General features: G+C 43.1%; 1 protein-coding gene across 1 annotated transcript; it reads right to left on the bottom strand.

The window, feature by feature from the left end:
* Positions 1-63,972: 63,972 nt before the first annotated feature.
* On the bottom strand, positions 63,973-69,250 carry LOC127306117 (CDPK-related kinase 3). Its single transcript, XM_051336728.2, has 11 exons — positions 68,340-69,250; positions 66,568-66,698; positions 66,305-66,346; positions 66,115-66,223; positions 65,954-66,032; positions 65,495-65,791; positions 65,288-65,400; positions 64,900-65,010; positions 64,675-64,737; positions 64,405-64,572; positions 63,973-64,322 (listed from the first exon to the last, which is right to left on the bottom strand). The coding sequence occupies exons 1-11, from the start codon at positions 68,955-68,957 to the stop codon at positions 64,182-64,184; spliced, it is 1,872 nt and encodes a 623-aa protein (XP_051192688.1). The 5' UTR covers positions 68,958-69,250; the 3' UTR covers positions 63,973-64,181.
* Between the last annotated feature and the right edge of the window lie 219,108 nt (positions 69,251-288,358).

Genomic DNA, 288,358 nt, shown 5'->3' with positions numbered 1-288,358 from the left:
GTGTGGCGGCGCCCCGTGGCCCCACTTCGTCTCCCCTCCGGTCTTCTGGAAGCTTCGTGCAAAAATATGACCCTGGGCGTTGATTTCGTCCAATTCCGAGAATATTTCCTTTGTAGGATTTCTCAAACCAAAAACAGCAGAAAACAGCAACTTGCTCTTCGGCATCTCGTTAATAGGTTAGTGCCGGAAAATGCATAAATATGACATAAAGTATGCATAAAACATGTAGATATCATCAATAATGTGGCATGGAACATAAGAAATTATCTATACGTCGGAGACGTATCAGCATCCCCAAGCTTAGTTCCTGCTCGTCCAGAGCAGGTAAACGATAACAAAGATAATTTCTGGAGTGACATGCCATCATAACCTTGATCATACTATTGTAAGCATATGTACTGAATGCAGCGATCAAAACAATGGTAATGACATGAGTAAACAACTGAATCATAAAGCAAAGACTTTTCATGAATAGTACTTTCAAGACAAGCATCAATAAGTCTTGCATAAGAGTTAACTCATAAAGCAATAAATCAAAGTAAAGGTATTGAAGCAACACAAAGGAAGATTGAGTTTCAGCGGTTGCTTTCAACTTATAACATGTATATCTCATGGATATTGTCAATGTAAAGTAATATAACAAGTGCAATATGCAAGTATGTAGGAATCAATGCACAGTTCACACAAGTGTTTGCTTCTTGAGGTGGAGAGAGATAGGTGAACTGACTCAACATAAAAGTAAAAGAAAGGTCCTTCAAAGAGGAAAGCATCGATTGCTATATTTGTGCTTGAGCTTTTATTTTGAAAACATGAAACAATTTTGTCAACGGTAGTAATAAAGCATATGTATCATGTAAATTATATCTTACAAGTTGCAAGCCTCATGCATAGTATACTAATAGTGCCCGCACCTTGTCCTAATTAGCTCGGATTACCCGGATTATCATCGCAATACACATGTTTTAACCTAGTGTCACAAAGGGGTACATCTATGCCGCCTGTACAAAGGTCTAAGGAGAAAGCTCGCATTTGGATTTCTCGCTTTTGATTATTCTCAGCTTAGACATCCATACCGGGACAACATAGACAACAGATAATGGACTCCTCTTTAATGCATAAGCAATTAGCAACAATTAATGTTCTCATATGAGACTGAGGATATATGTCCAAAACTGAAACTTCCACAATGATTCATGGCTTTAGTTAGCGGCCCAATGTTCTTCTCTAACATTATGCATGCTCTAACCATTAAATGAGTGGTAAATCTCCCTTACTTCAGACAAGACGGACATGCATAGCAACTCACGTGATATTCAACAAAGAGTAGTTGATGGCGTCCCCAGGAACATGGTTATCGCACAACAAGCAACTTAATAAGAGATAAAGTGCATAAGTACATATTCAATACCATAATAGTTTTTAAGCTATTTGTCCCATGAGCTATATATTGCAAAGGTCAATGATGGAAATTTAAAGGTAGCACTCAAGCAATTTACTTTGGAATGGCGGAGAAATACCATGTAGTAGGTAGGTATGGTGGACACAAATGGCATAGTGGTTGGCTCAAGGATTTTGGATGCATGAGAAGTATTCTCTCTCGATACAAGGTTTTGGCTAGCAAGGTTATTTGAAACAAACACAAGGATGAACCGGTGCAGCAAAACTCACATAAAAGACATATTGTAAACATTATAAGACTCTACACCGTCTTCCTTGTTGTTCAAAACTCAATACTAGAAATTATCTAGACTTTAGAGAGACCAAATATGCAAACCAAATTTTAGCAAGCTCTATGTATTTCTTCATTAATGGGTGCAAAGTATATGATGCAAGAGCTTAAACATGAGCACAACAATTGCCAAGTATCAAATTATTCAAGACATTTTAGAATTACTACATGTAGCATTTCCCGATTCCAACCATATAACAATTTAACGAAGAAGATTCAACCTTCGCCATGAATACTATGAGTAAAGCCTAAGGACATACTTGTCCATATGCAACAGCGGAGCGTGTCTCTCTCCCACACAATGAATGCTAAGATTCATTTTATTCAAACAAAAACAAAAACAAAAACAAACCGACGCTCCAAGCAAAGCACATAAGATGTGATGGAATAAAAATATAGTTTCAGGGGAGGAACCTGATAATGTTGTCGATGAAGAAGGGGATGCCTTGGGCATCCCCAAGCTTAGACGCTTGAGTCTTCTTAAAATATGCAGGGGTGAACCACCGGGGCATCCCCAAGCTTAGAGCTTTCACTCTCCTTAATCATATTGCATCATTTCCCTCTCTTGATCCTTGAAAACTTCCTCCACACCAAACTCGAAACAACTCATTAGAGGGTTAGTGCACAATAAAAATTTACATGTTCAGAGGTGACATAATCATTCTTAACACTTCTGGACATTGCACAAAGCTACTGGACATTAATGGAACAAAGAAATTCACCCAACATAGCAAAAGAGGCAATGCGAAATAAAAGGCAGAATCTGTCAAAACAGAACAGTTCGTAAAGACGAATTTGAAAGTGGCACCAGACTTGCTCAAATGAAAATGCCCAAATTTAATGAAAGTTGCGTACATATCTGAGGATCACGCACGTAAATTGGCATATTTTTCTGAGCTACCTACAGAGAGGCAGGTCGAAATTCGTGACAGCAAAGAAATCTGTTTCTGCGTAGTAATCCAAATCTAGTATGAACCTTACTATCAACGACTTTACTTGGCACAAGAATGCACAAAACTAAGATAAGGAGAGGTTGCTACAGTAGTAACAACTTCCAAGACTCAAATATAAAATAAAAGTACTGTAGTAAAAACATGGGTTGTCTCCCATAAGCGCTTTTCTTTAACGCCTTTCAGCTAGGCGCAGAAAGTGTATATCAAGTGTTATCAAGAGACGAAGTATCAACATCATAATTTGTTCTAATAATAGAATCAAAAGGTAACTTCATTCTATTTCTAGGGAAGTGTTCCATACCTTTCTTGAGAGAAAATTGATATTTAATATTACCTTCCTTCATATCAATGATAGCTCCAACAGTTCGAAGAAAAGGTCTTCCCAATATAATGGGACAAGATGCATTGCATTCAATATCCAAGACAACAAAATCAACGGGAACAAGGTTATTGTTAACCATAATACGAACATTATCAACTCTCCCCAAAGGTTTCTTTGTAGCATTATCAACAAGATTAACATCCAAATAACAATTCTTCAATGGTGGCAAGTCAAGCATATCATAAATTTTCTTAGGCATAACGGAAATACTTGCACCAAGATCACATAAAGAATTACAATCAAAGTCATTGACCTTCATCTTAATGATGGGCTCCCAACCATCCTCTAACTTTCTAGGAATAGAAGTTTCAAGTTTTAGTTTCTCTTCCCTAGCTTTTATGAGAGCATTCGTAATATGTTTTGTGAAAGCCAAATTTATAGCACTAGGATTGGGACTCTTAGCAAGTTTTTGTAAGAACTTTATAACTTCAGAGATGTGGCAATCATCAAAATCCAAACCATTATAATCTAAAGCAATGGGATCATCATCCCCAATGTTGGAAAAAATTTCAGCAGTTTTATCACAGGCAGTTTCAGCAGTTTTAGCAGTTTCCGGTAGTTTTCTAGGCTTTGCATTAGAAGTGGAAACATTGCCAACACCAATTATTTCACCATTATTAGTAGGAGGTGCAGCAACATGTGGAGCATTAGCATTGCTAGTGGTGGTAATAGTCCAAACTTTAGCTACATTATTCTCTTTAGCAAGTTTTTCATTTTCTTCTTTTTCCCACCTAGCATGCAATTCAGCCATCAATCTTATATTCTCATTAATTCTAACTTGGATGGCATTTGCTGTAGTAACAATTTTATTTTCAATATCCTTATTAGGCATAACTTTCAATTTCAAAAGATCATCATAGAGGCAAGACTATCAACCTTAGAAGCAAGAATATCAATTTTATTGAGCTTTTCCTCAACAGATTTGTTAAAAGCAGTTTGTGTACTAATAAATTCTTTAAGCATGGCTTCAAGACCAGGGGGTACACTCCTATTATTGTTGTAAGAATTCCCATAAGAATTACCATAACTATTACCATTAGCAGAAGGATATGACATATAGTTGTTACCAGAATTATTCCTATAAGCATTGTTGTTGAAATTATTATTTTTAATGAAGTTCACATCAACATGTTCTTCTTGGGCAACCAATGAAGCTAACGGAACATTATTAGGATCAACATTAGTCCTACCATTCACAAGCATAGACATAATAGCATCAATCTTATCACTCAAGGAGGAGGTTTCTTCGACAGAATTTACCTTCTTACCTTGTGGAGCTCTTTCCGTGTGCCATTCAGAGTAATTAATCATCATATTATCAAGAAGCTTTGTTGCTTCACCAAGAGTGATGGACATAAAGGTACCTCCAACAGCTGAATCCAATAGGTTCCGTGAAGAAAAGTTCAGTCCTGCATAAAAGGTTTGGATGATCATCCAAGTAGTTAGTCCATGGGTAGGGCAATTCTTAACCAAAGATTTCATTCTCTCCCATGCTTGAGCAACATGTTCATTATCTAATTGTTTAAAATTCATTATGCTACTCCTCAAAGATATAATTTTAGCGGGAGGATAATATCTACCAATAAAAGCATCCTTACATTTAGTCCAAGAATCAATACTATTTCTAGGCAGAGATAGCAACCAATCTTTAGCTCTTCCTCTTAAGGAGAAAGGAAACAATTTTAATTTTATAATGTCACCATCTACATCCTTATACTTTTGCATTTCACACAATTTAACAAAATTATTGAGATGGGCAGCAGCATCATCAGAACTAACACCAGAAAATTGCTCTCGCATAACAAGATTCAGTAAAGCAGGTTTAATTTCAAAGAATTCTGCTGTAGTAGCAGGTGGAGCAATAGGTGTGCATAAGAAATCATTATTATTTGTGGTTGTGAAGTCACACAACTTAGTATTTTCAGGAGTACCCATTTTAGCAGTAGTAAATAAAGCAAACTAGATAAAATAAATGCAAGTAACTAACTTTTTTTTGTGTTTTAGATATAGAGAACAAGATAGTAAATAAAGTAAAACTAGCAACTATTTTTTTTTGTGTTTTGATATAATGCAGCAAACAAAGTAAATAAAATAAAGCAAGACAAAAACAAAGTAAAGAGATTGGATTGTGGAGACTCCCCTTGCAGCGTGTCTTGATCTCCCCGGCAACGGCGCCAGAAATTTGCTTGATGCGTGTAGTTGACACGTCCGTTGGGAACCCCAAGAGGAAGGTGTGATGCGCACAGTAGCAAGTTTCCCTCAGTAAGAAACCAAGGTTTAATCGAACCAGTAGGAGTCAAGAAGCACGTTGAAGGTTGATGGCGGCGAGATGTAGTGCGGCGCAACACCAGGGATTCCGGCGCCAACGTGGAACCTGCACAACACAACCAAAGTACTTTGCCCCAACGAAACAGCGAGGTTGTCAATCTCACCGGCTTGCTGTAACAAAGGATTAGATGTATAGTGTGGATGATGATTGTTTGTAGAAAACAGTAGAACAAGTATTGCAGCAGATTGTATTCAATGTAAAAGAATGGACCGGGGTCCACAGTTCACTAGAGGTGTCTCTCCCATAAGATAAATAGCATGTTGGGTGAACAAATTACAGTCGGGCAATTGACAAATAGAGAGGGCATGACCATGCACATACATGATATGATGAGTATTGTGAGATTTAATTGGGCATTACGACAAAGTACATAGACCGCTATCCAGCATGCATCTATGCCTAAAAAGTCCACCTTCAGGTTATCATCCGAACCCCTTCCAGTATTAAGTTGTAAACAACAGACAATTGCATTAAGTATGGTGCGTAATGTAATCAATAACTACATCCTTAGACATAGCATCAATGTTTTATCCCTAGTGGCAACAGCACATCCACAACCTTAGAACTTTCTGTCACTGTCCCAGATTTAATGGAGGCATGAACCCACTATCGAGCATAAATACTCCCTCTTGGAGTTAAGAGCAAAAACTTGGCCAGAGCCTCTACTAATAACAGAGAGCATGCAAGATCATAAACAACACATAGGTAATAGATTGATAATCAACATAACATAGTATTCTCTATCCATCGGATCCCGACAAACACAACATATAGCATTACAGATAGATGATCTTGATCATGTTAGGCAGCTCACAAGATCCGACAATGAAGCACATAAGGAGAAGACAACCATCTAGCTACTGCTATGGACCCATAGTCCAGGGGTGAACTACTCACTCATCACTCCGGAGGCGACCATGGCGGTGAAGAGTCCTCCGGGAGATGATTCCCCTCTCCGGCAGGGTGCCGGAGGCGATCTCCTGAATCCCCCGAGATGGGATTGGCGGCGGCGGCGTCTCAGTAAGGTTTTCTGTATCGTGGCTCTCGGTACTGGGGGTTTCGCGACGGAGGCTTTAAGTAGGCGGAAGGGCGGAGTCGGGAGAGTCACGGGGGCCCCACACGCTAGGGCCGCGCGGGCCCCCCTTGGGCCGTGCCGCCCTAGTGTGGCGGCGCCCCGTGGCCCCACTTCATCTCCCCTTCGGTCTTCTGGAAGCTTCGTGCAAAAATAGGACCCTGGGCGTTGATTTCGTCCAATTCCGAGAATATTTCCTTTGTAGGATTTCTGAAACCAAAAACAGCAGAAAACAGCAACTGGCTCTTCGGCATCTCGTTAATAGGTTAGTGCCGGAAAATGCATAAATATGACATAAAGTATGCATAAAACATGTAGATATCATCAATAATGTGGCATGGAACATAAGAAATTATCGATACGTCGAAGACTGTAACATCCCAAATTTCAAATAAAGGAAGAAGAACAATTCCAAAAATCCAAATTTCATAACCAACAAAAACTTTTACTTTGCATATAGTACTCTGCATAGGACTTGTGCATTTTGAGTGATATGCCATGATGATTGTTACCTTGTGTATGTGATGAACTCCAAACCCCTAGAGTGATCAAGTGATCATCATAAATCTAATCCATCAAAAGGAGAAAGAAATCCAATATTATAAAAACCCTAAAAACCCTAACATATGGTCTATGGCATTTTTGTAAATTTGACCCTAGACCCATTTGATCTTCACCAATAGTTGTAATATGATATTAATGAGTAATTACAACTTTGAGAATCAAAGAAATACCAATTTAACCAAATTCAAATTTGAAAATATGATCACATATGATAATGGTCATTTCTGACTTTTATAGTCTGGTCACCACTTTGAGCCTCTCTATTTCAAAATTTCTTAACTAAACAAATCCAACTCTTTGCATGTCATCCAAGTACACAACAAGGTGAACAACTTTTGTAAAGATCATGATATCAAATTCAGTATGGATCAAGGGTTATGATCAAGAGAAGATGAGACATTGAAACATATGTAAGATTCCCAAAATTTAAAATGTGATCAAACCTGGCCAAACTTTGACCACCACTTGACCTAGCCCGACTCCCCTGACCAAACCCTACCTAGCCCATGCAAAAGATCGACATGGACACGACCAGAACATGGCTGGCCATGGCCATGCCGACCCCGTTCCACCTCGACACCCTCCCCTCTCATCTCTGCCTCTCCACTCCTCACCACCTTGCCAAACACGAAGCCAAAGATCTCCTAGATCCGCCCGTACTTGCCATTGACCGCGAGGATGATGACAGGACCCGGACAATGCGCGCCCAGGTACGCTCAGGTACGCCGCGAGCGGCATGGGCGACGTCACTGGCGCACGGACACGCGCGACCCGGCCACGCGGCGCCCGCCAAATCTCGCCGTACCCCGACCACATCCGCGCGCCGTAGTACCTTTCTCGCCACGCGGAGCTCGCCGGACACGCCGACGTCATGCCTTGGCGACCACGGCCGCCGGAGAGGACGAACGCGCCCGCCACGGCCGCGACAGTACACGCGTTCGCCCGACCACCGTACGCGTCGCATTAACTCGCCATGGACGCTCGCGGATTCGCCGTACTCTCCCGATCGTCGATGCGTCACGCCTAGCCCTCTAGCTCGCCGGAGACGCCGCGCCCGCGATGACCAGCTCCATGCCTCGCAGCACCCTCTCCCTCCTATAAATAGAGACCTCCCTGGACACAACCAGGCACACCACCATGATCACCACTCACCACCGCCTCGCCCAGCACCAGTAGCCACCTCAATCGTCGCTGGAGCAAGGCCAATCGACGCATCACTGCCGCGGAAGCTCTGCAGCAATCGCCGTCGATCCAGGCCTCCCCAAGCGACGCCACTGCTACCAGGAGCCTCGCCGTCGTCTACAACCTCGTCGAGCATACTGCCAACCCTAGCTGGAGCCACCGTAAGCCCTCCGACCCCCTACCTGCGCCGCCGGCGAACTTCTCTCTCGCCGTCGACGACGATGCCTGTGCGCCGTTAGATCGCATTCTAATCCAACGCCCCACGTTAATCCATACCGCTTCGGCAGTTAAGTGTCGCTGACGGGTGGAGCCCACTGTCAGGCGGCCCGCGCGTGCACAGATGCGTGGTGGGCTGGCCTTGGGCCGTTTTTAAACAATTGAGCCCAGTAGTTTTTTCCGCCAGCCCGTTTAATTCAAAACTCGTTTAATAAATTTAGTTTGAATTCAATACAGAACCCAACTTTGAAAATTCATAGAACCTGTTTGGCTTGGCCAAATTTAACAAACTTTATATATTTGAAAAGCTAGCAAAAAGATCTACATTATGCCACTGGTCTCACCTCGAGATTTGTTGTAGAAATAAAATGATAAAAAGAAGAAGGCAGGGACTTTTTCATATTCAAATAATTATTAAAAATCAACCAAAATAGATATTGAATTAATTCCAACTTCTATAGCTCACATTTGACTTACACTAATTGTTTCTGCAAGAAAATGGTGTGGTCACTCTGCATGATCATGCCCTAGATTAATTAATGGAATATATGGCTAGTTTAGCTAGGTGATATTGTCCAAAACTATTATGTAAAGCATATGAAGTATTTTACTTCATTTAAATCTTGTCCCAAATGAATTCATGTGATGTTTGTACCCCAGGTCCAAACACTCCTATATGAATATTTGGAGATTTAAATCATTTATAGAATTATAAAATGGTATGAGGTGACATACCTCATTTAAATCATTTTCTCAAATACTAATAATGAATGTTGACTTTGGTCAATATGAATTCAAGTATGGTTATTTGAGAAGTTAAATCTTAAGAAGATTTCAAGGAGAGGAAATTAGTTTCCTCAAGAACTAAATGGAAATTTATTAACTACATATGCTATGAGAGTAAATCACTTTTCTTTAAAAAAGAAAACCAATGCACCTAATTATTTAATGTGTGTGCTTAGCCTAGATTGTGTGAGATAATGATGTGCTTAGCATAGTCCTTGAGCTTGTTTAGTGATTATACCTCGTATTCAAATTTAGACCCTAGCACCGGAGATTTCCAAGAGGAAGGAGAATTCTACCCAGAAGAGGAAGAAGAAAACCTAGAGAACTACCAAGGCAAGCTAATACTCTTGCAAAGTGCAAAGCCCTCCTTGGGCAAGGCACCATGATTCTTATCTTTATTCATACCATCCTATCCTACATTTATACCATACAAGTTTTACTTGTTGTGTTTTCAAGGAGTTGTTATACAATGGTATAGTGAATATAACTACTAGAGTAGTGATACGTCTCCGACGTATCGATAATTTCTTATGTTCCATGCCACATTATTGATGTTATCTACATGTTTTATGCACACTTTATGTCATATTCGTGCATTTTCTGGAACTAACCTATTAACAAGATGCCGAAGTGCCAGTTGCCATTTTCTGCTGTTTTTGGTTTCAGAAATCCTAGTAAGGAAATATTCTCGGAATTGGACGAAATCAACGCCCAGGGGCCTATTTTTCCACGAAGCTTCCAGAAGACCGAAGACGAAACGAAGTGGGGCCACAGGGGGCCCAAACCCTAGGGCGGCGCGGCCCCCCCCTTGGCCGCGCCGCCCTGTCATCTGGGGCCCCTGTGCACCCTCCTGACTTGCCCTTCCGCCTACTTAAAGCCTCCGTGACGAAACCCCCAGTACCGAGAGCCACGATACGGAAAACCTTCCAGAGACGCCGCCAACACCGATCCCATCTCGGGGGATCCAGGAGATCGCCTCCGGCACCCTGCCGGAGAGGGGAATCATCTCCCGGAGGACTCTACGCCGCCATGGTCGCCTCCGGTGTGATGTGTGAGTAGTCTACCCCTGGACTATGGGTCCATAGCAGTAGCTAGATGGTTGTCTTCTCCCCATTGTGCTATCATTGTCGGATCTTGTGAGCTGCCTAACATGATCAAGATCATCTATCTGTAATTCTATATGTTGCGTTTGTTGGGATCCGATGAATAGAGAATACTTGTTATGTTGATTATCAAAGCTATGTCTATGTGTTGTTTATGATCTTGCATGCTCTCCGTTATTAGTAGATGCTCTGGCCAAGTTGATGCTAGTAACTCCAAGAGGGAGTATTTATGCTCGATAGTGGGTTCATGCCTCTGTGAATCTGGAGGAGTGACAAGAACCACTAAGGTTATGGATGTGCTGTTGCCACTATGGATAAAACATTAGTGCTATGTTCAAGGATGTAGTCACTAGTTACATTACGCGCAATACTTAATGCAATTGTCTGTTGTTAGCAACTTAATACTGGAGGGGGTTCGGATGATAACCTGAAGGTGGACTTTTTAGGCATAGATGCAGTTGGATGGCGGTCTATGTACTTTGTCGTAATGCCCAATTAAATCTCACAATACTCATCATGATATGTATGTGCATGGTCATGCCCTCTTTATTTGTCAATTGCCCAACTGTAATTTGTTCACCCAACATGCTGTTTGTCTTATGGGAGAGACACCTCTAGTGAACTGTGGACCCCGGTCCAATTCTCTTTACTGAAATACAATCTATTGCAATACTGTTCTACTGTTTTCTGCAAACAATCATCTTCCACACAATACGGTTAATCCTTTGTTACAGCAAGCCGGTGAGATTGACAACCTCACTGTTTCGTTGGGGCAAAGTACTTTGGTTGTCTTGTGCAGGTTCCACGTTGGCGCCGGAATCCCTGGTGTTGCGCCGCACTACATCCCGCCGCCATCAACCTTCAACGTGCTTCTTGGCTCCTCCTGGTTCGATAAACCTTGGTTTCTTTCTGAGGGAAAACTTGCTGCTGTGCGCATCATACCTTCCTCTTGGGGTTCCCAACGAACGTGTGAGTTACACGCCATCAAGCTCTTTTTCTGGCGCCGTTGCCGGGGACGTGAAGGAAAATTACACCACAGAGATTTCTAACTCCCACGTCAACTGCACGGCAGCTCTTTTTCTGGCGCCGTTGCCGGGGAGATCAAGACACGCTGCAAGGGGAGTCTCCACTTCTCAATCTCTTTACTTTGTTTTTGTCTTGCTTAGTTTTATTTACTACTTTGTTTGCTGCACTAAATCAAAATACAAAAAAATTAGTTGCTAGTTTTACTTTATTTGCTATCTTGTTTGCTATATCAAAAACACAAAAAAATTAGTTTACTTGCATTTACTTCACTTTATTCATCATGTTCCCTTTTAATTTTACCACAAAAGACATACCGGTAGGACGTGGGTCTATAATTGGGAGAAATAATATAGAAGAATTCTTCAACCATGTTAGTACCGTTGACGATTTTGAGGATAGACACTTGGTAGACCTTGCGCCTACTTATGAAATTGCTGCTGCACATTTAGTTCGCCTGTTGGAAACTAAATTTGTTAATCTTAATCCTATAATCCAACACATGTTTTTCACACTTGGCGATATGGAAGAAGGGGAAAAGAAAGATTTTGTTTTAGAAACCCTACTTAGAGAATTTGGTGGTCTAGCAAGAGAAGCTAGAAAGGTCTTTGCTAAATTTAATATGCTTGGTTCTCCTACTAATTTTGTTAGCCTCCTTGAAAAGATGGACATGGATAGAATAAGATACACTGATAATATTGATGATGGTGGGGAGATCAAAGCACCAATACCATGTAAACTCTTAGCTATGAATGATGCACTAGAAAATAACTATGCTTGGCTTGTTCCTGAAAATTTGTTTGATGAGAGTAGCACGCCTAAGACTAATGAAAAGGGAGATGCTAAAACTTATGTATCTAATGTAATATGCATAGTTGAGAACACTCCGCACCCCGCTGAAAATGCACCACCCTTTGATAATACTTGATGCACACTTTCTGCGCCTAGCTGAAAGGCGTTAAAGAAAAGCGCTTATGGGAGACAACCCATGTTTTTACCTACAGTACTTTGTTTTTATTTTGTGTCTTGGAAGTTGTTTACTACTGTAGCAACCTCTCCTTATCTTAGTTTTGTGTTTTGTTGTGCCAAGTTAAGCCGTTGATAGAAAAGTAAGTACTAGATTTGGATTACTGCGCAGTTCCAGATTTCTTTGCTGTCACGAATCTGGGTCCACCTCCCTGTAGGTAGCTCAGAAAATTAAGCCAATTTACGTGCATGATCCTCAGATATGTATGCAACTTTCATTCAATTTGAGCATTTTCATTTGAGCAAGTCTGGTGCCATTTTAAAATTCGTCAATACGAACTGTTCTGTTTTGACAGATTCTGCCTTTTATTTCGCATTGCTTCTTTTGCTATGTTGGATGAATTTCTTTGATCCACTAATGTCCAGTAGCATTATGCAATGTCCAGAAGTGTTAAGAATGATTGTGTCACCTCTGAATATGTTAATTTTTATTGTGCACTAACCCTCTAATGAGTTGTTTCGAGTTTGGTGTGGAGGAAGTTTTCAAGGATCAAGAGAGGAGTATGATGCAACATGACCAAGGAGAGTGAAAGCTCTAAGCTTGGGGATGCCCCGGTGGTTCACCCCTGCAGATATCAAGAAGACTCAAGCGTCTAAGCTTGGGGATGCCCAAGGCATCCCCTTCTTCATCGACAACATTATCAGGTTCCTCCCCTGAAACTATATTTTTATTCCATCACATCTTATGTGCTTTTTCTTGGAGCGTCGGTTTGTTTTTGTTTTTGTTTTGTTTGAATAAAATGGATCCTAGCATTCACTTTATGGGAGAGAGACACGCTCTGCTGTAGCATATGGACAAGTATGTCCTTGGTTTCTACTCATAGTATTCATGGCGAAGTTTCTCCTTCGTTAAATTGTTATATGGTTGGAATTGGAAAATGATACATGTAGTAATTGCTATAAATGTCTTGGGTAATGTGATACTTGGCAATTGTTGTGCTCATGTTTAAGCTCTTGCATCATATGCTTTGCACCCATTAATGAAGAAATACATAGAGCATGCTATAATTTGGTTTGCATATTTGGTTTCTCTAAGGTCTAGATAATTTCTAGTATTGAGTTTGAACAACAAGGAAGACGGTGTAGAGTCTTATAATGTTTTCAATATGTCTTTTATGTGAGTTTTGCTGCACCGGTTCATCCTTGTGTTTGTTTCAAATAAGCCTTGCTAGCCTAAACCTTGTATCGAGAGGGAATACTTCTCATGCATCCAAAACACTTGAGCCAACCACTATGCCATTTGTGTCCACCATACCTACCTACTACATGGTATTTTCCGCCATTCCAAAGTAAATTGCTTGAGTGCTACCTTTAAAATTACATCATCCACCTTTGCAATATATAGCTCATGGGACAAATAGCTTAAAAACTATTGTGGTATTGAATATGTAATTATGCACTTTATCTCTTATTAAGTTGCTTGTTGTGCGATAACCATGTTTACTGGGGACGCCATCAACTTTTCATTGTTGAATTTCATGTGAGTTGCTATGCATGTTCGTCTTGTCTGAAGTAAGGGCGATCTACACTGAGTTGAATGGTTTGAGCATGCATATTGTTAGAGAAGAACATTGGGCCGCTAACTAAAGCCATGATCCATGGTGGAAGTTTCAGTTTTGGACAAACATCCTCAAATCTCTAATGAGAAAAGAATTAATTGTTGTTGAATGCTTAAGCATTAAAAGAGGAGTCCATTATCTGTTGTCTATGTTGTCCCGGTATGGATGTCTAAGTTGAGAATAATCAAAAGCGAGAAATCCAAATGCGAGCTTTCTCCTTAGACCTTTGTACAGGCGGCATAGAGGTACCCCTTTGTGATACTTGGTGAAAGCATATGTATTGCGGTGATAATCCAGGTAGTCCAAGCTAATTAGGACAAGGTGCGGGCACTATTAGTACACTATGCATGAGGCTTGCAACTTATAAGATATAATTTACATGATGCATATGCTTTATTACTACCGTTGACAAAATTGTTTCATGTTTTCAAAATCAAAGCTCTAGCACAAATATAGCAATCGATGCTTTTCCTCTATGGAGGACCATTCTTTTACTTTCAATGTTGAGTCAGTTCACCTATTTCTCTCCACCTCAAGAAGCAAACACTTGTGTGAACTGTGCATTGATTCCTACATACTTGCTTATTGCACTTATTATATTACTCTATGTTGACAATATCCATGAGATATACATGTTACAAGTTGAAAGCAACCGCTGAAACTTAATCTTCTTTTGTGTTGCTTCAATGCCTTTACTTTGAATTATTGCTTTATGAGTTAACTCTTATGCAAGACTTATTGATGCTTGTCTTGAAGTGCTATTCATGAAAAGTCTTTGCTTTATGATTCACTTGTTTACTCATGTCATATACATTGTTTTGATCGCTGCATTCACTACATATGCTTTACAAATAGTATGATCAAGATTATGATGGCATGTCACTCCGTAAAATTATCTCGTGTTATCATTTTACCTCGCTCGGGACGAGCAGAACTAAGCTTGGGGATGCTGATACGTCTCCGACGTATCGATAATTTCTTATGTTCCATGCCACATTATTGATGTTATCTACATGTTTTATGCACACTTTATGTCATATTCGTGCATTTTCGGAACTAACCTATTAACAAGATGCCGAAGTGCCGATTCTTTGTTTTCTGCTGTTTTTGGTTTCAGAAATCCTAGTAAGGAAATATTCTCGGAATTGGACGAAATCAACGCCCCGAGGGCCTATTTTTCCACGAAGCTTCCGTAAGACCGAAGACGAACGAAGTGGGGCCACAGGGGCCCAAACCCTAGGCGGCGCGGCCCCCCTTGGCCGCGCCGCCCGTCATCCGGGGGCCCCCGTGCACCCTCCTAACTTGCCCTTCCGCCTACTTAAAGCCTCCGTGACGAAACCCCCGATGCCGAGAGCCACGATACGGAAAACCTTCCAGAGACACCGCCAACACCGATCCCATCTCGGGGGATCCAGGAGATCGCCTCCGGCACCCTGCCGGAGAGGGGAATCATCTCCCGGAGGACTCTACGCCACCATGGTCGCCTCCGGTGTGATGTGTGAGTAGTCTACCCCTGGACTATGGGTCCATAGCAGTAGCTAGATGGTTGTCTTCTCCCCATTGTGCTATCATTGTCGGATCTTGTGAGCTGCCTAACATGATCAAGATCATCTATCTGTAATTCTATATGTTGCGTTTGTTGGGATCCGATGAATAGAGAATACTTGTTATGTTGATTATCAAAGCTATGTCTATGTGTTGTTTATGATCTTGCATGCTCTCCGTTATTAGTAGATGCTCTGGCCAAGTTGATGCTAGTAACTCCAAGAGGGAGTATTTATGCTCGATAGTGGGTTCATGCCTCTGTGAATCTGGAGGAGTGACAAGAACCACTAAGGTTATGGATGTGCTGTTGCCACTAGGGATAAAACATTAGTGCTATGTTCAAGGATGTAGTCACTAGTTACATTACGCGCAATACTTAATGCAATTGTCTGTTGTTAGCAACTTAATACTGGAGGGGGTTCGGATGATAACCTGAAGGTGGACTTTTTAGGCATAGATGCAGTTGGATGGCGGTCTATGTACTTTGTCGTAATGCCCAATTAAATCTCACAATACTCATCATGATATGTATGTGCATGGTCATGCCCTCTTTATTTGTCAATTGCCCAACTGTAATTTGTTCACCCAACATGCTGTTTGTCTTATGGGAGAGACACCTCTAGTGAACTGTGGACCCCGGTCCAATTCTCTTTACTGAAATACAATCTACTGCAATACTGTTCTACTGTTTTCTGCAAACAATCATCTTCCACACAATACGGTTAATCCTTTGTTACAGCAAGCCGGTGAGATTGACAACCTCACTGTTTCGTTGGGGCAAAGTACTTTGGTTGTCTTGTGCAGGTTCCACGTTGGCGCCGGAATCCCTGGTGTTGCGCCGCACTACATCCCGCCGCCATCAACCTTCAACGTGCTTCTTGGCTCCTCCTGGTTCGATAAACCTTGGTTTCTTTCTGAGGGAAAACTTGCTGCTGTGCGCATCATACCTTCCTCTTGGGGTTCCCAACGAACGTGTGAGTTACACGCCATCAAGTAGCAAAGTTAGCGAAGCAATGTAGCACCCCTCATAATTAGTGCTAGTGCTAAAATACTAAAACTTGACTACTCTAGATGGGAACATATGACTTGTTGAAACCTTGGAATGGTGAAGCATTCCATTGAATGATGTGAAGTTGATGGTGAACAAGAGAAGATAGTGATTTTTGATAAAACCCTGATATTGGTTTGAATGCGATACCTTTCCAATTTTTGAGTACCCCCACAATACCTGATTATGGGTAGGGCTTAACTGGAAGTTTATAGATTTTAGTATGAGTTCCCTCTGAACACACATCATAGGGGTTATGCCGAGGCTGCCTCCGTTGTTAAGATATGATGTGAATTGAGGTGAAATTGTACGGCCAAGCCCTGTGCAGTTCCCAGGTTAACAGTTGGTTTTCACTGGGAGGCCAAGCTCATGGGGAGAGGTGCTCATACTAGGATGTGTAAGTTAAAGGTTATGGTTGATGATCCGCGTACTGTGTTACGGTGACTCAGAGTTATTCCGACGGATGAAATCAAATGTTGTGGCACAAGTGTGCAACCTCTGCAGAGTGTCAATCTATTCGAATAGCCGTGTCCACGGTTACGGACGGTTGGAAGGGCCATACAGTTTCCGGTGTCAGATATTTTGAAAACCTTAGTGAATGTGAATGGTGAAGTGGTGACTTGTTGAAATATTACCAATGATGTGGGAATGACACTAATGTTCCCACTTGAGTTAGTTAGACCATGATTCAAGCTTGTGAACTAAAATTTGGCCTATGCAAGTTAAACTAGAGATTTAATACCTTTAGTGAGCATTTTACACTAGTATTAGTTTGCAAGTACTTAAAGTACTTACGGCTTTGTCCCTGGCTATTCAAATGGCCAGAGTACGATGATGAACAGAATTATCACGAGGATGATCAGCAGGACGCCTACGACAACTAGGGGTTTCTGACGTCAGATGTTGGCCTGTGGACTAGAGAGTCCATCTATAGTTACGCTTCCGCTATGTATGAACTTGTGTATGCATGTTGATTGAAGGATCAACTATTTATGTAAGATGAATCATGTGATTCAAGATTGTATGACATTATGGCTTGTAATAAATAATGACTGTGACATTCGACTATTATGCCTCGCAACAACATTATCCTGGGATTGCGATGAATGACATAATAGGCATCTGGACTTAAAAATCCGGGTGTTGACAAGTTGGTATCAGAGCCATTATTTGACCTTAGAAAACCTTAGTTAGAATGGGCGTTCATAAAAACCTAACTTTGAAATCAAAATGAAAAGGATATTTATGAAAAAACTTATTCGTACTCTTGTCTTGGAGGATTTTTCGAAAGTGGTTAAAACATGCTCTTTCTTACTATGTCTACTTAAAATTTTGCCACATTTGTTCAAATCTCTAACTTACTCTCCCAATTCACTTTCAGATGGAGCCAAACGCACCCGTCAACACCAAGTTTTACCAACTTGGTAATGGAGGCAGCTTGATTTTCGAGCATGATCTCACTGCGGTCTCGAACTTTCTGGGGCGCCTCCAGCCCGAGTTCCATGGGATCCAAGTGAACGATCAGCCTGGCGGCGAGATGCAATGGATCATTACTGTAGATCTGAGGGGGAACATGGAGTCTCCTACTACGGAGAGAATCCTGTTCTCTTTCCGTGAGAGCAACTGGCTCGATGGTCTTGCACGCGGCCTGCAGGAGGCACTGGCACGCCTCTGCGGACAGAACGCGGTGCGCCTGCTTGCGTCCCGTTTCGCTCACCTAGTGAAACGTGATGCCGCAGGAGTACCCATGGCACTGCAGTCTCACCCTGAGCTGAGGCATCACGCCGAGCATCTAGACTTCATGATGTACCATACTCAGCAGGATCTGGATAACGCCAGGATGTACGCGAACCAGACCCACCTCGCCCTAGCCACCCATAGCGACGCTATCAAGATGCTGTCTCGGGACCGCAACAAGCTTCGCCTGAGGTGTGCGAAGAAGGATGTCACTATCACGCGCCTTCGCGCCCAGATAGCGTCACTTGAGACCACGGTGAAGGACCAGGAGGAGCAGCTGCAGGAGATGGAGGAAGACGAAGCCGGTATCGATATTCAGGGAGGAGGTGCCTTCCTGAGTGACGATGACGACTTCGAGGATGACGAGTTCACTGAGGAGGAGGATTACGCGTTCCTGGAGCCAGGACCTGATGATGTCGTTCACATTGACATTGAGGATGAGGGCAGCCACACCTGAGCACTGATGTAGGCATGAGTTGTATCCCGTCAGTTGTATCGTAGCATGTGAAATGGTTCTTAAAACCATTGGAGTGTTGAACTACTAGTTTGTAATATATGATGTGGAATGAATGAATGAATGTTTGTGTGTGTCATCCAAAGCATTCAAGTTTTTACAAGTTTTTGAACTTAATTAAAAATAAACCATAGAATTTCCCTCTTATCTTATAATCTCCTGTATATTCAGATGGCCCCTCCCAATCGCAACAACAACGATGCCATGATGCAACTGCTGCAAACCCTGCTTCAAGACAGGGAGACTGAAAGGGCTGAACGTCAAGCCAACATAGCAGCCCTGCAAAACCTTGCTAACCAAGGCCATGGGAATCATGATCATCCCGGATCCAAACTCAAGAACTTCCAGAATACCAACCCTCCGGTGTTCAGTAAGACTGAAGAACCCCTCGACGCCGACGACTGGCTCCAGACTATGGAGAACAACTTAGAGGTCGCCGAAGTGGAAGCCAATGAGAAGGTCCTGTTTGCAACCCACTATCTTGCCGGACCAGCCCGAGCCTGGTGGACCAGCACCCGTGCCATGAACGGAGGTCAAGTCATGACTTGGGCAGATTTCAAGCTCAAGTTCAGCAAGTACCATGTGCCCCCGGGTCTCATCAAGAAGATGCGGGATGAATTCCGCGAACTAAAGCAAGGACGGATGACGGTGGTAGAATACCGCGACAGGTTCCTTCCACTATCAAGGTACGCCCCCGATGAGACTGACACCACAGAGAAGAGGCAGGAGAGATTCCTGAATGGACTGCATGATGAGATGCAAATTGTCCTAGTCAACATCCCCTTTGCCGACCTTGAAGCCCTTGTTGACTCCGCCATTCAGATGGAGGGCAAGTTGAACCAAGCCAATGAGAACCGCAAACGCCGCATGATGCACCAGAGTGGGCCCAGCAATACTCCCAAGTATCGCCCCAGCTCAAGCGGAGGTTTTGCCCCCAGAAACAACAAACCCCAGATGCAGACTGCACGCCCCGGTTTCCAGAACCGGAGTGGAGGAAACTCCAGGCCAGGAAGCCATCCCAACCACAACCACAACTACCAGAACAACACCAACAACTTCAACCGTGCCCCAATGAGAACCCCCAACACCAACAACAACAACACCAACACAGCTCCAAGGACTGGGAGTAACGCCATTCCTGTCGCTACCAAGGACAAGTCCACCATCACTTGCTATGAGTGCGGTGTAGTGGGACACTACTCCAACGAGTGCCCCAAGAGACTCGCTAAGCTCGCCGGCAACCCTGCTGCACCTGTTCAGCAGCAACGCCGCGTCTCCACCGGAAAGAAGTTCGCCCCCAACAATCCCAATAACCGCAATGGCCGTCTCTTCCACATGAATGCTGAAGAAGCCCAGGAAGCACCAGATGTTGTACTGGGTATGTTTCCTGTCAACTCAGTACCTGCTAGAGTGTTGTTTGATTCCGGAGCATCGCATCCTTTTGTCACCGAAGACTTTGCATCAACCAGTAAAATTCAACCTCTCAGCCTGAAACATGTCATGATAGTTCAAATTCCCGGATCAACCACTAAGGTCAGAAAATTTTGTAAAAATGTACCCGTCAGAATACATGAAGTAGATTTCTATGCCAATCTAATAATTCTGGGAACCAAAGGTTTGGAAATAGTGCTGGGAATGGATTGGATGGCCAAACACCATGGAATGATTGACTGTGCCAAGAAAGCCATCACCATGACCAGTAGCACCGGTATCATAGTAGAACATGTCTCTGAACTATTACCCAGAAAATTTACCTGCAACCAAAGTGTATCCAAGCCAACCTTGGATCAGATCAGGGTCGTTTGTCGATATCCTGATGTGTTTCCTGATGGTTTACCCGGTATGCCCCCGGATCGGGATATCGAGTTCATTATCGAGTTAATCCCTGGAACTGGACCTATAGCCCAGAGAGCCTATAGCATGGACCCAGCAGAGCTAGTAGAGCTGAAGAAGCAACTGGATGAACTGTTAGCCAAAGGTCTGATTCGACCAAGTGCGTCACCTTGGAGATCCCCAGTTTTGTTTGTGGATAAGAAGGATGGTGCCAGTCGTTTATGTACGGACTATCGTAAGCTTAACGATGTCACCATCAAGAACAAATACCCCTTGCCAAAGATAGAAGACCTGTTTGATCAGTTGACCGGTGCCATAGTTTTCTCAAAGATTGATCTCAGGACTGGATACCACCAGCTGAAGATTCGTGCATCAGACATTCCCAAAACCGCCTTTACCACCAGATATGGATTGTACGAGTACAATGTCATGTCATTTGGATTGACCAATGCTCCCGCTTATTTCATGAATCTCATGAATAAGATCTTCATGAACTTTCTGGATAAGTTTGTTGTCGTTTTCATCGATGACATCCTCATCTACTCCAAGTCTGAGGAGGAACATGAGCAACACCTAGAAGCTGTCCTAGAGACCCTTAGAGAGCATAAGCTGTATGCTAAGTTCAGCAAATGTGAGTTTTGGCTGAAGGGAGTAGGATTCCTGGGACATATCTTGTCTGCAGGAGGAATTGCCGTAGATCCCGCCAAGATCAAAACTGTTGCAGAATGGAAAGCCCCAACCACCCAGACCGAGGTCCGCGCTTTTCTTGGACTAGCCGGATATTACCGCAGATTTGTAGAAGGCTTTTCGAGTATCGCTCGACCAATGACCCAACTGCTGAAGAAGGACAAGAAGTTTGAATGGACTGACAAATGTGAGGAGAGTTTCCAACAACTCAAGCTTAGACTGACCTCAGCCCCAATTCTGATCATGCCGGACATCACCAAACCCTTTGACGTTTACTGCGATGCATCCAAGATTGGTCTCGGATGTGTGCTTATGCAAGAAGGCAAAGTGATATCTTATCTGTCCCGGCAATTGAAGCAGCATGAGCAGAACTATCCAACCCATGACCTCGAACTCGCAGCCGTAGTATTAACACGGAAGGTGTGGCGTCATTACCTCATGGGTAATCGCTGCGAGATCTATTCGGATCACAAGAGCCTGAAGTATATCTTTACCCAGAAGGAGCTGAACATGAGACAAAGAAGATGGTTAGAATTAATCAAAGATTACGATATGGAGATCCACTACCACCCCGGCAAGGCCAATGTGGTAGCGGATGCGTTGAGTAGACTGCCATGTCAGTTAAACTCAATGATAGCCGAAGAACAACCCAGCCTATACCAGGAGTTTGAGCAGTTTAGAATGGAGTTAGTCAGTGAAGGATATCTAGCCAGCATGGAGCTGCAACCCACCTTGATTGGTCAAATCAAGGAAGCTCAGAAGGGAAATGCCAGCATTGATGGAATCAAGACCCAAATAGCCGCCGGAAAAGCACCGGGATTCACCGTAGATGAAGGAGTCCTTTGGTACAACGGACGTCTGTGTGTACCATCAGACTCAGAGTTGAAGCAAGTTATTCTGAAGGAAGCCCATGACACCCTATATTCTATTCACCCCGGAGGTACCAAGATGTATCAGGACTTGAAGGAACAGTTCTGGTGGCATGGAATGAAGAGGGAGATCGGAAGCTACATACCAAGTGTGATATCTGTCAGCGAGTCAAGGCAGAACATCAGCGACCCGCAGGACTGCTGCAACCCCTACAGATTCCAGAATGGAAGTGGGACTCGGTAGGAATGGACTTTATCACCGGTTTGCCCAAATCCAGCAAAGGAAATGACTCCATATGGGTAGTTGTCGATAGATTGACCAAGGTAGCCCATTTCATAGCTGTCAAGACCACCTACCAGGGCCCAAAGTTAGCTGAGCTGTACATCTCTAGAATTGTCGCCCTACACGGAACCCCGAAGTCCATAGTGTCAGATAGAGGATCACAATTCACCTCGAGATTTTGGTAGAAGGTGCATGAAGGACTAGGAACCCGTCTGAATTTCAGCACCGCCTATCACCCACAGACCGATGGACAGACTGAGAGAGTTAACCAAATCTTGGAGGACATGCTGAGAGCATGTGTGCTGGAATATGGATCTAAGTGGGAAGACTGTTTGCCGTACGCAGAGATCTCGTACAACAACAGTTACCAAGCCAGTTTACATATGGCCCCCTTTGAAGCTCTGTACGGAAGGAAGTGTCGTACCCCCCTGAACTGGTCGGAAGTCGGAGAAAGTCAAGTCTTTGGACCTGATGTACTTCGTGAAGCCGAAGAGAAGGTGCACAAGATTCGAGAATACCTCAAGACGGCGCAATCCAGGCAGAAGAGTTACGCTGACAAGAGACGCCGAGAGATGACCTTTGAGATCGGAGACTTCGTCTATCTTAAGGTATCCCCCTTGAAAGGAATGCAGAGATTTCAGCTGAAAGTAAAGCTTGCACCCCGATATGTCGGACCCTTCAAAGTTCTAAGTCGCCGAGGAGAAGTATCCTATCAACTAGAGTTGCCCGAAGAAATGTCGGCTGTACACGACGTGTTTCACATCTCACTCCTTCGGAAGTGCCTTGAAGTTCCTGAGAAGACTGAAGTGTTCAAGAACATCGATCACCGCTCGGTGGATATCAACCAAGACCTGACCTACCGCGAAGTGCCGATTCGCATCTTGGAAGAGGCATACAGAACCACTCGCACCAGGAGCATCAAGTTCCTGAAGATACAGTGGAGCAATCATACCGAAGATGAAGCCACTTGGGAGCGAGAGGAAGATATGAAGAAGGAATACCCAGATCTCTTTAGCACCTAATTTTCTTTAAGATCTCGGGACGAGATCTTTTGTAAGGGGGAAGGGTTTGTAACATCCCAAATTTCAAATAAAGGAAGAAGAACAATTCCAAAAATCCAAATTTCATAACCAACAAAAACTTTTACTTTGCATATAGTACTCTGCATAGGACTTGTGCATTTTGAGTGATATGCCATGATGATTGTTACCTTGTGTATGTGATGAACTCCAAAACCCTAGAGTGATCAAGTGATCATCATAAATCTAATCCATCAAAAGGAGAAAGAAATCCAATATTATAAAAACCCTAAAAACCCTAACATATGGTCTATGGCATTTTTGTAAATTTGACCCTAGACCCATTTGATCTTCACCAATAGTTGTAATATGATATTAATGAGTAATTACAACTTTGAGAATCAAAGAAATACCAATTTAACCAAATTCAAATTTGAAAATATGATCACATATGATAATGGTCATTTCTGACTTTTATAGTCTGGTCACCACTTTGAGCCTCTCTATTTCAAAATTTCTAAACTAAAAAAATCCAACTCTTTGCATGTCATCCAAGTACACAACAAGGTGAACAACTTTTGTAAAGATCATGATATCAAATTCAGTATGGATCAAGGGTTATGATCAAGAGAAGATGAGACATTGAAACATATGTAAGATTCCCAAAATTTAAAATGTGATCAAACCTGGCCAAACTTTGACCACCACTTGACCTAACCCGACTCCCCTGACCAAACCCTACCTAGCCCATGCAAAAGATCGACATGGACACGACCAGAACATGGCTGGCCATGGCCATGCCGACCCCGTTCCACCTCGACACCCTCCCCTCTCATCTCTGCCTCTCCACTCCTCACCACCTTGCCAAACACGAAGCCAAAGATCTCCTGGATCCGCCCGTACTCGCCATTGACCGCGAGGACGACGACAGGGCCCGGACAACGCGCGCCCAGGTACGCTCAGGTACGCCGCGAGCGGCATGGGCGACGTCACTGGCGCACGGACACGCGCGACCCGGCCACGCGGCGCCCGCCAAATCTCGCCGTACCCCGACCACATCCGCGCGCCGTAGTACCTTTCTCGCCACGCGGAGCTCGCCAGACACGCCGACGTCATGCCTTGGCGACCACGGCCGCCGGAGAGGACGAACGCGCCCGCCACGGCCGCGACAGTACACGCGTTCGCCCGACCACCGTACGCGTCGCATTAACTCGCCATGGACGCTCGCGGATTCGCCGTACTCTCCCGATCGTCACTGCGTCACGCCTAGCCCTCTAGCTCGCCGGAGACGCCGCGCCCGCGATGACCAGCTCCATGCCTCGCAGCACCCTCTCCCTCCTATAAATAGAGACCTCCCTGGACACAACCAGGCACACCACCATGATCACCACTCACCACCGCCTCGCCCAGCACCAGTAGCCACCTCAATCGTCGCCGGAGCAAGGCCAATCGACGCATCACTGCCGCAGAAGCTCTGCAGCAATCGCCGTCGATCCAGGCCTCCCCAAGCGACGCCACTGCTACCAGGAGCCTCGCCGTCGTCTACAACCTCGTCGAGCATACTGCCAACCCTAGCTGGAGCCACCGTAAGCCCTCCGACCCCCTACCTGCGCCGCCGGCGAACTTCTCTCTCGCCGTCGACGACGATGCCTGTGCGCCGTTAGATCGCATTCTAATCCAACGCCCCACGTTAATCCATACCGCTTCGGCAGTTAAGTGTCGCTGACGGGTGGAGCCCACTGTCAGGCGGCCCGCGCGTGCACAGATGCGTGGTGGGCTGGCCTTGGGCCGTTTTTAAACAATTGAGCCCAGTAGTTTTTCCCGCCAGCCCGTTTAATTCAAAACTCGTTTAATAAATTTAGTTTGAATTCAATACAGAACCCAACTTTGAAAATTCATAGAACCTGTTTGGCTTGGCCAAATTTAACAAAATTTATATATTTGGAAAGCTAGCAAAAAGATCTACATTGTGCCACTGGTCTCACCTCGAGATTTGTTGTAGAAATAAAATGATAAAAAGAAGAAGGCATGGACTTTTTCATATTCAAATAATTATTAAAAATCAACCAAAATAGATATTGAATAAATTCCAACTTCTATAGCTCACATTTGACTTACACTAATTGTTTCTGCAAGAAAATGGTGTGGTCACTCTGCATGATCATGCCCTAGATTAATTAATGGAATATATGGCTAGTTTAGCTAGGTGATATTGTCCAAAACTATTATGTAAAGCATATGAAGTATTTTACTTCATTTAAATCTTGTCCCAAATGAATTCATGTGATGTTTGTACCCCAGGTCCAAACACTCCTATATGAATATTTGGAGATTTAAATCATTTATAGAATTATAAAATGGTATGAGGTGACATACCTCATTTAAATCATTTTCTCAAATACTAATAATGAATGTTGACTTTGGTCAATATGAATTCAAGTATGGTTATTTGAGAAGTTAAATCTTAAGAAGATTTCAAGGAGAGGAAATTAGTTTCCTCAAGAACTAAATGGAAATTTATTAACTACATATGCTATGAGAGTAAATCACTTTTCTTTAAAAAAGAAAACCAATGCACCTAATTATTTTATGTGTGTGCTTAGCCTAGATTGTGTGAGATAATGATGTGCTTAGCATAGTCCTTGAGCTTGTTTAGTGATTATACCTCGTATTCAAATTTAGACCCTAGCACCGGAGATTTCCAAGAGGAAGGAGAATTCTACCCAGAAGAGGAAGAAGAAAACCTAGAGAACTACCAAGGCAAGCTAATACTCTTGCAAAGTGCAAAGCCCTCCTTGGGCAAGGCACCATGATTCTTATCTTTATTCATACCATCCTATCCTACATTTATACCATACAAGTTTTACTTGTTGTGTTTTCAAGGAGTTGTTATCCAATGGTATAGTGAATATAACTACTAGAGTAGCAAAGTTAGTGAAGCAATGTAGCACCCCTCATAATTAGTGCTAGTGCTAAAATACTAAAACTTGACTACTCTAGATGGGAACATATGACTTGTTGAAACCTTGGAATGGTGAAGCATTCCATTGAATGATGTGAAGTTGATGGTGAACAAGAGAAGATAGTGATTTTTGATAAAACCCTGATATTGGTTTGAATGCGATACCTTTCCAATTTTTGAGTACCCCCACAATACCTGATTATGGGTAGGGCTTAACTGGAAGTTTATAGATTTTAGTATGAGTTCCCTCTGAACACACATCATAGGGGTTATGCCGAGGCTGCCTCCGTTGTTAAGATATGATGTGAATTGAGGTGAAATTGTACGGCCAAGCCCTGTGCAGTTCCTAGGTTAACAGTTGGTTTTCACTGGGAGGCCAAGCTCATGGGGAGAGGTGCTCATACTAGGATGTGTAAGTTAAAGGTTATGGTTGATGATCCGCGTACTGTGTTACGGTGACTCGGAGTTATTCCGACGGATGAAATCAAATGTTGTGGCACAAGTGTGCAACCTCTGCAGAGTGTCAATCTATTCGAATAGCCGTGTCCACGGTTACGGACGGTTGGAAGGGCCATACAGTTTCCGGTGTCAGATATTTTGAAAACCTTAGTGAATGTGAATGGTGAAGTGGTGACTTGTTGAAATATTACCAATGATGTGGGAATGACACTAATGTTCCCACTTGAGTTAGTTAAACCATGATTCAAGCTTGTGAACTAAAATTTGGCCTATGCAAGTTAAACTAGAGATTTAATACCTTTAGTGAGCATTTTACACTAGTATTAGTTTGCAAGTACTTAAAGTACTTACGGCTTTGTCCCTGGCTATTCAAATGGCCAGAGTACGATGATGAACAGAATTATCACGAGGATGATCAGCAGGACGCCTACGACAACTAGGGGTTTCTGACGTCAGATGTTAGCCTGTGGACTAGAGAGTCCATCTATAGTTACGCTTCCGCTATGTATGAACTTGTGTATGTATGTTGATTGAAGGATCAACTATTTATGTAAGATGAATCATGTGATTCAAGATTGTATGACATTATGGCTTGTAATAAATAATGACTGTGATATTCGACTATTATGCCTCGCAACAACATTGTCCTGGGATTGCGATGAATGACATAATAGGCATCTGGACTTAAAAATCCGGGTGTTGACAGAGACGTATCACCAGGCGTCCCAGTGCCTGGCCCGGTTGACCAGGCTGCATGAAAAACTCTCAGATCTGCCCCAAAAGGTCATATTTCGTTTGGCTATAAAAGGGACTTCTTCCCCAACAGTTTTCTAGGGTTCTTGAGCATGTTCTTGACCACCATTGTTGAACCTATTGAGCTTGCTTCATCTCCCTTCCCTCCCATGATTCTTGCTCATTCTTGAGGGATCTAAGAGAGGAGATCTAGATCTACAACCTCCACCAATCCATTTCTCCTCTAAGTGAGGGGAACTCTTGGGATCTAGATCTTGGAGTCATTTGTTTATTTCCTCCTCTATTCTTCCTCCGTAATCTCATCCTAGCATTTGTTACTTTGGTGGGATTTGAGTGTGAAGGATTTTAACACCTCTAGTGTTCTTGCTTTGCATCATTGCATAGTGTTGAGCTCTCCACCACGATTAGTTCGAGTGAGAGACCGTGAGCTTGTTACTCTTGGAGGGAGACCTCCTAGTTGGCTTGGCGGTTGGTGCTCCGGTGATCTCTTCAAGGAATATTGTGAAGAGGCCCGGGCTTCTCCTTCGTGGAGCTTGTGAAGTGGTTTTGGAGCTTGCCATCTCCGGAGTGGAGGAAAAGCTAACCATGAGGAAAGGGCCATTATCCTTCGTGGGTTTGGCTCGGAGAATAGGGTGAGACTTCGTGGCATTGGGGAATCCTTCGTGGGACCTCCACTCCTCCAAACGTGGCGTACCTTCTTGCAAAGGAAGGGAACACGGGAATACATCCTCGTCTCCACGTGCCTCGGTTATTTCTATACCCGAGCTTATTTTCCTTGTGATAGCCATCGTGCTTGAAGTACATATATCTTGCTATCACTTGTGCTACATATATCTTGTGCCTATCTTGCTTAGATCTAGTTGTTATTGTTGCAATTAGTTGAGCCTAGCATATTTAGGATTTGTGCTTGTATAATAAACGTTAGTTTAATTCCGCATTCTCACAAGCCAAATTCGTAAGAGTTTTTAAAACGCCTATTCATCCCCCTCTAGGCGACATCTCGTCCTTTCACTCTTAAAATCTCTTTCTTTTGTGTTCTTTTGATCAAAGAGCTTTTTAAAGAGTTGCTACAGTAGCTAATTCTTTAATAGATTTTTGATATATGTTATAACTGAACCCAAGTGGATTTGTTTATTTTCATTGTACTAATGGTGCTAATAGAGAATTGTGTGAAGTTTTGTATGAAGGAAGTTTTCAAGTGTAGTGAGAGAAGAATGATGTAATGAGATGAAGAATGGACAAAATCTCAAGCTTGGGGATGCCCATTGTCAACACCCGGATTTTTAAGTCCGGATGCCTATTATGTCATACATCGCAATCCCAGGAAATTGTTGTTGCGAGGCATAATAGTTTAAGTATCACAGTCATCATTCATTACAAACCATAATGTCTTACAACTTGGAATCACATGATCCATATTACACAAATAGTTGATCTATTGATCAACGAACAAACACAAGTTCATAGCGGAAGCGTAAGATACAAGGACTCTCTAGTCCACAGGCCAACGCTTGACGTTAGAAGCTCCTAGTTGTGGTAGACGTCCTGCTGATCGTCCTCCTCGTACTGCTGCTCGGCTTCATATTCTGGCCATTTGAATAGCCAGGGACAAAGCCGTGAGTACTTTAAGTACTCGCAAACTAATACTAAAGTAAGTACTAGCATTGTCATAAAGGTGTTCTAAGCTCTAAGTTTATTTGCATAAAGCCAATTTTATTTCATAAACACTTTTGTAAACAACTCCTCAAGTGCTAACTAACTCAAGTGGGAACATTAGTGTCATTCCCACAACTCAGTTGTGATTCAAAGTCAAAGTCACCTTTCCAGTTCAAGTTCAAAAACATATAAATTCTGATGACGGAAACAGAATGGCCTTTCCAATTGTCCATATCCGCGGACGCGGCTATTCGAATAGTTCTACACTCTGCAGAGGTCGCACACTTGTGCCACAACATTTGATTACATCCGTCAGGGGTAAAACCCTGAATAATCGTAACTCAGTACGCGGATCATCAACCATTAACCTTTCACTTACGCACCCTAGTATAGGCACCTCTCCCCATGAGTTTGGCCTCCCGGTGAAAACCAACTGTTAACCCGGGAACTGCACAGGGCTTGGGCCGGACATTCACCTCATATTCACGTCATATCATATCATCTCTTTTGTTGTAGAGGCAGCTTTCGGCATAACCCCGATGACGCTTGTTTAGAGGGAACCCATACTAAGACACATAAACTTCCAGTTAAGCCCTACCCATAATCAGGTATTGTGGGGGTACTTAATATTGGGAAGGTATCGCATCCAACTCAATCATCAGTTTTTAACCAAAGTCACCAAGTCAAACTTCAGTGTCATATTCACCTTCAAAAATCTTTCAATGGAAATGACTAATCATTCCAAGGTTTTCACCATCATCATTTCACCAACACATGTTCCCATCTAGAGTAGTCAATTAGAATTAGCACTAGCCACTATGTGTGAGGGTGCTAAGTATTTGCTTCTAGGCTAAGTTTGATACTCTTGTACTAACTCCATACTAATCTAGTAGAATATAAATCACAAAGTACTTTGATAAAACAAAAGTAATTAAAGCTTGTAAAGTAAAAACTGGGAAATGGGATCATAAGCATAAAGTAAATGGGGTAATGCCTTGCTCATGGTGAGCTTTGCACTTTGCAAGAGTATTATCTTGCCTTGGTTGGGAAACTGGTCAAAGTGGTCTTCTTCTTCCTGGAAGTAGACCTCCTCCTCCTCCTGGTACTCCTCGGTACTAGCGTCTAAAATACGAATACGGGGTACACAATCATCACACCAAACTAATCTACTAAACTAATGCACAAGCATGGTTCACACATTTAAACTAGCATCACCATTTACTATTAAGTTGGTGGATGTGTTTTTCTTATTATTTCAGAAAAATAATTTCCTCTCATACTAACTTAAATGTTACTTTGAATTAATTAGAGAAATAATTTCCTCTCCTTATCTTATTAAGATTTAATTTCTCTTATGCATAATGTGTGGCCTAGGTTGACCCAAGTCAACCTCTTCACACTTAGCATTTGGAGAAAAAGATTTAAATGAGGTGAGCACCTCATACTATTTAATTCTAGCATAACAAAGATTTAATATCACCACAATTCCTATGGGACCTAAATAACCAGAGTCTCCACTTCATTTGGAAATTGTGGTGACAAGATTTAAATGAGGGAAAATCCCACATAAGATTTAGTAATAGTTTTGGACAATATCTTTGACTAGAAAATAGCCATAAGGGCATTTAAAACAACTAAACCATGATCATTCAAAGTAAGCATAGCATATTCTTGTAGAAACAATTAGTATAAGTGAAAAGTGAATTATTGGAGGTGGAATTAACTGAAAAGCATTTATGGTTGATTTTTAAGAATTATTACAAGACAGAAAAGTCCCTGCCTTGTTTAATTTGTCATTTTAAATCTACAAAAGATCTATGGTTCTAGTCAGTGGCAAAGTGTAGACAATTTCATAAGGTTTCCAGAAATATAAAGTTTGTAAAATTTGGCCAAGTAGATTTGTCACAATTGAAATTCAAAGTTTGCATCAGATTGTAAATTTCATATACTCTGGAAATTCGAATTTGAATTGGTGGGCTCGCGCGGGAAAAAGAGTTGGGCCGGCCCACTTCGCGTCCAGCGCGAGCAGGCCGTCTGACGGCGGGACCCACACGTCAGCGGGGGTTACTTACCGAACCGGTACGGGGGAAAGAGAGGCGTTGGATCAGGCGATGATCTAACGGCCCAGGGTTGTCGTCGTCGACGGCGAGAGGCAGTGGCGAGCGCGGCGGCAGCAGGGGGTCGGAGCCGTCGTCGGAGCTCCGGCGGTCGTCGGAGTGGTGCGCCGCGTCGTTGTCGATGATGGGGAGGCGCCTGGAAGCAGCGGCGCGTCCTGGGGCAGCCTCCTTCTCCGGCGGGCTTCGGCTACGGTATGCGGCGGCGAGCTAGCAATTGGGGCGAGGCAGTGGCTAATCGATGGAATTGAGGCGGCGAGGAGAAGCTGTGAGGTGAGGGAAGGTGGGTGGCGTGCTCAATTTGGGGCGCGGAGTGCCCCTTTTATAGCGGCTCCGAGCCAGGGCGGGCGGTCATGGTGACGGTGGCTCTGGCGCGCTCCCGTCGATCCACGGCGTGGGCGAGGTCATGGGCGTGTCCAGGCAACCTCAGGGAACGTCACGGCGAGCTCCAAACAGGGTTCGGTGGTCAAGCACAGTGGCGCGCGTCACGCGTCCGTGGGCACTGTGGCGGACGGTCGTCGACGCGGTCGTCGTCCACGGCGTTCCCGCGGCCTCGTGCGCATGTCCAGGCGATGCAGGGCACCGTGGTGCGTCTACTGGCGGTGAGCGTGAAGGCGGAGGTGACGCAGGGGCGCGGGGCGGCTGACGCTCTGGCGCGTCCAGTGCTGGCGCCATGCGCGCTCTGGCGCGGCATGGGCGTGCCTGGGCGCGTCTGGGCTCGACGTTTTCTACTAGCTGCGGTAAAAATTTTTGTCGAGGCAGTGTTGGGTCGTGCTCAGGTGAGTGAGAGGGAGGTGAAAGACAAGGTGATGCAGGCTGGATTGGACCAGAAGAGGAGATGGCATGAAGTGGCATGCCATGCCACGGCATGGCATGGTTTGGGTTGTTTAATCCAAACCAAGTCCAGTGCAAGTGGTGAGGTTGATGTAGTGAAGTGAGAGGGAGACTCCAGGGTGCAGAGAGAGCAAGATTGGACCAAGTCCAAGTAGAAAAATGAGGTATGGGCTTAAGTTAATACCCTGCCTGCAAGGTGCTCGACAGAATGCCCGCAAGAAAATTATTTTCGAATTTTGGAAATCTTTTTGGTGGGTTGAAAACAAATATCAAGTGGAGCATTTTGGTGGTGGTGGTGGTCAAAATGGATTTGATATGCAAAATCACATTTTGCATATGATCTTGTTTTTGTGAGAAAGTTCCAACTTTGCTTGCTTCCCATTTGAAATTGGTGATGAATTTGAGGGGGTGGTTTTGGGCAAAGTTGTAGTGCTTGATGTTGTCTTGGATGAGGTGAAAAAATTTGACAAAGTTTAGAAGTGGAAAGAAAAGAAACAGGGGCTCAAAGTGAGCATCAGACTAAAAATGGCACAAGTGACCATATTGCATGTATGTTGGAATTTGAATTTGATTTTGGTTTGAGTTGAGTTTCTTCACTTCCAAAAGTATTTAAAAGTGTTTAGTAACCCTCTTCAACCAATGGTACAAGCCAAAGTGGTCTAGGTTAAGATTTGCAAAAATGGCATAGGCCTTATGTGTGTGTAAAGTTGAGTTTTATTATTTCTTTTCTATTTTCTTTTTATTTGACTTTGGGTGATCAAGTGATCATTGCTAGGGTTTTAGAGTGAGAGAGAACACATAAGCAAGCATCATGGCAAATGCACACTCAAAAATAATTAACAAGGTGATCTATATGCATAGACCTATATGATGAGAAAAAGTTTTTGTTGGCCTCAAATTTTGGATTCTTGAAAACTCTCTTGTTCATTTTGTTGAAACTTGGGATGTTACAAACCCTTCCCCCTTACAAAAGATCTCGTCCCGAGATCTAGAGAAAACTAGGTACTAAAGAGATTTGGGTACTCTTTCTTCATATCTTCCTCGCGTTCCCAAGTTGCTTCTTCTTCGGTGTGGTTACTCCATTGTATTTTCAGGAACTTGATACTTCTGGTGCGGGTGGTCCTGAATGCTTCTTCAAGGATGCGAATAGGCACTTCGCGGTAGGTTAGGTCCTTGTTGATATCAATGGCTCTGTGGTCGATGTTCTTGAATACTTCGGTCTTCTCAGGTACTTCTAGACACTTCCGAAGCAGTGAGATGTGAAACACATTGTGTACGGCGGACATCTCTTCCGGTAGTTCCAACTGATATGAGACTTCTCCTCGGCGATCTAGAATCTTGAATGGTCCGACATATCTGGGGGCGAGCTTTCCTTTAAGTTGGAATCTCTGCATTCCTTTGAGGGGTGAGACTTTGAGATACACAAAATCTCCGATCTCGAATGTCATCTCTCGGCGTCTCTTGTCGGCGTAGCTCTTCTGTCTGGATTGGGCGGTCTTGAGGTATTCGCGGATCTTGTGCACCTTTTCTTCGGCTTCTCGGAGAACATCGGGGCCGAAGACTTGACTATCTCCGACTTCCGACCAGTTCAGAGGGGTACGGCATTTCCTTCCGTACAGGGCTTCAAAGGGGGCCATCTGTAAGCTGGCTTGATAGCTATTGTTGTAGGAGAATTCTGCATATGGTAGGCAGTCTTCCCATTTGGATCCGTACTCTAGCACACAGGCTCTCAACATATCTTCTAGGATCTGGTTGACTCTCTCGGTCTGTCCGTCAGTCTGTGGGTGGTAGGCTGTGCTGAAATTCAGTCGGGTTCCTAGTCCTTCATGCACTTTCTGCCAGAATCTTGAGGTGAATTGTGATCCTCTATCTGACACAATTGACTTCGGGGTTCCGTGCAGGCTGACTATTCTGGATATGTATAACTCAGCTAGCTTTGGGCCTTGGTATGTGGTCTTGACAGGGATGAAATGTGCAACCTTGGTCAACCTATCAATGACTACCCAAATGGAGTCATTTCCTCGGCTAGATTTGGGCAATCCTGTGATAAAGTCCATACCGACAGAATCCCATTTCCACTCTGGAATCTGTAAAGGTTGCAACAGTCCTGCGGGTCGTTGATGTTCTGCTTTGACTCGCTGACAGATATCACACTTGGCGATGTAGCTTCCTATCTCTCGCTTCATTCCGTGCCACCAGAATTGTTCCTTCAGGTCTTGGTACATCTTGGTACCTCCAGGGTGGATTGAGTAAAGGGTGTCATGGGCTTCTTGCAGAATGACTTGCTTCAAGTCAGAGTCCGATGGTACGCAGAGACGTTCTTTGTACCAAAGAACTCCGGCTTCGTCTATGGTGAATCCTGGTGCCTTTCCTGCAGCTATTTGACTCTTTATTCCGTCAATGCTGGCATTTCCCTTCTGGGCTTCCTTTATCTGGCTCATCAATGTGGGTTGGAGTTCAATGCTGGCGAGGAATCCTTCGCTCACTAGCTCTAGTCTGAATTGTTCAAACTCTTGGTGCAGGCTTGGTTGCTTTATTGCGATCATGGAGTTTAACTGACACGGCAGTCTGCTCAAGGCATCCGCTACCACATTGGCCTTGCCGGGGTGGTAGTGAATTTCCATGTCGTAATCCTTGATTAGTTCTATCCATCTGCGCTGTCTCATGTTCAGCTCCTTCTGGGTGAAAATGTACTTCAGGCTCTTGTGATCGGAATATATCTCGCATCGATTACCCATGAGGTAATGACGCCAAACCTTCAGGGCTAACACTACGGCTGCTAACTCCAAGTCATGAGTTGGATAGTTCTGTTCATGTTGCTTCAGTTGCCTTGATAGGTAGGATATCACCTTGCCTCCTTGCATCAACACACATCCAAGTCCAGTCTTGGATGCATCACAATAGACATCAAATGGCTTGGTGACATCGGGCATGATCAATATTGGGGCTGTGGTCAATCTGAGCTTGAGTAGCTGAAAGCTTTCTTCACATTTGTCATTCCAGTCAAATTTCCGGTCCTTCTTCAGCAGTTGAGTCATTGGCCTTGCGATGCTTGAAAATCCTTCAACGAATCGGCGGTAATATCCCGCCAATCCTAGAAATGCTCGGACTTCCGTCTGGGTGGTTGGGGCCTTCCATTCCTCAACAGTTTTGATTTTTGCGGGATCTACAGCAATTCCTCCTGCGGACAAGATGTGTCCCAGGAATCCCACTTCTCTTAACCAAAACTCACATTTGCTAAACTTGGCGTACAACTGATGTTGCCTAAGGGTTTCTAGAACCACTTCCAAATGTTGCTCATGTTCTTCTTCTGATTTGGAGTAGATAAGGATGTCGTCGATGAAGACAACGACAAACTTATCCAGGAATTCCATAAAGATCTTATTCATGAGGTTCATGAAATAAGCGGGGGCATTGGTCAGTCCAAAGGACATGACATTGTACTCATACAGTCCATATCTGGTGGTAAAGGCAGTCTTTGGAATATCTGTTGCTCGAATCTTTAGTTGATGGTAACCTGTCCTCAGATCAATCTTTGAGAAAACTTGGGCACCGGTTAGCTGGTCAAACAGATCTTCTATCTTTGGCAAGGGATATTTGTTCTTGATGGTGACATCGTTAAGCTTACGATAATCCGTAACCAAACGAGTGGCACCGTCCTTTTTATCCACAAACAAAACTGGTGATCTCCAAGGCGACGCACTTGGTCGAATCAGACCTTTGTACAGCATATCATCCACCGCTTCTTCGATTCTATCAGTTCTGCGGGGTTCATGCTGTAGGCTCTCTGGGCTATGGGTCCTGTTCCAGGGATTAACTCGATGATAAACTCGATATCCCGGTCCGGGGGCATACCGGGTAGATCATCCGGAAACACATCAGGGTATCGACAAACGACCCCGATTTGATCCGAAGTTGGCTTTGCTACACTTTGATTGCAGGTGAATTTTCTGGGTAGTTTTTCAGATAAGTGTTCTATTATTATTCCGGTGCTACTTGTCATGGTGATGGCCTTCTTGGCGCAGTCTATCAATCCATGATGTTTCGCCATCCAGTCCATACCCAGGACTACTTCCAATCCTTTTGTTCCCAGAACAATCAAGTTTGCATAAAAGTCTATTTCATGGATTCTGATGGGTACATCTTTGCAAAATTTTCTAGCTTTAGTTGTTGATCCAGGTATTTGAACTACCATGACATGTTTCAAGCTGATTGGTTGAATCTTACTAGTGCACACAAAATCTTCTGTAACGAACGAATGCGATGCTCCAGAATCAAACAACACTCTTGCTGGTATTGAGTTAACAGAGAACATACCCAGCACCACGTCAGGTGCTTCCTGGGCTTCCTCAGCATTCATGTGGTAGAGGCGACCTCCGCGGTTGTTCGGGTTGTTGGGGGCGAACTTCTTGCCGGTGGAGACACGGCGTTGCTGCTGAGCTGGTGGTGCGGGGTTGCCTGCGAGCTTGGCGAGCCTCTTGGGACACTCATTGGAGTAATGCCCCACTACACCACACTCATAGCAAGTGATGGTGGTCTTGTCCTGCTTGTTCGCGACGGGGATGGCATTGCTCCCGGTCCTTGGTGCGGTGTTGGAGTTGTTGTTGCTATTGTTGTTGTTGGGGGCTCTTGGCGGAGCGCGGTTGAAGTTGTTGTTGGTGTTGTAGTTGCTGTTGTTGTGATGGCCTCCTGGCCTGGGGTTTCCTCCACTCCGGTTCTGATAAACCGGACGTGACATCTGTGCATTGGGCTTGTTGGTTCTGAAACCTCCGCCTGAGTTGGGGCGGTACCTTGGGGCATTGCTGGGCCCACTCTGATTCATCATGCGGCGCTTGCGGTTTTCGCTGGCTTGGTGCAGTTTGCCTTCCATCTGGATGGCGGAGTCCACAAGGGCTTCGAGGTCGGCAAAGGGGATGTTGATCAACACACCGCATCTCATCATGCAGTCCGTTCAGAACCTTTCCTTCCTCTTCTCGCAGTGTCGGTCTCATCCGGGCGTACCTTGACAAGTGTGAGAAACTTGTCGCGGTATTCCACCACGGACATCCGGCCTTGCTTCAGTTCACGGAACTCATCTCTCATCTTCTTTATCAGACCCGGGGGCACATGGTACTTGCTGAACTTGAGCTTGAAATCAGTCCAAGTCATGAACTGTCCCGCGTTCATGGCACGGGTGCTTGTCCACCAAGCTCTTGCTGGTCCTGCTAAGTAGTGCGTGGCAAACAGCACTTTCTCATTCTCTTCCACTCCAGCTACTTCTAGATTGTTCTCCATAGTTTGGAGCCAATCATCTGCATCAAGTGGTTCCTCAGTCTTGCTGAAAACTGGCGGGTTGGTATTCGAAGTTCTTGAGCTTAGATCCTGGATGATCATGGTGGCCTTGATTGTTGTTGACAAGCTGTTGGAGTGCTGCAATGTTGGCTTGCCTTTCAGCTCTTTCTCGCTTCTCTATCTTCCAGCATAACTTGCAACATCTGCATCATAGCATCTTGGTTCGTGTTGCGAGTTGGAGGGGCCATCTGAGTATTGAGATTGATCATGAGAAAAGAGGGAAATTTCTATGGCTTGTTTTGTGGTTGAGTTCACAAGTTTAAAACTTGAAGTCTTTTCATGATGACACAAACATACATTCATTCATAGCAAACAACACACATTACAAGCTAACACACTAAGGGTTTTAAGAACCCTTCTTCTCCAAACTACGATACATGGGGCGGGATACAACTCACACCTACGATAGTGCATAAGTGAACTACTCCTCCTCCTCATCAACATCGAGGGGGGTGTGGTCATCATCCTCGTCGTCCAGGAAGTCGTAGTCTTCCCCCTCGGTGTTCTCATCCTCCTCGAAGTCGTCGTCGTCACTCAGGTAGTTGCTTCCTCCCTGAATATCTTCTCCATCTTCCTCCATCTTCTTCATCTGCTCCTCCTGGGCCTTGACAGTGGCCTCAAGTGCTGCGATCTTCGCGCGGAGGCGGTCGATGGTGGCATCCTTCTTCGCGCGCTGCTGGCGGAGAGTCCTGCGGTCCTTGGCGAGCATCTTGATGCGCCGCCTTGCTCGATGATGCGGGCGTGAGTCTGGTTGGCGTACTCACGGGAGTGGTCGAGATCCTGCTGTGTGTGGTACAGCATGAAGTCGAGATGCTCCACGTGGTGCTTCAGCTGCGGGTGCGATGACATGTCCATGGGTTCTCCAGCGGAGTTACGCCTCGCAAGGTGAGAAAAGCGAGGGTGCTGGAGTGCCTCCCCGCTCATCCCGCACAAGCGTGCGAGTCCCTCCTGAAGGCCGCGAGCAAGTCCGTCCAGCCAGTTGCTCTCCATGAAGGAGAAGAGGATCCTCTCAGAAGTGGGAGGCTCCATCTTGCCCCTCAAGTCAGCGGTGATGATCCACTGCAACTCGCCTCCTGGCTGGTTCGCGATCTGCGATCCGTGGAACTCCGGGTGCGGGCGACCAAGGTGGTCGGACAGGGCGTTGAGGTCGTGCTCGAAGATCAAGCTTCCCCCATTCCCAAGCTGGTAAAACTTCGTGTTCACGGGCTCCATCTGAAAGTGAAGTAAAGGATTAAGTTAGAGAAGTGAACAAGTGTGGCAAAATTTTAGTTATATTTCTAAGGAAGAGCATGACTTCTTGTTTTTCCAAAGAGCTCAAGGAGAAGACAAAGATTAAAATTTTTAGAAATACTTCATTTCTTTTTGAAACTCAATTTTTCAGAACGTCCATTTCTAACTAGGGTCTCCTAAGGTCAAACAATGGCTCTGATACCAACTTGTCAACACCCGGATTTTTAAGTCCGGATGCCTATTATGTCATACATCGCAATCCCAGGAAATTGTTGTTGCGAGGCATAATAGTTTAAGTATCACAGTCATCATTCATTACAAACCATAATGTCTTACAACTTGGAATCACATGATCCATATTACACAAATAGTTGATCTATTGATCAACGAACAAACACAAGTTCATAGCGGAAGCGTAAGATACAAGGACTCTCTAGTCCACAGGCCAACGCTTGACGTTAGAAGCTCCTAGTTGTGGTAGACGTCCTGCTGATCGTCCTCCTCGTCGCTGCTCGGCTTCATATTCTGGCCATTTGAATAGCCAGGGACAAAGCCGTGAGTACTTTAAGTACTCGCAAACTAATACTAAAGTAAGTACTAGCATTGTCATAAAGGTGTTCTAAGCTCTAAGTTTATTTGCATAAAGCCAATTTTATTTCATAAACACTTTTGTAAACAACTCCTCAAGTGCTAACTAACTCAAGTGGGAACATTAGTGTCATTCCCACAACTCAGTTGTGATTCAAAGTCAAAGTCACCTTTCCAGTTCAAGTTCAAAAACATATAAATTCTGATGACGGAAACAGAATGGCCTTTCCAATTGTCCATATCCGCGGACGCGGCTATTCGAATAGTTCTACACTCTGCAGAGGTCGCACACTTGTGCCACAACATTTGATTACATCCGTCAGGGGTAAAACCCTGAATAATCGTAACTCAGTACGCGGATCATCAACCATTAACCTTTCACTTACGCACCCTAGTATAGGCACCTCTCCCCATGAGTTTGGCCTCCCGGTGAAAACCAACTGTTAACCCGGGAACTGCACAGGGCTTGGGCCGGACATTCACCTCATATTCACGTCATATCATATCATCTCTTTTGTTGTAGAGGCAGCTTTCGGCATAACCCCGATGACGCTTGTTTAGAGGGAACCCATACTAAGACACATAAACTTCCGCTAAGCCCTACCCATAATCAGGTATTGTGGGGGTACTTAATATTGGGAAGGTATCGCATCCAACTCAATCATCAGTTTTTAACCAAAGTCACCAAGTCAAACTTCAGTGTCATATTCACCTTCAAAAATCTTTCAATGGAAATGACTAATCATTCCAAGGTTTTCACCATCATCATTTCACCAACACATGTTCCCATCTAGAGTAGTCAATTAGAATTAGCACTAGCCACTATGTGTGAGGGTGCTAAGTATTTGCTTCTAGGCTAAGTTTGATACTCTTGTACTAACTCCATACTAATCTAGTAGAATATAAATCACAAAGTACTTTGATAAAACAAAAGTAATTAAAGCTTGTAAAGTAAAAACTGGGAAATGGGATCATAAGCATAAAGTAAATGGGGTAATGCCTTGCTCATGGTGAGCTTTGCACTTTGCAAGAGTATTATCTTGCCTTGGTTGGGAAACTGGTCAAAGTGGTCTTCTTCTTCCTGGAAGTAGACCTCCTCCTCCTCCTGGTACTCCTCGGTACTAGCGTCTAAAATACGAATACGGGGTACACAATCATCACACCAAACTAATCTACTAAACTAATGCACAAGCATGGTTCACACATTTAAACTAGCATCACCATTTACTATTAAGTTGGTGGATGTGTTTTTCTTATTATTTCAGAAAAATAATTTCCTCTCATACTAACTTAAATGTTACTTTGAATTAATTAGAGAAATAATTTCCTCTCCTTATCTTATTAAGATTTAATTTCTCTTATGCATAATGTGTGGCCTAGGTTGACCCAAGTCAACCTCTTCACACTTAGCATTTGGAGAAAAAGATTTAAATGAGGTGAGCACCTCATACTATTTAATTCTAGCATAACAAAGATTTAATATCACCACAATTCCTATGGGACCTAAATAACCAGAGTCTCCACTTCATTTGGAAATTGTGGTGACAAGATTTAAATGAGGGAAAATCCCACATAAGATTTAGTAATAGTTTTGGACAATATCTTTGACTAGAAAATAGCCATAAGGGCATTTAAAACAACTAAACCATGATCATTCAAAGTAAGCATAGCATATTCTTGTAGAAACAATTAGTATAAGTGAAAAGTGAATTATTGGAGGTGGAATTAACTGAAAAGCATTTATGGTTGATTTTTAAGAATTATTACAAGACAGAAAAGTCCCTGCCTTGTTTAATTTGTCATTTTAAATCTACAAAAGATCTATGGTTCTAGTCAGTGGCAAAGTGTAGACAATTTCATAAGGTTTCCAGAAATATAAAGTTTGTAAAATTTGGCCAAGTAGATTTGTCACAATTGAAATTCAAAGTTTGCATCAGATTGTAAATTTCATATACTCTGGAAATTCGAATTTGAATTGGTGGGCTCGCGCGGGAAAAAGAGTTGGGCCGGCCCACTTCGCGTCCAGCGCGAGCAGGCCGTCTGACGGCGGGACCCACACGTCAGCGGGGGTTACTTACCGAACCGGTACGGGGGAAAGAGAGGCGTTGGATCAGGCGATGATCTAACGGCCCAGGGTTGTCGTCGTCGACGGCGAGAGGCAAGTGGGCAGCGCGCGGCGGCAGCAGGGGGTCGGAGCCGTCGTCGGAGCTCCGGCGGTCGTCGGAGTGGTGCGCCGCGTCGTTGTCGATGATGGGGAGGCGCCTGGAAGCAGCGGCGCGTCCTGGGGCGGCCTCCTTCTCCGGCGGGCTTCGGCTACGGTATGCGGCGGCGAGCTAGCAATTGGGGCGAGGCAGTGGCTAATCGATGGAATTGAGGCGGCGAGGAGAAGCTGTGAGGTGAGGGAAGGTGGGTGGCGTGCTCAATTTGGGGCGCGGAGTGCCCCTTTTATAGCGGCTCCGAGCCAGGGCGGGCGGTCATGGTGACGGTGGCTCTGGCGCGCTCCCGTCGATCCACGGCGTGGGCGAGGTCATGGGCGTGTCCAGGCAACCTCAGGGAACGTCACGGCGAGCTCCAAACAGGGTTCGGTGGTCAAGCACAGTGGCGCGCGTCACGCGTCCGTGGGCACTGTGGCGGACGGTCGTCGACGCGGTCGTCGTCCACGGCGTTCCCGCGGCCTCGTGCGCATGTCCAGGCGATGCAGGGCACCGTGGTGCGTCTACTGGCGGTGAGCGTGAAGGCGGAGGTGACGCAGGGGCGCGGGCGGCCGACGCTCCGGCGCGTCCAAAGGCCTGGCGCCATGCGCGCTCGGCGCGGCATGGGCGTGCCTGGGCGCGTCTGGGCTCGACGTTTTCTACTAGCTGCGGTAAAAATTTTTGTCGAGGCAGTGTTGGGTCGTGCTCAGGTGAGTGAGAGGGAGGTGAAAGACAAGGTGATGCAGGCTGGATTGGACCAGAAGAGGAGATGGCATGAAGTGGCATGCCATGCCACGGCATGGCATGGTTTGGGTTGTTTAATCCAAACCAAGTCCAGTGCAAGTGGTGAGGTTGATGTAGTGAAGTGAGAGGGAGACTCCAGGGTGCAGAGAGAGCAAGATTGGACCAAGTCCAAGTAGAAAAATGAGGTATGGGCTTAAGTTAATACCCTGCCTGCAAGGTGCTCGACAGAATGCCCGCAAGAAAATTATTTTCGAATTTTGGAAATCTTTTTGGTGGGTTGAAAACAAATATCAAGTGGAGCATTTTGGTGGTGGTGGTGGTCAAAATGGATTTGATATGCAAAATCACATTTTGCATATGATCTTGTTTTTGTGAGAAAGTTCCAACTTTGCTTGCTTCCCATTTGAAATTGGTGATGAATTTGAGGGGGTGGTTTTGGGCAAAGTTGTAGTGCTTGATGTTGTCTTGGATGAGGTGAAAAAATTTGACAAAGTTTAGAAGTGGAAAGAAAAGAAACAGGGGCTCAAAGTGAGCATCAGACTAAAAATGGCACAAGTGACCATATTGCATGTATGTTGGAATTTGAATTTGATTTTGGTTTGAGTTGAGTTTCTTCACTTCCAAAAGTATTTAAAAGTGTTTAGTAACCCTCTTCAACCAATGGTACAAGCCAAAGTGGTCTAGGTTAAGATTTGCAAAAATGGCATAGGCCTTATGTGTGTGTAAAGTTGAGTTTTATTATTTCTTTTCTATTTTCTTTTTATTTGACTTTGGGTGATCAAGTGATCATTGCTAGGGTTTTAGAGTGAGAGAGAACACATAAGCAAGCATCATGGCAAATGCACACTCAAAAATAATTAACAAGGTGATCTATATGCATAGACCTATATGATGAGAAAAAGTTTTTGTTGGCCTCAAATTTTGGATTCTTGAAAACTCTCTTGTTCATTTTGTTGAAACTTGGGATGTTACACCCATGCACCCCAAGAAATATTCAAGAGGAACAAGCGCCAAAGCTTGGGCATCCCCTCTTCATCAACAAAGCAATAGGTCATCTCTCTATGCGCTATATTTTTATTGCTTCATAAGCTACATGTTGTTCTTGCAGCTTCTTTATTTTTTTATTAGTTTTTTTTGTTTGTTGTAGCATATGTTGGATCCCGGCATATTTTTTTGGAGAAAGACTCGCTCCGTTTTAATTGCATAGAATGCTCTAGTTTTCTCTATTATTGTTCTGCGAGTGTTCTAGTTTTGTAGTACTGCGTTTAGCTCTTGTTCTTTCACTTAAATTTTGTTCAGAGCTCATTGGTATTCTTTATTTGTGTATTATTAGCTCTCTGGTCCATATTGATTTTCATCTCTGAGAGCTATTTCAAATAAGTTGATTGGTGTTGGATACGAGTACAGTGTTTCATGACTATAGTGATGCAAAAGGAAGCTTGTCTAGACTGTGGTATGGACTTTGGCATGTTATGTTGAATGTTATTCTTGTCATATGCTTAGTATTTATTGTTGTAGCATGACTTATTTCAAATGGTTGAGAATGCATAATGTGTCATTGAAAGAATCATGTGTTGTTTCCATCATAAAAGCATAATATTATAGTATTCTCCTTTCATGCTTTATTGGGTTGACTTGACGCATGCTTATACCATGTTATGACTACTACCATTCAACTAAAGCCTCTATAGTTTGATAATATTTTGTCGCTATGCATGATTATGGCCATTACTGCTCTCTTAGTTGGTCGCTCCCAGTCTTTTGCTAGCTTTCGCCTATACTGAGTATGAACTCTACTCGTGCATCCAACCACCAATAACCAAAGTTTACCAATTGTGTCCAACATATGTAACTAGTAGCATTATTGCTATTCCAAGTATGCTCATCATGTTTTTATTTATCTTCCAAATTAAATTTTGGCATGAGAAAATTAGTCAGTAAAGCTCTCACGAACTTGATGGCACATTTACTTTATTGTACTTAATAAACTTGATCATTGTGACTATCTTATGAAGTTTATATTTTTGCAAATTGCAAGTTGGGATTTAGTATAACCATGCTTTCACGGGGAACACTTACGACCTTGCACTAATATTTAGTTGATGACATGTCCTTTTGTTTATGGATGCTTAGCGGTGCGAAATAAAATGGAAACTTGTAAGTCCATGGAGTTTGTATATGAGTTAGGGAAACACCTAGGCCGCTAATCTAAGCCATGCATCATTCATGGTGGAAATTTACAGCGAACCATAGTGAGCATTCTATGAAGCATTTACAATAAAAATATATACCCATAGTAAATAAAAAAACTGATGAGATGCTCATTGTCTGTTTGTCTTGTCATTTTGGCATGGGATTGCTCCTACAAGAGTACCTCCATATCATCGGGCAAGAGGTACCCCGTTGGCGGTTCTCAATGATACATGTATACTTACAATGACAAGAATTTATTTGGGACCAAAATTGAGTAGCATGAGGTTTAGGTACTCGTATTCAAGGGGCATGAGATTTTCAACTTGTGATTTGCAAGCATATAGCTCATATTTGATTCACATTAACTTTAACCATTCAAGATGCTTATGATAGGGGCAATGAGAGCTTAAAACTAATAAGTACCATACTTTTTGGAAGGTTTATAAAACTTGTTTATCTTGCTTACTCTGCAAAGAGTCTCTCTTTTACTTTTATGTTGAGTCTTCATCTTCTATTTTATGCACCAATTAAGAGAGCATAGTTGTCATTCTTAGTTCAACGTGCATAGTCCCAAAATTATTATTGATTGATTTATGATTGTGCTACTGCTTGTCCTTAAATTACTTGTATCTAGTCACCCTTTGAAGTTTAAAGGTGTCCTAGCATTTATGTTTTGCTACTTTATAAAGTACATGTTGAGTATCACTTTGTTATGTTTACTATGCTCATAAACAAATAGTTGCTTTCAATGCACTATTATTCATGATCCTTTGTTTGAGTTACTCTTCATGTTATAACATAGTTGCTAAGTTCTATTGTATTATATCTATCATGCCTATGTTTAGAGTAATTTGATCCCAGCTCACATTGCTTTAGAATTCTTGATCAAGATTGTGTTGGCTGCATGTCACCTCAAAAATTATATTTGTTATCACTTACCTACTCGAGGACGAGCAGGAGTTAAGCTTGGGGATGCTTGATATGTCTGAAACGTATCTATATTTTTTGATGCTCCATGCTTGTTTTACACCAATTCATATATGTTTTGCTCATACTTCGTTGCACTTTTAATTATTTTCCGGCACTAACCTATTAACAAGATGCCACAGTGCCAGTTCCCTGTTTTCTACTATTTTTGGATGAAACAAAAGCCGAACTCAATATTTTACCGTAACAAAGACAGAGTCCGAAGGGGAGACGAAAAGGAGCCACTGGGGGGCAAATAACCCCTTGGCGCGGCCAGGCCTGGGCCCATGCCAAGGCATGGTTAGGCCCACCCAGGTGGCCACCGACGTCGCCCCTCCGCCTATTTATTCACGATCTCGGGAAAACCCTGAATACCCGAGGCCCCATCCACAAAAAGTTCCATCGCGGCCGCCATCGCAAAACCCATCTCGGGGGGTGACAAGGTATTAACCTGTCAATGCCTACGGATTGTAGACTAGGTTTTCGTTGGATGCAGAGAGCAAGTAGATCTCGAAGGTTTCAGCCGAAAAGTACTCGACGAATATGAAATTAGGGTTATGTTGACAGTAAATTCGATCCTTTCTTTGTCCCTCGACTCCCCCTTATATAGGAGGCGGAGCCGAGGGTTTCGTAATACACAAGTTTACAGAGTCCGGGAGGGTTTTTGACCCGTCCCGCAAGATTACAAGTTATACTTCCTAATACAACTCTAGCTTTCCTTATTAACATCTTGGGCTTCCGAATCTTCTTATCCTTCGGGTCGTGGGCCTTCAGTAAACCCCGGGTACCATCTTCGGCAGGCCCATTGGGGATGCCTATGTCAGGGGGTTCTGAAGCTCTTCCCGGCACCCTGTCGGAGGGGGAAATCATCACCGGAGCATCTACATTTCCATGTCCGCCTTCGAAGTGATGCATGAGTAGTTCATCCCTGGACTATGGGTCCGTAGCAGTAGCTAGATGGTTGTCGTCTCCAATTTGCGCTTCATGTATAGATCTTGTGAGCTGCCCTACATGATCAGGATCATACTTATGTGATCCTACATGTTGTGTTTGCTGGGATCCGATGAAAATTGTATACTATGTTGAGGTCGATTATATATTCATGTCATATGTTATTTGTGATCTTGCATGCTCTCCGTTGCTAGTAGATACTCTCGCCAAGTAGATGCTTTTGGCTCCAAGAGGGGGTATTTATGCTCGATACTAGGTTCATGCCACTAGTTTTCTAGAAGAGTGACAATAACTTCTAAGATTGTAGATGTGATGTTGCTACTAGGGAGAAAACAACAATGTTTTATCCAAGCGTAATTCTATTGTTTACTTTACACACATTGCTTAATACAATAATCTGTTCCTTGCAACTTAATACTGAAAGGGGTTCGGACGATAACCGGAAGGTGGATTATTAGTCATAGACGCAGTTGGATTACGGTCTATGTATTATGTTGACTGCCTAAATGAATCTCATAGTAATCATCTTGTCATGTATGGTCGATATTATGTCAATTGCCCAGGTGTAATTTGTTCACCCAACATGCTATTTATCTTTATGGAGAGACACCTCTAGTGAACTGTGGATCCTGGTCCTTTCCTTTAGAGTGATAAATTTAACCACTGCAATCATGTTCTTTTACTTACTACAAAGCTCTATTCTCTTTAATTACTGCAAACATCTCCTTCCACTCGATACGTCTAATCCTTTTTGTTCAGCAAACCGGTGAGATTGACAACCTCACTGTAAGTTGGGGCAAAGTACTTTGGTTGTGTTGTGTGCAGGTTCCACGTTGTTGCTGACGCCGGTAGTGCGCCCTGCCACTAGTCAGCTAGCAACATCTTCAGAAGTCACGCCTTTCTCCTACTGGTCGATTAAACCTTGGTTTCTTACTGAGGAAAAACTTACTGCTGTGCTCATCACACCTTCCTCTTGGGGTTTCCCAACTGCTTCCACCACAACCGCCACCAGATTGTCTGGCGCCATCAGCGGAGCACCATCAACCATCCAGGAGTCCACCGCACTTGCACATCTCCACACACTACCTGGGCCGGCAGAGACAAGCCCTCTCCACATCGGGAGATCATGCCTTCCTGGCGCCGAATTTTTGGTCACCCGATCGGAACCCCACAACCTCGCTTCAATGTGTACTGCTCCCGACGGGGAGACCTTGATGTCTACGGGTGCTTCTATTCTTGTAGACAGTGTTGGGCCTCCAAGAGCAGAGGTTTGTAGAACAGCAGCAAGTTTCCCTTAAGTGGATCACCCAAGGTTTATCGAACTCAGGGAGGAAGAGGTCAAAGATATCCCTCTCATGCAACCCTGCAACCACAAAGCAAGAAGTCTCTTGTGTCTCCAACACACCTAATAGGTGCACTAGTTCGGCGAAGAGATAGTGAAATACAAGTGGTATGAATGAATATGAGCAGTAGTACGGCGCCAGAAAAGTGCTTGCTGGCGTGCAGTTGATGGTAGTAATATTGCAGGCAGTATAAATGCAGTAAAACAGTAAACAAGCAGCGATAGCAGTATTTAGGAACAAGGCCTAGGGATCATACTTTCACTAGTGGACACTCTCAACATTGATCACATAACAGAATAAATAGATAGATGCTAGACTCTACACCCTCTTGTTGGATGATAAACACCACTAACTGTGTAGGATTACACGAACCCTCAATGCCGGAGTTAACAAGCTCCACAATATTCAATGTTCATGTTTAAGTAACCTTAGAGTGCATGACAGATCAACATAACCAAACCAAGTACTAACATAGCATGCACACTGTCACCTTCACACTACGAAAGGAGGAATAGATCACATCAATACTATCATAGCAATAGTTAACTTCATAATCTACAAGAGATCACAATCATAGCCTACGCCAAGTACTACACGATGCACACACTGTCACCATTACGCCGTGCAGGAGGAATAAACTACTTTAATAACATCACTAGAGTAGCACACAGATAAATTGTGATACAAAACACATTGCAATCATAAAGAGATATAAATAAGCACTTCACTATGCCATTCAGAACAGTGAATAAGTATTCTGTGAAATATAGCCTAAGAGACCCACACGGTGCACACACTGTCACCTTTACACACGTGGGACAAGGAGTCTCCGGAGATCACATAAGTAAAATCCACTTGACTAGCATAATGACATCTAGATTACAAGCATCATCATATGAATCTCAATCATGTAAGGCAGCTCATGAGATTATTGTATTGAAGCACATAGGAGAGAGATTAACCACATAGCTACCGGTACAGCCCTTAGCCTCGATGGAGAACTACTCCCTCCTCATGGGAGACAGCAGCGTTGATGAAGATGGCGGTGGTGTTGATGGAGAAGCCTTCCGGGGGCACTTCCCCGTCCCGGCGGCATGCCGGAACAGAGACTCCTTTCCCCCAGATCTTGGCTTCGCGATGGCGGCGGCTCTGGAAGGTTTTCTCTGGTTTCGTCGAACGTTTTGTGGTTTTTAGGTCAGGGGCCTTTATATAGGCGAAGAGGCGGAGTCGGGGGGTCGACGAGGCGACGACACACTAGGGGGGCGCGGCCAAGGCCTGGGCCGCGCCACCCTGTCGTCTGGGGCCCACAGGGCCCTCCTCCGGCGGTTCTCGGGTGTTCTGGAAGCTCCCGGGGATTCTAAGATCTTCGGTGTTGATTTCGTCCGATTCCGAGAATATTTCCTTACTAGGATTTCTGGAACCAAAAACAGCAGAAAACAGGAACTGGCCCTTCGGCATCTCGTCAATAGGTTAGTTCCGGAAAACGCATAATAATGACATAAAGTATGCATAAAACATGTAGATATCATCAATAATGTGGCATGGAACATAAGAAATTATCGATACGTCAGAGACGTATCAGCATCCCCAAGCTTAGTTCCTGCTCGTCCCGAGCAGGTAAACGATAACAAAGATAATTTCTGGAGTGACATGCCATCATAACCTTGATCATACTATTGTAAGCATATGTAATGAATGCAGCGATCAAAACAATGGTAATGACATGAGTAAACAACTGAATCATAAAGCAAAGACTTTTCATGAATAGTACTTTCAAGACAAGCATCAATAAGTCTTGCATAAGAGTTAACTCATAAAGCAATAAATCAAAGTAAAGGTATTGAAGCAACACAAAAGAAGATTAAGTTTCAGCGGTTGCTTTCAACTTATAACATGTATATCTCATGGATATTGTCAATGTAAAGTAATATAACAAGTGCAATATGCAAGTATGTAGGAATCAATGCACAGTTCACACAAGTGTTTGCTTCTTGAGGTGGAGAGAGATAGGTGAACTGACTCAACATAAAAGGTAAAAGAATGGCCCTTCGCAGAGGGAAGCATTGATTGCTATATTTGTGCTAGAGCTTTGGTTTTGAAAACATAAAGAGAGCATAAAAGTAAAATTTTGAGAGGTGTTTGTTGTTGTAAACGAATGGTAGTGGGCACTCTAACCCCCTTGCCAGACAAACCTTCAAAGAGCGGCTCCCATGAAGGACGTTATCTCTACCAGCAAGGTAGATCATCCCTCTTCTCTTTTGTTTACACATGTATTTTAGTTTTATTTATGGATGACACTCCTCCCAACCTTTTGCTTAAACAAGCCATGGCTAACCGAATCCTCGGGTGCCTTCCAACATTCACATACCATGAAGGAGTGTCTATTTGCAAAATTAAGTTGCTTACTGATGAATCAGAGCAAAACATGTGAAGAGAGTTATTAATGAAGGTTGATTAATTGGGGGCTGGGAACCCCGCGCCAGCTCTTTTTGCAAAATTATTGGATAAGCGGATGAAGCCACTAGTCCATTGGTGAAAGTTGCCCAACAAGAATGAAAGATAAACACCACATACTTCCTCATGAGCTATAAAACATTGACACAAATCAGAGGTGATAAATTTTGAATTATTTAAAGGTAGCACTCAAGCAATTTACTTTGGAATGGCGGAGAAATACCATGTAGTAGGTAGGTATGGTGGACACAAATGGCATAGTGGTTGGCTCAAGGATTTTGGATGCATGAGAAGTATTCCCTCTCGATACAAGGCTTAGGCTAGCAAGGTTATTTGAAACAAACACAAGGATGAACCGGTGCAGCAAAACTCACATAAAAGACATATTGTAAACATTATAAGACTCTACACCGTCTTCCTTGTTGTTCAAACTCAATACTAGAAATTATCTAGACTTTAGAGAGACCAATTATGCAAACCAAATTTAGCAAGCTCTATGTATTTCTTCATTAATAGGTGCAAAGTATATGATGCAAGAGCTTAAACATGAGCACAAAAATTGCCAAGTATCACATTATCCAAGACATTTTACCAATTACTACATGTAGCATTTTCCGTTTCCAACCATATAACAATGAACGAAGCAGTTTCAACCTTCGCCATGAACATTAAAAGCTAAGAACACATGTGTTCATACGAACCAGTGGAGCGTGTCTCTCTCCTACACAAGGATGAACTTATTCAAACATAAACAAAAACAAAAACAAACAGACGCTCCAAGTAAAGTACATAAGATGTGACTGAATAAAAATATAGTTTCAAGAGAAATGACCTGATAAGTTGTCGATGAAGAAGGGGATGCCTTGGGCATCCCCAAGCTTAGATGCTTGAGTCTTCTTGAAATATGCAGGGATGAACCACGGGGGCATCCCCAAGCTTAGACTCTTCACTCTTCTTGATCATAGTATATCATCCTCCTCTCTTGACCCTTGAAAACTTCCTCCACACCAAACTCGAAACAAACTCATTAGAGGGTTAGTGCATAATCAAAATTCACATGTTCAGAGGTGACACAATCATTCTTAACACTTCTGGACATTGCACAAAGCTACTGGACATTAATGAAACAAAGAAATCCATCCAACATAGCAAAAGAGGCAATGCGAAATAAAAGGCAGAATCTGTCAAAACAGAACAGTCCGTAAAGATGAATTTTAAAGTGGCACCAGACTTGCTCAGATGAAAATGCCCAAATTGAATGAAAGTTGCGTACATATCTGAGGAACACGCACGTAAATTGGCAGATTTTTCTGAGTTACCTACAGAGAATTCTGCCCAGATTCGTGACAGACAGAAATCTGTTTCTGCGCAGTAATCTAAATCTAGTATCAACCTTGCTATCAAAGACTTTACTTGGCACAACAATGCAATAAAATAAGATAAGGAGAGGTTGCTACAGTAGTAAACAACTTCCAAGACTCAAATATAAAATAAAAGTACTGTAACAAAATAAACACATGGGTTATCTCCCAAGAAGTTCTTTCTTTATAGCCATTAAGATGGGCTCAGCAGTTTTAATGATGCACTCGCAAGAAATAGTAGTTGAAGCAAAAGAGAGCATCAAGAGGCAAATTCAAAACAAATTTAAGTCTAACATGCTTCCTATGCATAGGAGTTTTGTAAATAAACAAGTTCATGAAGAAAAAAGTAACAAGCATAGGAAGATAAAACCAGTGTAACTTCAAAAATTTCAGCATATAGAGAGGTATTTTAGTAACATGAAAATTTCTACAACCATATTTTCCTCTCTCATAATAATTTTCAGAGGCATCATGAACAAATTCAACAATATAGCTATCACATGAAGCATTCTTATTCACATGCATAAAAGTATCATTACTCTCCACATAAGCATAATCAATTTTATTAGTTGTAGTGGGAGCAAATTCAACCAAGTAGCTATCATTATTATTCTCATCATCAAATATAGGAGGCATATTGTAATCATAATCAAATTTATCCTCCATAACAGGTGGTACTAAAAGACCAATATCATTATAATCATCATAAATAGGAGGCAAAGTATCATCAAAGTAAATTTTCTCCTCAATGCTTGGGGGACTAAAAATATCATGCTCATCAAAGCCAGCTTCCCCAAGCTTAGAATTTTCCATATCATTAGCAACAATGGTGTTCAAAGCGTTCATACTAATATGTTCCATAGGTTTTTTAATTTTCGCATCAAACCATCCATGTCTTAAATCAGGAAATAGAATAAGAAGCTCATTGTTGTCCATTATGCCTAACTAGTGTAAACAAGAAACAAAAAGATGCAATTGCAGGATCTAAAGGAAATAGCTTCGAGCACACACACAACGGAAACATAAAAGTACTTAGTTACCTGGGACCGGAGTATGAGTGCCTTTTACCTTTCCTCCCCGGCAACGGCGCCAGAAAATAGCTTGATGTCTACGGGTGCTTCTATTCTTGTAGACAGTGTTGGGCCTCCAAGAGCAGAGGTTTGTAGAACAAACGGCAAGTTTCCCTTAAGTGGATCACCCAAGGTTTATCGAACTCAGGGAGGAAGAGGTCAAAGATATCCCTCTCATGCAACCCTGCAACCACAAAGCAAGAAGTCTCTTGTGTCCCCAACACACCTAATAGGTGCACTAGTTAGGCGAAGAGATAGTGAAATACAAGTGGTATGAATGAATATGAGCAGTAGTACGGCGCCAGAAAAGTGCTTGCTGGCGTGCAGTTGATGGTAGTAATATTGCAGGCAGTATAAATGCAGTAAAACAGTAAACAAGCAGCGATAGCAGTATTTAGGAACAAGGCCTAGGGATCATACTTTCACTAGTGGACACTCTCAACATTGATCACATAACAGAATAAATAGATAGATGCTAGACTCTACACCCTCTTGTTGGATGATGAACACCACTAACTGTGTAGGATTACACGAACCCTCAATGCCGGAGTTAACAAGCTCCACAATATTCAATGTTCATGTTTAAGTAACCTTAGAGTGCATGACAGATCAACATAACCAAACCAAGTACTAACATAGCATGCACACTGTCACCTTCACACTACGAAAGGAGGAATAGATCACATCAATACTATCATAGCAATAGTTAACTTCATAATCTACAAGAGATCACAATCATAGCCTACGCCAAGTACTACACGATGCACACACTGTCACCATTACGCCGTGCAGGAGGAATAAACTACTTTAATAACATCACTAGAGTAGCACACAGATAAATTGTGATACAAAACACATTGCAATCATAAAGAGATATAAATAAGCACTTCACTATGCCATTCAGAACAGTGAATAAGTATTCTGTGAAATATAGCCTAAGAGACCCACACGGTGCACACACTGTCACCTTTACACACGTGGGACAAGGAGTCTCCGGAGATCACATAAGTAAAATCCACTTGACTAGCATAATGACATCTAGATTACAAGCATCATCATATGAATCTCAATCATGTACGGCAGCTCATGAGATTATTGTATTGAAGCACATAGGAGAGAGATTAACCACATAGCTACCGGTACAGCCCTTAGCCTCGATGGAGAACTACTCCCTCCTCATGGGAGACAGCAGCGTTGATGAAGATGGCGGTGGTGTTGATGGAGAAGCCTTCCGGGGGCACTTCCCCGTCCCGGCGGCGTGCCGGAACAGAGACTCCTGTCCCCCAGATCTTGGCTTCGCGATGGCGGCGGCTCTGGAAGGTTTTCTCTGGTTTCGTCGAACGTTTTGTGGTTTTTAGGTCAGGGACCTTTATATAGGCGAAGAGGCGGAGTCGGGGGGTCGACGAGGCGATGACACACTAGGGGGGCGCGGCCAAGGCCTGGGCCGCGCCACCCTGTCATCTGGGGCCCACAGGGCCCTCCTCCGGCGGTTCTCGGGTGTTCTGGAAGCTCCCGGGGATTCTAAGATCTTCGGTGTTGATTTCGTCCGATTCCGAGAATATTTCCTTACTAGGATTTCTGGAACCAAAAACAGCAGAAAACAGGAACTGGCCCTTCGGCATCTCGTCAATAGGTTAGTTCCGGAAAACGCATAATAATGACATAAAGTATGCATAAAACATGTAGATATCATCAATAATGTGGCATGGAACATAAGAAATTATCGATACGTCGGAGACATATCAGACCTCTCCGAGTCTAGGTCGGTGAGTTGACGGGATGCCAAGGACAAGAAGCTCCCCACATAGCTCCTCGTTGATGCGGCTCTGGGCCAGGGCCCATCGACGAACCATGTTGACCCAAAGCAGGCGTCCATGGTCGGGAGTTTCACGGGCCCGGCGGAGCGGGGTACATGGCCGACGGCGAGGTGGTGCAGGGCCAACAGTGAGGTAGTCGGTGGCGGCGGGAGGTGGCCGACTAGTCGTGGGAGGAGACGACCTCCAAATTATTATTTGTTTTCAATTTTTGGAATATTTTAATCTTTTAGTAGGGTTGACAAGTAGGCCTAGTCCACATCAGCAAATTAACTATGACAAGTGCTCCCCGTTGGTCAGAAATAGCATCAGCTCGTGATCAATCAATATTTGATTTTCTAAATAAAGAACCTCAAAAAAATATGATGCATTTATGTTTTCCAACCAAAAATGGTACAATACTACCTCTATCCCAAAGCTTAAGGCTTTTTTTCAAAAGTTAAACCAAATAAATTTTAGAAAAATCGATCAACAAATATTATATTTTGTACATATCATATAAAAATATATTTCATTACCTATCCAATAATATTGATTTTGTATTTTACACATTAATGGTTATTTATAATTGGTCAAACTTAGCATAGTTTAACTTTCTAGAAATAATATAAGTCTTCAAGTTTAAGGATGGAGGTAGCACTATTTAATAATTTTAGCTAGAAAGTGGTGATGTGGAGGAGTGGTGTTTTGGAACATGGGAGCATATGCTCCCTATATTTTGAAATGCATCTTACACATATTTTAAATTTTAAAAAAATTGAAACAAAAAATTCGCACGTACATCTTCACGTGCTACGCGCTCACAAAGTCGTTTCATATAAAATGAACTTATCATGTGACGTGTGTAAAAAAGACAAAATTCAGTGCTGAAAACAATGCTTTTCACAGGATAAGTTTTCTCTTCTTTACATAGGCCACAAAAAATATTATTTTTTCGTGAAACTTGACGCATACACATATATTATGGAGATGTACATGCAGAATTTTTTTTCAAAATTTTTCCACACTTCAAAATATATTTTGTTGGTAGAGGGAGCATACGCACCCGGGAGCCGAGCCGAATTGAATTTCCGTGATGTTATTGCTAACAACTCGGCTAACTAGACATGAAACAGTATAGTACTTGCATAGTTGCTTAGCAAATGGATGTAGTAGTATTATTCTCTAAGAGCATCTCTAGCAGAGCCCGAAAACAGGCCAACCGCAATTTTAAGGGTTCGGTTCGTAAATCGACGCCGATTAAATACAGTAAAGTAGGCGTAACTGGAAAAAAATTCAGGCCGAGACCGAAGCCCCTACTTGACCTGTATTTGTAGGGGCCGAAGGAGCAAAGAGAACGCAACCCGAACACAATCCCTAGTTTGCGCGCGAGGGAAGTTTCACCTCCTCCCGATCGCCACCGCCGCCGCCGATCTACGCGCCCTCACCGTCCTCTGCGCTGCCGTCGTCCGATCTCGCCACCATGAGTCTCAAATCGACCCAGCCGGATGCCGTTGCTAGCTTGCTGATGCGTGCAGTTAACACATGTCCGTTGGGAACCCCAAGAGGAAAGTGTGATGCATACAGTAGCAAGTTTTCCCTCAGTAAGAAACCAAGGTTATCGAACCAGTAGGAGTCAAGGAACACGTGAAGGTTGTTGGTGACGGAGTGTAGTGCGGCGCAACACCAGGGATTCCGGCGCCAACGTGAAACCTGCACAACACAATCAAATTACTTTGCCCCAACGTAACAGTGAGGTTGTCAATCTCACCGGCTTGCTGTAAACAAAGGATTATATGTATAGTGTGGAAGATGATGTTTATTTGCGAAGAACAGTAAAGAACAATTGCAGTAGATTGTATTTCAGATGTAAAGAATGGACCGGGGTCCACAGTTCACTAGTGGTGTCTCTCCCATAAGATAAATAGCATGTTGGGTGAACAAATTACAGTTGGGCAATTGACAAATAAAGAAGGCATAACAATGCACATACATATATCATGATGAGTACTATGAGATTTAATCAGGGCATTACGACAAAGTACATAGACCGCTATCCAGCATGCATCTATTCCTAAAAAGTCCACCTTCAGGTTATCATCCGAACCCCTTTCAGTATTAAGTTGCAAACAACAGACAATTGCATTAAGTATGGTGCGTAATGTAATCAACACAAATATCCTTAGACAAAGCATTGATGTTTTATCCCTAGTGACAACAGCACATCCACAACCTTAGAACTTTCTGTCACTATCCCAGATTCAATGGAGGCATGAACCCACTATCGAGCATAAATACTCCCTCTTGGAGTTACAAGTATCAACTTGGCCAGAGCCTCTACTAGCAACGGAGAGCATGCAAGAACATAAACAACACATATGATAGATTGATAATCAACTTGACATAGTATTCCATATTCATCGGATCCCAACAAACACAACATGTAGCATTACAAATAGATGATCTTGATCATGATAGGCAGCTCACAAGATCTAACATGATAGCACAATGAGGAGAAGACAACCATCTAGCTACTGCTATGGACCCATAGTCCAGGGGTGAACTAATCACACATCAATCCGGAGGCGATCATGGCGATGAAGAGCCCTCCGGGAGATGATTCCCCTCTTCGGCAGGGTGCTGGAGGCGATCTCCTGAATCCCCCGAGATGGGATTGGCGGCGGCGGCGTCTCTGGAAGGTTTTCCGTATCGTGGCTCTCGGTACTGGGGTTTTCGCGACGAAGGCTTTAAGTAGGCGGAAGGGTTGGTTTAGGGGCGACACGAGGGCCCCACACAACAGGGCGACGCGGGCCCAGCCCTGGCCGCGCGGCCCTGGCGTGGCGGCGCCTTGTCGCCCCACTTCGTAATCCTTTCGGTCTTCTGGAAGCTTCGTGGAAAAATAAGACCCTGGGCGTTGATTTCGCCCAATTCTGAGAATATTTCCTTTGTAGGATTTCTGAAACCAAAAACAGCAGAAAACAGCAACTGGCTCTTCGGCATCTCGTCAATAGGTTAGTGCCGGAAAATGCATAATAATGACATATAATGTGTATAAAACATGTGAGTATCATCATAAAAGTAGCATGGAACATAAGAAATTATAGATACGTTTGAGACGTATCACTCTCAGGCCCCGCCACCCTCTCCCGCGGTCGCCGGAGCTTCCGCCGCTACACCAACCAGCCCCGCGACCCCCGTCGACGTCGCTACCATGGTCTCGTCGACGAGCGTGGTCAAGCGGCGGCACGCGGGAACGCATGTGGTCCCGCAAGCTGGTTCCGTCGCGGCCAGCGCTGATGTCCCGGCTGTCGCCAAAGGGGCAGTCGCATCGAAGCCGAAGGCATCCCGCGCTAGACTGGAGAATTCGACGCCGAAGAGGATGAAATTGAAGGCGACTAAGAGTTGTGGCGCCCCGCCTCCGTTCCCATCCCCGTCAACGCCGCCGCCGCCACCGGAAGCCACCGCGAACGTCGCCCAGGACGTGCTCGATGACGGGGCAACAAGGTACAAATTACAACTCTTCCTCGGTTTTCATTGCGAGTAGATATTGAGGCCGCGTACTTTTAGGAACGACAATACCTCGTACATGGAGATGTTGGAGGAGGTAAACATTACCCCACTCGCTTCGTTCGACGCTGGGATGGGCGAAGATGAGGACGACGCGGATGAAGGGGAAGAAGATGAAGGGGACGAGGGTGTGGTCGAGGTCGAGGCCGATGGAAAGAGGAAGAAGAGACGGGCGAACAAATACACGGAAATAGAAGACGTGACCTTGTGCCGAGCTTGCGCCACCATGTGGGGATGGATGCAGTCTCCGGCACTGATCAAATCGGGAAGCGCTACTGGCAACGCATCGAGGAAAAATTCCATAAACTGATGCCGCGTGTTCGCCATCATGTCGATCGCACGTATCGATCCCTCCAAGGACGTTGGGACGCGATCAAACTGGCATGCAGCCGGTGGGGGGCAATAATGGATCAAGTGGTATCAAATCCTCCTAGCGACGCAACTGTGGACGAATATGTGAGTGAATTTGCTTGCATTTTATGTTTGCACAATTTTAGTTTCGTTTGGTGACCACATATTGACGATTTGTGTTTGGTTTTGCAAATATAGGACCGCATTGCCGATGCGAGGTACAGAGACATGGCCGGCAGCAAGGGCAAGAGCTTCACGATGCGTCATTGCTTTGATGTGCTTCAACACCTCCCCAAATGGCAATTGAGGAACGAGGAAATAGCACCCAAGAAAGCTGCAATGGTTGCGCTCGACGATACCGAGGATGAGAAGGAAGTCCGGAACAATGACAACCCGGAGGGAAGCAAGTAGGCCAAAGAGAGGCTCAAGCTCGAGGGGGAGGCAGCATTGTTGAGGGACAAGTTTGATCAAATGATGAAGTCCAAGAAGGTGATAGCGGCTAAGACTTTGGAGAGCAAGTTTGTCATCATCGAGAAGAAGAAAGAGGTGAGTCCTGCCAAGGTTGAAGCCAGTCGAGAGGAAGCAATGAATAAGGCTAAGTTGGAGGAGATGAGGATCAACGTGAAGAAGGCCAAAGCAATGAAGCAACTATTGGCCGAATAGAGGGAGATCATGATGATGAACAAAAAGGACATGAGTGAGCAACAAATGGAGTGGTGGAAGGAGGCCTCGGTGGAGATCATGGAGAGACGAAGACTAGCTCGTGAAGAGGCAAGTGGTGGTGGTTCGGTGACTCATGGAGGTGGTGGCGATGATGGTCACGGCGGCCCAACCTCGGTTTGATGCCGGCCATGAGATGAGATGGTGAACTATGAACTATTTGCTATGATTGTGTTATTTGATGTCTGCACTATGAACTATGATTGTGTTATTTGTTTGATCGTATGCAAATTCTTCGATAAACCCTGCCTTTACGGATTTGAAAGCCGCTGGCGCAGAACAAAGTCCGTAAACCAAAATTGTGAAACAAGAAAACGGACTATGTTCTGTGCCAACGATTTTCCGACTCGTAAACACGAATTTGGTGAACTGAACTCCCCATTTTCAGTTCGCATTTATAACTTAGAGATTCTCTGAGAGACATAGTGCATAAGAAACTCGTGTACATGCGTTTATCGACAGCGAAGAAATAGGAGCCCAGATTTGAGCCTAACTTTTTTTTTTAATCTAACTTCAAATGCCTCCAGAAGAGAGTGCTGCGTGTCCTTTTTTCAGCAAGTCCGTTTCGGTGACGGTGAAGCGGTGGGCTGTGCTTTCTGAAAGAGAACAAATGACCAGGTAAACTGATGAGGCTGGAGTTGAGATGCAGGCCCAAGCAATACTTATCAGCGTCCATTCACGTCGTCTGGGCTTCAGAAATAGAGCAACATTACGGTGTCCTCCAAGCTTTGGATCAGCAGTTGTATTATCACTTGGGCTGAACAGCAACTTCTGTGAAGTATTGGGCCTTACAAAAACATTCTCTAAGTGTGTGCCTCTATTGGATGTGGCGTTTTGTAGCTTGGACTTAGGGAACATGTAGGTCTTTTTTAAAAAATAAAATGAGAACAGCATTTTGGAGTTCCAAAAAAATCTGAAAAAATCCAAGATGTTGGTAATGTTGTATTCTATAAAATTGAAATACTTCATATTCTGGGCTGTGAAAAATAATAAAAGTGGAAACCTGAAGTGGTGAACAGTGCAAATTCTGAAACCTCAACAATTTATCAGATTTTGTCATTTTGTGTGGCCCAAAATTCTTGGGTTGATATATCACACACTTGTAGAATACATCATTATCAACACGTATAATTATTTTCCGAATTGTTTAGAACTCTAAAATGTTTTTTTAGAAACAGCCTACATGTATCCCGAGATATATTTGTAGTTTCAGGCATCCATTTCCCTATTAAAATTAACTCCACTCCGTTCTCTAAGTGTCTTGCATCCATCCATGCACACAGACACACACATGTCCCTAAAAATAAAAGAAACCCTTGCACACATTGGAACATTTTTGCAGCTCATTGTTTATTTATTTTCTCTAAAAAGATGCACACCGTTAATAAAAATAGCATTGTGTCGCCTCTGCCAAATGTGGTCTGACAGATAATAAAATGGATTGTTTCGGATAAAGTTTGAAAAACACATCGTTCTCCTTATTCAAACTTTGTAAAGGCAAGAATGCACCATACGCCAGCCTACATGCTACATAAGTGTTCTCTTTTCACACAACCATACATGTCAGGGAACAAGAAGTCTTAGAACCAGTTGGTATTTAACATAAGTCGGCTTTAATATTTTCTACAGTTAAAAGGATTACATTTAGTGACATGTTAATCTATCTTAGATTAATCTCTCTAGGACATTTAGTGACATGTTAATCTCTCTGACATGGGTCAATTGGCCCACGGTGTGTAGACCAAAAGACATGGGGGGTCTAGGCCTACTGAACACCAAGAAGATGAATATTGCTCTTTTTCTGAAGTGGGTTTGGAGGCTTTACCTGGAAGATGATGCTATCTGGGCTAAGATCGCACGAGCCAAATACACGGACGCCGACAACCTTTTTGCCGGATCAGGTCAGGGTGGATCGCCGTTTTGGAAAAGCATGCACAAGATCAAACACTACTTCACCTTGGGGACGAAGCTCACATTGCACAATGGAGCCCGTACTAGGTTCTGGTTAGATTGGTGGACAGGGGTAGCCCCTTTGAAAGATTGCTTCCTCTCCTTGTTTGCTATTTGCGAAGACCCAGAGGTGCTTGTGGCGCAGTACTTTGTCAACAACGAGCTTGCTATTCGCCTTTGCCGCTCGCTTGATCCGATTGGTATGGAGCAGTGGAGGGTGCTACGTCGGCTGGTGGCAGATGTGAACTTGGGAGGGGGACCCGACCAAGTCTCCTGGCACCTCAACAGCTCCGGGCTCTTCTCGGTCAAGTCCATGTACACCAAACTGTCGCAAGGGGCGACGGTGGTATATCAGAAAGATCTCTGGTCCGCGGCTGTTCCATTGAAGATTAAGATTTTTTCCTGGCAGCTCGCGCTAGATAAGCTACCCTCCAGCAGTCAGATAGTGATTCGACAGGGACCATCGGATGGGCTGTGCGCCCTATGCGGTGGCTTCGAGGATGCATCACACATTTTCTTCGCTTGCTCGCTTGCTCGTTTTGCCTGGAGCGTGCTAAGACAACTGCTTGGCTGCAATTGGAACCCATCTAACTTCGCCGCAGTTTCACCATATTCTTTCTAGCTTGGCAGGGGCCTCGCGCAGATGGCTCTGGTTGCTGTTTTTGGCCTAGTCCTGGGTTTTGTGGCAAATTCGTAATAAATTGACGATTGAGCGAAAATTCATTAATCATCCTTCTGCTATTATCTTTAAGACTATGACTTTCTTGCAGTTGTGGAGTATAAACTCGGACTAGGGACCAAGCTGGAATTTGCTGGATGATCAACCAATTACGGGAGATCTATGTCTCGACAAGATGGAACCCATGATGTTTTGCTGGAGATCTTCGGGAGGCGAGCTCTGGAGCGATCTTAGGGATGCTTGCTTCCAGCTGCGCTTGGACTTGCGTCTTAGTCCTTTTTCTTTTCTACCGCTTGTTGCTGTTAGCTGGTTATCTTATGTCTTTCCTTTTGGCTAAGCTGTATGCCGCAGCGTCTATACTCGTATTTGTGATTGTGAACTCTCCGGGCTTTATTAATTTAAAGTATGCCTTTTATCTAAAAAAAAACATGTTAATCTCTCTTAGATTAATCCCCTAACCAAGTTGGCAAGGAACAAGAAACTTTAGGTTAATCTCCACATTGGATCATAGAAAAAAATTGTACTATCCAGAAGGGGTACTTGACCTAAATGAGACATGAAGATCTTCGTAAGTGATCAAAACTTCCCCTAAAATTCTATACACGGTCAATTGGTACTTCCGACCTTATTATTGTGGAGACCTGGCGAGGACTCGTTTAAGTGTGGATATGAGCCAACTTTGGTTGCCGGAACCACCACACTCCACACACTCATGCGCAGAAACAAAGAGTTCTCTAATAGGCGTTGCTTTGAGTGAAGAAGCTCCAGAACTTATAAGCCAATTAGGGTTTCTCACTCAAATCAGAACCATTAGGTCAAAAACTTCCAAGTGGAGTTGGGATGAAACCCCTGAGCTTTTGTTGGTGAGTAGTATTGAAGCTATCGATGGACGTGCCAATGCAAGTACTTGGAGGGGATAAGGATGTGAAGATAAATCCATGATCATATTCTAACAAGCCCATATTTTCCCTCGTTCAGTTGGAAACATGTCTTATCGTACCCAAGATGAAGACTTTGTGCCAACAATTTGAACTTGGGGAATTGAACTTCAGGCCTTTAATTTGTTGCAATATACTTTTCCACAAGTTATTTTTCTAGAATTGCATTTTAGGGTACAACTTGTAGCCTAAAATTGGTAAAGTCACCATATTCAAGATTCATGTAATCGCCTGTTCACCCTTCCCCTCTAGTTAATGTTCTCGTCTTTTCACCCTCATGTCTTACGTGCACCTCTCTTCTTTTTTCTTTAGTGAACAAACCGGCGTAAAAGAAATTATGGAATATAGGAGCTGGCAAGGAGGAACAAAGGAGGAAAATTACAGGCGAGGATGGTCTGGAGCTTGGAGGGGTGGTACCCTCGCCGGGAGATGCAGCCAAGTAAGAGGCGCCGGCAAGGAAGGAGAAGATAGCAACGATAAGAAGTCCGAAGTAGTTTCATTTTTCTTCTAACAGGGACGTACTTACTACTTACTACTTAGTGACTGCAGTTGTGAAACTTCTAAGCTCGAGCAGTAAGATTACTCAAGAAAAAAAAATTCTCAAAGCCTTCTGGTTCATGAAATTAATATAGCAAGGGATGGCCCATAAGTCATAATCCTGTGCCGACTAATTTATGCTGATTGCAAGGATGTAGAAGTTGGACAAGTAAGATTGTGAAATTGACTACCATCCTAGTCCAGACACTTTTTTTTCATTCTTAATAAATCTGGATTTGATTATCTCACTTTCATATCCCTAGCTGATTGCCCGTCGATCTCAACCACTGCTGACGCCTATCAGCACCCAAGGATAAACATAACTTAATTCCAGTGACTTGTCTGTGTCCTGCCCTCAAAGAGCCTTTTCGTACTTGAAAGCATTTCTTAATTGTACCGAGCAGAATAAAAGTGTCGCCGTACGATTGTCCGGAAAAGATGAAACATAGTACGACATCTATGGCCTGCTGCCTCCTATGCATTGTTGGATTGGTCACGCATCATCAGTCAGCAGATGCTAAGAACGTTCCAAACCACAACATCTTTTCACACCTTCATCAAATATTTGTCCACAGTTGCACGGCTCTTACTTTTTTCCCAACTACTTGCACATCAAAAGCAGCACCACGGTGGTGCTTCTGCTTCTGCTTCTTTCAGAAATAGGAGCAGCAAGCAGCTGGGTGAACACTGGTGACAGCTAAACTCACAAATACAAGGCAAGTTAGCAAGTTGTATGATATGATGAGCCAACTGTACAGCGCCCATGTATAAGCAATATTAAGAATGATGTAACAGCACCAAGATGTATAAAATGAGGCAAAAACACATTTTTTGCTTCTAAAACTCCATTATGAACTTCCATTTTCTGTTTCCTTTTCTTTTTCTCTACAAAAGCTAAGCCGCCAAAAAGAGAGAAAAAACAACATCCATCAAACTCCCCATGAATGAAACAATGGAAGCAATCTAAGTAACTGGGGCGAAACAGATTAGTGTTGCCGCCTCGCGTTGCTGCTCCGCATAGTCAATCCATGCAAAAATTTGGTGTAGCCTATAAAGCTAAGCATTCCATCTGATGGTCTAATCCAGTCGCGGACGATAGAATACGCTGCAGAAGAAAGATTCATCTCCTGTACGGGAAAGGGAGGTCATTTGGTTAGTACCACCCACAAGATCAAAGATTCATGTAGTTCTCATATTTCAGCTGCATACCTGTGCTAGCTCCTCAATTGTGATGACACGGTTGCCTTCCTGCTCGAAGCACTCAAATGCGGTGCTCGCAATTTCTTCCCACCTTGGTGAAGCCTCAAGTTGGTAAGGGCTGACTGTAGCTGCAAGGAACTCCTCAAAGTCCATTCTCCTATATGCAAGCGGCTCCAGCTGAAATTGAATATACACATAAATTCAAATAATGAATGATATATACCATATGAGTGCAAATGAAGGTAATGAGTGGGGAGCTGTAGGGTGGACATGTCATACGGCACTTAAGATATCAAGAGCTCTAGATTCTTTCATAGCGTCAGTAGAGTTTTGTAGAAGAGCCTGCATAAATTAAAGGGTGGAAAAGGAGAGAAGTATCAAGTTTAGTATCTCACATATGGAAAGTACTTCAATTAATCATAGTGCATGCTCTAAAATTAGAATGACAACATGCCAATAGCAAATTGTAATTACAAAGAGACTTGGCAACATAAGAGCTCTTACCATCCTGAAGTTCTCAATACATATTCGGCCGTCCTTGCTACTTGGTTGTAACAAGTTGTATTGTGTTCTGATGTAGATAAGCTCATCTTCTGTTATTGCTCTAGACAGAGCCTGCCAAATGGGAGAGGGAAAAATTATGACAGCGAATTGGGTAGATGTTTAGGCAAGACAGCAACTTATAATACAATCAATACACGCTGCCAAATTTCAGCTCCTCCTTCCATCAGTCTATTAAACATAGCTGGCTAGTTTTGCAAAATATTGAAGGTCGTACTGAATCAGATGTATGATGTGTGCATACTTGTTGAATGTGGTTTGATACAACAAGAATCGAAGGAAGTGCAGTTCTAAGAATACATACTCGAAGGAACTAGGTAAAGAGTAAAACCTTTAATGCTGCCCGTTTGAAAGGCGTGGAACGAAGATAGGCCTTAACCAGCTTAAAAACTAACATATCCAGAGGGATTGGGCGGGACTCATCTTCTCGCAACCAGGTGTGAGCTACCATACACAAATAGCACATAAAATTAGCAATATTCTATGGAAACTTAAAAACAAGGTATAAATTGAAAGAATCATCATTGCCACAACTTACAGAGTGCCTGTGCAGCAGTCATTCTTTTTCTGTAATCCTTGTTAAGAAGTCTTTTGACAAAGTCTTTAGCTTCAGGAGATATTGATGCCCATGGTGAATCATCAAAATTAGGATCAGCTCTCAGCACTGAGCGGAAAATTCCTGATTCAGTTCGTGCCCAAAATGGTCTGCTACCACACAGCAAGATATAAGTGATAACACCTATACTCCACATGTCTGCTTCTGTGCTATATGACCTATGTAAGACTTCTGGAGCAACATAGTATGCACTACCAACAATATCATTCAGCCTTTCATCTGCAAAAACAAAACGTGTTAGGCTTCGGTATACGGTGAGAAGACATTCAGGTCTTTTATTCATGTCAAGATTGCATACATTTTTTAAAATTTAAAGATCAAACAACACATAGAAAACGGAAGCTATTTGCTATCGGCATGATCCTCACGTGGAGGTAGTACCTGGCCTTATAAAGTCAGAGAGGCCAAAATCGATGAGCTTCATAGGAGCATGTTCATCTCTGGTGCTGAATAGAAAATTCTGTTCAAAATCAAGCGTGGAGTTATTAGAAAAAAATCATGGAATTATCAGCACATAAGGCATCAACAAAGATTTCACATACCTCTGGCTTAAGATCACGATGAACAACACCCTGAAGATGGCAGAAAGCAACTACACTTAATATTTGTTCAATGATAACTTTAGCATCTTCCTCAGGGTACCTCCCACCTCTGGAAATATAGACAATCAATAACGTATAAGAACTATGTTTGTTTCGTACTCTGAAATGTTTCTCAAGAAAAATTGTATACCTTGACAAAATTCTGTCCAATAACTCCCCACCTTCACACAACCTGATCAAAAACGGGTGTAGAAAGTATTAATCGCCATGCAAATTAGCATAGAACGTGCATAAGACGATCCATCTTAACAGAAAGAAAAAAACTTTATCTAAATGAGATGCTGCAGCTTCTGTAATAGAACAAATGCACGGTTTCACACAATGCCAAATCAAATCACAACATTGTACAGATGCAAAACCAACAATACGTGAGGGCAAGAAAAACAAACGTACTCCATGATGATGTAGACGTTAAGGCCATCCTCACATGCATCATAAAATTTGACAAGATTCGAATGTCCAGATAAAGCCTTCAGAATTTTCACCTCTCTGCGCACATCCTCAATCGATATTGCTGTTGACATCTGCTAGAAAAGAACAAAAGGTTGAGATTACAATGTAAAGAATAAAATGTGAAATAGGTAGTAAAACATACCAAAGTCAATACTTTTCTATAACCTAACGTGCTAGAGAAACAAACTAGGTGCTAACTGCTAGATCTTCATATTGAACTGCTTAGCTTAACGGAAAGATTCATCTGAGCATTAATTAGCTTCTAGCATCAAATACCAAGCTGTCAGAGAACCGTTGTGTCCATAGCTTATGTGATGACAGGGAACATGAGTGTGTGATCAGATGCAAAATGCAGGGCAATATAAGAGCGAGTGATGCATTAGATAGACATGTCTAGGGTTCAAACAGTATATGTAAGTAGCTTCCACAAAGGAGAACACTATAGCAGACCAAAACAGGCAGCAATCAATAAACTAATAACGGTTGCAAAAGAAAACGACAATTGCGTGCATGAGAAACATCAATGCTGTGATCAGATGCAAACAGGAGGGCAATATAAGAGCGAGTGATGCATTAGATAGATATGTGCAGGGTTCAAACAGTAAATGTAAGTAGGCTTCCACAAAGGAGAACACCATAGCAGACCAAAACAGGCAGTATTCAATAAACTAATAACGGTTGCAAAAGAAAACGACAATTACGTGCATGAGAAACATCAATGCTGGCATGTACATATACGTGCACGTAGAGTTTTTTAGTTGCTTTGCATACTGGTTTTGTCAACAGATTGCTGGATGAACATCAAGAAAGAAACAATAAGAAACTAAACATTGTCTAACATTTTCTGAACAAAAAACATGGAATACTATTAGTTCCTGCAAGGGCGAAACCTGACCACGTTGACAATGTATTCAAAATTCAGCACCCTTGATAATCTACAGGGTATCAATACCTGGCTACATGCTACATGTGAAGGGAAACATCAAGAAATCAGAAATCAAAAGGTATGCATTGTCTAAATCAATACTACTCCCTAGAAGGGCAATATATGTAATGTATGCTCAACTTTGGCACCTCCAAATATCTAAAGAATCCTCTACTTATATAGCTGGTAGTTTACCTTCATGCTTTTTGTCTTATCCTTATTCTAGCTCTGATTATACCAACAAAGTGCGCATTATGGGTCTGATAACTACTGAACTCTTGATAGCAATATGCAGTTATGAACTATATTGAAACCACTCAAGCTGAAATGCTGCCACTATTTGACAAGCTATCAGGGGAATTCATGCAGGTATCGGTCTAACACTGCATAAACTAATCCCCTGACGGATTTCTTTTAAAATAATAACAAAACAAGAAACAGGTGGCAGATGGATAAACAGTGAGATCACAATAAAAGACAAAAAATTCAATGGTTGAAACAAGATCTCCATAATGTACTTGTTACTTTCCAGGAAATACCAAGGCCACTACAAGTCTACAAAGGCAGACAAAGAAAACGAATGATTAACTTATGATTGCAATGTCTTGACCAGTTGCTGAATTCTTGTAAGCAAAATCGTAGAACAAGTGAAAGGATCACAGGGCATCTTAATACCAATCAAGATCTTGGTTGTTAATATCTTGTCTAAGAGCAAAGTAGGTAGACGATTATGCAATATTCAGGAAGGAAAGCGAGAGAGTAATGGGAGATGAAGAATGGGCTGGACCTTTGCTTTGGAGATGACCTTGACAGCTAGGACCTGGCCTCTCATGTCCCCCCTGCGGGCACGCGCAAGACAGGTGTGGCCGAAGTGGCCGCGACCCACCTCCTTGCCGAGCTCGTACTTGACCGCGAAGCTGCGGTCGTAGCCGAAGCTCTTGTCGAGGTCCCTGTCCGCCTCCCCTCCGGCGCCGGCCCCGTGCTCCGGGATCGGGGCCTCGGCCGGCGGCTTGGCCCCGGCAGCAGCGGCCGGGGAGCGGCGGCCGAGGCGGCGCGCCAGGGACGCCTTGATGTGCTTGGCCGGGGACGGCGGGGGGAAGGGGCGGCGGAAGAAGCGCCTGGGCGTGGAGGCGGACGTGGCCGGCGACGGCGCGATGCCCTCGGGGAGCGGGCTGGCCGCCCAGGGGCTCCCCGCCGCGGAAGTCCTGGCCGGCGTGGCGCCGGCCCTACCCCTCCGCGGCGTCCCGGCCGGCGACGGCCTGACGCTCCTCCTCCCTACCCCTCCGGCCGTGGCCGTCTCACCGGCGGCCGCCTCCTGCCCGGCCGCGGCGGACACCGAGATGGTGGTCGTCCCCAGGGCCTCATCCCCGTCGGCGTGTACGTTCTTGGCGTAGCACTGTCCCATGGCTCCCCCGGCGCCGATCACCGGAGGCGCTGGCAGGCAAGAATGCGGTGGGGTTTGGTGCAGGGGGAGGAGGAGGGGTTGGGATTTATAGGCGAGATGGAGGAGCGAGGCGAGGCGAGTATTAATGGTGGGCGAAGAGAAGAGACAAGAAATGGAAAGGAGGCTGGCACTACACTGGTAACGTACGCGTCTGGCTGGCTGGCCGCGCGCGCGGCGGTGGACGGAGGAGGAGGAGGAAGAGGACTGAGCGAGGCAGTCGACTGAGCCGATGGCGCCGCCGGATGACAGGCGGGTCCGGGTTGTTGCTTTTTGGTATGTTTTGATTTGATGGTTGCGATCTTGGGAGTATTTTTCCAGCTTGTTTTGTTGTGAGTAATTCGTCGTGGGTTAATGTTTATACGGTGTATATATTGCATTCTAGCCGTTGTAGAGATATGGAGCAGAGAAAGATCGAGATAGATATGCTGCTTAAATGCCTTTTATTTATTATCGTCCAAAGTTATATTACTCCCCTTGTGTCAAGTTCTTTTATAGCATATATACTCTTATTATATGGATTATCTAGTTAATGTTGGAAGGTTACCCCAAAAAAATATTGTTGGGAGGTTAATGGGTCTATGGGTTCTTTGCACGGAGTGATGTCGTTAAGAAAGCATTATAACGCAATCGTGCACAAGTGGGGTTCACAACGCGGGTTTACAACAATTAAGAGAATGCAAATTTACTTGTGTGGTAATTAGAAGTTGAACTTCCAGTGTTGATCATGTAGGGAAGTGATCTAGAAGGCAACCATTGGGTTGTTCCTTCTGGGTGTTTTCATGTTGGCCTTTATACAGTATATTTTGTATGTGAGCCATTGTAGAGATGTTGTTTTCTTACGAGAAACAGAGATAATATTAGAGAGATAGGTAGTGCTTCAAATGATTTTAGGGAAAATATTACGTAATATTTTGTTTACTTAAAGTCGGCAGGTGAACCGTTTTAGGGTTTCTTTGCATGGAGTTAGATTTTACCTAGTTGTGTAGTTTGTCGTTTTGGCGCTCGGCGCGAAAAATACACACATAGTACCATTACAGTTATGCATACAGTGTCACCGAACGGCCATGGTGACGTGATTAACATACCGTCAAAATAGATTACCTGGACAAATTTGTCCAACTACAAATTAAATTTTACGCGTGTGGTCGTTAGAGTATAAGCTCACATTTCTTCTTCCGATATTTGTATTGACACTAGTAGAAAAAGGGCCTATAGTCCCGGTTGATAAGGGCCTATAGTCCCGGTTGATAAGGGCCTTTAGTCCCGGATTTGCAACCGGGACTAACCATTCAGGACTAAAGGCCCTCCCCTTTAGTTCTGGTTCTAAAACACACTTTAATTCTTTTAAGGATAGCCCACTTCTAGCTAAATTTGGCGGGTTAGCGGTTCTAGGGTTTCTTTATATGGAGTGATGGTTTAGCTTGTCGTATAGCTTAGTGTTTTGGCGCTCAATTGGAGGATACGACAAGATACCGTTACACCTAAGCATATATTAATGTTGCAGAAGGCCTGATATGATTAAGATGATCGATGCGATAATAGATTACGCGGACAAGTATGGTCTAAGAGATAAATTTACACCCACTAAAAATTTATAATTTACATGTCTTCTTATTCTTCTACCGCTTCTCGAGAACACATGTATCGAGGCGCATTGTAGTGCTTGATTTTAGGGGGTTTTCACGAAGTGATCTTTTAGCTAGTCATATAGCTAGCGGTTTGTTGCTGCATGAGAGAACACGATAATTACAAGTAGAACTACACACATAATATCGTGGAAGCTTTCGATGATGTGACTATGTGGACAAGTTTGATTGATAAGGAGGATTTACGACCATCAAGAGAAGGATGGTTTGCGTGTGTTGTATTTTAATATTCAACTTTGGGTGTTAAGTCTTGTGCAGGGAGCGGCACAGAAGGCAACCACTAGGTTGTTCCTTCTCGATACATTTTGATTTGATTTTTAGTATTACATGGGTTTGATATTGTATATTTTGTATATCAGACATTGTAGAGATACATAGTTCTTTGCAGAAGAACACATGTGTGTGCGCACGCGCGTGTGCGTCGGTGCGTGTGTGTGTGTATGTGTGTGTGTTTGTGTGTGTGTGTGTGAGAGAGAGAGAGGTTTATGGTTAACGGGTTTATGGTTTCTTTGCAAGGAGTGATGTTTTAACTTGTCGTGTGATGTCGTTAAGAAGACTTTATAACACAATCATGGATGAGTGCATTTCACAATGCAGATTTACAACAATTAAGAGCATGCAAATTTAATTGTGTGATATTTAGAAGTTCAACTTGTTGTGTTCATCATGTAGGGAAGTGGCCTAGAAGGAAACCATTGGGTTGTTCCTTCTCGGTGTGTTTTGATATTGGCCTTTATACATCGTATTTTGTATGTGAGCCATTGTAGAGATGACGTGTTCTTGTGAGAAAGAGAGGTAATATTACAGAGATAGGTGGTGCTTCAAATGGTTTTAGGGGGGGAAATATTGTTATGTCTAGATAAAGTTGGTAAGTGAACCGTTTTAGGGTTTTTTTTGCATGGAGTTAGATTTTACCTTGTTGTGTAGTTTACCATTTTGGCGCTTAGCGGGAAAAATATCGACATAGTACCATTAGAGTTATGCATATAGTGTCACTAAAGGATCATGATGACGTGATTAAAATAACGTCAAAATAGATTACATGGACAAATAACGTCCAAATGGGGAATATACGCCCATTAAATAGTCAATTTTTATGTGTGTGGTCGTTAGAACATAAGCTCACATTGCTTCTTCAGCGCACTTGTATTGAGCTACACTTTAATTCTTTTAAGGATGGTCCACTTCTAGTTGAAGTTGGCGGGTTGATGTTTTAGGGTTTATTTATATGTCGTGATGTTTTAGCTTGTCGTGTAGCTTAGTGTTTTGGCGCTCAACTAGAGGATACGACATGACCTAAGCATTTAATGTTCCAGAAGACCAGATGTGATTAAGATGATGCGATAATCGATTAGGTGGACAAGTATGGTCCAAAAGCTAAATTTACACCCCCTAAAATGTTCTAATTTACGTGTCTTCTTGTTCTTCTACCGCTTCTCAGGAACACATGTATCGACGTCAATTGTAGTGATTTTAATGATTTTAGGGTTTCTCACAGAGTGATGTTTTAGTATTTGTAAAGCTTAGCGGTTTGCTGCTGCATGAGAGAACAGAATAATTACTGCTAGAGCTATGCACATAATATTGTGGAAGGCCTTTGATGATGTGATTAAGATGGCGTTATGATACAATACGTGGATAGGTTTGATCCATAAGACCGATTTACGGCCATTAAGAGAAGGATAACATGCGTGTGTTGTATTTAAATATTCAACTTCTGGTGTTAAGTCTTGTGGAAGGGACCGGCCCAGAAGGCAACCACTAGATTGTTCCTTCTCGATACATTTTGATTTGATTTTTTCATTATTACATGAGTTTGCTATGGTATATTTTCTATTTTAGACATTGTAGAGATGCATAGTTCTCTGGAGAACACGTGTATGCGCACATGTGTGGGTGCGCGCGTGGGTGCGTGTGTGTGTGTTTGTGTGTGTGCGTGTGTGTGAGAGTGAGAGAGATAGATTTATGGTTAAAAGTTTTATGGTTTCTTTGCACGAAGTGATGTTATAACTTGTCGTGTGATATCGTTAAGAAGACTTTATAACACAATTATGGACAAGTGCAGTTCACAATGCGGATTTACAACAATTAAGAGTAGGCAAATTTAATTGTGTGATATTTAGAAGTTCAACTTGTTGTGTTCATAATGTAGGGAAGTGGCCTAGAAGGCAACCATTGGGTTGTTCCTTCTCGGTGTGTTTTGATGTTGGCCTTTATACAATGTATTTTGTATGCGATCCATTGTAGAGATGGTGTGTTCCTGTGAGAAAGAGAGATAATATTAGAGACATAGGTGGTGCTTCAAATGATTTTAGGGGAAAAAAATATTGTTCTATCTAGTTAAAGTTGGCAGGTGAACCGTTTTAGGGTTTTTTTTTGCATGGAGTTAGATTTTACCTTGTTTTCTAGTTTACCATTTTGGCGCTCAGCGGGAAAAATATCGACATAGTAGCATTAGAATTATGCATATAGTGTCACGGAAGGGCAATGGTGACGTGATTAAAATAACGCCAAAACAGATTACATGGACAAATATCGTCCAAATGGGGAATATACGTCCATTAAATAGTAAATTTTTACGTGTGTGGTTGTTAGAACATAAGCTCACATTGCTTCTTCAGCGCACTTGTATTGAGCTACACTTTAATTCTTTTAAGGATGGTCCACTTCTAGTTGGAGTTGGTGGGTTGATGGTTTTAGGGTTTCTTTATATGGCGTGATGTTTTAGCTTGTCGTGTAGCTTAGTGTTTTGGCACTCAACTAGAGGATACGACATGACCTAAGCATTTAATGATCTAAAAGACAAGATGTGATTAAGATGATGCGATAATAGATTACATGGACAAGTATGGTCCAAAAGGTAAATTTACACCCCCTAAAATGTTCTAATTTACGTGTCTTGTTGTTCTTCTACCGCTTCTCAAGAACACATGTATCGACGTCAATTGTAGTGCTTTTAATGCTTTTAGGGTTTTCACGGAGTGATGTTTAGTAGTTGTAAAGCTTAGCGGTTTGCTGCTGCATGAGAGAACACGATAATTACCACTAGAGCTACGCACATAATATTTGGAAGGCCTTTAACGATGCGATTAAGATGGCATTATGATACAATAGGTGGATAGGTTTGATCCATAAGGCAGATTTATGGCCATTAAGAGAAGGATAACATGCATGTGTTGTATTTAAATATTCAACTTCTAGTTTTAAGTCTTGTGCAAGGGAGCGGCCCAGGCTCGATACATTTTGATTTGATTTTTCCAGTATTACATGGGTTTGCTATGGTATATTTTGTATTTTAGCCATTGTAGAGATAGATAGTTCTCGGAGAACACGTGTCTGTGTGAGAGAGATGGTGTTGGGATGATTTAACGTTAAATCTAATTCTATATAGTCAAAGTTGACGGGTTAACAATTTTAGGGTTATTTGCATGGTGTACATTTAACTTGTTGTGTAGTTTAGCGGGTTTTAATATTGTGTAGTTTAGCATTTTGGCGCTCAAAGGGAGAATACGACATAGTAATATAAGAGTTAAGCATATAATGTCATGGAATGTACATGGTGACGTTATTAAGATAACGCCATAATAGATTGAGTGGACAAATATAGTCCAAAAGGTGCATTTACGCCCATTTGGAGAGGCCAAAATTATGTGTATGGTCATTACAATATGGAATAATTACATTGCTTCTTCAGCACACATGTATCGAGGTGCACATTAATTCTCTTAAGGATGGATTGTTTCTAGTTGAAGTTGACGGATTAATGATTTTAGGGTTCCTTTGTATGGATTGATGTTTTCACTTGTAGCTTAGATTAGTGTCTTGGTGTTCAAAGGGGAGAATACGACATAGTACCATTAGACCTATGCATGTAATGTTGCGGAAGGCACAGGATGACATGATTAAGATGACGTTAAAATGTGGATTTACGTAGACTTTTATGGTCCAAAACATGAATTTACATCTATGAAAAAAATGTGTTTGGTTGTTCTCCTACAACTTTTCGAGCATAGGTGAACCATGGTGCACCGTAGTGCTTTTAATAATGGCTCACTTTTCACGAGTTGTTCCCCTAGATAATATTAGAGATAAATGGTGCTTCAAATGATTTCAGGGAAAAGAAATTGTTATTTTGTCTAGTTAAAGTTGGCAGGTGAACGGTTTTAGGGTTTCTTTGCATGGAGTTAGAGTTTACCTTGTTGTGTAGTTCAGCATTTTGGTGCTCAACGGAAAATGGAGACATGGTACCATTAGAGTTATTCATATAGTGCCATAGAAGGGTGCTTGTGACGGTAAAGCACTCGTCCGTTGGGAACCCCAAGAGGAAGGTGTGATGCGTACAGCAGCGAGTTTTCCCTCAGTAAGAAACCAAGGTTATCGAACCAGTAGGAGTCAAGAAGCACGCTGAAGGTTGATGGCGGTGGAGTGTAGTGCGGCGCAACACCAGGGATTCCGGCGCCAACGTGGAACCTGCACAACACAACCAAAAAACTTTGTCCCAACTTAACAGTGAGGTTGTCAATCTCACCGGCTTGCTGTAACAAAGGATTAGATGTATAGTGTGGATGATGATGTTTGCAGAAAACAGTAGAACGAGTATTGCAGTAGATTGTATTCGATGTAAAAGAATGGACCGGGGTCCACAGTTCACTAGTGGTGTCTCTCCCATAAGAAATAGCATGTTGGGTGAACAAATTACAGTTGGACAATTGACAAATAAAGATGGCATGACAATGCACATACATGTTATGATGAGTAGTATGAAATTCAATTGGGCATTACGACAAAGTACATAGACCGCTATCCAGCATGCATCTATGCCTAAAAAGTCCACCTTCAGGTTATCATCCGAACCCCTTCCAGTATTAAGTTGCAAATAACAGACAATTGCATTAAGTATGGTGTGTAATGTAATCAACAAATACATCCTTAGACATAGCATTGATGTTTTATCCCTAGTGAAAACAGCACATCCACAACCTTAGAACTTTCTGTCACTGTCCCAGATTTAATGGAGGCATGAACCCACTATCGAGCATAAATACTCCCTCTTGGAGTTACAAGTAACGACTTGGCCAGAGCCTCTACTAATAACGGAGAGCATGCAAGATCATAAACAACACATAGATGATAGATTGATAATCAACATAACATAGCATTCAATATTCATCGGATCCCAACAAACGCAACATGTAACATTACAAATAGATAATCTTGATCATGTTAGGCAGCTCACAAGATCCGACAATGATAGAACAATGAGGAGAAGACAACCATCTAGCTACTGCTATGGACCCATAGTCTAGGGGTGAACTACTCACACATCACTCCGGAGGCGATCATGGCGATGAAGAGTCCTCCGGAAGATGATTCCCCTCTCCGGCAGGGTGCCGGAGGCGATCTCCTGAATCCCCCGAGATGAGATTGGCGGCGGCGGCGTCTCTGGAAGGTTTTCCGTATCGTGGCTCTCGGTACTGGAGTTATTATCGACGAAGGCTTCTTATAGGCGGAGAGGTAGGTTTAGGGGCGACGCGAGGGGCCCACACAACAGGGCCGCGCGGCCAGGGGGTGGGCCGCGCCGCCCTGGCGTGTCGCCGCCTCGTCGCCCCACTTCGTTTCCCTTTCGGACTTTTGGAAGCTTCGTGGAAAAATAAGATCTTGGGCGTTGATTTCGTCCAATTCCGAGAATATTTCCTTACTAGGATTTCTGAAACCAAAAACAGCAGAAAACAGCAACTGGCTCTTCGGCATCTTGTTAATAGGTTAGTGCCAGAAAATGCATAAATATGACATAAAGTATGTATAAAACATGTAGGTATTGTCATAAAACAAGCATGGAACATAAGAAATTATCGATACGTTGGAGACGTATCAAAGGGCAATGGTGACATGATTAAGATAACTACAAAATAGATTACCTGGTCAAATATTGTCCAAATGGCCAATATAGGCCCATTAAATAGTCAATTTTTACGAGTGTTGTCGTTAAAACATAGGCTCATATTGCTTCTTCGGTGCAGTTGTATTGAGCTACACTCTAATTCTTTTTAAGGATGGACCGCTTTTAGTTGAAGTTGGCGGGTTTATGGTTTTAGGGTTTCTTTATATGGAGTGATTTTTTACCTTGTCATGTAGCTTAGTTTTTTGGCACTCAACTGGAGGTACGACATGATACCGTTGCACCTAAGCATATAATGTTGTAGAAGACCTGATGTGATTAATATGATGCGATAATATATTACATGGACAAGTATGGTCCAAAAGGTAAATTTACACCCACTAAAAAGTTCTAATTTATGTGACTTTTTGTTCTTCTACTGCTTCTCGAGAACACATGTATCGAGGTGCCTTGTAGTGTTTTTAATGATTTTAGAGTTTTTTCTATGGAGTGATGTTTTAGCTATTGAAAGAGCATTCTCTATCTCTATGGTTTTGTGTGTTTGATAACAACACTCGAATATGAATTTTACTGTATGTGCTCAAGTGTGTAGGGATTGATTTTAGCACTATGGATGTTGACCCACCTTTTTGTTTTGGTCATACATCTAGTTCTTGTTGAATTGGGTTTGTGGTCTTTACAATTGGTGGAAATGATCTTGTTGAGGAGAGTCTTTTTGTTCAAGAGGAGTTGAAGATGGTGCTGGAAATCTCTCCAGGCTGGATCATCCGCCCCTCTGCGCACCAATTTTTTTAAGATCGGAAGTTTTAGGCCGGATGGACTTTACGTCCGACCCCGATCCAGTGCGTTGCACATTGGCATCGTTGTGACCGGAAGTTGGGCCGGAAGTTTCTGGTCGAATTGTCTTTTTGTCCGACCCTGATCCAGAGAGTGAACCAGTGCGCGACAAAGGAACGAAGCGACGCGGCCATCGCCTTGTTGTGGGGGCGGAATAAAATCATATCCAGGCCCCATAAATTCCCAATACATGGGGTGGACCGGATAATCCGCCCCTTGCCCAATACAGTCGAAGACCGGATCATTCGGGGGGAGGGGGAGGGGCAGATTATCCGGGGTATAAAAGGGGGAGCCTTCTTCCTCGTCAGAATAGATCTGACCGGAACGAAGACTTTCTCTCTCCTCCGTAGATCTTGAGCTTCAAGCACATGGATCTCCCTCCCCAGCCAACCAAATTAATCCCTTCAAACTTGGGGAATCGGAGGAGGGTCAGATCTAACAATCTACCCAAGGAATTTTGCGATTCCCTTACCCATGCTTTGTGGACTTGGAAACCCTAGATCTCATTTGTGGGGATCCTTATTGTTGGAAGAGCATCTCGTCCTAGATCTTGTTGTGACTAGTTCGTGATGTTGTTGGGAGCCTCCGTCCTTTGTGGAGTTCACCTCAACCTTGTGTGAAGGCTAGCCACCTCGACCGGCTTTGCTTAGTGGAGAAGTAGGTACTTTTGGTGTGCCTACGAGGAACAAGGTGACGCATTTGTGGCGGTTGGCACCTTTGTGGTGCCACACCTCCTCAACGTAGACGTATGATACGTCTCCAATGTATCTATAATTTCTGATGTTCCATGTTTGTTTTATGACAATACCTACATGTTTTATACACACTTTATGTCATATTTATGCATTTTCCGGCACTAACCTATTAACAAGATGCCACAGTGCCAGTTCCTATTTTCTGCTGTTTTTGGTTTCAGAAATCCTACAAAGGAAATATTCTCGAAATTGGACGAAATCAACGCCCACGATCTTATATTTCACGGAAGCTTCCAGAGCCACCGCCATAGCGAAGCCAAGATTCGGGGAACAGAAGTCTCTGTTCCGGCACGCCGCCGGGACGGGGAAGTGCCTCCGGAAGGCATCTCCATCGACACCACCGCCATCTTCATCACCGCTGCTGACTCCCATGATGAGGAGGGAGTAGTTCTCCCCCGAGGCTGAGGGCTCTACCGTAGCTATGTGGTTCATCTCTCTCTCTCTTTGTGATCTAGTTGAATATCATCTATGTGCTACTCTAGTGATGTTATTAAAGTAGTCTATTCCTCCTCCATGATGTAATATGTTGACAGTGTGTGCATCATGTAGTACTTGGTATAAGCTATGATTGTGATCTCTTGTAGATTATGAAGTTAACTATTACTATGATAGTATTGATGCGATCTATTCCCCCTTTCATAGCCTGACGGTGACGGTGTGCATGCTATGTTAGTACTCGGTATAATTGCAATGGTCTATCATGCACTCTAAGGTTACTTAAATATGAACTCCGGATGTTGTGGAGCTTGTTAACTCCGGCATTGAGGTGCTCTTGTAGCCCTACACAATGAATGGTGTTTGTCATCCAACAAGAGAGTGTAGAGTAGTTTCAGTTATGCGATCAATGTTGAGAGTGTCCACTAGTGAAAGTATGATCCCTAGGCCTTGTTTCCGAATAGAAAAGTTACACCACAAAGATTTCTATCTCCCACGTCAACTGCACGCCAGCAAGCTATTTTCTGGCGCCGTTGCCGGGGAGGTCACCGTTTATTTACTGTTCTGTTGCATGTTTACTCGCTGCCATATTTATTTCAGATTGCTATTACCACTCATATTCATCCATACCACTTGTATTTCACTATCTCTTCGCCGAACTAGTGCACCTATACACCTGACAAGTGTATTAGGTGTGTTGGGGACACAAGATACTTCTTGTATCGTAATTGCAGGGTTGCTTGAGAGGGATATCTTTGACCTCTTCCTCCCTGAGTTCGATAAACCTTGGGTGATTCATTTAAGGGAAAACTTGCTGCTGTTCTACAAACCTCTGCTCTTGGAGGCCCAACACTGTCTACAGGAAAAGAAGCCAACAGTAGACATCAAGCTATTTTCTGGCGCCGTTGCCGGGGAGGTAAGGTAAAAGGTATTCACATCCTCCGACTACTAAGCTATTTCCTAGCACTGTTGCCGGTGTGTGAGTTCTCGAAGCTATTTCCTTTAGATCCTGCAATTGCATCTTTTTGTTTCTTGTTTTTATTTCACTAGTTAGGCATAATGGAAAATAACAATGAGCTTTTTAATCTATTTCCTGAGTTAAGACATGAATTGTGTGATGCGAAAATTAAAAAACCTATGGAACCTTATTTGCATGCTAGTAGCAATGTTATTAGTATGAACGCAATTACTGCTAATGTTATGGAAAAGTCTAAGCTTGGGGAAGCTAGTTTTTATGATCTTTTTAGCTTCCCATCTTTAGGGGAGAAAATTTGCTCTGATAATACTTTATCTCCCATATGAGATAACTCTAATGATGCTTGTGATATTTTAAATCCACCTACTGCAAGTACTGCTTTCAAGATACCCATGAAAATTATTGAACGTGTTATGGATAACCGCTATGAAGGGGATGGAACTGTCCATCCTCGAGATCATTTACTATTTTTGCATGAATTATGCGGGTTATTCAAGTGTGCAGGTATCTCTATGGATGAAGTGAGGAAGAAACTATTCTCTATGTCGCTGTCTGGTAAAGCGGCGGATTGGTATAAACTGCTGAATAATGGTCGATCTCTTGGTTGGGAGGAAATTGTACCTCTCTTTTATTCTAAATTTTATCCTCCTCATGAAGTGCATATTGATAGAAATTACATTTATAACTTTTATCCTCGTGATAGAGAGAGTATTTCCCAAGCATGGGGGAGATTGAAGTCACTAATGCTCAAATGTCCCATTCATGAGCTCCCCCGTAATGTTATTATTAATAATTTTTATGCAAGGCCTTCAGGACACCACAAGGACTATCTAGAGGCCTGTTTGGAGGGATCTTTCACAAGCAAGGAGGTTGAAGCTAGATGGGATCTTCTTGAAAGAATTAAGGAGAATACTGAAGATTGGGAGAACGACAAAGGTAAAGAATCAAGTATAAATTATGATTATGAATGCATTGAAACTTTTATGGATACTGATAAATTTCAAAATATGAGTGCTAATTATGGTCTTGACTCTCAAGTTGCTACAAATCTTTATAAAGCTTTTGCCTCTCATTTTGAATTGCCTAGGAAGAATTTTGATAAGTATCATGAACCTTTTAAAGACACTTGCATGGAAAATGGAATTGTTGTTAATGATTGCAATAAACATGCCCAAACTTCTGAAAATACTATTTCTTATAAGCATGTTAATTTTTGTGGAATGCATAGACCTTGTGGAATTAATCAAATCGAAGATGAATATTGTATCCATCATAGGAATGAAAAAACTAGAAAGTGGTCTAGGGCTCTAGATGATCTTGGTGAAAAAGTTTGTGTCCTCTATCCTTTTATTTGTGAACTTTGCCATAGAGTGGGTCATTTTAATTTTCAATGCTCCTCCAATGATAATTCGAACCCCATGAGTGCTGCAAATTTGTATTGTGATGATGAAATTACTCCTAATCAGCATGATGAACTTACTTTATTTTTGTGGTGTGAAGAGTTATCAAGAAAAATCTCTTTGTTACATATGAGTGATCTTGATATTGATGATGTCCTGCATGGGTGTTTTTCTTATTGCATTGATAATTTCCATACAAATACTTACATACAAAATATTTTAGAAGATGACACTTTGCCAAAATATGATAGGACCGCTGTGTGTTTTGAACTTATGAATGAAAAGGAGGAATCATCCCAAGTTTCTTCTATTGTTTCTGGAAATAAATCAGGTTATGTGGAGAAGCCTCCCTTCAAGCCTCTTCCTCCTAAAGAAGGGAACGAGGAGAAGGAAGAGAAGAAGAAGAAGAAGAAGGGAACGAAGAAGAAGAAGGGGAATAAAGAGAAAGAGGTAACGGCATATCCCCGCGTGTATGAGATAACGATAGGTAACCGTAAGTATGTTGCTCCTAATGATTATTATGATAATGAATCTGAGTACAATGATCTTCCTATGCCCTTTACCTACATTAGTGATCATGATTTGAAAGAGCACACTACTTTTGATATTGAAAATCTCTGGGAAACTAATTCTGAAAATGATGATGTTAATAATTGCCATAGTATCAGTACTATCCATGCTTCCTCCCATAATGATATAGAAAGCTCTAAGATTGGGGATGAGGTGTTTGAAAATCCTTTTGCTACTCATCATAATATGTTTGATACATCTCCTTCTAGTAACAATGATGGTATGGTCACAGATGAACATACTGTGAAAGATAACTATTCTATTTCTTATGATGACACTATGCCTCCGACCTTTGATGATTATTACAAAGAATGCTATGATATAGGTTATAACTATCCTTATGAAACTTGTCATAGTTATGATTGGATTGACAAAAACAATTCCCTTAGTATGCAACTTGTTTACCATGTTCAAATTCTTGATAATAACCTTGCTCCAATTACTATTAATGAGAAGAACTCTTCTTATGCCAAAATTAATGATACTTTTATGCATATGAACCATGATAAGAATGTTTTAAGTGATGGGTATATTGTGGATTTCATCAATGATGCTACTGAAAGTTATTATGAGAGAGGGAAACATGGTTATATGCATCTTAATAATATTAAGTTTCCCCTCTTTATGTTGAGAATCTTGAAGTTACTCGTGTTTTATCTTCCTATGCTTGTCACTTTGTTCTTCATGAATTTATTTGTTTACAAGATTCCTTTTCATAGGAAGTGGGTTAGGCTTAAATTTGTTTTGAATTTGCTTTTTGATGCTCTCTTTTGCTTCAACTCTTATTTCTTGCGAGTGCATCATTAAAATTACCGAGCCCATCTTTATGGCTATAAAGAAAGCACTTCTTGGGAGATAACCCATGTTTTTATTTTGCTACTGTTTTGTTGTGTCTTGGAAGTTGTTACTACTGTAGCAACCTCTCCTTATCTTTATTTTATTGCATTGTTGTGCCAAGTGAAGTCTCTAATAGAAGGTTGATAAAAGATTTGGATTTCTGCGCAGAAACAGATTTCTTGCTGTCACAAATTTGGGCAGGGTTCTCTGTAGGTAACTCAGAAAAATCTTCCAATTTACGTGAGTGATCCTCAGATATGTATGCAACTTTCATTAGTTTTGAGTTTTCTCATCTGAGCAAGTTTAGTGCCCCAGAAAAATTCGTCTTTACGGACTGTTCTGTTTTGACAGATTCTGCCTTTTATTTCGTATTGCCTCTTTTGCTGTGTTGGATGGATTTCTTTGTTCCATTAACTTTCAGTAGCTTTGGGCAATGTCCAGAAGTGTTAATAATGATTGTGTCACCTCTGAACATGTGAATTTTTGATTATGCACTAACCCTCTAATGAGTTTGTTTTTAGTTTGGTGTGGAGGAAGTTTTCAAGGATCAAGAGAGGACGATGATACAATATGATCAAGAAGAGTGAAAAGTCTAAGCTTGGGGATGCCCCCGTGGTTCATCCCTGCATATTTCAAGAAGACTCAAGCATCTAAGCTTGGGGATGCCCAAGGCATCCCCTTCTTCATCAACCACTTATCAGGTCACTGATACGCGTACAACACGCGTCCGTTGGGAACCCCAAGAGGAAGGTGTGATGCGTACAGCGGCAAGTTTTCCCTCAGTAAGAAACCAAGGTTTATCGAACCAGTAGGAGCCAAGAAGCATGTTGAAGGTTGATGGCGGCGAGATGTAGTGCGGCGCAACACCAGGGATTCCGGCGCCAACGTGGAACCTGCACAACACAACCAAAGTACTTTGCCCCAACGAAACAGTGAGGTTGTCAATCTCACCGGCTTGCTGTAACAAAGGATTAGATGTATAGTGTGGATGATGATTGTTTGCAGAAAACAGTAGAACAAGTATTGCAGTGGATTGTATTCGATGTAAAAGAATGGACCGGGGTCCACAGTTCACTAGTGGTGTCTCTCCCATAAGATAAATAGCATGTTGGGTGAACAAATTACAATTGGGCAATTGACAAATAGAGAGGGCATACCATGCACATACATGATATGATGAGTATTGTGAGATTTAATTGGGCATTACGACAAAGTACATAGACCGCTATCCAGCATGCATCTATGCCTAAAAAGTCCACCTTCAGGTTATCATCCGAACCCCTTCCAGTATTAAGTTGCAAACAACAGACAATTGCATTAAGTATGGTGCGTAATGTAATCAATAACTACATCCTCGGACATAGCATCAATGTTTTATCCCTAGTGGCAACAGCACATCCACAACCTTAGAACTTTCTCACATCAGTCCCGCATTTAATGGAGGCATGAACCCACTATCGAGCATAAATACTCCCTCTTGGAGTTAAGAGTAAAAACTTGGCCAGAGCCTCTACTAATAACGGAGAGCATGCAAGATCATAAACAACACATAGGTAATAGATTGATAATCAACATAGCATAGTATTCTCTATCCATCGGATCCCAACAAACACAACATATAGCATTACAGATAGATGATCTTGATCATGTTAGGCAGCTCACAAGATCTGACAATGAAGCACATAAGAAGACAACCATCTAGCTACTGCTATGGACCCATAGTCCAGGGGTGAACTACTCACTCATCACTCCGGAGGCGACCATGGCGGTGTAGAGTCCTCCGGGAGATGAATCCCCTCTCCGGCAGGGTGCCGGAGGCGATCTCCTGAATCCCCCCGAGATGGGATTGGCGGCGGCGGCGTCTCTGGAAGGTTTTCCGTATCGTGGCTCTCGGTACTGGGGGTTTCGCGACGAAGGCTATTTGTAGGCGAAAGGGCAGAGTCGGGAGAGTCACGAGGGGCCCACACGCTAGGGTGGCGTGGCCAGGGCTTGGGCCGCGCCGCCCTACTGTGGCGCCGCCTCGTGGCCCCACTTCGTCTTCTCTTCGGTCTTCTGGAAGCTTCATGTGAAAATAGGCCCCTGGGCGTTGATTTCGTCCAATTCCGAGAATATTTCCTTACTAGGATTTCTGAAACCAAAAATAGCAGAAAACAAAGAATCGGCTCTTCGGCATCTCGTTAATAGGTTAGTTCCAGAAAATGCATAAATATGACATAAAGTATGCATAAAACATGTAGATATCATCAATAATGTGGCATGGAACATAAGAAATTATCGATACGTCGGAGACGTATCAGCATCCCCAAGCTTAGTTTCTGCTCGTCCCGAGCAGGTAAACGATAACAAAGATAATTTCTGGAGTGACATGCCATCATAACCTTGATCATACTATTGTAAGCATATGTAATGAATGCAGCGATCCAAACAATGTAAATGACATGAGTAAACAAATGAATCATATAGCAAAGACTTTTCATGAATAGTACTTCAAGACAAGCATCAATAAGTCTTGCATAAGAGTTAACTCATAAAGCAATAATTCATAGTAGAGGTATTGAAGCAACGCAAAGGAAGATGAAGTTTCAGCGGTTGCTTTCAACTTATAACATGTATATCTCATGGATATTGTCAACGTAAAGTAATATAACAAGTGCAATATGCAAGTATGTAGGAATCAATGCACAACTCACACAAGTGTTTGCTTCTTGAGGTGGAGAGAGATAGGTGAACTGACTCAACAATAAAAGTAAAAGAAAGGTCCTTCAAAGAGGAAAGCATCGATTGCTATATTTATGCTAGAGCTTTGATTTTGAAAACAAGAAACAATTTTGTCAACGGTAGTAATAAAGCATATGTGTTATGTAAATTATATCCTACAAGTTGCAAGCCTCATGCATAGTATACTAATAGTGCCCGCACCTTGTCCTAATTAGCTCGGATTACCTGGATTATCATCGCAATGCACATGTTTTAACCAAGTGTCACAAAGGGGTACCTCTATGCCGCCTGTACAAAGGTCTAAGGAGAAAGCTCGCATCGGATTTCTCGCTATTGATTATTCTCAACTTAGACATCCATACCGGGACAACATAGACAACAGATAATGGACTCCTCTTTTATGCATAAGCATTCAACAATTATTAATTTTCTCATATGAGATTGAGGATATTTGTCCAAAACTGAAACTTCCACCATGGATCATGGCTTTAGTTAGCGGCCCAATGTTCTTCTCTAACATTATGCAATGCCCATTTTAGTGGTAAATCTCCCTTACTTCAGACAAGACGAACATGCATAGCAACTCACATGATATTCAACAAAGAGTAGTTGATGGCGTCCCCAGGAACATGGTTATCGCACAACAAGCAACTTAATAAGAGATAAAGTGCATAATTACATATTCAATACCACAATAGTTTTTAGGCTATTTGTCCCATGAGCTATATATTGCAAAGGTAGAGAATGGAAATTTTAAAGGTAGCACTCAAGCAATTTACTTTGGAATGGCGGAGAAATACCATGTAGTAGGTAGGTTTGGTGGACACAAGTGGCATAGTGGTTGGCTCAAGGATTTTGGATGCATGAGAAGTATTCCCTCTCGATACAAGGCTTAGGCTAGCAAGGTTATTTGAAACAAACACAAGGATGAAGCGGTGTAGCAAAACTCACATAAAAGACATATTGTAAACATTATAAGACTCTACACCGTCTTCCTTGTTGTTCAAACTCAATACTAGAAATTATCTAGACCTTAGAGAGACCAATTATGCAAACCAAATTTTAGCAAGCTCTATGTATTTCTTCATTAATAGGTGCAAAGTATATGATGCAAGAGCTTAAACATGAGAACAACAATTGCCAAGTATCACATTATCCAAGACATTATAGCAATTACTACATGTATCATTTTCCAATTCCAACCATATGACAAATTAACGAAGAAGAAACTTTCGCCATGAATATTATGAGTAAAGCCTAAGGACATATTTGTCCATATGCAACAGCGGAGCATGTCTCTCTCCCACACAAAGAATGCTAGGATCCATTTTATTCAAACAAAAACAAAAAAAAAAACAAACAGACGCTCCAAGCAAAGTACATAAGATGTGATGGAATAAAAATATAGTTTCAGGGGAGGAACCTGATAATGTTGTCGATGAATAAGGGGATGCCTTGGGCATCCCCAAGCTTAGACGCTTGAGTCTTCTTGATATATGCAGGGGTGAACCACCGGGGCATCCCCAAGCTTAGAGCTTTCACTCTCCTTGATCATGTTGTATCATCTCCCTCTCTTGATCCTTGAAAACTTCCTCCACACCAAACTCAAAACAACTCATTAGAGGGTTAGTGCACAATCAAAATTTATATGTTCAGAGGTGACATAACCATTCTTAGCACTTCTGGACATTGCACAAAGCTACTGAAAGTCAATGGAATCGAAAAATCCATCAAGCATAGCAAAACAGGCAATGCGAAATAAAAGGCAGAATCTGTCAAAACAGAACAGTTCGTAAAGACGAATTTTATTGAGGCACCAGACTTGCTCAAATGAAAATGCTAAAATTGAATGAAAGTTGCGTACATATCTGAGGATCACTCACGTAAATTGGCATAATTTTCTGAGTTACCTACAGAGAATTAGGCCCAGATTCGTGACAGCAAAGAAATCTGTTTCTGCGCAGTAATTCAAATCTAGTATGAACCTTACTATCAATGACTTTACTTGGCACAACAATGCACAAATCTAAGATAAGAAGAGGTTGCTACAGTAGTAACAACTTCCAAGACTCAAATATAAAATAAAAGTACTATAGTAAAAAACATGGGTTGTCTCCCATAAGCGCTTTTCTTTAACGCCTTTCAGCTAGGCGCAGAAAGTGTATATCAAGTGTTATCAAGAGACGAAGCATCAACATCATAATTTGTTCTAATGATAGAATCAAAAGGTAACTTCATTCTCTTTCTAGGGAAGTGTTCCATACCTTTCTTGAGAGGAAATTGATATTTAATATTACCTTCCTTCATATCAATGATAGCACCAACAGTTCGAAGAAAAGGTCTTCCCAATATAATGGGACAAGATGCATTGCATTCAATATCCAAGACAACAAAATCAACGGGGACAAGGTTATTGTTAATGGTAATGCGAACATTATCAACTCTCCCCAAAGGTTTCTTTGTAGAATGATCAGCAAGATTAACATCCAAATAACAATTTTTCAATGGTGGCAAGTCAAGCATATTATAGATTTTCTTAGGCATAACAGAAATACTTGCACCAAGATCAGATAAAGCATTACAATCAGAGTCATTGACCTTCATCTTAATGATGGGCTCCCAACCATCCTCTAGCTTCCTAGGAATAGAAGCTTCGCGTTCTAGTTTCTCTTCTCTAGCTTTTATGAGAGCATTTGTAATATGTTTTGTGAAAGCCAAATTTATAGCACTAGCATTAGGACTCTTAGCAAGTTTTTGTAAGAACTTTATAACTTCAGAGATATGACAATCATCAAAATCCAAACCATTATAATCTAAAGCAATGGGATCATTATCCCCAATGTTGGAAAAAATTTCAGCAGTTTTATCACAGGCAGTTTCAACAGTTTTAGCAGTTTCAGGCAGTTTTTCGCGCTTTGCATTTGAAGTGGAGACATTGCTAACACCAATTCTTTTACCATTATTAGTAGGAGGTGCAGCAACATGTGTAGCATTAGCATTGCTAGTGGTGGTAATAGTCCAGACTTTAGCTATATTATCTTCTTTTTCATTTTCTTCTTTCTCCCACCTAGCACGCAATTCGGCCATCAATCTTATATTCTCATTAATTCTAACTTGGATGGCACTTGCTATAGTAACAATTTTATTATTATGATTTTCATGAGGCATAACTTTCGATTTCAAAAGATCAACATCAGCAGCAAGACTATCGACTTTAGAAGCAAGTATATCAATTTTCCCAAGCTTTTCTTCAACAGATTTGTTAAAAGCAGTTTGTGTACTAATAAATTTTTTAAGCATGGCTTCAAGTCCAGGGGGTGAATTCCTATTATTGTTGTAAGAATTCCCATAAGAATTACCATAGCCGTTGCCATTATTATAAGGATATGGCCTATAGTTGTTACTAGAATTGTTCCGGTAAGCATTGTTGTTGAAATTATTATTTTTAACGTAGTTTACATCAACATGTTCTTCTTGGGCAACCAATGAAGCTAACGGAACATTATTAGGATCAATATTTGTCCTATCATTCACAAGCATAGACATAATAGCATCAATCTTATCATTCAAGGAAGAGGTTTCTTCGACAGAATTTACCTTCTTACCTTGTGGAGCTCTTTCCGTGTGCCATTCAGAATAATTAATCATCATATTATCAAGAAGCTTTGTTGCTTCACCAAGAGTGATGGACATAAAGGTACCTCCAGCAGCTGAATCCAATAGGTTCCGCGAAGAAAAATTTAGCCCTGCATAAAAGGTTTGGATGATCATCCAAGTAGTCAGTCCATGGGTTGGGCAACTTTTAACTAAAGATTTCATTCTTTCCCATGCTTGTGCAACATGCTCAGTATCCAATTGTTTAAAATTCATTATGCTACTCCTCAAAGATATAATTTTAGCAGGGGGATAATATCTACCAATAAAAGCATCCTTGCATTTAGTCCATGAATCAATACTATTTTTAGGCAGAGATAGCAACCAATCTTTAGCTCTTCCTCTTAATGAGAAAGGAAACAATTTTAATTTTATAATGTCACCATCTACATCTTTATACTTTTGCATTTCACATAGTTCAACAAAATTATTGAGATGGGCAGCAGCATCATCAGAACTAACACCAGAAAATTGCTCTCGCATAACAAGATTTAGTAAAGCAGGTTTAATTTCAAAGAATTCTGCTGTAGTAACAGGTGGAGCAATAGGTGTGCATAAGAAATCATTATTATTTGTGGTTGTGAAGTCACACAACTTAGTATTTTCAGGAGTACCCATTTTAGCAATAGTAAATAAAGCAAACTAGATAAAGTAAATGCAAGTAACTAATTTTTTTTTGTGTTTTTGATATAGCAAACAAGACAGTAAATAAAGTAAAACTAGCAACTAATTTTTTTGTGTTTTGATTTAGTGCAGCAAACAAAGTCGTAAATAAAATAAAGCAAGACAAAAACAAAGTAAAGAGATTGCGATGTGGAGATTCCCCTTGCAGCGTGTCTTGATCTCCCCGGCAACGGCGCCAGAAAAAGAGCTTGATACGCGTACAGCACGCGTCCGTTGGGAACCCCAAGAGGAAGGTGTGATGCGTACAGCGGCAAGTTTTCCTCGCAAGAAACCAAGGTTTATCGAACCAGTAGGAGCCAAGAAGCACGTTGAAGGTTGATGGCGGCGAGATGTAGTGCGGCGCAACACCAGGGATTCCGGCGCCAACGTGGAACCTGCACAACACAACCAAAGTACTTTGCCCCAACGAAACAGTGAGGTTGTCAATCTCACCGGCTTGCTGTAACAAAGGATTAGATGTATAGTGTGGATGATGATTGTTTGCAGAAAACAGTAGAACAAGTATTGCAGTGGATTGTATTCGATGTAAAAGAATGGACCGGGGTCCACAGTTCACTAGTGGTGTCTCTCCCATAAGATAAATAGCATGTTGGGTGAACAAATTACAGTTGGGCAATTGACAAATAGAGAGGGCATGACCATGCACATACATGATATGATGAGTATTGTGAGATTTAATTGGGCATTACGACAAAGTACATAGACCGCTATCCAGCATGCATCTATGCCTAAAAAGTCCACCTTCAGGTTATCATCCGAACCCCTTCTAGTATTAAGTTGCAAACAACAGACAATTGCATTAAGTATGGTGCGTAATGTAATCAATAACTACATCCTCGGACATAGCATCAATGTTTTATCCCTAGTGGCACATCCACAACCTTAGAACTTTCTGTCACTGTCCCAGATTTAATGGAGGCATGAACCCACTATCGAGCATAAATACTCCCTCTTGGAGTTAAGAGTAAAAACTTGGCCAGAGCCTCTACTAATAACGGAGAGCATGCAAGATCATAAACAACACATAGGTAATAGATTGATAATCAACATAGCATAGTATTCTATATCCATCGGATCCCAACAAACACAACATATAGCATTACAGATAGATGATCTTGATCATGTTAGGCAGCTCACAAGATCCGACAATGAAGCACATAAGGAGAAGACAACCATCTAGCTACTGCTATGGACCCATAGTCCAGGGGTGAACTACTCACTCATCACTCCGGAGGCGACCATGGCGGTGTAGAGTCCTCCGGGAGATGAATCCCCTCTCCGTCAGGGTGCCGGAGGCGATCTCCTGAATCCCCCGAGATGGGATTGGCGGCGGCAGCGTCTCTGGAAGGTTTTCCGTATCGTGGCTCTCGATACTGGGGGTTTCGCGACAAAGGCTATTTGTAGGCGAAAGGGCAGAGTCGGGAGAGTCACGAGGGGCCCACACGCTAGGGTGGCGTGACCAGGGCTTGGGCCGCGCCGCCCTACTGTGGCACCGCCTCGTGGCCCTACTTCGTCTTCTCTTCGATCTTCTGGAAGCTTCGTGTGAAAATAGGCCCCTGGGCGTTGATTTCGTCCAATTCCGAGAATATTTCCTTACTAGGATTTCTGAAACCAAAAACAGCAGAAAACAGCAACTGGCTCTTCGGCATCTCGTTAATAGGTTAGTTCCAGAAAATGCATAAATATGACATAAAGTATGCATAAAACATGTAGATATCATCAATAATGTGGCATGGAACATAAGAAATTATCGATACGTCGGAGACGTATCAGTCACCTCTAGTGAAACTATATTTTTATTCCGTCACATCTTATGTACTTTACTTGGAGCGTCTGTGTGCTTTGATTTTCGTTTTTGTTATTTTCATTCTCTGAATGAATTCATGCTTATGTGGGAGAGAGACACGCTCCGCTCCTTCATATGAACACTGGTGTTCTTAGCTTTACTTTTAATGTTCATGGCGAAGGTTGAAACTGCTTTGTTCATTGCTATTTGGTTGGAAATAGAAAATGCTTCATGTGGTAATTGGTATATGGTCTTGAATAATTTGATACTTGGCAATTGTTTTACTCAATAGATCATGTTTAAGCTCTTGCATCATGTACTTTGCACCTATTAATGAAGAACTACCATAGAGCTTGTTGAAATTTGGTTTGCATGATTGGTCTCTCTAAAGTCTAGATATTTTCTGGTGAGGTGTTTGAACAACAAGGAAGACAGTGTAGAGTCTTATAATGGTTGCAATATGTTCTTATGTAAGTTTTGCTATACCGGTTCATACTTGTGTTTGCTTCAAATAAACTTGCTAGCCTAAGCCTTGTATTGAGAGGGATTACTTCTCGTGCATCCAAATCCTTGAGCCAAAAACTATGCCATTTGTGTCCACCATACCTACCTACTACATGGTATTTCTCTGCCATTCCAAAGTAAATTGCTTGAGTGCTACCTTTAAAATTCCATCCTTTGTCTTTGCAATATATAGCTCATGGGAAAAATAGCCTTAAAAACTATTGTGGTATTGAATATGTACTTATGTATCTTATTTCTTAATAAGTTGCTTGTTGAGCGATAACCATGTTTCTGGGGATGCCATCAACTATTTCACCTTTGTTGAATATCATGTGAGTTGCTATGCATGTTCGTCTTGTCTGAAGTAAGGGTGATTTATCATGAGTTGAATGGTTTGAGTATGCATATTGTTAGAGAAGAGCATTGGGCCGCTAACTAAAGCCATGATCCATGGTGGAAGTTTCAGTTTGGACAACAATCCTCAATCTCTTATGAGAATATTATCTGTTGTTGAATGCTTATGCATTAAAGAGGATTCCATTATCTGTTGTCTATGTTGTCCCGGTATGGATGTCTAAGTTGAGAATAATCAAAAGCGAGAAATCCAATGCGAGATTTCTCCTTAAACCTTTGTACAGGCGGCATAGAGGTACCCCTTTGTGATACTTGGTTAAAACATATGTTATGCAATGATAATCCATGTAAATCCAAGCTAATTAGGACAAGGTGCGGGCACTATTGGTAATCTATGCATGAGGCTTGCAACTTATTGGATATCTTATACATAACACATATGCTTTATTACTACCGTTGACAAAATTGTTTCTTGTTTTCAAAATAAAAGCTCTAGCACAAATATAGCAATCCATGCTTCCCTCTACGAAGGGCCATTCTTCTACTTTTATGTTGAGTCAGTTTACCCATTTCCTTCCATCTTAGAAGCAAACACTTGTGTTAACTGTGCATTGATTCTTACATATTTGCTTATTTGCATTCATCATATTACTTTGTGTTGACAATTATCCATGAGATAAACATGTTGAAGTTGAAAGCAACTGCTGAAACTTATATCTTCCATTGTGTTGCTTCAAAACTTTCTACTATGAATCTATTGCTTTATGAGTTAACTCTTATGCAAGACTTATTGATGCTTGTCTTGAAAGTACTATTCATGAAAAGTCTTTGCTATATGGTTCAGTTGTTTACTCATTGTCTTTACCATTGCTTCGAATCGCTGCATTCATCTCATATACTTACAATAGTATTGATCAAGATTATGATAGCATGTCACTACAGAAATTATTGTTTTTATCGATTACCTACTCGAGGGCGAGTAGGAACTAAGCTTGGGGATGCTGATACGTCTCCAATGTATCTATAATTTCTGATGTTCCATGTTTGTTTTATGACAATACCTACATGTTTTATACACACTTTATGTCATATTTATGCATTTTCCGGCACTAACCTATTAACAAGATGCCACTGTGCCAGTTCCTGTTTTCTGCTGTTTTTGGTTTCAGAAATCCTACAAAGGAAATATTCTCGGAATTGGACGAAATCAACGCCCACGATCTTATATTTCACGGAAGCTTCCAGAGCCGCCGCCATCACGAAGCCAAGATTCGGGGGACAGAAGTCTCTATTCCGGCACGCCGCCGGGACGGGGAAGTGCCCCCGGAAGGCATCTCCATCGACACCACCGCCATCTTCATCACCGCTGCTGACTCCCATCATGAGGAGGGAGTAGTTCTCCCCCGAGGCTGAAGGCTCTACCGTAGCTATGTGGTTCATCTCTCTCTTTGTGATCTAGTTGAATATCATCTATGTGCTACTCTAGTGATGTTATTAAAGTAGTCTATTCCTCCTCCATGATGTAATGTTGACAGTGTGTGCATCATGTAGTACTTGGTATAAGTTATGATTGTGATCTCTTGTAGATTATGAAGTTAACTATTACTATGATAGTATTGATGTGATCTATTCCCCCTTTCATAGCCTAACGGTGATAGTGTGCGTGCTATGTTAGTACTCGGTATAATTGCAATGGTCTATCATGCACTCTAAGGTTACTTAAATATGAACTCCGGATGTTGTGGAGCTTGTTAACTCCGGCATTGAGGTGCTCTTGTAGCCCTACACAATGAATGGTGTTTGTCATCCAACAAGAGAGTGTAGAGTAGTTTCAGTTATGTGATCAATGTTGAGAGTGTCCACTAGTGAAAGTATGATCCCTAGGCCTTGTTTCCGAATAGAAAAGTTACACCACAAAGATTTCTATCTCCCACGTCAACTGCACGCCAGCAAGCTATTTTCTGGCGCCGTTGCCGGGGAGGTCACCGTTTATTTACTGTTCTGCTACATGTTTACTTGTTGCCATATTTATTTCAGATTGCTATTACCACTCATATTCATCCATATTACTTGTATTTCACTATCTCTTCGCCGAACTAGTGCACCTATACATCTGACAAGTGTATTAGGTGTGTTGGGGACACAAGAGACTTCTTGTATCATGATTGCAGGGTTGCTTGAGAGGGATATCTTTGACCTCTTCCTCCCTGAGTTCGATAAACCTTGGGTGATTCACTTAAGGGAAAACTTGCTGCTGTTGTACAAACCTCTGCTCTTGGAGGCCCAACACTGTCTACAGGAAAAGAAGCCAACAGTAGATAGCAACGTACCTCCTTTTGTGGAAGGAACTATGGGAAATAAACCTCTTCTCCTTCATCTCCGCGTTTTTCCTCGGTCGTACCACTTCCCTTCTTACATGTCTTGCATTGTGGTTTTCCTTGTTCTTGCTTCCATACCATTTAGGCTCACATTTACTATTCTGACATCACCTTTACGTTTCCACAACCAACATAAAAATTGAAAAGGCTAAAAGTTTGATAGCTTCTATTCAACCCCCCTCTTCTAGTCGCATCCTTGCCCTTTCAGATTTTCATATAGCTTAGTGATTTGATGCTGCATGAGATAACACAATAAGTACCGCTTGATGTCTACGCACGCTTCTATTCTTGTAGATAGTGTTGGGTCTCCGAGTGCAGAGGTTTGTAGAACATCAGCAAGTTTCTCTTAAGTGGATCACCCAAGGTTTATCGAACTCGGGGAGGTAGAGGTCAAAGATATCCCTCTCAAACAACCCTGCAATTACGATACAAGATGTGTCTTGTGTCCCCATCACACCCAATACACTTGTCAGATGTATATGTGCGCTAGTTCGGCGAAGAGATAGTGAAATACAAGTAATATTGATGATTATCAATGATAATTGCAATCTGAAATAAAAATGGTAGCAGGCAAACATGTAGCAGAACTGATTGTCAATGGTGTTTCAATGCTTAGAAACAAGGCCTAGGGATCATAATTTCACTAGTGGACACTCTCAACAATGGTACCATAATTGAATACATAGATATTATCACTTCACTATGCTACTCCGAGCCACTCTCCAGTTTGATAATAAACACAAATTCACCGCGTAAGGTTGCATAAGCATTCCTTAAAGTTTGCATTCCCAATCTATGGACGCCCCACGCTTTCACTTTGAGCATACAAAGATGGTACTAACTAGTCACCATAATTCATAAGTATTTCTATAAATTAAGCATAAGAAACAAACACAGTGTGCACACTGTCACCTTCACACCGTTGGACAAAGTTTCCCCGCAGATCACATAATAAAACCACTTGAGTAGCACAATAGTTGAAGAATAACATCTACTTATTCAACTAAATTACAAAGCTCATGATCACATAAAGATCATACATGGAGAGAGATAGACTACATAGCTACCGGTAAAGTCCTCAGCCTTGGGGGAGAACTACTGTTGGAGATATGCCCAAGAGGCAATAATAAATTAGTTATTGTTATATCTTTGTGTTCATGATAAATATTTACATCCCATGCTATAATTATATTAACCGAAACATTGATACATGTGTGTTATGTAAACAACAAGGAATCCCTAGTAAGCCTCTTGTATAACTAGCTTGTTGATTAATAGATGATCATGGTTTCGTGATCATGAACATTGGATGTTGTTAATAACAAGGTTGTGTCATTGGGTGAATGATATAATAGACATACACCCAAATAAGCATAGCATGAGATCAAGTCATTAAGTTCAACTTGCTATAAGCTTTCGATACATAGTTACCTAGTCCTTCGACCATGAGATCATGTAAATCACTTACACCGGAAGGGTACTTTGATTACATCAAACGCCATTGCATAAATGGGTGGTTATAAAGATGGTATTAAGTATTCGGAAAGTGTGAGTTGAGGCATATGGATCAATAGTGGGATTTGTCCATCCTGATGACGGATAGATATACTCTGGGCCCTCTCGGTGGAATGTCGTCTGATTAGCTTGCAAGCATGTGATTGGATCACAAGAGATGACATACCACGGTAACGAGTAAAGAGTACTTGTCGGTAACGAGGTTGAACAAGGTATGGAGATACCGATGATCGAACCTCGGACAAGTAAAGTATCGCGTGACAAAGGGAATTGGTATCGTATGTAAATGGTTCAATCTATCACTAAGTTATCGTTGAATATGTGGGAGCCATTATGGATCTCTAGATCCCGCTATTGGTTATTGGTCGGAGAGGAGTCTCGACCATGTATGCATAGTTCACGAACCGTAGGGTGACGCGCTTAAGTTCGATATCGCATAAGTAGATTCAGAATATGAGATGGAGACGGAAGTTTGTTCAGAGTCTTGGATGGGATCCAGGACATCACGAGGAGGTCCGGAATGGTCCGGAGAATAAGATTCATATAAGGGAAGTTAATTTCTAGGTTTCGGAAAAGTTCGGGATTTTTCCGGTGAAAGACCGGGAAGGTTCTAGAAGGTTCCGGGGTTCCCACCTGTGGGCCCACGAACCCTAGGAGGCCTAGCATGGGCCGAGGGGATGCTCCCTAGCCTAATGGGCCAGGGGCACATGCCCCCCAAGCCCAGCCGGCCAAACCCCTAGGGTTTCCCCGAAACCCTAGGGGGGATCAACTTGGGGGGGGGGGGGGAAGAAAACTCCCCCTCCCCCTTTTGGCCGCCGGCCAAGCCCTAGATGGGCTTGGGGGGACACCCCAACCGACCTCCCCCCTATATAAAGAGGGGAGGGGCAGGGGCGCACCACCCCTTCCAGACCTAGCTCTGGCCGCCCCCTCTCTCCTCCATAGAGTTGCTCCGGCTTGGCGAAGCCCTGCAGCTTTTCTCCTCCACCACCACCACCACGCCGTCGTGCTGCTGGGATTCCGAGGGGATCTACCACACCTCCGCTGCCCGCTGGAACGGGGAGAGGACGGGCTTCATCGACACCGTACGCACGACCGAGTACGGAAGTGCTGCCGGATTGCAGCACAGGATGATCGACTACGTCAACAACGAGATCTAATCTCGTAGGCTTTGGAAATCTTCGAGGGTTAGTCTCACATACATCTCGTTGCTTCGATCTTCATAGATTAGATCTTGGCTTTTCCTAGATTGGATCTTGGTTTTGTTCTTGTTCACGGTAGAAATTTTTTGTTTTCTATGCAACGAACCCATCAGTGGTATCAGAGCTGTGTCTATGCATAGATCTATTGCACGAGTAGAACACAATGGTTTTGTGGGCGTTGATGCTCTTGTTGTTTTTGGTTAGTGTACTTTGCATCTTGCGGGATGGTGGGATGAAGCGGCCCGGGCTAACTTTACATGACCGCATCTCATGAGACTTGCTCCACGCTTGACATGCAACTTGTACTGCATAACTGGCTTTGCGGGTGTCTGTCTCTCCCACCATAGTGAAGATCCAATTTACTCTTTCTATTGACAACACTAGTATCACCGTTGTGGTTGATGTTCGTAGGTAGATTGGATCTTACTCGAAAACCCTAAACCACGTAAAATATGCAAACCAAATTAGAGGCATCTAACTTGTTTTTGCAGGGTTTGGTGATGTGATATGGCCATGATGTGATGATGATTATATTTGATGTATGAGATGTTCATTATTGTATTATGGCAACTGACAGGAGACTAATGGTTGTCTTTAAATTTGTTAAGACCTGTGTGTCTATTCATCATGTAATAGCTTTATTTCAAGTAGTTGTTATAGTAGCTATAAGTGATGGACAACCATGAAGTGGCGCCATGGACCTTGGTGCAATGCTGGTGATGATGGAGATCATGCTCATGTGCTTTGGAGATGGAGATCAAAAGCACAAGAAGAAAGGACATATCATATCACATATTATGAATTGCATGTGATGTTAATCCTTTATGCATCTTATCTTGCTTAGATCACGACGGTAGCATTATAAGATGATCCCTCACATTAATATCAAGATAATAAAGTGTTCTCCCCTCGTATGCACCGTTGCTACAGTTCGTCGTTTTGAAGCATCTCGTGATGATCGGATGTGATATATTCTACATTCACATACAACGGGTGTAAGCCATGTTGCACGCGTGGAAATACTTGGGTTTGCTTGGCGAGGCTAGCATGTACAGACATGGCCTCGGAACACAGAAAACCGAAAGGTTCAACACGAGTCATATGGATGATATAATCAACATGTTGATGTTCACCATTGAAGCTACATCATCTCACGGAATGATCGGTTTTGGTGTAGTGGATATGGATCGTGTGCCACTAAACAACTATGAGGGATGTTGTATTAAGTGGTAGTTCATTAGTAATTAGATTAAAACATGAACTAATTATCATGAACATAGTCTGAATAGTATTTTGAATTAAATTTGTAGAATTGGCATCCGTTATCTACCATGCGCTAGTCTTGTAATTGAGATAGAAATACTGTTAAGTATGACAAGTAACTTTACGGACTGGTACCGTATTGTTAAATAATCAAGATATGATTAAGTCCTATTGCAAACTTTTAGTAAACCTCACGTTGCTGATTCAAAGAGCAATGGTTTCAATTAGTACCTAAAATCATCTTGTCTCCGTGAAACTTGAAGTTCAAATCCATTTGAAAAGTAAGGAGTTGGAAATTTTGTTTTCAGAAATAAGCGAGGTATGAGATATATGTGATATCTAAGACCTTATTGCAAGATGATAGAATATAATCTAGTGAGACTACATAAACTCATAAGTTTTATGGGAATGTATGAAGGTTGAAGACGCTAGGCGTCCCGATCCTCCAACTAGTTGGGCACTAACGATATTCGCATATCCATGAAGTGATCGTCCTTAGTATGCACCGTTGCTAAGACTCGTCGTTTCGAAGCATCACGTGATGATCAGGTGTTATAGATTCTACGTGTGCATACAACGGGTGCGAGCCAGATTTGCACATGCGAATACTAAGGTTAAAACTTTACGAGCCTAGCATGTACAGACATGGTCTCGGAAAGACATCATGATTTGATGGATAGAAATTATGAGTGAAATTGTTCATCACATTAAAAGATTACTAATAGTGAAATCCGGAACACTTGACATGTGATGATCAACTTCAAGGTAAGAACCTCAAGGTTATTGGTGTTTGACCAACAAACCTAGAAGTTATTGAAGGTGAGGTGTTTTCTGAGAATGAGGAAAGCTAAAAGATAAACTACAAAAGATTTTGGCAGAAAGAAACAAAAGACTAGAAAGTCTAGCTCAGGTGTATATAGATGATATACATGTTATGAATGTATTCCTTGTTTGGTCACACAATGAAATTCTTGGGTAGTTGTACCATATTGGTTGGTATGAAGTGTCATACAAAACAACACAATACAAGAATACAATGGCCTAAGTGATTGACAAGGAATATGGTAGGAATGCACGTCTGGAACAAAATAAAGTGTTGTTGTGTTCGTCGTTGGCATTCTACCTAGCCCTTCAGATTTATAATAAAGAACTTTATAATTGTTGTTTTGTTCTAGTCAAATGAAAACAATGAGTTGTTCAAATTATGACAGTATTCCATGTACGATGGATAAGTTATTATAAATCTTTATGGTGAAGCACACATGCATAACACTGACGCTAAAATGCCATAAGGCAAATGATGTGAATTCCACGTATTAGTGGAACCGCCATTTAGGTCATGTTAGAAAGGAACGCATGAAGGAACTCCATGCAAATGGATTTTTGGAGTCATTTGATTTTTGAATCGTTTGGCACTTGCAAATCTCTTCTAAAGAGAATGACTGATATACCGTTCATAGGCCAAGAGTTGAACGGGAAACTAACTTAGTGGAAACATACATGATGATGTATGTGGTTCACTCGGCATAGTTGTGTGCGGGAGATTCTTCTACTTCATGAAAACTTCCAACAATTAATTGAGTATATATATGTGGATATATTCGATAAGGAAGAAGTTTGAAACATTTGAATGGATTCAAATAAATTTCAGCGTGAAGTGGAAATCATCGTAATAAAAAATTCAAATATCTATGATTGGATCATGGTGGAAATATTTGAATTACGAGTTTTAGCGAACATCTAAGAGAGTTATGAAATTGTTCTACAACTCACGTTTCTTGGAGTATCATAGTGATGATGGAGTTTCCAAGAGACATATCCAAACCTTGTTGGGTTAATGATGAGATAATATAAAATGATGCCATTATATTTTTGTGGATTATGCTTTAGAGACTACCGCTTTTTCACTGAATAGAGCATCATCATAATCCGTTGAAATGACACCATACGAGTTATGGCATGGGGATAAACCCTAATAGTCCTTTCTTAAATTTTGGTATGCATAACATAAATAAATAAGTTTAAAACCAAAATCGGATGAATGTCTTTGTTGGTTATCCCAGAGAATTTATTGGGAATGCTTTCCACTATGGAGACAAAGACAAAAGTGTTTGTCGATGTTTCTTACTTATTTCCAAGAAATTTTTTCTAGCGAAGTTTTTGAGTGGGAGGACAATGGAACTTGATAAGGTTTATGAACCAGAGCATGATGGTCAGAGTAACGCATCATCGGAAATGGTTTCGGAAGCGGCCACGACGATCATGGCTCCCATGACTACAAAGTGTTATAGCCATGGAGATCGGAGTACCCATTGAACCTTGTGGGTATGGTTTACTTTGTGATCAAATAAATGATTTGTGGACAAAGGATTGATTTTGAACAATAATGAACCAACTACATACAAAGAAGTTATGATGGGCCCCGACTCCGTTAAAATGGCTATGCGCCATGAAATCCAAGATAGGTGAATACTTTTTGAAAGCAAAAAGATCTATAAAATTAATAGACTTGGATGCAATATTCTTGAAGAAGCTCGACTTGTCGAAAAGTTGTTTTACGACAAAGTTCAAAGAATTGACTACGATAAGATTAGATCTTCCGTAGCAATGCTTATATTCTATATGGATTATTCTAGTAGCCACTACATATTTCTTTTATGAGATATGTTAGTAGGATGGCAAAAATACATACCTTCCGGAAGTGTGTATTAAGGTATGTATACTAGATACAACCAAGAGTTTTGCTGATCCGTGGAATACTAGATAGGTATACAAACTTGAATTTGATGAAGTGAGTATCGCGGAGTTGGTATCTTCACCGGATGAAATAGTCAAAGAGTTTTTGATTTCATCAGAAACGATGAAGATGCTTGCATTTGCAAGAAATTAAGTGGGAGCGCTGAGACATAGTTATAATATTATATGTGGCTGACATATCATTGATTATAAATGATGTAATTATATACTTGATGTGATTAAAAGGTTTCATTGAGAATTAACTTCAATGAAATAATATGGACTGAAACATATTTAGTGTCAAGATCTATGAAGATAGATTGAAACACATAATAAGTTTAAGTCAAAGTACATAGAATGAATATTGAAGTAGTTCGATATAAAAAAATTAAGAAGGTGTTCTTTTCATGTGAAGGTTTAGAAGGACTTGAGTGTATTTGACACTCGACGAGTAAAACCACATGAGTGATCTTAGATCACGAATATTATGTACGAAGTCAGATGTCCTGTGCTCTAAAGTCTTACGAGCATATACCAGAATGATTCATGCAATGATCATTGGACGACAGTAAGAATATCCCTGGGTTCTTTAGAAGAACTAAGGATATATATATAGTTTTGTATGGGTTAATGACAAACAAATCGCTGTAAGGTGTTGCACCGATATTAGTTTGGTCTCATATAAAAATAAAATTTTAATCTCAATTAGGCCAAGTGTTGTTTAAAAGGTAGCACAATGAGCTAGAAGAAGTCTATGCTAGATTTAGATGAGTTCTAAATATTATGACGGATTCTACAAACAAAGGCAGAGTATGTCATTGTTTAGACAATGACTGAGGATGTTAAGTCGAGGAGTTCTTTGAGAACTTGGTGTAGTAACGATAGTGTCAGAACTTTGAAGCTATATTGTGTGTGACAATATTAGTGACAAATTTCAGACCGCGGAATTAAGTTTCCACCAGAGGACTAAGCATATATAATTAATGCCGACTCATTTGGAAAATGAGTGATGCGTTGAGACGCAAATGAATTGCAAAATACGTACGTTTCTGAGTGTGTCAGATCCGTTGACTAAAACCTCTCCTGTGAGCAAAACATGATAAGCACCAGAAGGCCAAGGTGTTATATCTTTACAAATTTAAACTAGATTATGGACTCTAGTGCAAGTGGGAGACTGTTGGAGATATGCCCAAGAGGCAATAATAAATTATTTAGGGCTTTCTATTTTCGTGCCCTCAGGTCCTTAGTTGTACTCAGTTTTCCCCAGCTCCTTAGTTTTTCCTCAGTTTTCCCCAAGCCCTTGTTTGAAACCCGCAGAAGCAGTTCAAACGGCAGGATTCCCGTTTAGTTGACCGTTCTGTCACGTGTGGGGCCGCGTCGTGTGGGGCCGCGTCGTGTGGGCCCACGTCGCGTGGGGCTGGTAGAAAGGGACCGCGTGGGACAGGACGAGAAGCGTTTGGTTGCACGTGAGCAGGAGCTGGGTTCTGTCTCTCTCGGCCCCAAATTGGCATTATTAAGTGCACCTTTTTCCCCTCTTTCTCTCTGTCCTTTTCACCAAATTAGTATAAAATCTAGAGAAGCTTGCATTTCTAACTTTCTTCAATTATTTGTGCCTTTTGGCCCTCGTTGTTTGCCCAATATAGCAGCAAATCTAGTACTCCCTCTGGTCCATATGTATGTAGTTAAATCTAGAAGCAAATCTCCAGGATAATGTACGATAAATTCACAGTCAAAGTAAATCAAGAAAACTAAGTACGGCCAACAAAATATAGTAGACTAGGGATAGATAATCCCTAGATAATATGGATAGATAATAAGCTGCATACACAGCAGCCAACATAGTAACAGGTTCTTCACAGCACCATCATACTAACATAACAACAAGGGATCCCTAGCTAACAACAAAGGGATCCCAACAACAAACTAGGAGGCAGCAGCAGCAGCACACGTCCAGGACTCCGCCTACCCCATCTGGCTCTGCCTCCACTTGTTGCTCTTGCTCCCCTTGGGAGCCTTGGGCTTGAGCGGAGGCATGTGCCCGGCGGAGATCTCCACCCGCTGCAAGCTGCGGAGGTGCATGCCGAGCGCCCTGTGCTTGGCGCGGAAGGAGTGGACGTTCACCGTCGTGCCGACCTTGGGGAAGGTGGTGCTGATGTTCTCAGCATGCGTGACGAGGCAGTTGAAGTCCGTGGCGCCGAGTCTCCTGGTGCAGAAGGGGCACCTGTAGACCTCCTTGGCGAAGTAGGAGATGTATCGCCGACCTGCAGCCTCCGCAAAGACTGGCGAGTCTTGACGTCCTCCTCCTCCTCGTCGCCGCCGACGTCGCTGCCGTACATCCGATCCATATCAAACAGAAACTAGTGAATGAGTTGCAACGATGACTAACGTACATGATAACAAAGTTAAGAAAAACAGAGTCAGCCTCAGTTAGAGTGGACATGATTATATATCTACAGGGAAGGTGTAAGCGAACTAAAGCTCATGCACAACAGATTTGTACACAGCAATGGTTCGCTGAACCCTCCCTGTAAAAATTTGTGCCCAACCATTCATCATAGGCAAAGAAACAGATTCTAGATCTGAACTAGATCTGAACTTGAACACATTCGAGATTATTTGCAAAATTAAATGGTTGATATCTTTTGATTAGTGCATAAAATAACTGATTGAGATCCCATGATTACTTGCATAAATTAACTGATTGAGATCCAATATTACTTGCATAAATTAACCGAACAGCCGAACCCCAAATCTTAAACAAAATCAAGAAGTGATCAAAACAAAATGGAATAAAATCGGCGCAAATATTAGCCCAATACTCATCCATCTACAGATCCATCTACACCAGCAAAAATAGGGTTCAAAAAGGAATGGGGAACAAAAAAGGAAGCAAACCGTAGTTACCTCGTTCCATGGGTCCTCCAGGGAGGTGTCGTAGGGGTTCGGGGGCGGGATGTACGGCACGGGGTCGTAGGGGTCCCATCCCACCGGGATCTGACTGCCACCGGCGGCAGCAGCCTCCGATGCACCGGCGACGGCGGCGGCGACGTCCGTAGAGGGGACGGCGCCGAAGATGGAGGCGTCGCGCTTCGAGCCTACCTCGACGATGGGATTGGCATTCTCCTTGTCCATCTCTCCGGCGGAGGAAGAGGAAGAGGGAGAGGGTTTTTTGCTTTGGAGAAGATGATGGGACGTGAGAGAGTTGGCGATGCGTGAGCGAGTGAGAGTGACAGAGAGAGTGCGAGGAGGCGTCTATAAAGGCGAGGGTGGTTAATGCGACCCGCGTCCCTACGCGTGCACAGGTGCACGTCTGCACGTCTTGGACTTCTGCAACGCGACACGCGTCCACGATTGCACGTCTAGACTTCTCCACCGCGACCCGCGTCTACGCGTCAACAATTGCACGTGTCCTCGAGTCTAACCCTGGAAATTTAGATATACTCAGGTATACCCTCTAGTCTTATACTAGCATTTTTTGTGTGCTCAATTTTCCCCTCGAGTGCTAATACTGGCTAGTGCAATATACTCAGTTTTACCCTCAAGTGGCTGGTCAACAGAGAGTCAACAAATGGGATTAACTAGTTAAATGAGTCATTTAATGTGCAAAAAAATCCGAAAAAGAGTGGCACTTACTCATGGAGTCTTTACCACAAATTGCCACTTCCCAAATCATAGATAAATCGTAGATAAATCAAGTTTTACCACAAATTGCCACTTCTCAAATCACCTAGTAGCTATGAAGGTGCATGGTTTTCCACAATAAGCCCTTTCCAAAACAGCTTCCCCCAAATCATACTTTGTCTAAATGAGGCCACAATTCTCACACTGATGTATATTGGTATTGCAAATAGTTTGAGGTAGGCCAAGATGGGTTTCAATGTACAAAACACATATTTTCCATTTTTTAAATCTCATATTTGAATCCCTTAGTCTATTTACTACTCAGGTGCCCTTGGTTTCTTGATAGTACTCAGTTTTGCCCTCTCTCTTCACAAATTCTCGCAGACGTGCAACATCGCCCTGATTGGTCTATCCCATGTCACGCGGATCGTGCCCGCCGACCGTTGATCGTATGATATAGGGAACAGGCAGGATAACCCCTCTCTCTCTCTGTTGGCGGTTAATTAGCTTCCACCCTCTAAGTATGCTGAAGGGCGGTTTTCTGTATTATTTTTCACGCGCTAAAAATTATAAACTCTTTTATGCGTTATTTTTCACGCAAAAAATGATAAACCATCACCGATTTGTTGTTGCCATTACTTTTCACGCAAAAAAAATGATAAACCATCACCGATTTGTTGTAGCCATTACTTTTCACGCAAAAAATCATAAACTATCAACAATTTGTTGTAGCCATTACTTTTCACGCAAAAAAAATTGATAAACCATCACCGATTTGTTGTTGCCATTACTTTTCACGCAAAAAAAAAATGATAAACCATCACCGATTTGTTGTTACCATTACTTTTCACGCAAAAAATCATAAACCATCAACAATTTGTTGTAGCCATTACTTTTCACGCAAAAAAAAATGATAAACCATCACCGATTTGTTGTTGCCATTACTTTTCACGCAAAAAATGATAAACCATCACCGATTTGTTGTTGCCATTACTTTTCACGTAAAAAATGATAAACCATCACCGATTTGTTGTTGCCATTACTTTTCACGCAAAAAATGATAAACCATCAACAATTTGTTGTAGCCATTACTTTTCACGCAAAAAATCATAAACCATCTATCTTTGTATAGAATGATAAACCTATCACGTACGATTTTTGAGGTCATTTAGAGAAGGCAGAAAAAACCTAATTTGTTACAAAAGTTTGGCATACATGATGGCATACCTATAACAACAAGGAATATCTAAAAGGGAAAGTTTCAGAAAATTTGAAATTTAGGGTGAAAATGATGCCATACATGATGCTGTTTTTCGAGGTTTTGACCTGAAAATCAATTGGGTATTATAAAGGGAAATAAAAAGTTCAAAAAATGTAAAAACAAAACAATCTATCTATCTATGTATAGAAGATCAGCTGTATGAAATTTGAGGTTATTTAGAGAAGGTAGAAATAATCACCTTGTTAGAAAAGCTGGTTTCAGCGAGACGAAACGGCATGCGCTTAAGCAAAGTGATTTTTTCGAACATCTCCAAATTACCCCAAATTTTCCATACATGATGCCATACATGTAACAACAAGGAACCCTATCTAAAAAGTGTCAAAAAAGTTTGCCCAACCGTATAGCTCTATCAAAAAGAACCTCACCATGGCGCTAGTATAATTTTGGGATAGTTACAAACTTTCGTTACCTAACCTTCAACATGAAACTTGTTTCAAATTCATTTTGGCCTACAAGAAACAAATCCCAACTTGATTCGAGCACCACAGCCTCCAAACGATGCCGATGCCGATATCGGCATGGTCAGAATGGCTATGCTCGCCGCCACTGCTAGGTCAACGTCGGGATGCACCCTCAATCCCGTCCCCTCATTCGATCACTGACACACCAGAGATACCGCCGAGGCCAATGCCGAACGTACATGCTGATGCCAATGCCGAACATGCATGCACGCCGCTGTGGGCACGGCCACGCCGACCCGCTATGCTGGACGCCACAGACCGCCGCGAGGTCTTTCCCTTCGCCACCACACTCTCCTAGCACCCACCTATACACGCCAGAAAGGAGAGACACTAGTTTTCTCTACATTGCTCGCGTTCGTGTCCGACACAGTCAGTCAAAGTTTTGAGGTGGTCGTCGATGTCGTCGACCATTTCTTCTCTTCTTTGCATGGTTAAACGCGTCTAGTTCATATCTATCTAATGCGTCTGGTCTCGCCTCATGCAGTTCTTTGTGGAGGTCGATCTCATCTCGGCACCCTGCATGCCACCTCCTCCGTGCCATCGCTGTAGAGCTCCGTTTAAAAATCTAATCCTACCCGTGTATTGCCCCTTGTATCAGCGTCATGGCCCCACTTGTCATTTGATATAGCGAAGCCCCACTCGTTCGCGTTTTGGTCAGGGATACAGTGATGCTTACGGTCAAACAAAGATGGATGGTCTGACGTGTCTTTGCAGGCTCTACGTGGCCCCAGTAGTCAGAAGATAACGGTCAACCGTCGGGCAACCGGCCGTTACATCACGTGTGATGGTTTCAGACAAACGCTTGGGTAAAACTGAGGAAAAACTAAGGAGCTGGGGAAAACTGAGCACAACTAAGGACCCGAGGGCACGAAAATAGAAATCCCAATTATTTATTGTTATATCTTTGTGTTCATGATAAATTTTTACATCTCATGCTATAATTGTATTAACCGAAACATTGATACATGTGTGTTATGTAAACAACAAGGAGTCCCTAGTAAGCCTCTTGTATAACAAGCTTGTTGGTTAATAGATGATCATGGTTTCGTGATCATGAACATTGGATGTTGTTAATAACAAGGTTATGTCATTGGGTGATTGATATAATGGACATACACCCAAATAAGCGTATCATGAGATCAAGTCATTAAGTTCAACTTGCTATAAGCTTTCAATACATAGTTACCTAGTTCTTCGACCATGAGATCATGTAAATCAATTACACCGGAAGGGTACTTTGATTACATCAAACGCCATTGCGTAAATGGGTGGTTATAAAGATGGGATTAAGTATTCGGGAAGTGTGAGTTGAGGCATATGGATCAACAGTGGGATTTGTCCATCCCGATGACGGATAGATATACTCTAGGCCCTCTCGGTGGAATGTCGTTTGATTATCTTACAAGCATGTGAATGGATCACAAGAGATGACATACCATGGTAACGAGTAAAGAGTACTTGTAGGTAACGAGGTTGAACAAGGTATGGAGATACCGATGATCGAACCTCGGACAAGTAAAGTATCGCGTGGCAAAGGGAATCAGTATCGTATGTAAATGGTTCAATCGATCACTAAGTTATCGTTGAATATGTGGGAGCCATTATGGATCTCCAGATCCCGCTATTGGTTATTGGTCGGAGAGGAGTCTCGACCATGTCTGCATAGTTCACGAACCGTAGGGTGACGCGCTTAAGGTTCGATGTCGCATAAGTAGATTCGAAATATGAGATGGAGACTGAAGTTTGTTCGGAGTCTCGGATGGGATCCAGGACATCACGAGGAGGTCCGGAATGGTCCGGAGTATAGGATTCGTATAAAGGGAAGTTAATTTCTAGGTTTCGGAAAAGTTCAGGATTTTTCCGGTGAAAGACCGGGAAGGTTCTAGAAGGTTCCGGGGGTCCCACCAGTGGGCCCACGACCCTAGGAGGCCTAGCATGGGACGAGGGGATGCTCCCTAGCCTAATGGTCCAGGGGCACATGCCCCCCAAGGCCTAGCCGGCCAAACCCCTAGGGTTTCCCCAAAACCCTAGGGGGGATCAACTTGGGGGGAAGAAAACTCCCCCCCTTTTGGCTGCCGGCCAAGCCCTAGATGGGCTTGGGGGGCCACCCCAACCGACCTCCCCCTATATAAAGAGGGGAGGGGGCAGGGGGCGCACCACCCCTTCCAGACCTAGCTCTGGCCGCCCCCTCTCTCCTCCATAGAGCTGCTCCGGCTTGGCGAAGCCCTGCCGGTTTTCTCCTCCACCACCACCACTATGCCGTCGTGCTGCTGGGATTCCGAGGGGATCTACCACACCTCCGCTGCCCACTGGAACGGGGAGAGGACGGGCTTCATCGACACCGTACGCACGACCGAGTACGGAAGTGCTGCCGGAATGCAGCACAGGATGATCGACTACATCAACAACGAGATCTAATCTCGTAGGCTTTGGAAATCTTCGAGGGTTAGTCTCACATACATCTCATTGCTTCGATCTTCATAGATTAGATCTTGGCTTTTCCTAGATTGGATCTTGGTTTTTTTCTTGTTCACGGTAGAAATTTTTTGTTTTCTATGCAACGAACCCGTCACTATTCACTCCTCATCATGGGAGTCAGCAACGGCGATTAAGATGGCGGTGGAGTCGATGGAGATGGCTTCGGGGGCAATTCCCTGTCCCGGCAGGGTGCCGGAACATAGACTTTTGTCCCCTGAATCTTGTCTGCGACGGCGGTGGAGCTATGGAACTTTTTGTGGATGGAGGCCGATTTATTTAGGGTTCACGCATCGGGAGGCTTCTTACAGGCGGAAGGGCGAGGTCGGTGGAGGCTAGTGGGGCCAGACCACCCCTAGGCGCGGACAGAGCCTGGGCCGCGCCTAGGCCTAGTTTGGACACCCTGTGGCCCCTCTTCGTCTCTCCTTTGGACTCCGTCTTCGCTCTGGGAAATAGGAACTTTGGCTTTTGTTTCGTCCGATTCCGAGAATATTTCCTGTACAACTTTTCTGAAATACAAAACAACAAAAAAATAGGAAACTGGCACTGTGGCATCTTGTCAATAGATTAGTTCGGAAAATGCATAAAAGTGCCACGAAGTGTAAACAAAATATATAGCAATTGGTGTAAAACAAGCATGGAGCATAAAAAATTATAGATACATTTGCAACGTATCACCGCTCTAGAGATATGCACACAATATTGTAAAGGCCTTTGATTATGTGATTAAGATGGCATTATGATACAATATGTGGTAAAGTTTGGTCCATAAGGCGGATTTACGACCATTAAGAGAAGGATAATTCGTGTGTGTTGTATTTAAATATTCAACTTCTGGTGTTAAATTTTGTGCAAGGGAGCGGCCCAGAAGGCAGCCACTAGGTTGTTTCTTCTCGATACATTTTGATTTTATTTCTTAGTATTACATCGGTTCCCGATGGTAAATTTTGTATTTTAACTAATGTAGAGACACATAGTTCTGTTGCGGTCAGAAACCCACCGGCGAGCAGCGACGGGCAACACAGGAGAGCCGGGAGCAACTTAGGGCTGCGGCTGGCCCTGGTCCCTCCGAGCGATGGCCCGCAAAGACTCCGGCACGCACGTCCGATGCTGGTGCAAGGGCGTGCCACCTGACCTATACCTGGTCAGGAAGGTGATGGAGATGCCTCGCTTAGTTTCCTGCATGGCATACACGTAAACATTAAATACGAGCCTCGATCGGCTCTCAGGTTGTCCTGTGAATCGGCTCAAAGAGCCGATCCACCCATGATTCGCACGAGGTGTACAAATATATGGTGGTCCTGCTTGATCAAGATAAAGCTAAAACGATCTACGACGATTTGGGGTTTTCACCGCATAATCGGATCATCCTACTCGTGATTGGGCCTCGCGGTCACGCACGGTGATCGTAAGCCGATCCTAGATAAGGCCTAAAAACCAACACGAGGTTGATCCCCGGAACATCCTGTCTAGGGCTAGCAAACTACACCCTACGCGTCGCTGGATCCTCCAACCCTTTGTAAGGCCTAACTATGCAGATATTAAACTAATCCTTGAAGAACAAGGAGCAACCATAACGGATCGGATCTACTAAATAAAGATCAAGCGGGGTGCCGCCCCTACACCTAAGATAGGTGTAAGGGCGGCTAGATGTCTAAGGGTTGCACTACGACAGCATATGATATGAAGAACAATGCTAACCCTAACACATCTAAGATAACTACGTTGCTCGCCATCAAAAAGGCTTCAGTACGAGCAACGCATGAACAACGAATAAACTTGTACTGCCTAGATCGCAAGATGCGATCTAGGCAGCATGATGCTTACCCGGAAGAAACCCTCGAGACAAGGGAGTTGGCGATGCGCCTAGATTGATTTGTGGTGAACGTGATTGTTGTTTATTCCATAAACCCTAGATACATATTTATAGTCCGTAGACTTTCTAACGTGGGAATAATCCCAACCGTGCACGAGCCAAACTCTAACTAACCGACACGTAATCTACTATATTACAGATACATGGGCAAACTAGCCCAAACTTTGCATAACAGGCCGATTCACGTATTTCTTCCATGTATATTCTTCAAGCCCATCTCGATCGCGGCCCACCTCTGACTCGATCAAATTCTGGTGATAACACATGCCCCCTGGTTTTGGAATTGATAATTCCAAAATCACTCTGCTTTTTCATCGTCGGGTCATGTCGTGGCAGAACCATCGCAGTATCCTTCATCATGATGCCTTGCCTTCTCAACTTCTCCGCGTGACCTGGCAGTTTTTTTTTTAGGCACCACTTCCTCGGAAACTGCTGTGGCATTGAATTTCCACTATATCCCCTTCTATTTAACCGCTCCAAACAGTTCGCTTCCGCATCCCCTTCGCATTAGCACTCCAAAAACCCTCCTGCGCCACCATGTCTTCTTCCTCCTCTGCTTCATCGAATCTTTCCACCCAGTCCTCCTCTTCCCGCGAGCCGACGCCGGAGCAGAACCCGGAGGAGGTCCATGCGGCGAACACCCACCGTGCCATCGAGGCCGGGGAGGAATCTAGCCATGATTTCTCCGTCTGGTCTGAGAACGACAAGTCCTTGACCGACGGGGAAAGTGATCTCCGCTTCCTTGCCGACGGGGAAACGGAGGAGGAGAGCGATGACGATCGCTTCTCCTGCGACGACTTCACCTCTCCCGATGAGGAGGAGGAGGAGAAGGAGGAGGAGGAGGAGGAGGACGACACTTCCTCCGACGAGCCACCGGCCAAACGCTTCTGCCCCTGGCCGGGGAACCTCAGCGACTTCGACAGCGATGACGACGACGCTGACGAGGAGGATGAGGATAATGAGGGCCCGGCCGGCGGCCGCTGGAGCAGCGACGACGAGCCCGCCGGGAGTAGCGCCGACAGCGGTGACGACGGCAACGACGAGGGCGGCGACGGCCCATAGATAGGACCATTAGCATAGGACCAGTAGTAGTAGACGGGGCAATGTATCCCCTAGTACTTCCTTTTGAGAGCAATCAGCTCTTTATGTAAGAAATCTTGCTTATCAATGAAGAATTTCCCCAATTTGATTTTGCCGATTTCTCTTGAGCCAATTTAGCCGATTTCCCCTCATACTGATTTTGCCGATTTGTCCACTTAGCCAATGCTTAATGAGCCGATAGCAACACATCGGTCCTTCATAAACCATCCTTCAATTCTTCAGCTGATGTCCTCGAGATCTGGTGGATAATGTAGAGTTTTCAAAAAAGCCCTTAAACTCCTCCCACCAGGTCCAGTGATCCTCTTCTGCAAGAATTCACCATTTTTGAAGAAGGTTGCGATGAAGGATCAGCCGATGACACCCCAATCGGCTTCTAAAACAGAGCATCTTCCGGGCCAGCTGCCCCCCGAGCCTCAGCCAAGGCGAGAATACTGGTGAGGATGCACATATCAGATAAAAGGCTTTGAACTCAAGTAATTCTGAGACAGCCACCCTGCCGATTCAGCCGCACTTGATCCCATCGATCGAGCAGAAGGCTACCTTGTACGCCAAACTGACGCTTCTGACAGTACCGCTGACCTGGCGCAAGCTCTCATTGTTCACTCCTTCGAGGACGCAGAAGGCCTCACAGCTGAACTGGACTTGGTGAAGATCTGCATCTTGAACAAGCAACAAGTAGATCCTGTGTAATTGTACTAGAGTCGATGGCTGTGCATCGGCTTTGTTTCTTAGTTCTAAAGTCGATGTCCGTGCATCGGCTATATATCGTGATGATGATGATTTTTTTTTACTGGCCGATTTTTTACTATCGGCCCCCAACATTTCTCTGCACACATGTTCATCTGCACATGTTCATCTGATTAGGTGCCCCCCGAGCCGAATCTGTCAGGTAACTGCAGATATCGGCTCTGTAGTTAGCCGAGGCACTGTATTTGCACGTCGGCTCCGGTAGGACCAATGTTGATTTTACCTAACTCATCAGCCGACGTAAAACCGCTGTCCAGTAGATCGATGTTGAACATAAGCAGAACATGTGGTGAGGATAATTTTGGCCGATTGCTGGAATCGGCCTCCATATTGATCGAAGCGCTCAATGAAGGTTTTGCAATGTCCCTCCATATATTTTGGGGCCGATCCCAAGGATCGGCCTCGCCATGTTTGTCCATAGGTTGGTTCTTGCTACACGGTCAGGCCAGTGGATAGGACCAGCCTAACCCGTTCTTCGTCACGTCGATGCGCTCGCAGTCGTCCAAATTGATACCTGAGAGTGGCTCTTGGCCTGCTGTTTCCCAAGTGTTCATGCCGGCCGTTGAAATCTCGGCTGAGTCATCGGCCTGGACGACCTCTACCTCATCTCCATCCCACTGTATTACGCATTGGTGCATTGTGGAGGGAATGCAACAGTTGGCGTGGATCCAATCTCTTCCTACCAGAACAGCATAGGTGCTCTTGCTATCAACGATGAAGAACGTCGTAGGGATGGTTTTCCTTCCTACGGTCAGATCCACGTTCAGAACACCTTGTGCGTTAGACGCTTGGCCGTTGAAATCGCTCAATGTCACGTTTGTCTTGATCAGATCCGAGCTAGAGCGTCCCAACCGACGTAGCATAGAGTATGGCATAACGTTGACTGCCGCTCCGGTGTCCACCAGCATCTTGTTGACAGGCCTCCCATCGATATAACCTCGCAAGTACAGGGCCTTCAGATGTCTGTAGCTTCTTTCTCGTGGCTTCTCAAAGATAACCGGCCGTGGGCCGCAGTCAAGTTGTGCCACAGGTGCCTCGTCTAATCCTGGAGCACTGAACTCCGTAGGAAGGATGAACACCATGTTTGTGCCAGCCGATGTTTCATCATCGGCTTTCCTTTGCTTGGGGCGCCACTCCATTTTTTGTGGTCGACCCTCTTCATCCAGGGTTCGCTGGACCTTCGCGGCCAGATCAGGCCGCGCTTTCCTTAGCGTGTGCAGGTATAACCTTTCGGCTTCCTCCAAGCCGCGCAGTCGCTGAACCCTACGCTTTTGGGAACGGCTGAGTCCATCAGGGCACCACCTTGGCCGGTGGTACCTGTCTTCTTCTTCTTCTTCATCGTCTTCCAAATCCTCGAGATCTTCCACCCGAGGGGACTCAGCGTGTTTGCTTCGAGGTGGGAGAGGCCCTAGACGTTTGAACACAGACGCGTTAGCTGCATCCTTCCTCTTCTGTCTACATTCTGGGCAGTTGCCGATTGTAGGCAATCGGCTCATTCCTGAATCCCAGCAGTGTCTGAAGAAGGGGCAGTCCCAGTGCCTATCCTCGTCGTCTTGCTTCCTCGATTCTTCCTTGGCACGGCGCTCGTACTCCTCCTCATCGCGATCGTGCCAACGATGTCTCCTGGCATCCCTAGCCAGACGGTCTCTATCATCATCGTCGCTGGATCATCGGCGTTGGCTATATTGACTCACGTACTTGTTGAGGAGGTGATCGGAGAGAGGTCGCTAATTTACATTCCTCACTTCTCCCTCTGTGATGTAGCGCTTACCATCGTGCCGGAGCCGATCGCGTGGAGCGGCCTCCTCTGTGTCCTTGCTACGAGAGCAGCTGCCCTCGTCTCCATCCTTGCCAGAGTGGTGTCCAGGTCCTACCATGTTGATGTTGAACGAGAATCCTGGCTGGCAACCTTCAGGGTAAGTGCACTCCACCATGTTAACGGCGGGGAAGGGGTGGGTGTCGACCTTCATGGCGTACTGGTTGAAAATCAGACGTCCTTGTTCTATCGCCATTTGGATCTGCTGACGCCACACCCTACAGTCGTTGGTGGCATGGGAGAACGAGTTATGCCATTTGCAGTATGGCTTTCCGTTCAGCTCCTGTACCGTGGGGATTTTGAGACCTTCGGGTAACTTCAACTGCTTCTCCTTGAGTAGGAGGTCGAAGATTTGCTCAGTTTTAGTCACGTCAAAATCGAAACCTCTGGGCGGACCTGGTGGCTTAACCCATTTGCAGGACACGGGGGTTGCCCCCCAAGTCCATTCAGCCACTGCTACTTCTTGATCTCCCGCAGAGCCTTCGTCTTCATCTGCCTCAACCAGGACTACCGCACGCTTGAATTTGTCCTGGTACAAGTCCGGGTGGCGCTGTTCATATAACGACAGTTTCTGAACCATGTGCGCCAGTGAAGGGTAGTCTGCTTGGGAGGCCATATCCTTGATCGGTGATGCAAGGCCCACCACTGCCAACTCGACTGCTTCTTTTTCAGTCACACGAGCCGAATAATATCGGTTCCTAAGATTTCTGAAGCGCTGGACGTATTCTGCCACAGTTTCTCCACGCTTCTGACGTATTTGTGCTAGATCGGCAAGGCCAGACTCGGAAGCCTCTGAGTGATACTGCATGTGGAACTGTTCTTCCAACTGCTTCCAAGTCCGGATCGAGTCTGGTGGCAACGAAGTGTACCACCCGAAAGCCGATGCTGTGAGGGACTGTGCGAAGAACCTCACACGTAGCTCATCTGCTGCTGAGATCGTGCCCAGCTGTGCCAAGTATCGGCTCACATGCTCGATGGAGCTGGAACCATCTGATCCATTGAACTTGGAGAAATCAGGGAGCCGATATTTGGGTGGTAGCGGGATCAACTCGTACTCATTGGGGTACGGCTTGGAATAGCCGATTGTCCTCCTTTTCGGTACCATGCCGAACTGGTCTCTCAGTATGGTACTGATTTGATCCGCGGTGCTGGCTGCAGGAGTCGAACTCTGAAGATTCACCGGAGTGGCATACTTAGCCAGCCATGCTTGCTTTTCCAGCTCTGAGCCAACTGCAGGAGCTGAGCTCTGGAGGTTTGTCGGAGTGGCATATTTAGCTAGCCACGTCTGCTTCTCAAGATCTGTCGCTGACATTCCTCCTGCTTTTCCAGAAGTCCCTGCTGTTGCGGCCTGGTTTGTGAGCACCCAGTTATCGCAGTCTGGCACGTATGTGCACGTGTATCCGTGAGGGATCTCCTTAGGCGCCTCGTGCAAGAACTGGTAGTCACTAGGGTCACCACCGATCTTGTAGACGACGAATGCCGGTGAATTCGGCACTTCTGGTGCTGCCAACGCGAATGGCAGCGGTGGACGGGACTGGAGTGGCATCTCTCCTTGGTATGTCCCGAGAGCTGGTCCTGACGGAGAGTACTGGTGCCTCATGATCTCCTGGATCACCCGAAGAGCGACACGCTCCAAAGTGTTCACCAGGTTCTCAGAGTTGCGGTGCAGCGAGTGAGCCACCATGTAGTTAATCTCCTGACGCAGGGACCTGGTGCATTCTTCCGACGGGGCGGACAGGTCTATTCCATCGAGCGCACCTTCAGGCGAGAACCCTTTCCACCTGATGCCATGTGAACGGGTTCTGTGAAAAGAGCCGATGAGGTCGGCTTCGAGGATCGCTTTGACCTCGTCATACTTCTTCTTGAGCTCCTCGGTCAGATCCTCGTACGTGACTGGGGTGCCATCCGCCATCTCAGATGTAGATGGCGATGTGGTTGATGTAGAAGATCGTCCGGGCGTGCCAGAATGTGTTGCGGTCAGAAACCCACCGGCGAGCAGCGACGGGCAACACAGGAGAGCCGGGAGCAACTTAGGGCTGCGGCTGGCCCTGGTCCCTCCGAGCGATGGCCCGCAAAGACTCCGGCACGCACGTTCGATGCTGGTGCAAGGGCGTGCCACCTGACCTATACCTGGTCAGGAAGGTGATGGAGATGCCTCGCTTAGTTTCCTGCATGGCATACACGTAAACATTAAATACGAGCCTCGATCGGCTCTCAGGTTGTCCTGTGAATCGGCTCAAAGAGCCGATCCACCCATGATTCGCACGAGGTGTACGAATATATGGTGGTCCTGCTTGATCAAGATAAAGCTAAAACGATCTACGACGATTTGGGGTTTTCACCGCATAATCGGATCATCCTACTCGTGATTGGGCCTCGCGGTCACGCACGGTGATCGTAAGCCGATCCTAGACAAGGCCTAAAAACCAACACGAGGTTGATCCCCGGAACATCCTGTCTAGGGCTAGCAAACTACACCCTACGCGTCGCTGGATCCTCCAACCCTTTGTAAGGCCTAACTATGCAGATATTAAACTAATCCTTGAAGAACAAGGAGCAACCATAACGGATCGGATCTACTAAATAAAGATCAAGCAGTGCCGCCCTACACCTAAGATAGGTGTAAGGGCGGCTAGATGTCTAAGGGTTGCACTACGACAGCATATGATACGAAGAACAATGCTAACCCTAACACATCTAAGATAACTACGTTGCTCGCCATCAAAAAGGCTTCAGTACGAGCAACGCATGAACAACGAATAAACTTGTACTGCCTAGATCGCAAGATGCGATCTAGGCAGCATGATGCTTACCCGGAAGAAACCCTCGAGACAAGGGAGTTGGCGATGCGCCTAGATTGATTTGTGGTGAACGTGATTGTTGTTTATTCCATAAACCCTAGATACATATTTATAGTCCGTAGACTTTCTAACGTGGGAATAATCCCAACCGTGCACGAGCCAAACTCTAACTAACCGACACGTAATCTACTATATTACAGATACATGGGCAAACTAGCCCAAACTTTGCATAACAGGCCGATTCACGTATTTCTTCCATGTATATTCTTCAAGCCCATCTCGATCGCAGCCCACCTCTGACTCGGTCAAATTCTGGTGATAACAAGTTCTTAAGAGAACATGCGTGTGTGTGGGAGATGATGACTGCAAGTGCACATATATTGTAGCTAGTTTTAAAAGTAAGAGTATCAAACCACAAAGAGATATTTGGTTAAGATCCGTATGCCCCTCGTCACTATCTATCAAAGGAGACTTGTAAACTTCTGTTGATCCCAAGTAAGAGTGTTTTGTGCGTAAAGTAATAACTGGAAAAAAGTAAACAAGGAGACAAACGTGATGTAAATGGTAATGAGACCACAGTAAGGTGAAGTGCTCTCGGGGAATGTAGGATCCACCTCTAGCATTGGTATTACTTATGATTAGGATAAATCTACGTCTTTCTTCATAGCATGTGTGGGGTGAGCTCCATAAAAAGATGGTCACAGACAACCATTTGTTATTTCATCTTGAATAACCAATCCAATAATTGTAAGCAAGTCACTCCGTCCCCTCACAATAAAGGGTTTCCCCATTGACATGGGCATACCCTTCGGGTACCCATTATTGGTATACCTGGATTGGCTCGGCCCAATATGGAGAAGGCCCAACAAGGCAACCCGAAGAAGTAGTCGACTAGGACTCTTGTAAAACCCTAGGCTGGTTGCATATATAAAGCCAGCCAGGGCACCCAAAATAAGAAGGCCAACATATAGACAGAAGATAGACGACATATAGACAACATAGCTCCGCTACGGCAGCACCCTGTAAACATACTTATGATCTTATACTGGATTGCTAGCAGCACGTAGGGATCCTCCACCGAGAGGACCCGAAGCTGGATATGTCGTGTGCCTAGTCTCGCTCCCGGAATCTCCATCGTCGCTCTCTCCCGAAACCCAAGTCTACCATACGTAGGCATTGGCGAGGTGATCCCTCGTCACCCATGAATATTGATATGAGCTTAGTGAATCTCTCCTTATCCCTAGACCATATGAATAGCACACCGACATGTTATGTCACTTAGCACTGCACGTACTACCATATGTACAACGGTAATTCCCTATCTAGTACTGAAGGTAAATATTACATGATCGACTTCATTTAATATCATGAACCAAAGTTATAGATCATTTTTATTTCATATTATAGTATTCATAGGGTTTCTGCATTTCTCCAAGAACAGGGTAAACTACTCACGCATGAAATCAATCAACAACATAATCATAGGCATATTAAATGGATACGAGTTGGATGAATACAAGTGCAAATCCACAATAGCAATTGCAACTACAACAAGATGAAGGTAGACAAGATGGAAATGTTGATGGTGATGGAGGTGCACCGGTTGATGATGAGGGATGATGTCTTGGCCTCCAATGATCCATGTAGTAGAGAGGATGATGCCCTTCTGCAAGTTCCCCCTCCAGATCCCTTCCGAATGTGAGTTTTCTGCGAGTTGTGGTGTCTCTAAATGTTGGATCTTAGATCTGTCTTCGCGAGGTGTAATATTTGACGAGGCAAGGTGGCTACCACATGGTAAGGGCTCGCATTACAGGCTGGCTTCGCCCTGTACCGACGGTCGGCAACCCTTTTGGAGTTTCCTCTCGCTTTGTCTTTTCACCCAGGTGCGTGGATAATCATTTACATGACTTTTATCACTTCAAAATATCATACTTATGTCCAATATGACAACTCCAAATGATATGTCCATCAATACCTTCATAATTTGGGATCATGCTAAAGTAAGCATAAAGGTGCACGTGAGCGCCGTAGAATACCAAAACCTAAAACTACACACGCAAAAACATAAGGTAAATGTGCTTTAAAAATCAACAAAGAGATGGTGTTGGGATTATTTTAAGGTCAAAATCTTATTCTATCTAGTCAAAGTTGACGGGTTAACGATTTTAGGGTTTCTTTGCATGGAGTATGTTTAAATTCTTGTGTAGTTTAGCGGGTTTTAAAATTGTGTAGTTTAACATTTTGGTTCTCAAAGGGAAATACAACATAGTAACATTAGAGCTCTGCATATAATGTCGTGGAATATCCATGGTGACGTTATTAAGATAACACCATTATATATCAAGTGGGCAGATATGGTCCAAAAGGTGCATTTACGCCCATTTAAAAATGCCGAATTTATGTGTGTGGTCATTAGAATTTAGAATTACATTGCTTCTTCTACACACGTGTATCGAGATGCACATTGATTCTCTTAAGGATGAACTGCTTCTAGTTGAAGTTAGTGGGTTAATGGTTTTAGTGTTTCTTTGTATGGAGTGTGTTTTAGCTTGTCGCTTAGCTGTAATGTTGCAGAAGGTCCATGGTGATGTGATTAAGATGTCCCCTCCCCCACCCCTCGCGCACGTACACATTTTAGGAAACTTTCACACTTTCTTTGAACATGTGTGTGCATCGAAGTTTTCGCAATAGATGGGAATTAATGAACAATGCTCACACTTCAACTTGCTCAAATATTTAGCACAGTAAATATCAATCTCGGATTAGACATTTGAACTTTCAATCGTTCAATGCTTGTAGTGTGATGTTTCAACCTACCAAGGCCAAACTTTTACACAAAGATGATCTCAACTCATAAGTTTTTTTTTGCCACGGCCTTAGTGCCTCCAAAGCCTCATGTGGTGAGCCCCTTGGCTGTGAGGAATGTCATCAACAACCTTCTGGTGGTTACAGAAGTGGGACAATGATACAATAAGTGAGTACTATGACATCTAAACATCACCCACGATGGTCGGCGATATAGAGGGGATGATTGCGAGGTGCACTTTTAAGAAAATGAGAAGCATCTCACATGCTGGATGAGAATATAAAGTATGTTCATTTAGAAGCAGGGCTGATCCAGCCTAAAAAAAAATGGGGGAAGCAGAGCGGATCCATCCTAAAAATAAATGGGGGACGGGGCTTGTTGTTGGGATGCCTAGGGCTTTTATAGTAAATTATTAGGCTTCAAATCTTGAAAATAAACAAAAAGATTGTGGGTACGGGCCCCCACTTAGTCCTATGTAGGCCTGCCAATGTTTAGAAAATGTCGTAGTTTAAATAGGCTCACTTGTGAATTGCGGACAAATACCAATAATAAAGTATATGTTTTGTTTGATGATGATGTGTCGAATAATTTTGAACTTGCTTGGGCACGATTTTATTAAAAACTCTTTCATATATTAAGAACAAAATGGAACAACCATAAGATATTTTTAAAACAGATTACATGAAGACCTTACAAGAAAACAAACGCATGAAGCCCATAAAAGATGTTCTTCTATCTAATCTGCAACCTTATGGTCCTAATCTGGAGCTTCCCCTCCATCCTCCGAGGAAGGACACCGCAAACAGCGATAAAAGACGTGGATGTTATACAAAAACTTGTTGGAAAAACACTAAGTATGAATTTGTTTAGGCCTCTTGAGGCGCCCAACCCAACAAAACACAATCGCTGTTGAAGAAAACACCCTTAGGTTCGGTTGGTGCCCCTTTTCCAGCAAGCCACATCTCTCTCTAGCGAACCAATATACGAACAATGAAGCGATCGAAAGAAAACATCCAAGAAATAAATTAACGTGGTCGACATGTACACATCTCATGGTGGACATCAAGAACTTGATACACTCGAGAAATCAATCCCCTAAAGGGAGCAAAAAAGATAGCCACATGTAGATACAATGTGATCTAGAGAGCGTGGGATCTAAGGTCACTAAAACCATGAAATCCATTAAAGAAAATCACCTTTTACGGTTCAGAATCAGAAGGGAGTTTTATTGGGACCATCACCAATCCAAACCTAAACCTAGCTAAAAAATGACTAGTGATACCCCCCCCCCCCCCAATCACCATGACCTTCCTCGTTGAGGGCCCAGGGGATGTAACGGAAAAGGTCGCCGACGATTTCTTCAAGGGGATATCATTTACCTCTCTCTTTGTGCTCAGTCACCTCTAGACTAGTCGCGTGCGATGTTGCTTTCATGTTTAACATAGAGAAGTAACTTACTTGAGCATGTGTTGTTATATGATTGTAACACTATTGATTCTCAAAGTTTGTTGAAAACTTGAGTTAAACGTGAACTACCACAATCTAACTACAAAATAACTACATCTCAACTATGTGTCATATAATGATTACTAACACTTAATTATTTTCTAAATTTTACTAATCCCATTTTATGTTCTGAACTCTGCACCTTAATTATTCCAATGTTGGTTGTGTTATCAGATTGCCACAGCTCCTTCACCAACCCTATGTCCAATAAGTGGTAACCCCATATGGCCATATCAATGGTACCAGCCTCTAACTCATAGAAGGACATCGTCCATTTATTCATCGACCGTCCAGTTGAATCACCATGCCATTTGTTTAGCATTGAGATGACAAACTGTTTCATTATCTCGTACTAGTAGGAGTATGACTTTGTGATCACTTGCAATGGAGATGATTCCAGTGCAAGAAGAAAATAAACGGACGAACGGTGGACTGATCACCCGGCATTGGAAAAACAAGTCGTTCATGTGAGTGATCATGTAGCACAACCATCGTGCGTGGGGTGTCACTCGGCGTCTCGGCCTGCCGAGCCGTCTCCATTTGTGCACCTGACAATATTGTGTGGGCCCGGTGGTCGTCACCCTACACGTCTATGAGCCGCATCTAGAGTAGCTCTCTACGCCTGTCTCCCCGCTGATGTAACGGCGCGTCCCCACGCAAGAAGAGCGATGTGACCATCTCAAAAATACCCCAGTTTTTCTTTACAGGAAAAATCCAGTGCATAGAAATACGAGTATACACGTACATGTATTTCTAAATTATTTTCCAAGGCATTTATGTGGTGGACACTCCTGCCAATCTTCGATATCTCCAACGATGTGTAACATTAAATGAGTAGAGTAATGTGTGAGACCCAATCAAGTATACGTATATATTTACACAGAAATCTCGAAATTATTGTAAAAGCGATTACACGGTGTACGCTCCTGCCGATCTTCTATACTACTCTGAAGATATGTGCAGCAATAAATGAGTAGAGTAACCTGATGTGCCCGGAGCAACTAATGGGCATCAGTGAATTTTCAGGCACAACAAGATATCCATCGACTACAATTATTTGTGGCTTTTAATATCTTGTAAATCTTGGATTTGGACCTCTACATTTATTCTTGCATGCTTGCCTGTCTGTTATGCGGGTTGGTGGTTAGCATCATTTGCCAATCTTTTGTGCTCAGGGGTGAAGCTCCTCTTAATATAAGGGCATCTCTAGCGAGGCGACCCATCCTGTTCTGGCTAGTCTGAAATAGTATGAATGAACTGACGAACAGGCAGCACACGTTGGTGCGATTTAAACGGACCAACTCGCATGGATCGACCCACCTATTCATCAAATTTGAGTCACGGATGTGTCGGGGCGGACAACGCATGCATCCTCCTGCGTCCTCCCGGGCCCTCCACCAGTGGCCGCTTGGCCACTCCGGGTCCTCCTAAAATCGCCAGAAAAGACATAATGGTTCATATGGCTGGAAGCACTGCCCTGGCAGGCCGGACATCGGTCCAATTTCTGTCTGCGCAATTCTGTCTGTGCAACCCAAACGGATAGAATCAGACCATTTGGGTCGCTGTTTTGGATCACCCTAAGGTATGGCAGCTACCCTACATTGATTTTTGGTGAGTACATTGAAATTCACATGTTTCTTTTGAATAATTTGAGTGATCATACGTCGAAAACGAATTATGTATGAGAAAGCTATGCTTGTTTTAGTGAACGCTACACAAAAATGACTCCGAACCAAAAAACAAAGGCTACACACCAAAAGCAGGACTTATTTTCTAGGTTCAATGTGAATAAGATTGTTTTTCTTACAGAGATTTATCATATCTTTTACTATATAAAAGATAACCTTGAGTTATGCATTATGCATACATGAAGAATTGGAGACTTAAGAGATTTCTTGATTTTTGAAAGACACATCATGTTTCTCCAACGACATTATCACCTCATTGAGTTAGGGTTGCTTTAACAGTGGCGAACACAACAATTAAAAGCGACTTCTCAGCGACAAATATCATCAAGACTGAATTGCAAACCGACCGAGAAATATTCAAAAGTCTTGATCCATAAAATTATAATTTTTTTTAATAAAGGTAAAGATTTATTATGGAGCTAGCATTATTTGTATGTTTGTAGGTTCTACGTATAATCAAACATGTTTCTATTTTTATTGTGTAAGTGATTATGTTTGAATCATATATATCATTAATGTCTTCGGGCTATTTTATTCTCTGCATCAATTTCTTTTAGAGTTTGCTCTATCTCCAATTATTTCTATCCTTCGCCGTGGCAACGTTCTTTTCTTGTGTTTTAGAGCATCTCCACTCACCCTCCCCATACGGCGTCCGGCGCAGCCCTTATAAGGACCATATGGGGTGCGTAAAATTAGAAACGTGGGCATGCCAGCGCCAAGCCGTGCACCCCAAACGATGCCCCCAATACAGTTTCATATATATTTAAAATTTAAACATCAAATAAACTGTGATAATTTATTACAACTTAAATAAATGTTGGAGATAATTCAACAAGTTCAACGTAGCACACAAATAATTCAACTAGTCACCGCCTTTGAGAGTCCACAAATGCTCCACCAGATCATCTTGCAGTTGGTGATGAGAGTTGGAGTCTCGAACTTCTTGACGCTTGGCGAGAAAAGCAGCAAATACGGGAGGCACATTGTGATTAACATATGCAAGAGGACCCAAACACCGAAATTCCCTCTCGCTCTGGATGATCATGTTGTGCAGTATGACACAACATGTCATGACCTCCCATATCTGCTCCTTGGACCATGTAAGAGCAGGGTATCGGACAATGACAAAGCGAGCTTGCAGCCAAATGGTCTCTCCACATCCTTTTTGGCAGCCTCCTGCATTTGAGCAAACCAAGCTTTTTTCCCTCTAGGTACAGGGTTCGAGATAGTCTTCACAAATGTTGACCATCTTGGATAGATGGCATCTGCAAGATAGTAGCCCTTGTCATACTGGTGGCCGTTGATCTCAAACTGCAACGGAGGGGCATTGCCTTCGATAAGCTTCTGGAACACATTGGAGCACTGCAGCAGATTGATATCATTGTGTGATCCTGCCATGCCGAAGAACGCATGCCAAATCCACAGGTCCTGGTCAGTAAACCCTAACCCTAACCACTGCCTCAAGCACCACACTGCATGCACCGTTGTGTCCCTGGTGATACATGCCCTGGTGTGCAAATGGACAACTCTTCCATTCCCAGTGCATACAGTCGATGCTGCCAAGCATCCTAGGAAAACCTCTCTATGCATTTTGTGCCAATATCGAGCTGTGTCTTCTACATTGGGTGTGCGCGCGCAGATAGGTCTCTCCAAACACAACAACAATTGCCCTACAGAATCTGTACATGCAATCAATGGCCGTGGACTCTGTCATGCGCAGATAGTCATCCCGTGTATCACCTGCAATTCCATAGGCAAGCATCCGAAGAGCCATTGTGCATTTCTGACTAGTTTAGAAACCAAGCTCACCGATGGCGTCTCTCTTCAACTTAAAGTGGTCGATATCCCTCAAATTCTCGACTATCTTCAGAAAGAGTTTCCTACTCATCCGGAAACAATGGAGGAATACGGTGTCGTCGTGCAATGGATCGTCGGCGAAGTAGTCGGTGTAGAGCATGCAATAGCCTTTGTCAACACCCGAATTTTTAAGTCCAGATGCCTATTATGCCATTCATCGCAATCCCAGGAATATTGTTGTTGCGAGACATAACAGTCGAATATCATAAGTCATCATTCATTACAAACCATACTTGTCTTAAAATTCAGATCACATGATCCATATTACACAAATAGTTGACCTATTGATCAACGAACATAGTTCATAGCGGAAGCGTAAATAGAATGGACTCTCTATTCCACATGCCAACGCTTGATGTTAGAAGAACTCCTAGTTGTCGTAGGCATCCTGCTGGTCGTCACCTTGGTAGTTCTGCTCCTCTTCATATTCTGGCCATTTGAATAGCCAGGGACACAGCCGTGAGTACTTTAAGTACTCACAAACTAATACTAGTGTAAGTGCTATTAATTCTAGTAAGGGGTGCTAATCTCTAGTTTCTTTTGCATAAAGCCAATTTTAGTTCACAAGTATTTGATAAAGACCTTTTTCATGTGCTAACTAACTCAAGTGGGAACATTAGTGTCATTCCCACAACTCAGTTGTGATTCAAATTAATTCAGTTCAATTCACCATTCACTTCATCAACATTTTCAAGAAACATCTGACACCGGAAGCTGTATGGCCTTTCCAACCGTCTGTAACCGTGGACACGGCTATTCGAATAGGTTTACACTCTGCAGAGGTTGCACACTTGTGCCACAACATTTGATTTCATCCGTCGAGGATAACCCCGAATCATCGTAACTCAGTATGCGGATCATCAACCATAACCTTTCACTTACATACCCTAGTATAGGTACCTCTCCCCATGAGCTTGGCCCCTAGTGAAGACCAACTGTCAACCTGGAAACTGCACAGGGCTTGGGCCGTACATTCGCCTCATTTCACATCATTACTCATTCTACGGAGGCAGCCTCGGCATAACCCCTATGATGCTTGTTCAGAGGGAACCCATACTAAGGGGTATAAACTTCCAGTTAAACCCTACCCATAATCAGGTATTGTGGGGGTACTCAAAAATTGGAAAGGTATCGCATCCAAACCAATATCAGTTTTAGTCAAAATTTACCATATCATTCAAGTCATATTCACCTTCAAAGATCTTTCAATAGAATGACTCATCATTCCAAGTTTTCAAATTCATTTCAAATCACATGTTCTCATCTAGAGTAGTCAATTTTAGTTGTTAGCACTAGCACTAATCATGAGGGGTGCTACCTTGCTTGGCCATCTTTGAGGCTAACTTTACTACTCTCTTAACATTCTAAACTTAGACCAAAGTTAACTATAAAAGTAACTTCTTCATAAATCAAGTAAAAACTTGTAAAGTAAAAAACTTGGGATGGGATCATTGTAAGTAAGGTAAGACTAATGGTGCCTTGCCCTAATAGGGCTTTGCACTTGCAAGAATATTAGCTTGCCTTGAGTGGGGTAGTGATCAAAGTTCTCTTCCTCCTCTTCTTGGTAGAAGCCTTCTTCCTCTTGGTATTCTCCGGTACTAGCATCTAAAAACGAATACGAGATACCATCACCCAACAAGGTTCAAGAGCTATACTAAGCACACCATGGCTGCACACAAACTATTCTAATAACACACATAACACAATAGTTGCATTTGGTTTTCTTTCTTTAAGAAAAATAATTTCCTCTCATTACATATGTAAATGATAGTTTCCATTTAGTTATTTGAGGAAATAATTTCCTCTCATTGAATCTTCTTAAGATTTAATTTCCTCCAAAAATCATGCATGAATCTATGTTGACCAAGGTCAACTATTCATCATCATTTGGGAAAATAATTTAAATGAGGTAGGATACCTCATACTATTTAGCAATACTAATTATGATTTAATATCACCAAGTATTTCAATGTGAGAGTAATTAGACCAGGGTCTCAACTTCATATGAAAGTACTTGGGACAAGATTTAAATGAAGCAAAACACTTCATATGATTTACATAATAGTTTTGGACAATATCATTTGACTACAATAGCCATATAGTCCTTTATTTAAACTAGGCCATGATCACTCAAAGTAACCACACCATATTCTTGCAGAAACAATTAGTGTAAGTGAAATGTGAGCTATGAGAGTTGAAATCAACTTAATATCACTTTTGGTTGATTTTTAATAATTATTTGAATGTGCAAAAGTCCATGCCTTATCCTTTTGGTCACATTATTTCTACCATGAATCTCACAGTGAGACCAGTGGGGTTGTGTAGATCTTTTTCTTAGCTTTCCAACAATATAAAATTCACCAAATTTGGTTGGGCCAATTTGAGTCTATGCACTTTTGAAAATGGAGCCAGTATTGAATTTGAATTAAACAGAAATTCAAGATTTGAATAGGTGGGCCGCGCGGGAAAACTAAACGGGCCGATTTCAAATTAAACAGACAGTCCAGCCCACCACGCGTCCACGCACGCGTGGGCTGTCTGACGAGGTGGGGCCTTCCTGTCAGCGACTGTTTAACACCGAAACGGTATGGGGCGTGTGGAGCATTGGATTAGATGGCGATCTAACGGCTCTGGGTCGTCGTCGCCGGCGAGAACAGGCTACTGGCACGGCGGCGCTAGGGGGTCGGAGAGCTCACCGTGGCTCCAGCGGCGGTGGGCAGTGTGCTTGACGAAGTGGTGGACGACGGCGAAGCTCCAGGTACCGGCGGCTTGTCCTGGGGCAGCTCCAATCGACGTCGATGGTCCGCGGCGGCGCACGGCAGTGAGGTGGAAATTGAGCAGCGGCGGTGGCTAATCGAGGCAGTGGAGTGGCTCAGGAGGTCGAGGGAGAAGAGGGGAGTGTTGTGGTGTGCAGAGATCGTCGCGAGGGAGTCTCCTTTTATAGGCGCGGAAGTGGCCGTGGGTGCTGCGGCGAACTCGACATGGGCGCGGCTTCTCCGGCGAGCTATTGGGCTAGGCGAGGGCGGCGCACTGCTCAGTACATCGTGGCGGTCCTCTGGGTGGCGACAGCTAGGGTAGGCGGTGCCCAACTTGGTCGGGGGTGCTGCGATGTCTGGCGCGTCTGCGGCGGGATTTCGTCACCGTCTCCGGCGGCGAAGGGCACGGGTAGGTGTCGCGAGGTTGTCTGGCGGCTCCATGGTGTCACGGCGAAGCTCGACGCGCAGAGAGGGGGGCCAGGGGCTGCGCGAGGTGGCCAGGCGGCGCGTGTCCAGTACGTGTCTGTGGCGTGCGCGCGACGGCGTCGGCATGGTCTGGCCGCCATGGGCGCGAGCTGGTCTGGAGCGTGCAGGGCTCCTCCTCGACAACGGCGCACGTAGGCAGGTTCAGGGGAGCGAGGTGGCACGAAGTGGCACGGTAGCCAGGGCTGGTGAGGGAAGGAGGGAGGAGAGGCATGCCATGTGGAACATGGCCGGCATGGCCATGGCCATGCCATGTATAGCTCCTCTCTTAGGGTTCCGATGCCAAGGTTTGATGGAGAGGGGACCAAGGGACAGGTAGAGGCCAAGTGGTGGAGTAGGGTTGGGGCACACTATTTGAAATAGTGATTTTGGAAATTGTGCATATTTGAAATTCCAAGTTTGTGCCAAATTTGTTTCAAGAAATGTAGTTCCAAAATTTGAAATTGAGTTGTTTGGATGAGTTGCAAATGACCAGAGACACACATTGGTGGTGGTTGCATTTTAAAAATAAAAGAAATGCAAAATTTGCAAAGTGGGAGAATGTTGAATTTGTTAAAACGTCTCAACTTTGCTTGAGCATATTTTTTGATCCAAGATGAATTTGATATGGTGGTCTTTACAAAAGTTGTTCTCCTTTATGTGTGCTTGGATGAGGTGCAAAGAATTGGATTTTTTTGGTTTGAAAATCTCAAAATACAGGGGCTCAAAGTAGTGACCAGACTGAAATTGGCAGATTTGACCAATATTGCATGTGATCATAATTTGAGTTCAAAAATGATTTGATTTGAGTTTCTTTGATTCCAAAAGTTGTAATAAATGTTTAGTAACATAATACAACCAATGGTGAAAGCCAAATTGGTCTAGGTCAAAGATTTGCAAAATGTCCATAAGCACATGTGTGGGTGGAATTGGATTTTTCTTATTTTTCCATTTTGGTTCTCTTGATCCAATTGGGCATGTGTGAGGATCTATTTAAGGTTAGTTTGAGTTTGATAAGAGTTTCAAACCATTTGGGGAAAGTGTGGGTGCATAGGTCAAGAATTGATATTATGGCTAAGTGCCACATATGCCTCTATGCATATTTTTATTTTATTTTTGTTTCTCACTTGGATTTGTTGGTAAGTACTAGGTTAGGTTTGTTGAGGTATTTCAAATCATCTACACAAGGAGGCCGTGGAAAAATTTATTATTTGCAAATATAGCCATAGGCTTACATATGCCTTTTTCTCATTTAATATCATCTCTTTTTATTTTGTTTTTAATGGATGGTGATAAGAGGGGTGAGGTTTAGGGTTTAGTGGGGTTTACAATGGTTCACCACCATTTAGAAAAGTAAGAATGGTATTTTTCAAGATTTTCATATTAGGGTTATATGCCCACCTATGTCTTTTTGTTTTATTTTAGCTTCTTCATATTTGATCCACTTTGTTTTGAGATGGTTAGGGTTTTAGGGTTTTGGAAGAATGTTCAATGTAACAAACAACACTCATGGATATAACACAAGCATTAGGGATGAGCACTATGCATAGCACTTTATTTAATAAAAGTAAATTTGGGATGTTACAGCCTTCCATCCTCTGCCTAGGCTTGCTGGTGCACCGGCCCGAGGCGGAGCCACCAATGACCGGCTTGTCCTCCTCGGCGATCATGGCCAAGAGGGAGACGCGGATCGCCAGATGCTCGTCATCTCCGGCGGCATCCCTGGTCGTAGCTGCGACGCGAGCTCCTTGTCCATGAGCGTGGCCATGACGTCCTCGTTGTCCGAGTCCATCGCCTTGCCAAACGGTCGAAAACCTCGCGTGCATGGTGGGAGCGCGGTGGAGACGGAGGTAGCGGCGGTGGCGGGAGCAGGTGAACGTGTGGTGACCCTTCATACCACTGCATGTTGTAGTATGCCAGTCGTTGATATAACATTCGCGAAGTACCAATCCGCCAATATTACATCCCTCAGAGTAGTACAACAGAACATAGCAGGTCCATAACTCATTCATTTATTATTACACGCCATATATACATGTCATCTCGGAGTTCCTCTTGGGTCCTAAGAGGAATACTCCTGGGTTCGAGGTTGTAACATCCCAAATTTCAATAAAAGGAAGAAGAAGAATTCCAAAGTCCAAAATTCAGAACCAACAAAAACTTTTACTTTGCATATAGAGCTATGCATAGGACTTGTGCATTTTGTGTGATATGCCATGATGAGTGTTATTGTGTTTATGTGATAAACCCTAAAACCCTAATTGGATCAGGTGATGATCACAATTCAAATCAAATAAAAAGAGAAAGAAGTCAAATAAGAAAAACCCTAAAACCCTCACATATGGCTTATGCCATTTTTGCAAATCTTTACCCTAGACCAATTTGGCCTTCACCATTAGTTGTAATATGTTACTAAACACTTATTACACTTTTTGGAATCAAAGAAACACAAATCAAATCAAATTCAAACTCAAATTGTGATCACATATGATAATGGTCAAATCTGCCATTTATATTCTGGTCACTACTTTGAGCCCTTGTATTTCAAGTTTTTCAAACTAAACTTTCCCAATTCTTTGCACCTCATCCAAGAGCACATCAAGGAGAATTTTTTTTGTAAAGACCACCATACCAAAATCATCTTGGATCAAAAACTATGCTCATGCAAAGTTGAGACTTTTTAACATTGCCAACAATCTCACTTTTTGCAATTTTGCATTTCTTTGATTTTTAAAATTCCACCACCACTTGTATTTGTCTCTGGTCATTTGCAACTTATCCAAATGCACCATTTTCAAATTTTGGAACCCCAAGACCCAAACCAAATTTGGCAGAGTTTGCAAATTTCAAATAGGGATCAAATCAATACACTATCTGGATTAGTGTTTTGGCCAACCCTAATGCACCACTTGCTCTTCCCTATCCCCTGGCCCTCTCTCTCTCTCTCCCTTGCCAGCATTGCAACCCTAGGGAGCAAGCCCTAGCTTGCATGTGCATGGCCATGCCGGCCATGTTCCCTCTCCTCTCTTCCCCTTCTTCTCCAACCTTGGCCCTAGTTCCCAAACGCTCCACCTCGCCTCCCTAGCACCTCCTAGCATCGCCATTGTCGAGGAGAACGCCGGAGCTCGCCGGAAATCGCGCGTCCAGATCTTCCCAGGATGCCGTTGGCGTCGCACATGCGCACGCCGCGGGCACCACTGGACACGCGCCGCGCCGTCGCCTCGAGCACGCCCTGGACCACTGATACGTCTCAAACGTATCTATAATTTCTGATGCTCCATGCTTGTTTTATGACAATACCTACATGTTTTGTTCACACTTTATATCGTTTTGATGCGTTTTCCGGAACGAACCTATTAACAAGATGCCGAAGTGCCAGTTCCTGTTTTCTGCTGTTTTTGGTTTCAGAAATCCTAGTAAGGAAATATTCTCGGAATTGGACGAAATCAAGGCCCATGATCTTATATTTCCACAAAGCTTCCAGAACACCGAAGAGGGACCAGAGGGGAGGCCCAGGGCCTCCACACATGATGGCGACGCGGCCAAGGGGGGCGCCCCCCTATTGTGTGGGACCCCCGTGGCCCCTCCGACTCCGACTCTTCGCCTATATAAGTCTTCCTGACCTAAAACTTCGAGACGAATAAGCCACGACACGAGAAAAGTTCCAGAGCCGCCGCCATCGCGAAGCCAAGATTCGGGGGACAGAAGTCTCTGCTCCGGCACGCCGCCGGGACGGGGAAGTGCCCCCGGAAGGCATCTCCATCGACACCACCGCCATCTTCATCACCGCTGCTGACTCCCATGATGAGGAGGGAGTAGTTCTCCCCCGAGGCTGAGGGCTCTACCGTAGCTATGTGGTTCATCTCTCTCTCTTTGTGATCTAGTTGAATATCATCTATGTGCTACTCTAGTGATGTTATTAAAGTAGTCTATTCCTCCTCCATGATGTAATGTTGACAGTGTGTGCATCATGTAGTACTTGGTATAAGCTATGATTGTGATCTCTTGTAGATTATGAAGTTAACTATTACTATGATAGTATTGATGCGATCTATTCCCCCTTTCATAGCCTGACGGTGACGGTGTGCATGCTATGTTAGTACTTGGTATAATTGCAATGGTCTATCATGCACTCTAAGGTTACTTAAATATGAACTCCGGATGTTGTGGAGCTTGTTAACTCCCGCATTGAGGTGCTCTTGTAGCCCTACACAATGAATGGTGTTTGTCATCCAACAAGAGAGTGTAGAGTAGTTTCAGTTATTCGATCAATGTTGAGAGTGTCCACTAGTGAAAGTATGATCCCTAGGCCTTGTTTCCGAATAGAAAAGTTACACCACAAAGATTTCTATCTCCCACGTCAACTGCACGCCAGCAAGCTATTTTCTGGCGCCGTTGTCGGGGAGGTCACCATTTATTTACTGTTCTGTTGCATGTTTACTCGCTGCCATATTTATTTCAGATTGCTATTACCACTCATATTCATCCATACCACTTGTATTTCACTATCTCTTCGCCGAACTAGTGCACCTATACATCTGACAAGTGTATTAGGTGTGTTGGGGACACAAGAGACTTCTTGTATCGTAATTGCAGGGTTGCTTGAGAGGGATATCTTTGACCTCTTCCTCCCTGAGTTCGATAAACCTTGGGTGATCCATTTAAGGGAAACTTGCTGCTGTTCTACAAACCTCTGCTGTTGGAGGCCCAACAATGTCTACAGAAAAAGAAGCGTGAGTAGACATCAAGCTATTTTCTGGCGCCGTTGCCGGGGAGGTAAGGTAAAAGGTATTCACATCCTCCGACTACTAAGCTATTTCCTAGCACTGTTGCCGGTGTGTGAGTGCTCGAAGCTATTTCCTTTAGATCCTGCAATTGCATCTTTTTGTTTCTTGTTTTTATTTTTCACTAGTTAGGCGTAATGAAAAACAACAGTGAGCTTTTTAATCTATTTCCTGAGTTAAGACATAAATTGTGTGATGCGAAAATTGAAAAACCTATGGAACCTTATTTGCATGCTAGTAGCAATGTTATTAGTATGAACACCATTGTTGATAATGCTATGGAAGAATTTAAGCTTGGGGAAGCTGGTTTTGATGAGCATGATATTTTTAGTCCCCCAAGTTTTGAGGAGAAAATTTACTTTGATGATACTTTACCTCCTATATATGATGATTACAATGATGACTATCATCCACCTACTATTGAGGAGAAAATTAATTATGATTATACTATGCCTCCTATATTTGATGATTATGGTGATGAGAATAATAATGATAGCTACTTTGTTGAATTTGCTCCCACTACAATTAATAAGAATGACTATGCTTATGTTGGGAGTAGTACTTATTTTATGCATGAGACTCATGATAAGAATGCTTTATGTGATAGTTATATTGTTGAGTTTGCTCATGATACTACTGAAAGTTATTATGAGAGAGGGAAACATGGTTATATGCATCTTAATAATATTAAGTTTCCCCTCTTTATGTTGAGAATCTTGAAGTTACTCGTGTTTTATCTTTCTATGCTTGCCACTTTGTTCTTCATGAATTTGTTTATTTACAAGATTCCCTTTCATAGGAAGTGGGTTAGGCTTAAATTTGTTTCATATTTGCTTCTTGATGCTCTCTTTTGCTTCAACTCTTATTTCTTGCGAGTGCATCATTTAAATTGCTGAGCCCATCTTAATGGCTATAAAGAAAGCACTTCTTGGAAGATAACCCATGTTTTTATTTTACTACAGCAATTTTTGTTTTATATTTGAGTCTTGGAAGTTATTACTACTGTAGCAGCCTCTCCTTATCTTTATTTTATTGCATTGTTGTGCCAAGTAAAGTCTTTGATAGTAAGGTTGATACTAGATTTGGAATACTGCGCAGAAACAGATTTCTTGCTGTCATGAATTTGCGCAGGGTTCTCTGTAGGTAACTCAGAAAAATATGCCAATTTACGTGAGTGATCCTCAGATATGTACGCAACTTTCATTCAATTTGAGCATTTTCATCTGAGCAAGTTTAGTGCCCCAGAAAAATTCGTCTTTACGGACTGTTCTGTTTTGACAGATTCTGCCCTTTATTTCGCATTGCCTGTTTTGCTATGTTTGATGGATTTCTTTGTTCCATTAACTTTCAGTAGCATTGTAAAATGTCCAGAAGTGTTAAGAATGATTATGTCACCTCTGAATATGTGAATTTTTGATTATGCACTAACCCTCTAATGAGTTTGTTTTGAGTTTGGTGTGGAGGAAGTTTTCAAGGGTCAAGAGAGGAGGATGATATATGATCAAGAAGAGTGAAAAGTCTAAGCTTGGGGATGCCCCCGTGGTTCATCCCTGCATATTTCAAGAAGACTCAAGCATCTAAGCTTGGGGATGCCCAAGGCATCCCCTTCTTCATCGACAACTTATCAGGTCACCTCTAGTGAAACTATATTTTTATTCCGTCACATCTTATGTGCTTTACTTGGAGCGTCTTTATGTTTTTATTTTTGTTTTGTTTGAATAAAATTAGATCCTAGCATTCTTTATGTGGGAGAGAGACACGCTCCGCTGTTGCATAAGAACACATATGTTCCTAGCTTTATTCTCAATGTTCATGGCAAAGGTTGAAACTGCTTCGTTAATTGTTATATGGTTGGAAACAGAAAATGCTGCATGTGGTAATTGGTATAATGTCTTGAATAATTTGATACTTGGCAATTGTTGTGCTCAAATAGATCATGTTTAAGCTCTTGCATCATGTACTTTGCACCTATTAATGAAGAAATACTGTAGAGCTTGTTGACATTTGGTTTGCGTGATTGGTCTCTCTAAAGTCTAGATATTTTCTGGTGAGGGTTTGAACAACAAGGAAGACAGTGTAGAGTCTTATAATGCTTGCAATATGTTCTTATGTAAGTTTTGCTGTACCGGTTTATACTTGTGTTTGCTTCAAACAACCTTACTAGCCTAAGCCTTGTACTGGGAGGGATTACTTCTCGTGCATCCAAATCCTTGAGCCAAAAACTATGCCATTTGTGTCCACCATACCTACCTACTACATGGCATTTTCTGCCATTCCAAGTAAATACTTCGTGTGCTACCTTTAAACAATTCAAAATGCTTCTTAATTTGTGTCAATGTTTTATAGCTCATGAGGAAGTATGTGGTGTTTTATCTTTCAATCTTGTTGGGCAACTTTCTGTAGGGATTCGTTGCATAGAAAACAAAAAATTTCCTACCGCGAACACGCAATCCAAGCCAAGATGCAATCTAGAAGACGGTAGCAACGAGGGGATTATCGAGTCTCATCCTTGAAGAGATTCCAAAGCCTACAAGATGAGGCTCTTGTTGCTGCGGTAGACGTTCACTTGCCGCTTGCAAAAGCGCGTAGAAGATCTTGATCACGGCGCCACGAACGGGAAGCACCTCCGTACTCGGTCACACGTTCGGTTATTGATGAAGATGACGTCCACCTCCCCGTTCCAGTGGGCAGCGGAAGTAGTAGCTCCTCTTGAATCCGGCAGCACGACGGCGTGGTGTCGGTGGTGGTGGAGAAGTCCGGCGGAGCTTCGCTAAGCGTGCGGGATGTGGAGGAGTTGGGCGGCTAGGGTTTGGGGAGAGGGGGGCGCCAGCCACTTGAGGTGGTGCGGCCACCTTGTGCTTGTTGGGGTGGCCGGCCCCCTCCCCTTGGCCCTCATTATATAGGTGGAAGCCCCAAGTGTTGGACTACAAGTGTCCGAATAAGACCCGAACCCAAAACCTTCCATGTGATAGGGAAACCTACCCAAGGTGGGAATCCCACTTGGGGTGGGATTCCCCCTTCCATGTGGGGGGGTGGCCGGCCCCCTTAGGGGGAGTCCACTTGGGACTCCTCCCCCTCTAGGGTTGGCCGGCCATGGAGGTGGAGTCCCTTTGGGACTCCGCCTTCCATAGTGGTTTCTTCCGGACTTTTCTAGAACCTTCTAGACCCTTCCATAGAACCTTCCGGATCATTTTAAATCTCATAAAATGACTTCCAATATATGAATCTTATTCTCCGGACCATTCCGGAACTCCTCGTGGTGTCTGGGATCTCATCCGGGACTCCGAACAAATATTCGAACTCCATTCCATATTCAAGTTCTACCATTTCAACATCCAACTTTAAGTGTGTCACCCTACGGTTCGCGAACTATGCGGATATGGTTGAGTACTCACTCCGACCAATAACCAATAGCGGGATCTGGAGATCCATAATGGCTCCCACATATTCAACGATGACTTTAGTGATCGAATGAACCATTCACATACGATACCAATTCCCTTTGTCACACGATATTTTACTTGTCCGAGGTTTGATCATCGGTATCACTCTATACCTTGTTCAACCTCGTCTCCTGACAAGTACTCTTTACTCGTACCATGGTATGTGGTCTCTTATGAACTCATTCATATGCTTGCAAGACATTAGACGACATTCCACCGAGAGGGCCCAGAGTATATCTATCCGTCATCGGGATGGACAAATCCCACTGTTGATCCATATGCCTCAACTCATACTTTCCGGATACTTAATCCCAGCTTTATAACCACCCATTTACGCAGTGGCGTTTGATGTAATCAAAGTACCTTTCTGGTATAAGTGATTTACATGATCTCATGGTCATAAGGACTAGGTAACTATGTATCGAAAGCTTATAGCAAATAACTTAATGACGTGATCTTATGCTACGCTTAATTGGGTGTGTCCATTACATCATTCATACAATGATATAACCTTGTTATTAATAACATCCAATGTTCATGATTATGAAACTAATCATCCATTAATCAACAAGCTAGTTAAGAGGCATACTAGGTGACATAGGCATCCCAAATGGGCCTGCCGAAGATAGTACCCGGGGTTTACTGAAGGCCCATTATCCGAAGAATAAGAAGATTCGGGAGCCCAAGATATTATTAAGGAAGACTAGAGTTGTAATAGGAAGTGTTATTTGTAATCTTACGGGATGAGTTAGAAACCTTCCCGGACTCTGTAACTTGTACGGCACGAATCCCTCGGCTCCGCCTCCTATATAAGGGGGAGTCGAGGGACGCAGAAAGCATCGCATCATTGTTTACAAACCCTAGTTTCATAATTGTCGAGTACTTTTCGGCTGAAACCTTCGAGATCTACTTGCCCTCTACTTCCAACTAAACCCTAGTCTACAATCCGTAGGCATTGACAAGTTAATACCTTGTCAATTGGCGCCGTCTGTGGGGACTAGAGGCGTCAAGGATCTGGTCTCGATGGCACGTTCAAGATCATCGACTTCATCAACCGCAAAATCATCGACTTCATCAATCGCAAGCAACGCAATGGATCGAGGTAAACAGATCGCTACTGGTCCTGTTGATTTTGTTCCTCACCCGCCCTCCCGTTTGGATGCATATGCGTATCTGGAGGAGCCTATGGAGATGACGTTCGGAAGGTTTCACTTTCCGTCGAGAAAGAGGGATCGTATCGTGTCGAAATTCCGATTTCGTCGGGATCGTCGGCGGTCGATTCCGATTTTTCAAGCTATACATCGTCAACCGAATCAGGAGAAGAAGAAACTTCGTCGTCACGCTTCATCAGCACCAGGGCAAGAGAGAAACTCGCCAAGATCTTCAGCGACATGTCGTTTGAGTCATCTGCGAACTCATATATAAGCGATGGCTCAAGCAGTGTCGACAGCTACAACTTCATCGACAAATCTACTACAGTGGGCAAGGTCTTCGCCAATCTTAGCGATGGTGTCACCAAACCCAACACAGATCTGAATACAAAGTATCATCAGATTTATGTCATCGGAGAGCCAAGCAATGACCAAGAAGAAACATCTGAGGCTTTCGACGATTTGGGAAATCCATACGTTGATCCCTCTGATTTGCGACGAGGTCAAGGCAATAAATACGTCGGGCCACAGCCGCGAGACAGAGTTCGACTTCCGCAAGCAGCATGGGATAGAGCCGCGAGAGCTATGGATGGCTCAGAACCAATGGCCACCACAGCCATGCCAGAAGAATTACAAGCATATCAATATAGGCTCGCACGTGCAACAAGGGAATTGGAAAAACAGGCAGCTGAGTTAAACAGAAGAAAGGAGGCAGCTTCTGCATCCAGCAGGAGAAGGGCAGAGCTGAGTCGACAATCTAGAACTTCGGGTGATAGCCACAGGGAGGCTCGGAATAGAGCAAGATCGAGGTTACAACATGTACCCGAAGGAGAAAGAGAGCACTTAGTCCAAAACCTCAACATGTCTTTTATGTCGATAGACACGAGAGGAAACATCATCCCTAAGACACCAGAGGCTGGGTATATGGCGACACAAGCTTTTATCCTCGCATCTAAACCACCTCCAGGAGATCCAAGGGAAACACTGTACAACATGGCGATAGCAGGAGTTGGAGACATGGGGACGGCGTTTGTATCAACACCTCCCGAAGGAACAGCAAGACAAAATAGTCCACGACCTGCGGCAGCAGCAGCGGCAGCTCCTGAAGGACCAAGTGGAGCAAGGGATACGGCAGCACAAGCAAGGGTCGACAGAGCGCGACAAAGCAGGAGGGAACATCGGCAGTCCCCAGAGTTAAATGACGAGGATATGTGTGGCTTGCCGTGCTTCACGAGGAGAGTGCGAAAAACTCGAGTCCCTTCGGGATTCAAGTTACCCGATAACTTCAAAAAATTCGACGGCCTTCAAGATCCAGAGGATTGGCTAGTTGATTATCTCGAGACGGTGAAGCTCACAGGAGGAACCAGAGCAACAGCTATGCAAAGCATCCAGGTGCATTTGAGTGGAGCCGCACGGTCTTGGATAAAGAAACTTCCTCCAGGATCTATCGACAGCTGGGAAAGCTTCGAGGACGTGTTCGTCAAGAACTTCAGGTCCACGTGCAAGAAACCTGCGTCGTTAGAGGAGTTGAGAGCATGCCGACAAAAACCAGACGAACCAATGAGAAAATATATCCAAAGGTGGAACATCATCAAAAACTCGGCAGAAAATATATCTGACGAGAGAGCGATAGATGCGTTTGTCGCAGGAATCAGGCGGGGAGATTTTGTCGAGGACTTGGGGAGAACCAACCCAAAGACAGTATCTGCGCTAATGGAAATAGCAAACAGATGGGCAGATGGAGAAGATGCTGTTCACAACAAACGGCACAGGTCGCCAGAGGAAGACCGCGGTCGAAATTATCAGCCAAGGCGACGATTCCCTCGGCAGTACCCGAGTTATGACGCTCCAGGTCAAATCTCGGCAGGCTTCCGAGCAAACACAGGAGGAAACAACAGAGATGATTATCAGAGAAGCAATGAGCAGCGAGGCGACAATAGAGATGATTCTCGAAATAATAGGCAAAATAGTGGGCCGAGGTTCCCGAGGCCTTTCGTGTCTCCTGAAGAGATGATGAATGGGCCGTGTCAGATGCATTTTTTCCTCGACAGCAACGGGAAAAGACAGTCAGGACATCAGCAGAAAGATTGTCTCAATTTCCAAGCAATGTTAAGGTGGGCAGAGCATGCTAATGCTAGGGCAGCACAGAGAAATCCTCGAGAACCCAGGAGTGAGATTCACTTGCCACCTCCTCCCGCGATTACAGAAGACAATCGACACCAGCTCAGAATAGCGGCAGCACCTCCACCACCACCTTACGTCGATCCTAACTCTAACGGAGCGGTTTCGATGATTCAGAAGGGAAGGCCATCCAATAGGGCTCAGAAAGTAATCTCGTGACAGGTGTTCATGGCAGAAAAAATGCCTCCACCAACAGTCGAGTATCTTAATTGGTCAGGGCAAGACATTGGCTTCACCATAGCAGATCACCCGCAGCAAGTTCCTCGACCAGGGCAGTGAGCACTTATCCTACCAGCAGTCATTGCGGGATTTGATGTCTCTCGAGTGTTCATAAATGGCGGCAGCAGCTTAAACCTTATGTATGCAGATACATTGAGGAAGATGAACATATCCCTAGCAAACTTGAAGCCAACAGACACGAGGTTCCATGGTATCACACCGGAGAAACCAAGTTATCCACTGGGGAAGATTAATCTCGACGTCCAGTTTGGAACCCGAGAGAATTATAGAATCGAGAAGCTGGAGTTTGAAGTTGTGGATTTTCCGTCGTAGTATCACGCTCTGTTGGGACGACCAGCATATGCTAGATTTATGGCGGTACCACATTATACATACCTGTTGTGGAGGATGCCTGGACCTAAGGGACCAATCACAGTCAAAGGAAGCTTCCCCTTAGCCGATAAGTGCGATAAGGATTTTCATCGGATATCAGAAACTTTCAGGATGCAAGCTGAGTATTTGGCGTCAAGGAGTATGACTGACTACGACGTACTGCCAGACGTTGGAAGGCCAAATAAAGAATCAACTTTCAATACTGAGAAAAATTCTAAGGAGGTGCAAATTCACCCGACAGACCCGAAAAAGACGACGTCCATCGCAAACGACATGGACCTCGCATAGGAAAGCGCGCTCGTTGAGTTCCTCCGTGAGAACTGGAAAATCTTCGCATGGTGTCCAGCTGACATGCCAGGAGTACCCAGGGAACTTGCCGAGCACCACCTAAACTTGGATCCACTAGCGAGACCAATCAAACAACCTTTGCGGCGTTTTTCGGAACCAAACCGCAAGGCTATGCTGTCAGAAATCGATCGACTACGAGAAGCTGGTTTTATCAAGGAGCTGCACACAGAGGCCACATGGGTAGCAAATCCTGTGTTGGTGCCGAAGAAAAACACTAAGGTCCTTCGCATGTGCGTCGACTTTACGTGTCTCAATAAACATTATCCAAAGGATCACTTTCCCCTCCCGAGGATCGATCAAATTATCGACTCCACAGCTGGATGTGAACGTGTTTCCTTCCTGGATGCATATTCTGGTTACAACCAGATCAGATTGAAAGAAGAAGATGAAGTAAAGACAGCGTTCATCACACCTTATGGCGTGTTTTGTTACAGAACAATGCCCTTTGGTCTGAAAAACACGGGAGCAACATATGAGAGGATGATGCAGAAGTGTTTGGCGACACAGATTGGGAAAAACGTGCAAGTATACATTGACGATGTCGTCATAACGTCAAAAAAGGGGGCGACGCTGATCGAGGATCTCAAGGAAACCTTTGACAACCTCGACAAATTCTGCCTCAAGCTGAACCCGACGAAGTGTTCTTTCGGCGTCCCAGCAGGAGAACTTCCGGGGTTTCTAGTTTCAGCAAGAGGGATTGAAGCAAATCCCGACAAAATACAAGCTATCGTAACAATGAGGAAGCCAACAAAGCTAAAAGAAATACAGCAGCTAACTGGGCGAGTCGCAGCTTTGAGCAGATTCGTCGCTAGGTTGGGAGAAAAAGCGTTACCATTTTACGCTCTGATAAAGCAAGGGGAGAAATTCCAGTGGAACGAAGAAGCCGATAGAGCTTTTGAGGATCTGAAACACACAATCTCGACACCACCAATCTTGGTGGCGCCGAAGGAAAAGGAACCTCTTCTGCTGTACATTGCAGCAACACCCCAAGTGGTTAGCACGGTGCTAGTTGTCGAAAGAGAAGAAGAAGGGAAACTCCATGGAGTGCAAAGGCCGGTATATTTCATCAGTGAAGTTTTATCGCCTTCCAAACAGAGGTACCCGCAGTACCAAAAACTAGCATATGGAGTAATTGCAACGGCAAGAAAGCTGCGACACTATTTTTCGGCACACCCGATAATAGTAGTCAATGAAGCACCTCTTTCAAATATACCGAACAATCCAGAAGCTACAGGGCGTGTCTCCCTTTGGGGAATAGAACTTTCCCCTCGGGACATCACGTATGAAAAAAGAAAGGCAATCAAGTCGCAAGTTCTGCCAGATTTCATTGCAGAGTGGATGGAGCTGCAAAACACGGGACCCCCAGATTTGTCGAGAACTTGGACCATGAACTTCGATGGGTCCAAGAGAGTAGAAGGAGCTGGCGCAGGAGTGGTGCTTATATCACCTGAAGGCGACAAGTTAAAATACGTCCTCCGGATGACGTTCCCTAACGCATCCAACAATGAAACAGAATATGAAGCCCTCATACACGGGATGAAGATGGCGAAAGCTTACGGTGCAACTCGATTAAAAATCTTTGGCGACTCACAATTGGTGGCTCAGCAAGTTATGAACCAATGTGACGCAGTCAATGATAGCATGATGGCATACAAGGAGGTGTACAATGAGCTCGAGAAGCTGTTTGATGGATGCGAGGTAAATCACATCAGTAGATTGAGCAATGATGAAGCCAACGTTCTCGCAAACATCGGGTCGCAGTGCCTCCCAATCCTGCCAGGAGTATTTTGGGAAGAAATAGCGGAAAGATCCACGAAGCCGAAAAAGGTGCAGAAAAATCAAAGGAAGAAAAAACTTCGGCGCCCCTCAAAGAAACCGCGGAGGACGAAGAGGAACAAGAGCTTGTGATGATGGTAGAAGTTCCTTGGATGCAAGCATACATATCATATATCCTCAGGAAAGAAATACCCGACGATCCAGTTGAGGCAAGGCGAGTTATTCGACGATCCAAAGCTTTCACAGTGGTCAAAGGGGAGTTATACAAGCGAAGTATTTCAGGCATCTTGCAAAGGTGCGTCACACCCGAAGAAGGAAGAATAATTCTGAAGGATGTACACGAAGGAATATGTGGCCACCATGCAAGTAGTCGAGCCATTGCAGCCAAGGTTTTTCGGGCAGGATTTTATTGGCTGACAGCAATTGAGGATGCCAAGGAAATAGTACGAACTTGCGACGCGTGCCAAAGATTTGCCGCAAAACCTCACTCTCCGGCGGCAGAACTGACACCAATACCATTGTCATGGCCCTTTGCCCAATGGGGACTTGATATGGTGGGCAAATTGCACAAAGCTTCGCCAGGAGGATATGAGTACCTACTGGTCGCTGTCGACAAATTCACCAAGTGGGTAGAAGCGAAGCCAATAAATTCACCAGATGCAGCGTCGGCAATAAAGTTTGTGAAAGGCCTCGTTTTTCGGTTTGGAGTGCCTCATAGCATTGTTACAGATAACGGTCCAAATTTTACGTCCAAAGATTTCAAGGAGTACTGCGCAGAAGTAGGCATTAAATTGCACTTTGCGTCAGTTGGGCACCCGCAAACCAATGGCCAAGTCGAGAAAGCCAATGGCATCATCTGCAATGGCATCAAAAAGCGCCTGCTAGGACCGCTTGAAAAAGCTCGACATACCTGGCCAGAGGAATTGCCAAGTGTTTTGTGGAGCATCCGAACAACACCAAATACGGCGACACAAGAAACTCCGTTTTTTCTCGTCCACGGAGCCGAAGCTGTATTACCAATTGAAATAGAGCATGATTCTCCAAGAGTAACAGAGTATGACGAAGAAACATCACAAAAAGCTCGGGAGGATGATATGGACGCACTCGACGAAGCTCGAGATGAAGTACTTTCACGAGTCACCAAATACCAGCAGGACCTCAAAAACTACCACAGTCGACGGTTAAGGCCAAGATCTTTCCAGGTCGGAGATTTGGTCTTACGGTTAAATCAAAAAAGTACTGAAAAGCTCGAATCACCATGGTTGGGGCCTTACGTCGTCACGGAAGTCATCGACGGAGGAGCATACAGGATCAAGGACAAGAAGACAGGGGCTCCCGAGAAAAACCCCTGGAACGTGGCGCAGCTCAGGCGGTTCTACGCCTAGAATCGAAATATAGTCCCCCTCTGTAAAAAATACAATGTACTGAAACGCCCACGAGTTTTCAGACGCACTCTTTTCCTTTTCGGGGCACCGAGTGGGGCCGGAAAGGTTTTTAATGAGGCGGGCTCACGGTGCTGCAATATAATAAAGATAGTGGAGATATACTTCTTATTCTTCGATATGCTCGGGGGCTCAACGCCTTCAAGTTACAGAATACGTACAATATAGATAACTTAGTCTTACCGAAATATTTCACCTTGGTACACTAATACCTCGCCAAATATAAACATCGGAAGCTAACAATTATAAATATAGTGTACTCGTCAAAATCTTATTGCTTTGGTCTAAAAACCTCGCAACAAAAATATAGAACTTCGGCACTAAGATACTCGGGGGCTCGCAACCCATCAATGGAAAAATAAAGACATCTTCTTACGACAAGAGGAAAAATCTTCGAGATATCAAAACAGTACAAACTCCAGCCAGAGGCTCGGGGGCTCCAACAATATAGACCACTTTACAATATACAATAAATTTCTTCGGAATAAAATAGAGATCAAAAAAGATACAGACATAATGTCTCGCAATACTATCTATGGACAAGCCTTTGGTTGTTTTGTGTTCAGCATAGGTCCCCTTGACGAAGAATTCTGAATCCATCCGAAGAAGTTCATCCATCATCGACTCGGCCACAGGAGTTACCATCTCATTGATTGTGTCAATATCATTTTTTCGCCGCGATTTTTTGGCCAGACAGTCCGCAACAATCTTCGTCAGGTCCAACTTTGGATGGCAAATGTTTATCATAATCATGGCGAACCTTGCTCCAGCAGTCAGTTGAGCTCGCACAAAATTATGAATGCGAGGGGCATCTCTAAATGTCTCCAGCAATCCAGGAAGAGTTTTGGGAACCTCATTTCGAGGAAATAAAGTCTTGTACACAAAGGTTAACGTCGTCGTGCAAAAATTGAGAAATTCGCGCACCTGGCAAGCACGATCTTGGAACCTGACAATTTGTTGGGTTCGTTCAGGGGTGGCCCAGAACAGACAGCCATGGTTAAGGGAAAGGTTGACGAGAAGATTCGTTCTCTCGTTCACTCTTTGGTCTTCGGCGGCAGCATCAAGAACCGAGCCTATTAAACGACAAGGCAAGAAAATTAAGGGGAGGCACAGTAAAGCAAAAAAAGAGGCAGTGCGAAGTTGGAAAAACATACCTAGCATATCTGTGCTAGCCTCAGACATCAGCTCGAGCATGCTATTTTCTCGGGTAGTGGCTTTCTCAGCCTCCAACACAGCAGCATTCTTGGCAGCCAGAGCCTCTTTGGCTTGTTGAAGAGCAATTTTCTCTTTTTCAGATGCTTTTCGAGATTGTTCCATCATTGCCAGAGTTTGTTTCTTCATGGACTGAAGTTGTTGTCGAAGTTCTTGCAAATATGCCGACAAATGTTTGCTTGAAGAACCTTCGAGGGGGTTATCATCGACTAGCATTTTCTTCGAGAAGGAAGAAGCAGGTGAAGCATCGGCAGAGCAAGGATTGGTCGAATAGTTATCAAATATTAACTGGAAAAGAAAAGTCCCAGGATCAATGATAGTGCCAGGAGGAATTTCATTGATTTCTAGAAAATTTACATGGAGATTACAAAAGAAGTTCTCCAAAAGGACTACTAGGATAATTGTCGCCAAAGCTAAAGTGGCGACAAGGGCAAAAGAAACAGAGAAAGCAAAGAAAAGAAAAAAAAGAGGCATGCAACTAGACCTCCGGCCTTGATGAGCTAGGAGTTGCAGATGGCTTGATCCCGAGATAGGCCAGGATTTTCTTCGTGTTGGGCTTGGCTGCCTTGATCAACGACCGCCATTTTGTTTGTTCTATTTGCTCGGTGTCGCCAACCTTCATCCAGTCAACAGTCTACTGGCTGTCAGCGACCAAGGCAACAGTGCTCTCAACAGCAATCTTCATGTTCTCCTGGCGCATCTTCAGTCCAAGATCCTCCGGTGGATTGAAGTCCTTGGCAAGGGCAAGGAAAGTCTTGGGCTCCTCTTTCTTCGGGAAGAACTAGGGGAACAGCTTCGACAATCCTGCGTCAGCATTCACCACGCTGATACGTCTCCGACGTATCGATAATTTCTTATGTTCCATGCCACATTATTGATGTTATCTACATGTTTTATGCACACTTTATGTCATATTCGTGCATTTTCTGGAACTAACCTATTAACAAGATGCCGAAGTGCCGATTCTTGTTTGCTGTTTTTGGTTTCAGAAATCCTAGTAAGGAAATATTCTCGGAATTGGACGAAATCAAAGCCCAGGGGCCTATTTTTCCACGGAGCTTCCAGAAGACCGAAGAACACACGAAGTGGGGCCACGAGGTGGCGACACCACGTGGCGGCGCGGCCCAGGGGGGGCCCGCGCCGCCCTATGGTGTGGCCCCCTCGTCTGGCCCCCGACTCTGCCCTTCCGCCTACAAATAGCCTCCGTGACGAAACCCCGCATCTGAGAACCACGATACGGAAAACCTTCCAGAGACGCCGCCGCCGCCGAGCCCATCTCGGGGGATCCAGGAGATCGCCTCCGGCACCCTGCCGGAGAGGGGAATCATCTCCCGGAGGACTCTACGCCGCCATGGTCGCCTCCGGTGTGATGTGTGAGTAGTCTACCCCTGGACTATGGGTCCATAGCAGTAGCTAGATGGTTGTCTTCTCCCCATTGTGCTATCATTGTCGGATCTTATGAGCTGCCTAACATGATCAAGATCATCTATCTGTAATTCTATATGTTGCGTTTGTTGGGATCCGATGAATAGAGAATACTTGTTATGTTGATTATCAAAGTTATGCTTATGTGTTGTTTATGATCTTGCATGCTCTCCGTTACTAGTAGATGCTCTGGCCAAGTAGATGCTTGTAACTCCAAGAGGGAGTACTTATGCTCGATAGTGGGTTCATGCCTGCATTGACACTGGGACAAATGAGAAAGTTCTAAGGTTGTGTTGTGCTGTTGCCACTAGGGATAAAACATTGATGCTATGTCTAAGGATGTAGTTGTTGATTACATTACGCACCATACTTAATGCAATTGTCTGTTGCTTGCAACTTAATACTGGAGGGGGTTCGGATGATAACCTGAAGGTGGACTTTTTAGGCATAGATGCAGTTGGATGGCGGTCTATGTACTTTGTCGTAATGCCCAATTAAATCTCACTATACTCATCATGATATGTATGTGCATTGTCATGCTCTCTTTATTTGTCAATTGCCCAACTGTAATTTGTTCACCCAACATGCTGTTCGTCTTATGGGAGAGACACCTCTAGTGAACTGTGGACCCCGGTCCAATTCTCTTTACTGAAATACAATCTACTGCAATACTTGTTCTACTGTTTTCTGCAAACAATCATCTTCCACACAATACGGTTAACTCTTTGTTACAGCAAGCCGGTGAGATTGACAACCTCACTGTTTCGTTGGGGCAAAGTATCTTGGTTGTGTTGTGCAGGTTCCACGTTGGCGCCGGAATCCCTGGTGTTGCGCCGCACTACATCCCGCCGCCATCAACCTTCAACGTGCTTCTTGGCTCCTCCTGGTTCGATAAACCTTGGTTTCTTTCTGAGGGAAAACTTGCTGCTGTGCGCATCATACCTTCCTCTTGGGGTTGCCCAACGAACGTGTGAAATACACGCCATCAAGCTCTTTTTCTGGCGCCGTTGCCGGGGAGATCAAGACACGCTGCAAGGGGAGTCTCCACTTCTCAATCTTTTTACTTTGTTTTTGTCTTGCTTAGTTTTATTTACTACTTTGTTTGCTGCACTAAATCAAAATACAAAAAAATTAGTTGCTAGTTTTACTTTACTTGCTATCTTGTTTGCTATATCAAAAATACAAAAAAAATTAGTTTACTTGCATTTACATTATCTAGTTTGCTTTATTGTCTTGCACTCTATATTAAAAATACAAAAAAAATTAGTTACTTTTGTTACCATGTCTAGCTCTGAACCTATTACTTCTTCACCTGAAAAATTAGTCTTCACTTTTAAACAAGGGGATGAGGAGAGTTTTAAGGATGCTTGGTCTAGAATTTTTTTTCTTCTTATCGTAAAACTGAACCTCAAATGACTCTAAGTTTGCTCCTTAGTAATTTTTATTTTGGTCTTATGGTTCGCTATAGATATGCTTTGGATACTTTGGTGGGAGGAGATTTCCTTCATTGCAATGGGGATCAAGCTTTTAATGCCATAAAGAAGTTGGTTGCATCACATGATTCAGCTAATAACTTTGATTCAGTCCTCACTAGCATATATAGTAGATTAAATAATCTAGAGATAAGTACATCTCGCTTGAATGATAACTATTGCCACGTTCGTAATCGTCTTGAACAAGTTTTAGTGAACTCTAAACTCTCATTGTGGGATCCTGCTGTTAAAATTGTTATCGGTGATCGAACCCTCCATGCCTACTGTGATATTATGTATGAATTTTGCCTTATGCCTGAAAGTATTTATAAATCTTTGAAACTTTGGGGAGTTGAGGAAGGAGGAGAAGAAATAACTCTCATTGATAACTATACCATAACTCCTAAAGGAATAGCTGCAGGTGTGCATACAACTATTCGTGGAAGAACAATATCCATTGATTATCTTGTTGTTGAAACAGGAAAACTCACACTCGGAAGATCCCTGCTGAAACTATTGGGAGCAGTCATTGATGTCGGAGAAGGCACTCTGAAATTCACCTCTATACCGGGAGAAACTCATATATTTCCTAAACCAAAGGGAAAGAAAAACAACAAGAAAGGTAAGGGTAAAGCCCAAGGTAAGGTTGATGCACCATCTCTTGATAATACTTGATACACACTTTCTGCGCCTAGCTGAAAGGCGTTAAAGAAAAGCGCTTATGGGAGACAACCCATGTTTTTACCTACAGTACTTTGTTTTTATTTTGTGTCTTGGAAGTTGTTTACTACTGTAGCAACCTCTCCTTATCTTAGTTTTGTGTTTTGTTGTGCCAATTTAAGCCGTTGATAGAAAAGTAAGTACTAGATTTGGATTACTGCACAGTTCCAGATTTCTTTGCTGTCACGAATCTGGGTCCACCTCCCTGTAGGTAACTCAGAAAATTAAGCCAATTTACGTGCATGATCCTCAGATATGTATGCAACTTTCATTCAATTTGAGCATTTTCATTTGAGCAAGTCTGGTGCCATTTTAAAATTCGTCAATACGAACTGTTCTGTTTTGACAGATTCTGCCTTTTATTTCGCATTGCCTCTTTCGCTATGTTGGATGAATTTCTTTGATCCACTAATGTCCAGTAGCATTATGCAATGTCCAGAAGTGTTAAGAATGATTGTGTCACCTCTGAATATGTCAATTTATATTGTGCACTAACCCTCTAATGAGTTGTTTCGAGTTTGGTGTGGAGGAAGTTTTCAAGGATCAAGAGAGGAGTATGATGCAACATGATCAAGGAGAGTGAAAGCTCTAAGCTTGGGGATGCACCCGGTGGTTCACCCCTGCATATATCAAGAAGACTCAAGCGTCCAAGCTTGGGGATGCCCAAGGCATCCCCTTCTTCATCGACAAATTATCAGGTTCCTCCCCTGAAACTATATTTTTATTCCATCACATCTTATGTGCTTTTTCTTGGAGCGTCGGTTTGTTTTTGTTTTTTGTTTTGTTTGAATAAAATGGATCCTAGCATTCACTTTATGGGAGAGAGACACGCTCCACTGTAGCATATGGACAAGTATGTCCTTGGTTTCTACTCATAGTATTCATGGCGAAGTTTCTCCTTCGTTAAATTGTTATATGGTTGGAATTGGAAAATGATACATGTAGTAATTGCTATAAATGTCTTGGGTAATGTGATACTTGGCAATTGTTGTGCTCATGTTTAAGCTCTTGCATCATATGCTTTGCACCCATTAATGAAGAAATACATAGAGCATGCTAAAATTTGGTTTGCATATTTGGTTTCTCTAAGGTCTAGATAATTTCTAGTATTGAGTTTGAACAACAAGGAAGACGGTGTAGAGTCTTATAATGTTTTCAATATGTCTTTTATGTGAGTTTTGCTGCACCGGTTCATCCTTGTGTTTGTTTCAAATAAGCCTTGCTAGCCTAAACCTTGTATCGAGAGGGAATACTTCTCATGCATCCAAAATACTTGAGCCAACCACTATGCCATTTGTGTCCACCATACCTACCTATGCTACATGGTATTTTCCGCCATTCCAAAGTAAATTGCTTGAGTGCTACCTTTAAAATTCCATCATTCACCTTTGCAATATATAGCTCATGGGACAAATAGCTTAAAAACTATTGTGGTATTGAATATGTAATTATGCACTTTATCTCTTATTAAGTTGCTTGTTGTGCGATAACCATGTTTATCGGGGAACGCCATCAACTCATTGTTGAATTTCATGTGAGTTGCTATGCATGTTCGTCTTGTCCGAAGTAAGGGCGATCTACTCTGAGTTGAATGGTTTGAGCATGCATATTGTGAGAGAAGAACATTGGGCCGCTAACCGAAGCCATGTTCCATGGTGGAAGTTTCAGTTTTGGACAAACATCCTCAAATCTCTAATGAGAAAAGAATTAATTGTTGTTGAATGCTTAAAGCATTAAAAGAGGAGTCCATTATCTGTTGTCTATGTTGTCCCGGTATGGATGTCTAAGTTGAGAATAATCAATAGCGAGAAATCCAGATGCGAGCTTTCTCCTTAGACCTTTGTACAGGCGGCATAGAGGTACCCCTTTGTGATACTTGGTTAAAGCATATGTATTGCGGTGATAATCCAGGTAGTCCAAGCTAATTAGGACAAGGTGCGGGCACTATTAGTACACTATGCATGAGGCTTGCAACTTATAAGATATAATTTACATGATGCATATGCTTTATTACTACCGTTGACAAAATTGTTTCATGTTTTCAAAATCAAAGCTCTAGCACAAATATAGCAATCGATGCTTTTCCTCTATGAGGACCATTCTTTTACTTTCAATGTTGAGTCAGTTCACCTATTTCTCTCCACCTCAAGAAGCAAACACTTGTGTGAACTGTGCATTGATTCCTACATACTTGCTTATTGCACTTATTATATTACTCTATGTTGACAATATCCATGAGATATACATGTTACAAGTTGAAAGCAACCGCTGAAACTTAATCTTCTTTTGTGTTGCTTCAATGCCTTTACTTTGAATTATTGCTTTATGAGTTAACTTTTATGCAAGACTTATTGATGCTTGTCTTGAAGTGCTATTCATGAAAAGTCTTTGCTATATGATTCACTTGTTTACTCATGTCATACACATTGTTTTGATCGCTGCATTCACTACATAAGCTTTACAAATAGTATGATCAAGATTATGATGGCATGTCACTCCAGAAATTATCTGTGTTATCGTTTTACCTGCTCGGGACGAGCAGAACTAAGCTTGGGGATGCTGATACGTCTCCGACGTATCGATAATTTCTTATGTTCCATGCCACATTATTGATGTTATCTACATGTTTTATGCACACTTTATGTCATATTCGTGCATTTTCTGGAACTAACCTATTAACAAGATGCCCAAGTGCCAGTTCCTGTTTACTGCTGTTTTTGGTTTCAGAAATCCTAGTAAGGAAATATTCTCGGAATTGGACGAAATCAAAGCCCAGGGGCCTATTTTTCCACGGAGCTTCCAGAAGACCGAAGAACACACGAAGTGGGGCCACGAGGTGGCGACACCACGTGGCGGCGCGGCCCGTGGGGGCCCGCGCCGCCCTATGGTGTGGCCCCTCGTCCCGGCCCCGACTCTGCCCTTCCGCCTACAAATAGCCTCCGTGACGAAAACCCCGCATGCTGAGAACCACGATACGGAAAACCTTCCAGAGACGCCGCCGCCGCCGATCCCATCTCGGGGGATCCAGGAGATCGCCTCCGGCACCCTGCCGGAGAGGGGAATCATCTCCCGGAGGACTCTACGCCGCCATGGTCGCCTCCGGTGTGATGTGTGAGTAGTCTACCCCTGGACTATGGGTCCATAGCAGTAGCTAGATGGTTGTCTTCTCCCCATTGTGCTATCATTGTCGGATCTTGTGAGCTGCCTAACATGATCAAGATCATCTATCTGTAATTCTATATGTTGCGTTTGTTGGGATCCGATGAATAGAGAATACTTGTTATGTTGATTATCAAAGTTATGCTTATGTGTTGTTTATGATCTTGCATGCTCTCCGTTACTAGTAGATGCTCTGGCCAAGTAGATGCTTGTAACTCCAAGAGGGAGTACTTATGCTCGATAGTGGGTTCATGCCTGCATTGACACAGGACGATGTGACAGAAAGTTCTAAGGTTGTGTTGTGCTGTTGCCACTAGGGATAAAACATTGATGCTATGTCTAAGGATGTAGTTGTTGATTACATTACGCACCATACTTAATGCAATTGTCTGTTGCTTGCAACTTAATACTGGAGGGGGTTCGGATGATAACCTGAAGGTGGACTTTTTAGGCATAGATGCAGTTGGATGGCGGTCTATGTACTTTGTCGTAATGCCCAATTAAATCTCACTATACTCATCATGATATGTATGTGCATTGTCATGCTCTCTTTATTTGTCAATTGCCCAACTGTAATTTGTTCACCCAACATGCTGTTCGTCTTATGGGAGAGACACCTCTAGTGAACTGTGGACCCCGGTCCAATTCTCTTTACTGAAATACAATCTACTGCAATACTTGTTCTACTGTTTTCTGCAAACAATCATCTTCCACACAATACGGTTAACTCTTTGTTACAGCAAGCTGGTGAGATTGACAACCTCACTGTTTCGTTGGGGCAAAGTATCTTGGTTGTGTTGTGCAGGTTCCACGTTGGCGCCGGAATCCCTGGTGTTGTGCCGCACTACATCCCGCCGCCATCAACCTTCAACGTGCTTCTTGGCTCCTCCTGGTTCGATAAACCTTGGTTTCTTTCTGAGGGAAAACTTGCTGCTGTGCGCATCATACCTTCCTCTTGGGGTTGCCCAACGAACGTGTGAAATACACGCCATCACACGCCTTCGCGAACTTCTTGGCCATGAAATTCCAGATAAGAGAGCGCGTCAAGGAGAGGATCATTGGTGGGATTCTCAAGATCAAACTCTTGGTTTGTTTGACCTGCCATAGAAAATATATGTTGGTCGACAACAAGTAAAAAAAAAGCAAGATCTAAGAAAAATAGAAGGGATCGACAAAGTTACCGAGGAAGCGCCGATTTTGCGTGTTCAAGCGCTTGAGGATTCCCTTTTCACGAGTAGCATGCGCGGCCTTGTGCTCGTTTAAAGCAGTTTCGGCATCCTCAAGTCTCTTTTGCAGATTTTTGACACCAGCAGCTTTTGCCTTGGCTTCATTAGCCTCTGCTTTGGCTTGGCTAGCATCAAGTTCAGCCTTCTTGCGAGCCGTTTCACTTTGCTCCAGTTTCTGAGTAAGAGTGTCGACAAGCTTGTTGGCCTCTGCAAGTTTCTCTGCCAAAATAGAAAGGAATCGTCAAAATTGCGACAAAAACAGAAGCAAGAAGTTATAAATAAGGGGTAGCAAAAAAGTTATTACCTTCAGTCTTGCTGGCATACTCACGGTACCCAATGAATTGGGACCCGATGCAAACAAGCTCTTTGATCATAGGCTATCAAAGAAGGACAAAGAAAGAAAACATCGGTATGGAAAAAATATGAAGGCATGAAAAAGCAAACAGAGGAAATATAGACAAGAAAACCAAGAACTTACATCATCTAAGAGAGGATTAGAGGAGCTACCCAACTGCGGGGTAGGCTCCACGATCGTTTCCACCCTTGTCCTTTTTGGTGAAGGAGCAAGAGGGCTTGAAGGAGGAGTGGTGGTGACGACGTTTTGTTGAGGAGGCGAAGATTCTTCTCCCTCAACTGGCGTCTCCGAAACAATTAAAGTATGTGACGTGCTCGTTCGAGGAGCCACGTCAAGAGTAGGTACTTCTTCCTCATCATCACTGTGATTAAAGATCGACAGCATAAAAAGCAAGATAAGACAAAAATCTTCGAGTACAGAAATAAGGGGAAATCAAAATGACTTACGAGCTGATGAGGGATTCAAGATAGGGATCATAAGTTGCCTTCTGACGTGAAGGATCAACTTCTTCGGCTTTGGAGGTGCCGGAATCTTCGACATCATTCCTCTTCCTTTTGTTCTTTGGAGAAACAGCAGGAGGAGGAGACAGTGCCGACGCAGTGCCTTCGGAGGCACCATCTTTTTCAGAAGATCCCGCAGATTTTAGAGAATCCACGGGTTCATTCACAAAAGAGGGGGCCTCTTGGTTGTCATCAGTGACAATGGCCCTTTCTTCGACTTCCCCACCTTCAGGAAGAGGAGGAAGCGAGACAAGGTCTGGATGGTTCTGTACAAAATAAAAATAAAACAGGGGAAGATATCAGAAAGATAGCAAAGCAGTAACAAGACAATCGACAAAGATTACCTTGGGAAGTGGATTGGCGGCGCTGAATGGTTTTACACGACAAGAAGAAGGGACAGGATCTTTTTTGCTGAGAGACGAGATTTTTCGGACAAGTTTTTCTAAATCCTTGACCTCCAAATCCACCGACAGCCGATCTGCGTCCTTGTCGCCGGCATATTTCCAGAGAGGGTATTTGCGAGCCTGAAGCGGCTGCACTCTAGTCCTAAGAAAATAAGCCGTGATTTGGATACCCGACAGCTCTTTGCCGCGAGTATTTTGCAACTCGTGGATGCGAGCCATCAAGGTTTCTGTCGACGCCTTTTCTTCTTCGGTAGCCTCTGCGTCCCAGGAGCGGCGGCGAAGGATTTTTTCGGCGCCATCAAAAGGAGGGATGTTGTCTTCAGCACATCCGTGGTTCTCCTCCTGAATATACAACCACTTCTTGCGCCATCCTTGAACTGAGTCAGGGAGTTTGACATCGAAGTAGTCGACACTGGGCCGAACAGAAATTACAACGCCACCTATATTATAGGCGACATTGGGCGAGCCATTACGGCGGCAGAAGAAAATGCGCTTCCATGGCGCCCAGTTAGGCTGGACGCCAAGGAAGGCCTCGCAAAGGGTGATGAAAATGGAGATATGGAGGATTGAATATGGTGTGAGGTGGTGGAGTTGCAGACCATAAATAAAGAGCAGTCCGCGGAGAAAAGGATGAATGGGGGCGGAAAGACCGCGGATGAGGTGGTCGACAAAACTTACGCGGTACCCCATTGGAGGGGTTGGGTAGCTCTCCTCACTAGGGAAGCACATCGCTTTGGGCTTCTTGCTGATCCCCAGTTTCTTCAGCATGTTGATGTCCTGGGTGGAAATCTTCGATCTTTCCCACTCCGCTGTCCCCAGATCCACGGCGGCCATGGAGGACTCCGGTGTGCTGTGCCTTGTCAAACGACGCGGTGGCATCGACAATGGCGCAGGGTTTGCAGCTTGGAGACGAGGAGCTTAGGTGTGGCTGTGGGTCGCAGGAGGAAATTTGCAGATGAGAGCAAGAGAACGGCGCGAGCGGAAGTGCTCGAGGAGGAAGAAGAAGATCTTATATAGAGGTGCGGTGAAGCGGCGGACCGTTGATAAGGAAAATGTGTGGCAGATGATAGCCACGTGGACACGAGGGTAAAAAAGTAATTCAACATTGGAGAAGTTACGGTACGTGCGCCAGGAAAAGCGGAGGACGTGTGTCCCCCACTAGCACGACGTGTCAAGATAGTGGATCAATTGGGCCCGCAAGGCAGTGGGAGAAGGCTTTTCGCGAATTTTGACTCGCAATCGTGGCTATCGTCAGCAATAACGTCACCTTGACAGAAGAAAAAATTCGACTCCACAGTTTCATAAAAGGCGACATGGAAAAATAATGCCGAGCTTTTGATCAAATACAAGTTTTTGATCAAATGCTCGGGGGCTACTTTGGAAAAAAGAAAAAAGATCCAGAAAGACAAAATAGAAATGGCGTGAGCCTATGACCAAATACAAATATTTGTTCATAGCCTCGGGGGCTACTCCCATCGGGAGCGCTGTTCGCGCACCCGAGAAATTATAAAACTTTGGGAGATAAAAAGAAAATATAGCGGCATAAGGCGTGGAGCCTACAACCAAGTACAAGTCCTTGGCTGTAGCCTCGGGGGCTACTCCCATCGGGAACGCTGCTCGCGTGCCCGATGAAATCATGAAAAAAGAAGAGAAAAAAGAAAGAGAAAAAAGAAAGATAGTAGAGCAAAAGAGTATATTTCGAGTTATAAATAACTCTGCATATACTCCCATCGGGAGAGCAATACAAGTCATCTTTGACTCGATAAAATGTGCCATTCCAACAGCCGAATAAGCACTCGACAATATATTCTCAGAACGCCAAAGTTGCGATCAATTTCTGAATGCCGCAAATTTGCGAAGGTAAGACCCCAGATCCGTTCTGCTGGGCGTGGCATCGCCGAAGACTGCGCTCTGCTACTTTTATCCGTATCAACAGATACGAAGAAAAATCCTAACGGACGCGTTAGGTACCCGATAAATTTTACTGGGACTCGACAGAATGGTAAGACCTTAAGCGGCACCCGTTGAAGTTTACACCAGTATCCCGAGATCATGTCCAGGGACGTGATATTGAAGTAGGTTTTTTGCGGATTGCCACTAGAGCAGTTAACTAGTACCTGATCCGTCAGATGAACTAGCCCCAACTACCATTATCCCTGTATAATATAGAAGTTTATGAGAAGAAATATAGAAAAGTTGAAGTTGTCGAGTAAAAATAAACAGTGGAGATTTTCCTTAACTCTACGATTCAAGCAAAATCTCGGGGGCTACTGACATAGGCATCCCAAATGGGCCTGCCGAAGATAGTACCCGGGGTTTACTGAAGGCCCATTATCCGAAGAATAAGAAGATTCGGGAGCCCAAGATATTATTAAGGAAGACTAGAGTTGTAATAGGAAGTGTTATTTGTAATCTTACGGGATGAGTTAGAAACCTTCCCGGACTCTGTAACTTGTACGGCACGAATCCCTCGGCTCCGCCTCCTATATAAGGGGGAGTCGAGGGACGCAGAAAGCATCGAATCATTGTTTACAAACCCTAGTTTCATAATCGTTGAGTACTTTTCGGCTGAAACCTTCGAGATCTACTTGCCCTCTACTTCCAACTAAACCCTAGTCTACAATCCGTAGGCATTGACAAGTTAATACCTTGTCACTAGGGACTCTTTGTTGTTTACTTATCACACATGTATCAATGTTTCGGTTAATACAATTATAGCATGGTATATAAACATTTATCATAAACATAAAGATATATAATAACCACTTTATTATTGCCTCTAGGGCATATCTCCTTTAGTCTCCCACTTGCACTAGAGTCAATAATCTAGATTACATTGTAAGGTACCTAACACCCATGGCATTCTGGTGTTGGTCATGCTTTGCCCTAGGGAGAGCTTTAGTCAACGGATCTGCTACATTCAGATCAGTGTGTACTTTGCAAATCTTTACTTCTCCATCTTCGATGTACTCGCGAATCGAGTGGTAACGCAGCTTGATATGCTTCAGCCTCTTGTGTGACCTTGGTTCTTGTGCATTGGCGATGGCACCCATGTTGTCACAGTATATGACTAATGGGTCCAATGCACTAGGAACCACACCGAGCTCTACAATGAACCTCTTCATCCATACCGCTTCTGATGAAGCCTCTGAAGCCGCTATGTACTCTGATTCTGTTGAAGACTTCGCCACCGTGCCTTTGCTTCGAGCTTGCCCAGCCATCGCAGCACCATTCAATATAAACACGTACCCAGACTGTGACTTAGAGTCATCAGGATCAGTGTTCCAACTTGCATCGGTGTAACCGCTTACAACGAGCTCTTGGTCACCTCCATAACAAAGAAACATATCCTTAGTTCTTTTCAAGTACTTCAGGATATTCTTGACCACTGTCCAGTGTTCCATTCCTGGATCACTTTGATATCTGCTAGTCAAACTAACAGCATGTGCTATATCCGGTCTAGTACGTAGCATGGCATACATGATAGATCCTACTGCCGAGGCATAGGGGATATTACTCATCCTTTCTCTTTCTTCTGCCGTAGCCGGTCCTTGAGTCTTACTCAAGACCTTGCCTGGTAACATAGGTAAGAACCCTTTCTTGCTTTCGTCCATTCTAAACTTCTTTAGAATCTTGTCCAGGTATGTACTCTGTGATAGCCCTATTAGGCGTCTTGATCTATCTCTATAAATCTTGATGCCTAATATATACGATGCTTCACCAAGGTATTTCATTGAACAACTATTATTCAAATCTTTTACACTGCTTAATAGTTCTATATCATTCCCAATCAATAATTGTCATCTACATATAATATCAGGAATGCTACAGAGCTCCCACTCACTTTCTTGTAAATACAGGCCTCTCCATGACACTGTATAAACCCGAAGTCATTGATCACCTTATCAAAGCGTCGGTTCCAACTTCTTGATGCTTGCTTCAGTCCATAGATTGAACGCTGAAGTTTGCATACTTTGTCAGCATTTTTAGGATCGACAAAACCTTTGGGTTGTACCATATACAACTCTTCCTCAATGTCTCCATTAAGGAACGCCGTTTTGACATCCATCTGCCAAATCTCATAATCGAAAAATGCAGCTATTGCTAACAAAATCCTCACAGATTTTAGCTTCGCTACAGGTGAGAAAGTCTCATCGTAGTCAACTCCTTGAATTTGTCGGAAACCCTTTGCGACAAGTCGAGCTTTATAGACAGTAATATTACCATCAGCATCTGTTTTTCTCTTGAAGATCCATTTATTCTCGACAGCCTTGCGGCTATCGGGTAAGTCTACTAAAGTCCATACTTTGTTATCATACATGGATCCTGATACGTCTCCGACGTATCGATAATTTCTTATGTTCCATGCCACATTATTGATGATATCTACATGTTTTATGCACACTTTATGTCATATTCGTGCATTTTCTGGAACTAACCTATTAACAAGATGCCGAAGTGTCAGTTGCTGTTTTCTGCTGTTTTTGGTTTCAGAAATCCTAGTAAGGAAATATTCTCGGAATTGGACGAAATCAACGCCCAGGGTCCTATTTTTCCACGAAGCTTCCAGAAGACCGAAGAGTCAACGGAGTGGGGCCACGAGGTGGCCAGGAGGGCAGGCGGCGCGGCCCCACCCTTGGCCGCGCCGCCCTGTCTCCTGGGCCCCTCGCATCGCCCCCTGACCTACCCTTCCGCCTACTTAAAGCCTTCATCGCGAAACGCCCAGTACCCAGAGCCACGATACGGAAAACCTTCCAGAGACGCCGCCGCCGCCAATCCCATCTCGGGGGATTCAGGAGATCGCCTTTGGCACCCTGCCGGAGAGGGGAATCATCTCCCGGAGGACTCTACGCCTCCATGGTCGCCTCCGGAGTGATGTGTGAGTAGTCTACCCCTGGACTATGGGTCCATAGCAGTAGCTAGATGGTTGTCTTCTCCTCATTGTGCTTAATTGTCGGGTCTTGTGAGCTGCCGAACATGATCAAGATCATCTATCTGTAATTCTATATGTTGTGTTTGTTGGGATCCGATGAATAGAGAATACCATGTTATGTTGATTATCAATTTATATCTATGTGTTGTTTATGATCTTGCATGCTCTCCGTTATTAGTAGAGGCTCTGGCCAAGTTTTTGCTATTAACTCCAAGAGGGAGTATTTATGCTCGATAGTGGGTTCATGTCTCCGTGAATCTGGGGAAGTGATAGAAATCTCTAAGATTATGGATGTGCTGTTGCCACTAGGGATAAAACATTGGTGCTATGTTCGAGGATGTATCCACTGATTACATTACGCGCAATACTTAATGCAATTGTCTGTTGTTAGCAACTTAAAACTGGAAGGGGTTCGGATGATAACCTGAAGGTGGACTTTTTAGGCATAGATGCATGCTGGATAGCGGTCTATGTACTTTGTCGTAATGCCCAATTAAATCTCACTATACTCATCATAATATGTATGTGCATGGTCATGCCCTCTTTATTTGTCAATTGCCCAACTGTAATTTGTTCACCCAACATGCTATTTATCTTATGGGAGAGACACCTCTAGTGAACTGTGGACCCCGGTCCAATTCTCTATACTGAAATACAATCTACTTTGCAATCTTTGTTCTCTACTGTTTTCTGCAAACAATCATCTTCCACACTATACATCTAATCCTTTGTTACAGCAAGCCGGTGAGATTGACAACCTCGCTGTTTCGTTGGGGCAAAGTACTTGGTTTGTGTTGTGCAGGTTCCACGTTGGCGCCGGAATCCCTGGTGTTGCGCCGCACTACATCTCGCCGCCATCAACCTTCAACGTGCTTCTTGGCTCCTACTGGTTCGATTAAACCTTGGTTTCATACTGAGGGAAAACTTGCCGCTGTACGCATCACACCTTCCTCTTGGGGTTCCCAACGGTCGCGTGATGTATGCGTATCAAGACTGTTTTCTGGCGCCGTTGCCGGGGAGATCAAGACACGCTGCAAGGGGAGTCTCCACATCCCAATCTCTTTACTTTGTTTTTGTCTTGCTTAGTTTTATTTACTACTTTGTTTGCTGCACTAAATCAAAATACAAAAAAATTAGTTGCTAGTTTTACTTTATTTGCTATCTTGTTTGCTATATCAAAAAACACAAAAAAATTAGTTACTTGCATTTACTTTATCTAGTTTGCTTTATTTACTGTCTTGCACTCTATATTAAAAATACAAAAAAATTAGTTACTTTTGTTACCATGTCTAGCTCTGAACCTGTTACTTCTTCGCCTGAAGAATTAGTCTTCACTTTTAAACAAGGGGATGAGGAGAGTTTTAAGGATGCTTGGTCTAGAATTTTTACTTCTTATCATAAAACTGAACCTCAAATGACTCGAAGTTTGCTCCTTAGTAATTTTTATTTTGGTCTTATGATTCGCTATAGATATGCTTTGGATGCTTTAGTGGGAGGAGATTTCCTTAATTGCAATGGGGATCAAGCTTTTAATGCCATAAAGAAGTTGGTTGCATCACATGATTCAGCTAATAACTTTGATTCAGCCCTTATTAGCATTTATAATAGATTAAACAATCTCGAGATAAGTACATCTCGCTTGGATGACAACTATCGCTATGTTCGTAATCGTCTTGAACAAGTTTTAGTGAACTCTGAACTTTCATTATGGGATCCTACTGTTAAAATTGTTATCGGTGATCAAACTCTTCATGCCAATTGTGATATTATGTCTGAATTTTGCCTTATACCTGAGAGCATTTATAAATCTTTGAAACTTTGGGGAGTTGATGAAGGAGGAGAAGAAATAACTCTCATTGATAACTCTGTTATAATTCCTAAGGGAATAGCCGCAGGTGTGCATACAACCATTCTTGGGAGAACAATATCCATTGATTATCTTGTTATTGAATGTGTAGGGATAGGAAAAATCACACTCGGAAGATCCCTGCTGAAACTATTGGGAGCAGTCATAGATGTGGGAGAAGGCACCCTGGAATTCACCTCTACACCGGGGGGAAATCATATATTTCCTAAACCAAAGAGAAAGAAAAAGAACAAGAAAGGTAAGGGTAAAGCCCAAGGTAAGGTTGATACACCATCTCTTGATAATACTTGATACACACTTTCTGCGCCTAGCTGAAAGGCGTTAAAGAAAAGCGCTTATGGGAGACAACCCATGTTTTTACTACAATACTTTGTTTTTATTTTGTGTCTTGGAAGTTGTTTACTACTGTAGCAACCTCTCCTTATCTTAGTTTAGTGTTTTGTTGTGCCAAGTAAAGTCGTTGATAGCAAAGTTCATACTAGATTTGGATTACTGCGCAGAAACAGATTTCTTTGCTGTCACGAATCTGGGCAAAATTCTCTGTAGATAACTCAGAAAATTATGCCAATTTACGTGAGTGATCCTCAGATATGTACGCAACTTTCATTCAATTTGAGCATTTTCATTTGAGCAAGTCTGGTGCCTCAATAAAATTCGTCAATACGAACTGTTCTGTTTTGACAGATTCTGCCTTTTATTTCGCATTGCCTGTTTTGTTATGTTAGATGGATATTTTGATTCCATTAACTTTCAGTAGCTTTGTGCAATGTCCAGAAGTGTTAAAAATGATTATTTCACCTCTGAACATGTATATTTTGATTGTGCACTAACCCTCTAATGAGTTGTTCTAAGTTTGGTGTGGAGGAAGTTTTCAAGGATCAAGAGAGGGAGATGATACAACATGATCAAGGAGAGTGAAAGCTCTAAGCTTGGGGATGCCCCAGTGGTTCGCCCCTGCATATATCAAGAAGACTCAAGCGTCTAAGCTTGGGGATGCCCAAGGCATCCCCTTCTTCATCGACAACATTATCAGGTTCCTCCCCTGAAACTATATTTTTATTCCATCACATCTTATGCATTTTGCTTGGAGCGTCGGTTTGTTTTTGTTTTTGTTTTGTTTGAATAAAATGGATCCTAGCATTCTTTGTGTGGGAGAGAGACACGCTCCGCTGTAGCATATGGACAAGTATGTCCTTAGGCTCTACTCATAATATTCATGGCGAAGTTTCTTCTTCGTTAAATTGTTATATGGTTGGAATTGGAAAATGATACATGTAGTAATTTGCTAAATGTCTTGGATAATGTGATACTTGGCAATTGTTGTGATCATGTTTAAGCTCTTGCACCATATACTTTGCACCTATTAATGAAGAAATACATAGAGCATGCTAAAATTTGGTTTGCATAATTGGTCTCTCTAAAGTCTAGATAATATCTAGTATTGAGTTTTGAACAACAAGGAAGACGGTGTAGATTCTTATAATGTTTACAATATGTCTTTTATGTGAGTTTTGCTGCACCGCTTCATCCTTGTGTTTGTTTCAAATAGCCTTGCTAGCCTAAACCTTGTATCGAGAGGGATTACTTCTCATGCATCCAAAATACTTGAGCCAACCACTATGCCATTTGTGTCCACCATACCTACCTACTACATGGTATTTCTCCGCCATTCCAAAGTAAATTGCTTGAGTGCTACCTTTAAATTTCTATTCCTCCACCTTTACAATATATAGCTCATGGGACAAATAGCCTAAAAACTATTGTGGTATTGAATATGTACTTATGCACTTTATCTCTTATTAAGTTGCTGGTTGTGCGATAACCATGTTCCTGGGGACGCCATCAACTACTCTTTGTTGAATATCATGTGAGTTGCTATGCATGTTCGTCTTGTCTGAAGTAAGGGCGATTTACCACCTTATGGTTAGAGCATGCATATTGTTAGAGAAGAACATTGGGCCGCTAACTAAAGCCATGATCCATGGTGGAAGTTTCAGTTTTGGACATATATCCTCAATCTCATATGAGAAAATTAATTGTTGCTACATGCTTATGCATATAAGAGGAGTCCATTATCTGTTGTCTATGTTGTCCCGGTATGGATGTTTAAGTTGAGAATAATCAATAGCGAGAAATCCGATGCGAGCTTTCTCCTTAGACCTTTGTACAGGCGGCATAGAGGTACCCCTTTGTGACACTTGGTTAAAACATGTGCATTGCGATAATCCCGGTAATCCAAGCTAATTAGGACAAGGTGCGGGCACTATTAGTATACTATGCGTGAGGCTTGCAACTTGTAAGATATAATTTACATGATACATATGCTTTATTACTACCGTTGACAAAATTGTTTCTTGTTTTGAAAATCAAAGCTCTAGCACAAATATAGCAATCGATGCTTTCCTCTTTGAAGGACCTTTCTTTTACTTTTATTGTTGAGTCAGTTCACCTATCTCTCTCCACCTCAAGAAGCAAACACTTGTGTGAACTGTGCATTGATTCCTACATACTTGCATATTGCATTTGTTATATTACTCTATGTTGACAATTATCCATGAGATATACATGTTACAAGTTGAAAGCAACCGCTGAAACTTAATCTTCCTTTGTTTTTCTTCAACACCTCTACTATGAATTATTGCTTTATGAGTTAACTCTTATGCAAGACTTATTGATGCTTGTCTTGAAGTACTATTCATGAAAAGTCTTTGCTATATGATTCATTTGTTTACTCATGTCATATACATTGTTTTGATCGCTGCATTCACTACATATGCTTTACAATAGTATGATCAAGGTTATGATGACATGTCACTCCAGAAATTATCTTTGTTTATCGTTTACCTGCTCGGGACGAGCAGGAACTAAGCTTGGGGATGCTGATACGTCTCCGACGTATCGATAATTTCTTATGTTCCATGCCACATTATTGATGATATCTACATGTTTTATGCACACTTTATGTCATATTCGTGCATTTTCTGGAACTAACCTATTAACAAGATGCCGAAGTGCCGATTCTTGTTTCTGCTGTTTTTGGTTTCAGAAATCCTAGTAAGGAAATATTCTCGGAATTGGACGAAATCAACGCCCGGGGTCCTATTTTGCCACGAAGCTTCCGTAAGACCGAAGAGTCAATCGGAGTGGGGCCACGAGGTGGCCATGAGGGCAGGCGGCGCGGCCCCACCCTTGGCCGCGCCGCCTGTCTCCCCGGCCCCTCGCGTCGCCCGACCTACCCTTCCGCCTACTTAAAGCCTTCGTCGCGAAACCCCCGCATCGAGAGCCACGATACGGAAAACCTTCCAGAGACGCTGCCGCCGCCAATCCCATCTCGGGGGATTCAGGAGATCGCCTCCGGCACCCTGCCGGAGAGGGGAATCATCTCCCGGAGGACTCTACGCCGCCATGGTCGCCTTCGGAGTGATGTGTGAGTAGTCTACCCCTAGACTATGGGTCCGTAGCAGTAGCTAGATGGTTGTCTTCTCCTCATTGTGCTTAATTGTCGGGTCTTGTGAGCTGCCGAACATGATCAAGATCATCTATCTGTAATTCTATATGTTGTGTTTGTTGGGATCCGATGAATAGAGAATACCATGTTATGTTGATTATCAATTTCTATCTATGTGTTGTTTATGATCTTGCATGCTCTCCATTATTAGTAGAGGCTCTGGCCAAGTTTTTGCTATTAACTCCAAGAGGGAGTATTTATGCTCGATAGTGGGTTCATGTCTCCGTGAATCTGGGGAAGTGACAGAAATCTCTAAGATTATGGATGTGCTGTTGCCACTAGGGATAAAACATTGGTGCTATGTTCGAGGATGTATCCACTGATTACATTACGCGCAATACTTAATGCAATTGTCTGTTGTTAGCAACTTAATACTGGAAGGGGTTCGGATGATAACCTGAAGGTGGACTTTTTAGCATAGATGCATGCTGGATAGCGGTCTATGTACTTTGTCGTAATGCCCAATTAAATCTCACTATACTCATCATAATATGTATGTGCATGGTCATGCCCTCTTTATTTGTCAATTGCCCAACTGTAATTTGTTCACCCAACATGCTATTTATCTTATGGGAGAGACACCTCTAGTGAACTGTGGACCTCGGTCCAATTCTCTATACTGAAATACAATCTACTGCAATATTGTTCTACTGTTTTCTGCAAACAATCATCTTCCACACTATACATCTAATCCTTTGTTACAGCAAGCCGGTGAGATTGACAACCTCGCTGTTTCGTTGGGGCAAAGTAATTGGTTTGTGTTGTACAGGTTCCACGTTGGCGCCGGAATCCCTGGTGTTGCGCCGCACTACATCTCGCCGCCATCAACCTTCAACGTGCTTCTTGGCTCCTACTGGTTCGATTAAACCTTGGTTTCATACTGAGGGAAAACTTGCCGCTGTACGCATCACACCTTCCTCTTGGGGTTCCCAACGGTCGCGTGCTGTACGCGTATCAGATCCCATTTCGGATTTCATGGCTTCTTGCCATTTGTTGGAATCTGGGCTCATCATCGCTTCTTCATACGTCGCAGGGTCCTCATCATTGTTATCCACAATCATGACATTTAGACAAGGATCATACCAATCAGGAGTGGCACGTTCCCTTGTCGATCTGCGAGGTTCAGTAGTTTCCTTGTTCGAAGTTTCATGATCATTATCATTAGCTTCCTCTTATGCCGGTGTAGGCGGTACAGGTACAACTTCCGGTACTGCGCTACTCTGATCAATGAGTATAGATTCATCAATCTCATCGAGTTCTACTTTTCTTCCAGTCACTTCTTTAGTGAGAAATTCTTTCTCAAGAAAGGTTCTGTTCTTAGCAACAAAGATTTTGCCTTCGGATCTGTGATAGAAAGTATACCCTATAGTTTCCTTAGGGTATCCTATGAAGATGCATTTCTCCGCTTTGGGTTCTAGCTTGTCCGGTTGTAACTTCTTTACATAGGCTTCGCAACCCCAAACTTTAAGGAACGACAGCTTAGGTTTCTTATTAAACCATAATTCATACGGTGTTGTTTCTACGGATTTTGATGGTGCTCTATTTAAAGTGAATGCGGATGTCTCTAATGCATAACTCCAAAAATATAACGGCAAATCAGTAAGAGACATCATAGAACGAACCATATCTAAGAGAGTTCGATTACGACGTTCGGACACACCGTTTCGTTGTGGTGTTCCCGGCGGTGTCAATTGTGAAAGTATTCCGCATTTCTTTAAATGCATGCCAAACTCATAACTCAGATATTCACCTCCACGATCAGATCGTAGAAATTTAATCTTCTTGTTACGTTGATTTTCTACTTCACTTTGAAATTCCTTAAACTTCTCAAAAGTTTCGGATTTATGTTTCATGAAATAGATATACCCATATCTACTCAGATCATCTGTGAAGGTTAGAACATAACGATAACCACCGCGCGATGCTACGCTCATTGGTCCGCACACATCGGTATGTATGATTTCCAATAAGTCAGTAGCTCGCTCCATCATACCAGAAAATGGAGTCTTAGTCATTTTTCCCATTAGACATGCTTCGCATCTATCAAGTGACTCAAAGTCAAGTGATTCAAGTAATCCATCGGTATGGAGTTTCTTCATGCGTTTCACTCCAATATGACCAAGACGACAGTGCCACATATAAGTAGAATTATCATTCAATTTAATTCGCTTAGCATCAATGTTATGTATATGCGTATCACTACTATCGAGATCTAATAGAAATAAGCCATTCTTTTCAGGTGCTCGACCATAAAAGATATTATTCATAAAAATAGAACAACCATTATTCTCAGACTTGAATGAATAACCGTCTTGCATTAAACAAGATCCAGATATAATGTTCATGCTTAACGCGGGTACAAAATAACAATTATTTAGGCTTAAAACTAATCCCGAAGGTAGATGTAGAGGAAGTGTGCCGACAGCGATCACATCGACTTTGGATCCGTTTCCAACGCGCATCATCACTTCATCTTTCAGTAGTCTTCGTTTATTCTTTAGTTCCTGTTTCGAGTTACAAATATGAGCAACCGAACCAGTATCAAATACCCAGGTACTAGAACGAGAACCAGTGAGATAAACATCTATAACATGTATATCAGATATACCTTCTTTCTTTTTCTTGACAAGGCCGCTCTTCAGATCAGCCAGATACTTGGAGCAATTACGCTTCTAGTGTCCCTTCTCCTTGCAGTAATAGCACTCAGCATCAGGCTTAGGGCCGTTCTTAGGTTTCATAGGAGGCGTGTCAGCTTTCTTACCACCCTTCTTGAATTTTCCCTTAGACTTGCCCTGTTTCTTGAAACTGGTGGTCTTGTTAACCATCAACACTTGGTGCTCTTTCGTGATCTCAATCTCAGCAGCTTTTAGCATGCCAAAGAGTTCAGGTAACTCCTTGTTCATGTTCTGCATATTGTAGTTCATCACAAAGTTCTTGTAACTTGGTGGCAGTGATTGAAGGACACGATTAATCCCCAGTCTGTTAGGAATCACTATTCCCAAGTCACTGAGTTTCTTTGCATGCCCGGTCATGGCGAGCATGTGCTCACTAACGGAGCTGCCTTCTTCCATCATACAGCTGAAGAAATCTTTCGATGCTTCATAGCATTCCACGGCCGCATGAGTCTCAAATATAGCTTTCAGCTCATTCATCAACTCATGAGGATCGTGGTGCTCAAAACGTTTTTGAAGATCGGATTCCAGACTGCACAGGATGGCACACTGAACTTGAGAGTACCGAGTTTTCCGAGTCGCGTAAACAACTTTTACTTCATCGGTTTTAGTTTCTGCAGGAGGGTCACCTAGCGGTGCATCAAGCACAAATTGCAGATTTCCGCCAGAGAGGAAGATCCTCACATGACGGAACCAGTCGGTGAAGTTGCTACCGTTGCTCTTAAGCTTTTCTTTCTCTAGGAACTGGTTAAAATTGATTGGGGACGCCATCTCTACAACATATATTTGCAAAATTTTAGACTAAGTTTATGACAAATTGAGTTCAAATTTTAATTCAACATAATTAAAAATCTAGGTGAACTTCCACTCAAAACAATATCCCTCGCATTGTCTTAGTGATCACACGAACCAAATCCACCGCACCTAAGTCCGATCATCACGAGACAAGGTGTGATTTCAATGGCGAACACTCAAAGTGTTCATCATATCAACCATATGATTCATGCTCTACCTTTCGGTATCACGTGTTCCGAGACCATGTCTGTACATGCTAGGCTCGTCAAGGTCACCTTAGTATCCGCATGTGCAAAACTATCTTGCACCCGTTGTATGCACTTGTTGATTCTATCACATCCGATCATCACGAGATGCTTCGAAATGACAAGTCTTGGCAACGGTGCTACTAAGGATGAACACTTTATTATCTTGAGATTTTAGTGAGGGATCATCTTATAATGCTACCGTCACGATCTAAGCAAAATAAGATGTATAAAAGGATTAACATCACATGCAGTTCATATGTGATATGATATGGCCCTTTTGTCTTTGCGCCTTTGATCTTCATCTCCAAAGCACGGACATGATCTCCATCATCTTCGGGCATGATCTCTATCATCGTCGGCGTAGCGTCAAGGTCAATGGCGCCGTCTTCATGATTGTCCTCCATGTAGCAACTATTACAACTACTTTGAAATACTACTCAACATGAAATTTAAAGACAACCATAAGGCTCCTGCCGGTTGCCACAATACAATAATGATCATCTCATACATATTCATCATCACATTATGGCCATATCACATCACCAAACCCTGCAAAAACAAGTTAGACGTCTCTAATTTGGTTTGCATATTTTACGTGGTTTAGGGTTTTCGAGAGAGATCTAATCTACCTACGAACATGAACCACAACGTTGATACTAATGTTGTCAATAGAAGAGTAAATTGAATCTTCACTATAGTAGGAGAGACAGACACCCGCAAAGCCTCTTATGCAATACAAGTTGCATGTCGAACGAGGAACAAGTCTCATGAACGCGGTCATGTAAAGTTAGTCCGAGCCGCTTCATCCCACTATGCCACAAAGATGCAAAGTACTCAAACTAAAGATAACAAAAGCATCAACGCCCACAAAACCATTGTGTTCTACTCGTGCAACCATCTATGCATAGACATGGCTCTGATACCACTGTAGGGATTCGTTGCATAGAAAACAAAAAAATTCCTACCGCGAACACGCAATCCAAGCCAAGATGCAATCTAGAAGACGGTAGCAACGAGGGGATTATCGAGTCTCACCCTTGAAGAGATTCCAAAGCCTACAAGATGAGGTTCTTGTTGCTGCGGTAGACGTTCACTTGCCACTTGCAAAAGCGCGTAGAAGATCTTGATCACGGCGCCACGAACGGGCAGCACCTCCGTACTCGGTCACACGTTCGATTGTTGATGAAGACGACGTCCACCTCCCCGTTCCAGCGGGCAGCAGAAGTAGTAGCTCCTCTTGAATCCGGCAGCACGACGGCGTGGTGTCGGTGGTGGTGGAGAAGTCCGGCGGAGCTTCGCTAAGCGTGCGGGATGTGGAGGAGTTGGGCGGCTAGGGTTTGGGGAGAGGGGGGCGCCGGCCACTTGAGGTGGTGCGGCCACCTTGTGCTTGTTGGGGTGGCCGGCCCCCTCCCCTTGGCCCTCATTATATAGGTGGAAGCCCCAAGTGTTGGACTACAAGTCTCCGAATAAGACCCGAACCCAAAACCTTCCATGTGATAGGGAAACCTACCCAAGGTGGGAATCCCACTTGGGGTGGGATTCCCCCCTTCCATGTGGGGGGGTGGCCGGCCCCCTTAGGGGGAGTCCACTTGGGACTCCTCCCCCTCTAGGGTTGGCTGGCCATGGAGGTGGAGTCCCTTTGGGACTCCGCCTTCCATAGTGGTTTCTTCCGGACTTTTCTAGAACCTTCTAGAACCTTACATAGAACCTTCCGCATCATTTTAAATCTCATAAAATGACTTCCTATATATGAATCTTATTCTCCGGACCATTCCGGAACTCCTCGTGATGTCCGGGATCTCATCCGGGACTCCGAACAAATATTCGAACTCCATTCCATATTCAAGTTCTACCATTTCAACATCCAACTTTAAGTGTGTCACCCTACGGTTCGCGAACTATGCAGACATGGTTGAGTACTCACTCCGACCAATAACCAATAGCGGGATCTGGAGATCCATAATGGCTCCCACATATTCAACGATGACTTTAGTGATCGAATGAACCATTCACATATGATACCAATTCCCTTTGTCACGCGATATTTTACTTGTCCGAGGTTTGATCATCGGTATCACTCTATACCTTGTTCAACCTCGTCTCCTGACAAGTACTCTTTACTCGTACCGTGGTATGTGGTCTCTTATGAACTCATTCATATGCTTGCAAGACATTAGACGACATTCCACCGAGAGGGCCCAGAGTATATCTATCCGTCATCGGGATGGACAAATCCCACTGTTGATCCATATGCCTCAACTCATACTTTCCGGATACTTAATCCCACCTTTATAACCACCCATTTACGCAGTGGCGTTTGATGTAATCAAAGTACCTTTCCGGTATAAGTGATTTACATGATCTCATGGTCATAAGGACTAGGTAACTATGTATCGAAAGCTTATAGCAAATAACTTAATGACGTGATCTTATGCTACGCTTAATTGGGTGTGTCCATTACATCATTCATACAATGATATAACCTTGTTATTAATAACATCCAATGTTCATGATTATGAAACTAATCATCCATTAATCAACAAGCTAGTTAAGAGGCATACTAGGGACTCTTTGTTGTTTACATATCACACATGTATCAATGTTTCGGTTAATACAATTATAGCATGGTATATAAACATTTATCATAAACATAAAGATATATAATAACCACTTTATTATTGCCTCTAGGGCATATCTCCTTCACTTTCACCAATGGACTAGTGGCTTCATCCGCTTATCCAATAATTTTGCAAAAAGAGCTGGCAATGGGGTTCCCAGCCCCAATTAATTAACCTTCATAATTTTGCAAATAGACACTCCTCCATGGTATGTGAAATGTTGGAAGGCACCCGAGGATTCGGTTAGCCATGGCTTGAGAAAGCAAAGGTGGGGAGGAGTGTCATCTCTAAATAAAACTAAAATAAATAGGCACTCCTTCATGGTATGTGATTGTTGGAAGGCACCCGAGGATTCGGTTAGCCATGGCTTGTGAAAGCAAAGGTTGGAAGGAGTGTCACCCAAAAATAAAAATTTCATGGGAGCCGCTCTTTGAAGGTCTGTTTGGCAAGGGGGTTAGAGTGCCCACTACCATTCGTTGACAACAACAAACACCTCTCAAAACTTTACTTTTATGCTCTCTTTATGATTTCAAAACTTGAAAAGCTCTAGCACATGATTTTATCCCTGCTTCCCTTTGCGAAGGGCCATTCTTTTACCTTTATGTTGAGTCAGTTTACCTACTTCCTTCCATCTTAGAAGCAAACACTTGTGTTAACTGTGCATTGATTCTTACATACTTGCTTATTTGCATTCATCATATTACTTTGTGTTGACAATTATCCATGAGATAAACATGTTGAAGTTGAAAGCAACCGCTGAAACTTATATCTTCCTTTGTGTTGTTTCAAAACTTTCTACTAAGAATCTATTGCTTTATGAGTTAACTCCTATGCAAGTCTTATTGATGCTTGTCTTGAAAGTACTATTCATGAAAAGTCTTTGCTATATGATTCAGTTGTTTAATCATTGTCTTTACCATTGCTTTGAATCGCTGCATTCATCTCATATGCTTTACAATAGTATGATCAAGATTATGTAAGTAGCATGTCACTACAGAAATTATTCTTGTTATCGTTTACCTACTCGAGGACGAGTAGGAACTAAGCTTGGGGATTCTTGATACGTCTCAAACGTATCTACAATTTCTGATGTTCCATGCTCGTTTTATGACAATACCTACATGTTTTGTTCACACTTTATATCGTTTTGATGCGTTTTACGGAACTAACCTATTAACAAGATGCCGAAGTGCCAGTTCCTGTTTTCTGCTGTTTTTGGTTTTAGAAATCGTAGTAAGGAAATATTCTCGGAATTGGACAAAATCAAGGCCCATGATCTTATATTTTCACGAAGCTTCCAGAACACCGAAGAGGGACCAGAGGGGAGGCCCAGGGCCTCCACACATGATGGTGGCGCGGCCAAGGGGGGGCGCCCCCCTATTGTGTGGGACCCCCGTGGCCCCTCCGACTCCGACTCTTCGCCTATATAAGTCTTCCTGACCTAAAACTTCGAGACGAATAAGCCACGACACGAGAAAAGTTCCAGAGCCTCCGCCATCGCGATGCCAAGATTCGGGGGACAGAAGTCTCTGTTCCGGCACGCTGCCGGGATGGGGAAGTGCCCCCGGAAGGCATCTCCATCGACACCACCGCCATCTTCATCACCGCTGCTGACTCCCATGATGAGGAGGGAGTAGTTCTCCCCCGAGGCTGAGGGCTCTACCGTAGCTATGTGGGTCATCTCTCTCTCTTTGTGATCTAGTTGAATATCATCTATGTGCTACTCTAGTGATGTTATTAAAGTAGTCTATTCCTCCTCCATGATGTAATGTTGACAGTGTGTGCATCATGTAGTACTTGGTATAAGCTATGATTGTGATCTCTTGTAGATTATGAAGTTAACTATTACTATGATAGTATTGATGTGATCTATTCCCCCTTTCATAGCCTGACGGTGATGGTGTGCATGCTATGTTAGTACTCGGTATAATTGCAATGGTCTATCATGCACTCTAAGGTTACTTAAATATGAACTCCGGATGTAGTGGAGCTTGTTAACTCCGACATTGAGGTGCTCTTGTAGCCCTACACAATGAATGGTGTTTGTCATCCAACAAGAGAGTGTAGAGTAGTTTCAGTTATGCGATCAATGTTGAGAGTGTCCACTAGTGAAAGTATGATCCCTAGGCCTTGTTTTCGAATAGAAAAGTTACACCACAAAGATTTCTATCTCCCACGTAAACTGCACGCCAGCAAGCTATTTTTTGGCGCCGTTGCCGGGGAGGTCACCATTTATTTACTGTTATGTTGCATGTTTACTCGCTGTCATATTTATTTCAGATTGCTATTACCACTCATATTCATCCATACCACTTGTATTTCACTATCTCTTCGCCGAACTAGTGCACCTATACACCTGACAAGTGTATTAGGTGTGTTGGGGACACAAGAGACATCTTGTATTGTAATTGCAGGGTTGCTTGAGAGGGATATCTTTGACCTCTTCCTCCCTGAGTTCGATAAACCTTGGGTGATTCACTTAAGGGAAACTTGCTACTGTTCTACAAACCTCTTCTCTTGGAGGCCCAACACTGTCTACAGGAAAAGGAGCGTGAGTAGACATCAACCACCGCTCGACGGGTTGAGCACCGCCGCAAACGCACGAAGCCGCCAGACATGCTCTCGGCCGCGACCCGTGACCGCCGCCGCCGGAGACGAAGACGAAACCCTGCCGCGGACACCACCAGACACGGAAGCTTCCCGACCATGTTAGGCACCGCCTAAGCTAGCCAGCGCCGCCCAGAGGATCGCCTGGATACGCGAAACAGGACGCCGCCCTCGTGATAACCCACAAGTATAGGGGATCGCAATAATCTTCGAGGGAAGTAAAACCCAAATTTATTGATTCGACACAAGGGGAGGTAAAGAATACTTATAAGACTTAACAACTGAGTTGTCAATTTAGCTGCACCTGGAAAAGCACTAGTAACAGGGGTGATGTGAAAGTAGCAGTAATATGAGAGCGTATAACAAGAACACGTAGCAGTAATAGCAATATGAGAGCAATGGCACCAGAAAATAGTTGATACTACTTCCAATGACATGTAGAACGAGTATGTAATGATGAGAGATGGACCGGGGTTCCCAGCGATCTACACTAGTGGTAACTCTCCAATAAGTGACAAGTGTTGGGTGAACAAATTACAGTTGGGCAATTGATAGGAATCAAAGCATTAAGACAGAACATCCAGATTATTAATTATGTAGGCATGTTTTCCATATATAGTCGTACGTGCTCGCAATGAGAAACTTGCACAACATCTTTTGTCCTACCAGCCGGTGGCAGCCGGTCCTCAAGGGAATCTACTGGATATTAAGGTACTCCTTTTAATAGAGCACCAGAGCAAAGCATTAACACTCCGTGAAAACATGTGTCCCTCACATCACCGCCATCCCCTCCGGTTGTCCCGATTTCTATCACTTCGGGGCCTTTGGTTCCGGACAGCGACATGTGCATACAACTTGTAGATACAATCTAAGCAATAAATATAGAGCTTAAATCTAAGATCATGCCACTCGGGCCCTAGTGACAAGCATTAAGCATAACAAGATTGCAGAAACAATAACTTCACAAACTTTATAGATAGACTAATCATAATGTATCATCCATCGGATCCCAACAAACACAACACCGATTACATCAGATGAATCTCAATCATGTAAGGCAGCTCATGAGATCATTGTATTGAAGTACATGGAGGAGAGTATACCAACTAGCTACTGCTAGAACCCGTAGTCCATGGGGGAACTACTCATGGAGCATGATGGAGGCGGTGGCGTTGATGGAGATGGCTTCCGGGGGCACTTCCCCGTCCCGGCAGGGTGCCGGAACAGAGACTTCTGTCCCCCGAATTGGAGTTTCGCGATGGCGGCGGCGCCCCTGGAGTCTTTCTGGAGTTTCGTCAATTGGTACTGCGTTTTTAGGTCGAAAGGGATTATATAGGCGAAGAGGCGGCGCAGGAGGGTCGACAGGGTGGCCTCCCAATAGGGGGGCGCGGCCTGGGTATGGCCCGCGCGGCCCACCCTCCTGGTGGCCCCTGGCTCTCCTCCGACTCTCCTTCGGTGTTCTGGATGCTTCCGGGAAAAATAGGATGTTTGGCGTTGATTTCGTCCAATTCCGAGAATATTGCCCGAACAGCCTTTCTGGAACCAAAAATAGCAGAAAACAGGAACTGGCACTGTGGCATCTTGTTAATAGGTTAGTTCCGGAAAACGCATGAAATCATCATAAAGTGCAAGCAAAACATGTAAGTATTGTCATAAAACAAGCATGGAACATCAGAAATTATGGATACGTTGGAGACGTATCAGCATCCCCAAGCTTAGTTCTGCTCGTCCGGCAGGTAAACGATAAAAAGAATAATTTCTGTAGTGACATGCTACTTACATAACCTTGATCATACTATTACAAAGCATATGAAATGAATGAAGTGACTCAAGGCAATAATCTATAGTTGCTAACAAATAGATAACATATAGCAAAACTTTTCATGAAGAGTACTTTCAAGACAAGCATCAAAAGTCTTGCATAAGAGTTAACTCATAAAGCAATAAATTCAAAGTAAAGGCATCGAAGCAACACAAAGGAAGATATAAGTTTCAGCGGTTGCTTTCAACTTTCAACATGCATATCTCATGGATAATTGTCAACATAAAGTAATATGATGAATGCAAATATGCAAGTATGTAAGAATCAATGCACAGTTGACACAAGTGTTTGCTTCTAAGATGGAAGGAAGTAGGTAAACTGACTCAACATAAAAGTAAAAGAAAGGCCCTTCGCAGAGGGAAGCATTGATTGCTATATTTGTGCTAGAGCTTTGGTTTTGAAATCATAAAGAGAGCATAAAAGTAAAATTTTGAGAGGTGCTTGTTGTTGTCAACGAATGGTAGTGGGCACTCTAACCCCCTCGCCAGACAAACCTTCAAAGAGCGGCTCCCATTTTATTTTATTTTTGGGTGGCACTCCTTCCAACCTTTCTTTCACAAACCATGGCTAACCGAATCCTCGGGTGCCTGCCAACAATCTCAAACCATGAAGGAGTGCCTTTTTATTTTTAGTTTTATTATGATGACACTCCTCCCAACCTTTGCTTACACAAGCCATGGCTAACCGAATCCTTCGGGTGCCGTCCAACAATCACATACCATGGAGGAGTGTCTATTTAAGTTAATTAATTCGGGACTGGGAATCCCATTGCCAGCTCTTTTTGCAAAATTATTGGATAAGCGGATGTGCCACTAGTCCATTGGTGAAAGTTGCCCAACAAGATTGAAAGATAAACACCACATACTTCCTCATGAGCTATAAAACATTGACACAAATTGAGAAGCATTTTGAATTGTTTAAAGGTAGCACTCAAGCAATTTACTTTGGAATGGCGGAGAAATACCATGTAGTAGGTAGGTATGGTGGACACAAATGGCATAGTGGTAGGCTCAAGGATTTTGGATGCATGAGAAGTATTCCCTCTCGATACAAGGCTTAGGCTAGCAAGGCTATTTGAAGCAAACACAAGTATGAACCGGTACAGCAAAACTTACATAAAAACATATTGCAAGCATTATAATACTCTACACTGTCTTCCTTGTTGCTTAAACACTTTTACCAGAAAATATCTAGACCTTAAGAGAGACCAATCATGCAAACCAATTTTAACAAGCTCTACAGTAGTTCTCCACTAATAGGTTTAAACTACATGAAAAAACTTAATCATGATCTACTTGAGAGCTCAAAACAATTGCCAAGTGTCAAATTATCCAAAACATTATGAGGCATTTTCTGTTTCCAACCAAATAATAATAAGTATTGTAGCTTCCAACTTTTATCATTGAACATTAAAAGTAAAACGAAGAACAAGTGTTGATATGAAAAAGCGGAGCGTGTCTCTCTCCCAAACAAGGATTGCTAGGATCCGAATTTATTCAAACAAAACCAAAATAAAAACATACAGACGCTCCAAGTAAAGCACATATGATGTGACCGAATAAAAATATAGTTTCAATAGAAGAAACCTGATAAGTTGATGAAGAAGGGGATGCCTTGGGCATCCCCAAGCTTAGACGCTTGAGTCTTCTTGAAATATGCAGGGATGAACCACGGGGGCATCCCCAAGCTTAGACTTTTCACTCTTCTTGATCATATATCATCCTCCTCTCTTGACCCTTGAAAACTTCCTTCACACCAAACTTCTCATAAACTTCATTAGAGGGGTTAGTACTCAAAAATTTTGAATCCACCTTGGTCCTGTAGTGGCACATTGCAAGAACTCAATAAAACATTAGCTACAGCTCTCCACATGTAGAAAGCCTTGCTTAAAGTCCACAAGAGACAATGCAAAAAACAGAGACAGAATCTGCCAAAACAGAACAGCCAGTAAAGACGAATTTTTAATAAATACTTCCGTTGCTCAAATCACAAAACTCAAAACTAATGAAAGTTGCGTACATATCTGAGGAACACGCACGTAAATTGGCATATTTTTCTGAGTTACCTACAGAGAAAACAGCCCAGATTCGTGACAGATAAAAATCTGTTTCTGTGCAGAAATCCAAATCTAGTATCAACCTTCGATTAGAGGCTTCACTTGGCACAACATTGCAATAAAATAAAGATAAGGAGAGGTTGCTACAGTAGTAAAAACTTCCAAAACACAACAAAACAGTAGCAAAATAAACACATGGGTTATCTCCCAAGAAGTTCTTTCTTTTTAGCCATTAAGATGGGCTCAGCAGTTTTAATGATGCACTCGCAAGAAATAAGAGTTGAAGCAAAAGAGAGCATCAAAAGGCAAATCCATAACACATTTAAGTCTAACCCACTTCCTATGCATGGGAATCTTGTACACAAATAAATTCATGAAGAACAAAGTGACAAGCATAAGAAGATAAAACAAGAGTAACTTCAAAATTTTAAGCGTATAGAGAGGTGTTTTAGTACCATGCAAATTTCTACAACCATATTTTCCTCTCTCATAATAATTTGCAGTAGCTTCATGAATAAAATCAACAATATAACTATCACATGCAGCATACTTTTCATGATCCACAAACATATAATTTTTATCAAGCTCAAAAATAGTGGAATTAAAACTTTCAAACTCACTTTTATCAATAATATGACAAGATGATTGATCAATCTCAAGAGATATGGGACTCATAGATAAAGTCAAGAACTCTCCAATCCCATTTTCATTAGTAGTACAATTAATATTATCAAGTAACATAGGACCATCATCTAGAGATTTATCATAAACATTTGCCAAGCAAAATTCTTTAGTACCATGCATTTCGACATCAGGCACAAACAAAGCATTATCATAAGATTTATCAAAGTAGCATGGATTATCATAAATAACAGTAGCATAATTATTCTCACAAGTTTTACTCATAGGTACTATTTCAAGAGAATCCACAGGAACATAACATTCAACCTCTTTCGGTAAGCATGGAGGACAATCAAATAGTGTAAGAGATAAAGAGTTACTCTCATTAGAAGGTTGGCATGGGTAGCTAATCCATTCTTCCTCCTTTTGTTCGTCGCTCTCCTCTTCTTTTTCATCCAATGAGCTTTCAGGTTCATCAATTTCCTCCTCTTTTTCATCCAATGCGATTTCAGGTTCATCAATTTCTTCTTCCACAGGTTCCTGCAAATTGTGAGTGCATTCTTGTGCATTAATGAGTCTCTCTTTATAATCAATGATATAAGGATTATTACTGAAGCATTCTATGCAACAATTAAGGATAGAAGAGACATAATCTTTAAGGTCCTTGCAAACAACACAAGTTTCATAATTCTCAACCATGAAGGATTCGATCTCAGAAGCTCCCATAAATACGACAAATTGTTCTACCTCTTCGAACCCATAATGAATATAGCAATTCCGATTATAGTTCTTAATTAAAAATTCCTCACTAAAGCCACATTGAAATTTAAGATGTTTAGTATCCTGTTGAGAGCAACAGTTTATATCATGGCGTTTAAGCAAGATTTTAGCAATTGTATTCACTTTTTCTATCATAGCACTCATTACTTCACCAGCTCTTGATTTTCTATAATTATTATAACATTCTATAAGCTCCAAGTAGGTTGTAGGTTCTCCCATAACAGCAGTTTTTAATTTTTTGGTTTTTCAATTTTTTATGGATTTTTAGGTATATGAGGAAAATAAAACAAGACAAAAATAAACTAAGCAAAAGTAAACTAAGCAAAATAAAACTAGACAGAAATAAACTAAGCACAAATAAACTAGATAAAAGTAAACTAAGCGAAACAAAATAAAACAAAATAAAAACTGAGAGAGAGGTAGAGTGTACTCCCCAGGTGAACTTATGAGTAGAGCTATGCCTCCCCGGCAACGGCGCCAGAAAACAGTCTTGATAACCCACAAGTATAGGGGATCGCAATAGTCTTCGAGGGAAGTAAAACCCAAATTTATTGATTCGACACAAGGGGAGGTAAAGAATACTTATAAGACTTAACAACTGAGTTGTCAATTCAGCTGCACCTGGAAAAGCACTAGTAACAGGGGTGATGTGAAAGTAGCAGTAATATGAGAGCAGAAGTAACAGTAACACAGCAGCAGTAATAGCAATATGAGAGCAATGGCACCAGAAAATAGTTGATACTACTTCCAATGACATGTAGAACGAGTATGTAATGATGAGAGATGGACCGGGGTTCCCAGCGATCTACACTAGTGGTAACTCTCCAATAAGTGATAAGTGTTGGGTGAACAAATTACAGTTGGGCAATTGATAGGAATCAAAGCATTAAGACAGAACATCCAGATTATTAATTATGTAGGCATGTTTTCCATATATAGTCGTACGTGCTCGCAATGAGAAACTTGCACAACATCTTTTGTCCTACCAGCCGGTGGCAGCCGGTCCTCAAGGGAATCTACTGGATATTAAGGTACTTCTTTTAATAGAGCACCGGAGCAAAGCATTAACACTCCGTGAAAACATGTGTCCCTCACATCACCGCCATCCCCTCCGGTTGTCCCGATTTCTGTCACTTCGGGGCCTTTGGTTCCGGACAGCGACATGTGCATACAACTTGTAGATACAATCTAAGCAATAAATATAGAGCTTAAATCTAAGATCATGCCACTCGGGCCCTAGTGACAAGCATTAAGCATAACAAGATTGCAGCAACAATAACTTCACAAACTTTATAGATAGACTAATCATAATGTATCATCCATCGGATCCCAACAAACACAACACCGATTACATCAGATGAATCTCAATCATGTAAGGCAGCTCATGAGATCATTGTATTGAAGTACATGGAGGAGAGTATACCACCTAGCTACTGCTAGAACCCGTAGTCCATGGGGGAACTACTCACGGAGCATGATGGAGGCGGTGGCGTTGATGGAGATGGCTTCCGGGGGCACTTCCCCGTCCCGGCAGGGTGCCGGAACAGAGACTTCTGTCCCCCGAATTGGAGTTTCGCGATGGCGGCGGCGCCCCTGGAGTCTTTCCGGAGTTTCGTCAATTGGTACTGCGTTTTTAGGTCGAAAGGGATTATATAGGCGAAGAGGCGGCGCAGGAGGGTCGACAGGGTGGCCTCCCAATAGGGGGGCGCGGCCTGGGTATGGCCCGCGCGGCCCACAATCCTGGTGGCCCCTGGCTCTCCTCCGACTCTCCTTCGGTGTTCTGGATGCTTCCGGGAAAAATAGGATGTTTGGCGTTGATTTCGTCCAATTCCAAGAATATTGCCCGAACAGCCTTTCTGGAACCAAAAACAGCAGAAAACAGGAACTGGCACTGTGGCATCTTGTTAATAGGTTAGTTCCGGAAAACGCATGAAATCATCATAAAGTGCAAGCAAAACATGTAAGTATTGTCATAAAACAAGCATGGAACATCAGAAATTATGGATACATTGGAGACGTATCACCTCGCCTAGCCCGTAAGCTCGCCGGAGAACCCGCGCCCGTGTCGACCTTTCCGCAACCCCACGGCCACCTCTGCCATTATAAATAGAGGCCTCCCCTCGACGATTTTTGCACACCAGCACCATCCCCACTCTTCACTTGATCTCCTCGACCACTTCCCCTTCTCGATTCACCCCCGTAGCTCGCCAATTACACCGCCGGAGCCCGCCAGTACCTCAGCTCGCCGATGTCGATTGGAGCCGTCCCCGGAGCTGCCGCCGATACCAGGAGCCTCGCCGTCGACTACACCTTCCTCGCGCACACTGCCAACCACCGCGGGAGCCCTGGTGAGCCCTCCGGCCCCCTAGCCTCGCCGCGCCAGTGAGCCTCTCTCGCCGGCGACGATGATGACCCTCGGCCGTTGGATCTGCTTCTAATCCAACGCGCCACGTCGCTCGTACCGTTTTGGGTTTTATGAGCCACTGACTGGTGGAGCCCACCGTCAGACAGCCCACGCGTGTGTGGACGCATGTTGGGCTGGACTTGGGCTGTTTTAAACCGTTTCGCCCCGTTAGCTTTTCCCGCCGGCCCTTTGAATTCAAATTCGATTTTTCTGTTTAATTCAAATCCAATACTGGTCCTGTGTTTGAAATTGAATAGTTTCAAATTGGCTTGGCCAAATTTAGCAAACTTTATATTGATGGAAATCTTATGAAAAGCTCTATCCAACCACACTAGTTGCACACCAAATTGCTTTGTAGAAATAATGTGACAAAAAGAACAAGTCAGGGACTTTTGCACATTCAAATAAATCCTAAAAATCAACCAGAAATGATATTGAGTTGATTTCAACTCTCATATCTCACATTTCACTTAAACTAATTGTTTCTGCAAAAATATGGTGTGGTCACTTTGGGTGATCATGGCCTAGTTTAAATAAAGTACTATATGGCTATTTTAGTTAAGTGATATTGTCCAAAACTATTATGCAAATCATATGAAGTGTTTCACTTCATTTAAATCTTGTCTCAAGTACTTTCATATGAAGTTTGGACCACTGGTCAAAAGACTCTCACATGAAATACTTGGTGATTTTAAATCATATTTAGAATTGTTAAATAGTATGAGGTATTCTACCTCATTTAAATCATTTTCCCAAATGATGATGCTGAATGGTTGACTTAGGTCAACATGATTTCATGCATGATGGTTTGAGGAAATTAAATCTTAAGAAGATTTAATGAGAGGAAATTATTTTTCCTCAATAAAGAAAACCAATGCACCTAATTGTGTTATGTGTGTGATTAGACTAGTTTGTGTGAAGTTATGTGGTGCTTAGTATAGCTCTTGAACCTTGTTGAGTGATTATACATCGTATTCGAATTTAGACGCTAGCACCGGAGAATACCAGGAAGAGGAAGGAGTCTACCAAGAGGAGGAAGAGGAGAACTTTGACCAGTACCAAGGCAAGCTAATATTCTTGCAAAGTGCAAAGCCCTTTCGGGCAAGGTACCATTAGTCGTAACTTTCTTACCACAATCCTATCCCAAGTTTTTACCATACAAGTTTTTACTTGTTTTATTAAAGAGTTACTTTTATAGTTAACTTTGGTCTAAGTTAAGAGTATTACTAGAGTAGCAAAGTTAGTCTCAAAGCTAGCCAAGCAAGATAGCACCCCTCATGATTAGTGCTAGTGCTAAATACTAAAACTTGACTACTCTAGATGGGAACATGTGACTTGAAGTGAATTTGAAACCTTGGAATGATGAGTCATTCCATTGAATGATTTTATGAAGGTGAATATGACTTGGTGAAGATGGTGATTTTTTATTAAACCTGATATTGGTTTGGATGCGATAACTTTCCAATTTTGAGTACCCCCACAATACCTGATTATGGGTAGGGCTTAACTAGAAGTTTATACATCTTAGTATGGGTTCCCTATGAACACACATCATAGGGGTTATGCCGAGGCTACCTCCATTGTTGAGAAATGATGTGAATTGAGGTGAATTGTACGGCCAAGCCCTGTGCAGTTCCCAGGTTGACAGTTGGTCTTCACTGGGAGGCCAAGCTCATGGGGAGAGGTGCTCATACTAGGATTTGTAAGTGAAAGATTATGGTTGATGATCCGCGTACTGTGTTACGATGATTCGGGGTTATCCCGACGGATGAAATCAAATGTTGTGGCACAAGTGCGCAACCTCTGCAGAGTGTAAACCTATTCGAATAGCCGTGTCCATGGTTACGGACGGTTGGAAAGGCCATACAGTTTCCATTGTCAGATTCTTGAAAATGTTGGAGAAGTGAATGGTGAATGGTGACTTGTTTTTGAATCACAACGGAGTTGTGGGAATGACACTAATGTTCCCACTTGAGTTAGTTAGCACATGAATAAGTCTTTTATCAAATACTTGTGAACTAAAATTGGCTTTATGCAAATTAAAACTAGAGCTTAGCACCCCCCTTACTAGAATTGTTAGCACTTACACTAGTATTAGTTTGCGAGTACTTAAAGTACTCACGGCTGTGTCCCTGGCTATTAAAATGGCCAGAGTATGAAGATGAACAGAACTACCAAGGAGATGACCAGGACGCCTACGACAACTAGGAGTCTTCCAACGTCAAGCGTTGGCCTGTGGACTAGAGAGTCCATTTTATTTACGCTTCCGCTATGAACTTGTGTTTGTTCGTTGGTCAATAGATCAACTATTTGTGTAATATGGACCATGTGATCTGACTTTGTAAGACAATATGGTTTGTAATGAATGATGACTATGATATTCGACTATTATGCCTCGCAACAACAATATTCCTGGGATTGCGATGAATGACATAATAGACATCTGGACTTAAAAATCCGGGTGTTGACAAGTTGGTATCAGAGCCATTGTTTGACCTTAGAAGACCCTAGTTAGAATGGACATTCAGAAAAACTTAACTTTGAAATCAAATGAAGGGAATATTTATGAAAATTTATTCACACTCTTGTCCCTAAGATCTTTTCAAAAATTGATGAATCATGCTCTTTCTTATTTGAATCTACTTAAAATTTTGCCACACTTGTTCGCTCTCTGACTTACTTATCCATTTCGCTTTCAGATGGAGCCGAATGAACCCATCAACACCAAGTTCTACCAGCTTGGGAATGGTGGAAGCTTGATCTTCGAGCACGACCTCAACGCCCTCTCGGACTTTCTTGGACGCCCACACCCCGAGTTCCACGGAATCGAGGTGAACGACCAGGCCGGAGGAGAGTTGCAGTGGATCATCATTGCTGACTTGAGGGGCAAGATGGAGCCTCCCACCTCGGAGAGGATCCTCTTCTCCTTACGCGAGAGCAACTGGCTCGACGGTCTTGCATGTGCCCTTCAGGAGTCACTTGCTCGCCTCTGCGGGCAGAATGTGCTGCACATCCTCGCATCCCGCTTCGCACATCTTGTGAGGCGTGATGCCATGGGAGTGCCCATGGAGCTGCAGCCACACCCGGAGTTGAGGCACCATGATGAGTACCTCGACTTCATGCTGTACCAGACTCAGAAGGATCTGGACGCCTCCCGCGCTTACGCCAACCAGACCCACGCTCACATCACCGAGCAGGGTGAGGCGATCAAGCTACTCGCCCGCGACCGCAAGACCCTTCGCCAGCAGTGTGCCAAGAAGGACGCTACTATTGTGCGCCTTCGCGCCAAGATAGCATCTTTGGAGGCCACTGTCAAGGCCCAGGAGGACCAGCTGAGAGAGATGGAGGAAGACGATGGAGGTATAGACCTTCAGGGAGGAGTAGCCTTCCTGAGCGACGACGAAGACTTTAAGGAGGACGAGTTCACCGAGGAGGAGGACTACGAGTTCCTGGAGGCAGGACCCGACGACTTCGTCCCGATCGATGTTGATGATGAGGAGTAGTTGCACTTGATCACTTATGTAGGTGTGAGTTGTATCCCGTCCGTTGTATCGTAGCATGAGAAAATGGTTCTTAAAACCATGGGAAGTGTTAGTTTGTAATGTGTGATGTTGAATGAAGGAATGAATGTTTTTGATTGTCATCAAAAGTTTCCAAGTTTTAAATTTATGAACTTACTCAAAATCAGCCATAGAAGTTTCCCTCTTATCTCATGATCTTCTCTATGTTCAGATGACCCCTCCCAATCGCAACAACAACGATGCCATGATGCAACTGCTGCAAACCCTGATGGCCGACAGGGAGACTGACAGAGCTGAACGCCAATCCAACATAGCAGCACTGCAAAACCTTGCCAACCAAGGCCATGGAAATCATGACCACCCCGGGTCAAAGCTCAAGAACTTCCAGAACACCAACCCTCCGGTGTTTAGCAAGACCGAAGAACCCCTCGACGCCGATGACTGGCTCCAGACTATGGAGAACAACTTGGAGGTAGCCGGAGTGGAAGCCAACGAGAAGGTCCTGTTTGCAACCCATTACCTTGCCGGACCAGCCCGAGCCTGGTGGACTAGCACCCGTGCCATGAACGCAGGTCAATTCATGACTTGGGTAGACTTCAAGCTCAAGTTTAGCAAGTACCACGTGCCCCCGGGTCTTATCAAGAAGATGAGGGATGAGTTCCGCGAACTCAAGCAAGGACGGATGACGGTGGTAGAATACCGCGACAGGTTCCTTACACTGTCAAGGTACGCCCCCTACGAGACCGACACCACCGAGAAGAGGCAGGAGAGATTCCTGAACGGACTGCATCATGAGATGCAGACTGTCCTCGTCAACATCCCTTTCGCCGACCTTGAAGCCCTAGTGGACTCCGCCATCCAGATGGAAGGCAAGTTGAACCAAGACAACAAGAACCGCAAACGTCGCATGATGCACCAGAGTGGGCCCAGCAATGCCCCGAAGTATCGCCCCAGCTCAAGCGGAGGTTTCACTCCGAGAAAATAAAACAAGCCCCAGATGTAGACTTCATGCCCGGGTTATTAGAACCAGAGTGGAGGAAACTCCAGGCCAGGAGGCCACCACAACAACAACAACAACTACTACAACAACAACAACAACAACAACTTCAACCGTGCTCCGCCCAGAGCCCCCAACACCACCAACAACAACACCAACACCGCTCCAAGGACTGGGAGCAACGCCATCCCCGTCGCAACCAAGGACAAGGCCACCATTACTTGTTATGAGTGTGGTGTGGTGGGACACTACTCCAATGAGTGCCCCAAGAGGCTAGCCAAGAATGCCGCCAACACCGCTGCCCCTGCTCAGCAGCAACGCCGCGTCTCCACCGGCAAGAAGTTCGCCCCCAACAACCCCAATAACCGCAACGGCCGTCTCTTCCACATGAACGCTGAAGAAGCCCAGGAAGTACCAGATGTTGTACTGGGTATGTTTTCTGTCAACTCCGTACCTGCCAGAGTGTTGTTTGATTCCGGAGCATCGCATTCTTTTGTCACCGAAGACTTTGCATGCACAAGTAAAATCCAACCTATCAGTTTGAAGCATGTTATGATAGTTCAAATTCCCGGATCAACCACCAAAGCCAGAAAATTTTGCAAAAATGTACCCATCAGAATCCATGAAGTAGATTTTTATGCCAATCTGATTATTCTGGGAACCAAAGGTTTGGAAGTCGTACTAGGAATGGACTGGATGTCAAAACACCATGGACTGATTGACTGTGCTAAGAAAGCCATCACCATGACTAGCAGCACCGGTATCCTAGTAGAACATGTATCTGAAAGACTACCCAGAAAATTCACCTGCAACCAAAGTGTAGCCAAGCCAACTCTGGATCAGATCAGGGTCATCTGTCGATACCCTGATGTGTTTCCGGATGATCTACCCGGTATGCCCCCTGATCGGGATATCGAGTTCATCATCGAGTTAATCCCCGGAACTGGACCTATAGCCCAGAGAGCCTATAGTATGAACCCAACAGAGCTTGTGGAGCTGAAGAAGCAAATTGATGATATGTTAGCCAAAGGATTGATTCGACCTAGTGCATCCCCCTGGAGATCACCTGTTTTGTTTGTGGACAAGAAGGATGGTGCCACTCGTTTATGTACGGATTACCGTAAGCTTAACGATGTCACCGTCAAGAACAAGTACCCCCTACCCAAGAAGACCTGTTTGATCAGTTGACCGGTGCCAAAGTGTTCTCTAAGATAGATCTTAGGACTGGTTATCATCAGTTGAAGATCCATGCCACCGATATTCCAAAGACTGCCTTTACCACTAGATATGGGTTGTATGAGTACAACGTCATGTCGTTTGGATTAACCAATGCCCCAGCTTATTTCATGAACCTCATGAATAAGATCTTCATGAACTTTTTGGACAAGTTTGTCGTTGTCTTCATCGACGACATCCTTATCTACCCCAAGTCCGAAGAGGAACATGAACAACATTTGGAGACTGTCCTAGAAACCCTTAGACACCACCAGTTGTATGCCAAGTTCAGCAAATGTGTGTTTTGGTTGAAGGAAGTAGGATTCCTGGGACATATCTTGTCTGCAGGAGGAATTGTCGTAGATCCCGCCAAGATCAAAACTGTTATAGAATGGCAAGCCCCAACCACCCAGACCGAGGTTCGCGCTTTTCTTGGATTAGCCGGATATTACCGCAGATTCGTAGAAGGCTTTTCGAGCATCGCTCGACCAATGACACAACTGTTGAAGAAGGACAAGAAGTTCGAATGGACGGACAAATGTGAAGAGAGTTTCCAACAACTCAAGAGTAGACTGACCTCGGCCCCAATCCTGATCATGTCGGACATCACCAAGCCCTTTGACGTCTATTGCGACGCTTCCAAGATTGGTCTTGGATGTGTACTTATGCAAGAAGGCAAAGTGATATCATACCTGTCAAGACAGCTGAAGCAACATGAGCAGAACTATCCAACCCACGACTTAGAGCTCGCAGCCGTAGTTTTAGCCTTGAAAGTTTGGCGTCATTACCTCATGGGTAATCGATGCGAGATCTACTCCGACCACAAGAGCCTGAAACATATCTTCACCCAGAAAGAGCTGAATATGAGACAGCGCAGATGGATCGAATTGATCAAGGATTACGACATGGAAATTCACTACCACCCCGGCAAAGCCAATGTGGTAGCGGATGCTTTGAGTCAACTGTCGTGTCAGTTGAACTCCATGATCGCAATCGAGCAACCCAGCCTGTTTCATGAGTTTGAATAGTTTAGACTGGAACTTGTTAGTGAAGGATTCCTAGCCAGCATAGAGCTTCAACCTACCTTGATCAGCCAGATCAAGGAAGCCCAGAAAGGAAACGCTAGCATCGACAGAATCAAGAACCAGATAGCCGCAGGAAAGCACCAGGATTCACCGTAGATGAAGCCGAAGTTCTTTGGTACAAAGGACGCCTTTGTGTGCCATCGGACTCAGAGTTGAAGCAGGTCATCCTGAAAGAAGCCTATGACACCCTTTACTCAATCCATCCCGGAGGTACCAAGATGTATCAAGACTTGAAGGAACAATTTTGGTGGCATGGAATGAAGAGAGAAATCGGAAGCTACATCGCCAAGTGTGACATCTGTCAACGAGTCAAGGCGGAACATCAGCGACCCGCAGGACTGCTGCAACCACTGCAGATTCTAGAATGGAAGTGGGACTCTGTAGGAATGGACTTTATCACAGGTTTGCCGAAATCTAGCAAAGGAAATGATTCGATATGGGTAGTTGTCGATAGATTGACCAAGGTAGCCCATTTCATTCCGGTCAAGACCACATACCAAGGCCCAAAGTTAGCTGAACTGTATATCTCCAGAATAGTCGCCCTGCACGGAACCCCGAAGTCGATAGTGTCAGATAGAGGATCTCAATTCACCTCAAGATTCTGGCAGAAAGTGCACGAAGGACTAGGAACCCGGCTGAATTTCAGCACCGCCTATCATCCGCAGACCGATGGACAGACGGAAAGAGTCAACCAGATACTGGAGGACATGCTAAGAGCATGTGTACAGGAATATGGATCCAAGTGGGAAGACTGCCTGCCTTACGCAGAATTCTCTTACAACAACAGCTACCAAGCCAGCTTACAGATGGCCCCCTTTGAAGCCTTGTACGGAAGGAAATGCCGTACCCCTCTGAATTGGTCAGAAGTCGGAGAAAGCCAAATCTTCGAACCAGATGTTCTTCGTGAAGACGAAGAGAAAGTACACAAGATCCGAGAGTACCTCAAGACGGCGCAATCAAGACAGAAGAGCTACGCCGACAAGAGACGCCGAGAGATGACCTTCGAGATCGGAGATTTTGTCTATCTCAAAGTATCCCCCCTGAAAGGAATGCAGAGATTCCAGCTAAAAGGAAAGCTTGCACCCCGATATGTCGGACCCTTCAAAGTCCTGAGTCGCCGAGGCGAAGTATCTTACCAACTGGAGCTACCCGAAGAAATGTCGGCTGTGCATGACGTTTTTCACATCTCACTCCTTCGGAAGTGCCTAGAAGTCCCCGAGAAGACCGAAGTGTTCAAGAACATCGATCACAGATCCGTGGACATCAACAAGGACTTGACGTATCGCGAAGTGCCGATTCGCATACTGGAGGAAGCTTACAGAACCACCCGCACCCGAAGCATCAAGTTTCTGAAGATTCAGTGGCGCAACCATACTGAAGATGAAGCCACTTGGGAATGCGAATACTTCATGGAGAAGGAGTACCCAGATCTCTTTAGTACCTACCTTTCTTTTAGATCTCGGGACGAGATCTTTTGTAAGGGGGAAGGGTTTGTAACATCCCAAATTTCAATAAAAGGAAGAAGAAGAATTCCAAAGTCCAAAATTCAGAACCAACAAAAACTTTTACTTTGCATATAGAGCTATGCATAGGACTTGTGCATTTTGTGTGATATGCCATGATGAGTGTTATTGTGTTTATGTGATAAACCCTAAAACCCTAATTGGATCAAGTGATGATCACAATTCAAATCAAATAAAAAGAGAAAGAAGTCAAATAAGAAAAACCCTAAAACCCTCACATATGGCTTATGCCATTTTTGCAAATCTTTACCCTAGACCAATTTGGCCTTCACCATTAGTTGTAATATGTTACTAAACACTTATTACAACTTTTGGAATCAAAGAAACACAAATCAAATCAAATTCAAACTCAAATTGTGATCACATATGATAATGGTCAAATCTGCCATTTATATTCTGGTCACTACTTTGAGCCCTTGTATTTCAAGTTTTTCAAACTAAACTTTCCCAATTCTTTGCACCTCATCCAAGAGCACATCAAGGAGAACAACTTTTGTAAAGAACACCATACCAAAATCATCTTGGATCAAAACCTATGCTCATGCAAATTTGAGACTTTTTAACATTGTCAACAATCTCACTTTTTGCAATTTTGCATTTCTTTGATTTTTAAAATTCCACCACCACTTGTATTTGTCTCTGGTCATTTGCAACTTATCCAAATGCACCATTTTGAAATTTTGGAACCCCAAGACCCAAACCAAATTTGGCAAAGTTTGCAAATTTCAAATAGGGATCAAATCAAAACACTATTTGGAATAGTGTTTTGGCCAACCCTAATGCACCACTTGCTCCTCCCCTATCCCCTGGCCCTCTCTCTCTCCCTTGCCAGCATTGCAACCCTAGGGAGCAAGCCCTAGCTTGCATGTGCATGGCCATGCCGGCCATGTTCCCTCTCCTCTCTTCCCCTTCTTCTCCAACCTTGGCCCTGGTGCCCAAACGCTCCACCTCGCCTCCCTAGCACCGCCTAGCATCGCCATTGTCGAGGAGAACGCCGGAGCTCGCCGGAAATCGCGCGCCCAGATCTTCCCAGGATGTCGTTGGCGTCGCACGTGCGCACGCCGCGAGCACCACTGGACACGCGCCGCGCCGTCGCCTCGAGCACGCCCTGGACCACCGCTCGACGGGTTGAGCACCGCCGCACACGCACGAAGCCGCCAGACACGCTCTCGACCGCGACCCGTGACCGCCGCCGCCGGAGACGAAGACGAAACCCCGCCGCGGACAACGCCAGACACGGAAGCTTCCGGACCGTGTTAGGCACCGCCTAAGCTAGCCAGCACCGCCCAGAGGATCGCCTGGATACGCGGAACAGGACGCCACCCTCGCCTAGCCCGCTAGCTCGCCGGAGAACCCGCGCCCGTGTCGACCTTGCCGCAACCCCACGGCCACCTCCGCCATTATAAATAGAGGCCTCCCCTCGACGATTTCTGCACACCAGCACCATCCCCACTCTTCACTCGATCTCCTCGACCACTTCCCCTTCTCGATTCACCCCCGTAGCTCGCCAATTTCACCGCCGGAGCCCGCCAGTACCTCAGCTCGCCGACGTCGATTGGAGCCGTCCCCGGAGCTGCGGCCGGTACCAGAAGCCTCGCCGTCGACTACACCTTCCTCGCGCACACTGCCAACCACCGCGGGAGCCCTGGTGAGCCCTCCGACCCCCTAGCCTCACCGCGCCAGTGAGCCTCTCTCGCCGGCGACGACGATGACCCTCGGCCGTTGGATCTGCTTCTAATCCAACGCGCCACGTCGCTCGTACCGTTTCGGGTTTTATGTGCCACTGACTGGTGGAGCCCACCGTCAGACAGCCCACACGTGCGTGGACGCGTGGTGGGCTGGACTTGGGCTGTTTTAAACCGTTTCGGCCCGTTAGCTTTTCCCGCCAGCCCTTTTAATTCAAATTCGATTTTTCTTATTAATTCAAATCCAATACTGGTCCTGTGTTTGAAATTGAATAGTTTCAAATTGGCTTCGCCAAATTTAGCAAACTTTATATTGTTGGAAAGCTTATGAAAAGCTCTATCCAACCACACTGGTTGCACACCAAATTGCTTTGTAGAAATAATGTGACAAAAAGAAAAAGTCAGGGACTTTTGCACATTTAAATAAATCTTAAAAATCAACCAAAAATAATATTGAGTTGATTTCAACTCTCATATCTCACATTTCACTTACACTAATTGTTTCTGCGAAAATATGGTGTGGTCACTTTGGGTGATCATGGCCTAGTCTATACCTAATAATAAAAGCAAAATCGCTTCTTGTTGGTCAGTTTTTTTCTGCCCAAAGTTTTTAATCAAAATTACATGCACTGCCACCGGTTAGTCAAATAACGTTTCGTTCCCGTCCGTCCTCGGGCGTTCCGTGAAACCTTTGTGGGCAACAGGCAAGGGCCGCATATGAAAAAAAAAAGGCAAGGGCCGAGCGTGGAGGAGATCTGGACTTGGCCCTCTAGGTCGCGGGCGGCTCTAGGAGCAGCCGGCTTCGGTCCGAGATAGTCGAGGATGAGGAGCACAGGTACGCGGTGCAGGAGTTCGAGGAGGACACTGCCGGCGGCCGCCGGCGGGGATGAACTAGGAAGAAGAGGCTAACGGCGGACGGTCGTGGCGCAGTAGAGTGGTTGTCGGGGATTCAGAGCTCCGGGGGATCTTTGGATGGAGGCAGAGCTCCGGAGGGACAAGCAGTGGGAGAGAGGGGAGATCCTCGACTCGACGCCACCGGCCACCATCCGTGTGGAACTGGGCCGCGAGCTGCCCTGCCTTTGTCGCTGCCCAAGTGCCCATCAAGGAGAGTGTAGTCTGGGGCGTCTGATGGTCGCAAAAGTGTCCACTTTGAGGTATCTGCCCGGAGAGTCCGGCAGTCGTGAAGCAGGGACCTCGCAGGTCGCAGCGACCCCTTCGTCACTGCAAACGCGGCATTTGTACCGCGGCAGGGAATCCGGGGATGGGCGGGCGACATCGGCGAAGCTGAGACCTAAGGGCATGCCCAATGCACTGCCCTAGAGGTACTGCCTGACAACTTTAGTTAGGTTCGGGTGGTCCAAAGTAGGTTCGGATGAGGAGGTAGCCTCTTCATCAGGAGGCAGCCTCTTCAGCCATAAAGTGAAAACAGAGTGAAAATGTGAGAGAGAAAGAGAAAAACCAAATCAGCTTTTGAGAGAAAGATATATTAATGGGACCGTAGCATGGCATGCATATGTCAAAAGTTTTATCCAAACCTAGTTGAGCAGCTGCCTCCATTGCTCATGCCCTAAGAGGGGGCCTTTTTCTTTTCTTTCTGATGAGGTGTGCAGCCGAGACTAACTGGCACCACAAGGCAGGTCCGTGCGAGGGCTCTCACAGCCGTGGTGTTCTCGGACGTGTGCATCTGTAATTCTGTATTGATTTCATCACGCTGTGTGTGGACTGTAGAGTTGCGCCCAAGATGTTCGATTTTATGCGGCTGAGATATTTCTCGTGGAATGGTCTGCTGGACAGCGGTATGAAGTCTGATTGAATAGGACCATTTGTATGATCGGCTATGTGATTAGGCCTAGCGAGTTCACCATCGCCATTGTTCCAAAATTATTTTGGTTTAATGGTCTCTGGAGGGTCACTTCCTATGCAATTCTTTGCTAAATGTGAATGGGGAATGTGGTCACGTGGACTTGCCTAAGAAGGATCAAGAATCTCTTCGATGCTATGATAGAGAATGATGGTGTATCGTTGACTGCTTTGATTTCTTTGTTTATCCCGTATTGGAACTAATGTAGTGCCACTTCATCTATGCAAATTGTGCTGCTTGAGCAACCATACATTGCATCAAGTTTTTTTTTTTTACTTTGTTTTCTATATGAGCTGAATCCTAAATAATAAATCTTGTGGCAGAACAAGGGTTGTATTATTTGTGGAGTAATTTCAACCTATTTTAACGTTCTTTATCAGCTAGGTGATTGCAGAGGGACCTTTGGATATAAAACTAAATTTGTGTGTCGTTTACACAACAATTCCGGAAAGCAGTAGTAATAAGATTAGAAAACATCCAAGATAAGGAAGTCGGGCCTCAAGTTCAGAGGAGCAAAGAGAATAAGAGATGTTTGATGACTTGGTGGGATCGCTCAAAGCGCATGGTTGGCTATCTGCTCGAGAGTGTCACTAAATCCAGATGTCACTAAATCCTTACTTTTATCCATTTTTTCCTTCACGCAGGAAAAAGGAAAATATTTTAGTCTCACTTCTGTTTCTACTTTTTCTAAAAAATTACTTTTATTTTTGATAATGTATTTTTTATAAAATAATAATTATGAAGAAAGGTGAAATGAGGCTAGGGTTACGTGGGTTGGTCGACTTTGAGGCAAAATTTATGTCGCGTCGTAATTGATTATTTTTCTATCCCGGTGCAACGCACAGGCATTTTTGCTAGTTTAAATAAAGGACTATATGGCTATTTTAGTTAAGTGATATTGTCCAAAACTATTATGCAAATCATATGAAGTGTTTCACTTCATTTAAATCTTGTCTCAAGTACTTTCATATGAAGTTTGGACCACTGGTCAAAAGACTCTCACATGAAATACTTGGTGATTTTAAATCATATTTAGAATTGTTAAATAGTATGAGGTATTCTACCTCATTTAAATCATTTTCCAAAATGATGATGCTGAATGGTTGACTTAGGTCAACATGATTTCATGCATGATGGTTTGAGGAAATTAAATCTTAAGAAGATTTAATGAGAGAAAATTATTTTTCCTCAATAAAGAAAACCAATGCACCTAATTGTGTTATGTGTGTGATTAGACTAGTTTGTGCGAAGTTATGTGGTGCTTAGTATAGCTCTTGAACCTTGTTGAGTGATTATACCTCGTATTTTAATTTAGACGCTAGCACCGGAGAATACCAGGAAGAGGAAGGAGTCTACCAAGAGGAGGAAGAGGAGAACTTTGACCACTACCAAGGCAAGCTAATATTCTTGCAAAGTGCAAAGCCCTTTGGGGCAAGGCACCATTAGTCTTACCTTTCTTACCACAATCCTATCCCCAGTTTTTACCATACAAGTTTTTACTTGTTTTATTAAAGAGTTACTTTTATAGTTAACTTTGGTCTAAGTTAAGAGTATTACTAGAGTAGCAAAGTTAGTCTCAAAGCTAGCCAAGCAAGATAGCACCCCTCATGATTAGTGCTAGTGCTAAATACTAAAACTTGACTACTCTAGATGGGAACATGTGACTTGAAGTGAATTTGAAACCTTGGAATGATGAGTCATTCCATTGAATGATTTTTTGAAGGTGAATATGACTTGGAGAAGATGGTAATTTTTTATTAAACCTGATATTGGTTTGGATGCGATACCTTTCCAATTTTGAGTACCCCCACAATACCTGATTATGGGTAGGGCTTAACTAGAAGTTTATACATCTTAGTATGAGTTCCCTCTGAACACACATCATAGGGGTTATGCCGAGGCTGCCTCCATTGTTGAGAAATGATGTGAATTGAGGTGAATTGTACAGCCAAGCCCTGTGCTGTTCCTAGGTTGACAGTTGGTCTTCACTGGGAGGCCAAGCTTATGGGGAGAGGTGCCCATACTAGGGTTTGTAAGTGAAAGGTTATGGTTGATGATCCGCGTACTGTGTTACGATGATTCGGGGTTATCCCGACGGATGAAATCAAATGTTGTGCCGCAAGTGTGCAACCTCTGCAGAGTGTAAACCTATTCGAATAGCCGTGTCCACGGTTACGGATGGTTGGAAAGACCATACAGTTTCCGGTGTCAGATTCTTGAAAATGTTGGAGAAGTGAATGGTGAATGGTGACTTGTTTTTGAATCACAACGGAGTTGTGGGAATGACACTAACGTTCCCACTTGAGTTAGTTAGCACATGAATAAGCCTTTTATCAAATACTTGTGAACTAAAATTGGCTTTATGCAAATTAAAACTAGAGCTTAGCACCCCCTTACTAGAATTGTTAACACTTACACTAGTATTAGTTTGCGAGTACTTAAAGTACTCACGGCTGTGTCCCTGGCTATTCAAATGGCCAGAGTATGAAGATGAACAGAACTACCAAGGAGATGACCAGCAGAACGCCTACGACAACTAGGAGTCTTCCAACATCAAGCGTTGGCCTGTGGACTAGAGAGTCCATTTTATTTACGCTTCCGCTATGAACTTGTGTTTGTTCGTTGGTCAATAGATCAACTATTTGTGTAATATGGATCATGTGATCTGACTTTGTAAGACAATATGGTTTTTAATGAATGATGACTATGATATTCGACTATTATGCCTCGCAACAACCATATTCCTGGGATTGCGATGAATGACATAATAGGCATCTGGACTTAAAAATCCGGGTGTTGACATAGGTGAACCCGACTCAACTTACAATATAGAAGTCTTACCAAGTTATACATTTATTCTCAACGAGCAGCTAAGTACTAAGTGTTCGCACTGCTCGGATACTACTACTATCAGATAGGTCTACGCTTGTTCTCCTCCGGAACCCTCCCCGATTCCGTAGACGATGAGGTATTCAACTCCTTCTATACCTCCGGAGAGGTCTGGTTCTTCATAGCAGATGTATTCTGCTCCTTCGGGGTCGTCGTTGTCCTCCTCAAGTCGATTCAGACAATCTAAGCAGAGGATTTAAGAGTGGTATGAGTACGAGCGTACTCAACAAGTTCATTATAGAAAAGAGGTGTTTAATGCACTAACTACGATATCAGACCAGAAAGTCTAATACCAATGCAGGTTTTGATAATCATTTCTTCAAGAGGTTGCTTTTGTTCAGAAGAACTATGTCCGTCAGCCTTCACCGGTTTACTAGAACTTCATGGAGCTCCTTTCCGGCAGCGTTCGCAGTTCCAAATCCCGGAACAGGGAGCGATAGGTCACGATTCATTACACTCTGCAGAGGTGTGTTGCTTTACCCATAAGAGATCTTAACCTTGGTGCCAACCGGGCAGCTTTCCCGTCCACACTTCCTTTGGTGCGAGGCCCGGTGTAAGGTCATAACCAATTATATTCCTCTGCTACCTCGCACACCCACCCTTTGTTGCATACCCCGACCCTGGGTCCTCGCCGATGCTCTTATACCAATTAAGGACGGCCCCGGACCACGACAACAGTCTGGGATGAAACCAAACTCCTTGGCCGGTAGCTGTAACCCATCGTATACCACATTACCGTGGGGAATTAGAAGGGGATCCCCACCCTCAAGTTGTTCCGCAAGCCGCAACTGCTACGGTAAGCACTGCATTACCGTGGGGAATTAGAAGGGGCTCCCCACCTTCAAGTTGCTCCGCAAGACACAACTGCTACGGTAAGCGCATCTGTTGATGTACGAGAGGTGGAAATACAATTGATTAGTCGGTCCCACTCCAGATCTTATGGTTAACACGAGTTTTACGGCACAAGAATCACTGGACGACATTTGTTGTTTAATCCTAGATGGATATAAACCCATTGCAATGGAACCTCCACCATATCAACACAATCCATGGTTCCATTGCCCACCACTTAGTCATATTCATAGTTATGAAAATAGGGTTTTTTGCTTTTTATGCAATAGTGATAAACATAGTACTTTGCAAGTAATTTGGTAAAAATACTCAGATGACATGAGCAAGCGATGAACTTGCCTGAAGACTGCAAAGTGTTGCAGTTCGAAGGTGTGGACTGACCCTTGTCCTCTGTTGCTGAAAAATAGCATCATTGTCCGATAAGGGCAATGGTTAAAGAAGCAATTATGCATGATTCAGCTTTTAGGGTTTGTTTCCCCCTTCCGGTGTCTTATCATTTTATATGAGAGATAATTACTAAGAATAATTTGGAGATACTCGGTTTAGGGTAAAATACTACCTTGAAATGTTGTCAAGGTGTTTTTAAAGTCCAAAAGTATTTATGGACTTATTTTTATCATTACAAATATAAGGTTTAATTTTTAATGATTAATTCCTTGCATTTAAATATGACTCATTTTTAATTGTCTCAAAAATTCCATTTCATATTTTATTATGATAGAGAATTTTATGTTGAGTGATTTTCATATTTTTATTTTTTAGAGCTATATTTATTTAATAAAAATTCAGTGAATTTCACTTAATTTGGGTATTTTTGAAATGTCAAAAGTACCCCTCGGGCCCACCTGTCAGGCGGCCGAACTGGTTAGGTTGGACCAGCCCACTCGGTTCGGTTCAACCGACCAAGTCGCTCGCATCATTCTCTCCTCTCCTAACCCTAACCCTCTCCCATCGCTCTGGCAATCCGCGGTCGCCGCCGCCGTCTCCGAAATACCCCGGCCGTCTCCGGCCATCTCTGGCGATGAGATTGGTCGCAAAAGAATGGCCGCTCGACGGCGCACCTATCGGTCCGCGTCGACCTGCGCTTCATCGCCGCCACCGTTCGCCCCCAACTCATCTGCGGCACGGCCGCAAAGGTGGGCGGTGATGCGTCGCTCGCCGGTGCTCCAGGTGATGTGATTTCGCCGTGCCCTGCCGTGGTGGTGCTGGGTGCTGCGGCGTTGCCGTGGCCTGGCCTGGCGCTGCCGTGCCCCCGGCGTGTGCCACCGTGGCCGCCATGGCCGCGTTCGTCGACCTGCTTCACCAGTAAGTGTTCCACCCCCTCCCTTTCTCTCCAGCGCTTCTTCTTCCTGTTCTAGCTCTAGCCTTGGCTGCTCCTCCTGTTGGAGATGCCGCCATGTCGTGCTGCTGATGCTGCTGTATGCTACTGGCTCCCTGCTACTGCCATGGTTTCTAGTTACTTCTGGTGCTCTATTTGCTCTCCTTATGCTGCTACAGTCCCCATGCTCTAGCCTATGCTATCTGTTGTTCTCCGCCCCCTCTGGATTATAGAGATGTGTTTACCTTCTATGCTGCTGTGGCTCATGAGCACTTGCTCATGAGCATTCAATGATGCTCCTGCCATGCTAGCTTTATCCTGGGCTTGCTACTGGTACTGTTCCCTTGTTGTGTAACTATTTAACCGCCCCTGTCTTGATTTCTATGATGAATCCTTGCATTTTTGCAAGTGCCAGTGCCTCTGTGTGTTGTACATTGAGCTCTAGCTCATGGTAAAGCTCTACTAGGCTTGTCTATTATCTAGCTACTTCATTTCTTTGCTGATGTGCTTCTGGATACAATTATAAAATTGTTTGTATGATTATCTATGATACAATTGTTGCTTAACTGAGGTTATTTCATTAACTGGTCCATGTGTTGATGCTAGGATTGACTCTAGCATGCTTTAGCATGCTCTAGCAAGCTCTGGTGATCATATGATCATCAGCTGCTTGTTGATTGCTTGCTTACTTACTGTATGTGCCTGTCTGGTGCTTATCTTGGTGACTGTGTATCACCATACCTTGTGCTGGTGCAGGCTTTTTCTTGATCAAGTGTCTGCTGATGCTTGCAGTGATCCTCTGGATCATTTGCAAGTGTCTATACCTCTGGTTGCTTGTGTATTTCAATTATCTGTCTGGTTTGGCTTGATCAAATGGATAAATGGATGAACTGTGATACAGTGATGATTCTTTTCATTGATTTTCTTGAGCTAGAGGGATGCCAACCATTTGTTGGGGACCCTAGCTCACTCTGAACCCTCTGGGTAATGATGCAGTGGCTTGATGTGTGGTTTGTGGGTTTGAGGTGGCCCTGACAGCTCTTTGGTGCTGTCCAAGGGTAGCTTCCCCTCTCTGTGGATTGTTGTGGTTGGTGAATGCTTGCTGGTGATCCTATTGGATTACCAGAAGCTTTTGATGTTGAAAAATTAAATAGACACAATCTGTCTATATATCTGATGGTTTAGTGAGCCCCTAGCTGCTAGGTGAGTTGGCTAGACTGGTAGTGCATCAAATCCTTGCTGGATCATTTGATTGACTGTAGTGGTGATACACTTGGTTTGAATCATGGTTTCCCTGGGATTATCTCTACTGGCCATGCTCCTATTTTGCCAGTAGCTAGTGGCTCATCACCAGATGATGATACACATAGGGTATTCCTACCCTCTGGCTTATGTGTGATGCATATGCTTAATTATGAGCAAAACAGATGCTTGCTCATGATCCTCTGTGTATACCTCACTCCAGCTCCTAGAATATGTGTTGATGTAGTGGATTTTCTTCTGGTTGATGGCTTAAGCTTGCCCTGCTCCTCCTGGCTAGCTTGAGCTTGCTCTAATCCATCTGGTGCTTGCTCACAGTTAACAGTTCTTGGTGGAACTGTCCCTGGATGGTTTCTGGTGGTTTGATGTTCTTCCTGTTCTAAGTGTTCTTGTTGTTCTTACCCTGGTAAAGCTTCTGTCGATGGAGCTGCTAGGGTTTTGGCTTGGTGAAAAGGTTTTATACCTAGCCCACCTTGCTTCCTTGGTCGACAGCACTTGCCTGGTCACTTTGGTGACCCTCCCCTGGCTATGTGTGTGTGGAGTGCATGCAACACTCCTGGTTTGTTGTTGAGCATGCACACCAGCAGTGTGAGCTGCCTGTGTGTGTGTTTGGGACTTGTGCATTGGAAAGGATTAGCTCAGCTGTTCCTTGATCATATCCTTTCTAGTTCATTATTTTTGCTAACCTACCAAGTGGCAATGCCACTTGGCATAATTCTATGTTGGTTTTTTGTGTGTGTGCAGGGATCAAGAAGATAATCAAGAGAAGCTCAAGATCATATTGAAACAGAATTTCATGAAGTTTAACTTGTGTAGTTTAGAACATTTCATTTGCTTGTAATTTTCCTTTTTCTTTTTCCATTTATTCAATTCCTGTAATGTGTTGTAATTTCTATAATTCATTCTGGATATTGTAAATTGACAATGTATCATGTGTGATTATCAATAAAGCTCAAATTTCACTAATTGAGCTTTTTATGTTTAATGTATTCTTTATATACTTGGATTTCTATTTATTTAATAAATGATCTTAATTTGAATTATGACATGATCAATTGATGTTTGAATTTTGAAATTCAAACTTACTTAGTTGAATTCAATCATGCAACTTAAATTTGAGATGCACTATTTCCCTCTCTTCTCGAAAACCCTAATTGAGTTAAGTGAGGTCCAAATTTATCGCACTCTCGAAACCGTAACCCTGTAAGGTGTCGAGAGAGAAACTTGTCCCCCTTCGATGCAGTTTTCTTTACAAAGCGCGAAATTTCCCCAGATTTTGCGATGCAATGCACATCCCTTTATAAATTCTACCCCTCGAGCGTCTCTAAACCTGGGACATTACAGCCTTTCCCCCTTAAAGAAAACTTCGTCCCGAAGTTGTGGTTGTAATACCTGAACAATTCGGGGTATGACTTTTTCAGGTCTTCTTCCTTCTCCCAGGTGGCTTCTCTTTCAAAATGATGCTTCCACTGAATCTTGCGGTACTTAATAGCTCTGTTCCTGCGTTGTTTCCAATTTTCCTCAAGAATCTTAGCTGGCTTCTCGATATAAGTCAAATATGGTTGTAGTTCTAGCTCATCATGAGGTACTGGCTCATCTTGGGTCTTTAGACATTTTCTGAGTTGTGATACATGGAATACATTGTGTACTTGAGCTAACCTTCCTGGTAGATCCAATTCAAAGGCTAACCCTCGGTTTTGACTCAGTATTTTGAAAGGTCCGATGTATCTAGGGCTAAGCTTCCCCTTCACTCCGAATCTCTGAAGACCTTTCATCGGACTTACTTTAAGGTAAACCATGTCTCCAACTTTTGGCTCCCATGTCCTTCTCTTTTGGTCTGCATAGCTCTTCTGTCGGCTTTGGGCTATTTTGAGTCTATCTCTTATGATGTCGATGATCTGCTGTTTTTCCTTAACATAATCTGGATTGAACTCCTTGCTTGAACCTGCCTCGTACCAATAGATAGGTGATCTACACTTTCTTCCATACAGAGCTTCAAACGGTGCCATTTTGATGCTGCTTTGATAGCTGTTGTTGTACGAAAACTCTGCTAGTGGTAAATGCTCCTCCCGTGATCCTCCGAAGTCTAGGGCACAAGCCCTAAGCATATCTTCCAATATCTGATTTGTCCTCTCTGTTTGTCCTCCCGTCTGAGGATGATACGCGGTGCTATAGTCCAACTTGGATCCTAAGGCTTCATGTAGTTGTTTCCAAAATGCTGATGTGAATACGGATCCTCGATCTGACACTATCTTCTTGGGTACTCCGTGCTTACTCACAATCTCTTTGATATAAAGATCTATGAGTTTCTCTCATTTGTCCTGCTGGTTTACTGCTAAGAAGTGTGCACTCTTCGTCAACCGGTCCACGATTACCCATATCATGTCCTTCTTTTTATTAGTCATGGGTAGTCCGGTGATGAAATCCATTCCTATCTCTTCCCACTTCCATTCTAGGATTGGTAAAGGTTGCAACTGTCCTGCCGGACTTTGATGTTCAGCCTTCACCCTTTGACATGTATGGCATTCCGCCACATATTGTGCTATCTCTCTTTTCATGTTATTCCACCAGAACAATTCCTTAAGATCCATGTACATCTTTGTACTTCCTGGATGTATAGAGTACGGTGTTTGATGTGCTTCCCGGAGTATAACTTCCTTGATCTCATCAATATCCGGAACGCAAATCCTTTTCTGAAACCAAAGTGATCCCGACTCTCCTCTGTGAAATTCTGATGGTCTACCCTCATCAATCCTTCTCATTTCCTCCGCGATGAAAGGATCGTCCAATTGACCCATGATTATTTCATTCTTTAGATTAACACTTAGTTCATCGGCTACTTGTAGAGCTGATAGTCCTTCATGAGCTTCCTTCTCCCAAAGTTGTATTTGGGCTTGGCTGATTTCCTTCTTCAACTCCGGTGCCATTTCTTATTCAACTCCTCCAGTGCTCTTCCTACTCAAGGCATCTGCTACAACGTTAGCCTTCCCTGGAGTGTAATTGATGGTTAAATCATAGTCTTTGATCAATTCAATCCATCTTTTCGGCCTCATGTTTAGTCCCTTCTGAGTGAAGAAGTACTTGAGACTCTTATGATCTGTATAGAGCTCACACTTGGCTCCATAGAGAAAATGTCTCCAAGTTTTTAGTGCAAATACGACCGCTGCTAACTCTAGGTCATGGGTTGGATAGTTCACTTCATGAGGTCTGAGTTGCCTTGATCCATAAGATATTACTTTCCGATCTTGCATGAGTACGCAACCCAATCCATGTTTGGATGCGTCACAATACACGGTGTAATCCTTGCCAACCTCAGGAACTGCTAACACCGGTGTTGTGGTGAGTTTCTCCTTCAGAGTCTAAAAACTCTTCTCACACTCATCAGACCACACGAATGGTGTGTTCCTCCTTAACAGCTTAGTCATTGGTCCTGCTATCTTAGAGAATCCTTCAATGAATCTCCGATAGTATCCTGCCATTCCTAGGAATTCTCGGATTTCTTTGACAGTCTTTGGTGCTTCCCATTCTAAAACTGCTGCTACCTTGCTTGGGTTTACTGCTATCCCATCCTTACTGATAACATGACCAAGAAATTCTACTTGATCTAGCCAAAACTCACACTTGCTGAATTTGGCATAGAGTTGATGTTCTCTTAGTGTTTGCAACACTATCCTAAGATGTTCAACATGTTCAGCTTTATCCTTGGAATATATCAAGATATCATTGATGAATACGATGACAAACTTGTCTAGACATGGCATAAAGATCTTATTCATAAGATTCATGAATACTGCTGGGGCATTGGTTAATCCAAATGGTACTACTAGGTACTCATGATGTCCGTACCTTGAGACAAAGGCAGATTTCGGAACATCTTCCTTCTTGATCTTTATCTGATGGTATCCTGATCTTAGATCAATCTTGGAAAAGACTCCCGCGCCTCTAACTTGATCAAACAGATCTTGTATTCTAGGAAGTGGATACTTGTTCTTGATAGTATCATTATTCAGATTCCTATAGTCTCCGCACATCCTTCGGCCTCCATCTCTTTTATCCACGAATATTACTGGCGATCCCCATGGTGAGATACTCTCCTGAATGAATCCTTTCTGTTCTAAGTCATCCAATTGTTCCTTGAGTTCTTTCAACTCTTTAGGCCCCATCTTGTATGGTGCCTTCGCAATCGGAGCTTTTCCTGGAATTAGGTCGATAGTAAACTCTATCTCCCTATCTGGTGGTATTCCAGGTAATTCCTTAGGAAAAACATCCTGGAATTCATTAACTACGGATATATCCTCCAGTTTTGCTTCTTTCATGCTATTCAACTGTAACTCTACCTCAATCTGGGTATGTTTATCTCCTTGATAAATCATTCTACTTCCATCGGGGCTTTTCAAAGACACTGTCTTGTTTGTACAATCTATCAAGGCTCCATTTGACTCTAACCAATTCATACCAAGAATGACATCTATGTCCTTCATAGGTAGAATAAACAAGTCTGCGTCGAACGCGCACTTATTGATCATAATGACCTGTCCTTGTTTGGTGTGGGTTACTACTATCGTTCCCCCCATAGAAAGTATGGTGATAGGTGTATCTAACTTAGTGCAACTAATCCCATGTTTGATGATGAATTGCTGAGAAATGAATGATGTAGTTGCACAAGTATCAAAAAGTACTTTGCCAGGATGAGTGAGTAACTGAAGCGTACCTATCACTGCTTGATCGGAGTTCACCACCTCCTCCAAGCTGGTGCAGTTAAACTTTCCGAAGGGCTTCTTGTTCTTCCGATTCCCTCCGGTATTCCCGCCTCGGTTTCCTCCTCCTCCTGACTGACCTCCTCCATTGTTTCTCTTTGGGCAGTCCTTCAGCATGTGCCCCTCCTGACGACACCCAAAGCATATAATTTTGGGCTTCTTGCAATCTTTCGAGACATGTCCTCTAAATCCACAAATGCGGCAAACGATTTGGTTTGCGGCCTGGAATCCTTGGTTCCTCCTGTTGTTGTTGTTGTACCTGGGCTTGAAACTCAAGCTGGTATTGGGCTTGTTGCTGACAAATCTCTTTGGCTCAAATTTGGCCTTCTTTCTTTTCTCCTCTTGCAGTTGTTTGAAGTCATCTTCAAGAGTGATGGCTGCATCCACCAACTCCTGAAACTCGGTAGCTCTCAACATCCTGAGCTGTACTTTAAAATGAGGATTTAATCCCCGCATGAACCTCTTCTTCTTATTGTCCTCGGTGTTGACCTCCTCAACGGCGTACCAGGACAATCTTCAAAACTCCCTGACGTAGGTCAGGATAGCCTTATCCTTTTTCTCGAGACTCTCAAACTCTCGACGCTTCAGTTCCACAATACTTTCAGGGACATTGGATTCCCTGAACTTCCGTTTGAACTCCTCCCAGGTAAACACTTTTTCAGCCGGATAAACGGCTACGATGTTATCCCACCAAGATGCGGCGGGTCCACACAACAGATGTGTTGCGTATCTGACCTTCTCCAGGTCGTTGCATCCAACAGTGTTGAGCTTACGTTCAGTATCCATCAACCAATCCTCCGCGTCCATGGGTTCTGGCGCGTATGCGAAGGATATTGGCTTCGTATTCTGGAAGTCTGACAAAGTGACTCCCTGATTTTCCGGCCTCTCCACCCTGTTCTGCTGTAGCAGCTCCTGAAAGAACTTGTTCTGCTGCTCCATGGTTACACGTTGCCTTTCCTCCAACATTTGCATGTATTAGAGGAAATTCTGCTGCATCATAGGTGGTGGTGGTGGTGGAAACTGGTTTCTAGCTGCTTCATCTGCCCCCTCCTTCTGCTTTGCCTCACGCTCGAGGCGCTGTGCTTCACTCTCCTCACCCGTCACTCCAGACATTTCCCCCTAGTTCTGCAACACAAAGTGGTACTCATAGTTACTCCATGCGCAAGTTTTCTGAGCTCAACTTTGTGCACAGAACTAATCACGCAATGGAAATCAAGAAGCAAATCCAAACCATACAAAACATATACCATGTATATACATACTTAAGTGGTTTACTAGTACAAATGCCCGTGCGTTGCACTGGGAATAAAACAACGATTTTATTATTAAAAAACCTTTTAACAAAGCTGCAACACACGAGCAATTTTCTTGTACCTAATAATAGAGTTTGGTGGTTTCATCCTTTGTTTCCATCATCCGTTCATCCGTCACGCTCGGCCAATTGTGCCACGCTAAAAAAAACTGTTCTCCTCACCCTAGCGATCCCGCACCAGGAAAACAAGTGTACTCGAAGGATTCGATGATGGAAAACCAAGGTAAACCGGTGCAATCGAGCCATCTCGTGCTAGGAAAATCGGATAGCGTGCTAGGAAAACCAGCGAAGAAAGTTGTTCCTACATCATCAAGAAAAAAAATGTACGTTCCCGCGAGCGATCTATTTTGTCATATTAGTGAGGTGGAACTAATAGAGTTTATTTATTTTTAGATGCTAATAGAGTCTATTGTTAGGGGTGTGGATAATTTTAGCTCCATATCCGCATCTGTTTTCGAGAATATGGTATGCTCTTTTTAACAATCCGCTGATGATGATTAAAATGTGCCTCTCCAATCTAGAATTTTTTTTATACATAATATTTTGGATAACTTCACAATATTTTACATTGGGTGCCAACCTTGCAGACAATAAAACATTGCAAGGTACACTGATGGAAGACAACATAATTCTAGATTGATTACTGTGTGGAATTACATACTTTTTACCGTCCCGGCAGCATCCATCTCTATTGACTATAGCTGGTTCTGCACTTTTGCTCATCACCTCGTGGTCACTCTTCTATTTTGAAAAGTAAAAATATTTTGAAATATTTTTAAGAAAGGAGTATCAAGTGCCATATTACAACAAAGAATATTTTATTCTCTTAAACATCTAAATTACCCATGCCATATTACAACAAAAATATTTAACTCTCCAGAACTTAAATTTCTCATGTGCTTAGTGCCCCAGCTAGCAGCCAAAGGTTTGCCTCATTTCGTGCGCCCATAACAGTGGTGTAATTAAGATATCAGTGCAAGGCAAACAATAGAAGCAGGATGCAATAGGAAAGAAACAACACCACCTTATTTTAGCTGGTATGTTTCCCTTGAATCCAACACATGCCTGTCTCAGATTTTTGCTTTGATGGAATTTTCAGTTCAAACAAAGCGAGTTTGCATATGTGATTTGTTTATCGGTTCGATCATTTTGGGCAGAATAGACAGACTATGCTGTAGCTAGCCATGCTAATTAAGCATTTGGCAACGCCGATCAATAAAGAGATTATATCTAATCTTAATAGTGATAGGCCTGATGGATCATTTTACTACGGTACCTGTTTATCAGATAAACATTAACATGTTGTGTGACTGAAGATGAAGGGGAAAAAACAGAGACCACAGTTTGTCCTGAAACCAGCGATGTCAATATATCATGCGTTGACATTTCCCCTAACAAGCGTATACTCCTACAATCAAGACATCATGCGTTGAAACAATCTTACTCCGTATTTCTTTTCACTGAAGTTTGCGTGCTGCTTCTTCCCATTACAGTATTTTACACAAATTTCACTGCCAAGGTCGGGGGGAGGAAACACCTGGTCGTGGTGGTCGAGCTTCTGTGGAGGGAGAGGGCGGAGGAAACCAGTTTGGCAAGCAGCATGCCCACCTCTTCCAGGCACTCCAGTAGGTCGATGCGTTAGTTGCCAGAGCTACACCTGAAGAAGGAGCCGTCAACCTCACATGCACGAAGGGTCAGCTCCACTTGATTGGTACCTACAGCACCGGCTTGACGTGGCCACGATCACGAAGGGGAATCCGACCTCGCACCCGCTCCACCTCGAGTCCTCCACCAGATCAAGATCAAGTCCATTGCAGATTCGTAGTGGAATCAAGCAGCCTGGTCAAGGGCCACCATAGAAACGCAGCAACACGGGATGAATCCCTAAATCCCCGAAGAATGACACGTACTGCCAGGAAACTTTCAGATCGAAACTATCCACGGATCCGGCATCCTGGTTTCCTCCCAGCGCCACCGACCCGGGTTCGACGCCGCCGTCCTGCTCATTACGCCGGCGAACCCTTGCCGTGCCGCCGCTATTCGCCTGTCCGTGGCCGTGGCCGTGGTGCCTGACCTGCTAGGTTGGGCGCAGAGCTCTACTCCCTGACACCATCGCCATTTGGCTTCAAATCAAGGACACCACCGTGGATAGCATCCAATTCAACTTCAGCAACGGCAGTCGCCGGCGGGAGATGGTGGACGAGGCTGGAGGCGGGGAGCCGGCGCGGGGCCGATAGGCTCCAGCGGGTGGAGCTCCATGCGAGGGAGGACGGGGAACGGGGTATTCACGAGTCTCTTCGGGCATGGAGCCGGGCCGCACCAACGAGGAGGAACTGCGGGATCTAGCGCCAGCGAGTTGGAACAGGGGCGCGGAGCCGGGCTTCGCGTCGGTCAACAAGGAGCGGCGGTGTGGCCTCATCGGCGCGGACGAAACGTTATTTTCACTTATCGGTGGCATGTGTTGTAATTTAGACTACTCTTTTGCTTTTATTATTAGGTATAGATATTAAATATGCCCGTGCGTTGCATCGGGAGAGAAACTCAAATACAATACCACAAGTGAATAACTGACATATCTAATTGTTCCAAAATTTATAATATCACTAATTATTGTAGATTGACCAAAATCATCTTCGGTAACCACGTAATAATGTCTCAATACTTCACTTAATAAAACAATATGTAGTAAAAAAATTATGGCTACAATCAAACCTCGCTAACAAGTTGTACTACATCAATTGAACTAAGCAAGCAACGAATTTGATTACATGTAATTTTTAAGTGCGAGACTGAATTGTGGGGGATATCGTTACAATAATAGCATTGATGTAAAAAAGTTCCAGAAATAAAGTATTGCCTAGATATTTCTTAACCTATACGAAGTAGTATATAATGGTTATTTTCTAATACAAAGGCAAATCCAAGATTCTGTATCACATTAGCTGTTGCAAACAAGATGAAATACCTACCTGCTAACTGAGTTGTGGCAACAACAATTGTATATAGTACATGATAAGATTTTTTTTTGCGGGTAGTACCTGCTTCACGAGCACCTCAACCGCACAGAGATCAAAGCTTATTCAGATGGTGCTATGATGAATACAGTAGGCCAAAGAATAGGGCATGGCCTTCGTCATCTATACATCAGCGATTGCTAGTAGAGAGAGCCAGAACAGAAGATAAATCGATAATAACATCCTGGAAATATGTTTTTCAGCTTAAGAAACAATAAAAACACACCAGATTTGTATGCAATGATCAGCTGAATTTTTTGTACAGAAAACGATAAATCAGTTATAAGATATCAGTCCTATGTCAGACATCAATGTGTGTAGCAATGTAATTCAAACATTGCTATAGAAGTGAAGCAATAATTGTAAACTTCAATGCATACCTGCACATAGCACATTATACATACTGGTTTGTTTGCCATCGTGCAGATAGAGCTAGCTTGTGTGTGCGGCCTCTGAATCCTTTCTTTCATTGGCACGTGTCTTCTCTGCGTACACGAGTAACCACAACAATGATTCAATTTGGCAAGTTCAAATCGAAGACTTCAACAGGATTCGACTGTCGCCAGATTTCAGCGGACGAAACAACGCGTGTGCGGCGGGACGACAGAACCATACGAACGACACTACGGAAACACTTCTCCTTTTATTATTAGATATAGATGTAGATTAAAAATCCTTCAACTCTACCCGATTTACCTTTTATTACCCGTGCTGCTCTATGTGCTTGTTGCAGTGTCGCCCCGTTGATGAGTCCAAAGCCAATGGCTACTTCTCCTCACGCTTCAGCACCATCAGCTCCCGCCGAATCTCTCCAAACCCATCTCTTCTCCTCTCATCGAGCTAGCAGCGGTGGCAGGAGTAGTTCAACTTTCAGATCCGTGTAATTATGGCTTTTCCCAGCTAGCATAATCGAAGCTTTGAGCCATAGAGGTGTTCTCGCGGAGCTAGTGGTGGCGGCAGTAGTACTTCAGCTCAGACCCGTGTTCTCCGCGAGGTCCGTATCATGGAAGAAGCATCTCTCCTACGTCGGCCACAAATTTTGGCTTCCAATTGCGAGCCGTACACATCCGTGAACGGATTGCGAGCAGTGCACATACCCGAACGGTCGGAGCGCCCCTCCAGCTTGCTGCCTCCCGCCGGCCGAGGTCCTTGATTTTTGTTGTCGTGGCCGGCCAGGTCAGGGTTGCCGCCGCGCCAGGCTTTCGATTTCTTCTGCCACCGTCGCACGAGGCCCTCGACTTCCAAGACCGCCGTCACCCAGGTCCGGGTCGACGCGAGGCAATCGATTTTGTCTGCGTGCTCTCATATCCTGCTGTGGCCGCAGTCTTCATCTCTGCGGATGGCCGCTGCGCCCTCGTGCTCGCGCTACAGCCCGAAGGTCTGGATGACGCCACCAGCTTCGTCATCGCCGACAGCGCCGTCGTAGGCGATAACGTCTGCATCTTTCTGGGCGACCTCGTCCTAGTGACCTTCCTCGTAGCAGATGAGGTATCTGCTCGCACCTTGAAAAATCAACCGTAGCAGCAAGACGGGGCTGCTTATATGTAGGGAATCATGTTGATCTGAATCCGTGTCGATGTCCACATCGATCGAATCCCTTTGCTCTGCACGAATTTGTGTCATTGTGGAACTATGTGTCTCTCGGCTGGATTCGTCCCATTGAGCACCGCCGGGCGATGGACAGAATCGGTGAAGATAAGAAAAGGAAGGAGCAGGTATTCACTTAGCGGTGGCATATGGTGTAATTTAAGCGAAAAATAGGGGTAAAAACAGACGGACCAACAAGAAACCTTATTTTCTTTATTATTAGGTATAGATATAGATTACAATACTCAGTAGTAGTGTGAGTATGCAAACTCACTTATTGAAGTATAATTACAATTTATACAAATATTACATACTACAATACATGTGGTACATCTGTATTGTAGTCTCGCCTCCCATGGTGGTCTCTAGTCGTGCTTTACTCCCGGTACATCCCAGGCTTCCATCCGGTCGAACGTGTAGTCCTCCTGACAGAATCTGGAACATAGGGTCTTCCAGTCGGCTGGTAATCAGAATCAGAGGATGATCCTAGGGAGAAATCTGTGTTCATGAACTGGTTATTCAATGCAGCATAATCCACCCCTGGGGTGTACTCCCCTGTGACTCCGCCGTAGGCATTCCCACCATCTGTATCCGACTCGATCAGTATCAGATACTCCTCATAGTCTCCCCTACTATACTGATGGTTCTGAAACTAGGTTGTGGCGTCCTCATCAATCTCAGGATTACACATGACTGGATCGCTATAGGTTCCCATGAATGATCCCCAGCGCCAACCTGTGGAGTTCTCAATAGGAGTCTCGGAACGCTGATGGTTTCCGGATTCCTCTCCACCCTCATATCCTCCTTGGGAGCTACTAGGAAAGTACCTAGGTGTTATAGGTGTGGTTTGTTGTTCTGGATGGTCAATACTGATATAGTCACCAGCTGAATAGACTGGTGTGTGAACCTCACCCTCCATTGGTTCCTTTCCCTTCGTCTCCTCCTTGGGCTCAGTGAATTCTTCCAACATTGTGTCAATTGCTCCCGACAGATGTCGGTTCAACTGAAAGAACAATGTCAGTAGGTTTCGACAGTTATCCATGTACTTAGCGGCTTCTGCTGGTTTTCGCTTTGCAAGCTTGAAGTGGTCCAGCATAGGGTCATCTTCCTCCTCCATAAGAGGGGTGCGAATTCGGAACCAATAAGCTCATTAGTCTTATGTTCCCGAATATCTGTGATGGCTTTCATTATGGCTATGTGGTAGAGTGTTCTTATAGTTCTAGCCTCACCTGCTGGCATCACTGCACTCATTCCTAGGGATTATGGGAGTCTTAATCCTACCCTACACTTCGTCAATATTGTACCGTCGTAATACATGTATTTCATTACTTGGATCTGGGGATCACACCCAAATTCAAGTAACATAGCACGAAGAATGTCCGTGAGTCCTCCGTCATAGTCACTGATGACCCACAAGTATAGGGGGTGTATCGTAGTATTTTCGATAAGTAAGAGTGTCGAACCCAACGAGGAGCAGAAGGTGTTGACAAGCAGTTTCGATGAAGGATTCACTGTAAATGCTCACAGACAAGTATTCAGGGGGTTTTGATGTAGCAGATGAATAAAGTACGAGTGAGTAAAATGCGAGAGTAATAATTGCAGCAAGTGGCCCAATCCTTTTTAGCACAAAGGACAAGCCGGTTTGTTTACTTATAATGACCAAACGTTCTTGAGGACACACGGGAATTTAGTCTAGTGCTTTCGCTTCATATAGCTAATTAATCTTCATTGTTTTGATAAGTGTTGTGTGGGTGAACCTATGCTAATGCACCGCCCTTCCTAGGACTAATACATACTTTTGATTATACCCCTTGCAAGCATCCGCAACTACAAGAAAGTAATTAATATAAATCTAACCACAGCCTTAAACTCTGAGATCCTGCTATCCCTCCTGCATCGATATACCAACGGGGGTTTAGGTTTCTGTCACTCCGGCAACCCCGCAATTAGCAAACGAGTACAAGATGTATTCCCCTAGGCCCATAAAGGTGAAGTATCATGTAGTCGACGTTCACATGACACCACCAGAAGAATAACACCATAACTTAAATATCATAACATTGAATATTACTCAACCATAATTCACTACTAACATTTAGACTTCACCCATGTCCTCAAGAACTAAACGAACTACTCACGAGACATCATATGGAACATGATCAGAGGTGATATGATGATGAATAACAATCTGAACATAAACCTTGGTTCAATGGTTTCACTCAATAGCATCAATAACAAGTAGAAATCAATACCGGGAGAGTTTCCCCTATCAAACAATCAAGATCCAACCCAAATTGTTACAGCGGTGACGAGGTGCAGCGGTGGAGACGGCGGTGATGATGATGGAGATGATGATGATGATGATGATGATGATGATGGAGATGATGTCCAGCTCGATGATGGTGACGATGGCGTCGATTTCCCCCTCCGGGAGGGAATTTCCCCGGCAGATTTCAGCCTGCCGGAGAGCTCTTTTCTCTCTGGTGTTTTCCGCCCCGCAGAGGCGGCTATGACTCTTCGCGACTATCCTCTGGAGCTTAGGTTTCGGGACGAAGAAGTACGCGAAGGAGAGGAGGCCAGAGGGGGTTGTGGGCCCCCTCCCCACAAGGTGGCGCGGCCAGGGCAGGGCCCGCGCCGGCCTATGAGGGGGCCCATGGCGGCCCTCCTCGGCTCCTCCTTTTGGCTCTCTTCGTCTTCTGGAAAAATAGGATTTTTCATATAATTTCCGTCAATTGTTGATCTTCCGAAATATTGCATTCTGGCGGCGCTTTTTCCAGCAGAATCCTGACTCCGGTGCGCGATCCTCCAAAAATCATGAAACATGCAAAATAGATGAAATAACATAAGTATCACCTATAAATATGAAATATATCAATGAATAACAGTAAATTATGATATAAAATAGTGATGCAAAATGGACGTATCAACTCCCCCCAAGCTTAGACTTCGCTTGTCCCCAAGCAAAACTGAACTCGGTAAACAGGACCACATGTTTATGGAGTGAAGAGTCGATAAATAAAATACGGACAAGAAGCATCATATTAATTCACACAAGACATTCTAGTAAACAACTTCCTCATATAATTCAACTTGAAACAAGTAGAAGGTAATCACAAATAAAGGTGAATAAGAAATCATAATTGGTGATGGCAAACTTCGTTCTTGGTCAGAGAACAATTAACAGATTATGTTAAAGCTTATATGGCACAACTTGCATACTCAATCATAATAATCTTCTCATAATCATTGATAACTTTCAAAGCTATATTCATTCAGATAAAACTTGTACTAAACAAGGAACAGTAAAAGACATGATGAAATATATCACAATATAGATGGTTTGATCACAACAACTCAAATGCTTGCTTGAGATGGAGGGAAATAGGTACACCGACTCAACATAAAGTAAAAGACAGGCCCTTCGCAGAGGGAAGCAGGGATTAAATCATGTGCTAGAGCTTTTTCAGTTTTGAAATCATGTAAAGAGCATAAAAGTAAAATTTTGAGAGGTGTTTTTGTTGTCAACGACTGGTAGTGGGTACTCTAACCCCCTTGCCAGACAAACTCTCGAAGAGCGGCTCCCATAAAGTTTAATTTTTGGTGACACTCCTTCCAACCTTTGCTTTCACAAACCATGGCTAACCGAATCCTCGGGTGCCTTCCAATCATTCTCATACCATGAAGGAGTGTCTTTTTATTTTAGTTTTATTTAGATGACACTCCTCCCCTCCTTTTCTTTCTCAAGCCATGGCTAACCGAATCCTCGGGTGCCTTCCAACAATCACATACCATGGAGGAGTGTCTATTTGTAAAATTATGAAAGTTAATTAATTGGGGCTGGGAACCCCATTGCCAGCTCTTGTTGCAAAGTTATTGGATAAGTGGATGAAGCCACTAGTCCATTGGTGAAAGTTGCCCAACAACATTGAAAGATAAAACACCACATACTTCCTCATGAGCTATAAAACATTGACACAAATAAAGGATGATAAATTTTGAATTGTTTAAAGGTAGCACACGAAGTATTTACTTGGAATGGCAGAAAATACCATGTTGTAGGTAGTTATGGTGGACACAAATGGCATAGGTTTGGGTTAAAGTTTGGATGCACGAGAAGCATTCCCTCTCAGTACAGGTTTTTGGATAGCAAGGTTAATTAACAAGCATAAGAGTTGAGGGAAACAAACAAATATACATGTGATAGAAACAATCGTGCATCTTCCTTGTAAGCACAAACAGTTTTAACTTCAGAATAATAAGCTAAGAGCTAACAAGAAAGGAAGACAATGAAACATCTACATGTATTTCTCTTTTCTACTTAAACCTCAAAGTGTTGTTGCTATTGACCAATGCTAAGTTTGCCAAAACCAAATAGATTTACTCAATGCTCCCAAAGTGATACCAATACTAATAACAAGATCAATCAAATAATAGAGATTGCAAACTAAAATAAGATGTGCAATATGTAAATGATAAGACTTCTCATTAATATTCCATAACGATAACTCACACCAAGGGATACATAGACAACCGACTAAGGAGAGATACTTCCACACTGCAACCTATCTTATATGATAACTTCCCTACTCATGATATGACACTACTTGATAGTAAAAAGTAAAAGATAGTGATGATGTGATACCGCGGCACTCCCCCAAGCTTGGAACAAACCAAGGGGATGCCAATACCGATGATGAATTACTCCTTCGGCGGTGGTGGTGATGAATTCTTGACAAGCTTCTCAACAAGCTCCTGAAGCTCATCAATCTTGTACATGAGGTTGCGGATCATCTTCGAATTGTGCTCGACGCGGTTAAGAAGTATGTCCAACGGCGAGTCCCAACTCTTGGAGTTATTTCCCCATTCTTCAGCTTCAGGCTTCATCCTTCCTGCAGTGTTAGAACGATCTATATCCCAATTGCTAGGCAATACTACCTTGGGAGTCCTTTCAATTTGACTATTGTAAATTAGATTGCGGAAGGGGTTGTAGGTGCCTGGAGGAGATGTCTTTGGAGCTAGGTAGTGACGTGGAACCCTTCCTCCTGTGCGAATTCTTGCGCTCTTCTTGGCACTGAAAGGGTTCTCCACCACCTCGATGCTTGCGATGGTAGCACGCGGGTATGCACGCGAGTCTTCCTCCACTTCTTCTTCATCTTCTTCCTTGACGCTCTCGTCCACCTCTTTCCACTCGGGATCTTGAATATCTTCATCCGAAAGCCCCTTGCCCTTGTTGTTGGAGACCATGGTGCTTCTAGATCGAAAACAGATCCTGGCAGAAAACAGCTCGAAACAAAACACGTCGAGAAAACGATATACGGACCTCCAGGGGTCCGGGGGGTTATATATCAGGAATTTTTACGACAAAAGGAAAGTACCAGATCGAACCAGAGTCGGAGAGGGGCAACGGGGAGCCACCTCATAGGGCGGCGCAACCAGGCTGGGGCCCACGCCGGCCTATGGGGGCACGCCCTCGTGCGTCTCCTCCACTCCGTTTCAATCTCGTAATTTTTCATATCTTCCAAAAACAGCCAAAACATTGTTCGGAAAGTAAAAATGCGAACCTTTTATTACCAGTACTGTTACCTATTCAAAGTCGAACTCTGTCGGACTGTCAATTTGACCTTTGATGAAAGCATCCGGAGTCACCACTCGAATAACATCAACATCTTCATTATAAGAATCACCTGAGATATAATGCTTGAGTCTTTGTCCATTCACCACTTGTGTGGCATCGCCTTGGAGAGAACTAATTTTAATTTCTCCTGAACGATATACCTCCTCAATGACATATGGTCCTTCCCATTTCGAGAGTAATTTCCCTGCAAAGAATCTGAGACGAGACCGATACAATAGGACTTTATCCCCAATATTAAATTCTCTTTTGATAATTCTTCTATCATGCCATTTCTTAACTTTCTCTTTAAAGAGTTTAGCATTTTCATAAGCTTCACTTCTCCATTCATCTAGAGAACTCAATTGTACCAATCTCTTCTTACCGGCTAGTTTAGGATCTTTATCTAGTTCTCTTACAGCCCAATAAGCTTTGTGCTCTAGTTCTAAAGGTAAATGACAAGCTTTCCCATAAACCATTTTATACGGTGACATACCCATGGGATTTTTATAAGCAGTTCTATAAGCCCATAATGCTTCCTTCAATTTACTAGCCCAATTCTTTCTAGATTTATTAACAGTCTTTTGCAAGATAGATTTAATCTCTCTATTTGATAGTTCTACTTGCCCACTAGTTTGAGGATGATAAGCAGAAGCAATTCTATGATTAATACCATACTTAGCAAGAGTTTTTCTAAAACCACCATGAATAAAATGAGAACCTCCATCAGTCATAAGATATCTAGGAACTCCAAATCTAGGAAAAATAATATCTAAAAGCATTCTTAAAGAGGTCTCACCATTAGCACTTTTTGTGGGTATAGCTTCCACCCATTTAGTAACATAATCAACAGAAACAAGTATATGAGTGTTACCTTCTGAAGAGGGGAAAGGTCCCATGAAGTCAAATCCCCAACAATCGAACGGTTCAATAACAAGAGTATAATTCATAGGCATTTCATTACGTCTGGAGATATTACCAACCCTTTGACATTCATCACAGGATAAAATAAACTTCCTTGCATCTTTGAAGAGAGTTGGTGATACGTCTCCGACGTATCGATAATTTCTTATGTTCCATGCCACATTATTGATGATATCTACATGTTTTATGCACACTTTATGTCATATTCGTGCATTTTCTAGAACTAACCTATTAACAAGATGCCGAAGAGCCAGTTGCTGTTTTCTGCTGTTTTTGGTTTCAGAAATCCTAGTAACGAAATATTCTCGGAATTGGACGAAATCAACTCCCAGGGTCCTATTTTGCCACAAAGCTTCCAGAAGACCGAAGAGGAGACGAAGTGGGGCCACGAGGCGGCCAAACCATAGGGCGGCGCGGCCTGGCCCTTGGCCGCGCCGACCTATAGTGTGGGCCCCTCGTGTGGCCCCCTGACCTGCCCTTCCGCCTACTTAAAGCCTCCGTCGCGAAACCCCCAGTACCGAGAGCCACGATACGGAAAACCTTCCAGAGACGCCGCCGCCGCCAATCCCACCTCGGGGGATTCAGGAGATCGCCTCCAAGACTTGCCGGAGAGGGGAATCATCTCCCGGAGGACTCTACGCCGCCATGGTCGCCTCCGGAGTGATGTGTGAGTAGTCTACCCCTGGACTATGGGTCCATAGCAGTAGCTAGATGGTTGTCTTCTCCCCATTGTGCTTAATTGTCGGATCTTGTGAGCTGCCTAACATGATCAAGATCATCTATCTGTAATTCTATATGTTGTGTTTGTTGGGATCCGATGAATAGAGAATACTTGTTATGTTGATTATCAATTTATGTCTATGTGTTGTTTATGATCTTGCATGCTCTCCGTTACTAGTAGATGCTCTGGCCAAGTAAATGCTTGTAACTCCAACAGGGAGTATTTATGCTCGATAGTGGGTTCATGTCTCCGTGAATCTGGGGAAGTGACAGAAATCTCTAAGATTATGGATGTGCTGTTGCCACTAGGGATAAAACATTGGTGCTATGTTCGAGGATGTAGTTACTGATTACATTACACGCAATACTTAATGCAATTGTCTGTTGTTTTCAACTTAATACTGGAGGGGGTTCGGATGATAACCTGAAGGTGGACTTTTTAGGCATAGATGCATGCTGGATAGCGGTCTATGTACTTTGTCGTAATGCCCAATTAAATCTCACAATACTCATCATAATATGTATGTGCATGGTCATGCCCTCTTTATTTGTCAATTGCCCAACTGTGATTTGTTCACCCAACATGCTGTTTATCTTATGGGAGAGACACCTCTAGTGAACTGTGGACCCCGGTCCAATTCTCTATACTGAAATACAATCTACTGCAATACTGTTCTACTGTTTTCTGCAAACAATCATCATCCACACTATACATCTAATCCTTTGTTACAGCAAGCCGGTGAGATTGACAACCTCGCTGTTACGTTGGGGCAAAGTACTTGGTTTGTGTTGTGCAGGTTCCACCTTGGCGCCGGAATCCCTGGTGTTGCGCCGCACTACATCTCGCCGCCATCAACCTTCAACGTGCTTCTTGACTCCTACTGGTTCGATTAAACCTTGGTTTCTTACTGAGGGAAACTTGCCGCTGTGCGCATCACACCTTCCTCTTGGGGTTCCCAACGGACGTGTCAACTACACGCATCAAGCAAATTTCTGGCGCCGTTGCCGGGGAGATCAAGACACGCTGCAAGGGGAGTCTCCACATCCCAATCTCTTTACTTTGTTTTTGTCTTGCTTTATTTTATTTACTACTTTGTTTGCTGCATTATATCAAAAACACAAAAAATTAGTTACTTGCATTTACTTTACTTGATTCATCATGTTTCCTTTTAATTTTACCACGAAAGACATACCGGTAGGACGTGGGTCTATAGTTGGGAGAAATAATATAGAAGAATTTTTCAATCATGTTAGTACCGTTGAAGATTTTGAAGATAGACACTTGGAAGAACTAGCTCCTACTTATGAAATTGCTGCTGCTGCTTTAGTTCGCATGTTGGAAACTAAATTTGTTAATCTCAGTCCTATAATCCAACACATGTTTCTCACACTTGGTGATATGGAAGAAGGGGAAAAGAAAGATTTTGTTTTAGAAACCCTTCTTAGAGAATTTGGTGGTATAGCAAGAGAAGCTAGAAAGGTCTTTGCTAAATATGATATGCTTGGTTCTTATACCAATTTTGTTAGTCTCCTTGAAAAGATGGATATGGATAGAATAAAGTACACTAATAATATTAATGATGGTGGGGAGATCAAAGCACCAATACCATGTAAGCTCCTAGCGATGAATGATGCACTAGAAAATAATTATGCTTGGCTTGTTCCTGAAAATTTGTTTGATGAGAGTATCTAATATACTATGCCTGGTTGAGAAAACTCCGCATCCCGCTGTAGATGCACCATCTCTTGATAATACTTGATATACACTTTCTGCGCCTAGCTGAAAGGCGTTAAAGAAAAGCGCTTATGGGAGACAACCCATGGTTTTTACTACAGTACTTTGTTTTTATTTTGTGTCTTGGAAGTTGTTTACTACTGTAGCAACCTCTCCTTATCTTAGTTTAGTGTTTTGTTGTGCCAAGTAAAGTCGTTGATAGTAAAGTTCATACTAGATTTGGATTACTGCGCAGAAACAGATTTCTTTGCTGTCACGAATCTGGGCTCTTTTCTCTGTAGGTAACTCAGAAAATTATGCCAATTTACGTGAGTAATCCTCAGATATGTACGCAACTTTCATTAAATTTAAGTATTTTCATTTGAGCAAGTCTGGTGCCTCGATAAAATTCGTCAATATGAACTGTTCTGTTTTGACAGATTCTGCCTTTTATTTCACATTGCCAGTTTTGTTATGTTCGATGGATATTTCGATCCCATTGACTTTCAGTAGCTTTGTGCAATGTCCAGAAGTGTTAAGAATGATTATGTCACCTCTGAACATGTATATTTTGATTGTGCACTAACCCTCTAATGAGTTGTTCTAAGTTTGGTGTGGAGGAAGTTTTCAAGGATCAAGAGAGGGAGATGATACAACATGATCAAGGAGAGTGAAAGCTCTAAGCTTGGGGATGCCCCGGTGGTTCACCCCTGCATATTCTAAGAAGACTCAAGCGTCTAAGCTTGGGGATGCCCAAGGCATCCCCTTCTTCATCGACAATATTATCAGGTTCCTCCCCTGAAACTATATTTTTATTCCATCACATCTTATGTGCTTTGCTTGGAGCGTCGGTTTGTTTTTGTTTTTGTTTTGTTTGAATAAAATGGATCCTAGCATTCACTGTATGGGAGAGAGACACGCTCCGCTGTTGCATATGGACAAGTATATCCTTAGGCTTTACTCATAATATTCATGGCGAAGTTTCTTCTTCGTTAAATTGTTATATGGTTGGAATTGGAAAATGATACATGTAGTAATTGCTATAATGTCTTGGATAATGTGATACTTGGCAATTGTTGTGCTCATGTTTAAGCTCTTGCATCATATACTTTGCACCCATTAATGAAGAAATACATAGAGCATGCTAAAATTTGGTTTGCATAATTGGTCTCTCTAAAGTCTAGATAATATCTAGTATTGAGTTTTGAACAACAAGGAAGACGGTGTAGATTCTTATAATGTTTACAATATGTCTTTTATGTGAGTTTTGCTGCACCGTTCATCCTTGTGTTTGTTTCAAATAGCCTTGCTAGCCTAAACCTTGTATCGAGAGGGATTACTTCTCATGCATCCAAAATACTTGAGCCAACCACTATGCCATTTGTGTCCACCATACCTACCTACTACATGGTATTTCTCCGCCATTCCAAAGTAAATTGCTTGAGTGCTACCTTTAAATTTCTATTCTCCACCTTTACAATATATAGCTCATGGGACAAATAGCTTAAAAACTATTGTGGTATTGAATATGTACTTATGCACTTTATCTCTTATTAAGTTGCTTGTTGTGCGATAACCATGTTCACTGGGGACGCCATCAACTACTCTTTGTTGAATTTCATGTGAGTTGCTATGCATGTCCGTCTTGTCTGAAGTAAGAGAGATCTACCACCTTAATGGTTGGAGCATACATATTGTTAGAGAAGAACATTGGGCCGCTAACTAAAGCCATGATTCATGGTGGAAGTTTCAGTTTTGGACATATATCCTCAATCTCATATGAGAATAATAATGGTTGCCACATGCTTATGCATTAAAGAGGAGTCCATTATCTGTTATCCATGTTGTCCCGATATGGATGTCTAAGTTGAGAATAATCAAAAGCGAGAAATCCAAAATGCGAGCTTTCTCCTTAGACCTTTGTACAGGCGGCATGGAGGTACCCCATTGTGTCACTTGGTTAAAACATGTGTATTGCGATGATCCGGTAGTCCAAGCTAATTAGGACAAGGTGCGGGCACTATTAGTATACTATGCATGAGGCTTGCAACTTGTAAGATATAATTTACATAACTCATATGCTTTATTACTACCGTTGACAAAATTGTTTCATGTTTTCAAAATAAAAGCTCTAGCACAAATATAGCAATCGATGCTTTTCCTCTATGGAGGACCATTCTTTTACTTTTATTGTTGAGTCAGTTCACCTATTTCTCTCCACCTCAAGAAGCAAACACTTGTGTGAACTGTGCATTGATTCCTACATACTTGCATATTGCACTTATTATATTACTCTATGTTGACAATATCCATGAGATATACATGTTACAAGTTGAAAGCAACCGCTGAAACTTAATCTTCCTTTGTGTTGCTTCAATACCTTTACTTTGAATTATTGCTTTATGAGTTAACTCTTATGCAAGACTTATTGATGCTTGTCTTGAAGTGCTATGCATGAAAAGTCTTTGCTATATGATTCACTTGTTTACTCATGTCATTACCATTGTTTTGATCGCTGCATTCACTACATATGCTTTACAAATAGTATGATCAAGGTTATGATGGCATGTCACTCCAGAAATTATCTTTGTTATCGTTTTACCTGCTCGGGACGAGTAGAACTAAGCTTGGGGATGCTGATACGTCTCCGACGTATCGATAATTTCTTATGTTCCATGCCACATTATTGATGATATCTACATGTTTTATGCACACTTTATGTCATATTCGTGCATTTTTTCTGGAACTCACCTATTAACAAGAGGCCGAAGAGCCGATTCTTTGTTTTCTGTTGTTTTTGGTTTCAGAAATCCTAGTAACGAAATATTCTCGGAATTGGACGAAATCAAAGCCCAGGGTCCTATTTTGCCACGAAGCTTCCAGAAGACCGAAGAGGAGACGAAGTGGGGCCACGAGGCGGCCAAACCATAGGGCGGCGCGGCCTGGCCCTTGGCCGCGCCGACCTATAGTGTGGGCCCCTCGTGTGGCCCCCTGACCTGCCCTTCCGCCTACTTAAAGCCTCCATCGCGAAACCCCCAGTACCGAGAGCCACGATACGGAAAACCTTCCAGAGACACCGCCGCCGCCAATCCCATCTCGGGGGATTCAGGAGATCGCCTCCGGCACCCTGCCGGAGAGGGGAATCATCTCCCGGAGGACTCTACGCCGCCATGGTCGCCTCCGGAGTGATGTGTGAGTAGTCTACCCCTGGACTATGGGTCCATAGCAGTAGCTAGATGGTTGTCTTCTCCCCATTGTGCTTAATTGTCGGATCTTGTGAGCTGCCTAACATGATCAAGATCATCTATCTGTAATTTTATATGTTGTGTTTGTTGGGATCCGATGAATAGAGAATACTTGTTATGTTGATTATCAATTTATGTCTATGTGTTGTTTATGATCTTGCATGCTCTCCGTTACTAGTAGATGCTCTGGCCAAGTAAATGCTTGTAACTCCAAGAGGGAGTATTTATGCTCGATAGTGGGTTCATGTCTCCGTGAATCTGGGGAAGTGACAGAAATCTCTAAGATTATGGATGTGCTGTTGCCACTAGGGATAAAACATTGGTGCTATGTTCGAGGATGTAGTTACTGATTACATTACGCGCAATACTTAATGCAATTGTCTGTTGTTTTCAACTTAATACTGGAGGGGGTTCGGATGATAACCTGAAGGTGGACTTTTTAGGCATAGATGCATGCTGGATAGCGGTCTATGTACTTTGTCGTAATGCCCAATTAAATCTCACAATACTCATCATAATATGTATGTGCATGGTCATGCCCTCTTTATTTGTCAATTGCCCAACTGTAATTTGTTCACCCAACATGTTGTTTATCTTATGGGAGAGACACCTCTAGTGAACTGTGGACCCCGGTCCAATTCTCTATACTGAAATACAATCTACTGCAATATTGTTCTACTGTTTTCTGCAAACAATCATCATCCACACTATACATCTAATCCTTTGTTACAGCAAGCCGGTGAGATTGACAACCTCGCTGTTACGTTGGGGCAAAGTACTTGGTTTGTGTTGTGCAGGTTCCACGTTGGCGCCGGAATCCCTGGTGTTGCGCCGCACTACATCTCGCCGCCATCAACCTTCAACGTGCTTCTTGACTCCTACTGGTTCGATTAAACCTTGGTTTCTTACTGAGGGAAACTTGCCGCTGTGCGCATCACACCTTCCTCTTGGGGTTCCCAACGGACGTGTCAACTACACGCATCAGTTGGCCAATAAAAACCTGATTGTAGAACGTTTTGCGCGGTTCTATCTCCGGCGTGATGTCCTCCATAAGCACTACCATGACATTTACTCAATATCTCTTGCTGTTCATATTCGGGAACACATCTTCGCAGAATACCATCCACTCCTTCTTTATATAAGTGTGGGTCATCCCAAAAATAATGCCTCAAGTCATAAAAGAATTTCCTCCTTTGCTGAGCTAAAAAGGTTGGAGGCAAGTACTTGAAAACAATAAAGTTAGCATAATCAGCATACCAAGGGCTATCTCGCGAGCTCACCTTTATTACAGCCAATTGTTCATTTGGAAAACTATCATTAACAGGAACAAGATCATAAGCAATATTTTCCAGTCTAGACAAATTATCAGCAACGGGATTATCAGCACCTTTCCTATCTATAATATGCAAATCAAATTCTTGCAACAGAAGCACCCATCTAATAAGCCTTGGCTTAGCATCTTTCTTTTGCATTAGGTATCTAATTGCAGCATGATCAGTATGAATTGTGACTTTTGAATCAACAATATAAGATCTAAACTTATCACAGGCAAAGACTACAGCTAACAGTTCTTTTTCAGTTGTAGCATAATTTCTTTGAGCCGCATCAAGGGTTTTACTAGCATAATGAATAACATTCAATTTTTTATCTACTCGCTGTCCAAGAACAGCGCCTATAGCAAAATCACTAGCATCACACATAATTTCAAATGGTAAGTTCCAATAAGGAGGTTCAACTATAGGAGCAGTTGTTAATGCTTTCTTTAGAGTTTCAAAAGCTTCCTTACAATCATCATCAAAAACAAAAGGTACATCTTTTTGAAGAAGATCAGTAAGAGGTTTTGAAATCTTGGAAAAGTCTTTAATAAATCTCCTATAAAACCCAGCATGACCAAGAACACTACGAATACCTTTAACATCCCTAGGATAGGGCATCTTCTCAATTGCTTCAACTTTAGCTCTATCAACTTCAATACCTCTCTCGGAAATTTTATGTCCCAATACAATTCCTTCATTAACCATAAAGTGGCATTTCTCCCAATTAAGAACAAGGTTAGTTTCTTCACATCTCTGCAAAACTTTATCAAGGTTCCGCGCAATTATCAAAAGAATTCCCATAGACAGAAAAATCATCCATGAATACCTCCACAATATTCTCGCAAAAGCCATGAAAAATAGCAGACATGCATCTTTGAAAAGTAGCAGGAGCATTACATAAACCAAAAGGCATACGTCTATAAGCATAAGTTCCATAGGGACAAGTGAAAGTGGTTTTCTCTTGATCCTTAGTTTTAACAGCAATTTGTGAAAACCCAGAATAACCATCAAGAAAGCAAAAATGAGTATTTTTAGACAACCTTTCTAACATTTGATCAATAAAAGGTAAAGGGTAATGATCTTTCTTAGTAACTTTATTAACTTTTCGATAATCAATGCACATTCTATACCCTACAACTACTCTTTGTGGGATGAGCTCATCGTTATCATTAGGCACAATAGTCATTCCTCCTTTCTTAGGAACACAATGCACAGGACTAACCCATCTACTATCAGCAATAGGATATATAATACCAGCTTCAAGAAGTTTTAATACCTCATTTCTTATCACATCCTTCATCTTAGGAATTAGACGACGCTGATGTTCAACAACAGGCTTTGCATCATCTTCTATATTAATGGCATGTTGGCAAATAGAGGGAGAAATCCCCTTCAAGTCATCAAGCGTGTAGCCAATAGCTCCTCGGTGTTTCTTCAATATTTCCAATAACCTTTCTTCCTCGATCTCTGAAAGCTTAGAACTAATAATAACAGGATATATTTTCTTATCATCAATATGAGCATATTTAAGATTATCAGGCAATGGTTTTAAATCAAAAACAGGATCTTCTTTTGGTGGCAGTGTTGTACCTAGATCTTCTACCGGTAAATCATGCTTAAGAATAGGTTGACGAAGGAAAATTTCATCAAGCTCATTTCTTTCTTCCCTAAAGACTTCACTCTCACTATTCTCCAAATGTTGCTGCAAAGGATTATTAGGAGCAAGAGCAATAGATGCACACTGTTCAACTCTAAAATCATTATTAGGCGAATCAGCTTTATAAGGAGTTTTGTCAAATTTAGAGAAATTAAACTCATAAGATTCACCAGCAAATTTAGTCAAAATTTTCTCTTTCTTGCAATCTATAACAACTCCACAAGTATTTAGAAAAGGTCTACCAAAAATGATAGGACAATACTTACTAGCAGCAGAACCAAGTACCAAAAAGTCAGCAGGATATTTAATCTTACCACATAGAACTTCCACATCTCAAACAATACCAATTGGAGAGATAGTTTCTCTATTAGCTAGCCGAATAACCACATCAATATCTTCAAGTTCACAAGAACCAATTTCATGCATGATCTCCGTGTAAAGCTCATAAGGAATAGCACTAATACTTGCACCAATATCGCATAAACCATAATAACAATGATCACCAATTCTAACAGATAGCATAGGAACACTAGTTTTCCTAGACTTATTAGGATGTGAAACAATATTAGAAGTATCTTCACAGAAAATAATATGACCATCTTCCACATTTTCAGTCACAAGATCTTTAACTATTGCAATAGCAGGTTCAACTTTTATTTGCTCTTCAGGTTCTATAGGTTTCTTTTCACTTTTATTAACCGCACTATTTATAACAGAATACTCCTTCATTTTAGCAGGGAAATGAGTTTTTTCAATATAAGCTTCAGGAATAACATGATCAACAGTTTCAATTACAACACATTTATTTATAGATGAATCAATTTTATCTTTATACGGTTCATGATACTTATCAAAATTCAGTTTAGGCAATTCATAATGAGAGGCAAAAGGTTTATAAAGATTTGCAGCAACTTGAGAATCAAGACCATAAGTAGCACTCATATTACGAAATTTATCAGTATCCATAAAAGATTCAATGCATTTATAATCATAATTTATACCTGACTCTCTATCTTTGTCGTTCTCCCATCCTTCAGTATTCTCCTGGATCCGATCAAGAAGGTCCCTTTTAAACTCTTCTTTGTTGCGTGTAAATGATCCAGAACAAGAAGTATCCAGCAAGGTCTTATCTGTAAAAGAAAGTCTTGCATAGAAATTATCAATAATAATATTACCAGGAAGCTCATAAATGGGGCATTTGAGCATTAGAGACTTCAATCTCCCCCACGCTTGGGCAATACTCTCTCCATCATGAGGCCAGAAATTATATATGCGGTTCCGGTCCTTGTGAATTTCACTTGGAGGATAGAATTTAGAATAAAATAGAGGCACAATATCATTCCATTCAAGAGAATCCCCATTATTCAGTAATTTATACCAATGCGCCGCTTTACCAGACAGCGATATAGAGAATAGCTTCTTCCTAACTTCATCCATAGCAATACCTGCACACTTGAATAAACCGCATAATTCATGTAAGAACAGTAAATGATCACCAGGATGGACAGTCCCATCCCCTGCATAACGGTTATCCACAACTCGTTCAATAATTTTCATAGGTATTTTGTATGGAACATCTTCCCCACCTGGTGCCTCATCCACTACCTTTGCAGTAGTAGTAGATTTTCCAAATAAAAATTCAAGAGAAGATCTCTCCATAATGATTTATAGCAGCAGGCAGAAATAAAATCAGCACGAACAGTAAAGTTTCCCTTACCAATTCCACTTACCAATAGCGCTTCACTCCCCGGCAACGGCGCCAGAAAATAGTCTTGATGACCCACAAGTATAGGGGGTGTATCGTAGTATTTTTGATAAGTAAGAGTGTCGAACCCAACGAGGAGCAGAAGGTGTTGACAAGCAGTTTCGATGAAGGATTCACTGTAAATGCTCACAGACAAGTATTCAGGGGGTTTTGATGTAGCAGATGAATAAAGTACGAGTGAGTAAAATGCGAGAGTAATAATTGCAGCAAGTGGCCCAATCCTTTTTAGCACAAAGGACAAGCCGGTTTGTTTACTTATAATGACCAAACATTCTTGAGGACACACGGGAATTTAGTCTAGTGCTTTCGCTTCATATAGCTAATTAATCTTCATTGTTTTGATAAGTGTTGTGTGGGTGAACCTATGCTAATGCACCGCCCTTCCTAGGACTAATACATACTTGTGATTATACCCCTTGCAAGCATCCACAACTACAAGAAAGTAATTAAGATAAATCTAACCACAGCCTTAAACTCTGAGATCCTGCTATCCCTCCTGCATCGATATACCAACGGGGGTTTAGGTTTCTGTCACTCCGGCAACCCCGCAATTAGCAAACGAGTACAAGATGTATTCCCCTAGGCCCATAAAGGTGAAGTATCATGTAGTCGACGTTCACATGGCACCACTAGAAGAATAACACCACAACTTAAATATCGTAACATTGAATATTACTCAACCATAATTCACTACTAACATTTAGACTTCACCCATGTCCTCAAGAACTAAACGAACTACTCACGAGACATCATATGGAACATGATCAGAGGTGATATGATGATGAATAACAATCTGAACATAAACCTTGGTTCAATGGTTTCACTCAATAGCATCAATAACAAGTAGAAATCAATACCAAGAGAGTTTCCCATAGCAAACAATCAAGATCCAACCCAAATTGTTACAGCAGTGATGAGGTGCAGCGGTGGAGACGGCGGTGATGATGATGGAGATGATGATGATGGAGATGATGTCCAGCTCGATGACAGTGACGATGGCGTCGATTTCCCCCTCCGGGAGGGAATTTCCCCGGCAGATTTCAGCCTGCCGGAGAGCTCTTTTCTCTCTGGTGTTTTCCGCCCCGCAGAGGCGGCTGTGACTCTTCGCGACTATCCTCTGGAGCTTAGGTTTTCGGGACGAAGAAGTACGCGAAGGAGAGGATGCCAGAGGGGGCTGTGGGCCCCCTCCCCACAAGGCGGCGCGGCCAGGGCAGGGCACGCGCCGGCCTATGAGGGGGGCCCATGGCGGCCCTCCTCGGCTCCTCCTTTTGGCTTTCTTCGTCTTCTGGAAAAATAGGATTTTTCATATAATTTCCGTCAATTGTTGATCTTCCGAAATATTGCATTCTGACGGGGCTTTTTCCAGCCGAATCCTGACTTCGGTGCGCGATCCTCCAATAATCATGAAACATGCAAAATAGATGAAATAACATAAGTATCACCTCTAAATATGAAATATATCAATGAATAACAGTAAATTATGATATAAAATAGTGATGCAAAATGGACGTATCAGTCACTCAAGGTTGATTCCTTCACTTTCACGTTACGTCCAGAACGTGAACTTGCCATAATTAGCTGTAAGTAAGAAAGAGTATAATATTAGTAATAATGCATCATAATAGTGATAATAAAGAATTATCGCACTAAAAGATATGATTGTTTTATTCTCAAGTGAATATGCACCATATTTTTAGAGAATTCTTTACTAATCCTATTTGACTCCTAACGTTCTGTCCCATTTACTAGGTTCCAACCTAAGGTCAAAACTTTTGCTCTGATACCAACTGTGGTGACCCTGCATACCACTGCATGTTGTAGTATGCCAGTCGTTGATATAACATTCGCGAAGTACCAATCCGCAAATATTACATCCCTCATAGTAGTACAACAGAACATAGCAGGTCCATAACTCATTCATTTATTATTACAAGCCATATATACATGTCATCTCGGAGTTCCTCTTGGGTCCTAAGAGGAATACTCCTGGGTTCGAGGTGAACCCGACTCAACTTACAATATAGAAGTCTTACCAAGTTATACATTTATTCTCAACAAGCAGTTAAGTACTAAGTGTTCACACTGCTCGGATACTACTACTATCAGATAGGTCTACGCTTGTTCTCCTCCGGAACACTCCCCGATTCCATAGACGATGAGGTAGTCAACTCCTTCTATACCTCCGGAGAGGTCTGGTTCTTCATAGCAGATGTCTTCTGCTCCTTCGGGGTCGTCGTTGTCCTCCTCAAGTCGATTCAGACAATCTAAGCAGAGGATTTAAGAGTGGTATGAGTACGAGCGTACTCAACAAGTTCATTATAGAAAAGAGGTGTTTAATGCACCAACTACGATATCAGACCAGAAAGTCTAATACCAATGCAGGTTTTGATAATCATTTCTTCAAGAGGTTGCTTTTATTCAGAAGAACTATGTCCGTCAGCCTTCACCGGTTTACTAGAACTTCATGGAGCTCCTTTCCGGCAGCGTTCGCAGTTCCAAATCCCGGAACAGGGAGTGACAGGTCACGATTCATTACACTCTGCAGAGATGTGTTGCTTTACCCATAAGAGATCTTAACCTTGGTGCCAACCGGGCAGCTTTCCCATCCACACTTCCTTTGGTGTGAGGCCCGGTGTAAGGTCATAACCAATTATATTCCTCCGCTACCTCGCACACCCACCCTTTGTTGCATACCCCGACCCTGGGTCCTCGCCGATGCTCTTATACCAATTAAGGATGGCCCCCGACCACGACAACAGTCTGGGATGAAACCAAACTCCTTCGCCAGTAGCTGCAACCCATCGTAGACCACATTACCGTGGGGAATTAGAAGGGGATCCCCACCCTCAAGTTGTTCTGCAAGCCGCAACTGCTACGGTAAGCACTGCATTACCGTGGGGAATTAGAAGGGGCTCCCCACCCTCAAGTTGCTCCGCAAGACACAACTGCTACGGTAAGCGCATCCGTTGATGTATGAGAGGTGGACATACAATTGATTAGTCCATCCCACTCTAGATCTTATGGTTAACACGAGTTTTACGGCACAAGAATCACTGGACGACATTTGTTGTTTAGTCCTAGATGGATACAAACGCATTGCAATGGAACCTCCACCATATCAACACAATCCATGGTTCCATTGCCCACCACTTAGTCATATTCATAGTTATGAAAATAGTGGTTTTTGCTTTTTATGCAATAGTGATAAACATAGTACTTTGCAAGTAATTTGGTAAAAATACTCAGATGACATGAGCAAGCGATGAACTGGCCTGAAGACTGCAAAGTGTTGCAGTTCGAACGTGTGGACTGACCCTTGTCCTCTGTTGCTGAAAAATAGCATCATTGTCTGATAAGGGCAATGGTTAAAGAAGCAATTATGCATGATTCAGCTTTTAGGGTTTGTTTCCCCCCTTCCGGTGTCTTATCATTTTATGTGAGAGGTAATTACTAAGAATAATTTGGAGATACTCGGTTTAGGGTAAAATACTACCTTGAAATGTTGTCAAGGTGTTTTTAAAGTCCAAAAGTATTTATGGACTTATTTTTATCATTACAAATATAAGGTTTAATTTTTAATGATTAATTCCTTGCACTTAAATATGACTCATTTTTAATTGTCTCAAAAATTCCATGTCATATTTTATTATGATAAAGAATTTTATGCTGAGTGATTTTCATATTTTTATTTATTTTTTTAGAGCTATATTTATTTTAAAAAAATTCAGTGAATTTCACTAAATTTGGGTATTTTTGAAATGTCAAAAGTACCCTTCGGGCCCACCTGTCAGGCGGCCGAACTGGTTAGGTTGGACCAGCCCACTGGGCTCGGTCCAACCAACCCAGTCGCTCGCGTCATTCTCTCCTCTCCTAACCCTAACCCTCTCCCGTCGCTCTGGCGATCCGCGGTCGCCGCCGCCGTCTCCGAATTACCCCGGCCGTCTCCGGCCATCTCTGGCGACGAGATTGGTCACAAAAAAATGGCCGCTCGACGGCGCACCTATTGGTCCGCGTCGATCTGCGCTTCATCGCTGCTACTGTTCGCCCCCAACTCATCTGCGGCACGCCCGCAAAGGTGGGCGGTGATGCGTCGCTTGCCGGTGCTCCTGGTGCTGTGACGTCGCCGTGCCCTGCCGTGGTGGTGCTGGGTGCTGCGGCGTTGCCGTGGCCTGGCCTGGCGCTGCCGTGCCCCCGGCGTGTGCCGCCGTGGCCGCCATGGCCGCGTTTGTCGACCTGCTTCACCAGTAAGAGTTCCACCGCCTCCCCTTTCTCTCCAGCGCTTCTTCTTCCTGTTCTAGCTCTAGCCATGGCTGCTCCTCCTGTTGGAGATGCCGCCATGCCGTGCTGCTGCTGCTGCTGTATGCTACTGGCTCCCTGCTACTGCCATGGTTTCTAGTTACTTCTGGTGCTCTATTTGCTCTCCTTATGCTGCTACACTCCCCATGCTCTAGCCTATGCTATCTGTTGCTCTCCTCCCTCTGGATTATAGAGATGTGTTTACCTTCTATGCTGCTGTGGCTCATGAGCACTTGCTCATGAGCATTCAATGATGCTCCTGCCAGGCTAGCTTTATCCGGGGCTTGCTACTGGTATTGTTCCCTTGTTGTGTAACTATTTAACCGCCCCTGGCTTGATTTCTGTGATGAATCCTTGCATTGTTGCAAGTGTCGGTGCCTCTGTGTGTTGTACATTGAGCTCTAGCTCATGGTAAAGCTCTACTAGGCTTGTCTATTATCTAGCTACTTCATTTCTTTGCTGATGTGCTTCTGGATACAATTATAAAATTGTTTGTATGATTATCTGTGATACAATTGTTTCTTAACTGAGGTTATTTCATTAACTGGTCCATGTGTTGATGCTAGGATTGACTCTAGCATGCTTTAGCATGCTCTAGCAAGCTCTGGTGATCATATGATCATCAGCTGCTTGTTGATTGCTTGCTTACTTACTGTCTGTGCCTGTCTGGTGCTTATCTTGGTGACTGTGTATCACCATACCTTGTGCTGGTGCAGGCTTTTTCTTGATCAAGTGTCTGCTGATGCTTGCAGTGATCCTCTGGATCATTTGCAAGTGTCTATACCTCTGGTTGCTTGTGTATTTCAATTATCTGTCTGGTTTGGCTTGATCAAATGGATAAATGGATGAACTGTGATACAGTGATGATTCTTTTCATTGATTTTCTTGAGCTAGAGGGATGCCAACCATTTGTTGGGGACCCTAGCTCACTCTGAACCCTCTGGGTAATGATGCAGTGGCTTGATGTGTGGTTTGTGGGTTTGAGGTGGCCCTGACAACTCTTTTGTGCTGTCCAAGGGTAGCTTCCCCTCTCTGTGGCTTGCTGTGGTTGGTGAATGCTTGCTGGTGATCCTATTGGATTACCAGAAGCTTTTGATGTTGAAAAATTAAATAGACACAATCTATCTATATATCTGATGGTTTAGTGAACCCCTAGCTGCTAGGTGAGTTGGCTAGACTGGTAGTGCATCAAATCCTTGCTGGATCATTTGATTGACTGTAGTGGTGATACACTTGGTTTGAATCATGGTTTCCCTGGGATTATCTCTACTAGCCATGCTCCTATTGTGCCAGTAGCTAGTGGCTCATCACAAGATGATGATACACATAGGGTATTCCTACCCTCTGGCTTATGTGTGATGCATATGCTTAATTATGAGCAAAACAGATGCTTGCTCATGATCCTCTGTGTATACCTCACTCCAGCTCCTAGAATATGTGTTGATGTAGTGGATTTTCTTCTGGTTGATGGCTTAAGCTTGCCCTGCTCCTCCTAGCTAGCTTGAGCTTGCTCTAATCCATCTGGTGCTTGCTCACAGTTAACAGTTCTTGGTGGAACTGTCCCTGGATGGTTTCTGGTGGTTTGCTGTTCTTCCTGTTCTAAGTGTTCTTGCTGTTCTTACCCTGGTGAAGCTTCTGTCGATGGAGCTGCTAGGGTTTTGGCTTTGTGAAAAGGTTTTATACCTAGCCCACCTTGCTTCCTTGGTCGACAGCACTTGCCTGGTCACTTTGGTGACCCTCCCCTGGCTATGTGTGTGTGGAGTGCATGCAGCACTCCTGGTTTGTTGTTGAGCATGCACACCAGCAGTGTGAACTCCCTGTGTGTGTGTGTTTGGGACTTGTGCATTGGAAAGGATCAGCTCGGCTGTTCCTTGATCATATCCTTTCCAGTTCATTATTTTTGCTAACCTGCCAAGTGGCAATGCCACTTGGCATAATGCTATGTCGGTTTTTTGTGTGTGTGCAGGGATCAAGAAGATAATCAAGAGAAGCTCAAGATCATATTGAAACAAAATTTCATGAAGATTAACTTGTGTAGCTTAGAACATTTCATTTGCTTGTAATTTTCCTTTTTCTTTTTCCATTTATTCAATTCTTGTAATGTGTTGTAATTTCTATAATTCATTCTGGATATTGTAAATTGACAATGTATCATGTGTGATTATCAATAAAGCTCAAATTTCTCTAATTGAGCTTTTTTATGTTTGATGTATTCTTTATATAGTTGGATTTCTATTTATTTAATAAATGATCTTAATTTGAATTATGACATGATCAATTGATGTTTGAATTTTGAAATTCAAACTTACTTAGTTGAGTTCAATCATGCAACTTAAATTTGAGATGCACTATTTCCCTCTCTTCTTGAAAACCCTAATTGAGTTAAGTGAGGTCCAAATTTATCGCACTCTCGAAACCCTAACCCTGTAAGGTGTCGAGAGAGAAACTTGTCCCCTTCGATGCAGTTTTCTTTACAAAGCGCGAAATTTTCCCAGATTTTACGATGCAATGCACATCCCTTTCTAAATTCTACCCCTCGAGCGTCTCTAAACCTGGGACATTACAGAACGGCGACGGTGGGAAGGGCCGGTGAGGTGGCGGTGGTTTGCGGCGGAGCGTACGCGGCGACAGAGTGGGTACGGTTCGTCGCGACCAGGGGTGGTTGCGGCGGCGATAGTGGTCGCGGGGCGAGAAGCGGGGAAATGTTTGGGTGTTTTTGGCTCTGGTCGGCGTTTTCTCGCCCCGCCGGCGCCTCCGCTAGCCCTCCTGTAGATTGGGTTCGGCCTGGGGCGCCGGGTGAAGAGTTGAGCCGCGTCGGAGGAAAAACAAAATTAGGGGCCCCGGCTAGGTGTCTATTTCCGCTCCGATGCCCCCAAATTAGCTATTGGAGTCTTTTGGGGAGGACGAGTGAAGATGCTCTTAGGGCCGACTGTTTCTACCAGAGCAGCATTTTGAACCCAGACCTCTCAGCTGATCCTATGAATCCTGGTCTTCTTCTAAATGTTGAACACATATTTTGAAATTTCAATTTTCTTTTAAATATATGTAAATGTGTTCCATATATCTATGAATTCTATTGATAGCGAACACGTTGGTGCATCACCATTAGCCGTGCTCGTCAGCAAATGTAGGGTGTGGGTCGCGCTACAGCCCCATGTCCAAACGATTTGCTCGATAAAATTTCCGAAAAGACACGTGTGGACTATCCCTATTTGAATTGACTTTTTGCTGAGAATTTTGTGTGTTTAACCCACAGACGCAAGTAGTATGTATTAATTCAAATTTAATGCTCACGTCAAGATCAAAATGAGGCATATATGACGGTCTACTTTGGACGTGGACCTTGTCTCCCTTAGAAGCCAGGGTATCGTGCGTATCCTGATTGCTACGCGTGACCTTTCGACTTTTCAGAAGGATATGGATGAAAGACAATGTTCCTTGTCTCGAGGTAGTTGCATCGCTCAAGCTCAATGGGTATAGGCTGAGATTCTGGAGACAGTCATCTTAGTATATTCCAGATCCTGGGTTTCGACCATTCTTCTAGAAGAAGGCTGGTGATGGTGATGGTTCTGATGGGTTTGGTGATGATATTGTGAGTAGTCGTCGGGTGTTCCGCATGACGGGGCCATGGATGTTGATGTCGCACCACAGGCTCATGGGAGCACGAGTTACACTGCGGCTCCGGTCTTACAGAGGGCGGTGACTCCGTACAATCACTCTCCATCCACTCCGAGAGGAAAGGAAATCGTCGCAAGGGTGCGAGTTACGACTCCATCACTGATTGCGCCGTTACCTTCGACGGAGGGTCCCCGTCCCGTTTCGCCATCTCGGGTGTGATGCTTCATGCAGGGGCGTACGCGTCCTTCTACTTCAGCTACTACGGTTTCTTCACCGCCCGCCCCAAGATCAGCAAGAGGTCTGGCTGAGTCCGCCGCGACTACTTCGCCTATGCTGGCCTCGACGCTGGGTTTTACGACGTGGGCGGAAGCACCCACTTCTAGCGCTACTCCACCTCCGCCTGTGCAGGAGCCCGATACGGCTGCTACTGTCGCGCGGGAGGAGGCGACTGCAGCGGCTGTTGCGACCGCACGCGAGGCGGAGGCTGCGGCGGCTGTTGCTGCCATCACGCGGGAGGTACATGCTGCAGCTGAAGCGCTTGCTGCGCGGGACAAGGCAGCAGCTGCTGGGGTTGTCGCGTCACGAGAAGAGAGGGCGGTAGCAGCCGCTGGTGTTGCCGCGACGGCGGAGTTAACTGATACGTCCATTTTGCATCACTATTTTATATCATAATTTACTGTTATTTATTGATATATTTCATATTTAGAGATGATACTTATGTTATTTCACCTATTTTGCATGTTTCATGATTATTGGAGAATTACTCACCGTAGTCAGAATTCTGCTGGAAAAAACACCGTCAGGATACAATATTTCTGAAGATCAACAATTGACGGAAAATATACCGAAGCTCCTATTTTTCCAGATGACGGAGCCAGCCAGAAGGGGAGGCCGAGGAGGGCCGCCATGGGCCCTCCCCATAGGCCAGCGCGGCCACCAGGGCTGGCGCGCCGCCATGTGGGGAGGGGGCCCACGACCCCCCTCGGCCATCGCCCTTTCGCGTACTTCATCTCCCGAAAACCCTAAGGTGCGGGGGATCATCGAGGATAGACACAGCCGCCTCTGCGGGGCGGAAAACACCAGAGAGAAAAGAGCTCTCCGGCAGGCTGAAATCTGCCGGGGAAATTCCCTCCCGGAGGGGGAAATCGTCGCCATCGTCACCGTCATCGAGCTGGACTTCATTGGGATCATCATCATCATCTCCACCACCGACTCCATCATGTCCACCGCTGCACCTCGTCTCCGCTGTAACATCTAGGGTTGAATCTTGATTATTTCATAGGGAAAACTCTCCCGGTGTTGATTACTCCTTGTTATTGATGCTATTGAGTGAAACCATTGAATCAAGGTTTATGTTCAGATTGTTATTCATCATCATATCACCTCTGATCATGTTCCATATGATGTCTTGTGAGTAGTTCTTTTAGTTCTTGAGGACATGGGTGAAGTCTAAATGTTAGTAGTGAACTATGTTGAGTAATATTTAATGGTTTGATATTTAAGTTGTGGTGTTATTCTTCTAGTGGTGTCATGTGAACGTCGACTACATAATACTTCACCTTTATGGGCCTAGGGGAATGCATCTTGTATTCGTTTGCTAATTGTGGGGTTGCCGGAGTGACAGCAACCTGAACCCCCGTTGGTATATCGATGCATGAGGGATAGCAGGATCTCAGAGTTTAAGGCTGTGGTTAGATTTATCTTAATTACTTTCTTGTACTTGCGGATGCTTGCAAGGGGTTTAATCACAAGTATGTATTAGTCCTAGGAAGGGTGGTGCATTAGCATAGGTTCACCCACACAACACTTATCAAAACAATGAAGATTAATCAGCTATATGAAGCGAAAGCACTAGACTAAATTTCCGTGTGTCGTCAAGAACGTTTGGTCATCATAAGTAAACAAACAGGCTTGTCCTTTGTGCTAAAAAAGATTGGGCCACTTGCTGCAATTATTATTCTCGCGTTTTACTTACTTGTATTTTATTTATCTGCTATATCAAAACCCCCTGAAAACTTGTCTGTGAGCATTTACAGTGAATCCTTCATCGAAACTGCTTGTCAACACCTTCTGCTCCTCGTTGGGTTCGACACTCTTATTTATCGAAAGTACTACGATACACCCCCTATACTTGTGGGTCATCAAGACTATTTTCTGGCACCGTTGCCGGGGAGTGAAGCGCTATTGGTAAGTGGAATTGGTAAGGAAAACTTTTACTGTACGTGCTGTTTTTATTTCTGCCTGCTGCTATAATTCATTATGGAGAGATCTTCTCTTGAATTCCTATTTTGAAAATCTACTACTACTGCAAAGGTAGTGGATGAGGCGCCAGTTGAGAAAGAGGTTCCATATAAAATACCTATGAAAATTATTGATCGTGTTGTGGATAACCGCTATGAAGGGGATGGAACTGTCCATCCTGGAGATCATTTACTATTTTTACATGAATTATGCGGGTTATTCAAGTGTGCAGGTATTTCTATGGATGAAGTTAGGAAGAAACTATTCTCTATATCTCTGTCTGGTAAAGTGGCGCATTGGTATAAATTGCTGGAGAATGGGAATTCTCTTGATTGGAAGGATATTGTGCCTCTATTTTATTCTAAATTCTATCCTCCAAGTAAAATTCACAAAGACCGAAACCGCATATATAATTTCTGGCCTCATGATGGAGAGAGTATTGCCCAAGCATGGGGGAGACGGAAGTCTTTAATGCTCAAATGCCCCATTCATGAGCTTCCTGGTAATATCATCATTGATAATTTCTATGCAAGACTTTCTTTTCAAGATAAAACCTTGCTGGATACTACTTGTTCTGGATCATTCACACGCAACAAAGAAGAGTTTAAATGGGACCTTCTTGACCGGATTCAGGAGAATACTGAAGGATGGGAGAACGACAAAGTGTCAACACCCGGATTTTTAAGTCCAGATGCCTATTATGCCATTCATCGCAATCCCAGGAATATTGTTGTTGCGAGACATAACAGTCGATATCATAAGTCATCATTCATTACAACCCATACTTGTCTTACAAATTCAGATCACATGATCCAATATTACACAAATAGTTGATCTAATGATCAACGAACACAATTCATAGCGGAAGCGTAATAGAAGGGACTATCTAGTCCACAGGCCAACGCTTGACGTCAGAAGATTCCTAGTTGTCGTAGGCGTCCTGCTGGTCGTCACCTTGGTAGTTCTTCTCCTCTTCATAGTCTGGCCATTTGAATAGCCAGGGACACAGCCGTGAGTACTTTAAGTACTCGCAAACTAATACTAGTGTAAGGGGGTGCTAAGCTCTAGTTTATTTTGCATAAAGCCAGTTTTAGTTCACAAATATTTGATAAAAGACTCTTCATGTGCTAACTAACTCAAGTGGGAACATTAGTGTCATTCCCACAACTCAGTTGTGATTCAAGTCAAGTCACCATTCACTTCATCAACATTTCAAGAAATATCTGACACCGGAAACAGTATGGCCTTTCCAACTGTCCGTAACCGTGGACACGGCTATTCGAATAGATTTACACTCTGCAGAGGTTGCACACTTGTGCCACAACATTTGATTACATCCGTGAGGGATAACCCCGAATCATCGTAACTCAGTACGCGGATCATCAACCATAACCTTTCACTTACATACCCTAGTATAGGTACCTCTCCCCATGAGCTTGGCCTCCCAGTGAAGACAAACCATCAGCCTGGGAACTGCACAGGGCTTGGGCCGTACATTCACCTCATTTCACATCATTTCACATTCTACGGAGGCAGCATCGGCGTAACCCCTATGATGCTTGTTCAGAGGGAACCCATACTAAGATGTATAAACTTCCAGTTAAGCCCTACCCATAATCAGGTATTGTGGGGGTACTCAAAAATTGGAAAGGTATCGCATCCAAACCAATATCAGTTTTAAACCAAATCCACCATATCATTCAAGTCATATTCACCTTCAAAGACCTTTCAATAGAATGACTCATCATTCCAAAGTTTTCGAATTCATTTCAAATCACAAGTTCCCATCTAGAGTAGTCAATTTTAGTTGTTAGCACTAGCACTAATAATGAGGGGTGCTATCTTGCTTACTCATCTTTGAGGCTAACTTTGCTACTCTAGTAACACTCTAACTTGGACCAAAGTTAACTATAAAAGTAACTTCTTAATAAACCAAGTAAACACTTGTAAGGTAAAAACTTGGGATGGGATTGTTGCACATAAGGTAAAAGTAATGTTGCCCTGCTCAAATAGAGCTTTGCACTTGCAAGAATATCAACTTGCCTTGATTTGGGTAGTGATCACAGTTCTCTTCTTCCTCTTCTTGGTAGAAGCCCTCCTCCTCTTGATAGTCTCCGGTACTAGCGTCTAAAACGGATACGAGATAACAATCACCAAACAAGGTTCAAGAGCTATACTAAGCACACCATGGCTTCACCCAAACTATTCTAATATCATGACACACATAACATATTAGTTGAATTTGGTTTTCTTTCTTTAAGAAAAATAATTTCCTCTCATTACATATGTAGATTGGAGTTACCATTTAGTTCTTTGAGGAAATAATTTCCTCTCATTGAATCTTATTAAGATTTAATCTCCTCCAACAATCATGCATGAATCTATGTTGACCAAGGTCAACCATTCATCATCATAATTTGGGAAAATAATTTAAATGAGGGAGAATACCTCATACCATTTAACAATACCAATTATGATTTAATATCACCAAGTAATTTAAAGTGAGAGTAAGTAGACCAAGGTCACAACCTCATATTAAGTTACTTGGGACAAGATTTAAATGAGAGTAACCACCACATAAGATTTACATAATAGTTTTGGACAATATCAATTGACTATAATAGCCATAAAGTCATTTCTTTAATCTAGGCCATTATCACTCAAAGTAACCATGTCATATTTTTGCGTAAACAATTAGAGTATATGAAATGTGATCTATGAGAGTTTAAATCAACTCAATAGCATTTTTGGTTGATTTTTAAATAATGTTTGAAGTTGCAAAAGTCCCTGACTTTTTATTTTTGTCACATTAATTCCACCATGAATTTCAAGATGAGACCAGTGGGGTTGTGTAGATCTTTTCTCGAGCTTTCTATCAATATGAAATTCACTAAATTTGGCTGAGCCAAACTGATTCTATTGAATTTTGAAAACAGGGCCAGTATTGAAATTTGAATCAAACTGGAAAATAGGAATTTGAATTAAACGGGCCGGCTGGAAACTAACTGGGCCGAATTGGATTTAAACAGAGGAAAGCCAGCCCACCACGCGTCCAGCACGCGTGGGCTGCCTGACGGGTGGGCTCCACCCGTCAGCCTTTCTTCTAACGCGAAGCGGTACGGGGGTGTCTGAGCCGCACGATTAGATCGAGATCTAACGGCGCTTGTTCGTCGTCGTCGCCGGCGAGAGAAGCTCACTGGCGCGGCGAGGCAAGGGGGTCGGAGGGCTCACCGTGGCTCCCGCGGTGGTTGGCAGTATGCTCGAGGACGATGTCGACGACGGCGAAGCTCCTGGTACAAGCGGCGCGTCCTGGGGCAGCTCCAATCGACGGCGAGCTTCCGCGGCGGCGCACGGCAGTGATGGAGAAATTGGCTAATGTCGATGGGTGAGTGGCTGAGGAGATCGAGGGAGGGGGGGTGAGTGCGGCGGTGTGAAGAATTCGTTGAGGGGAGGCCTCCTTTTATAGGCGCGGAGGTGTGTCGTGGGTGCTGCGGCAAGTCGACAATGGCGCGGGCTCTCCGGCGAGCTATCGAGCTAGGCGAGGGCTGGGCACTGTGCTGCTTATCCAGGCGATCCTCTGGGCAACGACGGCTAGGTTAGGTGGTGCCTAAATTGGTCGGGCGGTCGCGAGGTGTGGCTCGCCCGAGGCGGGGTTTGGTCATCGTATCCGGCGGCGGCGGGCGCGGGTCGGCGTCGTGAGCGTGTCTGGTGGCATCGCAGTGTCACGAGGATGCTCAAGGAAGAGAGAGGGGGGCCAGGGGTGGCGCAGAACGTCGAGGCGACGTGTGTGCCGTGCGTGCCCGTGGGCGTGCCCATGACGTCATCGGCATGGTCTGGGCGCCATGGGAGCGTGCGTGTTTGGCGCCTGCAGTGCTCCTCTCCGGCAATGGCGCGTGTAGGTGGATGCAGTAGGGTGTGGTGGCGCCATTTGGCAGGGTGGCCAGGGCTGGTGAAGAGAAGAGAGAGGAGAGGGAGTCCATGGGGAACATGGCCTGCATGGCCATGGCTATGCCATGCTTGACCCTCCTCCTAGGGTTTAAATGATGGGGTTAGGGCTAGAGGGAACCAGGGGACAGGTTTGAGACAAGTGGTGATAGGGTTTGGGCCAAACACTATTGAGAATAGTGTTTTGGATTTGAGAAGATTTGAATTTCCAAGTTTTTGTCAAATTTTCCCTATGCAATGCAATTCCAAAATTTGAAATTGGGTTGGTTGGACTTGTTGCCAATGACCAGAGACACACAATGGTGGTGGTGGAATTTAAAAATAAGAAGAAATGCAAAATTGCAAAGTGGGGTGATGTTGATTTTGTTAAAAAGTCCCAAATTTGCTTGAGCATAGTTTTTGATCCAAAATGAATTTGTACTGGTGGTCTTTACAAAAGTTGTTCACCTTGATGTGTACTTGGATGTGGTGCAAAGAGTTGGATTTGTTTGGTTTTAAAATCTCCAAATACAGAGGCTCAAAGTAGTGACCAGACTGAAATTGGCAGATTTGACCATTAGTGCATGTGATCACAAATTGAGTCCAAATTTGATTTGATTTGAGTTTCTTTGATTCCAAAAGTGGTAATAAGTGTTTATTAACATTATACAACTAATGGTGCAAGCCAAATTGGTCTAGGTTAAAGATTTGCAAAAATGGCATAAACCATATGTGAGGGTTTTGGGATTTCTCCATTTTATTTCCTTTCTTTTTCTTTGATTTGGTTTGTGATCTTCTCATGATCAATTTAGGGTTTTAGGGTGTAGTACATAAGCACATAAACAATCATCATGGCATTTCACACAATAATGCACAAGTCCTATGCATAGTACTATATGCAAATAAAAGTTTTTGTTGGTTCTAAAATTTGTGTATTTGAATTTCTCCTTCATTGATTTGAAATTTGGGGTGTTACAAACCCTTCCCCCTTACAAAAGATCTCGTCCCAAGATCTTAAAGAAAAATAGGTACTAAAGAGATCTGGGTACTCCTTCTTCATATAGTCTTCTTGTTCCCAAGTGGCTTCATCTTCGGTATGGTTGCTCCATTGTATCTTCAGGAACTTGAAACTCCGGGTACGGGTGGTTCTGAAAGCTTCTTCTAGGATGCGAATCGGCACTTCGCGATACGTCAAGTCCTTGTTGATATCCACCGATTTGTGATCGATGTTCTTGAACACTTCGGTCTTCTTGGGCACTTCCAGGCACTTCCGGAGTAATGAGATGTGAAACACGTCGTGGACAGCTGACATTTCTTCCGGTAGTTCCAGTTGATAGGATACTTCTCCTCAGCGACTCAGAACTTTGAAGGGTCCGACATATCGGGGTGCAAGCTTTCCTTTCAGCTGGAATCTCTGCATTCCTTTAAGGGAGGATACTTTGAGATAGACAAAATCTCCGATCTCAAAGGTCATCTCTCGACGTCTCTTGTTGGTGTAGCTCTTCTGTCTTGATTGTACCGTCTTAAGGTATTCGCGGATCTGGTGCACTTTCTCTTCGGCTTCACGAAGAACATCTGGTCCAAAGACTTGGCTCTCTCCGACTTCCGACCAATTCAGAGGGGTACGACACTTCCTTCCGTACAGGGCTTCAAAGGGGGCCATCTGTAAGCTGGCTTGGTAGCTGTTGTTGTATGAGAATTCTGCGTAAGGCAGGCAGTCTTCCCATTTGGATCCATATTCCAGTACAAATGCTCTCAACATGTCCTCCAGTATCTCTGTCCATCGGTCTGCGAGTGATATGCGGTGCTGAAATTTAGCCGGGTTCCTAGTCCTTCATGCACTTTCTGCCAGAATCTTGAGGTGAATTGGGATCCTCTATCTGACACAATCGACTTCGGGGTTCCGTGCAGGGCGACTATTCTGGAGATGTATAACTCAGCTAGTTTTGGGCATTGGTATGTGGTTTTGACGGGGATGAAATGGGCTACCTTGGTTAATCTATCGACAACTATCCAGATTGAATCATTTCCTTTGCTGGATTTGGGCAAACCAGTGATAAAGTCCATTCCTACCGAGTCCCACTTCCATTCTGGAATCTGCAGTGGCTGCAGCAATCCTGCGGGTCATTGATGTTCCGCCTTGACTCGCTGACAGATGTCACACTTGGCGATGTAGCTTCCAATTTCTCTCTTCATTCCATGCCACCAGAATTGTTCCTTCAAGTCTTGATACATCTTGGTACCTCCGGGACGAATTGAGTAAAGGGTGTCATGGGCTTTGATACGTCTCCAACGTATCTATAATTTCTTATGTTCCATGCTTGTTTTATGACAATACCTACATGTTTTATACACACTTTATGTCATATTTATGCATTTTCCGGAACTAACCTATTGACAAGATGCCGAAGTGCCAGTTCCTGTTTTCTGTTGTTTTTGGTTTCAGAAATCCTAGTAAGGAAATATTCTCGGAATTGGACGAAATCAACGCCCAGTATCTTATATTTCAAGGAAGCTTCCAGAGCACCAGAGAGGGACCAGAGGGGAGCCCTGGAGGCCCCACACGGGGTGGCGGCGGGGCCAAGGGGGGCGCCCCCCTGGTGTGTGGAGCCCCCGTGGTCCCTCCGACTCCGACTCTTCACCTATTTAAGCCTTCCTGACCTAAATCTTTGATACGAATAAGCCACGGTACGAGAAACCTTCCAGAGCCGCCGCCATCGCGAAGCCAAGATCTGGGGGACATGAGTCTCTGTTCCGGCACGCCGCTGGGACGGTTAATTGCCCCCGGAAGCCATCTCCATCGACATCACCGCCATCTTCATCACCGCTGCTGTCTCCCATGAGGAGGGAGTAGTTCTCCATCGAGGCTAAGGGCTCTACCGGTAGCTATGTGGTTAATCTCTCTCCCATGTACTTCAATACAATGATCTCATGAGCTGTTTTGCATGATTGAGATCCATATGATGAGCTTTGTAATCTAGATGTCGTTATGCTATTCAAGTGGATTTTACTTATGTGATCTCCGGAGACTCCTTGTCCCACGTGTGTAAAGGTGACAGTGTGTGCACCGTGTGGGTCTCTTAGGCTATATTTCATAGAATACTTGTTCACTGAGTTATGATTTGAGTTGGATGTCTCTATGAAATTGTGGTGTGTTAGTACCTCCTATGAATGCTCACAGTGACAGTGTGGGGTGTTTATTTGTACTTGGGAATACATCTTTAAGGTTTGCCTACATGATGAATTAGTGTTCGTTATCTTGCCAGAGAGTAATTCAGAATAGCATAGTGAAGTGCTTATTTATATTCCTTTATGATTGCAATGATTGAGAGTGTCCACGAGTGAAAGTATGATCCCTAGGCCTTGTTTCTAAGCATTGAAACACCGTTTGCAACAAGTTCTGTTAAATGTTTACTCGCTGCCATATTTATTTCAGATTGCTATTACCACTCATATTCATCCATATTACTTGTATCTCACTATCTCTTCGCCGAACTAGTGCACCTATACATCTGACAAGTGTATTGGGTGTGTTGGGGACACAAGAGACTTCTCGTATCGTGATTGCAGGGTTGCTTGAGAGGGATATCTTTGACCTCTTCCTCCCTGAGTTCGATAAACCTTGGGTGATTCACTTAAGGGAAACTTGATGCTGTTCTACAAACCTCTGCTCTTGGAGGCCCAACACTGTCTACAGGAAAAGAAGTGTGAGTAGACATCAAGCTATTTTCTGGCGCCATTGCCGGGGAACGAAGAAAAGCTACACTACAGAGATTTCTACCTCCCACGTCAACCACGCGCCAGTTGTGAACAGCAAGCTATTTTCTGGCGTCGTTGCCGGGGAGGAAAGGTAAAAGGCATTCACACTCCGGTCCCAGGTAACAAAGTTATTTTCTGGCGCCGTTGTAAGTGCTCGAAGCTATTTCCTTTAGATCCTGCAATTGCATCTTTTTGTTTCTTGTTTTTCACTAGTTAGGCATAATGGAAAGCAACTATGAGCTTTTTAATCTATTTCCTGAGTTAGGACATGGATTGTTTGCTGCGAAAATTAAAAAACCTATGGAACCTTATTTGCATGCTAGTAGCAATGATATTAGTGTGAACGCTTTGAACACCATTGTTGCTAATGCTATGGAAAATTCTAAGCTTGGGGAAGCTGGTTTTGATGAGCATGATATTTTTAGTTCCCCAAGCATGGAGGAGAAAATTTTCTTTGATGATACTTTGCCTCCCATTTATGATGATTATAATGATAGTGGTATTTTGGTGCCACCTACTATGGAGAGTAAATTTTATTATGATTATACTATGCCTCCTACACTTGATGAGAATAATAATGATAGCTACTTTGTTGAATTTGCTCCCACTACAATTAATAAGTATGACTATGCTTATGTTGGGAGTAGTAATAATTTTATGCATGAAGCTCATGATAAGAATGTTTCATTTGATAGTTATATTGTTGAGTTTGTTCATGATGCTACTGAAAATCTTTATGAGAGAGGAAAATATGGTTGTAGAAATTTTAATGTTACTGAAACACCTCTCTATATGCTGAAAATCTTGAAGTTGAGCTTGTCTAGTTTTCCTATGCTTGTTGCATTATGCTTAAGTGACTTGTTTATTTAGAAGATTCCTTTTCATAGGAAGTGGGTTAGACTTAAATGTGTTTTGAATTTGCTTTTTGATGCTCTCTTTTGCTTCAACTCTTATTTCTTGGGAGTGCATCATTAAAATTGCTGAGCCCATCTTAATGGTTATAAACAAAGCACTTCTTGGGAGATAACCCATGTTTTTATTTTACTACAGCAATTTTGTTTTATATTTGAGTCTTGGAAGTTGTTACTACTGTAGCAACCTCTCCTTATCTTTATTTTATTGCATTGTTGTGCCAAGTGAAGTCTCTAATAGAAGGTTGATACTAGATTTGGATTTCTGCGCAGAAACATATTTCTTGCTGTCACGAATTTGGGCAGGGTTCTCTGTAGGTAACTCAGAAAAATCTGCCAATTTATGTGAGTGATCCTCCGATATGTACGCAACTTTCATTAGTTTTGAGTTTTCTCATCTGAGCAAGTTTAGTGCCCCAGAAAAATTTGTCTTTACGGACTGTTCTGTTTTGACAGATTCTGCCTTTTATTTCGCATTGCCTCTTTTGCTGTGTTGGATGGATTTCTTTGTTACATTAACTTTCAGTAGATTTGTGCAATGTCCAGAAGTGTTAAGAATGATTGTGTCACCTCTGAACATGTGAATTTTGATTATGCACTAACCCTCTAATGAGTTTGTTTTGAGTTTGGTGTGGAGGAAGTTTTCAAGGGTCAAGAGAGGAGGATGATATATGATCAAGAAGAGTGAAAAGTCTAAGCTTGGGGATGCCCCCGTGGTTCATCCCTGCATATTTCAAGAAGACTCAAGTGTCTAAGCTTGGGGATGCCCAAGGCATCCCCTTCTTCATCAACAATTTATCAGGTTTCTTCTATTGAAACTATATTTTTATTCCGTCACATCTTATGTACTTTTCTTGGAGCATCTGTGTGCTTTTATTTTCGTTTTGTTATTTTCATTCTCTGAATAAATGCTTGTGTGGGAGAGAGACACGCTCCGCTGGTTCATATGAACACATGTGTTCTTAGCTTTTAATATTCATGGCGAAGGTTGAAACTGCTTCGTTCATTGTTATTTGGTCGGTTCAGGAAATGTTGCATGTGGTAGTGGTATAATGAAACACTTGCATAATCATGTAGATCATTGATCTTTGATAACTTGATTCTTTGCAAACGTTTTGAGGTATTTAGATGGTAAGGCTTATTGTTTAAATAAGTTAAAATCAGTAGTGGATTGTTGTCTTTAAGCTTGTGCCGTACTACAAACTCTACTTAAATGGTTGAAGGTGTACTTGGACTTGATAGCTTTCCATGTCTAAGAGTTCATCGTATTAACTAAGTTGTGCTGAAGGTCGAGGGAGCTAGCGGGGTACTTGTGCCACCGTGAACGGCCCTCCTTGGAGTGAATTTTAATCATGCTCTTAATGTTGAACCTGCTAGATGTTTGCAATAAGCTTGTGAGTTCTTTTTGACTAATGTTAAGCTACGGTTTTTGGCACTTCCACCATCCAAATTTGCTAGCCTCTTCGGTATTGTGCATTGCCTTTTGCTCACATTGAGAATTGTGCATACTTCGCCAGTACATCCAAACCCGTGGGAGGACTTTCTCTTGTTCTCCTACACATAAGCTCATACATCTCCTCAAAACAGCCACCATACCTACCTACCACAGCATTTCCATAGTTGTTCCGAGATATATTTCCATGCAACTTCCATTTTACATTACATGCCATGTTGTCATTTATTATTTATATATTGCTTTGCATGATTCTATACAGCTGATGTGTGGTTTACCCATGTTACGCTAGATCATTGCACATCCTGCTACACTGGCAGAGGCATACAGTTTTATACACCATGTTTTATTCATTATGAGTTATTTGTACCAAAAAGTGTGTTGTCATATTAGGATGTTGCCCCTAAAAGTGAAAAGAGCCATGGAGGCCATCAAAAAGAGAAAAATAAAGAAAGAAAAAATAGAAAAGAAAAAGAAAAAGGAAAAAAGAGAATAAAGAAAAAGGGGGCAGCATTACTATCTTTTATCCACACTTGTGCTCATGTTTTAGCACCTGCATTATTCATAGTCATCATTTGTGCTCATGTTTAGCACCTACACTCCATATGAGAGAGTTTTCATGTTTTACTAGTATAACTATGTGGGGAATTTACACTACAGAACTTGGGTTGTATATTCCAATGATGAGCCTCCTCAAAAGTGCTCTAGGTCTTCGTGAGCAACCAAGTTGGATGCACCCCCACTAGTTCCATTGGAGAGCTTTCATACACATATAGCTCTATGTGCATCCGTTGCATGGCAATCACTACTCCTTGCATAGCTTCGATCATAAGACTTCCTCTTGTCTAATGATCACTTATAGCTTTGTAAGACTTTCTTCCATTTGGCCTTCCAAACCCCCATTAACGTTCTTTATGCCATAACATCCTGGTACCAATGCCAAATGCTTGCGCTCACCGGTTGAGTAGACTTCGAAACAGTTGATTCATGACGTCCATGTTTATGTTTACTTGACTGAATCCTTATTTTGTTGTGAAAATTTACTTGATGCTTGGAATGAAGGATATAACTTCTATGCTGGATACTTAAAACGTCTTTAATGAACTTTGTACGGTTTCATGTCTTTAAAGCAATAGTTCATGAAAACTTCTAGCTTGTTTAACTCTTGCATTATCATCTCTTATATCAATATAGACATTTGCTTTGAGTGATTTGATCTCAGTTCACATGCTTTACATCATTATTGGATCGAGATTATGTTGCTAGCATGTCACTTCAGAAATTATCTTTGTTATCGTTTACCTACTCGAGGGCGAGTAGGAACTAAGCTTGGGGATGCTGATACGTCTCCAACGTATCTATAATTTCTTATGTTCCATGCTTGTTTTATGACAATACCTACATGTTTTATGCACACTTTATGTCATATTTATGCATTTTACGGAACTAACCTATTGACAAGATGCCGAAGTGCTAGTTCCTGTTTTCTGCTGTTTTTGGTTTCAGAAATCCTAGTAAGGAAATATTCTCGGAATTGGACGAAATCAACGCCTAGTATCTTATATTTCAAGGAAGCTTCCAGAGCACCAGAGAGGGACCAGAGGGGAGCCCTGGAGGCCCCACACGGGGTGGCGGCGGGGCCAAGGGGGGCGCCCCCCTGGTGTGTGGAGCCCCCGTGGCCCCTCCGACTCCGACTCTTCGCCTATTTAAGCCTTCCTGACCTAAATCTTCGATACGAATAAGCCACGGTACGAGAAACCTTCCAGAGCCGCCGCCATCGCGAAGCCAAGATCTGGGGGACAGGAGTCTCTGTTCCGGCACGCCGCCGGGACGGGGAATTGCCCCCGGAAGGCATCTCCATCGACATCACCGCCATCTTCATCACCGCTGCTGTCTCCCATGAGGAGGGAGTAGTTCTCCATCGAGGCTAAGGGCTCTACCGGTAGCTATGTGGTTAATCTCTCTCCCATGTACTTCAATACAATGATCTCATGAGCTGCTTTGCATGATTGAGATCCATATGATGAGCTTTGTAATCTAGATATCGTTATACTATTCAAGTGGATTTTACTTATGTGATCTCCGGAGACTCCTTGTCCCACGTGTGTAAAGGTGACAGTGTGTGCACCGTGTGGGTCTCTTAGGCTATATTTCACAGAATACTTGTTCACTGAGTTATGATTTGAGTTGGATGTCTCTATGAAATTGTGGTGTGTTAGTACCTCCTATGAATGCTCACAGTGACAGCTGATACGTATCCAACGTATCGATAATTTCTTATGTTCCATGCTTGTTTTATGACAATACCTACATGTTTTGTTCACACTTTATGATGATTTTATGCGTTTTCCGGAACTAACCTATTGACGAGATGCCGAAGTGCCAGTTCCTGTTTTCTGCTGTTTTTGGTTTCAGAAATCCTAGTAAGGAAATATTCTCGGAATTGGACGAAATCAACGCCCAGCATCTTAGAATTGCACGAAGCTTCCAGAACACCCGAGAGTTACCAGAGGGGAGCCCTGGGGGCCCCACACACCAGGCTGGCGCGGCTAGGGGGTGGGCCGCGCCCCCCTGTGGTGTCACCACCTCGTCGACCTTCCGACTCCGCCTCTTCGCCTATTTAAAGGTCCCTGACCTAAATCTTCGAGACGGAAAAGCCACGGTATGAGAAACCTTCCAGAGCCGCCGCCGTCGCAAAGCCAAGATCTGGGGGACAGAAATCTCTGTTCCGGCACGCCGCCGGGACGGGGAAGTGCCCCCGAAAGGCTTCTCCATCGACACCGCTGCCATCTCCACCGCCATCTTCATCACCGCTGCTGTCTCCCATGAGGAGGGAGTAGTTCTCCATCGAGGCTAAGGGTTGTACCGGTAGCTATGTGGTTAATCTCTCTCCCTATGTACTTCAATACAATGATCTCATGAGCTGCCTTACATGATTGAGATCCATATGATGATGCTTGTAATCTAGATGTCGTTATGCTAGTCAAGTGAATTTTACTTATGTGATCTCCGGAGACTCCTTGTCCCACGTGTGTAAAGGTGACAGTGTGTGCACCGTGTGGGTCTCTTAGGCTATATTTCACAGAATACTTATTCAGTGTTATGAATAGCATAGTGAAGTGCTTATTTATATCCCTTTATGATTGCAATGTGCTTTGTATCACTATTAACCTATGTGCTACTCTAGTGATGTTATTAAAGTACTCTATTCCTCCTGCACGGTGTAATGGTGATAGTGTGTGCATCGTGTAGTACTTGCCGTAGGTTATGATTATGATCTCTTGTAGATTATGAAGTTAATTATTGCTATGATAGTATTGATGTGATCTATGTATCCTTCATAGTGTGATGGCGACAGTGTGCATGCTATGTTAGTACTTGGTGTAATTGCAATGATCTATCATGCACTCTAAGGTTATTTAAACATGAATATCGAATATTGTGGAGCTTGTTAACTCCGGCATTGAGGGTTCGTGTAATCCTACACAATTAGTGGTGTTCATCATCCAACAAGAGAGTGTAGAGTATAGCATTTATCTATTCTGTTATGTGATCAATGTTGAGAGTGTCCACTAGTGAAAGTATAATCCCTAAGCCTTGTTCCTAAATACTGCAATCATCGCTTGTTTACTGTTCTACTGCATCTGTACTGCCTGCAATATTACCACCATCAACCACACGCCAGTTGTAGCATCAAGCTATTTTCTGGTACCGTTACTACTGCTCATATATATTCATACCACCTGTATTTCACTATCTCTTCGCCGAACTAGTGCACCTATACATCTGACAAGTGTATTAGGTGTGTTGGGGACACAAGAGACTTCTTGCTTTGTGGTTGCAGGGTTGCATGAGAGGGATATCTTTGACCTCTTCCTCCCTGAGTTCGATAAACCTTGGGTGATCCACTTAAGGGAAAACTTGCTGCTGTTCTACAAACCTCTGCTCTTGGAGGCCCAACACTGTCTACAGGAAAAGAAGCGTGAGTAGACATCAAGCTATTTTCTGGCGCCGTTGCCGGGGAGGAAAGGTAAAAGGTACTCACACTCCGGATCTCGGCTACTAAGCTATTTTCCGGCGCCGTTGTAAGTACTCGAAGCTATTGTAAGTACTCGAAGCTATTTCCTTTAGATCCTGCAATTGCATCTTTTTGTTTCTTGTTTTACACCAGTTTGGCATAATGGAAAGCAACAGTGAGCTTTTAAAATTATTTCCTGAGTTAAGACATGGATGGTTTGATGTGAAAATTAAAAAAACCATGGAACATATTAGTATGAATACTTTGAACACCATTTTTGCTAATCATATGGAAAATTCTAAGCTTGGGGAAGCTGGTTTTGATGAGCATGATATTTTTAGTCCCCCAAGCATTGAGGAGAAAATTTTCTTTGATGATACTTTGCCTCCTATTTATGATGATTATAATGATATTGGTCTTTTGGTGCCACCTGTTATGGAGGATAAATTTGATTATGATTACAATATGCCTCCTATATTTGATGATAGCTACTTGGTTGAATTTGCTCCCACTACAATTAATAAGAATGACTATGCTTATGTTGGGAGTAGTAATAATTTTATGCATGAGACTCATGATAAGAATGCTTTATGTGATAGTTATATTGTTGAGTTTTCTCATGATGCTACTGAAAGTTATTATGAGAGAGGAAAATATGGTTGTAGAAATTTTCATGTTACTAAAACACCTCTCTATGTGCTGAAATTTTTGAAGCTACACTTGTTTTATCTTCCTATACTTGTCACTTTGCTCTTCATGAACTTGTTTATTTACAAGATTCCTATGCATAGGAAGCATGTTAGGCTTAAATGTGTTTTGAATTTTCCTCTTGATGCTCTCTTTTGCTTCAAATACTATTTCTTGCGAGTGAATCATTAAAACTGCTGAGCCCATCTTAATGGCTATAAAGAAAGCACTTCTTGGGAGATAACCCATGTGTTTATTTTACTAAAGTAATTTTGTTTTATATTTGTGTGTTGGAAGTTGATACTACTGTAGCAACCTCTCCTTATCTTTATTTTATTGCATTGTTGTGCCAAGTAAAGTCTTTGATAGCAAGGTTGATACTAGATTTGGATTACTGCACAGAAACAGATTTCTGTCTGTCACGAATCTGGGTTGAATTCTCTGTAGGTAACTCAGAAAATTCCGCCAATTTACGTGAGTGATCCTCAGATATGTACGCAACTTTCATTAAATTTGAGCATTTTCATTTGAGCAAGTCTAGTGCCTCTTAGAAATTCGTCTTTACGGACTGTTCTGTTTTGACAGATTCTGCCTTTTATTTTGCATTGCATCTTTTGCTATGTTGGATGGATTTCTTTGTTCCATTGACTTCCAGTAGCTTTGAGCAATGTCCAGAAGTGTTAAGAATGATTATGTCACCTCTGAACATGTGAATTTTTGATTATGCACTAACCCTCTAATGAGTTTGTTTCGAGTTTGGTGTGGAGGAAGTTTTCAAGGGTCAAGAGAGGAGGATGATACAATATGATCAAGAAGAGTGAAAGCTCTAAGCTTGGGGATGCCCCCGTGGTTCATCCCTGCATATTTCAAGAATACTCAAGCATCTAAGCTTGGGGATGCCCAAGGCATCCCCTTCTTCATCGACAAATTATCAGGTTCCTTCTCTTGAAACTATATTTTTATTCGGTCACATCTTATGTGCTTTACTTGGAGCGTCTGTTTGTTTTCATTTTTGTTTTGTTTGAATAAATTCATGCTTGTGTGGGAGAGAGACACGCTCCGCTAGTTCATATGAACACAATTGTTCTTAGCTAATAATGTTCATGGCGAAGGTTGAAACTGCTTCGTTAATTGTTATATGGTGGAAACAGAAAATGCTACATGTAGTAATTGGTATGATGTCTTGAATAACTTGATACTTGCCAATTGTTGTGCTCATGTTTAAGCTCTTGCATCATATACTTTGCACCTATTAATGAAGAAATACATAGAGCTTGCTAAAATTTGGTTTGCGTGATTGGTCTCTCTAAGGTCTAGATATTTTCTAGTAAAGTGTTTGAACAACAAGGAAGACAATGTAGAGTCTTATAATGCTTGCAATATGTTCTTATGTAAGTTTTGCTGTACTAGTTCATACTTGTGTTTGCTTCAAACAACCTTGCTAGCCTAAGCCTTGTATTGAGAGGGATTACTTCTCGTGCATCCAAATCCTTGAGCCAAAAACTATGCCATTTGTGTCCACTATACCTACCTACTGCATGGTACTTCTCCGCCATTCCAAAGTAAATTGCTTGAGTGCTACCTTTAAAATTTCCATTCTTCGCCTTTGCAATATATAGCTCATGGGACAAATAGCCTAAAAACTATTGTGGTATTGAATATGTACTTATGCATTTTATCTCTTATTAAGTTGCTTGTTGTGCGATAACCATGTTCCTTGGGACGCCATCAACTACTCTTTGTTGAATATCATGTGAGTTGCTATGCATGTCCGTCTTGTCTGAAGTAAGGGCAATTTACCATGAGTTGAATGGTTTGAGCATGCATATTGTTAGAGAAGAACATTGGGCCGCTAACTAAAGCCATGATCCATGGTGGAAGTTTCAGTTTTGGACAAATATCCTCAATCTCATATGAGAAAATTAATTGTTGTTGAATGCTTATGCATTAAAGAGGAGTCCATTATATGTTGTCTATGTTGTCCCGGTATGGATGTCTAAGTTGAGAATAATCAAAAGCAAGAAATCCAATGCGAGCTTTCTCCTTAGACCTTTGTACAGGCGGCATAGAGGTACCCCTTTGTGACACTTGGTTAAAACATATGTATTGCGGTGATAATCCAGGTAATCCGAGCTAATTAGGACAAGGTGCGGGCACTATTAGTATACTATGCATGAGGCTTGCAACTTGTAGGATATAATTTACATGATGCATATGCTTTATTACTACCGTTGACAAAATTGTTTCTTGTTTTCAAAATCAAAGCTCTAGCACAAATATAGCAATCAATGCTTCCCTCTGCGAAGGGCCATTCTTCTACTTTTATGTTGAGTCAGTTTACCCATTTCCTTCTGTCTTAGAAGCAAACACTTGTGTTAACTGTGCATTGATCCTTACATGCTTGCTTATTGCACTTGTTATATTACTTTATGTTGACAATATCCATGAGATATACATGTTACAAGTTGAAAGCAACCGCTGAAACTTAATCTTCCTTTGTGTTGCTTCAATACCTTTACTTTGAATTTATTGCTTTATGAGTTAACTCTTATGCAAGACTTATTGATGCTTGTCTTGAAAGTACTATCCATGAAAAATCTTTGATATATGATTCAATTGTTTACTCATTGTCTTTACCATTGCTTTGAATCGCTGCATTCATCTCATATGCTTTACAATAGTATAATCAAGATTATGTAAGTAGCATGTCACTTCAGAAATTATCTTTTATCGTTTACCTACTCGAGGACGAGTAGGAACTAAGCTTGAGGATGCTGATACGTCTCCAACGTATCGATAATTTCTTATGTTCCATGCTTGTTTTATGACAATACCTACATGTTTTGTTCACACTTTATGATGATTTTATGCGTTTTCCGGAACTAACCTATTGACGAGATGCCGAAGTGCCAGTTCCTGTTTTCTGCTGTTTTTGGTTTCAGAAATCCTAGTAAGGAAATATTCTCGGAATTGGACGAAATCAACGCCCAGCATCTTAGAATTGCACGAAGCTTTCAAAACACCCGAGAGCTACCAGAGGGGAGCCCTGGGGGCCCCACACACCAGGCTGGCGCGGCCAGGGGGTGGGCCGCGCCCCCCTGTGGTGTCACCGCCTCGTCGACCTTCCGACTCCGCCTCTTCGCCTATTTAAAGGTCCCTGACCTAAATCTTCGAGACGGAAAAGCCACGGTACGAGAAACCTTCCAGAGCCGCCGCCATCGCGAAGCCAAGATCTGGGGGACAGAAGTCTCTGTTCCGGCACGCCGCCGGGATGGGGAAGTGCCCCCGGAAGGCTTCTCCATCGACACCGCTGCCATCTCCACCGCCATCTTCATCACCGCTGCTGTCTCCCATGAGGAGGGAGTAGTTCTCCATCGAGGCTAAGGGCTGTACCGGTAGCTATGTGGTTAATCTCTCTCCCTATGTACTTCAATACAATGATCTCATGAGCTGCCTTACATGATTGAGATCCATATGATGATGCTTGTAATCTAGATGTCGTTATGCTAGTCAAGTGAATTTTACTTATGTGATCTCCGGAGACTCCTTGTCCCACGTGTGTAAAGGTGACAGTGTGTGCACCGTGTGGGTCTCTTAGGCTATATTTCACAGAATACTTATTCAGTGTTATGAATAGCATAGTGAAGTGCTTATTTATATCCCTTTATGATTGCAATGTGCTTTGTATCACTATTAATCTATGTGCTACTCTAGTGATGTTATTAAAGTACTCTATTCCTCCTGCACGGTGTAATGGTGATAGTGTGTGCATCGTGTAGTACTTGGCGTAGGTTATGATTATGATCTCTTGTAGATTATGAAGTTAATTATTGCTATGATAGTATTGATGTGATCTATGCCTCCTTCATAGTGTGATGGTGACAGTGTGCATGCTATGTTAGTACTTGGTGTAATTGCAATGATCTATCATGCACTCTAAGGTTATTTAAACATGAATATCGAATATTGTGGAGCTTGTTAACTCCGGCATTGAGGGTTCGTGTAATCCTACACAATTAGTGGTGTTCATCATCCAACAAGAGAGTGTAGAGTATAGCATTTATCTATTCTGTTATGTGATCAATGTTGAGAGTGTCCACTAGTGAAAGTATAATCCCTAGGCCTTGTTCCTAAATACTGCAATCATCGCTTGTTTACTGTTCTACTGCATCTGTACTGCCTGCAATATTACCACCATCAACCACACGCCAGTTGTAGCATCAAGCTATTTTCTGGTACCGTTACTACTGCTCATATATATTCATACCACATGTATTTCACTATCTCTTCGCCGAACTAGTGCACCTATACATCTGACAAGTGTATTAGGTGTGTTGGGGACACAAGAGACTTCTTGCTTTGTGGTTGCAGGGTTGCATGAGAGGGATATCTTTGACCTCTTCCTCCCTGAGTTCGATAAACCTTGAGTGATCCACTTAAGGGAGAACTTGCTGCTGTTCTACAAACCTCTGCTCTTGGAGGCCCAACACTGTCTACAGGAAAAGAAGCGTGAGTAGACATCAACAGCGTGGGTTGTTTATTAGTACTTGGGAATACGTCTTTAAGGTTTGCCAACATGATGAATTAGTGTTCGTTATCTTGCCAGAGAGTAATTCAGAATAGCATAGTGAAGTGCTTATTTATATTCCTTTATGATTGCAATGATTGAGAGTGTCCACTAGTGAAAGTATGATCCCTAGGCCTTGTTTCTAAGCATTGAAACACCATTTGCAACAAGTTCTGTTAAATGTTTACTCGCTGCCATATTTATTTCAGATTGCTATTACCACTCATATTCATCCATATTACTTGTATCTCACTATCTCTTCGCCGAACTAGTGCACCTATACATCTGACAAGTGTATTGGGTGTGTTGGGGAAACAAGAGACTTCTTGTATCGTGATTGCAGAGTTGCTTGAGAGGGATATCTTTGACCTCTTCCTCCCTGAGTTCGATAAACCTTGGGTGATTCACTTAAGGGAAACTTGCTGCTGTTCTACAAACCTCTGCTCTTGGAGGCCCAACACTGTCTACAGGAAAAGAAGTGTGAGTAGACATCAAGCTATTTTCTGGCGCCGTTGCCGGGGAACGAAGAAAAGCTACACTACAGAGATTTCTACCTCCCTTGTCAACCACGCGCCAGTTGTGGATAGCAGGCTTCTTTCAGGATGACTTGCTTCAACTCAGAATCTGCTGGCACACATAGGCGTCCTTTGTACCAAAGAACTCCTGCTTCGTCTTCGGTGAATCCCGGTGCTTTCCCTGCAGCTATTTGGCTCTTGATTCCGTCGATGCTAGCGTTTCCCTTCTGGGCTTCTTTGATCTGGCTAATCAAGGTGGGTTGAAGCTCTATGCTGGCTAGGAATCCTTCACTAACTAGTTCAAGTCTAAACTGTTCAAACTCATGAAACAGGCTGGGTTGCTCGATTGCGATCATGGAGTTCAACTGATGCAGCAGTCTACTCAGGGCATCTGCTACCACGTTGGCCTTGCCGGGGTGGTAGTGAATTTCCATGTCGTAATCCTTGATCAATTCTATCCATCTACGCTGCCTCATATTCAGCTCCTTCTGGGTGAAGATATACTTCAGACTCTTGTGATCGGAATAGATCTCGCATCGATTACCCATGAGGTAATGACGCCAAACTTTCAAGGCTAAGACTACGGCTGCAAGCTCTAAGTCATGGGTTGGGTAATTCTGCTCATGTTGCTTCAGTTGTCTTGACAGGTATGATATCACTTTTCCTTCTTGCATCAGCACACATCCGAGACCAATCTTGGAGGCGTCGCAATAGACGTCAAATGGCTTGGCGATGTTCGGCATAATTAGAATTGGGGCTGAGGTCAATCTACTCTTGAGTTGCTGGAAACTGTCTTCACATTTCTCCATCCATTCGAACTTCTTGTCCTTCTTCAACAGTTGGGTAATTGATCTTGCGGTGCTTGAAAAGCCTTCGACAAATCTACGGTAATATCCGGCTAATCCAAGAAAAGCGCGGAACTCTGTCTGAGTGGTTGGGGCTTGCCATTCTGTAACTGTTTTGATCTTGGCGGGATCTACGAAAATTCCTCCTGCAGACAAGATATGTCCCAGGAATCCTACTTCCTTCAACCAAAACTCACATTTGCTGAACTTGGCATACAACTTGTGTTGTCTCAGGGTTTCTAGGATAATCTTCAAATGTTGCTCATGTTCTTCTTCGGATTTGGAGTAGATAAGGATGTCGTCAATGAAGACAACAACAAACTTATCCAAAAAGTTCATGAAGATCTTATTCATGAGGTTCATGAAATAAGCAGGGGCATTGGTTAATCCAAATGGCATGACGTTATACTCATACAACCCATATCTAGTGGTAAAGGCAGTATTTGGGATATCAGTGGCACGAATCTTCAGCTGATGATAACCAGTCCTAAGATCAATCTTAGAAAACACTTTGACACCGGTCAACTGATCAAACAGGTCTTCTATCTTGGGCAGGGGGTACTTGTTCTTGATGGTGACATCGTTAAGCTTACGGTAATCCGTACATAACCGAGTGGCACCATCCTTCTTGTCCACAAACAAAACAGGTGATCTCCAGGATGATGCACTAGGTTGAATCAAACCTTTGGCTAACATATCATCAAGTTGCTTCTTCAGCTCCACTAGCTCTGTGGGGTTCATACTATAGGCTCTCTGGGCTATAGGTCCAGTTCCGGGGATTAACTCGATGATGAACTCGATATCCCGATCAGGGGGCATACCGGGTAGATCATCCGGAAACACATCAGGGTATGACAGACAACCCTGATCTGATCCAGAGTTGGCTTGGCTACAATTTGGTTGCAGATAAACTTTCTGGGCAGCCGTTCAGATATGTGCTCTACTAACACACCAGTGCTACTAGTCATGGTGATGGCTTTCTTGGCACAGTCAATCAGTCCATGGTGTTTTGACATCCAGTCCATTCCTAGCACGACTTCCAAACCTTTGGTTCCCAGCACAATCAGATTGGCATAAAAATCTACTTCATGTATTATGATGGGTACATCTTTGCAAAATTTTCTAGCTTTGGTGGTTGACCCAGGTATTTGAACTATCATGACATGCTTCAAACTGATGGGTTGGATTTTACTTGTGCATGCAAAGTCTTCAGTGACAAATGAATGCGATGCTCCCGAATCAAACAACACTCTGGCAGATACTGAGTTAACAGAAAACATACCCAGTACAACATCAGCTGCTTCCTGGGCTTCTTCAGCGTTCATGTGGAAGAGACGACCGTTGCGGTTATTGGGGTTGTTGGGAGCGAACTTTCTGCCGGTGGAGACTGATATCTACTCACGCTTCTTTTCCTGTAGACAGTGTTGGGCCTCCAAGAGCAGAGGTTTGTAGAATGGCAGCAAGTTTCCCTTAAGTGAATCACCCAAGGTTTTATCGAACTCAGGGAGGAAGAGGTCAAAGATATCCCTCTCAAGCAACCCTGCAATCACGATACAAGAAGTCTCTTGTGTCCCCAACACACCTAATACACTTGTCAGATGTATAGGTGCACTAGTTCGGCGAAGAGATAGTGAAATACAAGTGGTATGAATAAATATGAGCAGTAGTAACGGCGCCAGAAAATAGCTTGCTGAAGTGCAGTTGATGGTGGTAATATTGCAGGAAGTAAAGATGCAGTAGAACAGTAAATAAGCGATGATTGCAGTATTTGGAAACAAGGCCTAGGGATCATACTTTCACTAGTGGACAGTCTCAACATTGATCACATAATAAAAACCACTCTACACTCTCTTGTTGGATGATGAACACCACTAATTGTGTAGGGCTACAAGAGCACCTCAATGCCGGAGTTAACAAGCTCCACGACATTCGATGTTCATATTTAAATAACCTTAGAGTGCATGATAGACCAACGCAATTATACCGAGTACTAACATAGCATGCACACTGTCACCAACAGACTATGAAAGGAGGAATAGATCACATCAATACCATCATAGTAATAGTTAACTTCATAATCTACAAGAGATCACAATCATAAACTATGCCAAGTACTACATGATGCACACACTGTCACCATTACATCATGGAGGAGGAATAGAGTACTTTAATAACATCACTAGAGTAGCACATAGATTAATAGTGATACAAAGCTAATCATATGAATCTCAATCATGTAAGGCAGCTCATGAGATCATTGTATTGAAGTACATGGGAGAGAGATGAACCACATAGCTGCTGGTACAGCCCTTAGCCTCGATGGAGAACTACTCCCTCCTCATGGGAGACAGCAGCGTTGATGAAGATGGCGGTGGTGTCGATGTAGATGCCTTCCGGGGGCACTTCCCCGTCCCGGCGGCGTGCTGGAACAGAGACTCCTGTCCCCCAGATCTTGGCTTCGCGATGGCGGCGGCTCTGGAAGGTTTCTCATACCGTGGCTTATTCCTCCGAAGTTTTTAGGTCAGGATGGCTTAAATAGGCGGAGAAACGGAGTCGGAAGTGGTCTGGGGCCCCCTCACAGTAGGGGGGCGCGCCCCCCTAGGCCGCGCCGCCTTATTGTGTCACCTCCTCGTGGCCCCACTTCGTAATCTCTTCGGTGCTCTGGAAGCTTCCGGGATAAATAAGGTTCTGGGCGTTGATTTCGTCCAATTCTGAGAATATTTCCTTACTAGGAATTCTGAAACCAAAAACAGCAGAAAATAGGAACTGGCACTTCGGCATCTCGTCAATAGGTTAGTTCCGGAAAACGCATAAAATCATCATAAAGTGTGAACAAAACATGTAGGTATTGTCATAAAACAAGCATGGAACATCAGAAATTATAGATACGTTGGAGACGTATCAGCATCCCCAAGCTTAGTTCCTACTCGTCCTCGAGTAGGTAAACGATAACAAAGATAATTTCTGAAGTGACATGCTACCAACATAATCTTGATCATACTATTGTAAAGCATATGAGATGAATGCAGCGATTCAAAGCAATGATAAAGATAATGATTAAACAACTGAATCATGTAGCAAAGACTTTTCATGAATAGTACTTTCAAGACAAGCATCAATAATTCTTGCATAAGAGTTAACTCATAAAGCAATAGATTCAAAGTAAAGGCATTGAAGCAACACAAAGGAAGATATAAGTTTCGGCGGTTGCTTTCAACTTAAACATGCATATCTCATGGATAATTGTCAACATAAAGTAAAATAATAAGTGCAATAAGCAAGCATGTAAGAATCAATGCACAGTTAACATAAGTGTTTGCTTCTAAGATGGAAGGAAGTAGGTAAACTGACTCAACATAAAAGTAGAAGAATGGCCCTTCGAAGAGGGAAGCATTGATTGCTATATTTGTGCTAGAGCTTTTATTTTGAAAACAAGAAACAATTTTGTCAACGGTATAAAGCATATGTATTATGTATAAGATATCCTACAAGTTGCAAACCTCATGCATAGATTACCAATAGTGCCCGCACCTTGTCCTAATTAGCTTGGATTTACATGGATTATCATCGCATAACATATGTTTTAACCAAGTATCACAAAGGGGTACCTCTATGCCGCCTGTACAAAGGTCTAAGGAGAAAGCTCGCATTGGATTTCTCGCTTTTGATTATTCTCAACTTAGACATCCATACCGGGACAACATAGACAATAGATAATGGACTCCTCATTAATGCATAAGCATTCAACAACAAATAATATTCTCATAAGAGATTGAGGATTGTTGTCCAAAACTGAAACTTCCACCATGTATCATGGTTTTAGTTAGCGGCCCAATGTTCTTCTCTAACAATATGCATACTCAAACCATTCAACTCATGATAAATCACCCTTACTTCAGACAAGACGAACATGCATAGCAACTCACATGATATTCAACAAAGGATAGTTGATGGCGTCCCCAGGAACATGGTTATCGCACAACAAGCAACTTATTAAGAAATAAGATACATAAGTACATATTCAATACCACAATAGTTTTTAAGCTATTTTTCCCATGAGCTATATATTGCAAAGACAAAGAATGGAATTTTAAAGGTAGCACTCAAGCAATTTACTTTGGAATGGCAGAGAAATACCATGTAGTAGGTAGGTATGGTGGACACAAATGGCATAGTTTTTGGCTCAAGGATTTTGGATGCACGAGAAGTATTCCCTCTCAGTACAAGGCTTAGGCTAGCAAGGTTGTTTGAAGCAAACACAAGTATGAACCGGTACAGCAAAACTCACATAAGAACATATTGCAAGCATTATAAGACTCTACACTGTCCTCCTTGTTGCTCAAACCCTTACTAGAAAATATCTAGACTTTAGAGAGACCAATCATGCAAACCAAATTTTATCAAGCTCTATGTATTTCTTCACTAGTAGGTGCAAAGTATATGATGCAAGAGCTTAATCATGAGCACAACGATTACCAAGTATCAAATTATTCAAGACATTATACCATTTACCACATGTAGCATTTCCTGAACCGACCAAATAACAATGAACGAAGCAGTTTCAACCTTTGCCATGAACATTAAAAGCTAAGAACACATGTGTTCATATGAACCAGCGGAGCGTGTCTCTCTCCCACACAAGCATTTATTCAGAAAATGAAAATAACAAAACTAAATAAAAGCACACAGACGCTCCAAGTAAAGTACATAAGATGTGACGGAATAAAAATATAGTTTCAATAGAAGAAACCTGATAAATTGTTGATGAAGAAGGGGATGCCTTGGGCATCCCCAAGCTTAGACGCTTGAGTCTTCTTGAAATATGCAGGGATGAACCACGAGGGCATCCCCAAGCTTAGACCTTTCACTCTTCTTAATCATATATCATCCTCCTCTCTTGACCCTTGAAAACTTCCTCCACACCAAACTCAAAACAAACTCATTAGAGGGTTAGTGCATAATCAAAAATTCACATGTTCAGAGGTGACACAATCATTCTTAACACTTCTGGACATTGCACAAAGCTTCTGAAAGTTAATGGAACAAAGAAATCCATTCAACACAGCAAAAGAGGCAATGCGAAATAAAAGGCAGAATCTGTCAAAACAGAACAGTCCGTAAAGACGAATTTTTTAGGTGCTCCAGACTTGCTCAAATGAAATGCTCAAATTTAATGAAAGTTGCGTACATATCTGAGGATTACTCACGTAAATTGGCAGATTTTTCTGAGTTACCTACAAAGAACCCTGCCCAAATTCGTGACAGACAGAAATCTGTTTCTACGCAGTAATCCAAATCTAGTATCAACCTTACTATCAAAGACTTTACTTGGCACAACAATGCAATAAAATAAAGATAAGGAGAGGTTGCTACAGTAGTAACAACTTCCAAGAAACAACAAAACAGTAGCAAAATAAAAACATGGGTTATCTCCCAAGAAGTTCTTTCTTTATAGCCATTAAGATGGGCTCAGTAATTTTAATGATGCACTCGCAAGAAATAAGAGCTGAAGCAAAAGAGATCATCAAAAAGCAAATTCAAAACACATTTAAGTCTAACCCACTTCCTATGAAAAGGAATCTTGTAAATAAACAAGTTATGTAAGCATAATGCAATAAGCATAGAAAGATAAAACAAGTGTAACTTCAAAAATTTCAGCATATAGAGAGGTGTTTTAGTAACATGAAAATTTCTACAACCATCTTTTCCTCTCTCATAAAGATTTTCAGTAGCATCATGAGCAAACTCAACAATATAACTATCACATGAATCATTCTTATCATGAGTCTCATGCATAAAATTATTACTCTCCACATAAGCATAATCAATTTTATTAGTAATAGTGGGAGCAAATTCAACAAAGTAGCTATCATCATCAAATATAGGAGGCATATTGTAATCATAATTCAATTTATCCTCCATAGTAGGCGGCACCAAAAGACCACTATCATTATAATCATCATAAATGGGAGGCAAAGTATCATCAAAGTAAATTTTCTCCTCCATGCTTGGGGGCCGAAAAATATCATGCTCATCAAAACCAGCTTCCCCAAGCTTAGAATTTTCCATATCATTAGCAACAATGATGTTCAAAGCGTTCATACTAATATCATTGCTACTAGCATGCAAATAAGGTTTTTTAATTTTCGCATCAAACAATCCATGTCTTAACTCAGGAAATAGATTAAAAAGCTCCATGTTGCTTTCCATTATGCCTAACTAGTGAAATAAAAAAAGAAACAAAAAGATGCAATTGCAGGATCTAAAGGAAATAGCTTCGAGCACTTACAACGGTGACAGAAAATAACTTAGTTACCTGGGACCGGAGTGTGAATGCCTTTTACCTTTCCTCCCCGGCAACGGCGCCAGAAAATAGCTTGATGTCTACTCACGCTTCTTTTCCTGTAGACAGTGTTGGGCCTCCAAGAGCAGAGGTTTGTAGAACAGCAGCAAGTTTTCCCTTAAGTGGATCACCCAAGGTTTATCGAACTCAGGGAGGAAGAGGTCAAAGATATCCCTCTCAAGCAACCCTACGATCACAATGCAAGAAGTCTCTTGTGTCCCCAACACACCTAATACACTTGTCAGACGTATAGGTGCACTAGTTCGGCGAAGAGATAGTAAAATGCAAGTAATATGGATGTATATGAGTGGTAATAGCAATCTGAATAAAATATGGCAGCGAGTAAACATGCAGTGGAACAGTAAACAAACAGTGACCTCCCCGGCAACGGCGCCAGAAAATAGCTTGATGTCTACTCACGCTTCTTTTCCTGTAGACAGCGTTGGGCCTCCAAGAGCAGAGGTTTGTAGAACAGCAGCAAGTTTCCCTTAAGTGAATCACCCAAGGTTTTATCGAACTCAGGGAGGAAGAGGTCAAAGATATCCCTCTCAAGCAACCCTGCAATCACGATACAAGAAGTCTCTTGTGTCCCCAACACACCTAATACACTTGTCAGATGTATAGGTGCACTAGTTCAGCGAAGAGATAGTGAAATACAAGTGGTATGAATAAATATGAGCAGTAGTAACGGCGCCAGAAAATAGCTTGCTGGCGTGCAGTTGATGGTGGTAATATTGTAGGAAGTACAGATGCAGTAGAACAGTAAATAAGCGATGATTGCAGTATTTGGAAACAAGGCCTAGGGATCATACTTTCACTAGTGGACACTCTCAACATTGATCACATAATAAAAACCACTCTACACTCTCTTGTTGGATGATGAACACCAGTAATTGTGTAGGGCTACAAGAGCACCTCAATGCCGGAGTTAACAAGCTCCACAACATTCGATGTTCATATTTAAATAACCTTAGAGTGCATGATAGACCAACGCAATTATACCGAGTACTAACATAGCATGCACACTGTCACCAACAGACTATGAAAGGAGGAATAGATCACATCAATACCATCATAGTAATAGTTAACTTCATAATCTACAAGAGATCACAATCATAAACTACGCCAAGTACTACATGATGCACACACTGTCACCATTACATCATGGAGGAGGAATAGAGTACTTTAATAACATCACTAGAGTAGCACATAGATTAATAGTGATACAAAGCTCATCATATGAATCTCAATCATGTAAGGCAGCTCATGAGACCATTGTATTGAAGTACATGGGAGAGAGATGAACCACATAGCTACCGGTACAGCCCTTAGCCTCGATGGAGAACTACTCCCTCCTCATGGGAGACAGCAGCGTTGATGAAGATGGCGGTGGTGTCGATGGAGATGCCTTCCGGGGGCACTTCCCCGTCCCGGCGGCGTGCCGGAACAGAGACTCCTGTCCCCCAGATCTTGGCTTCGCGATGGCGGCGGCTCTGGAAGGTTTCTCGTACCGTGGCTTATTCCTCCGAAGTTTTTAGGTCAGGACGGCTTAAATAGGCGGAGAAACGGAGTCGGAAGGGGTCTGGGGCCCCCTCACAGTAGGGGGCGCCCCCCTAGGCCGCGCCGCCTTATTGTGTCACCTCCTCGTGGCCCCACTTCGTAATCTCTTCGGTGCTCTGGAAGCTTCCGGGAAAAATAAGGTTCTGGGCGTTGATTTCGTCCAATTCCGAGAATATTTCCTTACTAGGATTTCTGAAACCAAAAACAGCAGAAAACAGGAACTGGCACTTCGGCATCTCGTCAATAGGTTAGTTCCGTAAAACGCATAAAATCATCATAAAGTGTGAACAAAACATGTAGGTATTGTCATAAAACAAGCATGGAACATCAGAAATTATAGATACGTTGGAGACGTATCAGAGACGCGGCGTTGCTGCTGAGCAGGTGCAGCGGTGTTGGCAGCATTCTTGGCTAACCTCTTGGGGCACTCGTTGGAGTAGTGTCCCACCACTCCACACTCATAACAAGTGATGGTGGCCTTGTCCTTGGGGGTGACGGGGATGGCGTTGCTCCCAGTCCTTGGAGCAGTGTTGGTGTTGTTGTGGTTGTTGTTGTTGTTGGGGGCTCTGGGCGGAGCGCGGTTGAAGTTGTTGTTGTTGTTGTAGTTGCTGTTGTTGTGGTGGCCTCCTGGACTGGGGTTTCCTCCACTCCGGTTTTGAAAGCCCGGACGTGAAGTCTGCATCTGGGGCTTGTTGTTTCTTGGGGCAAAACCCCCGCTTGAGCTGGGGCGATACTTCGGAGTATTGCTTGGCCCATTCTGGTGCATCATGCGGCGTTTGCGATTCTCATTTGCTTGGTTTAGCTTGCCCTCCATCTCGATGGCGGAATCCACCAAGGCTTCAAGGTCGGCAAAGGGGATGTTGACTAGCACTATCTGCATCTCATCATGCAGTCCGTTCAGGAATCTCTCCTGCCTCTTCTCGGTGGTGTCGGTCTCGTCGAGGGCGTACCTTGACAGTGTAAGGAACCTGTCGCGTTATTCTACCACCGTCATCCGTCCTTGCTTGAGTTCTCGGAACTCGTCCCTCATCTTCTTGATTAGACCCGGGGGCACGTGGTACTTGCTGAACTTGAGCTTGAAATATGCCCAAGTCATGATCTGTCCGGCGTTCATGGCACGGGTGCTGGTCCACCAGGCTTGGGCTGGTCCTGCAAGATAATGGGTTGCAAACAGGACCTTCTCTGCGGCTTTGACTCCCGCTACTTCTAGGTTGTTCTCCATGGTCTGGAGCCAGTCGTTGGCATCGAGGGGTTCTTCGGTCTTACTAAACACAGGAGGGTTGGTGCTCTGGAAGTTCTTGAGTTTTGATCCTGGGTGATCATGGTTTCATGGCCTTGGTTGGCAAGGTGTTGCAGTGCAGCTATGTTGGCTTGGCGTTCAGCTCTTTCAGTCTCTCTGTCAGCCATCAAGGTCTGCAGCAGTTGCATCATGGCATCTTGGTTGTTGTTGCGATTGGGAGGGGCCATCTGAACATACAGAAGATCATGACATAAGAGGGAATTTTCTATGGCTTATTTTGGGTAAGTTCATAAATTTAAAACTTGAATACTTTTGATGTGGAACACAAACAAACATTCATTCATTCAAACATCACATATTACATGCTAACACACCCATGGTTTTAAGAACCATGTCTCTTGCTACGATACAACGGACGGGATACAAACTCACACCTACTTAGTGATTAGGTGCAACTACTCCTCATCATCAACATCGATCGGGACGAAGTCATCTGCTCCGGCCTCCAGGAACTCGTAGTCTTCCTCCTCGCTGAACTCGTCCTCCTCAAAGTAATCGTCATCACTCAGGAAGGCTCCTCCTCCCTGAAGGTCTTCACCTTCATCTTCCATCTCTCTCAGCTGGTCCTCTTGGGCCTTGACAGTGGCCTCCAAAGATACTATCTTCGCGCGAAGACGCGCAATGGTAGCGTCCTTCTTGGCACGCTGCTGGCGGAGTGACTTTCGGTCCCTTGCAAGTAGCTTGATAGCCTATCCTTGCTCAGTGATGTGAGCGTGAGTCTGGTTGGCGTACACACGGGCGGCGTCCAGATCCTTCTGAGTCTGGTACAGCATGAAGTCCAGATACTCCGCGTGGTGCCTCAGCTCAGGGTGGGGCTGCAGTTCCATGGGCACTCCAATAGAATCGCGCCTCACGAGGTGCGCAAAGCGGGACGCTAAGATAGCCACCACGTTCTGCCCGCACAGACGGGCAAGTGCTTCCTGAAGAGCACGAGCGAGTCCGTCCAGCTAGTTGCTCTCCCTAAAAGAAAAGAGGATCCTCTCAGAGGTAGGAGGCTCCATCTTGCCCCTCAGATCAGCGGTGATGATCCACTGAAGCTCTCCTCCGGGCTGGTCGTTCACCTCGATTCCGTGGAACTCGGGGTGAGGGCGTCCAAGAAAGTCCGAGAGGGCGTTGAGGTCATGCTCAAAGATCAAACTGCTGCCTTTCCCAAGCTGGTAGAACTTGGTGTTGATAGGTTCATTGGGCTCCATCTGAAAGGGAATTGGATGAATAAGTTAGAGAGGTGAACAAGTGTGTCAAAATTTTAGGTAGATTCATAAGGAAGAGCATGATTCATCAATTTGATAAGATCTCAAAGTCAAGAGAGTGAATAATTTTTTTTTTCATAAATATTCCCTTCATTTGGTTTCGAAACTAAGTTTTTCTGAATGTCCATTCTAACTAGGGTCTTCTAAGGTCAAACAATGGCTCTGATACCAACTTGTCAACACCTGGATTTTTAAGTCCAGATGCCTATTATGCCATTCATCGCAATCCCAACTGCAAAGTTCGAAGGTATAGGGAAGGTCTGTAGTCACCGCAGCAACAGGTGTCATGGCTATTGCTGAATGACCAAGACGTAGATGACGCCATAACGGGATTGTGAAAGCATATCGTTTCCGGTCAAAAAAGTAGGTTCTGTTGAACAAGTTAGGTTACGAATAGTGGAGATTGCGAGACATAACAGTCGATATCATAAGTCATCATTCATTACAACCCATACTTGTCTTACAATTCAGATCACATGATCCAATATTACACAAATAGTTGATCTAATGATCAACGAACACAATTCATAGCGGAAGCGTAATAGAAGGGACTATCTAGTCCACAGGCCAATGCTTGACGTCAGAAGATTCCTAGTTGTCGTAGGCGTCCTGTTGGTCGTCACCTTGGTAGTTCTACTCCTCTTCATAGTCTGGCCATTTGAATAGCCAGGGACACAGCCGTGAGTACTTTAAGTACTCGCAAACTAATACTAGTGTAAGTACTATCAATTCTAGTAAGGGGGTGCTAAGCTCTAGTTTATTTTGCATAAAGCCAGTTTTAGTTCACAAATATTTGATAAAAGACTCTTCATGTGCTAACTAATTCAAGTGGGAACATTAGTGTCATTCCCACAACTCAGCTGTGATTCAAGTCAAGTCACCATTCACTTCATCAACATTTTCAAGAAATATCTGACACCGGAAACAGTATGGCCTTTCCAACCGTCCGTAACCGTGGACACGGCTATTCGAATAGATTTACACTCTGCAGAGGTTGCACACTTGTGCCACAACATTTGATTACATCCATCAGGGATAACCCCGAATCATCGTAACTCAGTACGCGGATCATCAACCATAACCTTTCACTTACATACCCTAGTATAGGTACCTCTCCCCATGAGCTTGGCCTCCCAGTGAAGACAAACCGTCAGCCTAGGAACTGCACAGGGCTTGGGCCGTACATTCACCTCATTTCACATCATTTCACATTCTACAGAGGCAGCCTCGGCGTAACCCCTATGATGCTTGTTCAGAGGGAACCCATACTAAGATGTATAAACTTCCAGTTAAGCCCTACCCATAATCAGGTATTGTGGGGGTACTCAAAAATTGGAAAGGTATCGCATCCAAACCAATAACAGTTTTAAACCAAATCCACCATATCATTCAAGTCAGATTCACCTTCAAAGACCTTTCAATAGAATGACTCATCATTCCAAAGTTTTTGAATTCATTTCAAATCACAAGTTCCCATCTAGAGTAGTCAATTTTAGTTGTTAGCACTAGCACTAATCATGAGGGGTGCTATCTTGCTTACTCATCTTTGAGGCTAACTTTTCTACTCTAGTAACACTCTAACTTAGACCAAAGTTAACTATAAAAGTAACTTCTTAATAAACCAAGTAATCACTTGTAAGGTAAAAACTTGGGATGGGATTGTTGCACATAAGGTAAAAGTAATGTTGCCTTGCTCAAATAGAGCTTTGCACTTGCAAGAATATCAGCTTGCCTGATTGGGGTAGTGATCACAGTTCTCTTCTTCCTCTTCTTGGTAGAAGCCCTCCTCCTCTTGATAGTCTCTGGTACTAGCGTCTAAAACGGATACGAGATAACAATCACCAAACAAGGATCAAGAGCTATACTAAGCACACCATGGCTTCACCCAAACTATTCTAATATCATGACACACATAACATATTAGTTGAATTTGGTTTTCTTTCTTTAAGAAAAATAATTTCCTCTCATTACATATGTAGATTGGAGTTTCCATTTAGTTCTTTGAGGAAATAATTTCCTCTCATTGAATCTTATTAAGATTTAATCTCCTCCAACAATCATGCATGAATCTATGTTGACCAAGGTCAACCATTCATCATCATAATTTGGGAAAATAATTTAAATGAGGGAGAATACCTCATACCATTTAACAATACCAATTATGATTTAATATCACCAAGTAATTCAAAGTGAGAGTAAGTAGACCAAGGTCACAACCTCATATGAAGTTACTTGGGACAAGATTTAAATGAGAGTAACCATCACATAAGATTTACATAATAGTTTTGGACAATATCAATTGACTATAATAGCCATAAAGTCCTTTCTTTAATCTAGGCCATGATCACTCAAAGTAACGATATCATATTTTTGCATAAACAATTAGAGTGTATGAAATGTGATCTATGAGAGTTTAAATCAACTCAATAGCATTTTTGGTTGATTTTTAAATAATGTTTGAAGTTGCAAAAGTCCCTGACTTGTTATTTTTGTCACATTAATTCCACCATGAATCTCAAGACGAGACCAGTGGGGTTGTGTAGATCTTTTCTCGAGCTTTCTATCAATATGAAATTCACTAAATTTGTCTGAGCCAAACTCATTCTATTGAATTTTGAAAACAGGGCCAGTATTGAAATTTGAATCAAACTGGAAAATGCGAATTTGAATTAAACGGGCCGGCGGGAAACTAACTGGGACGAATTGGATTTAAACAGAGGAAAGCCAGCCCACCACGCGTCCAGAACGCGTGGGCTGCCTGACGGGTGGGCTCCACCTGTCAGCCTCTCTTCTAACGCGAAGCGGTACGGGGGTGTGTGACCTGCACGATTAGATCGAGATCTAACGGCGCTCGTTCATCGTCGTCGCCGGCGAGAGAAGCTCACTGGCGCGGCGAGGAAAGGGGGTCGAAGGGCTCACCGTGGCTCCCGCGGTGGTTGGCAGTATGCTCGAGGACGATGTCGACGACGGCGAAGCTCCTGGTACAAGCGGCGCGTCCTGGGGCAGCTCCAATCGACGGCGAGCTTCCGCGGCAGCGCACGGCAGTGATGGACCAATTGGGCGGCGGTGGTGGCTAATGTCGATTGGCGAGTGGCTGAGGAGGTCGAGGGAGGAGAGGTGAGTGCGGCGGTGTGAAGAATTCGTCGAGGGGAGGCCTCCTTTTATAGGCGCGGAGGTGTGCTGTGGGTGCTGCGGCAAGTCGACAATGGCGCGGGCTCTCCGGTGAGCTATCGAGCTAGGCGAGGGCTGGGCACTGTGTTGCGTATCCAGGCGATCCTCTGGGCGGCGACGGCTAGGTTAGGCGGTGCCTAAATTGGTTGGGCGGTCGCGAGGTGTGGCGCGCCCGAGGCGGGGTTTGGTCATCGTCTTCGGCGGCAGCGGGCGCGGGTCGGCGTCGTGAGCGTGTCTGGTGGCGTCGCGGTGTCACGAGGATGCTCAAGGAAGAGAGAGGGGGCCAGGGGTGGCGCAGAACGTCGAGGCGACGTGTGTGCCGTGCGTGCCCGTGGGCGTGCCCACGACGTCATCGGCATGGTCTGGGCGCCATGGGCGCGTGCGTGTCTGGCGCCTGCAGTGCTCCTCTCTGGCAATGGCGCGTGTAGGTGGATGCAGTAGGGTGTGGTGGCGCCATTTGGCACGGTGGCCAGGGCTGGTGAAGAGAAGAGAGAGGAGAGGGAGTCCATGGGGAACATGGCCGGCATGGCCATGGCTATGCCATGCTTGACCCTCCTCCTAGGGTTTAAATGATGGGGTTAGGGCTAGAGGGAACCAGGGGACAGGTTTGAGACAAGTGGTGAGAGGGTTTGGGCCAAACACTATTGATAATAGTGTTTTGGATTTGAGAAGATTTGAATTTCCAAGTTTTTGTCAAATTTGCCCTATGCAATGCAATTCCAAAATTTGAAATTGGGTTCGTTGGACTTTTTGCCAATGACCAGAGACACACAATGGTGGTGGTGGAATTTAAAAATAAGAAGAAATGCGAAATTGCAATGTGGGGTGATGTTGATTTTGTTAAAAAGTCTCAACTTTGCTTGAGCATAGTTTTTGATCCAAGATGAATCTTTACTGGTGGTCTTTACAAAAGTTGTTCACCTTGATGTGTACTTGGATGTGGTGCAAAGAGTTGGATTTGTTTGGTTTGAAAATATCCAAATACAGAGGCTCAAAGTATTGACCAGACTGAAATTGGCAGATTTGACCATTAGTGCATGTGATCACAAATTGAGTTCAAATTTGCTTTGATTTGAGTTTCTTTGATTTCAAAAGTGGTAATAAGTGTATATTAACATTATACAACTAATGGTGCAAGCCAAATTGGTCTAGGTTAAAGATTTGCAAAAATGGCATAAACCATATGTGAGGGTTTTGGGATTTCTCCATTTTATTTCCTTTCTTTTTCTTTGATTTGGTTTGTGATCTTCTGATGATCAATTTAGGGTTTTAGGGTGTAGTACATAGGCACATAAACAATCATCATGGCATTTCACATAATAATGCACAAGTCCTATGCATAGTACTATATGCAAATAAAAGTTTTTGTTGGTTCTAAAATTTGTGTATTTGCTCCTTCTTCATTGATTTAAAATTTGGGGTGTTACACAAATATAGAGAGTCAGGTATAAATTATGATTATGAATGGATTGAAACTTTTATGGATACTGATAAATTTCGAAATATGAGTGCTACTTATGGTCTTGACTCTCAAGTTGTTGCAAATTTTTATAAAGCTTTTGCCTCTCATTTTGTATTGCCTAGGAAGAATTTTAATAAGTATCATGAACCCTACAAAGATAAAACTGATTCACCTGTAGGTAAATGTATTGAAATTAAAACTGTTGATCACATTCTTCCTGAAGCTTATATTGAGAAAACTCCTTTTCCTGCTAAAATGAAGGAGTATTCTGTTATAACTAGTGTGGTTAACAAAAGTGCAAAGAAACCTATAGAACCTGAGGAACAAATAAATGTTGAACCTGCTGTTATAATAGTTAAAGACCTTGTAACTGAAAATGTAGAAGATGGTCACATTATTTTCTGTGAAGATGCTTCTAATATTGTTTTACATCCTAGTAAGTCTAGGAAAGCCAGTGTACCTATGCTTTCTGTTAGAATTGGTGATCATTGTTATTATGGTTTATGCGATATTGGTGCAAGTACTAGTGCCATTCCTTATGAGCTTTACAAAGAAATCATGCATGAAATTGGTTCTTGTGAACTTGAAGATATTGATGTGGTTATTCGGCTAGCTAATAGAGAAACTATCTCTCCTATTGGTATTGTTCGAGATGTGGAAGTTCTATGTGCTAAGATTAAATATCCTGCTGACTTCTTGGTACTTGGTTCTGCTGCTAGTAAGACTTGTCCTATCATTTTTGGTAGACCTTTTCTAAATACTTGTGGAGAAATTATAGATTGCAAGAAAGAGAAAATTGTGACTAAATTTGCTGGTGAATCTTATGAGTTTAATTTCTCTAAATTTGCCAAAGTTCCTTATGAAGCTGAATTGCCTAATGATGATTTTAGAGTTGAATAGCTTGCATCTATTGCTCTTGCTCCTAATAATCCTTTGCAGCAACATTTGGAGGATCATGAGAGTGAAATCTTTAGGGAAGAAAGGAATGAGCTTGATGAAATTTTCCTTCGTCAACCTATTCTTAAACATGACTTACCGGTTGAAGATCTAGGTACAACACCACCGCCAAAGGAAGATCATGTTTTTTATTTGAAACCGTTGCCTGATAATCTTAAGTATGCTTATATTGATGATAAGAAAACATATCCTGTTATTATTAGTGCTAAGCTTTCAGATTTTGAGGAAGAAAGATTATTGGAAATATTGAAAAAACACCGAGGAGCTATTGGCTACACTCTTGATGACTTGAAGGGATTTCTCCCTCTATTTGCCAACATGCCATTGACACGCGTACAGCACGTGACCGTTGGGAACCCCAAGTGGAAGGTGTGATGCGTACAGCAGTAAGTTTCCCTCAGTTAGAAACCAAGGTTTATCGAACTAGTCGGAGTCAAGAAGCACGTTGAAGGTTGATGGCGGCGAGATGTAGTGCGGCGCAACACCAGGGATTCCGGCGCCAACGTGGAACCTGCACAACACAAACCAAGTACTTTGCCCCAACGAAACAGTGAGGTTGTCAATCTCACCGGCTTGCTGTAACAAAGGATTAGATGTATAGTGTGGATGATGATTGTTTGCAGAAAACAGTATAACAAGTATTGTAGTAGATTGTATTTCAGTATAGAGAATTGGACCGGGGTCCACAGTTCACTAGAGGTGTCTCTCCCATAAGATAAACAGCATGTTGGGTGAACAAATTACAGTTGGGCAATTGACAAATAGAGAGGGCATGACCATGCACATACATATTATGATGAGTATTGTGAGATTTAATTGGGCATTACGACAAAGTACATAGACCGCTATCCAGCATGCATCTATGCCTAAAAAGTCCACCTTCAGGTTATCATCCGAACCCCTTCCAGTATTAAGTTGCTAACAATAGACAATTGCATTAAGTATTGCGCGTAATGTAATCAATAACTACATCCTCGGACATAGCATCAATGTTTTATCCCTAGTGACAACAGCACATCCATAATCTTAGAGGTTTCTCTCACTCCCCCAGATTCACGGAGACATGAACCCACTATCGAGCATAAATACTCCCTCTTGGAGTTACTAGCATCAACTTGGCCAGAGCATCTACTAATAACGAAGAGCATGCAAGATCATAAACAACACATAGATATAAATTGATAATCAACATAACATGGTATTCTCTATTCATCGGATCCCAACAAACACAACATATAGAATTACAGATAGATGATCTTGATCATGTTCGGCAGCTCACAAGACCCGACAATTAAGCATAATGGGGAGAAGACAACCATCTAGCTACTGCTATGGACCCATAGTCCAGGGGTAGACTACTCACACATCACTCCGGAGGCGACCATGGCGGCGTAGAGTCCTCCGGGAGATGATTCCCCTCTCCGGCAGGGTGCCGAGGCGATCTCCTGAATCCCCCGAGATGGGATTGGCGGCGGCGGCGTCTCTGGAAGGTTTTCCGTATCGTGGCTCTCGGTACTGGGGGTTTCGCGACGAAGGCTATTTGTAGGCGGAAGGGCAGGTCAAGGGGCGTCACGAGGGGCCCAGGAGACAGGGTGGCGCGGCCAGGGCTTGGGCTGCGCCGCCCTACCTCCTGGCCACCTCGTGGCCCCACTTCGTTGACTCTCCGGTCTTCTGGAAGCTTCGTGTGAAAATAGGCCCCTGGGCGTTGATTTCGTCCAATTCCGAGAATATTTCCTTACTAGGATTTCTGAAACCAAAAACAGCAGAAAACAAGAATCGGCTCTTCGGCATCTTGTTAATAGGTTAGTTCCAGAAAATGCATAAATATGACATAAAGTATGCATAAAACATGTAGATATCATCAATAATGTGGCATGGAACATAAGAAATTATCGATACGTCGGAGACGTATCAGCATCCCCAAGCTTAGTTTCTGCTCGTCCCGAGCAGGTAAACGATAACAAAGATAATTTCTGGGGTGACATGCCATCATAACCTTGATCATACTATTGTAAGCATATGTAATGAATGCAGCGATCCAAACAATGTAAACGACATGAGTAAACAAATGAATCATTTAGCAAAGACTTTTCATGAATAGTACTTCAAGACAAGCATCAATAAGTCTTGCATAAGAGTTAACTCATAAAGCAATAATTCAAAGTAAAGGCATTGAAGCAACACAAAGGAAGATTAAGTTTCAGCGGTTGCTTTCAACTTATAACATGTATATCTCATGGATATTGTCAATGTAAAGTAATATAACAAGTGCAATATGCAAGTATGTAGGAATCAATGCAAAGTTCACACAAGTGTTTGCTTCTTGAGGTGGAGAGAAATAGGTGAACTGACTCAACATAAAAGTAAAAGAATGGTCCTTCAAAGAGGAAAGCATCGATTGCTATATTTGTGCTAGAGCTTTGATTTTGAAAACAAGAAACAATTTTGTCAACTGTAGTAATAAAGCATATGTGTTATGTAAATTATATCTTACAAGTTGCAAGCCTCATGCATAGTATACTAATAGTGCCCGCACCTTGTCCTAATTAGCTCGGATTACCGGGATTATCGCAATGCACATGTTTTAACCAAGTGTCACAAAGGGGTACCTCTATACCGCCTGTACAAAGGTCTAAGGAGAAAGCTCGCATCGGATTTCTCGCTATTGATTATTCTCAACTTAGACATCCATACCGGAACAACATAGACAACAGATAATGGACTCCTCTTTAATGCATAAGCATGTAGCAACAATTAATTTTCTCATATGAGATTGAGGATATTTGTCCAAAACTGAAACTTCCACCATGGATCATGGCTTTAGTTAGCGGCCCAATGTTCTTCTCTAACAATATGCATGCTCTAACCATTTTGGTGGTAAATCTCCCTTACTTCAGACAAGACGAACATGCATAGCAACTCACATGATATTCAACAAAGAGTAGTTGATGGCGTCCCCAGGAACATGGTTATCGCACAACAAGCAACTTAATAAGAGATAAAGTGCATAAGTACATATTCAATACCACAATAGTTTTTAGGCTATTTATCCCATGAGCTATATATTGTAAAGGTAGAGGATAGAAATTTTAAAGGTAGCACTCAAGCAATTTACTTTGGAATGGCGGAGAAATACCATGTAGTAGGTAGGTATGGTGGACACAAATGGCATAGTGGTTGGCTCAAGGATTTGGATGCATGAGAAGTATTCCCTCTCGATACAAGGTTTAGGCTAGCAAGGTTATTTGAAACAAACACAAGGATGAAGCGGTGCAGCAAAACTCACATAAAAGACATATTGTAAACATTATAAGACTCTACACCGTCTTCCTTGTTGTTCAAACTCAATACTAGAAATTATCTAGACCTTAGAGAGACCAATTATGCAAACCAAATTTTAGCATGCTCTATGTATTTCTTCATTAATAGGTGCAAAGTATATGATGCAAGAGCTTAAACATGAGCACAACAATTGCCACGTATCACATTATTCAAGACATTATAGCAATTACTACATGTATCATTTTCCAATTCCAACCATATAACAATTTAACGAAGAAGAAACTTCGCCATGAATACTATGAGTAAAGCCTAAGGACATATTTGTCCATATGCAACAGCGGAGCGTGTCTCTCTCCCACACAAGGAATGCTAGGATCCATTTTATTCAAACAAAAACAAAAACAAAAACAAACCGACGCTCCAAGCAAAGCACATAAGATGTGATGGAATAAAAATATAGTTTCAGGGGAGGAACCTGATAATGTTGTCGATGAAGAAGGGGATGCCTTGGGCATTCCCAAGCTTAGACGCTTGAGTCTTCTTGATATATGCAGGGGTGAACCACCGGGGCATCCCCAAGCTTAGAGCTTTCACTCTCCTTGATCATGTTGTATCATCTCCCTCTCTTGATCCTTGAAAACTTCCTCCACACCAAACTCAAAACAACTCATTAGAGGGTTAGTGCACAATCAAAATATACATGTTCAGAGGTGAAATAATCATTCTTAACACTTCTGGACATTGCACAAAGCTACTGAAAGTCAATGGAATCGAAAAATCCATCGAACATATCAAAACAGGCAATGCGAAATAAAAGGCAGAATCTGTCAAAACAGAACAGTTCGTAAAGACGAATTTTATTGAGGCACCAGACTTGCTCAAATGAAAATTCTCAAATTAAATGAAAGTTGCGTACATATCTGAGGATCACTCACGTAAATTGGCATAATTTTATGAGTTACCTACAGAGAATTTTGCCCAGATTCGTGACAGCAAAGAAATCTGTTTCTGCGCAGTAATCCAAGTCTAGTATGAACCTTACTATCAACGACTTTACTTGGCACAAAAAAGCACAAAACTAAGATAAGGAGAGGTTGCTACAGTAGTAAACAACTTCCAAAACACAAAATAAAAACAAAATTACTGTACTAAAAACATGGGTTGTCTCCCATAAGCGCTTTTCTTTAACGCCTTTCAGCTAGGCGCAGAAAGTGTATATCAAGTATTATCAAGAAACGAAGTGTCAACATCATAATTTGTTCTAATAATAGAATCAAAAGGTAACTTCATTCTCTTTCTAGGGAAGTGTTCCATACCTTTCTTGAGAGGAAATTGATATTTAATATTACCTTCCTTCATATCAATGATAGCACCAACATTTCGAAGAAAAGGTCTTCCCAATATAATGGGACAAGATGCATTGCATTCAATATCCAAGACAACAAAATCAACGGGGACAAGGTTATTGTTAACGGTAATGCGAACATTATCAACTTTCCCCAAAGGTTTTTTTGTAGAATGATCAGCAAGATTAACATCCAAATAACAATTTTTCAATGGTGGCAAGTCAAGCATATTATAGATTTTCTTAGGCATAACAGAAATACTTGCACCAAGATCACATAAAGCATTACAATCAAAGTCATTGACCTTCATCTTAATGATGGGCTCCCAACCATCCTCTAGCTTCCTAGGAATAGAAGCTTCGCGTTCTAGTTTCTCTTCTCTAGCTTTTATGAGAGCATTTGTAATATGTTTCATGAAAGCCAAATTTATAGTGCTAGCATTAGGACTCTTAGCAAGTTTTTGTAAGAACTTTATAACTTCAGAGATGTGACAATCATCAAAATCTAAACCATTATAATCTAAAGCAATGAGATCATCATCCCCAATGTTGGAAAAAATTTCAGCAGCTTTATCACAAGCAGTTTCAGCAGTTTTAGAAGTTTCAGGCAGTTTTTCGCGCTTTGCATTTGAAGTGGAAACATTGCTAACACCTATTCTTTTACCATTAATATTAGGAGGTGCAGCAACATGTGTAGCATTAGCATTACTAGTGGTGGTAATAGTCCAAACTTTAGCTATATTATCTTCTTTTTCATTTTCTTCTGTTTCCCACCTAGCACGCAATTCGGCCATCAATCTTATATTCTCATTAATTCTAACTTGGATGGTATTTGCTGTAGTAACAATTTTATGATTATGATTTTCATGAGGCATAACTTTCGATTTCAAAAGATCAACATCAGCAGCAAGACTATCGACTTTAGAAGCAAGTATATCAATTTTCCCAAACTTTTCTTCAACAGATTTGTTAAAAGCAGTTTGTGTACTAATAAATTCTTTAAGCATGGCTTCAAGTCCAGGGGGTGAATTCCTATTATTGTTGTAAGAATTCCCATAAGAATTACCATAGCCGTTGCCATTATTATAAGGATATGGCCTATAGTTGTTACTAGAATTGTTCCGGTAAGCATTGTTGTTGAAATTATTATTTTTTATGAAGTTTACATCAACATGTTCTTCTTGAGCAACCAATGAAGCTAACGGAACATTATTAGGATCAATATTTGTCCTATCATTCACAAGCATAGACATAATAGCATCAATCTTATCACTCAAGGAAGAGGTTTCTTCGACAGAATTTACCTTCTTACCTTGTGGAGCTCTTTCCGTGTGCCATTCAGAGTAATTAATCATCATATTATCAAGAAGCTTTGTTGCCTCGCCAAGAGTGATGGACATAAAGGTACCTCCAGCAGCTGAATCCAATAGGTTCCGCGAAGAAAAATTCAGTCCTGCATAAAAGGTTTGGATGATCATCCAAGTAGTCAGTCCATGGGTTGGGCAATTTTTAACCAAAGATTTCATTCTTTCCCATGCTTGTGCAACATGCTCAGTATCTAATTGTTTAAAATTCATTATGCTACTCCTCAAAGATATAATTTTAGCAGGGGGATAATATCTACCAATAAAAGCATCCTTGCATTTAGTCCATGAATCAATACTATTCTTAGGCAGAGATAGCAACCAATCTTTAGCTCTTCCTCTTAATGAGAAAGGGAAAATTTTTAATTTTATTATGTCACCATCTACATCTTTATACTTTTGCATTTCACATAATTCAACAAAATTATTGAGATGGGCAGCAGCATCATCAGAACTAGCACCAGAAAATTGCTCTCGCATAACAAGATTCAGTAAAGCAGGTTTAATTTCAAAGAATTCTGCTGTAGTAGCAGGTGGAGCAATAGGTGTGCATAAGAAATCACTATTATTTGTGGTTGTGAAGTCACACAACTTAGTATTTTCAGGAGTACCCATTTTAGCAATAGTAAATAAAGCAAACTAGATAAAGTAAATGCAAGTAACTAATTTTTTTGTGTTTTTAATATGGCAAACAAGATAGCAAGTAAAGTAAAACTAGCAACTAATTTTTTTGTATTTTGATTTAGTGCAGCAAACAAAGTAGTAAATAAAATAAAGGAAGACAAAAACAAAGTAAAGAGATTGGATTGTGGAGACTCCCTTTGCAGCGTGTCTTGATCTCCCCGGCAACGGCGCCAGAAATTTAGCTTGACACGCGTACAGCACGCGACCGTTGGGAACCCCAAGTGGAAGGTGTGATGCGTACAGCAGTAAGTTTCCCTCAGTTAGAAACCAAGGTTTATCGAACCAGTAGGAGTCAAGAAGCACGTTGAAGGTTGATGGCGGCGAGATGTAGTGCGGCGCAACACCAGGGATTCCGGCGCCAACGTGGAACCTGCACAACACAAACCAAGAACTTTGCCCCAACGAAATAGTGAGGTTGTCAATCTCACCGGCTTGCTGTAACAAAGGATTAGATGTATAGTGTGGATGATGATTGTTTGCAGAAAACAGTAGAACAAGTATTGCAGTAGATTTTATTTCAGTATAGAGAATTGGACCGGGGTCCACAGTTCACTAGAGGTGTCTCTCCCATAAGATAAACAGCATGTTGGGTGAACAAATTACAGTTGGGCAATTGACAAATAGAGAGGGCATGACCATGCACATACATATTATGATGAGTATTGTGAGATTTAATTGGGCATTACGACAAAGTACATAGACCGCTATCCAGCATGCATCTATGCCTAAAAAGTCCACCTTCAGGTTATCATCCGAACCCCTTCCAGTATTAAGTTGCTAACAACAGACAATTGCATTAAGTATTGCGCGTAATGTAATCAATAACTACATCCTCGGACATAGCATCAATGTTTTATCCCTAGTGGCAACAGCACATCCATAATCTTAGAGGTTTCTCTCACTCCCCCAGATTCACGGAGACATGAACCCACTATCGAGCATAAATACTCCCTCTTGGAGTTACTAGCATCAACTTGGCCAGAGCATCTACTAATAACGGAGAGCATGCAAGATCATAAACAACACATAGATATAAATTGATAATCAACATAACATGGTATTCTCTATTCATCGGATCCCAACAAACACAACATATAGAATTACAGATAGATGATCTTGATCATGTTCGGCAGCTCACAAGACCCGACAATTAAGCATAATGGGGAGAAGACAACCATCTAGCTACTGCTATGGACCCATAGTCCAGGGGTAGACTACTCACACATCACTCCGGAGGCGACCATGGCGGCGTAGAGTCCTCCGGGAGATGATTCCCCTCTCCGGCAGGGTGCCGGAGGCGATCTCCTGAATCCCCCGAGATGGGATTGGCGGCGGCGGCGTCTCTGGAAGGTTTTCCATATCGTGGCTCTCGGTACTGGGGGTTTCGCGACGAAGGCTATTTGTAGGCGGAAGGGCAGGTCAAGGGGCGTCACGAGGGGCCCAGGAGACAGGGTGGCGTGGCCAGGGCTTGGGCCGCGCCGCCCTACCTCCTGGCCACCTCGTGGCCCCACTTCGTTGACTCTCCGGTCTTCTGGAAGCTTCGTGTGAAAATAGGCCCCTGGGCGTTGATTTCGTCCAATTCCGAGAATATTTCCTTACTAGGATTTCTGAAACCAAAAACAGCAGAAAACAGCAACTGGCTCTTCGGCATCTTGTTAATAGTATAGTTCCAGAAAATGCATAAATATGACATAAAGTATGCATAAAACATGTAGATATCATCAATAATGTGGCATGGAACATAAGAAATTATCGATACGTCGGAGACGTATCAGCCATCAACATGGAAGATGATGCAAATCCTGTTATTGAACATCAGCGTCATCTAATTCCTAAGATGAAGGATGTGGTAAGGAATGAGGTATTAAAACTTCTTGAAGCTGGTATTATATATCCTATTGCTGATAGTAGATGGGTTAGTCCTGTGCATTGTGTTCCTAAGAAAGGAGGAATAACTGTTGTACCTAACGATAATGATGAGCTCATCCCTCAAAGAGTAGTTGTAGGGTATAGAATGTGCATTGATTTTCGAAAAGTTAATAAAGTTACTAAGAAAGATCATTACCCTTTACCTTTATTGATCAAATGCTAGAAAGGTTATCTAAAAATATTCATTTCTGCTTTCTTGATGGTTATTCTGGGTTCTCACAAATTGCTTTTAGAGCAGGATCAAGAGAAAACCACCTTCACTTGTCCCTATGGAACTTATGCTTATAGGTGTATGCCTTTTGGTTTATGTAATGCTCCTGCTACTTTTCAAAGATGCATGTCTGCTATTTTTCATGGCTTTTGTGAAAAGATTGTAGAGGTATTCATGGATGATTTTTCTGTCTATGGGAATTCTTTTGATAATTGTTTGCGAAACCTTGATAAAGTTATGCAGAGATGTGAAGAAACTAACCTTGTTCTTAATTGGGAGAAATGTCACTTTATGGTTAATGAAGGAATTGTATTGGGACATAAAATTTCCGAGAGAGGTATTGAAGTTGATAGAGCTAAAGTTGAAGCAATTGAGAAGATGCCCTATCCTAAGGATGTTAAAGGTATTCGTAGTATTCTTGGTCATGCTGGTTTTTATAGGAGATTTATTAAAGACTTCTCTAAAATTTCAAATCCTCTTACTAATCTTCATCAAAAAGATGTACCTTTTGTTTTTGATGATGATTGTAAGGAAGCTTTTGAAACTCTTAAAGAAAGCCTTAACAACATCTCCTGTGGTTGAACCTCCTGATTGGAATTTCCCTTTTGAAATTATGTGTGATGCTAGTGATTTTGCTGTAGGTGCTGTTCTTGGACAGCGAGTAGATAAAGAATTGAATGTTATTCATTATGCTAGTAAAACTCTTGATGCTGCTCAAAGAAATTATGCTACAACTGAAAAAGAATTATTAGCTGTAGTTTTTGCTTGTGACAAGTTTAGACCTTATATTGTTGATTCAAAAGTCACAATTCATACTGATCATGCTGTAATTAGGTACCTTATGGAAAAGAAAGATGCTAAGCCAAGGCTTATTAGATGGGTGCTTCTTTTGCAAGAATTTGATTTACATGTTGTAGATAGGAAAGGTGATGATAATCCTATTGCTGATAATTTTTCTAGATAGGAAAATATTATTTATGATCATTGTCGCGACCCCACAGGTCAGGGCTAGACAAACCCAGATATCACATCTGGCATAAGCCTAACCTAGATCTCTAGGGCCTACAGGGTGAGAATCGGTAACACAACAGTGACTCTACGACTGAAAACAAATATATTACAACTCTTAGCAGAGTTAAGATCCAAATTTATTACACGCAGAGGTCACTGACCACAAATCAACAAGCAACGGAAAGCAAATTATGTTATCTAGATAACAAGACTGCAAAGGGCCTAAGAGGCCATAACATAAGGCGACGTCCCAGCCCATAAGTCTCAGGCTGCCGCCTAAGGAACTCCTAACTACTCGTCGACGTCAAGGTAGAAGCCACCATCAGCTGGAAGGACTTCCTCTGAAACAAAGCATGCAAGGCTGAGTACAGGGACTCAGCAAGACTTAGTACAACCTGTTAGCAAAGCGGGTATGCGAGGCTTTATGTGGAGCTTATTTTGCAGGAAGCCAGTTTTTCTTTGTAAACAGGAGGGAGCAGAAGCTCGTCTATTCAGACCATTTTCAAAAGGGATAAGAGAGCGATATCAACTCTAGCTCTAAGATCATCATGTTGAATCCACCGAATCTTCATCATCACCTGAACCTATCACCTAGGATCACCCCCTCGACACCCTGAGAAGGGATCCTTATTCACACATTGACATCAAGTTTTACGATTAGGTTCAAGTTGTCTATGATCACAGAATCCATCACCAAGTCGTCCATAACCGTGGACACGGCTTTTCGAAAAGATTTACCCTACAGGGGTGTACAACTTTACCCACACGCGCCGACCGACTCTTAGTCCCACTAGATTAACACACTTCCTTGGTGTGCCGGCAGAGGGTGGTCGACCAAAACCTTTCCCTTACTTCGCCTATTCCATGAGTCAAACTAACTGGGGAGCTCCGTCATTGTAGGTAGCCATTCTCCGAGGCGGTCCCGGTCATTATGTGCAGGGGATCCAGTTCAATGCCTCCAGCATCCTTCACCCTAGCCACGCCCTGTATGATGCACTTTGAAAACCTTTTCCACCTTTCCCCCATGCGTATGGCAAATGGAACTCGCAAACTAATTGACTCATGGGTAAGCTAGGTAAGTTCGGGCCAAGGGGTTCCCATGGGCCCCGTGTGGTTGTACGCTCAGTCTTGGTTCCGAAGGCGAGAACTCAGGTCCTAGTATCGGCGAGAACGAGTCAAATCACCACATCCCCATGTGGCGGCCCATCCAAGCCTTTAGCATGTTTATTAACATCATCACTGATCTTACCACGTCATCCTGTCAAACTAGGTTGATTCGTAGCTCTGATTCATCAACCGGATGGATCAGACTTCAACAGCTAAGCATGGCTAAGCATAACACATATACGGCTCTAGCGATGCGAACAAGCTCAGACCTAGTTTTGCTGGGAGCGGTGGATCAGTAACTCTGGGCTACAAGGATGGAATATGCACACATAGGATATCTAGAACTGCCGATAAAACATATTTGAAGCAGATGCAATATGTAAGAACCAGAAGTAAAGCATTTTGAAACCATATATGAACCAGGTTAGGGCTTGCCTTGTCCCTCGTTGTTCTGATGCTGCTCTTCGGTGGCGTTGATCTCAGGCTCGCGTTCGGTCCCTATCGAGAAGAACCAAATACCAGAAAGGAAGAGCACAATCAAGACAAGGTACAATGCAATGCACATAAAATATGATGACATGCCATATTAAAGGGATTCGGTTAACCCTAGGTGCATCGATGGAAATTAAAGGGGTTCGGCTTCGAACCCCGACATATGAGAGGGGTCAAATTAGGGTTTCTACTAAGGCTCATATTTAATTGGTTCAAAGATGTATGAAACATGGATAAACAACTAGGATTTGTTTTTCTGATCATTTTGATATATAATTTTACATTTTTCTGATTTAAAATGAATTACTTATGAATTTCCCAAGTTTAATTCATTTTAAATCAATTTCAGAAAATTATATAAATAATAATAAAGTTGGACCCACGTGTCATAATTTTATTCTTTTCTAAAATATTTACTAAATTATTAAAATCCTGACAGATGGGGTCCACCTGTCATTATTTTTCTATTTACAGAAATACAGAAATGAATATTAGAAAATACATAAAATATGGAAATTGATTAATGACCTCACGCTGATGTCATGCTGACGTCAGCGCGGCCATGGCCTGCAGGTGGTGCTGCAATCCGGCGATTCCGGCCGTAATCGCTCGCGCGCACAGGGGGGAATGGGGCGGGGCGACGCAGGGAGCCATTCGGGGGCGGCGCCGCTGTCGATTGGTCGCCGGAGCTAGTCCGGCGACGAGCTCGAGCGGCGGCCGTGGCAGGTGCTGCGGCGCAGCGGCGATACAGGGCGAGGGGGAGCAGGGCGAGGGCATGGGAAGGACGAGGAGCTCACCGCGAGTCCGTTGCAGGGGTCGGCGACGGCCAGGGAACCTCGCCGGCGGCGAATCGACGGTGGCCGGCCGGTCTCTGCAAAGGTTAGGGTTAGGTTTTTACGGACGCGGGAGAGCGCGGCGAGGGGAATAAAGGGGCTAGGGTTCCCCGGGATGCGGCGGCGAGCTTCTTATAGCCGCCGGGGGGCGGCAGGGCTCATCGTGGCCGCCGGCGCCATCGCTCGGCCGGCGTGCGGCCACCGAGCTGCTTTGGCCTGCGGGGAAGAAACGGATTTTTTGCAGAAAACCCCCTGCGGGGAAGTTGGGCTGAGGTGGGTGCGGCCTGGGCCTAATTGGGCCATTCGGCCAGGGAGAGAAGAGAGAGAGGAAGGGGGCCGAGCCCAGGGAAGAGAGGAGAGTTCTCTCTCTATTTTTTTCTGGTTTTTTTTTAAAACTCCAACTCCAATTCAATTCAAATTTGAATCTGTTTGAATTTGGTTTGAAAACTAAAATTTCCAGAGAAGATATTAAACAAACATGGCCTTATTGAATAACAACAATGCCATGTTGTCTAATTTTGAAAATCTTGAGAGATTTGAATGAGAAACAATTGGGGAGGGATTTGCATAATTGAAAATGGAGATGAAAATTTTGCTCAAATTCAAACTACATGCATGCAATGCTCATGAACATTCATTTATTTAGATAAACAAGGTTGGGATGTTACAACTCTACCCCCCTTACAACAATCTCGTCCTCGAGATTCCTAGATTTTAGAAAAGAAGGAAGGGTACTCAGATCGTAAACGATCTTCTCGTTCCCAGGTTGCTTCTTGCTCAGAATGATTAGACCACTGAACTTTCAGGAACTTGATGCTCTGACGTCGATTTTTACGCTCGGCTTCATCAAGGATACGAACAGGATGTTCTCGATAAGTCAGATCCTCTTGAAGGTCAAGAGTCTCGCGATCAACACCACGGATAGGATCTTTGAAGCAACGCTTGAGTTGGGACACATGGAAGACATCATGAACTTCAGGAAAATTGGAAGGTAACTCCAACTTGTAGGAAACATTACCACGCTTGGCAAGGATGCGGAAAGGACCAACATAGCGAGGTGCTAGTTTGCCTTTGATACCGAAGCGACGGACACCCTTGAGAGGAGTGACTCGAAGATAAGCTCGATCACCAATTTCATACTTCACTTCTTGATGATGGCGATCATAATAGCTCTTTTGACATGACTGAGCAGTTTTCAGACGCTCGCGAATGATGCGAACTTGATCTTCTGCTTCATTGATTATATCTGGTCCAAAGAACTTTCTTTCTCCAGTTTCGGACCAGTTCAAAGGAGTTCTACACCTTCTGCCATACAAAGCTTCAAAAGGTGCCATGCCCAAGCTAGATTGGAAGCTGTTGTTATAGGTGAACTCGGCAAATGGAAGGCACTTTTCCCAATCTTTACCGAAGGATATAACACAGGCCCTGAGCATGTCTTCAAGAATTTGATTCACTCTTTTGGTTTGACCACCAGTTTGAGGATGATAGGCTGTGCTGAAGGAAAGACGAGTTCCCATAGCTTGTTGAAAACTAGCCCAGAACTTTGAGGTGAAAAGACTTCCACGATCAGAGATGATCTTCTTAGGAACACCATGAAGAGTGACTATCCGTGAGATATACAGATCTGCTAGTTGACTAGCTTTTATGTCTTCTCGGATAGGAAGGAAGTGAGCAACCTTGGATAGACGGTCAATGACTACCCATATAGCATCTCTTCCATTTTTGGTCTTGGGGAGACCGGTAATGAAATCCATGCCAATTTCATCCCATTTCCACTCTGGAATTGACAGAGGTTGGAGAGTGCCAGCAGGTCTTTGATGTTCAGCTTTTACGCGACGACAAACGTCACATTCAGCA

This window comes from Lolium perenne, chromosome 1 (assembly GCF_019359855.2).
Source record: "Lolium perenne isolate Kyuss_39 chromosome 1, Kyuss_2.0, whole genome shotgun sequence".
NCBI lineage: Eukaryota > Viridiplantae > Streptophyta > Magnoliopsida > Poales > Poaceae > Lolium > Lolium perenne.
This window is presented reverse-complemented; position numbering and strand designations above follow the sequence as displayed.

What these genes read in the sequence shown, in the direction of transcription:
- LOC127306117 (XM_051336728.2), bottom strand. Translation starts at nt 68,957, where the DNA reads ATGGGACAGTGCTACGCCAAGAACGTACACGCCGACGGGGATGAGGCC. An exon ending in TCAAACGGGCAGCATTAAAG is followed by an intron (nt 65,011 to 65,287) that starts GTTTTACTCTTT and finishes CCCATTTGGCAG; the next exon opens with GCTCTGTCTAGAGCAATAAC. An exon ending in CAATTGAGGAGCTAGCACAG is followed by an intron (nt 64,323 to 64,404) that starts GTATGCAGCTGA and finishes TTTCCCGTACAG; the next exon opens with GAGATGAATCTTTCTTCTGC.